Source organism: Dreissena polymorpha, chromosome 14 (genome assembly GCF_020536995.1).
Source record: "Dreissena polymorpha isolate Duluth1 chromosome 14, UMN_Dpol_1.0, whole genome shotgun sequence".
NCBI lineage: Eukaryota > Metazoa > Mollusca > Bivalvia > Myida > Dreissenidae > Dreissena > Dreissena polymorpha.
Window position 1 is genome coordinate 25,106,090 of NC_068368.1, and position 288,358 is coordinate 25,394,447.

A 288,358-nucleotide genomic window follows, 5' to 3' on the forward strand; every position below is an offset into this window, starting at 1 on the left:
CTCAAACCTAGCTCTGACACTTTGCTCATGTATAGCGCTTTTTAAAGCATTTGATAACGTTGCATGATTTTCGCGCATTAATTTAAGTCTCAAATAATCGTGCGATAATCCGTCGATAAAAATTTCTACTAACTGTTTTTCTTTATAGTCTAAATTTCCTTCCATATTTTCGTATGCATCAGTCGCAAGAGATAAAAGTCGCCTTGCGTATATTTGAACATTTTCGTCGGTCCTTTGTTTAGTCGTCTTTAATAATGAGAAAGCGTATTGTGGGTCTTGAATTTCCGCGAATCTTAATTTAAGCTGTTCCTTTAAATCTGTCCATGTTCCTATCGTATCGTCAGTCAAAAAACGATGTATGTAATCACTAACAAGCCCTTTACTAGATTGGTAAGCAACAAATTTTAATTTATTCTCATCTAAATTGATAAGTGTTCCATATTTTTCTACATTTTTAATCCAATTTTTAAATTCTTTTGAATTTCCATCAAATGATTGTACAACCTGTGAAATAGTCTGAGTGCTTATAGCCGTTTTAACATCTTTAATTTGTTCATTCAAATTTTGAAATAACTCAGGGATTATTTGATTTGCCATTTTGATACAAGCGTAAGGGAATAAAACAGTCACTCACCGGAAGTTGCAGAATATGTGCGGTCTGATGTCGTTGTTCCCGGCTCACGGTTGTTGTTACTGGTTACAGAAGTTGCCGAAACGGAGTTTCTTCGCGTTGTTTTTCATGGCTTCGTAATCGTAAGTGGAGGTATTTCTTTGTTCGAATCCTGGTCACGGCACCATTTAACGTCCTGTGTCACGTAATCGTTCATAGTTCATAGACGACACATAGTTACTAACAAGCCTATCATTCGATATCTCGTCATGCGCGAATTGCCAAGATGACGAGTTTTGCATTAACTCCCATTTTCTCGTGCCGCGCATGGGACAAGTCGGTCCCTCTCTATTTATGTTAATTTCTCTGCATAATACAGGATAAAATATTCAACAACACCATGTATCAGTTTCTAGTCCAATTTAATGTCTAACATACTTAATATTTTCGGTTATACAAATACAGTCTGATAGCTACATGATCGTATCTTTCTCGATCCGTACATTTCCAAGTCTAAACGCTAACTGTCTTGTTTCCCTCTAACATCTGCCCCGTGAAACTCAGTTATCTATCCCATTGGTCAGTGTTCTATGTGTGTTTATTTCTAATTGGCTGAATTACAATCTGGAGAAGTCACTATTCAAGTATGCACACGTTAATGAGCGTTGTGGTACAAATAATAAATAATGCAAATACAGCCTTAGGCTTGTGTCAACAGCATTGTTACCCCTTTGTTGTTAATGCATACTCGCTACTGATATACTTGTCAATATTTCGTACATAAAGAAAACCCAAATATTTCACCCAATTTCTCATCATTATTTGACAACACGTTTCTTTGCAGGTGAAGAAAACGCATGTTGTGGAGGAACCTGTAGGGGTGCCGACGAGAGCACTTTTGAAGCGCTCGTCAATATGAGCACTCTTTCCCAATCCTCGGTTCTGCGAATGGTGTTACGAAGAATCAAAGTGTTGCCCACCTATAAATGGTGTAAAAGTGTTATTTTAATCAACAAACGGTGCATTTTGATGCAAGCTAATTATGACCCATAAAAAGTTAACGTCAGTGTTGATTAGTCCTGCTGGTCTTAAAAACTTGAATTTCAATACCATGAATAAAACTTTGAGTCTATTGTTATTTTGTCGCATAAACCTTAGATGATAAATTTTACAATAACGTATCATATATCTATGAAACTTGAAATCGTAACAATCCATAGTTCTAAAACATTAAACTTAGGTTACAACACTGTTTTTATTTTGAACACAACACAGATTGTTAAACATAAGATTTTCCCTACAAATTACCTGCACTTTGCAAAACATAGCAGATCCCTTTTGCAGTGGTGTTGCCGTCACTCATGGCAAAGTTCATCACCCTCTTCTCCTCCCCATCCTTCCAGTATATTTCTGATGGCTCCACTGCAACAATCTTGACCTTTAAGGCCAGACTGTATGGCCCAGTACTCCGTTCAGCGAATGCTGCATCGATACTAGTCATCTGTAATGATAAAACAAAAATGATATTATTAGCAATATGACATTTCAAATAATTTAACATGAGATTTCAATAAATGAAAATTACTGCATTTTTATGCAAGCCAGATAAATTGATATGGTTTTCCCTTGCATATTGTCTTCCTTGAGTTATTTTGACGCAATTATATCCTGACCATTCAGTCAACAGTAATCCTTAACTCATTATTTGTCATGTAAGTGACAATTGAGTGTGTGTCCCAATGTGCCCATTATGTGCCAAGTGGTAATTAACAGTGCAATCATATTGCAATATAAACAATACCTTGGAGTAATTGCAGATAATCCAAATCAAATGCTTCAGTGCAATAACACACCTAATTATATTAACATACAACATAATAATAAATATATAAATCTCATTTTAATGTAAAAAAGCTAAAGTTAGAAAGTGTAACCTTACACAACTGTCATTTTAATTGATTACTTGTGGTTATATCAACATACAACATAATACTAAGAGCAATAATCTAAAAGAAATCATCTGTACTACACAGACAAGTATTTCACAAAATTGACAGTATGCACAAATTGTTAAATTAGGATTATATATAATTGTTATGAATTGCATATTTACATAAATATACAATTAATGAAATCTAACAGAAATACATGTGATATGACGTAATATAATATATACATTTATATCACAAATATTATGTAAGATGATGCAACATCCCCATTGAAATAACCCAGGTTCAAAGGAATGAACCCTTTTGTCTAATCATTTTCAGATCCTAGCTCGGGCTTTTTTCTGCGTAACATTATTGCTGCAGTTCTGATGCTTAATTAAAATTAAGTAAATATTTGTCATAAATGTCCTTGGAAGGAACATAATTGAATCATGTTGAGCACTATGGGTTTTATTAAATTATAACATTTTAATTAGAAAAAATGCAATATACTTTTTCTAACAATACTTCATTTTTTGCACAGCTAAAAATAATGGTTTATGATCAGAATAGACTCCAGTGTGCCAAATGCAGCTATTTCATTAGCACATATTGTTGAATTGATTTGATTAATGCATGTTCCGTAATCAGTCGTAACACTAGTAGGCGATAATTGTTGCAAATCTGAAGTGCTCTTAAAAGTATCTGTTACATTTTTATTTACATTAATTTCAAAGTTGAAATCACCCATCAGCACAAGCTCCATGTTTGACTGAGTTACCGTGATTTCATTGTTGATAGCCATGAGAAATTGCGTTACATTTTTAAGTGTATGTTTCTTTGGAGGACAGTACACAAAACCGATCACAAGCCCCTGCCCAATGTCCACAAGACAGTACTCTATGTCACAAACTGTCTTTAAAGCAATATGACGCACAGTCAATTCAATTTTTGACAAAAACTGCAATACCATGAGCTGTGTGTTCCAAAGTACCACACAAGCGACTAAAACCTTCAAGGCTATACTTTTCAACAATCAAATTCCAAACTCTTGTTTCAACTAAACCTATGATGTCAGAATACAACATATTGGTTTCTTGTCTGAAGTTAACAAAATGTGTCCTTGAAGAACGGCTATTATAAAAGCTTATTTTTGTATAAAGCATTGAATCAAATGAACCTAAACAAGGTAATAAATGGGTTATTTTTTGTGTGATTTCTTAGTCTTTCCATTTCAATTTCGACATCTGGAGAAACATGTATTTTACCAGCATTCATTTCAGTAAAAAAAACACCTGACAGTTTGCCAACTCTACTGAGACCAAGATAGTGAATGTGGTCAATTTTGTTTGTTCCAAAGTTAATTACAGCCTCTGTCATAGTTGAACCCTGAGCTTTGTGTATTGTTTTCCCTGCTGAAAGATATATATGGAATTGGCGTCTGATGATAAAGTAATTTTTGTAATACTGGTAAGTAAAGCGACGACACGTTTCAAGAATAGGTGTCCAGTTCAGCGGAATATCCGCAATGTAAAAATGTCTATATCGGCTGCGCCACTTACAACCCACAGTTGGATCATCAAACAAAACCAAAATTATGCTGTATCTACAGGAGGTTTGAACTCTGAAATCAAATATGCATGCTGCACCATTAGTCAAGCCATCTTCTGTGGTTACATTCAGGCTTCTTTCTGCAGGCAATTCAGTTCCAAAGGTAAGTGTTTTGGCAGATTCATAGTTTTTGAAGAGTCATTTGGTATTTTGGATATAATTGTACTGCGTAGCGATGCAGCACATATATTACCAGACACATCATCAACAGCTTCAACTGTAACATTATTACTGACAGGAATTTCTTTCAAAATAAAAGAATTATGCAATGATACATCTTCCCTTTTGCAAAATAAATGATGTTTGGTCTTAAGGTCATTACTATCACCCTTAACGACTCTAGCTTCTAAAACAGCAATATCCTCTTCAGTATGAAGGTCTTCCCTCAATCTATTCAGCAGCTCTGCAAATGCAGCATCGTCTTTCTGGCGCATTATCACTTTCAACTCAATGAAATCAAATAAATCAACCCAAACATATGTGGCCAAATAATGCAGTTGGGACCTTCTGAATTCCTGCGAGAACACCCAAAAATCCATGACAGTTTTCAATTGAAAGAGATCTCCTACTGCAAGTATTCTTACATTTCCAAAAGGTTTAGTGCAAGATGTTATTTCCTGCATTCTAAGATTGATAAAATTTAACATGCTACGACCCACCATAGAAATTTCATCTATAATGACAAGTTTCAAAGACATGTACCGTGCTCGCATTGTGTTCAACTGCTGCATGTCAAGAGGCTTAAAATGAAAACCTTGGTTAGCTGGTATGCAAAAGGCAGAAAGAATTGTGCTTCTACCAATGTTATGCGCAGCTTTTCCCGTTGGAGCACACAACAAATTTTTAATTGTATCAGGATTTTCACCCCTTAAATGATTATAATATTTTATTAAACCTTGATAAATGTACTTTGCTAACACACTTTTCCCAACACCACCACCACCAGACAGAAATGTGTAAAAGGGTAATTCTTTGGATTTCATTTTAGTAAGCATGTTAAAAAAAATGTTGTTGTTCGTCATTTAACTTCCGTATACTCTCAAAATAAGCATAATTATCCACCTCTTTCTGTGGAAGAATTTTAGCATTTGAGCGTCGCAAAGTAACATTCAAGTCTTCCCCTAAATCATAATATAATGAATCACTATCAACAACGTTTGAGTCAAAGCAACCAAACTGACTGGCAAATGAGACACCTGCATTTTCATCTATTGCCCCTTTGTATTGCGCTTCCATGTCAACAGTTAGTTCTATTTGATCTACATCCATTGCAAACAATGTCTCAAAATCAAAATCACATTTCTTAAATTGCATCTTATTAGCATTGATTTCAAGAATTGTCGATGCTAAACATTGCTAATACTTGTCATATCCGGCAATGAAATCCCTTTCATCTCTCGAATGGGTGTACAGTTTTTGACGAAAATGCTCTTCCCTATCCTTATTAATAGGTGTTGTATTAGTATAAATAATTTTCCCACATTTTCTTTTCTTTAAGCATGTGCCACATGGTCACTTTACCACTTTGCCCCCAATTTCATCATTTATAGGCACAATTTCATCTTCTTGGTCATGAACATATTCAGTTTCGGGTAATTCTGCTTCAATATTAACTGATTTCTTTTCTTTCTGCTTAGGGATGACACCATACCATGAAGCAAACTTTGCATAACACATTAACTCCATAGACTTGGGTCGCCTTTTGTATCTCTTAAGAATACTGTCCATCTTTACATCAACCGACTCTTTAGGAATACTCTGCAGTTGTGAAAATGGTTTGATCATAGATGTCCTGTCATTTGCTTGATTTGTGTCAACATATATAACCTGCCTTTTACAACGTCTCAGTGGCATCTGTAGTACCAAATAGACGGCCTCTTGAGCTCCAATCTCAACATTGGTTAAAAACTGGTTACCAATTCTTCGTACTTGTTCTCGTATGTTGGTGTCTTTTGACTGAGCCTCAGAACAAGCATCAGCAAGCAAGTTTGATAAACCCTTTTGTCCTTTGGAGATGTACGATACCATGTAAAAAACACAAGCGTATGGATCAAGTATGTACTGCAAGTATATTGGTCATCCAGCATCGCATTAAAACAGTGTTGTAATTATTTATTTGTACCTCAGCTAAAGATCGCTTCAAGAAAACTGTCACTCTTTTTAAGGTCGATCTTATTACCTCAATATATGTATTGAAGTCAATTTCTAGAAAAACAAGGAACTCGTCGAAATCTATGTGTTTGTTATTTGTGTATGCCTCATTTAGAAATGCTGTTATTTTTGTAACCACTTATGCTTAAGTCTCATCTTAAGGATATAATATAATAGTCTTTGGGATAGGAAACAAAGGAAAGTTGAATCTGCATCCTTTTTTCCACGTTTACGGCATGTTTTTGCATGTCTATATATTTGGTAATTTACTAATTCTTGAATAGCGTTGTCGTTTTTACAGGTTACATACTAATCAACAAAGTCTGTGATTAAATTATCAGGTGAAACACCATGCAGTGGAGCACCTTTCACCCACAAAATAATAAGAATATGGGGGGAACCTCTTTGCGGGAATTCAACTCGATAAAAGAAGTCCATTATTTCAACAACTTGCATAAGTGTGCTTTTTAAAATGTCTTTAATAAAAACGTGAACTCCCATGTCAAAGTACCGGGCACAAGTCACAGGATCTGACTTTTTGAGAATGCACTTTTCCTGCCAGGAAAATAACCTGGATTCTTCCATTGAAATGTCTTTACCATGGCCAAGTCTGTGTTGTGATATCAGTAATGGCAACCATTTTGTTTCTGCAGCAGAAAAAGAAGCAAACCAAGTAGGAGTACCGAGTTGACAAATCATTGCGAAAACATCACGTTTAGCATGCTCCCAGTAAGGTGGAGATCCACGAATCGTCCGTAAGACTTTATACCAATCATTTTGCATCGTAAGCTGATCAACAAAAACTGGATTAAGCAAATTACCGGCAGTTAGTCTCTGGTCTTTAGATTTACATTTTCTTACAGCTAGATTAACCTTATCCTTCACTTGTTTGATTTGCAGGCGTTTTTAACTTAAAAAATGTGTTAGGAACACATTTTGCAACTCGTCTGTCAACATTTCTTAACTCCCACCTGCAAATGTCACTGTAATGCAATGGTACCAAACGCTGTGAATTATCAAGGCGTAGCTTTCCACAGAAATCTATGGGAATGAGAGTATTTCAGAATGAAAGTCTTGAAATAAGCTGATAGGACTATTTTTTTCTCCTGGAGCTACACAAAGCACCTGGTTAAATTCTCTGGGCTGTCCAGGAATATGAGTGAGAGTCATTATCAACTGTATCAACAGCATCCTTTCCTTGCTGGGACATGGAATCTGGAAGGATAAAATTTTAATGTGGCTGCTTAAGCCAAGTTTCATTTAAAACAATTCCTTCATTTCTACAAATGCTGCTATTTGCAACCAACCATTTTGCAGCTTCGAATACTTTATTTGGCCTAATATTTTCAAATAAAACATGGTGTTTGTAAGCCAATTTACGCTTCAACTTTATCATTATAGTGTCATGTTCACTCATCATTCTAGGCAGTGACATGATTGTGCTGTTTACATCTGCAGGAACATTGACAATATTTTCCCTCAGGTTTAACTGACCACCCCAGGGCATTTCACGGAGCTGCATAAATGGCAATGTTGGGGAAACCAATCTTTCTTCCAAATTTGATAAGTCCACCTCCTTGGTTTAACAGGAAATGCCAAACCATTGTGTTTGCAAAAGGAGGTGTTTAACCTTTGCATATAAATTTATAGCAACCATTGCAAATCCACTCAACATTATCAACACTTTTACAATTTGACAGGTAATGGCGAACTTTTTCCAGAGTACTTTGTAATTGTTCGCAGTTTTTATATTGCATACCTAAAAAAGGTTTGGGAGCAGCATGAACAGACATAATCTGGCCCTTCACTAACAAGATTGTGAAACTTTGAGGCAAGATCTACAAACTTATCCGGAACAAATCTATCACCGACCGGTGAATGACTTTCCTATCATTTTATCCATTTAACAAGGCCGTTTCCGTCCAACACTTGTATTCGCCTAGAAAAAAATGAAACATTTTCCCTCAACACTTAGCAAATCTGATTGGGCTGCAGTTTGTGCTTTTGCTGTTTTGTCAGCGTTGCAACATGGTCAGCATATCAACTGGGCGGTAATGTAACTTCTTGGTAGATACGTTAGATGGGCACTACTAACGACGATTTTTGGAAGTGTTCCATAAGGGCACATGTACCGGAAAGGAATCCGAGAAGTCCAGTCCACCTGGGAGTCTTATACAGTGGCAGTGAGTAGGAAAGTCCATGCGTCTATCAGTTGAAATCATATCAGCATTCACAGTGTTTTTTTTTTAAGGTTTCCTTGGTGCTGAAAGATTATCACATTTCATCTATCATTGACATCATTTTTAGACACTGATTTCAATGTCAGTTTGTAGTTGGGCGCTTAGCAAACACGCTCTGCGTGATTTACAAATACATCAATTGTGGAGTCCCCTATCATTACCTCGCTCCTAGTGTTCTTGGTGTTCTTGGTGTTTGATGTAAACTTTTATTTATCTTATCGGAACATTCGCGCATTAAAAACCAATAAGAAAATGATCAACTGACGAATCGAAACAAAGACCTTGAAACAATAATTATTGCAAAAACATAACTTATCTCTAAATAATTCTACAATCTATCAAAAACGCTTCTCTTTAATCATCTTTATAAGCGAGTTCTTTCGTTTATACAAGAAATTGATAGCATTAATGGAGTTTTGTAATAACAACGGTATACAACTCGGCGCTTGTACCACTGGTATCAACTCAAGTATCTTGGAAATGTTTTGTTGTTGTTTGAATTTGATAACATCTGGCTAAATAATGTTTTGTTCAAATTGAATATTGTAAAAAGGAATCGTTCCGTTAGAATACATTACGTTGTACTTTTTTGTTTTATATAATGATAGCATGACTGTCAAACAATCAGTGATAATAAGAAAGGCGATGAATGCTGTCTGTGGATACATATACCCTTACTAAGTCTTTACACGCAGACCTAGAAACTAGTTACTGCTGGAGGAAATATGCTTATAAAGACACGCTTCAATATATTACCCACCGATATGAGCATGCGCATTAAGGCCAGAAGTTATAGAGGATCCCTTGACCTTTGAAACTATTTAAAGTAAGCTCAAGAAAGATAAAAGGCTGGTCATTTGAACCTGTTTCATCTGTCGGCTAGTGAAATTAAACCAACCAAACTAACGTGGCTTATATCAATTAAGTCAAGTAACAATGCTTATTTACAAAGCGCCGAGACTATAACTTTGCAAACGCGTCGTTGTATGTATGAGTCTTTTTCTTTTTTTTACCTGCGTCGCGGCTTTGTCAAAACCTTGAAACAAATTTAGGAAAATGTGTAGTTTGTTCTCACTTTGGTATGTCTATTATGTACAAAAACTCGCCGTTATATTATTGTCCTGCATAAAGTCACAATTATACGGATTGTTTTCGCCAAATGGAATGAAGTTACCTTGGCTGGTAATGTTGATTGTCTACAAATTAGATGCAGTATTATGGAAAAAAAAGCATAAGAATATGAAATGATTCCCGCTAACGTTCTGTATATATAATAGAGATACTGTGGAATCAGCTAGGTTTGGGAAACCTTTACTTGTCAGAAAATGCAAATCAAGCCGACCCATTTCGAGTCTTTTCGAAATTGCAAACCATATCAATATTTGTTTTAAACTACAATTGACATACTGATGAATATGGAGCAGCGTTGTTTGTATACGACTGAAAATATTAGTTTTCCAAAAATAATGACGATCAGGATATCTAGTATTACTCAAATTCAATGATTATTATTTGATGTTATAAACGGTTTCATCATTTTGTCGAGTTCTTTTAAAGAACCGATTGATAGCATCATAAACGTTTTCTAATGTGTGCTTGGTAAATTTAATACAATGACACAACACAAATGATATGAAGACAGCTTACCTCATGGTATGTGTTAACTATTTGACAATTCTCAAGTCGATAAGTCAGGCAAACTATATAGACATACAATCAATAAATGACTAGCTATTATCATACAATGCAAATACGTACACGAAGTAAAAGAGACCCCAATTTAATAAAGGTTAGATGGGGTTCGAAATTGATGATGGATAACAACATTCGACACAAAATATTATAAATCTGAAAGACATTTAAGTATTTCGTTACTCATATTGTACGTGATGTTTTATCAATGCGTTTTGATAGCAAAATAAGCTTTCACTGTCGATGTGCTACTTTCTTGGAAGTGTTTCAATTTCAATTGAAAAAAATAAACATAATGTAACATAATTACCGATGTCGAAGGTACGTTGACACCTGTCCTTCTCGTTTCGGCCGTTACATGTGAGTTATCATTTTCACAAGGCACGTGCTGATGAATAACGAGAGTATTTAAACTAGCGATAATAATTTTCTTTTGTCCCTGAATCAGAATAAATTTTAATTGATAATCATTTCTCTCCAGCTACCGTATTGTTAAGTAATGGTTATGATGTTACTCTAACGAGCATATTAAATTAATATCGAAAAAAACATCGTTGTTGGCTGTCGAACGACGTCTGTTATTCATTATTTATTATTTGCCCTTACCACCCGATCGCAGCATTTTCGCATTTTTTGTCACTTGCCTACTAATGCTGGTAATGTTAATTTATACATGAATCAACATCAATCACAAAATTGGTGCTATTTAATGACTTTTAGGCAATACTTATCTGATATAAAAACGAACTGCACAATGTGCGTTTTTAAAAGAATCAACACATGCATCGTTAATTTTGGATCGCGGACATGTTATGCGTTATGTTTTATGTACATTAAAGCTTAAACATCGCCGCCTATCGGTTTTATAGCTGCATCATTAGCAAATTTTTCGCCTCGCGCTGTTTTTAATTATTTGAGAACAAAAATAAATCGATAAATTTTGTTTGAATTCTATAACAAACAATTTCACATCGCTCTCCATTATGTTGCCCGATTCGTCGCTTAGAGCATGACGCCAGAATTACGCGCCTAGTTGGCGAATTGCGCTGAGAAAATGCATTTCCAGCGTTAATGGTCTATGCTTTGCAATCTGGTGAATCGGGTAATAATACAACATCTCCATAATTGATATCAATCTAATATAATGATGAATCGGATTATGCATATTAATGATTTTGTTTTAGAAACAAAACATTAACAGATAAGGTTTCGACAATAACATAGACTTATTACGGACGGTCTCATGCAATACAAAAATGAAGCACGTTGCCTGACCACGTCCGATGGACTACCAATGCTTGCTTTAATAGGGAAGTGGCAGTGCGATTGTTCTCTTACAGAATATCGTCAAATGTCGACGGCGACATTGGCGCTGCAAGTTGACGAAAAGGTAACGAAACAATGTACAGTTGTTTTCATGGCATCGTTTTTGTTTTTGTTCGGCAACCGCTGGACTCCTATTTTATACTATTTATATTTAATAAAAAGTCATTAAATAACACCTATTATCAATTGACTTTATAATATTAGACAAAAATGTGTTCAATTTGTTCGCCCAATACAAGTTGAGCCTCGCCAATAAAGCTCGAAACTCGCCTTATACGAGAAAAAGGCGGCCAATATGGAAAAAAAAACACGTCCAATACGGAAAAAGGTCGGCCAATACGAGATTCAGCCAATCAGAAACCAGAAAAAAACTCGGCCTTATATGAGAATCTTAAATTTCGACAATTGTGAACGCCATTTTGTTGTTGTATGCTTAGTTTTGGTGCAAAAGTTTAAACATTTAAAAATATACTTAAGGTACTCAGCCCCTAATATTTTCACCTCCCTTTTTCGACTAAAAGAATAGTGCAGTGTAACAACAACAGTAAGGTTCAATATTTGAGCGTTCATAAATAACACTTTTCAAGCTACAATGAAGTGCCGAAAGCAAAACTAATTCGAAATCAGGGTGGATCTACACCTTACAAATGCAATTCCTAATGGCAATAAGTAAGTTTTCAATCCGTATTGTCTTTCTGAGTTGTATTAAAACAACGGTAGTGGATCCAGTGTGGCTGGAATGTTATTCAGGTAAAGTTTGCATAATTTCGCGACCTGTCAAATTGTGTTCCTGCATCATGTAATGTCTTGAAAGCATCTTTCTTCATATACAAAGTTTAAATGCTATTTATTTCTAAGCTTTATCAATCATATCGCCTTCATATTACAATATTAATGAAATAATAATAATTATTATTCTGAAATTAAATGCACGAAACACTTGTTTCCTCTTGCAACAACATTCAATTTTCATTTTAAATTAACAAGATATCTACTAATTCTACTTCTACTTCTTTACTTCCTACAGTCAATTGCTGACTATGACAGGAAGGCGACTGTCTGGGGACAGCTAAATGTTAAAAGTCACGTATTAAAAATATATATACAGTATGTACATGAAGGTGATGTTAAGTGACATACGAAAAAACATGATGACGAGTGATGTAAATTGATAACAGTATGAAAACAAGATACTGATATATATTTCGAGACAGTTGCCAAGCCTGCAGTAAACCGACTGAGGCTGGTGCTGCTCTAAACGTTGTATGGAAGGCCATTCCAATACCTGATTGTCCTTGGGGAAAAAAGAATTTGGGTGATATGTAGTTCAAGAGAAAGGTACCAGGAAATTAAGATTTCTTGTTATTGTAAGGTGATGGTGGTCTACATAGATTAGATGATTTTCAATTTTATAGAGTATTATCAATGATGTGTTTATTCTACTTTGTTCTAAAGTTTGCCTATTTAGTGTCTTTATCATCTGAGAAACGCTACTGGTGTAATGGTAGTCATAAAGCACATAACGGGCTGCTGACCTTTGTACTCTCTCTTCTTGATAAGTTAAGTTTTTCTGACATGGGTGCCAAATTAAAAAACAGTATTCCAGTTGCGGTCTAACATACGTTTTGTACGCTGTTTCTATTATTTGTTTATTTTTTGTTTTGACATTTCTCTTGATAAATTTTAGTGAATAAGAAGCTTTAGTTGTTATGTTATTTATATGCGTTTTCCAATTGAAATGATTGCTTATAGTTAGGCCAAGATGTTTAGTATTATCTGTTGTTTTTAGTTCTATATTATGAAGTTTATAAGGGAAATTAATTGTCTTTTTCTTTTTCGTTAATCTTATCACTTCGCACTTATCAGGATTAAATTCCATAGACCAGTTTTCTTCCCATTTTTCTAATTTATGTAAGTCATTTTGAAGAGTGTTACAGTCATTCTCTTTATTTAAAGTGAGGTAGACCAATGTATCATCTGCAAAGAGTCGTGCCCTACTGTTTAAGGAATCTGGATGGTCGTTAATATAGACAAGAAATAAACAGGGCCCCAGTACAGACCCTTGGGGTGCACCTGAGACCTGACATGACCGGAGCTGAGTTTGATTTACGACCTTCAACAACTAGTAGTAGTATTGTAAGTAGTATTGCTATTAACACCAAATAGAAATTTGTGTACTAGGAGGTTATGGTCTACTTTATCGAAAGCTTTACTAAAATCCATTACTTTTAGGTCAGTTTGTTTACCAGCTTCTATGTTATCATAGATTTCTTGAGAGAAGAGGATTTAGTGTGTTTTACAGCTATGTTTAGAAAAGAATCCGTGTTGGAATGGACTAAGATGATCGTTAGTGTCAAAATAATTCATACGGTTTGATACAATGATGTGTTCCCTTAATTTTGAGGATATACAAGTGAGGGAAATCGGCCGATAATTACTTGCTTTACACTTAGCACCATTTTTAGATATTGGGGAAACCTGTGCAGACCTCCAGTCTAGTGGGACGGATACAGTGTCAAATGATGCACAACAGATTTTTGTCAAATATGGCGCTCTTTCATGATGGAGTTCTTTCAAGAGACGAGGTGATATTTTGTCTGGGCCAGAGGCCTTATTTGGATTTAAGTTTTTTAGCATTTTTTCTCTACCAGCTAGGGTAATGTTTATGTTATCCATTTTACTTGAAGTAGTTGAATTCCTGATTTTATAAGATTTATTTCAGTTTTGTGTCTAAGATTCATTGGTTAAGGCTTGGAGAACACAGATTCGAATTGTTTGTTGAGAATGTTAGCTTTTTGTGTGGCGTCAGTATACGTTATTTCATCACTTCTAATATGCCACAGTTTTTATTTTGTTTATGTTTTATGTATGAGTAAATTTTTTGTTTTTGATGTTTTCAGCATCGCCAGTAAAACTGACAGATTTTAAGTGTTCCAAGTAGTTTTTACGTATTTCTCTATGTATTTATGCTTTAATTACGGTCAGTTTAGTTAGTAATTTTGCAAAACTTGTATTGGTACGGGTAGTATTCTTAGCTTTCTTGTACAGTTTGTCATGAGTCTAATGGTATTTTTGGAGTGCCAAGGGAGATCACTTTTTTGGTTTAGTTTTGTTTTGTTGGGATATATTTATTTGATAGAGTCTCTATGGTGTTTTTTAACTGGAGCCAGAGTTCATTTGGGTCTAAATCAGGCTGGGTTTTTTGTTTTCAACATTTTTATTTAAGTCAGACTTGAATTGTTCGCAGTCTGCTTTACGAAAGAGTTTAACATTTCGTATTGGTTGGTAAGGACGTCCTATTGTCATATTTATCTCATGGAATACGATATCATGGTCGGACGAGCCGAGGTCAGGCAGTGTTTTGGTACAATGAATCTTACTTGGTTGGTTTGTTAAAAGTAAATCAAGAATATTATTGCCTTTTGTTGGCATTTTTACTTGTGTTCAAGATTAAAAATTGTCATATTTTCTTGGAAATCTTCATATATATTTTTGAATTTGCACGAGTCCTTAATTGACTAATTGGACCAGTCAAAATCTTGCATATTAAAATCGCCAAGGACCAAGATTATGCTATTTTGTGGGATCATTTTTATTGAGGATCAGAGATTATGGAGACTAATTTCACCATTTTCATGTGGTTAATTAAAGGGTAATACATAGATAGATTTCAGGCCTTTTATGCTGATTTTTGCCCATGTGATATTACAGTCAGTTTTTAGGTCGGGCTGTTCCTCACAGATTAATCTTTTTGAAATGGCAAGAAGTACCCCGCCGCCTGTACGGTCATCACGAACCACCATATAGTTGGAGTCTGTTGGAAATATTTCCGACGTTAGAGTTCCAGATTTTAGCCAGGTCTCAGTACAAGCGATAATGTCAGGCTGGGTTTGATGGGTTACTTGGTAAAATTCCGGGATTTTATTGTTAATGATCTGCAATTTATATTGAGTATGGTTATTCTTTCAGTTTCTTGTTTTTGTTTGATTTAATATTACTTGTGTTATCAGATTTTTGTTTTTGTGTAGAAGTAGCTTTAGGTTTAAGTTTCTTCGCATTTGGTGTTTCGTTATTTAAGTTTGTGACACTGGCACTTTATTCCAATGGACTCATTAATATGATCTGAGTCCAAAGCAATAAAGCTGTTTGTATCTGACAGGTAGTAAAGGGATTCGGACTAAGGAAGATAAGTAGTTTGGCAGACCACATTTTGAACAGACCCATATATGCCGAGAGTCTGATAGGCGGTTGTATGACTCATCACCAATGCCCTGACAATCAGCATGAAACCATTGGTCGCAGTTCTCACATAGTAAACCTGTATCAGACCAGGTGACCTCAAGTTTACAGAAACCACAAGGGTACTGGGACGCTTGGGGTGAAGGATTAGTCTCCACGTTTGATGATTGATTAATCAAGAAAATAAATAAGTACATGAGTGTCGTTTTGCATTTCACTGGTTTATCTAGTAATCTATTTGAGCGGATAAAAAACCTAAGGCTTGCTGATATAGCCCGGACTTTTACAAATTTGTTTTTTTGGAGGCCTACCTCAGAGTGCAAGTTGTCGTTTTTCTTGATGTTCATTTACTAATTTGGATATGTAAATTGAGAGTATTAGAGCAATTTGGAGTATCATAAGAAGATTCATTTTTATAGAAGGAAAAACAACGATAAGACAAAACAAAGACGTTTGTAAGTCACAGATGATCGTTATCTTCTGACCCGTGCTGCAGCCCACGGGCAAAAAATGGTACACAAACACATGAACAGCGTTAATATATGAAAAAGAAAGTGTGCAAAGAAGGATATAATGTTTACTTTACGTTTTATAAATTCTCAACAGCTAAACAAGAAGTGTCCTCAACTAAACCGGATGTTTACATGAGATGATCAGAATTCGGACGCTCAAGTATTCGGATGGCAGAGACAAACACTCCAATCGAGTGGGAAATTGTAATAAGACCAATTTAGGCAAAGTCTAGGTGTTTCAGATACATATCTTATTTACCTGTCACAATAAGATATTGTGTTAGATATAAGAAATATATTCAGTTGTTATTTAAAACAACAGTTTTTCACGAGAGAAAATTGTTCGTGACTAGCTGTCCCCGACGCATGCGAAGAACAGTGATATTAAGAATTTCTCTTAAAAGGTAGGCTAGGTTGAACTTTACCAGTATGAAGTTGTTAACCCCTATCGACAAAGCGGGGGTTTGGGAGCGGTAGAACCCGATACTAAAGAAATATATGGGATAAAAGGATTATTAGGTGTTGCTTAAGGTGTTGCGCACTTAGCAACGATGAAATTATACGCTTTTCAATTCTTTTATACGTACCGGTAAAGTTCAATCGTCCCAAAAGATATTTTGAAGTACATTACATTTTCAAGGCATTTTGCATGATATATAAACAGGGGAAAAGATGTATAGAACAGAAATTTTGCATTTTTTCACAACTTCATGCTTAATTAAATAGCAGAAACCTGTAATTCGAAAGTGAAATTCAAGCTTTTCTTGCTGAATAAAATGAATATTTTAAAGTTAATTTATAAAATTGTCATTAATTAGTTGAATTCATATTGGCTTTGTTATGGAGCTTCAGACAGCCGTATTGGACTGAGGCCGCAATTCAACTAATTCATAACATTATATTATATACTTTTAATATACAGCCAATTGCAGCGACCGTAAGAATCTCGTATTTAGTACACGGCCATCATCCGGTCATCAGACGGGAGCCATCAGGTGCTAAAACTGCTTGTTTTACGTATCAGTCATTTAAAAATATCCCAATTCCAAATTTCAATTTGTACTTTTTGTTTTTAAAGCGGCTGCTTCAAATAAATCGAGTCTTTACAAATCGTTAACATCGGACAGTGGACATTCTGTTATTGACTAAAACATAACTTATTTGTATGATACACGTACCTAAAACAGCCCGAAAAAAAGTATTTCAATGCCAATAATATAGACGCTATTATGCGTTGTATACTGAAAGGTATACATGCAATATTTGGCACTTCAAATTAAAGTTTAAACTAAAAGCTGAGTCTTGATATGTCTGTCCGTAATTCAAAATTATTACACGTACTTAAGTGATATCGAACATGCCACATTATCTGTGCCACGCATCGATCTGTGTGCAGCCATTTAATCGGTTTGATTAATTTAAAATAAACGTAGCGCTTTGCATTTGACAATACATGTATATTATTTGAAGGGTGAATCCAAAAACACTAAAACATGCTAGTTTAGCTTTTAAAATGTAACAATCATGATGATCGATATTAGTTTCTTGTCATATCGCTTGCGCGGGTACAGGTATATATTATGTTTTATAGAACGTGCTCTTGTTTATGGACGTGTTTGTACATGAAGGATATGTTGAACACACTTTTTTCAGTTTTAAATAATAATAGATGGTGATTTAATTCTAAATTTTACTACAGTTAATTGGACACGATAACTACAACAATTTTTATTTTTATTTTTTTTATTTATTTGAGATCATCAAGAATTACTATGGATAACCATGCAGAACAGCGAGAACAAAATAGCACAAGCAGAATAGATTAAAAAGAAAATTGATTGAACGTGAAGTTAATTTCCTTTGCTCGTGAATCACGCATTAATTATTTGAGAAAAAAAGCAACCTTGCTTTGACTTGTACCCGAAGGCGCGCTCATGCGCTGTCAGAAAATTCATTTATAGTTTTATTAGCGGACGCACGTTTTTGCTGACGAAACACAATGCAAATAAACATTCTGTCAACGCTATTTCACTGAAATGAATCGTCTATGAAGTATTCGACCAATGAATACATATTTTACGTCACAAACTTTGAATACAATGTTAAATCTCCGCACAGAATACAATTATAAACAGTAATTTAGATATGGCATGTTCCAATTAATGAAATTTGCCTTCGGCTTGGTACAATTGAATGTAAGAAAGCGCAAGATTAATCGATTTGTCTTGCAGACAACGCTAATTTCAACAATTAAACGATGACTCATTATTGTTGGAGATGTTAGTAGACATAAAACGGATTACACTGAAAAATGTAACGGCTTGTGTTTTCAAAAAAATTCAGTTTGCCTATATGAATGGAATGTACATAGTGTTGAGAAAAATTACCATAATTGCACTTGAAGTATACATTTGAGTGAAATTCGCCAGCTTATGTTGTAAACAGGGAACTAAATCAAACGAGCACATTTCTGTATCTCCCTTCACAACCGGCACATCGCAATTTTGGGTGGTCACGTGGTATGCCTTCTTCGTTCTACTCTAATTTACATGTTTGCTCTATTACATTACATGTTATGTTTTTTATGATCCAAATGTAACGTGTTGTGACCTATGTTCATGCAGCAATTTATTAGATGTTTAATTTTTCATACTTTTATCAGTCGGGCTAGCGTTGAAATATAGCATGTCCTATCTGAACATTAATAGCTGTTTGTTTACGATTGTCTGAATGTGTAAATAGTTCTTGGGATTTTGAAAAATACCATGTCATCCCTATTTTGTGAGAGAGGATTTTAATCACAGGTTATTTGACTTACAGTATCAAAGATGTGAGCTTTAAACGTGAAAATGTGGGTACGAGTTTATGACGTAAAGAAATAAGTTCTTTAGTGTACAAAATATCTCTAAATGTGTTGTTATATTATATGTGTGATTTTAACAATATACGATAAATGAAAAGAACAGGAAAGCACAACCATGCAACATTAGTACTAATTTTTAAATGCTCGAAACTAAGTAGAGTGGTATATACTGCATTCCCTCTGGACATTCGACCGTGTGTTTGTCCCTAGAAACCCACGATGCACTTCTTTACTTTTCAACGTAGGACTACACAATTAAAACTTTGAAGCAATATTTCTTATAATACAAGGTTGGTCGGCATGTGTTACATACAACTATAAAACTTGTACTTGTTAATAACTAATTTATATAACCGTATACAATATTATCATTTTTTACCTAAGTTAAAATATCGCCACTGATACAAAGTTTTGCCAACACTTTTACAGTAGTAAACCTGTAATAATTAAAGTTTTTTCTGTAACAAAAACTATGAAAGATTCCGATCACCGTACGAACACGTAGGTCGCCGTGGGGTAATGGATATGGTGTCCGACTATCGACAAAGTGGTCAGGGGTTTGATCCATACTGTGGGAGCGTTCTTCCCCCAGAGACACCAAGTACTGTACGTAGTCCCAGGAAACGGAATCGAGAGCGTTTCAAATAAGCCTTAGGCTTTCTATGCAATCGAGCTAAACTAAAAAGGTTTGCACTACATATATATGGTCACGATTCATCTATTGTTTAACCGTGTATGTCATATCATGTAGTTATGGAACAATCATACTTCAACATTAAGTGTTACATCACATGTATTCAACAAATGCCATCTTCCTACGGTAATGCCTGAGTTGACGAAAAATGTTGGAGGGCAAAAAGGTTAAATATATTGTTTATGAGCCCATAATCTTACAAGGTTCTAAATAACAATATAAATATATACGCGTAACATTAAAACTTACAAAACAGGTCATATAACACCGTTTGTATTTTTTCGGAATGTATACTTCACGTGAGTTTCTTGACTAAATTAAATTTAAATAAACCGCGAGTATCAAATATATATAATATATATAATAGCTTGTCGCTATCATTAAAACGATTCTCGCTTTCTTAAGATATTAGTTACAATTACTGATCTATGGTCCATTATCGTTCGATGTTTTACAGGAAACTTTCAAACTGCTGTGCAGGAGGCACGCACAAAAAGCAAGAACAAACACAATATTGGCACAATATTGGCACTAATACAATTAAAATCGGAATATCGTTCTGATAATATGATATTCGCTTCAAAGCTGTTCAAACACTCTTTACGGAAATAAACAAATAAGTGAGAATTATGAATTAGTACATCTACTACATACTACTAACAGTTTCAAGAATATATTTTAAAGAAACAAAATGATTAATTAATACATTTTGTCAACAGTTGCTTAGTCAGAATAATGCTTCTCAGTTTCTAATACGCATGAACAATATAATGATACTAAAAAAACTGTAATATACAAATATTCATCAATTCATTTCAATACCTATGATGTGTGATGTGAGCAAGAACAATATTTGTATTGTTCCAATTAATCATCAATTTTAAACCATCGCCAGGAAAAAGGTATCAGAATTCAGTCGATAAAATATATAAATTGTCCTCCAACCTTCTTAACATACCAATCCATATCATTTGCCTTAAAGCAAATTGTAAATTATGTAATTCCGATTAAAAAATATAACAGAATCGAAAGAGTAACTATGCCCTTGCCAACATAGTGTATTGTATTATAGTTCAGCCTCAACTTATTCATTGTATACTCGATTGAATCGATATCCCGATGATTATAAAAAGACTCTCTGGTTCCTTTTCTCTGAAGAACAAGTAGGCTAACATGATCCTTTTTAGAAACGATAGGAACTGGAGAACAATCTGTGTATGAATCCAAATGTCGCTTTAAGATCATAAGGTTAGTATCCACTACATCATTGCGAACTCCAAGTATGTACGTGTATGCGCAACACTAATTGATTGATTATGTTCTCATTTTGTTATTGTATGTGTATTTTTGTGCCTCCGTGCATGCATGTTGGTGTGTTTATTGGTCCCTTTTTAAATATTTATTTCATCGACGAATAAATGGTTTTGTATTGCGTATATCACGTTTTCCTCCGTAGATAAAGTCTCAATTACTTGAATTAACACCACGTGTGTCGAAAAATCGCCGTCAAATGTCGAAGGCATAATAACGATGATAACATAAATATATGAAGAGTAGTGTTTCTAGCATAAAATGTATATATGTAAAAGTGTTGAGTGTTTCTGTTGTTTTTGTTGAATGTTGCGTTTACCCGCGGTTTGCTTATCTAAAGTATAAAATAACAGATCAAAATACCGAGCGGTTAAATGAGAATATATTTTTTTTAATCCAAAGGTGAGTAAGTTGAGCCCAGGTGAAGATAACCTTTTTCTGTCTGTTTTATTCGATGTTTTATTTATTATGGATCTATTTATCTTTTAAAGCATTTCATTACAAACTTTAAAAATGACAAAATCTATTAAACCAGTCCCTTTAAATGTAGAAAATCGAAACTGTTTGCTTTTCTTGACATGATAAAGGATTTTAAAAGATTTTAGCTATTCTTGCCACAACATAAAGATGCATTTAGGTCTTTGCCACCGTTAGTTGTCAAAGTGGCTTGCGGGACTATCCATTAATTTTATAAAACTCTTTTATAAGTGTGCAAATGATTGAAAATAGTTATCATTTGGTTTAAATAAAGGTAAGAACATTTACGTTTGTAAATTTAACAATTCTTTTATTATGTATCTCAAATGGTTTTTGTAAAAATTGTTCATTAAATATCAACTAGAATTTCAAACTTGAATAATCGTGATTGATACTAACTGGCAGCTCTTGTACTAGTTTTACCATTATCACACAATTCAAATGAAATTATACAATATCATAATACATTGAAGCAAGTTTACATACTGTCTTGCAGTTCTGACACAACACTCACGAAGAAAGCCTTCTTCATAAAAAACACCAGTGGCATTGATGAGTTAAATACTTGGAATACTTTTGTAGAACAGCATGGGCAGAATGACAGAAGCAAAACAGATTGGAAAGACAATTTAATGTGAAGTTTATTTAATTGCTCATTTTGTCTCGCATTACATATTTGCATAGCCGACTTACTTTGACTGACCCGAAGGCGCGCGCATGCGCAGTCGAAATCGGAATTAATACTTTCCATTAGCGGGCGAACGTTTATGGTGAAAGAAAAAAACAAAGCAAGGAAACAAACTGTTAACGCTATTTCACAAAAATGAATCTTCTCTGAAGCATTTGACCGTTGAATAATATTTTATGTCGTAAAATTTAGACACAATATTCAATCACACAATAAAGAATAAAATTAAAAACAGTTATTTTATTATGGTATGTTCCAATTATATAAATTCGCCTTTAGCTTGTTGCAATTAAATTTGACAAAGCGCACGACTAATCGCTCTGTCTTGCAAAGAACGTTAATATTACAGAGTATACGATGACTAATTTTGGTTGAAAAGTTATTTGAAATATAAAAAAGGTTAGACTAAAAAATGTTTCGGTTTGTGGCTCCAAAATGTGTTCTTTCTGCCTATATATATGGAATGTATATACTGTAAAGAAAATTAACCATCTTTCTATAAGAAGTTTAGCATTCAGTGAAATTTGACATTCTATGATGTAAACAGGCAACTCAATCAAATTAGCAAATAGCTGTATCTCCTAACACTACCGCAACGTCGCAATTTTTAAATGGTCACATGGTATGCCTTCTTCGCTCAACTCTAGTTAACATGTTTGCTCGATTACGTTACATGGTATGTTTTGTTTTATGATTCAAATATAGCATGCTTTGACCTATGTTGAAACAACAATTCATTAGAGGTTTTAATTGTTTTACTTTTATCAGTGAACTAAAGCCTGACCTATTTGGACGTTAATAACTGATTGTTTCTTTAAGCTGGTGTGAATGTGAAAATGATTCTTGGGACTTAATAAAAACCGTGTCATCACAACTTTTTTACAAAGGATTTTAAGGCTTAAAAAGGTAAGTTGACTTTAACAATTAAAGAAGTGAACTTTAAAACGTGAAATGTGCTTATGCCTTTATGACATAAATAAATGAGTGAACTTGCTTGTTTCGCTTAATATAGTGTCAAGCAATATCTCTTTAATTGTTGTTATTAAATCAGTCTGTATGAGTGTCATATTCACGCGAAATGATATGTTGGATGTTGATGTTTTTCTTCCCGATGGCTGATGCTGGTTATATCAGTCGTTAGTTTTATAAAATCACAATTACATTTTACACCGCTCGTTTCACACATCTTGTTCACAAAGTGTTATCTACGATTTCATAAGCACAAACGAATGGATTATAGTAGGAAAAGCAAAGCGTGCAACAAGAGTACAAATTTGAAAACGCTCGAAACTTTGTAGAGTGGGATATACAGAAATCCCCTTAGACGTTTGTTCGTATGTGTGTCCGTGGACACAGCCGTGTCCGACGATGTACTTCTTTACTTTTCAACATGCACAATTAAAAAGTTGATGACCTGTTCCGTATCATACACGGTTGTACTTGCGATTGGTCGCCATTTATTAAGGACAATTCTAATACTGATACGTGTTAATAGTTATTTTCTTTCACTGTATACAGTATTAACATTGTTGCTTCTTGCACCAGTAATTTAAAAAAAAATTCAATGACAATTAAGTTTACAACTTGATCGTATATAGTGTTGGTCTTATTTGTTTGTGATATAAATGTTACATTGTAGTAAATAATCGAGTCTTGTAGCTGTACTCTTAAAAAATAATCATGGTATACTTGAAAGCACGTTAAGACTTTAGCCTTTTGTTTTGTTTTTTTTCCTTTTGGAGATATTGATAAGGCATGGATAGGTTTTCACTACTAAATTCATGAAATTTGATAAAGTTAGAGACTAAAGTAAAACATACACTGAAAAAGTTACATTCCAGTACAAACGGCCGGAATAAAAAGGTGCAAAACAGTCAATTTTATTTGTGTCAAGTTCTTATTTGGTTTGTACATTTCTTATTTATCTCTGAAATCGATTCATCTTAGAATGCCCTATAAGAAAGGTATGGTTATTGGGGGTCTTTATGTGCAAAATGTTGCATTTATAAAGTTGTCGCTTTTACATTGAATTATATATGGAAATATTTGGTATATTGTGCCCTAAAGAACAAATGTACATTTTCCAGTAATTGATGCATTCCTTCGTACGAATCTTGACCGTCAAACTGTTCGCCTGATTTGGCCATAAACGCATAAAGTTGCACCCGTTAAGAGTTGGAAAACAGGAAATAACCAACCATTTCTTTCGACGGATTTGTATTTGCTCCCAGTATAGAAAACGTTTATGTCTTTGACAATATATTTCGATACAGGTAAAAAAAGTGATCATGGACCCGATATAGTCTCTGGTGGTGGTAGTACTTTTTGAAAAAGCTAACTATTCCAATTCAGTTTATAGAGACGATTATGTTCAAGGCTTGTGTAACATGAAGGAATGCGGTTTTACCAAACAAATGAAGCTTTTGGTAAAAACGTATGACGTGTAACAAATTGTTTTTTCTTATGAAAACATTGGCAAAGTGGTATGTTTAAAGTGTGACATTTTGTTATGATCTTGCTTAATATTTTCAAGACATAATTATGTTAGATAATCCAATATGATTGTCTTGCATTATATCATTTGATGGCCTTGGCCTATAATTGTGCGTGAGACATTATTTTTATTTGTACGGACATGGACTATGCTACAATATAGTCTCATGAAATTTTATAGAAGTTTTGTTTAATGCAACCAGGTTTATGCTTTCAAAGCATATAACATCATGTAATTAAATGTCTTCGTGTAAAGTGCCTGTCTGGCTCAACCCCAATTTCAGGAAGCATGGTTGGTTTTAGGTAACCTTACCGGAAAGGTGGCGTTTCCTCCGGGTACTCCAGCTTTCCCCCCCCCCCCCACCCAAGCTTGAAATTGCAGAAATAATTCATTATTTGTCCAATTTTAATAAGTCTAGCTAGTAAATTAGGAAGGAGTGCTGGGTCACACTCAGGGTACACATATATTGAAGCCTCTGGCGGGGATTCGTAATACGCACAATCTCGTATACGTATACATTTCTTCTTGCAAATAATATTCTTCATAATAAGGTATTGAACGCTGTTTACAAATTAGCAGTTAGATATTTACATACTAAAAAACACAATTAGCTTTCAAAAGTGAAGGAGTTTCTTTTTAACTATATTTCAAGATTGAATATGTGACACATTTTAAATATTTAAAAAATCTCAATATGTTGAACATGTTTTTTTTAAACTTTATTCGTGTATATATTTAAATTAACATGTTCACTAAAGAAAGCTAAACTGGGTATTCGTCACAATCAGCAATAGTAAGTATCCCGAATTCAATTTAGATCATCAAGTCACTTTTCGGTCCTGTTACATAAATTTTAAATGTGCAACAGAACAATTGATTTTGTGCAGATGATATTGTTTTGAAAGTCGAAGTGATATGCCATGATTTTGTGCAGATTATATTGTTTCGAAGGTGCCAAGTCATTTTTGATAAACTGTTCCAACAGCGTTCGGAGTAAAGACAGATGATATCTGAGTGTATTTCGTGAGCCAACTATAGATACATAACGAGCCGTCAGAGGTACACTGTTATTGTCGTCAGCATGTCGCATCTCTGTTGTCACGAGATCACAATTTTATAATGTGTACGCATGCGTGATGCAATTGTAGTTTTCAACTTGGGTTAACATTCCCCTGCTTTATAGGTCCGTTTATAGATACAATTATGCCACTACATTGATCATGATTTTGAACATGGTTAAACCTGATATTTGTTGTTTCATTTTTATTTAATGGTTACCTATGGCTAATATACTAAACATATTTAAGGGCACATCTTTACAATTCTGATACAGCTAGGAGGTATTCAAACTGCACTATTGTCGCTTTGTTTCGAAACAAACGAATGCTGTCAGCTTTTAATATGTACCAATTTGAACTACATCGTTACTTAAGTATATGTGTGCCCACACATAGTTGTAATAGGTATTACTGTTGTGTTCCCACAGGAATTGGGACACAGAGATATAACGGGGTTATCTAGAATGTTTATTTACTTAAGATAAGACTGCTTATCTGTTCATACAAAAATTGTTTGCGTACACTCGTTATCGGGAGTATTTATGCAATCCTTCATTTCGTCGTCTTTTTTTATTTATTCCGTTTGACACTGTGATTCTAGTGCAGTAGTCAAGCATTACCAAATTAGCCTTTCATGTATGGAATCACATTGGTCAACCCTTACCAAATTAGTCATTAATTTAGGGCATTGCATTAGTCAACCATTACCAATTAGCCATTCATGTAGGGAATTAACTGTAGGAGTACCATGCATTTTGATGAAGAACTTATTTCGCCAAACAATGAATAATGTTATTCTAAAAGATTAAGAAGAGCTTTTACCAAAAACAACACAAATAAGTATATGCCATTTTATTAGGAAATATATTTAATTATATAATTTGTAATAGTTATATTAAGGTGTAACGTGCATGCCCGAAGAAATAACTACTTAAAGGGAATGTCAACCGCGATTTACGAAAAAAGAAAAGTTCTAAAATACCTTATGGTTTTACAATTATTTGTTTATATTGATTAAATATCACGACTGGTATATAACATTACTTGAAAAAAGTTGCTAAATTTTCATATTTTCAGTATATTCGGTAATAAATTTTATTGGGTACAGTTAACAGGTAATTACCAGTTAACTATAAACAACGCAAGTAGATTGATCATCATCGTCACGTGGTAAACCCAGGAATACAAATTGTGCATGCGTCGTGGATTATATATATTTTATATATATACTGATAAATCTACTTAAGTTATTTATAGTGTGTATATCGTTATGTTACCTATTTTCGCGATGTAATTTCGATTTCACATCGCGAAATTTTATTACCAAATATACTGAAAATATGAACATTTTCAAGTAATGTTATTTACAAGTCGTGATATTTAAATCAATATAAACAAATAATTGTAAAAAACGGTATTTTTAAAACTTTTCTTTTTTCGTCAATCACGGTGGACGGTTCCTTTAAATCTTAACTGTTCCTTTGATTTTCGGTTAAACACTTTTTTAAAAACGAATGAACGTGTATTTGTATGCGTTCGTTTCAGTTAATGGTAAAATATGTTAATGGTTAAGTTTTATTTTGAATATATGTACACGTTTTTTTTAATGTCTTCATTAATTTCAGCACTTGTCTTTCAAATATTTATGTTTAATTCACCTGTTGTTTATGCCGTTTCATGGAGTTTTGAACCAATTTTATTTTGATCATTTTCATGTTTAACATCAAAGAATTCCATCTTTTTCGGTAAAACTTGAGTTGTAGAAAAATTTCGAAGCACGATATGGTTAAATACATTGTTTATGTACTCATAAACTAAAAAGTTTTAAATTACGATAGAAATGTTCGATACATAAAGCTTACAAAACCTCATATGATGTCATACATAACACCATATGGACTTCATCGAAATTTCTACTTCATCTCAGTTTCTTGAATCTTTTAGATTGAAATGAACGACGAGTATCGAATGAATATAATAACTCCGATTTCGTAAGATGATAACTTTATAGCGCTTATAAATTACCGATCTTTCGTCGATAAACTTTCGTTGCTTGTCACACAGCTCTCGAAAGGAAATGAGCGCCCAAAACCAACATGGGCACTTTAAATCGAAATCTGACTTTTTTCCCAAGGTTTTAATACTATGAAAATCGCTTATACTTTGTAAATACACGCTTTTCGGAAATATATAGTAGGCTGTCGCGAATCTACCACATAAAATATTTCAGTTTGAAAATATTTCTTCTTTTTTTAAATATAAGCAATAAGAATATTAAGTCGAAAACAGCTTACGTCGTAATAATGATAAATTTAACGTCGCACAATATTAATCACTTAAAAAGCGTATCATCTGATGAGTCCAAACATTTTTAATTTAGAATATTTACTAAGAGCCGTTAGGACTGATTGCCTGTTCGGAGCAAAGACATATTAAGTAGAACAATAAGGTGGAGGCACCAGGTAGCTCGTGTAAGTTTACATTTAATAACCCATACAACGTCATTCCTGGCATAGTATTTGGAGAGTTTTGCAACCCATTTTGATACTTCCGAAGCTGTTAAGATAAAGATGCTTTCTCCTGGTTATTATACATAATTTAAGTCATAGCGTATCTCTTTAAAACGGGTTTTGTCATCGAATGTTCAACCATCAAAACAAATGGCATTGTTAATAAGACCAAGGCCGGAATTTACGGAATTTGTTTTTGGTGGTGGGGTAAAATAAAGTTGATAAGTTATTTAATGTGCCAGACAATCTGATAGAAAGAATCCATCGAAGAGATCAGTTGATTGTTATTGTTTACAGTTCAGACTGTTTTGCGCACGCTTACTGATTTGTTGATAAAAGTACTGGTTACAGTATCTCAGAACATATGCTTACAGGCATGTGTAAAGTCATTTAATTGCATATTCAAGTAAAGAATGCCTGAAGAAAAAACACATTCAATTAAAAAACTACATAGCTTTTACATTTTCCGTACTTTGTCTTGTCTAAAAAATACGCGGGTGGTTAAATATCGGAATTAAATTCCAGTTTATGAATTAAGACAGCTATAATTTGTATGATCCATAAACCCGTATTGTCATTTAATTTATTTTTATTATTTTTTCAAATATAATAATTTTATTTTACAAATATTCTTCCAATGTATAAGTCCTTGCCTAAAACAAGGTGCAGAATAATAATACAAATCCGTGTTCTAATTGGTATATGACCGTTTTGGTAATATGTTTATAGTGCAGTAGCATCGCTTGTTGACAAATAAAAAACTAAAATGTAATACAATTTACTTTTTATTTCAAAGAAGGCTGTTTTAACCAAAACTGTTGCACAATTCAGAGACCACGGATGTGAATATATATATTTTTTTAGTTTGATTTTATTTTTTCAGCCATTAATGTATATTATAAATGTGTATTTAATTATTTGTTTTCGTTTCATCAGTTCATTACCGTAAACACTGGTTGTCTTATCACGTGCTGTCAATGAAAACTTAAATTTATTATTTTTTCCACGAGTATATTTGTGATCTTACTCATATAATGTGCATATTTTACAACAACCGTGAACAAAAACACGTAAATACTTGTATATTCAATAGTAAACCATCGAAACCAACACCGGCGCTTAATTAAATACATGTACGTGTTTGCTTTCTAAACATCGATACAAGTGTTATTACAACATGAACTAATTACTTGCTAAAAGAACTTATATATTTTCACAACTCAAATCGTCGTTGAGAATGAAAACAACAATGTTTTTTTTATTAATATATGATGCTGATGCATTTACATTTCAATAAAACCTAAAGTTACATTCACGACTATATATCAAACGCTATTTTCTTCATCGCTTTTTATAATCAAATGTCTTGAATCGTTTAAGAGTATCGAATGAATATAATAGCTCCGCGATATCAGTAAACAGGTTCTCGCTTTCTTAAGATGTGAAGTTTATAGCGCCAAAATTGCCTATCTTTGGTCCATAAGCTCAGTTTCTTGTCAGAAAGCTCTCGAACTGTTGTGAGAGTGGCACACGCAAAAAACCAACATGGGTGCTTTACGTCAATCTATCGTCATTTATTCAGTGGTCATTAGAAATATGTATTAAATTAAATGGACCTTGTTCAATAAAGTAAAGAATTCATATTCCATGCGTATCAATTATAATGATGACAATTTGTAGATTCCGATGTATTATCTTATTTTAGTTATAAGTGTTCATTGAAAATGATGTCCATATATTTTTCTTAAAAACGGTGTAATACCTATTTGAAATTTATTAAAGAAGAAAAAAATCGTTTCGCATTGTTAATATTACAAGTAGAATCCTTTATCATTTGTTTGAATTATAGACATGACATGTAACACAAAAATTTACATCAATTGTTTTGTCCCGTATAATTACCTCGCTCCTAGTGTTCTTGGTAAACTTTCATTTATCTTATCGGAACATTTGCGCATTAAAAACCAATAAGAAAATGAACAAATGACGAATCGAAACAAAGACCTTCAAACAATAATAATCGCAAAAACATTACTTATCTCTAAAAATCATACAATCTATCAAAAAACGCTTCTCTTTAATCATCTTTATAAGCGAGTTCCTTCGTTTATTCAAGAAATTGATATCATTAATGGAGTTTTGTAATAACCACGGTATACAAATCGACGCGTGTATCATTGGTATCAACTCCACTTTCTGGGAAATGTTTTGTTGTTGTTTGAATTGGATAACATCTGGCTAAATAATGGTTTGTTCAAAGGAATGTTGTAAAAAGGAATTGTTCCGTTAGAATACATTACGTCGTCCGTTTTTGTTTTGAATAATGATGGCATGGCTGTCAAACAATCAATGAAAATAAGAAAGACAAGGCGATGCATGCTATCTATGTATACAGATAACCTTACCCACAGGCCCAGCAACTGCTGGAGGAAATATGCTACTCAGGACACGCTTAATTATTATTATTAAACGCCGATCTGAGCTTGCGGATTAATGCCAAAAGTTGTCGAGGATCCCTTTCGAACTTGACCATTGAAACTATTTGAAGTTAGCTCGAGAAAGATAAAAGGCTGGTCATTTGAACTTGTTTCATCTGTCGGCTATTGAAATTAAACCAACCAAACTAAAATGGCTTATATCAAATAAGTCAAGTAACTACGCTTATTTATAAAGGGTCGAGACTATTTCTTGGTAAAAGCTTCGTTGTATGTTAGTTTCTTTTTCTTCTCTTTTTTACATGCGTCGCGACTTTGTCGAAACCTTGAAAAATGTTTAGAAAAATGTCCGAGTAATTATACCGATTTTTTTTCGCGAAATGACATGAAGTTGCGTTGGTTAGGTAAGGTTGATTGTCTACAAGTTAGCTGCAGTATTTAGGGAAAAACAATATAAGACGTTCGATTTAAGCCCGCTTACTTACGGTATCGATAATAGAGATACTGTGGAATCAGCTAGGTTTGGGAAACCATTTCTTGTCAGAAGATGCAAACCAAGCCGACACATTACGAGTCTTTTCAAAATCGCAAACACACGCTGGTAATGTGGATAACTTGATAACAGATGACACTTCGATAACAGAGAACAACAAAAGCCAATCGCGATAGTTAAGTTCTTCAGATTTTTTTAAGTTATATCCTACAGATTAGTTTTTTTAGACAAGGAACATGGTCAACTTTATAAATGATAAATTTTGATAGTAGGCAATTAAATATAAATGAAGACAGGGCATGTTTTAATAGGTGGTATTCATGAAGTTGCAGACACGTTGATTCTCGATATAGGACACTTCGTATGACAGAGACTTTCAACCAATTGGGCACTCTGATAACCGAGTTTTACCTTGTACCTGAAATGCATTTATGTATATTATGGCTATTCTTACCAAACATTTTGAAGTACGAATCAATTTCCATAGTCAAGAACGATACATTGGGAATCTATGCCTTTGTACCTATATAATTACATATATATGCTTTAGATCAACCGTTTTGCTACAAGGAACGTTAGTTAAAAATTGTTTAAGCTCGTGTACTATTCGACGATCTGGCGGTTGTGTAACTCGAAAAATTGGAAAATATATGGTCATATAGACGGTGCTCATCAGACATATCGAATTAGTTTCACATTAATCTTTACATTTATACAAAATCATAATCATAAATGAAAAAAAAACTGACGAACTCTCCTCTCGCGCGTGGCTTTTGTTGTTCTCTGTTATCGAAGTGCCATCTGTTATCAAAGTATCCGCATACCCGGCGTAAAACCGTATCAATATTTGATTGAAACTACTATTTACATACTGATGAATATGGGGCAGCGTTGATTCTAACCACGGATAATATTTTGTTTTCCTAAATTATGAAGATCAGGATATATAGTATAACTTCGATTTAATGATTATTATTTGATATTATAAACGGTTTCGCCTTTTTGTCGCGTATTTAAAAAAAAAACAGATTGATAACATCATGTAAGTTTTAAAATGTTTGTTAAGTAAAATGAATGAAACGATACAGCACAAACGATATAAAGACAGCTTACCTCATTTGCATCATTTGTAGCAAATTTATCGCCTCGCTCTATTTTAATTAATTGAGGACAAAATTTAATCGATTAATTGTGTTTGAATTCTTTAAAAAAATAATTTTACAATGCTTTCCATGATGTTACCCGATTCTCCGCTCAGCATGACGCTAGACTTACATACTCGCATAGTTGGCACATCGCGCTGAGCAAATGCATCTCCAGCGTTAATGCTCTATGCTTTGCAATCTGGTGAATCGGGTAATGATAAAACATCTCCATACATTGATATCAAGCGCATATTATGATGAATCGGATAATGCATATTATTGATTTTTTTTTTAAATTAACAAATTAGGTTTCGACAATTACATAGACTTACATGTTGTACGGACTGTCCCATGAAATAAAACATGAAGCCCGTTGCCCGATTATGTCCGATGGACGACCAATGCTTGCTTTAGTCTGGGAGTGGCAGTGCGATTGTTCTGTTACAGAATATGGTAAAAATGTCGACGGCGACAAGGTTTTAAATTTCTGGCGCTTCAAGTTTCCGGAAAGGCAACGAATGATGTACAGTTGTTCTCAGGGCATCGTATCATGCTTGAACAAGCATCGAACGACCCTCGTATGTTTTGTTTGGCGACCGGTTGCCTCGCATTTATTTGTAATTTACAACCACCTGCGGCAATCGTACGGATCTCGTATGAAGCACACGGTCATCAGACAATAGCCATCCGTTGCTTAAACTGCTTGTTTAACTTTGAGTTCGTTTAAAGCGGCTGCCTCAAATAAATTGATTCTTTACAAATCGTGAAAATCATACAGCGACCATTCTGTTATTGACTAAAAAATATTAAAGGCGGAATTAGGCGTTATATAATAAAAAGTATAAATGCAATATGTGTCACTTTAAATTAAAGTTACGTGTGTAAATACTACAATTCTTTGCCTAACTTAAATAATCGTGATTGATACTAACACGCAGCTTTTGTATTACTTTTACCATTATCACTCAATAAAAATGAAAAATAAAATAAAATAATATCATAATACATTGAAGCAAGTTTACATAATGACTTGGAGTTCTGACACAACGATCACGAAAAAAGCCTTCTTCATAAGAAAAAAGATGTGGCATTGATGAGTTAATTACTTGGGATAATTGTGTAGAACAGCCTGGACAGAAAGACAGACGCAAAACAAATTGGAAAGAAAATTTAAAGTGAAGTTTGTTCAATTGCTAATTTGTCTCGCAATAAGTATTTGCATAGCCGTCTATCTTTGAATGTCCCGAAGGCGCGCGCCTGCGCAGTCCAAATCGGAATTAATACTTTCCATTATCGGGCGCACGTTTTCGGTGAAAGAAACAACAATTCAAGGAAACAAACTGTCAACGCTATTTAACTAGAATGAATCTTTTCAGAAGCATTTGACCGATGAATATATATTTTATGTCGCAAAATTTAGACACAATATTCAATCACAGAATATAGAATAAAATTAAAAACATCAATTTATTAATGGTACGTTCCAATTATAGAAATTCGCCTTCAGCTTTTTACAATTGAATTTGACAAAGCGCAAGACTAATCGCTCTGTCTCGCAAAGAACGTTAATTGTACAGATGACTAATTTTGGTTCAAAAGTTATTTGACATAATAAAGCTTAAACTAAAAAATGTTTCGGTTAGTGCTTCCAAATATTGTTCTATTTACCTATATGTGTAGAATGTATATACTGTTTAGAAAATTAACCATCTTTCTATTTGAAGTTTAGAATTTGGTTAAATTTGACATCCTATGTTGCAAACAGGCAACTCAATCAAATTAGCAAATAGCTGTATCTCCTAACACTACCGCAACGTCGCCATTTTTAAATGGTCATGTGGTATGCCTTCTTTCTCAACTCTTGTTTACATGTTTTCTCGATAACATTACATGGTATGTTTTGTTTTATGCTCCAAATATACCATGCTGTGACCTATGTTGAAACAACAATTCATCAGAGGTTTTAATTGTTTATACTTTTTATCATTGAACTAAATGATATCCTATGTGGACGTTAATAACTGATTATTTACTTACGTTGGTGTGAATGTGAATATGATTCTTGGGACTTCATAAAAACCGTGTCATCACAACTTTTTCACATTGGATTTTAAAGCTTAAAAAGGTAAGTTGACTTCATCAATTTAAGTATTAAGCTTTATGTGCTAAATGTGCTAAAGCGTTTATGACATACATGAATACATGAATGAGTGAACTGGTTTGTTTTGCTATAAATTGCGTGTAAAGCTATATCTCTTTAATTGTTGTTGTTATATCAGTCTGTGTGAGTGTCATATATACGCGAAATGAGGTGTTGGATGTTGATGTTTTTCTTCCCGATGGCGGATGCTGGTTACATCTTTGAAAACGCTCGAAACTTTGTAGAATGGGATAGACAGAAATCCCCTTAATCGTTTGTCCGTAGGTGTGTCCGTGGACACAGACGTGTACGACGGTTTACTTCTTCACTGTTCAACGTGCACATTTAAAACGTTGAAGCCCTGTTACTTATCATACAAGGTTGTGCTTGCATTTGGTCGTCATTTATAAAGAAAATTCTAATACTGGTACTTGCTAATAGTTATTTTCTTTGACTGTATAAAATATTATCATTGTTGCTTCTAACCTCAGTAATTTTGAAAAATGACTTAAAACTCCAATAACTATGCAGTAAACAACTTAATCGTGAATAATGTTGGTCTTATTTATTTTTGATATAAAGGCCAAAGTTCCATTTTCCAGTAATTTATGCATTCCTTTTTCCAATCTTGAACGTCTAACTGTTCGCCTGATTTGAGCATAAACTCCTAATGTTATGCTCCTGTTAAGTGTTGGAGAATAGGAAACAACAAACCATTTCTTTCAAGGGAAATTTAATTGCTTCCAGTATTGTTTTTTGACCATATATTTCGATAAAGGTAAAACATAAATGTTGAGCCACACATCAAGTAGTGGAAGCACTTTTTGAAAAAGAAAACTTTGCCAGTTCACTTCATAGCAACGTTCAATTCATTTGTAATATGAGGGAAAGCGATAGTTCCAAACTAATGACGCTCTTGGTGAAAAGCTTATGGGGTGTTACAAATTGTGTTTATTTTAATATTTTTTCGAAGGTCAATCTTGTTTTTGATATGTATTTACAACTATTATTCGAATGTTTAATACCTGGCCTAAAACATGTTCCATAATGATTCTAAAAATCCGTTCTCCTATTGGTATATGACCGTTTTGGACATATCCTTATAATGCAGTAGCATGGCTTGTGGACAAATTAAAAACTAGAATGTAATACAATTAACTTTTTATTTTAAAGAAAGCTATTTCAACTAAAACATTAGAAGTACACAATTCAGAGACTACGGATGTGAATTTTTTTTATTTGGATGTGTTTTGTTCAGCCATTACTTTATATTATAACGTCGGCTTATCAATCAACATTAATGATATTTTCGTGTACTTGATTTGTAAAAATGTGTGTTTAATCATTTGTTTTCGTTTCATCTGTTCAATATCGTTAACCCTGGTTGTTTTATCAAGTGCTGACAACGAAAACTTAAAAATGTTATTTTTTCACGAGTATATTTGTGATCGTACGCATATTATGTGGATCTTTTATACAACAACCGTAAAAACACGTAAATTCTGGTATATTCTATAGTTAACCCTCGAAACCAACAATTAATTAAATACATATTTGCTTTCTAAACATTGATATAGGTGTCATTACCGCAATAACTAATGACTTGCTTAAAGAACTTATATATTTTCACAACTTAAATCGTCGTTGAGAATGAACAAACAAATATGTATTTTATGAATATATGATGCTTTTGCATTTTAATTAAACCTTAAGTTACATTCACGACTATATATCACAATGTGTATTTCATTAAATGTACTTTATTTTTCAATAAGAAAATTATTCAAATTCCATACGTAGTAATAATAATGATGACACTTTTTAGATTCCGATGTATTATTTTATTTTAGTTATAAGTGTTAATTGAAAATGATCTCCATATATTTTTCTTTAAAAGGGTGAAATACATATTTGGACTTTGTTTAAGAAGATCACAATCGTTTCGCATTGCTAATATCAAAAGTAGAATCCTTTATCATTTGTTTGAATTATAGACATGACATGTAACACAAATATCGGCGCCAAAATGTCGTCTAAGTAATTATGATGATAACGTACATATTATAACTGAAATCGTGTAGCCTGAAATATTTGTCACAAATGATATTTGTGTGTTTCCGTTAAAATCAATTTTTGAATCACTGAATAAATGTACGTAAGGTTGAACAAGCATAATTATTTACATAAGAACAATTAATAAAATACATATATTTTAAACATACACGTTTACATGGAGTATATTTAAGCATTCATTAAGCGTTAGTTTTAGTACACGTTTGCTCAACAGATGTCGGTGTAGACTCTTTCTTTAGTTGTTGAAGTCAAATACAAATATATTTAAAGTAAGTTTCTAATGAACAGTCTCACTGTCCTATGTAGACAATAAACGCTTACTTAACAATTTAGTTTTGTACAAACTAAATAGAAGAGATAGGTAATATAGTTGCCGCCTTTAAGTGACTTGTGACTGAAGCACTCGAAATATTTAAGCAAACATCAGTTCATAATGACAAATATATCAAATCTATAGAGAGTTCTGAGTAATGGTATTAGCCGGAGATTTATAAACCGGACGTCTGTGTATACGTAAGTTATTATGCGACGTAAAATTAACCACACACTATGTAACATGGCGCTCAAATGAAGACGCAACGTTATGACATTCCAATTATGATAATTGTATATAATTTTTTATAAGGCCTGCGTAATGGCGATGTAAGCGACACATGCGATTAATAATCAAATACGTGTACAATGTACAACGCAATCAATCACAATAATTGTTATACTCTAAACGCGGTAGTATCAATACAGGCTAAACGAATTAATTTGCATGAATAATTTTGAAACATAAGCGACATTATCTTTGTCCTGATACAACTTTAAATGGTATTCGGTTACTGCTTTTGACATTCAGGAACGCCAGATGAAACATTTTACATAAGTTTCCCTTCAATAAGACGCACCAGAAAGTAACAACATGTGAAATGAAATAATGAAATTGCAATAAGTATTGACTATAAATGAGCATATCAGATCCGGTACTGTAAACTAGTCAATCTTTGAAAACGTTTCATACTAGTATTAAAAGAATGAAGTCAATTTAATATTGTTTTCTTCTTGTTAGATGTCGCATTGTAAATCAAGCAGCACTGACAAAAGTATTCGTCCTCCTAAGAAGCTTTCGTGAGTACTATAAGTTTTCTGATCTAACAGTACCGGAAACAATGAAACATGTTTCTCAACACTTAGCAAATGTTTATGTAGTATGTGCTTTTGCTGTTTTGTCAGCGTTGCAAAATGGTAAGCATATCAACTGGGCGTTAATGTAACTTCTTGGTAAATGCTTAAGCTAGACACTACTGCCGACAGTTTTGCAGTGTTTCATTAGGGCATGTGGAACGGAAAAGGAGTCCGAAGACCAGTCCACCGGGGAGTCTAATACAGTGGCAGTGAGTAGGAAAGCTAATGCGTCCATCAGTTGCAATAACATAAGCTGTAACATTGTTTTTCTTTAAGGTTTTCTAAATGCTGAAAGATTGTTCCATATCATCTATCCTTGACATCATTTTTAGACTATGTTTTCACTGTCAGTTTGTAGTTGGGCGCTTTGCAAACACGCTGTGCGTGTTTAAAAATATCATCAATTGTTTTGTCCCGTATCATAACCTAAGAAAATGATCAAATGACGAATCGAAACAAAGACCTTGAAACAAAAGCACTCGCAAAACATTACTTATCTCTAAATGTTTATATAAACTATCAAAAACGCCTTTTTATCATCTGTGTAAGCGAATTCCTTCGTTTATTCAAGAAAAAGATAGCATTAATGGAGTTTTGTAGTAACCACGATATACAACTCGACGTTTGCAAACTTATAAAATCCAGTGTCTGGGAAATATTTTACTGCTTTTTGAATTTGATAAAATCTGGCTAAATAATGAACTGTCCAAAGGAATGTTGTAATCAAAGTACTGCCAGTATTGGTATGACGATGCTTTTGAAGAGAATGGATCTTAAAGACACCAATTTAAGTTTATCTACATCACCACAATTGTGTTTGTGGGTAAGAAGAAAAATTTGGGTGCGAAAATTTTGGGTACGAAAAAAATATGCTAAAAAACATTTGGGTACGAAAAAAATGGGTACGAAAAAAATGGGTACGAACAAAAAATTTGGGTACGAAAAAATATTGAGTACGAAAAAAAGTGTGGGTACGAAAAAAAGTGTGGGTACGAAAAAAAATTGGGTACGAAAAAAATTGGGTACAACAAATTTTGGGTACGGACAAATTATTGGGTATACGAGGAAGTAGTACCCGTGGGGAACTTGACTCAAAATAGCACATTCTCGGCCCTATCCGTAAAACATCGGATAAGTACCTCGAAGGCAATAGTATGAATACACATTTCGTAAGTGGTTATGCGGTCCTACCTACGCGCGTCAAAATGTAAGCGAAATATGTAAACAAAGCGGTAGCCTGTCATGAATGTTTGAATAAACTAAGAAAATCGTGTATTGATGTAAGTTTATTGAAGGAATGTACAGAATATATATTAAATAAGCAATCATTATGGCGATATTTTTCTCAGCCACATAATTGCACAGGTACTTGAAACAAAATGTTTTGGTCCTTATATATATATATATATAATATATAAGGACCAAAAAAAAAATTGTTCAAGTACCTGTGCATTACTGTTAATAGTTTGATAACACAAAATGAAAGTGAAAGTAGAACTGTCAAAAATGACAACCTGTCAACGCGTCGTTTTTGCTGGCACTAGATGGCGATAACACTCAATTTGTTCACATTTTTACCATAAACTTTGCCAATGACCTTTATAATATGGGTGGCTTTGTTATTATTTATTGCTTTCATGTAACTGCATGATTGAGTGTATGTTTACAATACACACAGTATAAATAATGATATAAATATACTGTCTGAGTTTATAATAATCTGATAACTATAGCCAGGTCAATTTAGGACATAAAATACAATTTTTTGTCCTGATTTTATGAAAACTTGAGATATTTATACACATAGAGTATCAAGATATGGGGTGATCCACAAATAATAAGTATTTTTGATCAGTGTTATGCAGGCTCCTTTTCCATGACTGTGAAAGTTAAATTTTCATGTGAGTACTTCAGTAAAAATGACGTCATTTTTTTCTGAAGTATTTCATTTAACCATTACCTATAATGAACTGTTCTGCATATAATTTGCCATTTTGATAGGTGTGTGTTAGGTGATCAACGGGAGATGACCAGGGTGCCAGAGAAAAGGGATTAGATTTGAGATCTGGTCAGGGCTTCATATAAAAGTGGCTAAATGGTATACATTTTATATCTGGCCAGTGCTAAAAAAAAATGGGTATACATTTAAGAAAATTTGATCATTTAAAAATGTTTAAATACCGCTAAACTAAGGCTCTTAATTCATCTAGCATGAACGTTTGTACTACATCTTTTTAACACTAAAAATAATATTTAATGCACAAATGTAATCTACCAATGTGTACAGATACTACCGGTACTTAACATATATTTGACTGTATTGAATGTAGGAACTGGCTAAAATATCCATTAGAAAAAAAGATAAGGGGGTGAAATAATAATTACCTTAAGCTCTGACCCTGGAGCTATGTGTATATATCTTTAAACACACTGATTAAAGAAGTAAAACAACACATTGATACAACAGAGGGAAAATCATCCCCTGTAAACAACAGGACACATAAATATGTATAATATTTCTGGATCTGGATAGGTACACAACAGGACCTTTAGGTATGCGAGCTGCAGGAGAGATCGGAGTGACTTACATTTTGGATTTAATTGATTTTACTTAAATTCATCACTGAAGTTACAGTATGATCACATTTGAAATAGATGTACATGCTTGTAACATATATTAAAAAATTATCAGTATAAATTAGTGTCATGATTTCAGTATCATTTAGATGATTTCAGTCAAGTTTATCATTCATATACATTAATTGTGTAAATAGTATCAATATAAGTATACTAGATGCAAACATATTTGAAATAATACAGTTTGATACACTATATAATTATTATGTAACTACACATCTCAGCAGTCCATCAAACCATTGCAACCAACCCATCTGGTGTGCCAATGCACCAGCAGAAAAGTCAAGTGCCTTATGACTTAGTGCATTTTACTATTTATAACAGCTACATTAGTTACAGATACATGTTTACATGTGTATGTGTTTGAAAAAATGTATAATCTCTAATGACATCATCTGACCATGCATGTCCTAGATTTCAAAATCAAGGCCCTGGTCTGACACATTAATAACATTAACGTTAAACTGTTACCAGGCTTCTGAAATTAATTTTTATTGAACTATGTAAAAAAAATCTACATCGGGCACTGATTTTTCTTGTTTAAAACAGTCATAGACCAGTTGTGGCCTCTCGGTTAAAACCCATTTTTGCTTACTTGTCACAACCTTAAAACTTTTCAAACTTCTTAAATAGCAAATCTGGATTTAGGTGATCTTCAAAGGTACATTTACACTTTAGCTTTGTCACAATAGTGCTGGTAAAGTCAAGTCACATATTTAAATCTAGGCCATGTCAAACTCAAAGTGTCAAAGACAAATAGAAGATGCGTTCATTAATTATTGTCCAGTTGTTTACTACTGCTGTGAGTTTTTATATAATATAACTGATGACCATCATGTGTGAGAAAATTCACATTATTGTAGTATATCAGGTTTAGCAGCCTTTTAGATAACAACGTTTGCTAGTTTTCAATTTCGCTTCTGGGGATCAAACCCGCAGCGCAACCTCCTGCAATCAAAGTCGACATTCTACCACTAGGCCTTTAGGAAGATTCTGAAAGGTTTCGATCCCTCGAGAGCAACCAAATAAAAAATGAGATGAAATTGAAGATGCAACATCTCTCACGCCCCCTAGCATCGCCTTAAGCAGTATTCAATTCTCAACACGAAAGTGCTGGAGTCATTGATCCCGACGGACCAGAAAAAACACTTGATTAATGTTCAAAATAAAATCATTTTATTAATGGCAATTTTATTATTTGAGCCAGGTCACAGGAAAGGGGCAGTCAAATCAGTATCCAATTAAACTATTTGTTATTGTCAGAAAACCGCTTTTAAGCAAACAGCTTTCAAGCGACCGCAGGCTGATCTGGATCCAAACTGGCCACAATCGCCTTGATGTCTCTTTTACTGTGACACAGTTCATTTAACTTTAAAATGATATAAAGTACTAAAAAAGAAAGAAGAACGAATACAAAACAGTAATTTGAGTAAAGACTTTGTAATCAATGTTGAATTTCAGGACAGTTTGGTGATCTGCCAATTCCATATGATATGTTAACATCGGGTATCATAGTCATTCAATAAGTCTCAAAATGTTCGAATACAATTTATAAGGCAAATGTGACTTAAATTGATAAATAAAATTACCAGTATGCCAGTTTTGCCGTGTCAAGCTGTCAAGATCCAGAAAGTCCTTTGTTCACATCGAATATATCCTTCGAATTCCATCTATTGTTGTCATAAGCGGAGATTTAGTGAATAAATAACTCAAATATCCTTAATCACAGTTTCTAATTTTATAGCCAAACCAGCCGATTATTGCTGTAGAAAGTTCTGACACGAGTGTCAACATTCTCTCATGGGGGCGGCCATTGTTGAGGCACGAACGACAACTCTGCTAGGAGATGAGTGGGAGAATGTTATGAATTATAATTAGCGAGGTATGCCGATTAGAAAAATCGGGTTATCTCAATCGTCCGGCTCGGTCTTTTACATAGGTCGCCATTGTGAAGAATTTTTTCATGGTATGATAACTATGACGAGCTGTTTCGCTGAAGCAGCATCGTCAAAAAGGTATTGTTCCGTTAGAATACATTACGTCGTTCGTTTTTGTTTAAAACGTTGTTGAAACAAACAATGACGGCATGATTGTCAAACAATCAGTGAGAATAAGAAAGACACGGTGATGAATTCTGTCTATGTACAAATATACCCTACTAAGTCTTTACACGCAGGCCCAGCAACTATTTACTGCTGGAAGAAATATGCTACTAAGGACACGCTTAAATATATGACACGCCGATATGAGCATGCGCATTAATGCCAGAAATTGTCGAGGATCTCGCCGTCATATTATTGTCCTGCATAAAATCACAATTACACTGATTGTTTACGAAAAATGGAATGAAGTTACCTTGGTTCGGTAATGTTGATTGTCCACAAATTAGATGCAGTATTATGGAAAAAAAGCATAAGAATCTGGAGCTAACGTACTTTATATATAATAGAGATTCTGTGGAATCATCTGTGTTTGGGAAACCTTTACTTGTCAGAAGATGCAAACCAAGCCGACCCATTTCGAGTCTTTTCAAAATTGTAAACCATATCAATATTTGTTTGAAACTACAATTGACATACTGATGAATATAGGGCAGCGTTGTTTGTATACCGCTGATAAGATTAGTTTTCCCAAAATTATGACGATCAGGATATCTAGTATTACTCAAATTCAATGATTATTATTTTATGTTATAAACGGTTTCATCTTTTTGTCTTGTTCTTTTAAAGAACAGATTGATAGCATCATATAATTTTGAAGATGTTTGCTTGGTTAAATGTTACAGCACAAATAATTATATATGAAGACCGCTTACCTCATAGTTTGTGTTTACTCTTTGGCAATTCTCAAGCAGATAAGTCAGACTAGAATATAAGACATACAAACAATAAATGACTAGTTATTATTATGCAATTCAATTGTGTAAAGGTCGTATGGCAACACGCCATTAAATAAATGTTTGATGAAAGACATTTAAGTATTTCGTTACTCATATTGTACGTGAGGTTTTATCAATGCGTTTTGATAGCAAAATAAGCTTTCGCTGTTGATGTGCAACTTTCTGACAAGTGTTTTAATTTCAATTGAAAAATAAACAGAATGTAACATATTTGCCGATGTCGAAGGCACGTATGGCATCTGCTCGTGTCGTGCTCGTGTCGGTCATTTCATGTGGGTTATCACTTTCGCAAGGTACGTGCTGATGAATAACGAGAGTATTAAAACTAGCGATAATGATTGTTTCTCGTCCCTGAATCAGAATCAATTTTAATTAATAATCATTTCTCACCAGTTGCCGTATTGTTAAGTATGGTTATGATGTTACTTGAACGAGCATATTAAATTATTATCGAATAAAAACATCGTTGTTGGCTGTCGAACGATGTCTGTTAGTCATTTATTATGGTTTTCCCTTACCACCTGATCGCAGCTTTTCGCTTTTGTGTGTCACTTGCCTACTAACGCTTTTAATGGTAATTTATTGATGAATCGATATCTATTACAAAATTGGTGTTATTTATTGACTTTTTATGCAAAAATTATCTGATACAAAAATGAACTGTACAATGTGCGTTTTTAAAGGAATCAACACATGCATCTTCAATTAAGGATCGCGGACAGGAGATGCGTAATGTTTTATGTACATTAAATCTTAAACCCCTGCCTATCGGTTTTTTAGCTGCAACATTTGCCTAAAATGTATCGCCTCACGCTATTTTGATTTAATTGAGGACAAAAATATAATCGATTAATTGTGTTTGAATTCTATAAAAAAAAATAATTTAACAACGCTTTCAATAATGTTATCCAAAGTGTTGTGCCTGATTATCCGCTCAGCATGATGCCAGAATTACGCGCCTCGTTGGCGAATCGCGCTGAGTAAATGCATCTCCAGCGTTAATGCTCTATGCTTTGCAATCTGGTGAATCGGGTAATAATAAAATATCTCCATAATTGATGTTAAGCTAATATTATAATGAATCGCATTATGCATAGTATTGATTTTTCTTAAACATTAACAGATAAGGTTTCGACAATTACATAGACGTATTACGGATTGCCACATGCAATACAAAATGAAGCACTTTGCCCGATCACGTCCGATGGACGACAAATGCCTGCTTGTGTCGGGTAGTTCCACGGCGATTGTTCTGTTACAGAATATGGTCAAATGTCGACGGCGACATGGCTTTAAATGTTTGGCGCTGCAAGTTGCCGGAAAGGTAACGAATGGTGAACAGTTGTTTTCATGGCATCGTTTTTTGTTAGGCAACCGCTGGACTCCTATTTCATACTATTTTAAACTATTTTATATAAACAATAAGTCATTAAATTACACCTATTTATACTTTTGATATAAAGCCACCTGCAGCGACCGTCAGAATCTCGAATTTAGCACACGACCAACATCCAGTCATCAGACGGTAGCCATCCGGTGCTAAAACGGCTTGTTTTACATATCAGTCATTAAACATATCCCGATGCCAATTTCAATTTGTACTCTTGAGTTTGTTAAAAGCGGCTGATTCAAATAAATTGAGTGTTTACAAATCGTTAAAATCGGACAGCGGCCATTCTGTTATTGACATAAACATAACTTATCTGTAGGATACACGTACCTTAAACAGCCCGAAAAAAGTATTCGTAGTTAATATTATAGACGGAATAAGACGTTATAGATGTACACTAAAACGTATAAATGCAATATTTGGCACTTATAATTTAAGTTTAAACTAAAAGCCGAGTCTTGATATGTTTTTCCGTAATTCAAAATTACTACACGTACTTAGTGATATCGAACATGCCACATTATCTGGGCCGCGCATCGATCTGTGTACAGCCATTTAAGTCCGGATGTCACGACACGTCTTAACATTCTTTAGTCGGCCGAACACAACCTGACGGAAGGTATCCCATGGCACATGGGCTCAAACACGTCAGGTTGGGCTTCAAGGCTAAGACCTGGGCTCCGGACGCGCAGTTGGTGTCAGCTGATAAGACATGCATTCAGCGTCATCAAATTGAATGGGAACTGAAATAGTTCGCGCGTGTTTAAATACTGACACCGCAATAGGAAACATGGAATCCTAGATCTTCAAATTGTCAATGCCAGTAATTGTATTGGTTAATACAATACAATTTGTCGACATATATCGGTTTGATTAATCTTACATAAACATAGCGCTTTGCGTTCGACAATACATGCATATTATTTGAAGGGTGAATCCAATAACACCAAAAACATACTAGTTTAGTTTTAAAACGTAAAAATCCTCATAATCGATATCAGTTTTGTTGTCATATCGCTTGCGCGGGTACAAGCATATATTATGTTTTATAGAACGCGCTTTGGTTTATGGGCGTGTTTGTACATGAAGGAAATGTTGAACACACTTTTTTCAGTTTTAAATAATAATATATGGCGACTTGATCTAAATTGTACTGCAGTTAATCGTACACAAAAACTATAACAATGTTTATTTTAGATTTATTTGAGATCAGACAGACAAACAGACAGACAGATTTTTTATTCAAGACTTATACAAAGTACATCGTCTATATATATACAATCGCTCATATATATTGTCAAGTGATTTTATACAAAAAATAAATAAGCAGAAAAAAATATGTTAAATACAACAAAAAAACAGTTACATTTTATCCTCCGTTTTTAACAAATTCAAATATTTATAAACAGATGGTTTTATTTAATAGTTGTTTTTTGTGTATTTTTTTTTCTAAAATCATTATACATAGGGCATACACAAACAAAATGATATTCATCCTCAATGTCATTTAAAACACAGAACATGCAGTATCTTACATATCTTTCCTCTGCATTTCTAGCGTTTCTACCCATATGAATTCTCAAAGGGTGTACAGATAAACGTAATCTACTAACATATGCTCTAAATGATTTAGGTAAAATATTCAGATATGGTTCATATACTAGAGATGTTTTAAACTGCCTATACATATCCATCATAGAGCTTTCGTTCACATCATTGTACCATTTAAGTTTTAAAGAGTCAACAATTCTACATTTAAATACAAACAAAAATGATTTCATATCAAAAGCATGCGGATTTATGAATACATCTGAAAAACCATAATCATTTAACATCTTTTTAACATTATATACCCAATTTGTGCAACCCTTTTCACAATATCTAACGGCTTCGCTGTATACATATTTTAAAATGATGTTGTCGCTTGACTGCAGCTTAAACCAATATTTCAGTATACGTACATATCTATGTATATAAAGCGGATATCTCCCAAGTTCGCCATACACCGTATTATTACATGTATTAAGTCTAACTTTTAATGGACGTTTTAAGAATTTTAGATGCAGCCTTTCTAATTCTTTTGACTTATAATATCCCCAAACTTCTGCTCCATAATTGATAAAAGAGCCAACAAAGGCATCAATCAATTGACAAAGAGTACTAGGCTTCAAATCATAGTCCTGACATTTACAAAGTAAAACATGCATGGCCTTAAACCCGTTATCAACTAAATATTCTTGATTAAGATTAAACTACCAGTATAATTTAGAACAACTCCTAAATAGTTAAAATCACAAACAACTTCTATTGGCTGGCTATTGTAGGTCCACTTTTCTGCGGTCAGTAATCCACCTTGCTTACGAAAAACCATAATTTTGGTCTTATTTATGTTAACCTGCAATCCCCAATTAATGCAGTAAGTGTACAAATGGTCTAAATGGTTTTGAATTTCTGTTGGATTTTTGTCTATAATAGCCATGTCGTCAGCAAACAAAAGTAATAAAATCATAACATCATCGAAATTTATGCCTACATTAATATCATCTTGGAGATAAAGTCCTCAACAAAGTGAGAAAATAGCTAAGGGGACATTACCTCCCCTTAACGCAATCCTAATGAGTATGAGAAATAACAAGAAAATGAAGAAAATGAATTAACACATGATTTAACATTGTCATACATATCTCTATCAACTCGTTAAAAGTTACCCTGAATTCCCAATTAATATATTTTCAACCAAAGACCGTTTCTATAAATAGAATCAAAACATTTCAACATATCGACAACAATAACATTCAGGCAATTATTTTCAAACATATAGTTCTGAACTAATGACTGAAGTATAAATATTGCATCTACAGTAGAACGTCCTTTTCGAAATCCGAATTGGGCGTCCTAAATAATGGTATATTCATTGCATACATTTTCAACTCTTTTATTTATAACTGAGGTAAACAGTTAAGAAAGACAGCTTACAAGTGTAATACCTCTGTAGTTGTTTACATCTGACTCGGAGCCCTTTTTGTGTAATGGAACAATAATACCGACTGTCCACGCTTGTAATACGCTGTTTAATACGCATTTCTGTTGTGTTCCCACACTAATAAGGACAAGAAGATCTAACGGGGTTATCTAGAGTTTATGTTGACTTCAGATACGACTTCTTCTCTGCTCATATGGCAATAAAAATATAACGATAATTCGAGTATACTTGTTTTCAGGACAGTTTATGCCTTCCTTCATTTCGCCGTCGGTATTTGATTTATTCCTTTTGACACTGTGATTCAATGTCAGTAGTAAACCCTTACACAATTAGTCATTCCTGTAGGGAATTGCATTAGTCAATGATCCCAAAATAAGTCTTTCTTGTAGGGAGAAACAGTAGTCAGTCCTTACCAAATTTTCCATACCTGTAGGGAATCGCAGTAGTCGGTCGTCACTAAATTAGCTATTCGTTATGGGAATAAAATACTTACCAAAGAAGCCTTTCCTGTAGGGTATTGTAGTAGTCAACTCTGACACAATTCCTGTAAGGAAGAGCAGTTATCAGCCCTTACTAAAATAGTCACTCCATGTCCGGCATTGAAGTAGTCAATCCTTACCAAATAAGACATTCATGAAAGGAATTTAAATAGTCAACCCTTACCACATTAGCCATTTCTATAGGTAATTGCAGTAGTAAACCCTTACCAAATTTGCCCTCCGTTAAGGTATATGCAGTAGTCAACCCTTACTTAATTAGTTATTCGGGAAAGTGATAGCAGTAGTCAAACCTTACCGAAAAAGCCTTTCCATTAGAGAATTGCAGTAGTCAACTCTGTCTATATTATACTTTCCTGTAGGGAATTTCATTCAATATCATTTGCTAAAGTTCTACAAAATTTTATTTTGCATGTATGAAGAAATCGCTGATACAATTTTGTTTTTTCATGTTTTTCAGTTACATTAATAAAACTGTATAAAATACCCTTTTATTCATTTTTTGGAATGTGTTTTTCATTCACTGGCAAATAAGCTGATGGCTACGTTATATTTGCAACATATTTAGAGCAATTGATTTCATTTTAAACTGTCCTCACTTATTACAGCATTTGCCTTTCTTCCCAATTCACCTATTGTTTATCCGTTTATGTCATATCATATAGTATTGAAACAAACAATCATATTATGCTCGTCATCAAGTGTTACATCGCATGTATTCAACCAAAGCCATCGTCTTACTGTTATGACTGAGTTGCAGAAAAATGTTGGAGGGCAAAAAGGTTAAATATATTGTTTATTGCCCTATAATCTTAAAAGGTTTAAAATTACAATATAAGTATGCGTTACATTAAAACTTACAACACAGGTCATATAACACCGTTTGTACTTCATCGGAATTTATACTGCATGTGAGTTTCTTGAATCAGTTAAATTCAAATAAACCGTGAGTATCGAATGAATATAATAGCTTCGCGCTATCATTAAATCGGTTCTCGCTTTCTAAAGATGTTAGTTTCAAGCGTTACAATTACTTATCTTTGGTCCATAAATGATCGTTGTTTGACAGGACACTTTCGAACTGTTGCGCGGGAGGCACGCACAAAAAGCAATATTGGCACTACAAATTAAAATTGGTTATTTTCACGGTTTTAATAATATGATGGTCGCTTGAAAGTTGTTAAACCTCTCTTTAAGGAAATACGTAGATTGATGAAAATTATGCAGTACTCAATCTACTACAAACTTCTTACAATTTTTAAAATACATATTTAAAAGAAACAAAATTATAAATTAATATATTCTGACAACAGCTGCTAAATCAAAATTATGCTACTCATTTCCCAATAATCATTTACAATATAATTAAACCCGTAAAACCTAATTCATGACATATTATCTGAAACGTTTGGCAAGTCATTTTTATATGCTGAAGCTCTAAAGATAGACGTGCTGTCTCCTAGATATAAGGCATCATCTAAGAAATTTTGGTGGTTGCATTGCATATCTTTATGAAACGGTGTTTGTCACTGAATTCTACAAACTGAAACCATCAAACCAAATTATATTATAACGTACACCGTGGCCTGAATGTGTTTGTTGCTGTTGACTTTCTTGAATAAAAGGGTTGATAATTTATACAAATTGCTTAACTATCTCATAGACAGAATCCATTCTATTAAGCCTGTTTGGAGCGTTGTTTAAACGGTGCCAGTAAGGGGGGATATATATTTAATTTATTACGCAAAGCTTATGAGACACTGAACTCTATAATGGGAATTTGGTACGTACGAGGACAGGGTTTTCCTTTGATATCACTAGAATTTCACCAAAACTTACACTAAAAATCAGTTGTTTTCAAAGAAGAGGAGTGATCTATGTCGTACCTCATTAACTGTTGCCATACAAAATTAAAATTTAACAACGATCATTTCCGAATTTCGGAAATACAGTTAGGTATATTATGAATGGATTTCATTTTCATTGATGATTGATTTTAAATAATAAAGAGTGGCATCCAGCTTGTATGTATATTTCATTTAACGGGCATTTGTTTTCTCAAAAACTCGCTTCAGTGAAGATTTCTTAGTATGGGATATTTTATTTTCTGTAATTGCACTATAATAAAGTATGTGTAGCGGCAAAATAAATTAGTTATAAAGTATACTTACATTTAACTTATACATTATTTAGTCTCGGCATAATTATATGTATATGCACATGATGTTTTAATAAACGTTTCCAATTAGATCGTTAGTACTTTTTCATTTGTTGGAGAAAAGCATAAATGTCGCAATGCCAAGTATTTACCAGTCTTGCCGTCCATTTGAATACTAAAGAACAGTCCAGTTTAATATTCAGTTTAATAATATTTCAGGATATTGATTATATGTTAATAATTTGTTTGATAACGGATGGTTATGTAATAAGATGTGCTTAATGCAAATTGAATTTGACAATCAACAAATAATTAAGTATTTTATTAATGAATGCAATACAACTGATTGAGAAAGTATCGTATATTAATAAAGTGAAACTACAGTAGTATTATCAGTATATCACTCTTCTAATAATTCTGAGGTTCATTGTTTATTGCCATACAATAAGACATGGAACAAAATCATACGGCAAATAATAAACAGTAATTAACTGTGATTTTTTAATATATTCACGGATGAGTTTAAGCGGCTCAATTGGACTGAAAAATACCTGTTCTCTGCGTTAAACAATACCGAAAGTCCCCATTATAATAAAGAGTTTTCAATATTTATAATTACAGGCTTTTACTAGTTGTTTAAGCCATCATTTGTTATATCCCCCAGGCAATATGAACGCGATTACGATAATATGACGTGAATGACGCGGGCTTGTGTCGCGTTAAAATTTAGACGCAACGTTATGACAAATAATGTAATTTTATATAAAACAGTTTAAGGCCAATATGGCAAAAAAAGCGAAATATACTATTTGTCCAATCAAAATCTTCCATAAATAACATCCTAATCACACACATTTAATAGTGATATGCTAAAAGCGGCCCCATAAGTTCAAAATAAATGCATACATTTTTTATTGCTAATTGCATTTAAAAACGCGAACGACACGGGGTTTACAATAACAAACAGCAGTAAAAGCTGGTCCAACTATGTTTGCATGCAAACCTGACTAAGAACTGATTTCTTCACTCGCTTATGTCTTGCGAATGGTTTAATTGGCAAGTACGGCACAGTAATTATATATAAGGATCAAAGAAGTACAAACTAAAACAGAAAATTTAAATGAAATGACTTTAATTATGTTTTTTGTCGAAAGCTGATTTCTTTTGCTGTTACTCTTAAATCATGACTGACTTGTATTCAAAGAAAATCATGGCGTTGTTTATTGTGGCATCTCATTATTTGACAAAAGAAATGTGGAATTATAATTGCCAATGTCATTTGCATAACGACACATGCTCGCATTGTTCCTTTTCTGCCGTCTTTTACATGTCGGTCATCACTTACTCAATGCACGTGCTAATGAATACGCGCGAGAATTGAAACAAACTCGTCTCTGATTCCGAATCCATATGCATTTATAATAGTTCTTCACCAGTTGCCGTACTGTTACGTAATATCAATATTGATGTTATTTTCAGCGAACTTTTAAAATTATTATCGGATTGACAAACATTGCCCGCTGTCGGACGAAGGCCGTCATCGGATTGTCATCCGTTTGGACTTATCACCCGATCCCGGAATTTCGCGTTTGTTTCTCACATGCCTCATATCACTTTTGATTGCAATTACCTGGTGCAACGTCAATGGAAATAAGATGATTGCCTCAAAATGATTCTTTTTTTGTGTGTGAAAATACTAGTGTTCAACTGACCGACACATAATATGGCAATTTACACGAATCAATAAATAAAACTGTTTTAAAGAATTAGAAAACGGAAATTGGCAAAAGCACATGTATATTATTTCTTATCTGTTTTAAAGTTTTGAGATTTTTAACAAATTGCGTGTTTAACCAAAACTATTGAAAAACCGGAATATAACAAGTTCATTTTATATTGTGCATGGTTGTATATAATAAATATGCTTTATATCCCATTCTGCTATATATTCTTATATTTGCTAACTAGCAGTTTATTGGTAGTTGAAGAAATGTGCATATGAACTATTTTTCATGGATTTCTTACACACGGTTTTAACAATACGATACATTTGCATTATAATAAAACTTGCAATAACGTTCGTGACTATATATCACAACGTATTTTCTTCATCGGGTTTTATAATTGATTTAAAAGTCTTGAATCATTTAAATTGAAATAAACCAAGAGTATCCGATGAATATATTAGCTCCGCTAAACCGGTTCTCGCTTTCTTACGACGTAAAGTTTATAGCGCTAAAATAACCGCTCTTTGATTCATCAACTTTCGTTGCTTGTCAGAAAGCTCACGAAGGTGACACGCACAAATCACCAACATGGCGAGATTTAATATATATTTATAATTATTATAATGTGTAGGCTATTTTGTACTTTCTTATTTAAGTTGTACGTGTTTATATAAAATTATCTCCGTATTCTTGCATAGTGGTGAATTTTTTGTGTAAATTAGTGAAAATAAGTACTGCATTTGTGCCTTTTACATTTACTACAACATGTATTGCCAATAATGCAAAGCTAATCCTTTTAATTAATAACTGATCACAGGGGCTGGGCAATAATACAAGATCACAGGGACTGGGCAAATACGCGAACCGGTGAAACTTTCTGGTTTTGTATAAGAATAATGCAAACCTAATTCTTTTAATTAATAACTAATCACAGGGACTGGGCAATAATACAAGATCACAGGGACTGGGCAAATACGCGAACCGGTGAAACTTTCTGGTTTTGTATAAAAACAAAACATAATCAAAATATATTTATTTTGTGGGTTTTCTAACAATAGCGCAGACTTTTGCTGTTCGAGTTTTGGTTAACGCGTATTTTCTTCAATTTTACAAGATGACAGCGATTACACGGTTTATTGCTTTACCGTACACTACAGTCACTTATTAATATCTTAGTTAGAAGGTGATTTTTCAAGCGGTTCCGTAGTGTAGTGGTTACACGCTCGCTTCGCATGTGAGAGGCCCAAGGTTCGAGCCCCAGTCGAATTAAATTATTTTATATGTGTTCTATGTTAATTTTTTGTTGTGATGTAGACATTTAAGTTTAAATAAATATGCTGTTTTATTGTAACCATTGTTTGTTTTATATTATGCCCATGAAATATATGTGTGAGTGGGTGGGGTGTCGTAAACACATTTAAACTTTGACAGTGTTTTCATATTAATGAGTACTCAACTCCTATCGTAAATGAGCAACGTAAGAATAAGTTCAGAATCATCTCCCCTTGAAGTTGAGAAAAATATGAAATTACGCTTACAAGATGAAGCAGATATTTTTAAAACCTACACAGTTCTGTTCCATTAATGAATTAATTAAAAAAAGGAAACCAATGTAAATAAAATGAACTATGAAATATTTGGGGGTAACAACACAAAATCATAGATAATGGTTATTTGGGGATTATAACACAACATCATAGATAATGGTTATTTGAGGGTTATAACATAAAATCATAGATAATGGTTATACCAGTATCTTTTTCTATTTTGTATAAAATAATCGGCCAATATATTAATATTTACAGTAGAAATAAAAATCATTCCATGTAACTTCATTGAGTGCCTTTTACACAGAAATTCCCGACGCCCTTTGATGCTTTGCATCAATACTCATCTTGTATTGTAATTGATATATAAATAGAGATAGGCCATGTGTTGTTTTCGGTAGATAATTGCGCGAGGGACTCTCTATGATGGACTGATATCACAATCTAAACAAACTGTCGTCATTTCACGCTGAAAACGCTGACAATTATTGACAACGTTTACTGTTAATGTTCAATGTTTTAAAACGTGAAGTATCTTTGTTAAAACACGGATATGTTCATATTAATTACAAAAAGGCATTACATAAAATGTATTGGAGAAGGTTGTACCTTCGATAACAATAGTATGACAAGTGTTGTAAAAATATAACCACTTAAGCAAACTTATTGATATCCTGAACAAGATTTGGTAAGCACCTACATGTTATTTAAATGGAATTGAAACGGCTCAGTTTCTGGAATTCTTCGTTAAATTTCGCAAGTTAACGTGGTCCAAAATCTTACATTAAAGAAATACTTACACATTAGTTTTGTATGCCTGCGAGTGCATTTATTGGTGATGTAGAACATGAGTTGAGTATTTGAAGTTATGTTTATTTTTGATAGGACAATATGTGTTTATGTTTTTTAATCATACTTAATATATTGACATTGCAGATAGCAACATAAATATGGCCTAGTTTGTACAAGTATGCACTCACTTAAACCAGAATAAGTGGGCTTTTTTTTGTATAATACACCATTATTTACATATGTACAATCAAATAGACGCATATTGTATGTACATAATAAGCACTAAGACATACTCTCGAAATGAAAGGGAAATGGTCCAGCCTCGTGTACTATTTGTTTCAATTAAAGAGGGCATACATCTGCCAGGTATTATTAATGCATACACATTATTTTTAGTATACATATACATGTATGTTATTGGTATTGTTGCAAACCATTGTAGGGTGTGTAGGTTTGTTCATATTTGAAGTGTTACTATATGTAAAAAATAAACATATGTATAGGAGATGATAATCATGGATTTAACAAATGTCAGTACACGATGGGACGAAACATAGTAAGAGTTGCGTTTAATACAAAACACACGAAATATGCCTGCTGAAAAATTAATTAATATTTTATTAATCTATTTAAACTTAAAAACTTTTATCATAATTGATATCTCTTGAAAATACAATCAATATTAACTTACATCATAATGTCGACTAATAAATAATCTTAATGAAATTTGTGTGTACTTGATAAGTGAAATGTGGGTATAATCGTATATTTTCCCTGTCGACCGATTTTGCAATCTCTGCTATCATTAAGCGTACAATAAATTCAACTTATATATCTTCGCGTGACTAAAGATTTTACAGTAATAAAGGTACATATAGCAATAAACCATTACACGCATTTGCAGCCAGTGCCGGATTAAGTACGATGAAAGCCCATATGCATTGACATATTTGGGGCCCTCGCCCCAGGCATCTAGTTGACATACTGCCTACAAGAGCACCAGTGCCCAGTCGATTTCACTCGTTTGAAGTAGCCTACCAGTACCCTTGCCCCAGGCATCGAGTCGACATAGTGCCTACAAGAGCACCAGTGCCAAGTCGATTTCACTCGTTTGAAGTAGCCTACCAGTACCCTTGCCCCAGCATCTAGTCGACATAGTGCCTACAAGAGCACCAGTGCCCAGTCGATTTCACTCGTTTGAAGTAGCCTACCAGTACCCTATCCACAGGCATCTAGTTGACATACTGCCTACAAGAGCACCATTGCCCAGTCGATTTCATTCGTTTGAAGTAGCCTACCAGTACCCTTGCCCCAGGCATCTAGTCGACATAGTGCCTACAAGGCCAGTGCTCAGTCGATTTCATTCGTTTGAAGTAGCCTACCAGTACCCTTGCCCCAGGCATCTAGTTGACATACTGCCTACAAGAGCACCATTGCCCAGTCGATTTCATTCGTTTGAAGTAGCCTACCAGTACCCTTGCCCCAGGCATCTAGTCGACATAGTGCCTACAAGGCCAGTGCCCAGTCGATTTCATTCGTTTGAAGTAGCCTACCAGTACCCTTGCCCCAGGCATCTAGTCGACATAGTTCCTACAAGAGCACCAGTACCCAGTCGATTTCACTCGTTTGAAGTAGCCTACCAGTACCCTTGCCCCAGCATCTAGTCGACATAGTGCCTACAATACCACCAGTGCCCAGTCGATTTCACTCGTTTGAAGTAGCCTACCAGTACCCTTGCCCCAGCATCTAGTCGACATAGTGCCTACAATACCACCAGTGCCCAGTCGATTTCACTCGTTTGAAGTAACCTACCAGTACCCTTGCCACAGGCATCTAGTCGACATAGTGCCTACAGTACCACCAGTGCCCAGTCGATTTCACTCGTTTGAAGTAGCCTACCAGTACCCTTGCCACAGGCATCTAGTCGACATAGTGCCTACAAGGCCAGTGCCCAGTCGATTTCACTCGTTTGAAGTAGCCTACCAGTACCCTTGCCCCAGGCATCTAGTCGACAGAGTGCCTACAAGAGCACCAGTGTCCTGTCGATTTCACTCGTTTGAAGTAGCCTACCAGTACCCTTGCCCCAGGCATCTAGTCGACATTGTGCCTACAATACCACCAGTGCCCAGTCGATTTCACTCGTTTGAAGTAGCCTACCAGTACCCTTGCCCCAGCATCTAGTCGACATAGTGCCTACAATACCACCAGTGCCCAGTCGATTTCACTCGTTTGAAGTAGCCTACCAGTACCCTTGCCCCAGCATCTAGTCGACATAGTGCCTACAATACCACCAGTGCCCAGTCGATTTCACTCGTTTGAAGTAACCTACCAGTACCCTTGCCACAGGCATCTAGTCGACATAGTGCCTACAATACCACCAGTGCCCAGTCGATTTCACTCGTTTGAAGTAGCCTACCAGTACCCTTGCCACAGGCATCTAGTCGTCATAGTGCCTACAAGGCCAGTGCCCAGTCGATTTCACTCGTTTGAAGTAGCCTACCGGTACCCTTGCCCCAGGCATCTAGTCGACATAGTGCCTACAAGAGCACCAGTGCCCATTCGATTTCACTCGTTTGAAGTAGCCTACCAGTACCCTTGCCCCAGTCATCTAGTCGACATAGTGCCTACAAGAGCACCAGTGTCCATTCGATTTCACTCGTTTGAAGTAACCTACCAGTACCCTTGCCCCAGGCATCTAGTCGACATAGTTCCTACAAGGGCACCATTGTACCCAGTCGATTTCACTCGTTTGAAGTAGCCTACCAGTACCCTTGCCCCAGGCATCTAGTCGACATAGTGCCTACAAGAGCACCATTGCCCAGTCGATTTCACTCGTTTGAAGTAGCCTACCAGTACCCTTGCCCCAGGCATCTAGTCGACATAGTGCCTACAAGAGCACCAGTGTACCTGTCGATTTCACTCGTTTGAAGTAGCCTACCAGTACCAAGGCTGGCAAGACAAAGTGTAACCACGTCTTTTTATAAGTATAACATGTCATTATAATATAGTTATTACATTATAAGTATTAAATAACAAATGTGACAAATTAATAAATGTAGTCTGTATATTTACGTATGCATCTATTTATTCAGAAAGAAAAATATGAAACTTCAATTACGATACACGAAAGGTACTTAGCGTTAGGTCCGTTCAATACTTTAGCTATGAGTCAAACGTTTACAATCACCATCCACTTTTTAGGTAACGACTGATGAGTAACGTACCTTCACACAGTCAAATGTCTTTATTTCACTGTAGTGAAGTCATTAAAAATATCATGAAGGCCGATATTCGGCTTGACGTCGTTTTCACTGACCATAAAGGCAATCGTATAAAATCGTTCTTGTGTCATTAAAGAATAATGGCTGCTTTTTCAAAAAATGTAGTTTGGAAAAGGTGCGTTCGCCGGTTGCATTCGTGATTATTAAGCATCTGTGAGTTCGTAGCGCAGTCAAAATAATCGGAAATGTAGACTGAATCATGTTGTCGAATGGAGCCCCTAAAGGCGCGGGCCTATGCCTAATGGGTACTCCGTGACTGACTGCAGCATAACGATGTTTTTATCGATAGACACTGCCTGCGTCTCCTGAAATACACGGAGGTATATGGTACGGTTTTCTTGCACAATTACGGTTCCTGGTCGTTTAAGGCAAGTATTTGTTCTGTTAAGAAAAAGTAAAACTCTTTAAATTAATGGTTTGCTGTTTCCATGTCAATTGAAATAAAATAAGAATAATCCATATTAATTCTTTAGGCCAATAGTGTTCCGACTACAGCATTTATCATTACTGTTCGCACAGGCTAATCAGGTACGACACTTGCCGTTTTTATGATATAATTCGTTTAAAGAAAGCCTATTCTTAGCAAAAATCAAGTTAAGGCGGAAAGTGTCGTACCTGATTAGCCTGTGCGGGCTGCACAGGCTAATCTGGGACGACATTTAACGCACATGCACTAGACCCCCTATTTACAGAGCACGGTCAATATGTATAATCAGAATCAGATCATCATAAACAGCCTCGCTGAGCTCTGCAGACAATAATCGCTGACATAACCATATTTGTACAATCTCAACGGCGATGGGTAATTGAGATTTCACCTTAATGGGACTGTGACCGAAGCACTCAAAACTTTGCCTGACGTAACTCAGCAAACATCCGTGCAAATGTTCAATGGGAATCGACAAAACTTCATAATGGCAAATATTACAGATAATCAAATCTAATGGAGAGTTGTGTACATTTGTATAAGCCGGGGATTTATAAACCGGACATCTACAGGTACTTTTATTATATTAACCGCACCCTGTGTACAATGGCGCTACAATGAAGACGCAACGTTAAGAAATTACAATTATGATAATTTATGTAAATGTTTGTCTAAGGCCCGCAGAATAGCTCTTTAAGCGACATATGCGATTAATAATCTAATACGTGAATAATTTACAACGCAATTAATCACATTAAATGTTATACTCTAAACATACTCTAAATGTGGCAGTAGGAAGACGGGCTGAACGAATTAATTTGCATGACGAATTTAGAAACATTAACGACCGTTTTCTTTATCCTGATATTTTGTTTAAATGGTATAAAGTTCTTGCTTTGGCAGTCATAAATTTACAAGAGAAAAGATTTAATATACGTTTCACTTCAATAATATATCAGAATGTCACTACATGTGAAATGCGACAATTTTGTTGCAATAAACATTGCAAATAAATGGACATAGTATGTCCACTTCTCAAAAGATTAAACTTTTAGTTGCTACTTAATCAATCCAATAAAAAGCCAAAGACTTAAAGAATCCAGAATATTCAACCTTTTCGTTAGCCGTAAAAATTGTAGATCCGGTAGTTGTGACAAAAGTCGTGGTCCCCCTACAAAACCCTTCCGTGAAATGCAGTTGCTGATATTAATGAACATGAATTTGAGGATATAACAGTTCTGGGAAATTAGAAAAATTCTCACTAGCATTTTACATTTTTTTACAGGGCTGAACAATATGCTTATGATTTTTGGTCAGCTATGTAACACTGTCAAACCGACAAGACAAAATTGCAGCTTGTTGTTCTGTGCTTAAGCCGGTCACTGCTGCTGGGCTGTTTGTTGTTCATCAGGGGATACGAAAACTTAAAAGAAAATCAGAGAAGTAAGTGAGTCTTGTACCGCATTTGCTGTGAGATCGAAACCTAGGTGTCACCCCTGTGTCTTCATAAACACTATCACCATGTTTTTCTTTGAGGTCTTCTCGCGTCTGAAATATTATTTTTTTTGATCATCTTGAGTCGCGCTGTGGATAAACTGGGCTAAATCCATGTGTGTAAAGTGTCATCCCAGATTAGCTTGTACCGTCCGCACATGCTAATCAGGTACGACACTTTCCGCATAAACTGGCTTTTATCTAAGAAGGGAGATCTTTACACGAAAAAAAAAACAATTCAAGCGGAAAGTGTCGTTCCTGATTAACCTTTGTGGATTGCAAAGACTAATCTTGGACGCCATTTGTACATGTTTAAAGCCCCGTTTCACAGAGTACAGCATATTGGTTCATATGTCATCAATGTCAGTTTGTACTGTGCCGCTTTGCAAATACATGTTATCCCACTGTATAAAAATAAGGGCGATACTGGAGCTCCAGAAAATTATCGCCCAATTACTGTTTTAAGTTGTGTAAGTAAACTTCTCACAGCTATTTTAAATGACAGACTTGGTAAATTTCTTGAAGATAATGAAGTACTCTCTGAAAACCAGGCTGGCTTTAGAAAAAAATTCTACAACTGATCACATCTTCACCTTAAATTCAATAGTAGAAATACTAAGGCACTACAAAAACAAAATCTGTGTATGTTCCATAGACTTTTAAAAAGCTTTTGATTCTGTTTGGCGTGTGGGTTTATGGACAAAAATTATTAATTACCACATAAATGGTAAATTTCTCAGGTAAATAAGGAATATTTGCTCTAATATAAAATCCTGTGTCTCGGTTAGAACTCAAAACTCCCCAATTTTCTCATGTAACTCTAATGGAACTCAAAACTCCCCATTTTTCTCATGTAACTGCGGCGTGTGTCAGGGAGAAAATTTATCGCCCGTTCTCTTTTCCCTTTTCCTAAATGATCTTGGGAATTCTTTAGAATCTAAAGGCCACCATGGTATAGAACTTACAAATCCAGAAAACAATATTGCTACTTTTCTCAAAATAATTGTATTATTATATGCAGACGACACAGTCTTAATTGCTGAAAATGCCCAAACACTACAAAACTGTCTGAATTACTTTGCTGATTACTGTTAAACATGGAATTTAAATATAAATAAGGATAACACAAACGTAATGATTTTCGGATCAAGGCAAAATAGAAATTTCTCTTTTAAAATATACAACACGTCTCTAGAAAGTGTTAGCTCATACAAATATCTAGGTGTTTTTAGCAAAATCTGTAAGCTTCCTAACTGCAAAGAAACATCTTGCACAACAAGCAAGGAAAGCATTGCACCTACTCTATTCAAGAATTAATAACCTTAATTTACCAATAGATCTGATATTTAAACTTTTTGATAACACTTTCCTGCCAATATTAACATATTCAGCAGAGGTTTGGGGCTATGAAAGCATTGATTTACTAGAGAAAATACACAATGAATTTCTAAGAAAAAATTTCAATCTAAGAAAAAGCACCCCACTATCAATGATATACTCAGAATTCGGAAGATACCCCATAGAACTCACTATAAAATGCAGAATGATTGCATACTGGAATAGATAAATAACTTAGAAACCGGATAAATTAGCATATCTCATTTATAAATACATGTTAAACCTTCCTAACTTTGAATCTAAATGGATAAATTACGTAAAAAATATCTTCACACAAACTGGCAAAAATGACATCTGGCTAAATCAAGATCAAATCCAAAATAAAAATATAAAGTACACTATAAAGGGCATATTACTTGATCAATACCAGCAAACCTGGCATACCTCACTTCATAACTCAACAAAATGCTTAAACTATTCAATATTTAAGGATAAGATTAAATATGAGAAATATTTAATCACATTAACTAAATATGAATCATCTTTATTTATTAAACTTAGAACTGGAAATCACTTTTTCCCAAATGAGACAGGTAGATGGCCCAGTCAAGACATAAATGAGAGAACACGCCCTCATTGTACATGCAGAGATGTGGCGGATGAATTTCACTACATGCTTATATGTCCCTTTTTTAATGAACACAGAAGGAAGTTTATAAAAAGATACTACTACTGTAAAACAAATACGCTAAAATTTAAAGAATTGTTGACAACAAGGTCCTTAAAGGATTTAAAAAAAATATGTAAATTCATAAAAGTATTATTTCAAACATTAACCAGCTGATAAGTTTAACTTGGTGTATATGTTAAAATATGTTTGTAATCTTTTATGTATCTCAACAATTAAACTTCATAAGACTAATTCATATCCAAAAAAAATATTGCTTTAACGCTTACACGTTGATAAATTTATTTATGTAGAGAACAAAATCTTGTCTAATGCAATACTTTTTGCATTTCGTCTCAATCAATAAATTAATATTTTATAAGTTGAATGAATATCTTACATATTGGTATTACTACATCATAGTTCATGTTGAATACCTTACTTCATTCACTATGCATGTTTAAAATATTTTTACGCATATTTTTTCAATCTTGCAACCAATATCAATGTCACAAATTACTTATTCACTCATACATGTTGTTAGCAAATTGTGATTTATATTTTAAAGCCTTGCACTAGCCAAATTATATGCAATGTACATGTTTGTATCTCAAGCTTATTGTTAACCTTGCTGTAATACTTTATAATATGTTTTTAATCAATGACACTTGACACGTATTACTTATTGCAGCACTTCTACTCATTCCCCCTCTCCATCACCCATCCTTGCCTTTCACCATTGAACTAAATAAGATTTCCTGTGCCATGTGTAAACTTACACAAGTACATGTACATAAAAGTACTTAATCTCATGCAATTTCACTACTGCAGGTCAAATTGACACAATTTAGTACATTATTATATAAAGCTACTTGCTGAAACAATAACATAAAGTCCTTTACTTACGAATCACATGGTTACTGACACAGGTCAAACATGGGCATGGTAAATCTGGCCTGACACAACATCGGTCAATGTCAATGAATGGGTCACTTCACATTTGATAATTATTTCATTTAAACACACCAATTAATCCTAAGTAGAATTACCTTAAACAGACAATAACAGTCACAGGCACAAAAACTACCCTACTGTCGTAGGATAATGCTAATGAGGACACGTTTAAATGCATTTTACTTAGCTATTAGCATTCCCATTAATGCATGGCGTTGTCGTGGGTTGCTTTAAACATGACCCTGGAAACGAGTTAAAGTGCGCTCGAGAAAGATCAAACGCTGGTCATTTAAAACTTATTTTATTCTGTCGGCTAATGAATCTGAACCACACTTACATGGCATCTATCAATTTAGTCAATAAAGTGTGCTTATTAACAAATGGTTACGGGTATTTATTGGCAAAAAGATTCGTTATGTGTACGTTTATGTAGTTGTTTATTTCTATCTGCGTTGCGACTGCGTCGAAACCTTGAAACATGAGTCTGGTTCAACTATTGACGATGTTTTACTTATATTACTCCTTTTCGCCGATGGTATGGCCAAAATGGATAAAAATTCTAAAGAAGTCCAAGCCCATTAGGATAATCTGCGTTAGTGTTGTAATACTTGGGGCCTTAAAGTAAACACTTAAAAACTAAAATTTTGGTTTTCCGTAGGAGCGGGGCCGTTTACGTCAAAATGAGGCATGGGCATGCGATGGTCATAACATCGAAACAGTTAAAAACTTTAATTATTTAAGTAATGTTATACATTATACAGGTAGTTACATATTAAATCAAGAACATTAAGTAGGTAAAGATATTAAGGCTATGAACACTGTCCTTTACACGTGTAAAATGTATGATCTAAAACCTAAAATACTTTGACAGTTATTTGATGCATTTGTTAGTTCAATTCTTAAATATGCATCCGAAATATGGGGTTTTACAAAGTCTAAAAGAAATATAACGTTTTGTTTTAAAGTTCTGTAAACGAATGCTACAAGTAAGACTCAACAGTTGTAGCGCATGTGTTAATGGAAAGTTGGGTAGATACCCACTTTAGGTTAATCGTTCTATAAGAATGCTAACATATTGGTTTAAAAATAAGACTTAGTAATAAAAATATTTTTCTCCATACCGTGTATAATATGAATGTTGAAGTGTGTCATAAAGGACACATCAATTGGGTCTCACGTACTAAACTGTTGTTAACCGATTATGGTTACGGATATGTTTTAATAACCCTAGCTATGTTTGTGTTGCTTCTTTTATATGCCAGTTTAGAGACAGAATTATAGATACATTTAAACAAGAATGGTATTGTACATTAAGTAACATGTATTAGACATGTATAGAGTTCTTAAACATACGAGAGTATACGAATCTTATTTGTATTTGTTACCAAGGAATTTGCGTATTCACTTTGTTAAGTTAAGAATTTCTGTACAACCATTGAGAATTCAAACTGGAAGGTATGCCCGCAATAATATTCCACGCAAGGAAAGGTACTGTTTATGTTGCAATAGTAGAGATATTGAAGAGGGGTTTCACTTTGTTTGTATGAGTCCATGCTATAGCGTTTCACGACAAAAATACCTTAAAATGTATGTATATGATTCATTGTTTTATGAAAGTCTCATCCGCAATACATATACAATTAAAATACATTTAACAGCACAGTTTAATGTATGCGACCAATCATAATATGATTTATAAGAGACTATATTATTATATACTTATATACATTAACAATTATTGACTATCAAATTAATTACACATGGTTAAAACTTACTTCTATTAAAATAAGTTATTGTAGCTAAGACTATGTGGTATGATTTACACTTGTCAATACATTAAAATACCATTTGCTTTTTAAAACCTAGACTAGTCTATAAACTATTTTACAAATGTACAGCATAAAACTTCAGAATATACAATTCATTTTGCATATAAAATATTCCTTCTTTGATAAATCTAAAGCAGGATTTGGCTGATATATAAAGCAACCTCTCATCTGTAAATATGTATTTAAGTTTCTCAGTATCTGACATGTTGTGACTATTTTAAGTTTCAATTTAAATGTCCATTAGACTTTTCCTGATATTCACATATAAAGGACAATGAAAAAGTACATGTATCTCATCCTCCACTATGTTTTTACATTGGAAATATGTTCGATTACCCAATTCAATATTTTCATATTGACCAGTTTCTAATCTAAGCGGTGCAACACCGCATCGAAACTAAGCTAATGCACTTTTATACAAAAATGATATTCTGTCTTTAACATAGGCTTCTGTTCCAAAGTTTGTTTTAAATAATCTATACAGTCTCAATTAATTATGACCTACACCTCGAGTTCCAGTATTACTATTGACTGCACTTCTCCATTTGGCAATTTCATTTTCAAAAATCCTAGATTCTACGTCATTTACAATATATTTAATATTGTTAATAGGTATATCAACTAAATCAGACATGTTTACATCTCTCAGACATGACTTTATTTTAAAATAACTATTTTTAACATTTCTTGATTTAGACCACAAGTACATTTTCTTATTTATTCTGGAATCATTCATATTAACATTTCTAAAATGTTGTCTAATAACAGCTCCCCGTTGTGTATTTACCGACACCTAAATGATACCGCATTGGTTGGCCATCCATCATTGCTTGACTTCTCTCCAAAAGACAATTGACAAGTTTCTCTATGAATTCTAAAACAATTATTTTTTTAGAATGATCATCTATTTATGAAACAATTTCATCAATAACGGTTGTATATGAAGCGTCTGAATTCGATTATTGTTCATGACACAAATGATGGATCATGACGCAAAGATTTAAATGCTATTACAATTTATATATATTTTTGGATTAAATGTTAATAATATTCACATACATGTAAGGTATCGCTCGTTTGTAAATGCTTACCCATGTGATGAAAGACGTTATTCACACATTTATAATCTTTTGGAAACCGAATACAAAAGATGGTAAGGGTTTTTCAGAACTTCTGTTATCATGTCGGATAATTAACAAAGCGATCAATTTATAGATATGTTTGAAGTAACATAGATTAAATTCGCTAACCATTGATATTTTTATGTTTATTATAATGTTCAAGTCGTGGGGGTCAATAAATGAGAACGATTTTTTTTTAGATATTTGACCGTAAAATGAAATTAATGTAGTTTAATTGTATTATAATACAATGAATTATGCTTTCTGTGCGGATAACTATAGTGTATAATACGAAACCCCTAGCATCATTGCGCGATGCTTCCGTCAAAAAGCCCGAGACAAAAACTATGAGAGCAAACAGAACACCGATTTTATTTATGTTATCCTTTAATGGTGGAAGCATTTGTGTACGGTTTATCTAATATATGTTTTATATCGTCTGTTTGGCTAGTTTGATGGGTTTTCCCGCGGATTTCAGGCTCTCTAGAATGTACCCGCGGTGCTGTGCTCGATTCTCCGCCCTGAATGACCCAAGACTAATGCGCCTTGTTGACGAATCGTGCTGAGTAAATGCATCTCAACTGCTTATGTCCAATGTTTATCAGTCATGGTTCATGATAATACAACTATATCATTGATTTCAAACAAATATTAAAATGAAAATGTAAGGGTTTTTTTAAACATGTAAAAATAAGGTTCGACAAAATACGTAGACTTGTTACGGACCAACACATGCAATTAAACATATGGGGCACGTCGCTCGCACCCTTCCGACCTACCAACGATGTTTGCTTGGATTGGGAAGCTGCCGTCCGATTGTTGTACTTTAGAATATCGTTATATATCGAAGACGACTATGCGGTACAATTTCTGGCGCTCGGAAAGGCAACGACCAATGTACTGTTGTCACCAGCGCGTCGGTCCTGCTTCTATAGACATATAATGGCGATCGGTTGATTCGTATTTACTTTTAAATTTTTAATCTACAACCAGTTACGGCGATCGTCCGAATCTCACTTTTAGCCAATGGGCGCCATCCGGGCATAAGACGGTCGCCATCCATTGCTCGAACTGATTGTTTCAAGTATCGGTCATGATAAAGCTTGAATGTGTAAAGTTTTTTAATCGATTCTTTACCAATTAATAATATTTACATCATCCGATCTTTTATTAACAAACCATAACTTACCAGTCCCAAAAACGTAGTCTTATGTAACAACTATAGATTGATGAGACGTTATATAATGAAACATACACAGTTAATGATTGGCAAATTAGTTTAAACGTTAATGCCTATTCCTGTTATTTTTGTCCTTAATTCAAAGCGTATGACACGTACTCAAGTGATATCGAACATGCCACATTATCTTGACCGCGCATCGATCTGTGTTCAGCCATTTAAGTCCGGGTGTTACGGCATGTCTTTACATTCCTCAGTCGGTCCAACACAGCCTGAGGGAGAGTATCCCGGGAATGCACATGGGCTCAAACAAGTCAGGTCTTCTAGGCTTAGACATGGGCTCCGGACGCGCAGTTGGTTATGTGCGCGATCAAGAAGACTTAAATTTTAAATTGAATGCGTAGTATAAGATGGTTCCGTCTGGCATGTGTGCAAGGAGTGATTTTATCAAATAACTGTTTAGAACTGAAAAGCGTAGTTATGTATTCATTCTGACATTTCATAATAGTAAAGCAAAACATTGTACAATATATTACATGTTAAACATAACCTTAAGTACATGCACATACTGTTATATTATTGACTAAATAACCCTGTAATTATTGTTTAATCGTACACACATATAGTTCGAGGTAAAAAAAATCTTAATGTAAACAAGAAGAAAATCCGATCCTTCAAACTCAGTCCAATTTTCAAAGGTCGTTATTTTTGGCTTTATTTGAATAAAATGAATATTTTTCAGTATTAAACTGACTATCACGCACATTTATCAGTGCTATCGCTGAAATCACGCACATTTATCAGTGCTATCGCTGAAATCACGCACATATGTCAGTGCTATCGCTGAAATCACGCACATTTATCAGTGCTATCGCTGAAATCACGCACATTTATCAGTGCTATCGCTAAAATCGCGCTCATTTATCAGTGCTATCGCTGAAATCACGCACAATTATCAGTGCTATCGCTGAAATCACGCGCATTTATCAGTGCTATCGCTGAAATCACGCACGTTTATCAGTGCTATCGCTGAAATCACGCACATTTATCAGAGCTATCGCTGATTTCACGCACATTTATCAGTACTATTGCTGAAACCACGCACATTTATCAGTGCTATCGCTGAAATCACGCACATTTATCAGGGCTATCGCTGAAATCACGCACATTTATCAGCGCTATCGCTGATTTCACGCACATTTATCAGTGCTATCGTTGAAATCACGCACATTTATCAGTGCTATCGCTCAAATCACGCACATTTATCAGTGCTATCGCTGAATTCACGCACATTTATCAGTTGTATCGCTGAAAACACGCACATTTATCAGTGTCATCGCTGAAATCACGCTCATTTATCAGTGCTTTCGCTGAAATCAAGCCACATTTATCAGTGCTATCGCTGAAATCACGCGCATTTATCAGTGCTATCGCTGAAATCACGCACATTTATCACTGCTATCGCTGAAATCACACACATTTATCAGAGCTATCGCTGAAATCACGCCACATTTATCAGTGCTATCGCTGAAATCACGACACATTTATCAGTGCTATCGCTGAAATCACGCACATATATCAGTGCTATCGCTGAAATCACGCACATTTATCAGTGCTATCGCTGAAATCACGCTGCATTTATCAGTGCAATCGCTGGAATCGTAGTAATACCTAACTGGACTTCTTCACAGATTGACGAAATGACCTTGTCCAACTTTTTGTCACATATTCTAAAATGAATTAATACTAAATGTAAGTGAGAGATATAGCACTAATGGCGTAGATTCATACTAAAAATACATATTTAGGGTATTTGTCGTTCGAAATTGATGAGATTATAAAAGCGTTACAAATATGAATCGATTGAATAATTGTGAGCGTTTCTAATATTGTCGTGATATTTTGCGATGACACCTGGGTTGCTTATCTAAGTATAAAATTAATCACCTAATTTAAAAGCTCAGATTACCGATAGGTTGAGTGGATAACTTTTTTATCTAGTGGTTCGAGACCTGATGGGGCTCACTATTTTGGTTTCTTTCATAAATTCTATGTTTGTTTTATACTTGAGCTCTTAAGTTTCGATGTTGACATTTATTACGTTAAAGCATTTCAAACAAACTAAAAAAAATGCCCAAAATTGTGGACACGTACTTTTAAAGGTAGAGCATCGAAATTTAGTTTCAACCTGAAGAAATGACGTAAATTATAGCACCCGAGCGTTTCTAGCGGCGGAGGCATTGCTCCTTTTGTTATATACAGCCCGAATTTGTGTGTGTGTTTTTTTTCATGGTATGTATTGTCTTAACATACATGGCATTACAAAAATAAAAAAATATATATATTTATCATTTAGTGTCCATTCCTCTGTGCAAGGTTAGGTTTGTGATAGCTTGCCCAGCACCAGTCCCGGGAAATTGTACATTTGTTTCATATGGCAATGTCTTATCCACATACTCATGGATATTTTATTTGGAGCATTTTCAAAGTGGCCATCCTGCGACATTCAGGAAGTTTCCTTCCATGTTTTTTGTGTATTTGAATGCTAATTTTTTCTCGGTAAATTACACATTGACTTTCATGTTTATGCCACCCTTACTGGTCAAAGCGGCGCCGGGAGTATGCATCATTTTTTCAGATTTGATGTCTAATTGTGCAACTCATATAAACGAGTAATAATTTTGTTTTACCAAAGTTGTGAAAATGTAAATTTGTAAATATAGAACTTATGTTTCTTTAATTGATTTTAAAACATTGTTTCATTTAAAATCAACGCAATTTTTTTTATTTGAATAATCGCGATTAATGCTGACGTAGTTCTTGTACTAGTTTTACAATTTGCACACAATAAAAAGAAGAAGTGAATAAAAGATATACAATAGTACATTTAAGCTCGTGGTAATACTGTCTTGAAGCGACACGGAAAATCGGGAAGGAAGTCTTTTTCATCATAAAACACCTGTGGCATTGATGAGTAAGAAAAACAAAAATAAACACCGGTGTTGTGTTAATTACAGCGGATAAATGAAGAACTGCCGGTAAAAAATGACACAAGAAAACAGATAAAAAAGAAAATAAATTTAATGTGAAGTTTCTTTCCTTTGCTCGTTTGTCTCGCATTAATTATTTGCATAAGCCACATTGCTTTTACTTGCACCCGAATGCACGCGCATGAGCATGCGAAATAGATGCTTTCCATTAGCGGGCGCACGTTTAAGATGAACAAATACAATGCAAAGAAATACTCAGTCAACGATATTTCACTAAAACGAATTGTATCTGGGCTATTTGACCGATGAATACATATAATATGTCATGAAGGTCGGAAACAATATTCAATCACACCATGGAATGCATTTATAAATATTAATTTTGTTATGGCATGTTCCTATTAACAAATTAAATTGCCTTCGGCTTGGTACAATTGAATGTAAGAAAGCGCAAGATTAATTGATTTGACTCGCAAAGAACGCTTATGTTACCTATTATACGATGGCTAATTCTTGGTGAAATAGTTAGGTGACATTATATGGACTACATTCAAAAAAAAATAATTATATTTTTTTTAAACATCTTCAATATGCCTCTCTAGATTGAATGTATAAACTGTTTGGAAAAAGTACCATCTTTCTACTTGAAGCATATATTTTAGTAAAATTTGCCATCCTATGTTGTAAACAGGCAACTATATCAAATACGCAAATAGCTGTATCTCCTAACACAACCAACACGTCGCCATTTGGAAATGGTCACGTGGTATTACTCCGTTCGACTCTGGAAAACATGTTTGCTCGATTACGTTACATGGTATGTTATGTTTTGTGATCCAACTATGCCGTGTTGTGACCTCTGTTGAACCAGCAATTCATTATAGGTTTCAATTGTTTATACTTGCATGAGACGCGTTGACAACGAAATATAGCATGTCCTATTTGAACGTTCATAACTTATTTGTTCACGCTGGTTTGAATGTGTGAATGATTCTTGGGTTCCTGGGACTTTATAAATATCATGTCCTCACAATGACTTGACAGTGGATTTTAAGACTTCAAAAGGTAGGTTGACTTACATATTAAAATAGTGAGCTTTAAAACGTTATAATGTGTGTATGAGTTTATATGTAAAAAATGAGTGAACTGGTTTATTTCTCTCACTATAGTGTACAGCAATATATCTTAAATTAATGTAATTATATCAGCCTGTGTGAATATGACAGTTTACACCAAATGACGTATTTGGATGTTTCGGTTTTTTCTTCCGATTACTGATGTTGGTCAATTATTAAATTACGAATATATGTTACTGCGCTTTTTTCGCCCATCTGTTGCACAATATGTAATCTACGTTTTTCTAAGCGCAAACGAAGCAATAACATTAATACTTAATAGTTATTTGAATAAAATAATGAAACTAGCCTACACATTTTAAACGATCTCAACTTAGTAGAGTGGGACATACTCAATCCTCCTTGCACGTGTGTCCAGGTGTGGATGTCCGTAGACACAGATTTGTCATAAGAAATACCGTCTATAATATAATTTATGCTTCTTTCCTCACTTGTTTTGAAAAAAAGATCCAAAGACACTAAAGTAAAATAAATGATGATGAATATTTGTGTTTTTATTTGTTTGTTGAAAAAGGCCAAATTTAAAATTTCAATTTATTGATTCATGCTGTTATTCAATCTTGAACGTCCAACTGTAACCTGATTTTACCACAAACCGCTGAGCTATTCTGCTTTAAATTGATGGAAAACTGGAATGATTTCTTGCAAGAGAAATGCGATTGCTTCCAGTACTAAGAAAACATTTTGTCTTTGACCATATATTTCGTTAGACGTAAAAATATAGTGAGGTTGGGCCACAAATAGTCTATAGTATAGGCTGTCTTTTGTCTATGAAAAGCAAACTTTGCCAATTATATTCACAGAGAAAGCTTTCAAGGAAGTTAAAAATATGCAGAAATCCGATTTTCCAAAACTGGTAACAAAATGTGTTACAAATTGTGTCGCACTTTATTTCATCATTTATAAAAACATTGACAAAGAGGCATATTAACGTGTGATATTGTTCGATGGATTTGCTATGTTTGTTGAAGGCATACTTATGTTAGATAATGTTATGTAATGTAATGCTTATATTATACACTCCGCTTATAAGATATGCAGCCTATTGCACGGAATCACAAACCTCGAAATACACACATACTTTTTATTCAAATATTATTCCATATTTACAATTTATTGAACGTTGTTTTCAAATTATCCATGATATTTGGATACTTTCACAAATAAGAAACAAAATTGAGTGCAGAAAAGGAAGGACCCTCTTTTTAATTAAATTGAATGAGTGAATATGTGACACACTTTTAAAATAACAGAAATGCTGAATATGTGATCAACCTGTATTTAGAAATAATATTTGTGTTAATACATGTAGTTAACTTTACATGTTAACCCAAGATAACATAATGATTGGAAACTGTCCTTTCTAGACACAATATAACTTCAACTGGGCATTTGTAACCGTTAACATCAGTAACTATCGCAAATTCAATCTAAGTCACCACTGTCCTCTTTCGGACACATTTAATAAATATAAAATGTCCTTTTTAAACAAAAACAGCTAATTGATTGTATGCAGAGAATTTTGATTTTAAAGTCTATGTAATATGTACATCTTTTTTATTAATTGTTTCAACAATGTTCGGAGAAAAGACATGCTTTTTGCGTGTTTATCGTGAGTCATTCAAAATATCGTGCAAGCTGTCAGAGGTACACTATGATTGTCGTCAACATGTCGGAACTATGTCGTCACGAAATCTCAGTTAGATCGTGTGTACTCATGCGCAATGCATTACTAGTGTTCAACTTGGGTTCGAATGTTTTCCCATTCTATGAAGGTCAGTTAATAGAAAACAGTATTTATGTGCTATGAATATTTATGAAAGATATCTAGTATGTAAAGCTGCGTTAATAAAACATGTGAGTACAGTGATTAAATGATCGTGTAAATTGTTAAACCTGATATTTGATGATTGATTATATTTATTCATTACGTATAACTCAAATAGTTAACGACTTAACAATACTGGCACAACTACGATGTATAAAAACTGCAATCATTTCCGAACAAATGAATGCGGACAGTTTAATTATGTAGTAATGCCATGTTAGTCACAATGCATACTGGCGAAGCAGTTTGATATACTAGTAATTGCTATCCTATAAATGTACCATTTATATATTGCTGCGTATTGATAAGCCGCATGATGCTATAATGGATTTCATGCCATATCACGCCAGCGTCGCTCCAGACAAGCCTGCGCGAACGCTCATTCTGGTCTGGATCTACGCTGTCCGCTAATGAGACAACGGTATATTTTATTTGCAATGAATTTGACCCACATTGTAACTTTAGTATATGTGTTTGTCAACAAATTGTTGTAATGCGTTTTGCTCTTACGTTCCCACACTAATTGGGACAAAGCGATCAAACGAGTTTATCTTGAGCGTATGTTGATTTAAGATTCGGCTGCCTATCTGCTCATTTACTAATAGTTTGAGTACACAGGGTGTCGGGATAGTTTATGCAATACTTCATTTCGCGGTCTGTTTTGGATTTATTCCGTTTGATACTGTGCTTCATTAGCAGAAGTCAACCATTACCAAATTAGCCATTCCTAAAGAGAATTGATGTAGTAAACCCTTACCAAATTAGCAATTCTTGTACGGAATTGCAGCAGTTAACAATTACCAAATCAGCCTCTCCTTTAGGGAATTGCAGAAGTCAACCCTTGCCAAACTAGACATTAATGTAGGAAATTTCAGTAGTCAGCCTTCACCAAATAAGCCATTCCTGTAGGGTATTGCAGTAGTCAACATTTACCAATTTGGCCATTTCTGTAGGGAATTGCAGAAGTCAACTCTTACTAAATCAGCCATAGTTGAAGAGAGTTGCAACAGTCAACCCTTACCAAATTAGCCATTTATGTAGGGAATCGCAGCATTCAACTCTTTCCAAATTAGCAATTCCAGTAGGGAGTTCACTAATCAACCCTTACCAAACCTTCGCCATTACTTTAGGGAATGACAGCAGTCAAACCCTTGCCAAATTAGTCAATTATGTAGGGAATTGCAGAAAATTAACTTTTACCAAATCAGCCATTCCTGTAAGTAATTGCAGCAGTCAACCCTTCCAAAATCAGCCATTCCTGTAAGGAGTCGCAGCAGTCAAGTCTTTCCAAACCTGCCATTCCTGTTGTTAATTTTAGCCGTTGTCATCCCTTTCCAAATTAGCCATTCCTGTAGTGAGTTCCATTAGTCAACCCTTACCAAATCAGCCATTTCTGTAGGGAATTGCAGTAGTCAATCCTTAACCAATATGTCATTACCAACTGAGCCATTCCTGTAAGGAGTCGCAGTTGTAAACCCTTACGAAATAAGCCATTCCTGTAGGGAATTGCTGCAGTCAACCCTTACCATTAGCCATTCCTAAAGGGAATTGTAGCAGTGAGGACTTACCAAATCAGCCATTTCTGTATGGAATTGCAGCAGTCAACCCTTAGCAATTTAGCCATTCCTTTAAGAAATTAAAGCAGTTAACCTTTTATCATATAAGCCGTTTCTGTAGGGAATTGCAGCAGGCAACCCTTTCAAAATCAGCCATTCCTGTAAGGAATTGCAGCAGTCAATCCTTACCAAATTAGCCATTTTTGTAGAGAAATGCAGCAGTCCACCCTTACCAATTTAGCAATTCCTGTATGAAATTAAAGCAGTTAACCTTTATCATGTTAGCCGTTTCTATAGGGAATTGCAGTAGTCAACCCTTACCAAACTAGCCATTTCTGTCGGGAATTGCAGCATTCAAACCTTACCAAATCAGTCCGGTAGGGAATTAATTGTAATAGTATCACAAACAGTTTGTTTCAACATATGTTTACATCATGTTAGTCTGAAAGAAAAGAAAACCAATGAACCAAACACACACGTAGAAGTGCAAAACAGTGAAATAAACTTTATATTTGCTTATAAACTAAAGAGTTTTAACTTACGACATTAATATTCGTTACATATATACTTACAATAATGGTCATACATTACACCATTATGTGCTTCATCGGCATTTATACTTCAATTGAGTTTCTTAAATCTTTTTAATTGAACTTAACAACGAGTATCAAATGAATACAACAGTTCTCGCTTTCGTAAGATGTTAAGTTGATAGCGCTTAAATTACCGATCTTTGACTTTCGTTGTCTTTCAGAAAGCTTTCAAACGGTTGCGAAGGTGGCACGCACTAAAAAACAACGTGGGCACTGAAAAATAAAATGAGACTATTTTCAATATTTTAATACTATGATAGTCGCTTTCACGTTGTTCAAAAACGCTTTTCTGAAATATATAGATCGATGAATGTTACGCAGAAGTAAATCTTCTACACAATTCTATTAGTTTTAAGAATATGTTCTTAAAAAAGAAATTAGTATTATTGCATCGAAAACAGTTGACTTCAGAATAATAATACATGACAATAATAATTTAAAGGGGCCTTTTCACAGATTTTGACATTTTTTAATTCATTCATTAAATACTTTATATTGATAAATGTAAACATTGGATCGTAAAGGCTTCAGTAAAAAAATCAAGAATAAAATTAAAAAAAGGAAAAGAACATTGCCCTGAGCAGGTTTCGAACCAGTGACCCCTGGAGTCCTGCCAGAGTCCTAAAGTAAAAATGCTTTAGCCTACTGAGCTATTCCGCCGAGTACACAAACTAGACGTATTTTATACCTTATATAAGCAATCTTCGTAGTTTCACAAAATTTAATGACAAAAACGGAACTCTCCAAATTATTCAATCGTTTCGCGTTGCAACGCTTTATAATTTTTAAGTTTTAAAATCGTCAAAAGATGCATATAATGGCTATATTAGACCATGGTAAATGTTCAGTATTACTGTTTCCTCACAAATATCATAACTAAAACGAAAATTTGCGAATCTGAAACAACTTTTTTCAATTTTGTCAATTTACCAAAGCGTGAAAAGATCCCTTTAACGTCACATAATATTTATCACTTAAATAGTGTAAACATTTTAAGTTTAAATATTCACTAAGGGTAGCCAAGACTCATTGCCTGTTCGGAGCAAAGACATATCAAGTAGTACAATCACTAAGGGTAGCCAAGACTCATTGCCTGTTCGGAGCAAAGACATATCAAGTAGTACAATCACTAAGGGTAGCCAAGACTCATTGCCTGTTCGGAGCAAAGACATATCAAGTAGTACAGTCACTAAGGGTAGCCAAGACCCATTGCCTGTTCGGAGCAAAGACATATCAAGTAGTACAATCACTAAGGGTAGCCAAGACTCATTGCCTGTTCGGAGCAAAGACATATCAAGTAGTACAATCACTAAGGGTAGCCAAGACTCATTACCTGTTCGGAGCAAAAACATATCAAGTAGTGCAATAAGGAGGAGGCACCCGGTAGCTGTTGTAGGTTTGATAACCCATACAGAGACATTCCTGACATATTGTCTGAAAAGATTGGCTAATCATTTTGATATTTCCGAAGCTATTACGTCTTCTAGTTATTAGACATAAATATTTTATTTTTGGAGTATTACAACAGATCTTTGTAAAACGATGTTTGTCATCGAATGCTTCAAAGTATAACAATCAAATCAAATGGCATTGTCAAGGATACCAAGGCCGGGGTATGCGGATTTTTGTGTTGGAGTCAAAACAAGTTGATTATGTATTCAATATGATATAATATCTGATGGAATGTATCCATCTTATTGACCAGTTGATTGTTGTTGTTTAAGTTCGAGATTGTTTTGCCCACACGCATTTATTGGTTGATAAAAGCTCTGGTTACAGTAACTAAAACATTTGCATACAGACACGAATTAAGTCAGTAAATCAAACAGAAATTCCGAAATAAACAATTTTACATCTAGATAATAATCATTATCATATAAATAACCATATTGTTTAATATTACCTTTTATTTCATTCTGTTTAATGAAGCTATTCATTTGTATCTGATAGTAAAGGTTGTCTACAGAATAAACACCTTCAATTAAAAAAAACAACATAGCTTTGAACATTGACACATTTCAGAGACTTAACGGATGTAAAAGTATTTGTTTATTATTTATGTCTTTTTTTCAAATAGCCATTAAGTTATATCATGACGCCGGCTGATCAATCAACATTAATGATATTTTTTGTGTACTTGATAAGTATGATGTGTGTAAAATGCATGTTAGATAATTTATTTTCATGTCATCAGTTAATTTCCGTACACCCTGGTTGTCTTATCACTGCTTTCCAAATACAAATTAAAAATAATATTTGTCCACGAATATGTTTTTGATCGTACGATATTATGAGTATTTTTAACAACAACCATGTAAATGCTGGTATATTCTATAGTTAACTATCGAATCCAACGCTGACGCTGAATTAAATACATGTTTGCTTTCTAAACATTGATAAACATGTTATTCCCGCATTAACGTATGACTAGCTTAAAAAAAATTCATACCAGGACAATTAAAATTATCGTTGAGAATCAACAAATTATTACGTATTGTATTAATCAATAGCAATTATACTGATGTTTAAAGTATGATGTACTAATACAGTTAAACTCTGGTCGTATACGAGGTCCTTTATTTATGGTAAGTGACAGATTGCCCTACAATCAGACATCGCACAAATGCAAACGATACATACACACACAAATCAACAAAACTAGTATAACTGCCTTGTCAATGCAAATCATTATATTGTTGTTGTTTTTGCTCGGTTTCAGGGCACACATACCTCGTACCTGACCAAGGCTTATTCGCAAAACATGTCCGTGTAAATACAAATATCATGGTACATGCTCTTATTTTGAAGTATTCCTATGCTTTCAAAGTAAACTATGTAGATTTACTATATGTCTTACATATATTTCTCTGCACTGATCTTTACGTTCGTTTCCAGAGTATGCTTTATTCCCCCTCTATCCGTTGCGTGACTGCGGATAAGCAATGGTCAATATTAATAGGACCCAAAGGCATTACACAAAATTGCAGCATTACGAGATTGTGATCCTTAGCAATTATCTGAGTTCCCGATAAAAAGGCATAAATGGTTTATTGCTGCGATTTCTTCGCCAATGAATGTATTCTTGTGTTATCATATTCTATTTTGTTTATTAAAAATTACAGTGGGGATTTGAGTCTAGCAATACGGTTGTGCGACAAAGCAATTTGAATAACAAAGGCATAGTTTATTTAACGTATGTAATTGAATATTCTTTAATATAATTTCAAACTGATACTCAATGCCTTGTTTGACCAGCTGAACGGAACATCAGAAACGCTTGGAAAGAAAAAGTGAGCGAACCAAAGCTGCTTGTAGGATCTCAGATATCTTTCTTCCATTACTTTATTAAAATAGGTTCTTGATATGGGTTATATCCAGAAAATACCTATGCACAGTATTGGCCCTCAGCCCCCTTAACAACAGCACACACGCAAACACGTCCGCATTAAAATAGAGCTTTTAAGCGTTTAGCTTTACAGGATTGTTCAGGTGATCGTGTTTATTATACCCGACACAATATTAACCCTTTCAGTGCGGGAACCGAATTTTGAAGGCCTTTGCAAACAGTTTGGATCCAGATGAGACGCCACAGAACGTGGCGTCTCATCAGGATCCAAACTGTTTGCTTTTCTGGTAGTATTCTTTGAAAAAAAATCGAAGAAAATGCTAATTTTAGAAATTCAGCGGACGACATTTTTGCAGACGACAAATTTCCCAGCATGCAAAGGTTTAACGCGCCTAAGATTATGACGAATGATAGTACCATGGCGTTTAAATTGAGTTTCAGCGTTATAAAAATAATTTAATTGTATGTAAATGTTTCAAGGACAATATGGCTTTTTAAGCGACATATGCTAGAGTTTCTATCATAGCCGCAATAAGCGTGCATCATTAACGTCGCAATTAATCTTAATTAATAGTGCAATACTTAAAGCAGTATCATTAATTAAGACTTTATCAATTAATTGATTTGCAAACTGCATTTTAAAATATCGATTACAGTTTCCTATGTGTTCCTCCACTTTTCAATCACGGCATCCACAATAACAAGAAACATTACTAGCCAGTCCAATGGTTTGCTCGTGCTTCAATTACCAAGTAATAGCTGATTGCAAAGTTTCCGTGCAAATGATAAAATACTGATTTCTTCAATTATTTATGTCTTGCGAATGATGAGAATGGCATGCACTGTTAAGGCAAGAAACACTATGCGCAATGTGTTGTTTAGAGGCGGTTGTAGAACGGAGAGGGCATCCGTATGGAATAGCTGCTAGGAGAAAATCCCCGGTCTTTTCATTGTGTTTTCAGTTGGGATTCTATCCGTGTTCTCCTCGGTTATTGATGACCATAATAATTCCAGGTTAACCATCGGTATAGACATAAGTCCTGATGTCAAGAAATTATTATAAGGTGTGTGCTTTGTTTGTGCGTTTGTGCGTGCGAACGTGTGTGTGCGTGTGTGTGTGCATCTATTTTACTGGAAATCTTTCGGAACACGTATTCGATGGGTAAGAGTAGTTAAGTAGTTATGCCCGTATTAATGCCAAATGGAGACAAGGGAATATATAAACCAATAAAAATCGCACAAACCTGGTGCATCTCTTAATTCACTCGCGGATCTATATAGGGAGCATTATCGTATATTTGTAAAAGAGTAAATGATTTATCTTCTTTTAATTCAATACAAAGTATAGATAGAAATTATGGAAGTTAGCGAAAACCATGATGCAAAACTCAACTATTTTAGAATTATTATCTATTATGCGTAAATAAATTGTTATTTTTTACTGCAGACTTTCCCTGAGTTGAATATTTTTTGATTCTATTGGTATCCATGCTAATAACGTTTTGATAATTCACAATGATCGAAATGAGTAGAAAACAAATGTAAAAATAAAATGAAGTCATGTATGTATACAGATATACTTATATCGCATTTTATATAACATAATCAAGTACAAAACAATTAGCTTCCTGTTGGAGGATTATGCTAATAAGGTCGCTCGTAAGTGCTCTATATACAGCTTTAACAATTAATTACATTACACATTAATGCCCGGTGTCGTCTAGGTCCCCTTTGAAGCATGACCCTCGAATTAATTTGATGTTCGCTCGCAAAAGATAAAAGGCTGGACATATGAAACTGTGTGTATCTTCAAGCGAATGAAATTCAATCAGAATGTCGTGCTTCATACAAATTTATTCAGATAAGTGTATAATATATTGGTGAGAATATTTATTGAACAAAAACAGAACAAAAAACGCCATATTGCCTTCATTTATGTTGAAATCCAAACCCTGAAGCAATGTTAAGGGTCCTAACCAAGTGTGTTTTGATGTAAAGATATTTGTAATGACATAAAATTACTGTCATGTAATTATGTTTGCTTAATATTACATGTTAACATTTTCTTCCACCAATTGTCTTTTCCGTACGCATTGATTTTCAAATGTTGATTGTTTGAACAGCGTTTAACGCGAAGTTGATTGTCCTATCATATACCATTGTGTTCCTTCCATGAACACAGTGGTGATTTCAGCAATTTGATTTAGAAATGGTGTGACCATATATTTCTTAAATGATATAGCGTAAATAATGATTAAGTTAAAGCTTCACGAACTGTAGACATACGCACTTTATATCTACACATACATATTAAAGTATACAAACCATGTTATTTTATAAGGTAAAACAATACGTCATTGTGGTTTATTTCGAAAAAAAAATTACAAACTGCTGTTACAATTTTCAAGGGAAGAGTTCATAACTTCACAACACATTATATAAACTCTACATTTCATTTGCACACTATGATAATAAATATATACACCAATAATGTTTATTTGCTAACTGTCTTCACAATCTAGGTAACATCCATTCTCTCACGAAGTGCCACCAACTCTCTCCCAGCTTCTCACTGAACCTGGCTTTTTATACAAATCTCTCTACCCTCCTATATTTGGATGTGTGGACAGACACTGATAGGACCTAACATTTAATTGATATTTAGTATTTAAACTTTTGAAATATTTGACAAGCAGACTTTGCCGAGCAACAAACCAGACTAGTCTTTATTATGAAATAATGATCACATGGTATCCTGTTCTGATAACAAAAGTTCACCATGCCCCGATGGCATCAAACAAAGCAGTATAAATTGAGTTCATATACTAAAATTACAACACTCCCCTCACTTTAGCTTCTTAAGTGTCCTCAATTAAGCCAAATAGTTGTATACATGATGTTAAAAAGCCAGAATCACACTCACGACATGTTAAACATGTATTTTCAATAGTTTATGTGAATATATTATTACTACACAATCTACAGGTACAAATAATCTGCATGGCATATGTATTATTAATACTAAGATTAGAAACCTTCTTCAAAACAAAGAATATTACTTGTAAATTATTCCATGACATGACAAGAAACATCCATATACATTGACTTGTATTGCAAATAACTTCTCAATACAAAATACACAGACTTGTTCATCAACATAATGAATCATTAACAGTTCTGTCCTTTTAATTATCAAGAAACACATTCACAGAAATATTATTCTTCGAAAACTTTATCTCCAACGTCATGCATTATATTTAAAACATAGTAAGAGTTTGATTATATGTAAACATGAATATACATTCTTAGCACTTAATTGATAATCATAGTCATATAGAAAATCCATACCTATAAGTCCGTCTTCACGAATTGGTGCAACAAACACAGTATATTCGAGCCACTGTCCGCATGATTTAAACGATATTTTACATTGTCCATCTAAAGCTAATGTCCATCATCCGCTACTTCAAGACGCACTGACGGATCAACTTTCTATTGGTCGTTTTCCTATTGGTATCTTATTGTAAACGCCAGTTGATATAATTGTTGTACATGCACCTGTGTCTATAACTAAATACACATTAAGAGACTCGCACAATTTAACAGCAAAAAGCACAGTAAGTCCATCACTACTAGTACTTCTACATTTAAATGTCTGAAAATGTTCGCCTGTCTGTGAGACCAACGCTGGGCCGTTAGTCTTGGTCTGCCCTAGTTTTCCGAACGGTTATGGAACACATCTGCAGTACATTCAGATGCGAAGTGTTCACGGCGATAACATTTAAAACATTCAATGTCTTTTCTGTCACGTGTCGAATTTCTCTGCCTTTGGCCACCATTCTGACTAGTTAGCTTGTTTGCTAAATTATCAATATTCTTTCCAAGATTTGTTTTTAAATCCCGGCCAAACTCTTGAAGTCTTGCTTCTGTTACGTAATCGCCTTGCTGTGGTTTCGACTCGACGCTTCTAACACGCGCCCCTTTAACCTCTTCCCGTATGCTATTGTACGTCTCGAATAGATCACGAGCTTTATCGATTGTTGTGGGTTCCTTCATTCCTATGAATACTGCTGCTTGTGTATCGTAAAGCCCTTTGAGGAAGTGACGTATGCTTATAGTTTCCCGCGTTTCATAATTAGCGGTTGGAAAACCCTTCCACACAAGTCGTTTGATATCTGACACGTATTCTGCTAATTTCTCTTTATCCTTGTTGAAACGCTTGACTTCAAGTTCTGCAACATTTGATGATACTGAACGGATCTCCTTAAACCGCAACTCCAATCCTGATTTCAACATGTCATTATTGTTCAGCGTTTCTGTTGCAAGCTGGCGAAAAGTATATTCTGCTGCTTCTCCTCGCAAACTGTTTTTGAGACGAAAGAGTCGTTCTTGTATATCCCAATTGCACGCGTTGACCATCTCAGAGAAAGGATGTATAAAACTCTCCCAAGAAGACTTCCCGTCAAACAACAGTTGTCTGGGCATAGCAACGTCATAATTACGTCGTTCTGCCCGACTGCTTGCGCGCCTCTGACTACCATATTGAGACTGTTCGCGCAACAAACTATTTTCTTGCTGAAGGTCATTGATTTGTTTTTTCTTTATCTGTATTTATGTCATTTATACGTTGTTGATATTGTCTAACAAGTTCATTCCGTTGATGTACGGCTGCTTCTTCATCAGTCCTTTCTCTTCTTTCTAATTGTGCATTTTCCATCTCAGCTAAACGTAACTTTTCTCGCAATTGTATTATTTTATCATCAACATCAATACTATCTTTGCTCGCCATTGCAAGAGTCCTTTTCATGTTTGCGTTTTGGTTTCATGTCTTTGCTTGAAATATTATCAACTAATCCATTTAAAACAAATAAGTGACGTGTTAAAGTCTTGAGCCTGACACAATGATATAATATGCACTTCCTCACAAGCGTGTTAAAGTCCTTGTCCCGACGCTGCCACCAGTGTTACAGTTTTCAAGGGAAAAGTTCATAACTTCACAACACAGTATATACACTCTACATTTTATTTGCACACCATGATAACAAATGTATACACCAATAATGTTTATTTGCTAACTGTCTTCACAATCTAGGTAAAATCCATTCTCTCTCGAAGTGCCACCAACTCTCAAATCTGTCCACCCTCCCATATTTGGATGTGTGGACAGACACTGATAGGACCTAACATTTAATTGATATTTATTATTTAAACTGTTGAAATATTTGACAAGCAGACTTTGCCGAGCAACAAACCAGACTAGTCTTTATTATGAAATGATGACCACACGGTCTCCTGTTCTGATAACAAATGTTCACCATGCCCCGATGGCATCAAACAAAGCAGTCTGAATTGAGTTCATATACTAAACATTACAACACTGCACTGAATGTGAGATTTTGTTATTGCATATGGAAGGTGAAAAGCACGATGCTAATGACGTGGTATAGATAGTATCTACAAGAAACCAAAGCCTTTTTTTAACATTTGCATACAGGTATTTATTGTATTAATAGTGCAAACGTCCGTTTTCTGTGAACCACAGCACCAACACCTGTCATAATTAGAACTACAGCAATCAAACAATTGTATGACACCAGTAATATGCCGCATATAAACGTTTTCTGAACGATGCTTTATTAACCCATTTATGCCTAGCGTCTAGAAAAAAGGCCTTGGCAAACAGCGTAGACCCAGATGAGACGCCTCATGATGCGGCGTCTCATCTGGGTCTGCGCTATTCACTTAAAGGAATTTCTGTAAGACGTATTCTAAATATAGAAAAAAATATACTAGACATCCCTAATTGTGGAAATAAATTGACCCAATTTAGAATGATTTGAGAGTCCACTAGGCACTAGGCTAAATGGGTTAATTGTGTTTGTGTATGTGATTGAATTAAATATGAACGATTGATGTAGATGGGATTTTTTTAATAGATGCACCGCTCATGTCTGTCAATGTCCCTATACTGACGACTTATACTAGTTTTCAAAGAAATTCACGGCGTTGTTTTTTGTTAAATCTCTTTATTTGATAAAATAAACGTGGAATTAATAATTTGCATAATGAAACCTGTTTGAATCGTTCCTCAAGTGCCTACTGTTACACGCGCGTGATCTCTTTTTTTCAGTGCTCATGCTGATGCATACTCGAGAGAATTGAAACAAACGATAACGATTAACTCTCGTCTCTAATTCCGAATCCATTCTTATTTATAATATTTGTCCCCAGTCGCCATACTGTGACGTAATATTCAATTGGTGTTATTCGAAGCGAAAATTTAAAATTATTATCGAATATAAGTTTTCACCCGTTATTTCTTGGACTTATCACCAGATCCCGGCATTTTCGCGTTTTGTTTCTCACATGCCTCATTTCACTTTTGATGTCAATTTTGAAATGCAACATCAATAAAAATAAGAAAAGTGTATCAAAATTATTCCTTTTTTGTGCAATAATAAGTGTTAAGCTGTCCGAAACATAATATTGCAATTTATGCGAATCAACAATTGTACCTTTATTTTAGAATTAGGAAAAGAAAATTGGCGAAAGTTCATGTATATTAAGTATTAAACCCCATTTATTATCTGTTTAAGTTTTGACATTTTTATGTTGATAAATTGCTTTCGTAACATGAATGAGACAAAATAAAATTAGATAATTCAAAGAAATAATATGATTTATATTGCAAAGCTTTTAATGATGAAAAACTAATGATAGAAAATGTGTATGAATGATGAATACACAATATCGATTACTCGAGTTCCTTTGTTAAAAGATATAGCCACGATTGATCGGCAAAGACATTAAAATACAATTAGTTACTAATGATAAAACCCCAACTCTGGAAAAAAAACGGGCTTAATGCCTGTGCGTTAAGTGTCATCCAAGATTAGCCTGTGCAGTTATTGTATTGTTCGCTTAAAGGAAGTCTCATCTTAGCTTAAATAGAGTTTAGATGGAAAGCGTCATCCCATGTTTAGATGGAAAGCGTCATCCCTTGTTTAGATGGAAAGCGTGATCCCATGTTTAGATGGAAAGCGTCATCCCTTGTTAAGATGGAAAGCGTCATCCCTTATTTAGATGAAAAGCGTCATCCCTTGTTTAGATGGAAAGCGTCATCCCTATGCACGCGTAAATTTACCTCAACTATGAACTCTGTGACGTATGATACGCATGCAATCACAGGGTGTGTAGTGTCAGTGTCGTGCATATTGCAAACGTTCTCAACTCAGCTCCACCTGTCATATGATGATTCGCTACCTAATGATCCGTACATCGTTGAGATGACTGGGTAAATAGTGGCAAACACCTGAGACCATGTCAATGTTGTCTGATCGTCTTAGTCAAAGCCAACTGGAAGCTCTTTCCGAAGCTTTCACTTGGGCAAGGATTGTGGCTTTTAGAGCTCTTCATTTCATGATAGAAGCTCCAACCAATGTTCCATTCTGATTGTGATCAGAAGACCTTAAAATCTACTTCTTCAATATGTATACACGCTTTCCAGCAAGTGTCTCTGCCTTTGTGTGAAAGCTCTGTGTATTTTTTTTTTTAATTGACGGACTTCATTCATTCTGTCCCCCATGTCACCAAAAACGAGAGAAGTTTCTGTTATTTTATTTATTCGAGCATTTGCAAACCCGGAATATAACAGGTTCATGTTATATTGTTCATGATAGTATCTAATATAAATGCTTTATATTCTACTATGTGTTAACCAACATTTTATTGGTAGTTGAAAAAATGTGCATATTAACTATTTTTTCCTGGATTTCTTACATACGGTTTTAACAACATGATGTATTTGCATTATAATAAAACTTTCAATAACTTTCGTTGCTATATGTCACAACGTATTTTCGTCATCGGGTTTTATAATTGATTTAAAAGTCTTGAATCATTTAAATTGAAATTAACCAAGAGTATCCGATGAATATATTAGCTCCGCGCTATCATTAAACCGGTTCTCGCTTTCTTAAGATGTTAAGTTTATAGCGCTAAAATAACCGCTCTTTGATTCAGCAACTTTCATTGCTTGTCAGAAATGTCACGAAGGTGGCACACATAAATCACAACATGGAGATATATAACTAGATTTTATTTGTGATCTGATGGGTTATTTACGTTCATTTAGCAATATGAGTTTAGCGTTAACAATAGATATGTATTTAATGAATATGCCATAGTCGTATCTGGTAAAAATGCTTATGACATGCGTATAAATTATAATTATTACAATTTGTGTACTCCGTTGTACTTTCTTAATTAAGGTGTAAGTGTTCATATAAACTAATCTCCGTATTCTTTTTACTAAAAACGGTGAAAAACAGAGATGATCTTAATTTGAGCGGAAAAATCGTTTCGTACGACTTATATATGTAAGTAGAACACCTTATCATTTGTTTAAATTATAGTCATGGCATATAACAAATATCGGCGCCAAATGACGTCTGAGTATAACAAATGATAACGCACATGTTATGACCGTAATCAAGTAGCAAAAATTATTTGTCGCAATAGATTATATTGTAATTAACATATAAATCGAGATAGGACATTTGTTGTTTTCGGTAGATAATTGTTTAATTTTTGTGAGCGCGAGTGACTTTCTCTGACGTACTGATGTCACAATCTAAACAAACGTCGTCATTTTACGCTGAAAACGCTGAAAATTATCGATAACGTTTACTGTTATTTTTCAATGTTTGACAACGTGAGGTATCTTTTTTTAAACACGGATATGTTTATATAAATCACAAAAAGGCATTACATACAATAGTATGACCAGTGTTGTAAAGATGTAACTATTTAAGCAGACTTATTGATATGTTGTAAAAGATTTGGCCAGCACTTACACGTTATTTAAATGGAATTGAAATGGCACAGTTTCTGGAATTCTTCGTTAAATTTCGTAAGTTAACGTGGACCAACATCTTACATTAAAGAAATACTTACACACTAGTTTTGTATGCCTTTGAATGCATTTATTGACGATGTAGAACATGAGTTGAGTATTTGAAGTTATGTTTATTTTTGAAAGGACTATGTATTTTTAATCATACTTAATATATTGACATTGCAGATAGCAAAACAAATATGGCCTACCTTGTGCAAGTATGCACTTATTAAATCAGAATAAGTGGGCTTTTATTTGTATAATACACAATTATTTACATAATGTTCAATAAAAAATACACATATTGTATATACATAATAAGCACTAAGACACAGTATCGAAATATAAGGGAAATGGTCCAGTCTCGTGTACTATTGAGTCGTATTCTGAGAAAACTGGGCATAATAAATATGCGTAGTGTCGTCCCAGATTAGCCTGTGCAGTCCACACAGGCTAATCAGGGACGACACTTTCCGCCTAAATTGGATTTTTGCTAAGAAAAGACTTCATTTAAACGAAAAATGTCATAAAAGCGGAAAGTGTCGTCCCAGATTAGCCTGTGCGGACTGCAAAGGCTAATCTGGGACGACACTTTACACACATGCATTATGCCCAGTTTTCTCAGAACGCGACTCAATTAGTTTCAATTTAAGAGGGCATGCATCTGGCAGGTATTATTAATACATACACATTATTTTAGTATACATATACATGTATGTTATGGGTATTGTAGAAAACCATTGTAGTGTGTGTAGGTTTGTTGACGTTTAAAGTGTCACTATGCGTAAAAGAAATTTTAACAAATATGTAGGAGATGATAATCATAGATTCAGCAAACGTCAGTATATGATGTAACGAAAAATCGTCAGTGTTGCGTTTAATACCAAAATCACGAAACATGCCTCATGCAAAATTAATTTATATTTAATTCATTTATTTAAACATTTAAACTTTTATCATAATGGATATCTCTTGAAAATACAATCAATATTAACTTACATCATAATGGCGACTTATAAATCATCTTAATGAAATTTTCGTGTACTTGATAAATGAAATGTGGGTATAATAGTATATTTTTCCTGTCGACCAATTATTAAGAGTACAATAAATTCAACTTATATATCTTCGCGTGTACATGTAGTTTTTACAGTAATAAAGGTACATATAGCAATGAACTATTACACGCATTTGCAGCCGGTGCCGGATTTAGTACCATGAAGGCCCATATGTATTGACTTATTTGAGGCCCTTGCCACAGGCATCTAGTCGACATAGTGCCTACAAGGGCACCAGTGCCGAGTCGATTTCACTCGTTTGAAGTAGCCTACCGGTACCCTTGCCCCAAGCATCTGGTCGACATAGTGCCTACAAGAGCACCAGTGCCCAGTCGATTTCACTCGTTTGAAGTAGCCTACCAGTACCCTTGCCCCAGGCATCTAGTCGACATAGTGCCTACAAGAGCACCAGTGCCCAGTCGATTTCACTCGTTTGAAGTAGCCTAGCGGTACCCTTGCCCCAAGCATCTGGTCGACATAGTGCCTACAAGAGCACCAGTGTCCAGTCGATTTCACTCGTTTGAAGTAGCCTACCAGTACCCTTGCCCCAGGCATCTAGTCGACATAGTGTCTACAAGGGCACCAGTGCCCAGTCGATTTCACTCGTTTGAAGTAGCCTACCAGTACCCTTGCCCCAGGCATCTAGTCGACATAGTGTCTACAAGGGCACCAGTGCCTAGTCGATTTAACTCGTTTGAAGTAGCCTACCAGTACCCTTGCCCCAGGCATCTAGTCGACATAGTGTCTACAAGGCCAGTGCCCAGTCGATTTCACTCGTTTGAAGTAGCCTACCAGTACCCTTGCCCCAGGCGTCTAGTCGACATAGTGCCTAAAAGAGCACCATTGCCCAGTCGATTTCACTCGTTTGAAGTAGCCTACCAGTACCCTTGCCCCAGGCGTCTAGTCGACATAGTGCCTACAAGGCCATGGCCCAGTCGATTTCACTCGTTTGAAGTAGCCTACCAGTACCCTGACCCCAGGCATCTAGTCGACATAGTGCCTACAAGAGCACCAGTGCCCAGTCGATTTCACTCGTTTGAAGTAGCCTACCAGTACCCTGACCCCAGGCATCTAGTCGACATAGTGCCTACAAGAGCACCAGTGCCTAGTCGATTTCACTCGTTTGAAGTAGCCTACCAGTACCCTTGCCCCAGGCATCTAGTCGACATTGTGCCTACAAGAGCACCAGTGCCCAGTCGATTTCACTCGTTTGAAGTAGCCTACCAGTACTCTTGCCCCAGGCATCTAGTCGACATTGTGCCTACAAGGCCAGTGCCCAGTCGATTTCACTCGTTTGAAGTAGCCTACCAGTACCCTTGCCCCAGGCTCTAGTCGACATAGTGCCTACAAGGCCATGGCCCAGTCGATTTCACTCGTTTGAAGTAGCCTACCAGTACCCTGACCCCAGGCATCTAGTCGACATAGTGCCTACAAGCGCACCAGTGCCCAGTCGATTTCACTCGTTTGAAGTAGCCTTCCAGTACCCTTGCTCCAGGCATCTAGTCGACATAGTGCCTACAAGAGCAACAGTGCCCAGTCGATTTCACTCGTTTGAAGTAGCCTAGCAGTACCCTTGCCCCAGGCATCTAGTCGACATAGTGCCTACAAGAGCACCAGTGCCCAGTCGATTTCACTTGTTTGAAGTAGCCTACCAGTACCCTTGCCCCAGGCATCTAGTCGACATTGTGCCTACAAGAGCACCAGTGCCCAGTCGATTTCACTCGTTTGAAGTAGCCTACCAGTACTCCCTTGCCCCAGGCATCTAGTCGGCATAGTGCCTACAAGAGCACCAGTGCCCAGTCGATTTCACTTGTTTGAAGTAACCTACCAGTACCAAGGCTGGCAAGACAAAGTGTAACCACGTCTTTTTATAAGTATAACATGTCATTATAATATAGTTATTACATTATAAGTATTAAATAACGAATGTGAGAAATTAATAAATGTAGTCTGTATATTTACGTATGTATCTATTTATTCAGAAAGAAATATTATGAAACTTAAATTACGATACACGAAAGGTAGTTAGCGTGGACCGTTCGATACTTTAATTACGAGTCAAACGTTTACGATTACCAACCTCTTTTTTAAGTAACGACTGATGAGTAACGTACTTTCACAAAGTTATCTATCTTAATTTCTCAGTAGTAAAATTCACAATCTAATCTAATCTATATAGAACATTTTCTGAAAGTCAATATTCTGCTTAACGTCGTTTTCAGTTGCCATAAAGGCAAACGTATTAAATCGTTATTGTGCCATTAAAGCATAATTGCTGTATTTCTGAATTTTTAGTTTGGAATAGGTTCGTTCGCCGGTTGCGTTCGTGATTTTTAAGCATCTGTGAGTTTGTAGCGCAGTCAAAATATTTGGAATTGTAGACTGAACCATGTTGTCACATGGGCCCCTAAAAGTCGCGGGACCATGTCTAATGAGTACTCCGGAACTTATTGCAACATAACGATGTTTTTAGTTGTGAGCGGTAGCGAGCAACTAATGTAGAGGTTGTTTGGCAAGTCAGTCTGCTGTTAGCTACGCTAAGAACGATAACCACTGCCTGTTTATAATTCACCACTGCCAGTGGTGAAGTATAAACAGGCTGTGGTTATCGTTCCTAGCGAAGCTAAGATACAGGCTGTCTGCAGTGTACCAGTGCTGCAGACAGCCTGTATGTAATCAATAGTGTTTAAGAGGTTGTGCGACGATATTGGCCAGTTTAGAGTTTATAACAGCTTGTGCGACGACATTGGCCAGTTTATCATTGAAATCTGTACATATTGGCTGCTTTCAGGGAAAACGGGGCTTAATGCATGTCAAATATGATTAGCCTGTGCATACTGATAAGCATGTGCAATGCGCACCAGCTAATCAAGGACGACACTTTCTGATTTTATGGTGTTTTTCGTTTAAAGTGAGTCTCTGGTACTGGGATGACAATTAATGCACAACCAATTGTGAAAAAAGAGACATATTGTTGTTAATTTGTCTAAGTTAGTTCTATAACATATATATGAGGATTAACAGTGCACGCGCATCTCGACCTGTTTAAGACTCACTCTTTATAAATTTGAATGGGTTGTGTTCATTTCAATCTTGCGATATGAAAAGCTATAACATAATTTTGAAAACTGCCTTCAGGGCTTTGAATATAGAGATACATTGTCTGCGTCTCCTGAAATACACGGCGACATATGGTACTGTTTTCTTGCACAATTACGGTTCGTGGTCGTTTTAGGATGTATTGTGTTCTATAAAGAAAAGGTAAAACTCTTTAAAGTAATGGTTTGCTGTTTCCATGTCAATTGAAATAAAATATGAATAATCCATATTAATTCTTTAGCCAATAGTGTTCCGACTACAGCATTCATCATTACTGTTCGCACAGGCTAATCAGGTACGACACTTGCCGTTTTTATGATATAATTCGTTTAAAGAAAGCCTATTCTTAACAAAAATCAAGTTAAGGCGGAAAGTGTCGTCCCTGATTAGCCTGTGCGGGCTGCACAGGCTAATCTGGGACAACATTTTACGCACATGCATTAGATCCCCTTTTGCAGAGCACGGTCAATATGTATAATCACAGTCAGATCATCATAAACAGTCTCGCTGATCTCTGCAGTCAATACTCGCTGACATAACCATATTTGTACAATCCCAACGGAGTAGATGGGTAATTGAGATTTCACCTTAATGGGACTGTGACCGAAGCACTCGAAACTTTGCCTGACGTAACTCAGCAAACATCCGTGCAAATGTTCAATGGTGTTTGACAAAACTTTATAATGGCAAATATTACAGATAATCAAATCTAATGGAGAGTTGTGTACATTTGTATTAGCCGGGGATTTATAAACCGGACGTCTACAGGTACGTTTATTATATTAACCGCACCATGTGTACCATAGCGCTAAAATGAAGACGCAACATTATGAAATTGCAATTATGATAATTGTACGTAAATGTTTGTCTAAGGCCCAGAGACTAGCTCTGTAAGGAACATAAGCGATTAATAATCTAATACGTGCATAATTTACAACGCAATCAATCACATTAATTGTTATACTCTAAATGTGGCAGTAGGAAGACGAATGAAATTTCATGAAGAATTTAAAAACATTAACAACCTTATCTTAATCCTGATATTGTGTGTGAATGATATAAAGATCTTGCGTTGGCAGTCATAAATACAAGAAGAAAGATTTAACATACGTTTCACTTCAATAATATTTCAGAATGTCACTACATGATAAAAGCGACAATTTAACTGCAATACCCATTACAAATATATGTGCATATTAAGTCCTTTCTCAAAAGATTCAACATTAAGCTGTTACTTAATCAATAAAATAAAAAAAGCCAAAGACTTACAGAATCCAGTAAATTCAACTTTCTCTTAAGCTATAAAAATTGTAGATCCGGTAGCTGTGTCAAAAGTCGAGGTCCTCCTACGACATCCTTCCGTGAAATGCATTTGCTGATACCAAAGTACAGGAAGTTGCGGGTATTACAGTTCTTGGATAGACGAAAATTCTCACTAAAATTTAGCATTTCTTACAGGGCTGAAGAATGTGCTTATGATTTTTGGTCAGCTATGTCACACTATCAAACCGACAGGAAATTATTTCAACTTGTTCTGTACTTAAGCCGGTCACTACTGCCGTGAGTCTTGGCTGTTTGTTGTTTATCAGGGCATACAGTACGGAAACGAAAGTCAGAAAAGTGTGCGTCAAGTCCGAATCGACGCAAAGACCATCAAACAAAACAAATCACACACAGTTGATTAAAACAATACATTTACATCAGTTCTTTTTGCCGAATCGACACAAAGACCATCAAACAATACGAATCACACACACATTATTTATCTCTAAAAGTATCGTACAATCTTTACAAGATGCTTCTGTTTAATTAACTGTTTAAGCGAATACCTTCTTTTAAATCATGACATATATAGCATTAATGGAGTTTTGCAATAACCTCGGCATATAACTCGACGTGTTTAGATTTGTTATCAACTCTAGTTTCTGGGAAAGGTTTTCATGCTGTTCAAATGAACTTGTAAACAGGAAGTGTTCGTTAGAACCAATAACGTAGCTCACTATAGTTTGAAAAATTGTTAGTAACTAATAATCATTGCATAAGATTAAAATAGAAGAACTAACACAACGCATTAAATGCTATCCATGTAATCAGATGTATTTATTAAATATTTACTCACATGCACAAAAGCTAGCCTACGGTCGTAGGATAATGCTAATGAGGACACGCTTAAATACATTTTACTTAGCTTTTAGCATTCTCATTAATTCATGGCGTTGTTGAGGGTCCCTTTATACATGACATTGGAAACGAATATGAAGTTCGCTCGAGAAAGATTAAACGCAGGTCATTTGAAACTTATTTTATTTGTCGGCTAATGAAAATGAACCACCATGACATGGCATACGTGTATATCAAGTAAGTCACTAAATTGTGCCTATTTACAAATGGTAAATGAGGGTATTTCTTGGCATAAAGAGTCGTTGTATGTACGTTTTTTGCCTTGATTATTTATATATGCGTTGCGATTGCGTCGAAACCTTGACACAAGTTTTGTTGAATATGAGTGAGCCAGGTGCATTGTTCTCATGAATGCATGTCTATTATGCAAAAAAATCGCTGTAATCTTCTTGCAAAAAGTCACAATTATACGACTTTTTGCCAATTGCATGCGGTTGCGTTGTTTCGGTAATGATTGCATAAAAATAAGCTGCAAAATGGCGAAAAAAGCATGCGAAGTTTGAGTGATTCTTCCTAACATAACGTATCCTTAATATAATGGTGCTGTGTTTGCATGGTATTAAATGGTATTTCCCAAAATCATAGACATCCGCATAATAACTACAATATCGAATATCCAGTATTAATTTTAAAAAAAATTATTGTTGTATTTTGTCTTATAAATGTTTTAACCATTTTGTCAGTTTATAAAAAGGTTTCAAGGTAATATGTTTGTACGGTAACAGCACAAATGATATGTAGAAATGTGACTATATAGTTTAAGGTGACGATTAGGCGATACTCAAGCTGAAAAATTAGGCTAGAAAAGAAATATATACACACAATCAAATTGCTAGTGATAACTATTTTTTAATATTGATTGATAAAGGATTGATATGCTTCCACATGGATGATACATGACAACAATGGACACAGACGTTTGGTACATCATTATGGAGATGAATGGACGTTGGCATTGCAGTATTGCGTTACTCATGATATACGCGAGGTACACCAATGTTAAGTTATTTAGAGCCAACGGTTATTACAATGGTGTAGTTCTGGTATTATGGTTGATTCTGTTACAAGGCCAATGTTTGAAATTTTTCAAGCATGTATGTTAACATTTTCATCTAAATGTAATATATAAAAAACATTATTTTTGAGCAACACGAGCGAATCATATCCTGTTTAGTTTAACTAAAAGATATGTAGCCCCATTGATACCACTCTATGTGTATTTAAGAAGCAACGAACAATCGCTCAAGCTTACGATATATAATGCATCGATATTCAATTCGTTTTATAGCAACAGTAAATGTCAATGGCGAAGTGTGACTTTCCGCGAAGTGTTTCAATTTCAATTAAAAAACATAATCTGAATGTTACATTATTACCGATGTCGAAGACACGATGATTACTGTCCTGCTCTTGTCGGCGTTTTCAGGAGCGTTATGTTTTTCCCAAGGCAGTTGCTGATGAATTAACGAGAGTGTTGAATATGGAAATGCATTGTGGTTAAAACTGTATAAAACTGGCAATAGTGGTAAAATATTGCAAATTGTTAAAGATATGTATGAAAATGTTAGATCATGTGTTAAATCAAGTTCTACTTGACCTCAAACAACATTTGTAGAAAACATACTTGGAAGAAAAAACAAAACAAATAAAATATTTTACACACTACAAATTAAAAACCATACAGAAAACTCCAAAATCCAAAATAAATGGCAAGTCCTTTTTGGAGAAAATGAACTTAATTGGGAACACATATTTACCATGCCATATAAAGCAACTATTGAAAGCACACTGAGAAATTTTCAATATAAATACATCCATAGAATTATAGCAACAAATAAATATCTCTTTAAATGCAAATTATCTAAGTCAATCTGTGTGACTTCTGCAGTGAAAACATTGAAACTATAGAACATCTTTTTTGGGAGTGCAAACACATCCAGCCTATTTGGAATCAATTAATATCTTTTCTTGAACAACAGCAACTAAACGTTAAACTATCTTTCTTAAATGTAAGTTTCGGAATTAACTCATTGAAATCAATAGACGGTAATAATATTGTGAATTTTATGGTTATATTGATGAAATATTTTATCTCAAACATGAAGTACAAAAAAACAAGTACCAAATTGTAATTGTTTTGTCCATAGTGTTAAACTAAAAATCCAGATTGAGAAAGAAATAGCCCTCAGTAATAACACATTACAAATCTTTGAACAAAAATGGAATCGGGTTAAATTCTCATAATGTTTTGTCCACTTATATACATTTCACTCTAATGTTAGTTTATCTTTCTAAAATAGTTTTGTTTATTTTTTTTCAATCTGACAAGGTCATTGGGAATATACAACAAAACACACAAATCCAGTATGCTTTCTTCCGACTTAATACAACTCATCATTTTTTATAACTATTCCTCTGTTGTTCTTTTCTTTTCTCTCTCTAAAAAATATTAATATATATATATATATATATATATATATATTAGCATATATTGTATAACATGTCTGAATTGTATAGCTTTATACAATCACTGTGTTGTATGATCATATACATGTTTACATTGTATGTATGATATTGAATAAAAAAAAAAGTTCTACTTGACCTGAAGAAGTTCAAGCCCATTATGATAATTTGCGTTTGTGTAATACTTGGGACCTAAGAGTAAACACTTCAAAAACTAACATGATGGTTTTCCGTAAGAGGGGCCGTTTACGCCAAAATGAGGGATGAACAAACGATTTCCATAACCTTGACACGGTTAATAACTTTTATAATTTAGGTACCGTTATACATTATACAGGTAGTTTCACATTAAACCAAGAACATTAAGTAGGTAAAGCCCTTAAGGCTATGAATACTTTAATTTACTAGTGTAAAATGTATAATCTAAAACCTAAAAAGCTTTGTCAGTTATTTGATGCATTTGTTGGTTCGATTCTTAACTATGCCTCCGAAATTTGGGGTTTCACAAAGTCTAAAGAAATAGAACGTATTCATTTAAAGGTCTGTAAAAGAATGCTACAAGTAAGACCCAACAATTGTAACACATGTGTTAATGGAGAGTTGGGTAGATACCAACTTTAGATTAATCGTTTTATAAGAATGTTAACATATTGGTTTAATATTAGATTGAGTAATAAAAATATTATTCTCCATTCTGTGTATGGTATGAATGTTGAAGAGTGTCATAAGGGACACATCAATTGGGTCTCACATATTAAACAGTTGTTAGCCGATTATGGTTATGGGTATGTTTTAATAACCCTAGTTCTGTGTGTGTGTTACTTCTTTTATATGCCAGATTAGAGACATATAATTATAGATACATTTAAATACGAATGGTATGGTACATTAAGTAACCGTCCTGTATTAGACATGTACAGAGTTTTTAAACCTAAAATAGTATACGCATCTTATTTGGATTTGTTACCAAGGAATTTGCGTATTCCCTTTGTAAAGAATTTCTGTACACCCATTGATAATTCAAACCGGGCGGTATGCCCGCAATAATATTCCTCGCAACGAAAGAAACTGTGTATGTTGCAATAGAAGAGATATTGAAGATGGGTTTCACTTCGTTTGTATTTGTCCATGTTATAGTGTTGTATGACAAAAATACCTTAAAATGCATGTATATGTTAATCCATCTGTTTTAAAGTATCACAAATTACTGACTTCATCCGAAAAAAAAACGAACCTTTCAAGTTGTGTTAATATATAACAGAAGCATATGTTATTCGCAATTCATTGCTCATTAATACCATATAACTGATATCATTTACAAATCTGCCTGTCATTATATGTTTAAAAAGTTTACTATATACATTATACTTCATTTGTATTTATCTTGTGTATTTTTTCATTTCTATTGAGCTTAAATGAATCCAATACGTTACATACTTACTTTAATACTGTATGTATTAAGACGATGTACTTATGTATAAGTCTAAATACAATGTTTGTTCTGTTCGGTTCGGTTAAATCTAACGTTAATGATTATCTCTCGCCTTGATTCAGAATCAATTTTATATTAATAATCTTTTTTCACCAGTTGCCTAATTATTACGCTGTGTTCGTGGTGTTATTTTCTCAAGCATATACAATTATTATTCAATATAAGCAATCGTTGTTGGCTGTCTTACAGCGTCGGTTAGTCATCCATTATTGCTTGACTTCCCTCAAAAATACAGTTGATAAGTTTCTCTATGAATTCTATAACAATTTGTTTTCTAGGATGATCATCTATTTATGAAAACAAATCATCAATAAAGATTGTATATGTAGCGTCTGAATCGATCATTGTTCATGACACAAATGATTGATCATGACGAAAAGATTTAAATGCTGTTACAATTTATATACATATGTATATATATATATATATATATATATATATATATATATATATATATATATATATATATATATATATATATATATATATATATATATATATATATATATATATATATATATAGTTGGATGAAATGTAATTAATAATCACATACATGTAGGGTATCGCTCGTTTGTAAACGCTAACCCATGTGATGAAAGACGTTATAAGCACATTACAATCTTTTGGAAACCGAATAAAAATGATGGTGTGTGTATTTCAGAACGTCCGGAATCATGTGGGATAATTAACAACGCTTACAATGTATAAATATGTTTGATGTAACATAGCTTAAATTCGCTAACCAGTCATATTATTATGTTAATACTAATTTCCAAGTCGTTAAGGTCAATAAATGGAAACGAAAATCGTTTTAGATATTTGACCATAAAATGAAATAAATGTAATTTAATTGTATTATCATACCATGAATTATACCTTCTGTGTGGAAAAATAACGTGTATAATACGAAAACTCGAGCACATTTGCGCGATGTTTCCGTGAAAAAGCCCAACACAAAAACAATATGAGCGTTAACAGAACACCGATTTTATTTATGTTATCCTTTAATGTTGGAAGCATTTGTGTACGATTTATCTAATATATGTTTTATATCGTCTGATCGGCTAGTTTGATGGGTTTTCCCGCGGATTTTAGGCTCTCCAGAATGTACCCGCGGTGCTGTGCACGATTCTCCGCTCGGCATGACCCAAGACTAATGCGCCTTGTTGACGAATCGCGGTGAGTAAATGCATTGTAAGTGCTTATATCCATTTTTTGGCAATCAAGTTAGTTGGTGCATGATAATACAACTATATTATATATTTCAAACAAATATTATAATGAAACTGTAAGGGTCTTGTATTGTGATTTTTAAACATTTAAAAATAAGGTTAAACAAAATACGTAGACTTGTTACGGACCATCACATGCAAGTAAACATATGGGGCACGTCGCTAGCACGCGTCCGACCGACCAACGATGTTTGCTTGGATCGGGCAGCTGCCGTCCGATTTTTCTTATTTATAATATCGTCAGACATCGAAGACGGCTATGCGGTACAATTTCTGACGCTCGGAAGGCAACGACCGATATACTGTTGTCGCCAGAGTCGGCCCTGCTTCTATAGACATTTAATGGCGATCGGTTGACTCGTATTTACTTTAAATCTGCAATCAGTTGCGGCGATCGTCCAAATCTCACTATCAGCACACGGGCGCCAGCTTGGCATAAGACGGTCGCCATCAATTGCTCGAACTGATTGTTTCAAGTATCGGTCATGGTAAAGCTTGAATGTGTGACCGGAGTTTTTTAAGCAGTTCTTCACCAATTGTTAACATTTAATTCATCCGATCTTTATTAACCAAGACATACCTTACCAGTCCCAAAAACGTAGTATTAGATAACAACTATAGATGGATGAAACGTCATGCTATGAAACTTACACATTTAATGTTTGGCCGATAAGTTTAAACGTTAAAGCCTATTCCTGTTATTTTTGTCCGAAATTCGACATGTATGACACGTACTTAGTGGTATCGAACATGCCACATTATCTGGGCCGCGCATCGATCTGTGTACAGCCATTTAAGTCCGGGTGTCACGGCATGTCTTAACATTCCTCAGTCGGTTCAACACAGCCTGATGGAGGGTATCCCGGGAATGCACATGAGCTCAAACACGTCAGGGTAAACTCCTAGGCTAAGACCTGGGCTCCCAACTCGCCGCTGGTGTCAGCTTATAAGATATGCGTTCAGCGTCATCAAATTGAATGGGAACTCAAATAGTTCGCACGTGTTTAAATACGGACACCGCAAGAGGAAAAGTGGGTTCAGTGATCTTCAAATTGTCAATGCCAGTCATTGTGTTGGGTTTAATATTTGTTTCGGAAAATTTCATTTTGATTGATGTCACCTGAACACTCCCGTTTGCACATGACAAGATATTATTTGAAGAGTTTATCCAATAACACCAAAAATATGTTTGTTCAGTCATTAAACTGTAAAAAGCGTAATAATTGATATCCGATTTCCTGCCATATTGCCTGCGCGAGTACAAGTATACATTACATTTTATACCCCGTGCTATTGATAATAAACATATAAATATAAATCAAGGATATGTTAATATTACAAGGATATGTTGACCAAGTTCACGTTTTTTTTCAATTGCTTAATAATAACATATAGTTACTTAATCGTATACTAATTCCAGTTCACCGGACAAAGATATGTTATTTGAGGTTAGACGTTATTTCACACATAAATCATATCAAATTTTACTTACTTTTCTAATAATAGTTTAAATACAATTAAAATATATGAAAGAACAAATCAATGAAACTGTATATTCTGTATTCTCGCTTAAAGGACATATTTGTAATATGTTCTTGCCACTTGTATCGCTGGTGTTTGACTTAGAAAAGCGTCCTTTTAACCATAAATAGGTCATCCTTATAGAATAGTTTCGTTTATGTACGCGATCAAGAAGACATGAATTTCAAATTGAATGCGTAGTATAAGTCGGTTCCGTCTGGTATGCGTGCAATGAGTGATTTTATCAAATAGTCGGTTCCGGCTGGTATGTGTGCAAGGAGTGATTTTATCAAATAGTCGGTTCCGGCTGGTATGCGTGCAAGGAGTGATTTTATCAAATAGTCGGTTCCGGCTGGTATGTGTGCAAGGAGTGATTTTATCAAATAGTCGGTTCCGGCTGGTATCTGTGCAAGGAGTGATTTTATCAAATAGTCGGTTCCGGCTGGTATGCGTGCAAGGAGTGATTTTATCAAATAGTCGGTTCCGGCTGTTATGTGTGCAAGGAGTGATTTTATCAAATAGTCGGTTCCGGCTGGTATGTGCGCAAGGAGTAATTTATTTTTTTTAATAGTCGGTTCCGGCTGGTATGCGTGCAAGGAGTGATTTTATCAAATAGTCGGTTCCGGCTGGTATCTGTGCAAGGAGTGATTTTATCAAATAGTCGGTTCCGGCTGGTATGTGTGCAAGGAGTGATTTTATCAAATAGTCGGTTCCGGCTGGTTTGCGTGCAAGGAGTGATTTTATCACATTGTCGGTTCCGGCTGGTATGTGTGCAAGGAGTGATTTTATCAAATAGTCGGTTCCGGCTGGTATGTGTGCAAGGAGTGATTTTATCAAATAGTCGGTTCCGACTGGTATGTGTGAAAGGAGTAAAAAAAATTAAATAGTCGGTTCCGGCTGATATGCGTGCGAGGAATGATTTTATCAAATAGTCGGTTCCGGCTGGTATGTGTGCAAGGAGTGATTTTATCAAATAGTCGGTTCCTGCTGTTATGTGTGCAAGGAGTGATTTTATCAAATAGTCGGTTCCGGCTGGTATGTGTGCAAGGAGTGATTTTATCAAATAGTCGGTTCCGGCTGGTATGTGTGCAAGGAGTGATTTTATCAAATAGTCGGTACCGGCTGGTATGCGTGCAAGGAGTGATTTTATCAAATAGTCGGTTCCGGCTGGTATGTGTGCAAGAAGTGATTTTATCAAACAGTCGGTTCCGGCTGGTATGTGTGCAAGGAGTGATTTTATCAAATAGTCGGTTCCGGCTGGCATGTGTGCAAGGAGTGATTTTATCAAATAGTCGGTTCCGGCTGATATGCGTGCAAGGAGTGATTTTATCAAATAACTGTTTAGAACTGAAAAGCGTAGTTATGTATTCATTATGACATATCATAATAGTAAAGTAAAACATTGTGCAATATATAACATTTAAACATAACCTTAAGTACATGTACATACTGTTTCATCATTGACTAAATTACCCTGTAATTATTGTTTAATCGAACACACAGTTTGTTCGAGAAATCTTTTGGGAAACAAGCAAAAAAAATTCCTATCATACACACTTAGTCTTATTTTCAAAGGTCGGTATTTTTGGCTTTACTTAAATGAAATGTATTTTTATTAAGTATTGAACTAACTATAACGCACATTTATCAGTGTTATCGCTAAAATCACGCACAGCTATCAGTGCTATCGCTAAAATCACGCACATTTTTCAGTGCTATCGCTGAAATCACGCACATTTATCAGTGCTATCGCTAAAATCACGCACAGCTATCAGTGCTTTCGCTGAAATCACGCCACATTTATCAGTGCTATCGCTGAAATCACGCGCATTTATCAGTGCTATCGCTGAAATCACGCACATTTATCACTGCTATCGCTGAAATCACACACATTTATCAGAGCCATCGCTGAAATCACGCTCATTTATCAGTGCTTTCGCTGAAATCACGCCACATTTATCAGTGCTATCGCTGAAATCACGCGCATTTATCAGTGCTATCGCTGAAATCACGCACATTTATCACTGCTATCGCTGAAATCACACACATTTATCAGAGCTATCGCTGAAATCACGCCACATTTATCAGTGCTATCGCTGAAATCACGACACATTTATCAGTGCTATCGCTGAAATCACGCCACATTTATCAGTGCTATCGCTGAAATCACGCATATTTATCAGTGCTATCGCTGAAATCACGCTGCATTTATCAGTGCAATCGCTGGAATCGTAGTAATACCTAAATGGACTTCTTCACAGATTGACGAAATGACCTTGTCCAACTTTTTGTCACATATTCTAAAATGAATTAATACTAAATATAAGTGAGAGATATAGCACTAATGGCGTAGATTCATACTAAAAATACATATTTACTGTATTTGTCGTTCGAAATTGATGAGATTATAAAAGCGTTACAAATATGAATCGATTGAATAATTGTGAGCGTTTCTAATATATTCGTGATATTTTGCGATGACACCTGGCTTGCTTATCTAAGTATTAAATTAATCACACAATTTAACAGCTCAGATTACCGATAGGTTGAGTTGATTACTTTTTTATCTAGTGGTTCGAGACCTAATGGGGCTCACTATTTTGGTTACTTTCATAAATTCTATGTTTGTTTTATACTGGAGCTCTTTAGTTCTTATGTTTACATTTATCACATTAATGCATTTAAAACAAAAATAAAAATGCCCAAAACTGGGGACACTTATCTTTAAAGGTAGAAAGTCGAAATTGAGTTTTATAAAGCAACTTGAAATATGAAAGTTGCAGAGCCTGATGGTTTCTAGGAGGCATTGCTCCTTTTGTTATATAGAACCCACATTTGTTTCTGTTGCTTTTCATGGTATATATTGTCTTTGCATAGTGTACATTAAAAAACTAAAACTAACAAGCGATGTGTTTGTGAAACACTATGTACCAATATATTTGACCTTTAACCTTGCATGATGTCCTTGACATTGACCTTTTACCACTCAAAATGTGCAGCTCTATGAGATACACATGCACTCCAAATATCAAGTTTCTTCAATATTGCAAACGTGTACATAAAATGAACGATTTTAACCCATATGTTTGACCTATGACCTTGAAGGATGACCTTTACCTTTTACGACTCAAAATGTGCAGCTTCATGAGATACACATGCATGCCAAATATGAAGTTGCTATCTTCAATATTGCAAAAGTTATGGCAAATGTTAAAGTTTGCAGAAACAAACAAACGAAGCAACAAACCAACAGACAGGGCAAACACAATATGTCCCCTACTATAGTGGTGGGGGGACATAATAAAAAGAACAAAAATGATTGATCATTAAGTGCCCATCCCTCTGTGCAATATTATATTTATTATAGTTTGCCCAACACAAGTCCCGGGAAGTTGTACATTTGTTGCTTATCGCAATTTCTTGTCCATATACTTTATTTAATAATGTCCAGCCTCTCATGGATCTTTATTTTATTTGGAGCATACTCAAATTGGCCATCCTGCGACCTACAGGAAGTTTCTTTCCATGTTGTTTGTGTATTTAAATATCCCGGCGGGAGTAACCATCATTTTTTTTTTAGAATTATTGTCTAATTGTGCAAATAATTTAAACGAGTGATAATTTTGTTTTACCAAAGTTGTGAAAATGTAAATTTGTAAATATTGAACTAATGTATCTTTATTTGATTTTTTAAACAATTTCTAATTAAAATAAAAAACGCAAATTTCTTATTTGAATTATCGCGATTGATGCTAACGTAGTTCGTGTACTTGTTTAACGATTTGCACACAATAAAAAATGAAGAAAGGAATAAAAATATAATTATAATATATACATGTAAGCACGTTTCAAAACTGTCTTTAAGCGTCAGAAACCACTCTGACATGGACAATTGGGTGGAAAGTCTTTTTCATCATAAAACACCTGTGGCATTGATGAGTAAGAAAAACAAAAAATAAACACCGGTGTTGTGTTAATTACAGCGGATAAATGAAGAACTGCCGGGAAAAAATGACACAAGAAAACAGATAAGAAAGAAAATTAATTTAATGTGAAGTTTCTTTCCTTTGGTCGTTTGTCTCGCATTAATTATTTGCATAAGCCACCTTGCGTTTACTTGCACCCGAAGGCACACGCATGAGCATGCGAAATAGATGCTTTCCATCAGCGAGCACACGGTTTAGATGAAGAAATACAATGCAAAGAAATACTAAGTCAACGATATTTCACTAAAATGAATTGTCTCTGTGCTATTCGACCGATGAATACATATTTTATGTCATAAACTTTGGAAACAATATTCAATCACACCATAGAATGCATATATAAACATTAATTTAGTTATGGCATGTTACAATTAACAAATTAAATTGCCTTCGGCTTGGTACGATTGAATGTAAAAAAGCGCAAGATAAATTGATTTGTCTCGCAAAGAACGCTCAAGTTACCTATTAAACGATGATTAATTTTGGTGAAATAGTTAGGTGACACAATATGGCGTACATTCAAAAATATTTATATTAGATTTTTTCAAAAACATGTTCAATGTGCCTATCTGGATTGAATGTATGAACTGTTTGGAAAAATTAACGTCTTTTTTCTTGAAGCATATATTTGAGTGAAATTTGCCATCCTATGTTGTAAACAGGCAACTCAATCAAATACGCAAATAGCTGTATCTCCTAACACAACCAACACGTCGCCATTTGGAAATGGTCACGTGGTATAACTCCGTTCGACTCTAGTAAACATGTTTGCTCGATTACGTTACATGGTATGTTAAGTTTTGTGATCCAACTATGCCGTGTTGTGACCTCTGTTGAACCAGCAATTCATTATAGGTTTTAATTGTTCATACTTGCATGAGACGCGTTGACAACGAAATATAGCATGTCCTACTTGAACGTTCATAACTGATTATTTGTTTACGCTGGTTTGAATGTGTGAATGATTCTTGAGTTCCTGGGACTTTATAAATATCATGTCTTCACAACGACTTGACCGTGGATTTTAAGACTTCAAAAGGTAAGTTGACTAAAAATATTAAAATAGTGAGCTTTAAAACGTAATAATGTGCGTATGAGTTTATATGTTAAAATGATTGAACTGGTTTATTTCGCTTAATATAGTGTACAGCAATATATCTTAAAGTTATGTGATTATATCCGTCTGTGTAAATATGACAGTTTACGCCAAATGACGTATTTGGATGTTTCGGTTTTTTCTTCCGATTACTGATGTTGGTCAATTATTAAAATAGGAAAATATGTTACTGCGCTTTTTTCGCCCATCTGTTGCACAATATGTAATCTACGTTTTTCTAAGCACAAACGAAGCAAGAACATAAATACTTAATAGTTATTTGAATAAAATGTTGAAACTAGCCTACACATTTGTAAACGATCGCAACTAAGTAGAGTGGGACATACTCAATCCTCCTTGCACGGGTGCCCAGGTGTGGGTGTCCGTAGACACTGATTTGTCATAAGAAATACCGTCTATAATATAATTTTTGCTTCTTTCCTCACTTGTTTTGGAAAAAAAAGATCCAAAGACACTTAAGTTAAATAAATGATGATGCATATTTGTGTTTAAAATTTCAATTAATTGATTCATGCTTTTATCCAATCTTGAACGTCCAACTGTAACCTGATTCGACCACAAACCGCTGAGCTATTCTGCTTTTAATTGATGGAAAACTGGAATTATTTCTTGCAAGAGAAATGCGTTTGCTTCCAGTACTAAGAAAACCTTTTGTCTTTGACCATATATTTCGTTCGACGTAAAAATATATTGAGGTTGGGCCACAAATAGTCTATAGTAGAGGCTGTCTTTTGTCTATGAAAAGCAAACTTTGCCGATAATATTCACAGAGAAAGCTTTCAAGGAAGTTAAAAATATGCAGACATCCGATTTTCCAAAACTGGTAACAAAATGTGTTACAAATTGTGTCGCACTTTATTTTATAAAAACATTGGCAAAGAGGCATATTAACGTGTGTAATTGTTCGATGGATTTGCTATGTTTGTTGAAGGCATACTTATGTTAGATAATGTATGTTTGTATGTTTGTTTACGCATAACAATAACACTAACACTTAACAGTTATTTTAACAAAATGATGAAACTAGCTTACATATGTTTTAATGATCGCAACTAAGTAGAGTGGAAAATACTAAATCCCCGTTGCACATGTGTCCAAGTGTGGGTGTCCGTAGACACTGATTTGTCATACGAAACACCGTCTATAATATCATTTATGCTTCTTACCTCACTTATTTTGAAAAACAAGATCCAAAGACACTTAAGTTATATAAATGATGATGAATATTTGTGTTCTTATTTGTTTGCTGAAAAAGGCCAAAGTTAAATTTTCAAGTTATTGATTCATGCTTTTATCCAATCTTGAACGTCAACTGGTAACATGATTCGACCACAAACCGCTGAGCTAGTCTGCTATTAAATGATGGAAAATATTAATCATTTCTTGCAAAAGAAATGCGTTTGCTTCCAGTACCAAGAAAACATTTTGTCTTTGACCATAGATTTCGTTATATGTAAAAAATATAGTGAGGTTGGGCCATAAATTGTTTATAGTAGAGGCTGTCTTTTGTCTAGGAAATGCAAACTGTGCTAATTATATTCACGAAGAAAGCATTCCAGGAAGTTTAAAATATGCAGTAATCCGATCTTCCAAAACTGGTAACACAATGTGTTACAAATTTTGTCCCACTTTATTTCATTATTTATAAAAGCATTTGCACAGAGGTATATTAACGTGTGAGATTGTTTGATGATCCTGCTTAGTAGGTTGAAGACATACTTATGTTAGATAATGTAACCCAATATGATTATATTGTACCCGCCGGTTAAAACAATGCTGCCTAATGCACGGAATAATAAACCTCGAAATACACACATAATGTTTATTTAACTAATATTATATATTTACAATTTATTGAACATTGTTTTCAAATTATCCATGATATTAACATACTTAAAAAACAAAAGAAACAAAATTGAGTGCAGAAAAGGAAGGACTTCCTTTTTAATTATATGGAATGAGTGAATATGTGACACACGTTAAAAATAACAGAAATGCTGAATATGTGATCCACGTATATTTAGAAATAATATTTGTTTTAATACATGTAGTAAAGTTTACATGTTAACCCAAGATAACATAATGATTGCAAACTGACCTTTCTAGAAACAATATAACTTCAACTGGGCATTTTTAACCGCTAATCTAAGTCATCACTGTCCTGTCGCTAACATCAGTAACTATTGCAAAATCAATCTAAGTCATCACTGTCCTACCGCTAACATCAGTAACTATCGCAAGTTCAATCTAAGTCATCACTGTCCTGCCGCTAACATCAGTAACTATCGCAAGTTCAATCTAAGTCATCACTGTCCTACCGCTAACACCAGTAACTATCGCAAGTTCAATCTTAGTCATCACTGTCCTGTCGCTAACATCAGTAACTATCGCAAGTTCAATCTAAGTCATCACTGTCCTGTCGCTAACATCAGTAACTATCGCAAGTTCAATATAAGTCATCACTATCCTGTTTCGTTAACATCAGTAACTATCGCAAGTTCAATCTAAGTCATCACTGTCCTGTTTCGTTAACACCAGCAACTATCGCAAGTTCAATCTTAGTCATCACTGTCCCGCCGCTAACATCAGTAACTATCGCAAGTTCAATATAAGTCATCACTGTCCTGAGTCGTTAACATCAGTAACTATCGCAAGTTTAATCTAAGTCATCACTGTCCTACCGCTAACATCAGTAACTATCGCAAGTTCAATCTAAGTCATCACTGTCCTGCCGCTAACATCAGTAACTATCGCAAGTTCAATATAAGTCATCACTGTCCTGAGTCGTTAACATCAGTAACTATCGCAAGTTCAATCTAAGTCATCACTGTCCTGCCGCTAACATCAGTAACTATCGCAAGTTCAATCTAAGTCATCACTGTCCTACCGCTAACATCAGTAACTATCGCAAGTTCAATCTAAGTCATCACTGTCCTGTCGCTAACATCAGTAACTATCGCAAGTTCAATCTAAGTCATCACTGTCCTGTTTCGTTAACATTAGTAACTTTCGCAAGTTTAATCTAAGTCATCACTGTCCTGTTTCGTTAACACCAGCAACTATCGCAAGTTCAATCTTAGTCATCACTGTCCTGTTTCGTTAACATCAGTAACTATCGCAAGTTTAATCTAAGTCATCACTGTCCTGTTTCGTTAACACCAGCAACTATCGCAAGTCAATCTAAGTCATCACTGTCCTGTTTCGTTAACATCAGTAACTATCGCAAGTTTAATCTAAGTCATCACTGTCCTACCGTTAACATCAGTAACTATCGCAAGTTCAATATAAGTCATCACTGTCCTGTCGCTAACATCAGTAACTATCGCAAGTTCAATCTTAGTCATCACTGTCCTGTCGCTAACATCAGTAACTATCGCAAGTTCAATCTAAGTCATCACTGTCCTGAGTCGCTAACATCAGTAACTATCGCAAGTTCAATCTAAGTCATCACTGTCCTGTCGCTAACATCAGTAACTATCGCAAGTTTAATCTAAGTCATCACTGTCCTGTTTCGTTAACATCAGTAACTATCGCAAGTTTAATCTAAGTCATCACTGTCCTGTTTCGTTAACATCAGTAACTATCGCAAGTTTAATCTAAGTCATCACTGTCCTGTTTCGTTAACACCAGCAACTATCGCAAGTTCAATCTTAGTCATCACTGTCCTGTTTCGGACACATTTAATTAATATCAAATGTACTTTTCAGACAAAAACAGCTAATTGATTGTATGCAGAGAATTTTGTTTTTACAGTCTATGTAATATGTTACATCTTTTTTTATTAATTGTTTCAACAATGTTCGGAGAAAAGACAAATGCTTTTTGCCTGTATATCATGCGTCATTCAATATAAAGTACAAGCTGTCAGAGGTACACTATGGTCGTCGTCAACATGTCGGAACTATGTCGTCACGAGATCTCAGTTAGATTGTGTGTACTCATGCGCAATGCATTAGTTATGTTCAACTTGGGTTCGCATGTTTTCCCATTCTATGTACGTCAGTAAATAAAAAGCATTAGTTATCTGTTATGAATATTTATGAAAGATATCTAGTATTTTAAAGCTGTGTTAATCAAACATGTGACTACAGTGAATAAATGATCGTGTAAATTGTTAAACCTGATATTTGATGATTGATTTAATTTATTGATTACGTATGACTCTAATATTTAACGACATAACTGAACATAACTGGCACAACTACAATATATGCATATTATGGAAACTGCACTCATTACACTTTATTTCCAAACAAATGAATGCAGACAGCGTTATTATGTAGTAATGCCATGTAAGTCAATATTGACGAAGCAGTTTAATATTCTTGTTATTTCTATCTTACAAATGTACCATTTCTGTATTGCTGCGTATTAATAAGCCGCTTGATGCTATAATGGAGTTCATGCCATATCACGCCAGCGTCGCTCCAGACAAGCCTGCGCAAACGCTCATTCTGGTCTGGATCTACACTGTCCGCTAATGAGAAAACGGTATATTTTATTTGCAATGAATTTGACCCACATTGTAACTTTAGTATATATGTTTGTCAACAAATTGTTGTAATACTTATTACTCTTACGTTCCCACACTAATTGGGACAATAAGATCTAACGGGTTTATCTTAAGTGTTTGTTGACTTAAGATACGGCTGCTTATCTGCTCATATACTAATAGTTTGAGTACACTGGGTGTCGGGATAGTTTATGCAATCCTTCATTTCGCCGTCTGTTTTGGATTTATTCGGTTTGATACTGTGCTTCATTAGCAGAAGTCAACCCATACAAAATTGGCCATTCCTGAAGGGAATTACAATAGTAGACCCTTACCAAATTAGCATTCTTGTAGAGCATTGCGGAAATTAACTCTTACCAAATAAGCCATTCCTATAGTGAATGTCAGAAGTCAACCCTTGCCAAACTAGCCATCAATTTAGATAATGCAGAAGTCAACCCTTGACAAATAAGCCATTCATATAGTGAGTTGCAGTAGTAAACCCTTACAAAATTAGCCATTTTTGTAGGGAATTGCAGAAGTCAAACCTTACCAAATGTGCAATTCCTGTAGGGAGTTGCAGAATTCAATCCTTTCCAAATTAGCCATTTCTGAAGGGAAATGAAGAAGTCAGCCCTATCCAAATAAGCCGCTCCTCTAAGGAATTGCAGCAGTCAACCCTTATTGCTATTCCTGTAGGGAGTTGCAGAAGTCAATCCTTTCCAAATGAGCCATTCCTGTAGGGAATTGCAGCAGTCAACCCTTTCCAAATCAGCCATTGCTGTAGGGAATTGCAGCAGTAAACCCTTACCAAATTAGCAATTCCGGTAGAGAGTGCACTAGTCTTACCGAATCTCCGCCATTACTATCAGTCATTCCTCATAAGGAAGTTCAGCAGTCAAACCCTTTCCAAATTAGTCATTTCTGTAGGGAATAGCCGAAATTAACCCTTACCAAATCAGCCATTACTGTAGGGATTGCAGCAGTCAACTATTCCCAAATCAAGCATTCCTGTAGGGAATTTCAGCAGTCATCCCATACCAACTTAGCAATTCCTGTAGGGAGTTGCAGTTGTCATCCCTTACCAAATTAGCAATTCATGTGGAGAATTGCAGCAGTCCACCCTTACCAATTTAGCAATTCCTGTAGGAAATTAAAGCAGCTAACCTTTATCATATTAGTCGTGTTTGAAGGGAATTGCAGCAGGCAAACCTTTCCAAAACAGCCATTCATTTAGGGAATTACATCAGTCAATACTTACCAAATCAGTCATTCCGGAAGGGAATTAATTGTAAGAGTACCACACTGCATTTTTACAAACAGTTTGTTCCATCATACGTATACATTATGTTAGTCTGAAAGGAAAGAAAACTACTAAACCAAAAACACACGTAGAAGTGCACAAAGGTGAAATAATCTGCTCATAAACTAAAGAATTTAAACTTACGACATTAATATTCGTTACATTTATACTTACAATAATGGTCATACATTACACCATTACATGTGCTTCATCGGAATGAATATAATTCAACTGAGTTTCTTAAATCTTTTTAATTGAACTAAACGACGAGTATCAAATGAATATAACAGTTCTCGCTTTCATAAGATGTTAAGTTTATAGCGCTTAAATTACCGATCTTTGACTTTCGTTGACTGTCAGAAAGCTCTCAAACGGTTGCGAAGGCAGCACGCACCAAAAACCAACATGGGCACTGAAAATCAAAATGAGACTATTTTCAATGTTTTAATACTATGATAGTCGCTTTCACGTTGTTCAAAAACGCTTTTCTGAAATATATAGATCGATGAATGTTACAGAGAAGTAAATATATTACATAATTCTATTAGTTTTAAGAATATGTTGTTGTTGTTGTTTTTTTAAATAAGAAATTAGTATATTGCGTCGAAAACAGCTTTCGTCAGAATAATGATAAATGAAAATCATAAATTAAAGTTTCACAATATTAATTACTTAAAAAGCGTAAACAGTTTAAATATTCACTAAGGGCAGCCAAGATTCATTGCCTGTTTGAGCAAAGACAAATCAAGTAGTAAACTGAGGTGGAGGCACCTGGTAGCTCCTGTAAGTTTACATTTGATAATCCATGCAGCGTCATTCCTGACAAATTGTCTGAAACGTTTGACGAGTCATTTTGATATTTTCGAACTATTTCGTCTTTTTGTTATTAGACATCAATAACTTTATTTTTGGAGTATTACAACATATCTTTATAAAACGGTGTTTGTCATCGAATGCTTCAAAGAATAAAAATCAAATGAATTAGGATTGTCAAGAAAACCAAGGCCGGGATATGCGGATTTTTTTGTTAGGGTCCAAACAAGTTGATTATTTTTCAATATTACATTATATCTGATGGAATGTATCCATCTTATTGACCAGTTTATTTTTGTTGTTTAAATTCGAGATTGTTTTGCCCACGCGCATTTATTGGTTGATAAAAGCACTGGTTACAGTAACTCAAAACATTTGCATACAGACAAGAGTTAAGTCAGAAAATCAAACAGAAATTCCAAAATGAACAATTTTACACCTAGATAATAATTATGATCATATCAATAACCATATTGTATAATTTTACATTTTATTTCATTTTGTTTAATGAAGCTATTCTTTTGCATCTGCTAGTAAAGGTTGTCTACAAAATAAACACCTTCAATTAAAAAAAACTACATAGCTTTGAACATTGACACATTTCAGAGACTTAACGGATGTTTACAAAAGTATTTGTTTATTATTTGTGTCAATTATCAAATAGCCATTAAGTTATACCATTACGCCTGCTTATCAATCAACATCAATGATATTTTTGTGTACTTGATAAGTAAAATGTGTGTTAGATAATTTATTTTCATGTCATCAGTTAATGTCCGTAAACCCTGGTTGTCTTATCACTGGTATACCATGAAAACTTAAAAAATAGTATTTGTCCACGAATGTATCTTTTATCGTTCGATATTATGTGCATTTTTTTACAACAGTCATGTAAATGATGGTATATTCTATAGTTTATCATCGAATCCAACACTGACGCTTAATTACATACATGTTTGCGTTTTAAACATTGATAAACATGTTATTCCCGCAATAAATTATGACTAGATTAAAGAAAGATGATACATATTCAATTCAAATTATCGTTGAGAATCAACAAATAAGTATGTATTGTATTAATCAATAGAGATTATATTGATGAATAAAGTATGATGTACAAATATAGTTAAACTCTGGTCGTATACGAGGTCCTTTATTTATGGTTAGTGACAGATTGCCCTACAATCAGACATCGAACAAAAGCAAACGATACGTACAAACACAAATCAACGAAGCTAGTACAACTGCATTGTCAATGCCAAGCACTATATTGTTTTTGCTATTGCTCGGTTTCAGGGCACACATACCCCGCACCTGACCGAAGCGTATTCGCAAAACATGTCCGTGTAAATACAAATAGTCATGGAACATGCTCTTATTTTGAAGTATTCCTATGCTTTAAACGTTATTTGTATGCCCCCGGTAGGGTGGCATATAGCAGTTGAACTGTCCGTCAGTATGGCAATATGTCAGTATGTCAGTCTGTCCGTCCGTCCGAAATAAAACTTTAACATTGGCCATAACTTTTTAAATATTGAAGATAGCAGCTTGATATTTGGCATGCATGTGTATCTCATGGAGCTGCACATTTTGAGTGGTAAAATTTCAAGGTAAACATCATCCTTCCAGGTCTAGGGATCGAAAAAACAAATCCAAGGGAAGTAATAAGCTTTAAATGGACATAATTATCTGACCTGCCAAATAATGTATTTTTTTTTAATAAATCAAAGTGTCGCAGTAGGCGGCATTGTGTTTCTGACAAACAAATCGTGGTAAAAGGTCAAGGTCAAGGTCATCCTTTAAGGTCTAAGGTCAAAAATACAAATCAAAGGGAAGTAATGAGCTTTAAAGGGAGATAATTATTCAATATTGAACAAAGCAACTTGATATTTGGCATGCATGTGTATCTCATGGAGCTGCACATTGAGTGGTGAATCTACAGTCACGGTAGTGGCTTTTAATTATTTGCTACTAAAAATAGAGAGTGGCTTTTAATTATTTGCTACTAAAAATAGAGATTTGTTAGAGACAATTATTTTCAAGGAAAGTAATTTATATAATCATAAATCTCATATTATATATTACCTTACCAAGAATTTAACTTCTTTTCACAGTTACTGTACAGATTTTTTTATTTGGATTATTTATAACTCAAATGAATGATTTGTCAAAGTTTTTTAATGATATAATTATCATTTCTTTACTGTACTTATCTGTGAATAGTAGGGTTCATTACATATCTCTGGGCTTATGTCTATAGGTACATGATGAACTCTGGCTATGATCTCTTTGACAGCCCACAGGCCTTGGTTGCCAGTGATGTATGAGTTGGTCATTTTGACTGTTTACAGACCGCCCCCCCCCCTGTTTGGATTGGACAAAATCCAAGGGAAGTAATAAGCTTTTAAGGGATATGATTTCTATACCTGTCAAATGATTAATAGAAATTTTATGTCAAAGCGGCGCAGTAGGGGGCATTGTGTTTGTGACGAACACATCTCTTTTTACTATATGTTTTACATATATTTCTCTGCACTGTTCTTTACGTTCGTTTCCAGAGTATGCTTTCTGCCCCCTCTTTCCGTTGCGTGACTGCGGATTAGCAATCGTAAATATTAATAGGACCCATAGGCATTACACGAAATTGCAGCATTACTAGATTGGGGTCCTTAGCAATTATCTTAGTTTCCCGATAAAAAGGCATAAAAGGTTTCTTGTTGCGATTTCGTCGCCAATGAATGTATTCTTTTGTGATCATATTATTTTTTTGTTTACTATAAATTACACTAGGGATTTCGGGTCCTGCAATACGGGCGGTTGTTCGACAAAGCAATTTGAATAAAAAGGTAGAGTTTATTTATTTTATGTATTTGACTATTCTTTAATATAATTTCTAAAAGATACTCAATGTCTTATTTGACCAGCTGAGCAGGATATAAGAAACGCTTGGAGAGAAAAAGTGAGCAAACCGTAGCTCGTAGGATCTCACAGATGTATCTTCCATTAATTTATTAAGATATTTTCTCGACATGGGTTATATCCAGAAAATACCTATTCACATTCTGTATGCATTAAAAAAAAACAACACGTCCGCATTAAATAGAGATTTTAAGGTTAAGCTTTACGTTGCATTAGTTGTTCAGGTGATCGTGTTTATTACACCCTATACAATATAAACGCGCCTTAGATAATGACAAATGCTAGTGCCATGGCGTTTAAATTGAGTTTCAGCGTTATAAAAAATGTAATTGTATGTAAATGTTTCAAGGCCAATACGGCCTTTAAAGCGACATATGCTATTGTTTCTATCATAGCCACAATAAGCGTGCATCATTAACGTCGCAATAAATCTAAATTAATAGTGAAATGCTCAAAGCAGTATCATTAGGTAAGACTTTATCAATTAATTTATTTGCAAACTGCAATTAAAAATATCGATGACAGTTTCCTATGTGTTCCTCCACTTTTCAATCACGGCATCCACAATAACAAGAAACAATACTAGCGAGTCCAATGGTTTGTTCGTGCTTCAATTACCAAGTAATAGCCAATTGCAAAGTTTCCGTGCTAATGATGAAATACTGATTTCTCCAATTATGCATGTCTTGCGAATGGTGACAATTGCATGCACTGTTGAGGTAAGAATGATTATACGCAATGTGTTGTTTAGAGGTGGATGTAGAACGGAGAGGGCATCCGTATGGAATAGCTGCTAGGAGAAAATCCCTGGTCTTTTCATTGTGGTTTCAGTGGGGATTCTATTCGCGTTCTCCTCGGTACATATCCAGATCCACCAAAGGTATAGAGATAAGTCCCGATGTCAATAAAGTATTATAAGTTTGTGATTTTTTTTGTGCGTGTGCGTTTATGTGTGTGTGTGTGTGCGTGTGTGTGCGTGCGTGTGTATGTATTTTACTGGAAATCTTTTCGGAACACACATGGGTAAGAGTTGTTCTGCCCGTATAAGTAACAAATGGAGACAAGGGAAAATATTAAACAATAAAAATTGCACAACACTGTTTCATCTCTTAACTCACTCGCGGAAATTTTTTAAAGAGTAATTGATCTACCTTATTTTAATTAAATACAAAAACAGAATTTATGGAATTTAGCAACAACCACATGCATTACTCAACTATTTTAGACTTGTTATCAATTCTGCGTAAAAAATGGCTATTTTTACTGCTGACTTTTCCTGAGTTGAAAATCCTTTGAATCTATTGCAATGGTCGATATGAGTAGACAAAAAAGTAAAAGGAAAATGAAGTCATGTATGTATACAGATATCCTTATATCGCCTTTTAAATAACATAACCAAGAACAACACAATTAGCTTAGTGTTGGAGGATTATGCTAATAAGCTCTGCTTTATAGACAGCTTTTAACAACCACATTAACGCCCGGTGTCGTCTAGGTTCCCTTTGAAGCATTACCCTCGAATTAATTTGAAGTTCGCTTGAGAAAGATAAAAGTTGGACATATGAAACTGTGTTTATCTCCAAGCGACTGAAATTCAGCCATAATGTAATGCTTCATACAAATTTATTCAAATAGGTGTATAATATATTGGTGATAATATTTATTTAACAAAAACAGAAAAAAACACGACGTATTGCCTTCATTTATGCTGAAATCATTCTGAGTCCAAACCCTGACAATATTAAGGGTCCTAACCAGGTGTGTTTTGATGTAAAGATATTTATAATGAAAATAAAATTGCTGTTATGTAATTATGTTTGCTTAAAATTACACGTTTACATTTTCTTCCACCAATCGTCTTATCCGTACGCATTGATTCACTAATGTTGATTGTTTGAACAGCGTTAATTAGTCGTGCTACGAATTTTATTTCATGTATCTCCTTAACGAATAATATATAATGCCAGTTTAACGCGATGTCTTATTGTCTTATTATATGCCATTGCGTTCCTCTCATGAACAGAGTGGTGATTTCTGCATTTTTTATATAGAAATGGTGTGACCATACATTTTTCAAATGATAAAGCGTAAAAAATGAAAAAGCTTCTAAAAGTGTTGACATACACACACTAAATAACTACACATACATATTAAAATATACAAACTATGCCTTTCACATTGTAAAACAATACGTCTTTGTGTTTTGTGTTTTATGACGAAAAAACAACAACAAAAACTGAGCACAATGTGAGATTTTGTTACTGTGGTATATAGGGTATCTAGAAGAATCCAAAACCCGGTTGTTGTTTTTTTAATTTGCAAACAGGAACATGTATTACTAGTGCAGACTTCTGTTTTCTGTGAACCACAGCATCAACACTTGCCATAATTAGAAGTACATAAAACGCACAATTCTATGACACCAGGCATATCCCGCTTATAAACGTTTTCAGAACGGTGTTAAATGGCGTTTGTGTTTGTGTTTGAACTAAACATGTTGATTGATAAAGATGCAATTTGTTAAAAGATGCACAGCTCATGTCTGTCAATGTCCCTATACTGACGACTTATACTAGTTTTCAAAGAAATTCACGGTGTTGTTTATTGTCACATTTCTTTATTTGATAAAATAAACGTGGAATTTATAATTGCTAATATAGTTTGCATAATAAAACCTGCTTGAATCGTTCCTCAAGTGCCTTCTGTTACACGCGGGTGATCACTTTTGTGCAATCATAAGTATTAAGCTGTCCGAAGCATAATATTGCAATTTATGCGAATCAACAAATGCCCTTTTATTTTAGAATTAGGAAGAGGAAATAGGCGAAAGATCATGTATATTAAGTATTAAACCCCATTTATTATCTGTTTTCAAGTTTTGACATTTTTGTTGTTGATAAATTGCTTTCGTAAAACGAAGAGGACAAATAAAATAAGATAATTCTAAGAAATAAAATGATTTATTTTGCGAAGCTTTTAATGATGAAAAATTAATGATAGAAAATATGTATCAATGATGAATAGACAATATCGATTACTCGAGTACCTTTGCTAATAGATAGGCCACGATTGATCGGCAAGGACATTAAAATGCAATTAGTAACTAAGTGTATGACCCCCGCTCTGTAAAAAACAGGGCTTAATGCGTGAAGTGTCATCCAGATTAGCCTGTGCAGTTATTGTATTTTTCGCTTAAAGGAAGTCTCATCTTAGCTTAAATAGAGTTGAGATGGAAAGCGTCATCGCTTGTTTAGATGGAAAGCGTCATCCCTTATTTAGATGGAAAGCGTCATCCCTATGTACATGTACATTTACCCCGTTTTCCCAGACCAAGGCTCAAATATGATCTCTGCGACATGTGATACTCATGCAATCACTTACAGGGTGTGTAGTGTCAGTGTCGTGCATATCGCAGACCTTATCAACTCTACTATGAACTCTGCGACATGTGATACTCATGAAATCACTTACAGGGTGTGTAGTGTCAGTGTCGTGCATATCGCAGACCAAATCAACTCTACTATGAACTCTGCGACATGTGATACTCATGCAATCACTTACAGGGTGTGTAGTGTCAGTGTCGTGCATATCGCAGACCTTATCAACTCTACTATGAACTCTGCGACATGTGATACTCATGCAATCACTTACAGGGTGTGTAGTGTCAGTGTCGTGCATATCGCAGACCTTATCAACTCTACTATCAACTCTGCGACATGTGATACCCATGCAATCACTTACAGGGTGTGTAGTGTCAGTGTCGTGCATATCGCAGACCTTATCAACTCTACTATGAACTCTGCGACATGTGATACTCATGCAATCACTTACAGGGTGTGTAGTGTCAGTGTCGTGCATATCGCAGACCTTATCAACTCTATTATGAACTCTGCGACGTGTGATACTCATGCAATCACTTACAGGGTGTGTAGTGTCAGTGTCGTGCATATCGCAGACCTTATCAATTCTACTATGAACTCTGCGACGTGTGATACTCATGCAATCACTTACAGGGTGTGTAGTGTCAGTGTCGTGCATATCGCAGACCTTATCAACTCTACTATGACCTCTGCGACATGTGATACTCATGCAATCACTTACAGGGTGTGTAGTGTCAGTGTCGTGCATATCGCAGACCTTATCAACTCTACTATGAACTCTGCGACATGTGATATTCATGCAATCACTTACAGGGTGTGTAGTGTCAGTGTCGTGCATATCGCAGACCTTATCAACTCTACTATGAACTCTGCGACATGTGATACTCATGCAATCACTTACAGGGTGTGTAGTGTCAGTGTCGTGCATATCGCAGACCTTATCAACTCTACTATGAACTCTGCGACATGTGATACTCATGCAATCAATTACAGGGTGTGTAGTGTCAGTGTCGTGCATATCGCAGACCTTATCAACTCTACTATGAACTCTGCGACATGTGATACTCATGCAATCACTTACAGGGTGTGTAGTGTCAGTGTCGTGCATATTGCAGACCTTATTAACTCTACTATGAACTCTGCGACATGTGATACTCATGCAATCACTTACAGGGTGTGTAGTGTCAGTGTCGTGCATATCGCAGACCTTATCAACTCTACTATGAACTCTGCGACATGTGATACTCATGCAATCACTTACAGGGTGTGTAGTGTCAGTGTCGTGCATATCGCAGACCTTATCAACTCTACTATGAACTCTGCGACATGTGATACTCATGAATCACTAACAGGGTGTGGAGTTTCAGTGTCGTGCATATCGCAGACCTATCAACTCTACTATGAACTCTGCGACGTGTGATACGCATGCAATCAATTACATGGTGTGTAGTGTCAGTGTCGTGCATATCGCAGACGTTCTCAACTCAACTATGAACTCTGCGACGTGTGATACTCGTGCATTCACCTACATGGTGTGTAATGTCAGTGTCGTGCATATCGCAGACGTTCTCAACTCAACTATGAGCTCTGTGACGTGTGATACACATGCAATCACTTACAGGGTGTGCTCCAACTGTCATATGTGTTTCGCCCCCCCCCCCCACCCAATGATCCGTAAATCCTTGAGACGACTGGGTCAATAGTCGCAATCATCTGAGACCATGTCAATGTTGTCTGATCCTCTTAGTCAAAGCCAACTGGAAGCTCCTTCCGACGCTTTCTCTTTGGCATGGATTGTGGCTTTTCGAGCTCTTCATTTCATGACAAAAGTTCCAAATAGTGTTCCATTCTGACTGTGATGAGAAGACCGTAAAATCTGCTTCTTCAAGATATATGCACGCCCTCCAGACTTTGTCTCTGCACGCGCTTTAGGTATTATCCTTTTTAACGGCCTTCATTCGTCTGTCCCCCATGTCACGAAAAACGTGGGAAGTTTCTGTTATTTTAGTAATTTCGAGCATTTAAACTATTGCAAACCCGGAATATAACAGGTTCATGTTTTATTGTGCATTATAGTATATAATACAATTCTAACCAGCAATTTATCGGTAGTTGAAAGAATATGCATTTGAACTTTGTATGATTTTCTTACAAAAGCTTTTAGCTGCATGATATATTTGCATTATAATAAAACGGGCAATAACATTAGTGGCTATATATCACAACGTATTTTCTTCATCGGGTTTTATAATTGATTTAAAGGTCTTGAATCATTTAAATTGAAATAAACCAAGAGTATCCGATGAATATAATAGCTCCGCGCTATAATTAAATCGGTTCTCGTTTTCTTAAGATGTTAAGTTTATCGCGCTAAAATTACCAATCTTTGGTCCATAAACTTTCGTTGCTTGTCAGAAAGCTCTCGAAGTGTTGTAAAGGTGGCACGCGCCATAAACCAAGATGGGAATTTTATTTGTGATTTGATGGCTGAATAACGTTCATTTAACATTAAAATTTAGCGGTATTAATAAATATTTATTTCATAAATATACAACTTTATTTAGTAAAAATGCTAATTACATTCGCATCAATTATAATTATGATAATTTATAGACAACGATGTACTTTTTTATTTCAGTTATAGGTATTCATATAATATAATCGTCGTATTTTTTTATTAAAAATAATGAAATACCAAGTTGAACTTTACTTGGGATTGAAAAAAATCGTTACGTTTTGCTAATATTAAAAGTAGAACCCTTTATCATTTGTTTGAATTAAAGACATGACATGTTACACAAATATGGGCGTGAAAATGTCGTCTGAGTTATACACATGATAACGCACATTTTATGACCGTAATCAAGTAGATTGAAATATTTGTCATAATCGTTTATAATTAATTATAATTAATTATAATTAATTATAATTATAATTAACTTATAAATAAATACTTTTTTGGTTTCGGTAGAAAATTGATTTTAAATCATGAGTGATCTATTTTCACGAGTAGCAAAGTCAATTGTTACAATATGTTTGTATGATCGCAGTTACTAAAAATCCATAATTATAAGAATACTAACACATTTTCTTTTTATTTAAAATTCTATTTCAATCGGTTATCTGTATTGTAACTAGTGAAACCGGAGAATTTCTTTGGAGAACTGATGCCATAATGTAAAAAAAACCTTCGCGTTTTCACAGTTTAACGATGACAAATATCGAATACTTTAACAGTTATTTTTCAGTGTTTGAAACAGTGAAGTATCGTTTTAAAAACACTGATATTTCCCTATTAACCACGGATTTTTTTTTTAAGTACGGCCAGTGTTGTAAAAATTTTACCACTTTAGCAGACATTACGACATACTGAATAAGCTTTGTTCAGCACATAGTCTACATATATTAACAAAATAATGTAGATCGAACATATGTATATATACATTAGTACACTAATTTCCGGAATTCTTCGCTTAATTTCGCAGGTAAACGTGGACCAAAATCTTAATTGTATAACAATACTAACAAACTAGTTTTGTATACACGTGAATTCATTTATTTGCGATGTAGAATATCGTTCAAGAGTTTGGAGTTTTGTTTATTTATGAAAGGGCAATTCATTTTATATCATATTTTTTATTAAATATATTTACATGGCAGATAAAAACAGAAGATGGCTAATGTTGTTCAAGTATGCACTCACTTAAAACATAATAAGTGGACTTTAATGTGTATCATACACATTTATTTACATATGTACAATGAAAAAACGCATAGTGTATATACATTATAAGCAAATGAAGTAAAATGTACATTTTCATGTACAATTTGATGAAAGAAAAGGGGGGCCTTAATCTCGCCAGTATAATTAATGCCTACATATTATTTTTCATATATAATCATACATGTATGTTATTGGTATTGTAGAAAACCAGTATATTATGCGTAGGTTTGTTGATATTTGAAGTGGTCATATTTGTACAAACAAATTTTAACATATATATAGGAGATGATAATCATAGATTTAACAAATGTCAGTACACGATTGAATTAAACATCGTCAGTGTTGCTTTAAATACCAACCACATGAAACGTTCACACGTCTAATGCGAAATTAATAACCATTTTATATATTTTATTAACTTAAATCTGTTGGCATAACGAATATCTATCGAAAAGACATACAATATTAATTTAAATCATGATGTCGGCTTATAAATGATTGGAATAATATGTTCGTGTACTTGTTAACAGAAATGTGGGTTTATCGGTGATTTTTCTGTCGACCCATTTTGCCAGCGCTGCTATAAGTAAGCGTACATTTAACTCTTAAGTTGTGTCTGAAGTTATGCAAAATATAGCCAATTAACAAGTGAATATCATATACGAATGAGCCTCGCCTTGGAAAAGCCGGGCGAGTTGCATGTGCAATTCTAGTCAGGGACGACACCGTTTTTTTTCCTTTCAATGAAGTATATTCTCAGCGAAAATCTGTTTAAGGTGGAAAACGTCTTCTGCGATTGGCCTATTGCGATTGCACAGGGTTATCTAGGACGACACTTTGCACACGTTTATTAAAACCCGTAGACCCAGCGCGAGGGTAAACAATTTCCATAGTCCGTTCATATTAATTATTCTTACTGTACTATGTAGAAGACAATCGATGACATAGTAATGGTTGAACAATCTCAATTGAGGAGATGGGTAATTGGGCACCTTTACGATGACTGTGACTGAAGTACTTGAAACTGTGCATGAAATAACTGTGAAAACATCAGTGCGAATGTTCAATGGGAATTTACAAAACTGCATTATAACACGTATAACATATATCAAAACTAATTGAGAATTGTGTACAATGGCGTTAGCCGGGGATTTACATACCGGACGTCTATATGTACGTTTATTATTATGTGACGTAACACAAACCGCGCACTATGTACCATGGCGCTAAATTGAAGGCGCAACGCTATGACATTACAGTTATGGTAATTGTATGTAAATGTTTTCCTCGTGCCTCCTTGATATGTTGTCCTTGAATTTTTTTTAAATGGCATTTAGTTCATGCCTTGGCATTCATAAACACCAGAGGTAAGATTAAGGGAACACGTCAGTAAGATCAATCAGAAACATTAACTATGAATGTACAGCTGAAAATGCGACGATGACGTTGCAATAAGCAATAAGTTTAGCCTTCTCGTTAGATGTCAAATTGTAAATCAGTGACAAAAGCAGCAACAAAAGTTGTCGTCCTACTAAGACGCTCTTGAGTGCTATGCAATTGCTGATCTAACAGAACTCGGATGATCGGCTCTAATAGCGCCGGATATACGAAACATTTTCCCTCTATACTATGTAATTTTTAAAAGGTTACAGTTTGCGCTATTACATTTAGGCCAGCTATGCCACATGGTCGGCTTACCGACTTTGCAGCCATGTATGTTCTTGTTCTGTGCTTGCGCTGGTCACTACTTCTGACGGACCTGGCAGGAAGTTGTTCATCAGGGCATACGGAAAGGAAAACGAATCAGAGAACTATATTTTCAGTCCGATTGAAGGTCTTGTACAATTATCAATGAGTTCGAAAGCCCAGGTGGCTCCACGCGTATCTATATTAATATTCACAATGTTATTCTTTGAGGTTTCATTGGTTCTGAGCCGTTGTGCCACATCATCTATCATTTTTACACCATTAGAGGCTCGATCATGTCTTATGCATGAGCGACAAGTGTCATCCCAGATAAGCATTTGCAGTCCGTACAGGCTACAATACTTTCCGATAACTGGATTTTCTCTGACACGAGGCTTGCTTGTTATGAATAAAATTAAAGCGGAAAGTGTCTCCCTGATTAGCCTGTGCGGACTGCACAGACTAATTTGTACTACATTTCACGCACATGTTTTAGTCCATGTTTCCCAGCACATTTATTGCTATTCCATCCATGTAAGTTTGCACTGAGCCGCTTTGCAAACACACGTTATGTTGTGTTAAATAATACCTTTTGATAAAAACAAAATATCTACATGAGTTGTTTTTCCCATATCATTTTCACGCGCCTAGTGTTCTTGGTTGACTTCCATTATCTTATCTGAACATAGGCGCATTAAAAACTCATCAGAAAATGAACAAATGCCGAATCAACACAAAGACCATCAAACAATACAAATCGCACAAACATTATTTATCTCTAAATGTATCGTACAATCTTTCCAAGATGCTTTTGTCTAATCATCTTCGTAAGCGAGTACCTTCTTTTAATTCAAGACATAGATAGCATTAATGGAGTTTTGCAATAACCCCGGTATATAACTCGACGCTTTTAGACTCTTATCAACTCACGTTTCTGGGAATTGTTTTCATGCTGTTTAATTCGGATACCGCAGGACTACAAACTGCACTGTGCAAAGAAGCTTGTTAACAGGAATGGTTCGCTAGAATCCATTTCGTCGTTCACTATTCTTTGAAACATCGTAGTAAATAACAATCATGTAATGAATGTAAAATACTCAAGTCAGAAGAACAAACACAATGTAATGAATGCTATATATGTAGTCATATATCATTAATATCCATTTACATACAGGCACGTCAACTTGCTTACTGTAAGTAAGAGGATTATACTACTAAGGGCCCGCTTTAATACTTTAGATGCAGCTATTAGTGTGTTCAATGATGCCTGAAGTTGTCAAAGGTCCAGACGCTGTAAACCAGTTGAAGGTCGCTCGAGAAAGATCAAAGGCTGGTCATTTGAAACTTATTTTATCTGCCGGCTACCGATATTGAACCACACTGACATGGAATGTATCACTTAAGTCAATGAATTGTGCTTGTTTACAAATCGTTGAGGGTATTTCTATCTTGGCAAAAGAGTCGTCGTATGTTCGTTAATTTTGTTGTTGTTTATTTTTATTTGCGTAACTACTGCGTCGAATCCTTGAAACAAGTTTCGTTGAAATATTTTTTAATTATACAACACAAATTTCAGACTTAAACCACATGTATATGAAAATATTGCATACATATTTGAACTTTTCAAAAATGTATATGAAAATATAAAACATAAATATAGAAGTATACAAAACATATTTCTTGTCATTCATATAAATGATTTAAATAAATACATATGACTGTATTTAACATAAATATACAACTATACCACACAAACATGGAACTATAGCACATAATATATATACAAATATACCATATATATATATGGAAACGTTGAATTTTAATTTTGAAACGTTTGACAGTTTGTAGCACGTGGAATAATTAATGCCGATCTCGATTCCTAAACATGTTTGCAGTTACATAAATAAAATATGTAACGAGTGATAGTGTTATGTCGATTATAATTGTCAAGTAGTTCCGTTCGAAACGTGGAACAACGAAACTCTGTTTTGACCGTTAAATGAAATTAATTTCGTGCCATTGGCTTAACATACTATGCGATGTCTTCTGCACTGAAGTATGTAGTTTATAATTTGAAACCCCGTGCATTTTAACGCCATGCTTCCGTCAAAAGGCCCTAGAAAGAACAACACAATGAGCTGAACCAGAACACCTTTTTGATTTATGTTATCATTTCATGTTGGAAGCATATGTGTACACTTTATCCAATATAGGCCGGTTTGATGGAGTTTCCCGCGGATTCCCAGAATGTATCCGCGGTGCTGTGCCCGATTCGTCGCTCAGCATGACCCCAGACTTAATCGCCTGGTTGACGAATCGCGCTGAGTTAATGCATCATAAGTGTTTATGCCTTGTGTTTTACAATCTGGTGAGTGGGTAAATGATAAAACATCTCTATATTTGATAACAAAGAAATATTATAATGATACTGATAGCGCCAATGATTAAATTTTTAAAAACACAACACGAGGTTTTGAAATATTACCTAGACTTACTATGGACTGTTCCATCAAATTAGAAAATATATAAATTCGCTTGGACGCGTCCGATTGACGAACGATGTTTTCTGGGTCGGGCAGTTGCCGTACGATTATTCTATTTTAGAATATCGTCAAGTGTCGACCGCGACCGTGCGGTCAAATATTTGGTGCTGAAGTTCCTGGAAATGCAACTCTTGATGTAGAGTTGTTGTAAGGGCATAGAAAAATGCATCTATTTATATCAATCCATAAACACGTGTGGCAATCATCGTCCAAATCTCATGTTCAGACCACGAGCGCCATCTGGTCAGACCTGTAAGTAAAAGTGTCTACTTTGAATAAACCGGTTCCTAACAATTCGTTAAAAGCGCCAGTTTGTTTACTAAAACAAAACTCCTCATGTGAGATACCTCAAGCAGTTCCTAAAACGTATTCAAACGTGAAAAAGTCGATGTAATGAGACGTTATATAATGAAACTTATTTATGTAATGTTTGGCAGAGATGTTTAAACTTAAAGGCGAGTCTTCTTATGTCAATAATTCAAATGTATGGCACGTACTTAAGTGATTTCGAACATGCCACATTATCTGGCCCACGTATTGATCAGTGTACAGCTGTTTAAGTCCGGATGTCACAGCATGTCTTAACATTCCTCAGTCGGTCCAATACAACCTGAGGGAGGGTATTCCTGGAATGCACATGGGCTCAAACACGTCAGGTTGAGCTCCTAGGCTTAAACATGGGCTCCGGACGCGCAGTTGGTGTCAGCGGATAAGACATGCATTCAGCGTCATCAAATCGAATGGGAACTGAAATAGTTCGCACGTGTTTAAATACCGTCACCGTTTGTGGAACCTTGGGTTCAGTGATCTTCAAATTGTCAATGCCAGTCAATACGTTGGGTTTCTGCCCGCAAATTTCTGTTTGATTGATCCGACCGAAACATAGCGGTTTGCATATGACAAGACATTATTTGAAGAGTGAATCCAATAACGCAAATCATGTTTGTTTAGCAATTTAAACCTAAAATGCATAATAATTAATATCCAAATTAGGGTAATATTACCTGCATCGGTATACATATATTAAGTTTTATAACGTGCATTTGTTAATGGACCTATTTGTACATCAATACTATTTTAAACAGTGATATGTATATTATTTTTTTCAGTGTTATATTGTAACATATGGTAACTTACTCATGTCTTTTCTACAGTTCATTGAACAAAAATACATTATTTGTGATTTAATATTATTGCCCAATAAAGAAAAACAAACTGTACTTACTATTTTAATTATAATTGAAATATAACTTGAACATATATATCTACACATAATGTCATTTAGAGCTGAATGTAATAGTATTTAAAACTGTAAATTCTGCATCTTCACTTCATGGCTCAGCGAGCATACCATTGTCTTTTAACCATAGAGTTTCGTTTCTGTTCTAGATGACTTAATTTCTTTTTAAATGCAGTATCTCTATGTTTACGGGAATTACGCACTATATTAGGTCGTCTCTGTCTGATAATTGTGCAGGGAGTGATTTCTTCTTATTTAAAAAAGTTAACATTTATCATTTTAGCATCTAATTAAAAACTTCATAAATGATAAAATCTGAGAACAATTCTCTTTTAAGGTAAAAGCTACTTGCTTTTCTTGACATGTTCAAGGATGTTCAATTCATATGTATATTTTTGCCGCAACGCAAAAATGCGTTTCTGGTCTATGCCATCTTAAGTGGTCAAGGCGCCATCCATGAGTATATATCACTTTTACAATGTCATGGTCAAACTGTGCAAATAATGTAAATGAGTTAAAATTTAGATTTGCTTAAGTTTTAAATATTTACTTTAATACATTTCACAAACGAATTTATCATTAATCGATTATGTAACCATATTTCATTTCAAATTGACTTAAATTATAATTTAATAAACATAATACTTAATGGCAGCTCTTGTAATAAATTAACAAATTTCTCACAACGACAATGACGAAGGAAATGAAATAATATCATAAAACGTCGACGAAAGTTTTAATATTCTCTTGAAGCTTCGGAAATCAACTCTGACATTCAGGTAGAAAGCCTTCTTCAGCACAAAACACCTGTGGCATTGATGAGTTAGAAACACACAAATAAATACCGGTGGAATATTAATTACTAAGGATACATTTTTAGAACAGTCTGGAAAAAATGACACAACAAAAAAGAGTATACAGAAAAATAATTTACTGTGAAGTGTATTTCCTTTCTCGTTCCTTTTGCATTAATTATTTGCATCACCCACTTTGCTTTGACTATTACCCGAAGGCGCGCGCATGCGCACTCGAAATATGTATTTATTCTTCCCATTAGCGGGCGCACGTTTTTGATGAAGAAAAACAATGCAACTCTTCCAACGTCATTTCAGTTAAATTATTTGTCTATGAAGCAATCGACCGATTAATACATATTTTACGTCATAAACTTTGGATACAATATTCAATCACACTATAGAATGCCATTGTTATAGGTAATTAAGATATGGCATGTTCTTATTCACGAAATTTGCCTTCGGTGTGGTACATTTTAATGTGAAAAGCGCAAGATTAATAGCTTTGCCTTGCAAAGAGCGCTATTGTTACCTTATAAACGATGACTCAAGTTTGCATAATATGACTTACACTCAAACATATTATATTTCCATTTGCCTATCTAAATGGAATGTATATACTGTTTTAAAAAAACTGACATCTTTGAACTTGAATTATAGATCTGAGTCAAATTTGCCATCCTATGTTGTAAACAGGGAACTCAATCAAACAAGGAAATAGCTGTATCTCCAAACACAAACGGCACGTCGCGATTTTAAAAAGCACACGTGGTATGCCTTCGTTCAACTCTAGTTCACATGTTTGCTCGATTACGTTACATGGCATGTTTTGTTTTATGATCGAAATATACCATGCTGTGACCTATGTTGAACCAGCAATTCATTAGAGGTTTTAAGTGTTCATTCTTTTATAAGACGGGTTGTCGTTGAAATATAGCATGTCCTATTTGAACGTTAATAACTGATTATTTGTGTCTTGTTCTGAGCAAATTGGGCTTAATGCATGTGCCTAAAGTGTCGTCCCAGATTAGCCTGTGCAGTCCGCACAGGCTAATCAGGAACGACACTTTCCACTTAAACTAGATTTTCGGTAAAAAGAGACTTCCTTTAAACGGAAAATATCATTTAAGCGGATAGTGTCGTCCCTGATTAGCCTGTTCGGACTGCACAGGCTAATCTGGGACGAAACTTTACGCACATGCATTATGCCCAGCTTTCACAGAACAAGACACATGTGTTTATCCTGGTCTGAATGAACCATGATTAATTGTCCATAAAACCACGGCATACCAACTTCTTGACTGAGGATTTTAAGACTTAAAAAGTTGACGTACACAATCAAAGCAGTTTGCTTTAAACTGCGAGAATGTGCTTATGTGTTTATGAAAAAATTAATCAGTGAACTGGTTTTATTAAAACACGAATATATGTTACGGCTCTCTTTCGACCATCTATTGCATAAGTGTAATCTACGGACTTATAAGCACAAACCAATTAACAGTTATTTGATCACAATGGTGCAATAAGCTTACTAATTTTTAAACACTCTCAACATAGAAGAGAGGGATATACCGAATTCCAATTGGACGGTTGTCCGTGTGTGTGTGTGTCCGTAAACAAAGACTTGTAAAACGAAGAACCTCTTCACTGATCAGCTAACAAGATTCGAATATTGAAGCATTTTTTTTTAATTATATACGGTGTTGGTTATGATGGGTCGGCATTTGTAAGGGACGATTCTATACACGTACCGTTACGTGTTAATGGTTAATTTATTTTACTATATGTGATATTAGCTTTGATGATTGTTTGCTAATTTTAATACTTCGAAGACAATTGAGTAAAAACATTGATAACAAATTGATGATCGTATTTGTTTATGGAGTAAAGGACAAAGTTTCATTTATTAACGCCCAAGTGTTTGCTTGATTCGACCACTCACCCCAGGGTTATGCTAATATTTAGTGATTAAAATAAGAAAACAGCATATCATTTCTTGCAAAGGATGTTGGTTTTCTTCCATTGGAAATGAACCTCTTTGTCATTGATAATATATTTCGGTAGAGATAACAAAATAGAAAGGTTGAGCCATATATAATATATTGTAGCGGTGGTCCTTTGTCTTTAAAAAAGAAAACTGTACTCATTTTATTCATAGATTCGACTATCTTCAAGACCTTTGCAATATCAAGTAATGCGATAGCCCAACACCGATGACGCTCTTGGTCAAAAACTAAAGAAGTTTAACACTTTCTTTCGTATTTTCTTAAGAAACAAACATGACAAAAGGAATTTTCGACATGTGAACATTTTCGATGATCCTGCTTTATAGAATCAGTATAGAAACCTCACTATGATATATATATTATTATTTGGGGACATCATTATGTTAAAGCCATACTTGTGAATTGTACGGACTTGTATTGTTCTACCATTGTCTTACTAAATATGATACAATTTGGTATTTTACATGTCACCATGTTTATGCTTTCATAGCTGATTACATGATTCTATGAAACGTCTTCGTCAAAATTAGCTGCCCAGTTAGCGTTTCTCAATTAGGGCGAGTAAGGCGATCCGGGTACAATCCCAGATCCTAGAAGCATGTTTTTATGTTTACTATACCGGACTAGTGGGATTTCCACCGGGTACTTCGGCTTAGCCCAGAATAATAAACCACTCCAAACGGTTAAAATATTTTTCAATAACAATAAGATAAAATTGCACCTTTAATATATGTTTTACCCAACTTTCGTATGTCTAGTAAGTAAATTAGGCACGTGGACTAGGACACACTCCGGGTCAACTCATATTGCAACCTCAGACGCGGAATCATAAACCTCGAAATACACTCATACAATCATCGTGAACAATTCTATTTCACATTGATACTTTATTGATATTTTAAATAAATATATAGGATCTGGCACTACTTGTCATATCATACCATATTTTATTAAACGAGTTCAGGAATGTTGTTAGTAAGCGAGCTTTTGGCGAGGTTACTAACGAATTTTCTGGACGAGTTTAAAATATGGTATGATATGACAAAGAGTATCAGATCTTTTTTATCACATGCTTTAAAATAAGCAAATTAAATAAATATTTACGCAAACATAATGATAAATCCCGAATGTTGTTTACATTTCGTGACGGCATTTGACGTTGCAACGTCATTTCAGCAAAATAACAACATGGGATTGGTCAATAAACGAAAAATACGCCCATGAAAACGCTTAAAAAGTATATTACACATGTGTAACATAAAAAAATATATGTAATGGTTATATTACATGGGAAACAGGGTATGGTATGTGATAAAAGTCATTATATTTTCATACTTCAAAACAAGGGGCACAATTGCGTGAGAATTTTTTTTAAATTACTTTCTTTTTTACTGTATTTAAAGAGTAAATATGTGACACAATTTTAAAATTAATAACATGCTAGATTAGAGACAATATTTGATGTTATGAATTATGTTATTTTTGACAAATTGTTCCAACAGCATTCGGAAAAAGACAAATAATATTTTATTGTATTTCACGAGCCCACTCTAGATACATTACAAGTTGTCAGTGGTACGCTGTTATTGTCGTCAACACATCACAACGCAGGCAAATCTGTCGTGACGTGATATCAGTTTGATCGTGCGATGCAATGTAAATACTCAACTTTGGTTTGAATATTTTTCCATGCTTTGTATGTCAGTTTATAGATATGATTCTTGACGTGCTAAGAATATTTATCAAATATGTCACTGCATTGATTGAATGATAGCATTAATTTGTAAAACCTGATATTGGCTGTTTGATTGTATCAAATGATTACGTATAACTTAAATATGTAAAAGCACATCTTAACAGTGCTGACACAGTTAGAATGCATACATACGGTTATATTGACACTTTGTTTTGAAACAAATGAATGCTGACAGCGCATGTAGTATTAATACTGCCATTATTTACCACAGTAATGCCATAATTTACCACAATGTAATTTCATACTACCGAAAAAATCGACGAAGCATTTCTATAAAGAAGTAAGTGCCATGCTAAAAATGTTATGCATCATTATGAGAATGCTGCTTATTTATGAGCAGCGTCATGCGAAAATGTGCATTATTACATATGCATCCAGCGTTGCTTCAGACAATCTTGCAAATGTCGCAGTCTGGTCAAAAGCTCCAATGTGCGTTAATATGTATAGTTTAGGGCATTGCAGCAGTCAACCCTTACCGAATAAGCCGTTCCTCTAGGGAACACTTTACAGTATTAAACATGTGTGACATTGCTAACATGCTGTCATATGCTCTGTTAATAAACGATGAACGGATCATATCACATAGGTAAATTCTATATCGTTACATCATCGTTTGTCATTTAAAATTGTTACTAAGTCGGTCTATTGTATATGTAACAAATTTAACCTACATAGTTACTTTAGTATATGTGTTTGTGTCCACAAATTGTTTTGATACATATAACTGTTGTGTTCCCACTAGAACTGGGACAACAATATCTAACGGGGTTATCTAGAGTGCATATTGACTTAAGATACGGCTGCTTATCTGTTCATATAACAATAATATTAGTACACTCGTTATCAGGAGAGTTTATGCAATCCTTCATTTCGCAGTCCATATTTGATTTGTTCCGATTGTCATTGTGCTTCATTCCTGAATGCAATATTATCAGTTAAACCTTACCAAAAAGGGCATTTCAGTAGTCAACCGTTACCAAATTATATAGTCCTGAAGTGAATTGCAGTAACCGACTCTTACCAAATAAGCCATGCGTGTAGTGAATTGTAGAAGTAAACCTTTACCAAAGTCGCTATACATAAAGGGAATCGCAGCAGTAAAGCCATAACAATTTGCCATTCATCTATGAAATTACATTAGTAAACCCTTACCAAATTCGACATTCATGTAGGGAATTGCAGTTGTCAACCCTTACCAAAGTAGACATTCATGTAGGGAATTGCGGTGGTCAATCCTTACCAAATTAGCCATTCCAGTAGGTTATTGCAGTATTCAACCCTAACTTAATTAGTTATTCATGTAGAGATTGAAGAAGTATCCCGTGAAAAATACCAATTCTTTTAGGGAACTGCAGCAGGCAACCCTTGCCAAATTAGCCATTCCTTTAGGGAATTGAAGACGTCAACCCGTACCAAATCAGCCATTCCTGTGGGAAATTGCAGACGCCAATCCGTACCAAATCAGCCATTCCTGTAAGAAATTGCAGTAGTCAACTTTTGCCCAACTAGCCATTCTTGTAGAAATTGTAAAAGTCAACCCGTACCAAATAAGCAATTATTCTAGGGAATTGCAGCAGTCAATCCTTGCCAAAATAGCAATTCTTGTTGGTATTGTAGAAGCAACCCGTATCAAATGAGCACTTCTTGAAGAGAATTGAAGAAGTCAACCCTTACCAAATAAGCCGTTCCTCTAGGGCATTGCAGCAGTCAACTCTTACCAAATAAGCCGTTCCTCTAGGAAATGCAGTGGCCAATCCTAACCAAATAAGCCTTTCCTCTATGGAATTTCAGCCGTCCACCCTTACCAAATAAGCCGTTCCTGTAGGGCATTGCAGCAGTCAACCCTTACCAAATAAGCCATTCCTCTAGGGCATGGCAGCAGTCAACCCTTACCAAATAAGCCATTCCTCTAGGGCATTGCAGCAGTCAACCCTTACCAAATAAGCCGTTCCTCTAGGGAATTTCAGCAGTCAACCCTTACCAAATAAGCCGTTCCTCTAGGGAATTGCAGCAATCAACCCTTACCAAAAATTAGCCATTCCTCTAGGGAATTGCAGCAGTCAACCCTTATCAAATAAGCCGTTCATTTAAGGAATTGCAGCAGTTTACGCTTACCAAATGTATCATTTCTGTATTTAATAAATTGTAGGAAAGCCCACTTCATTTTCTAAACATTAAATGTCACCAAGCTTACATAGTATATTAGTTTGAAAGAAAAAGGACAACGGTTAACAAAAGAATGATATATAATTGTAACGTTTATATATTTAACTAGGTCATTTCTGATAGTACTTCTATATTGTAAAATCGAACATTTTCTCGTGATGTTCAGATGCATTAAAACTTGTTCTTAAAAAATATCGGTGCCTGTATTTGCGGATGTTTACCCCGTTCACTTCCAATTATGTGTATGGAACACTTAATATGCAACATACGTACAAGTAATTGATTTTGTTTAAATTTTCTTCATAATTAAGCATTTGCTTTTCAAATATTCAAGTCGTATTCAGCTATTGTTTAACAGGGTATAACATATCAAATAGTATTAAAACAATGTTATTATTTGTATTTTTAAGTGCTTCATCATATGTATTCAACGACTCATCAATTTACCGTTATATACGTTATATGTGAGTTGTAGAAAATCTTGGAGCGCAGAAAAGTGAATAGGTTGTTTAAAAAGTTTTCAAATACGATCTAAACATAACATTAAAACTTTTAACAACGATCATATAAAAAACCGTATGTACTTCATTGGAATCATTTTTTCATCTAAGTTTCTTGAATCAATTTACTTGAAATAAACCGTGAGTATCGAATGAATATAATAAATCCGCGCTATCATTAAACCTGTTCTAGCTTTCTTATTATGTTAAGTTTATACTTATAGCGTTAAAATTACCGATCTTTATTCAACTTTCGTTGCCTAACAGCAAGCTCTCGAACTGTTGTGGTGACGGCACAGGCTAAAAAATCAACGTTGGAATAGTTTCGAAGTTTTAATATTATGATAGTCGCTTTTACGTTTTATGTTGCTTACAGACGCTGTACGGAAATACAAAGTTTATTGAGAATAAAGCAGTAGTGAATCGACTACATAACTACTATTTTTATAATATATTTTATATATAATGTAAAAGAAACTAAATTACATATTTATATAATGTGTCAACAACAGCTTTTTGTCATAATAATGCGACATGAAAATCGTAATTCAACATATAAACATTTAAATATATGAGACTGCAATATAAGGAATGATTGTATCTGAAAATAAATTATTAAATCACACTATATAAGCACTTATATGTAACTTTACTGAGTTACGAACTATAATTAATAATATAATTAAATAATATAAAATAATATTAATAATAATAAAATGACCCTGTTCGTGATTTTTAATAAGTTGTTAAATTTAGTAGAAACAGTTGTCATGCAAGAGCGTAGCACAGTCAGTTTTAGCGATATTTAAATTCTAATTTTCAATAACATTATATTATAATATTTACTAAGGGGTACCTGGACTCATTGTCTGTTCGGAGCAAAGACATATCAAGTGGTGGATGGGACCGGTAGCTTCTGCAAGTTTACATTTAAACTAACATAAAACGTCCTGACATTATAGCTTTTTTTTCTGAAAAGTGGGCGAGTCATTTTGATATTTCCGAAGCTATTTAGAAAGTCGTGTTGTTTCCTAGTTGTAAACATCGCCTCAGTTATTTTAGTTACTGCGACAACGTTCAGCTATCGAAACATGTAAATAAAAATGTTTATTGTACATGCTCGAATATCCGTGTATGCTTATGTGTAAAGAGTATATAAATATTGTACGATATTTCTTATATGGATTTCCCTTATAGGTCCATTACGTTCGATTCAAGAGTCTGCTATCTTCTTCCTCCTCCATCCGTCGCGTGAATGTGGATTTTCAATTGTCAATATATGTCGCGTTCTGAAAAAACTGCGCATAATGCTTGTGCGTAAAGTGTCGTCTCAGATTAGCCTGTGCAGTCCGCACAGGCTAATCAGAGACGACACTTTCTGCTTTTATAACATTGTTTGTTTAATTGAAGTCTCTTCTTAGCAAAAATCTAATTTAAGCGCAAAGTGTCGTCCCTGATTAGCCTGTGCGGGACGACACTTTACACACATGCATAATGTCCAGTTTTCTTTGAACACGAATCATATGAATACAACCCAATAGGCACTACACGAAATTGCACCATTACTGGGTAGGAGTCCATGGCAATTACCTGCATTGCCTAAATACAAGGCATGAATGTGCTCTAATGGTGATTTCTTCTGCCATGAAAATGAATTTGTGCGGTTACATTTTGTAAAGGTTAAGCTATTGCAGAGTTTCCGGGCCAAGTATTAGGGGCGGTTGTGCGACAAAGCAAGATAGAAAAGAAGTGTGTTGGTAATATGAAATATAAATTAATTTTAGAGTGACGGGATTTTATAAAGTTGTTAGGTTACTTGATCAACATCATTCGGTCAGTTTTTGCGCGTCTATGAGAATATTACTAGTGTGTAAAATAATCACTTGCTTGTACAATTTCAATTACATTGCGCTATGATAAGTCATGTGATTTTATGTAAATGCTTTGTTGCCAACATGGCTTTAAAGGCGACATATGCTATTGTTTCACCAAGTCGTGAATAATTAACAACGCAATAAATCAAAATTAATATTGATATGCTAATAGCAGTATCATCAGTTCAGCGTAATGCATTTGCAAATTGTATCGACAACCATCAATGACTCTTTCTTGTTTGTGCCTCAGGCTGCCAACGCTGTCACAACGGCACAACAATACTTGTTTTAAAGGGGCCTTTTCACCTTTTGGTAAATTGACAAAATTGAAAAAAAAGTTTCAGATTCGCACATTTTCGTTTTAGTTATGATATTTGTGAGGAAACATCAATACTGAACATTTACCATGCTCTAAAATATCTATTATATGCATCTATTGACGATTTAAAAACCTGAAAATTATAAAGCGTTGCAACGCGAAACGATTGAATAATTTGGAGAGTTCTGTTGTTGTCGTCATATTTTGTGAAGTAACGGCGATTGCTTTTATAAGGTTTAAATTCTACTTAATTAAAAACACGGTTTTTAATCTGTTTTTCTTTCAAATATTATGATACATTTAATTACTAGTATGACACGAAATTCAAAACCCTTAACAACACTATTTCATCATTTTGAACAATTTATCAATTACAAGAGCAAAATGTATAGTATTCATAGATTCAAACTCTGAACTCTTACAGATTTTCTTGAAATAAAGTCTTATCTTTAGTCTTAAGTGTAAGAATGAGTTTGTGAATACGGGCCCTGGTTTTTCGTCCCCGTTCATCTGATTAAAATCATTTAATACTGATTTCTTCAATCGTTACTGTACTGCGAGTGGTAAAATTGCAAGCCTTGTATATTATGTAAGGAGTCAAGATGTATTAACTCATAAAGTTATGAACACAAAATTATACTGAAACGACTGCACCTTAAACGTGTTTATGCCGTTTCTTGGAAGCTGATTTCCTTCGGTTTTACCACTCTGGATCAGCAGGCGATTTCTTAAGGAGGATTCCGGAGATAGCCGATGTTTTACGATTGCGGTTTCACATGTCAATCTGCTCTTGCTATCACCCCCACCCCCACCCCCACACATCAGGTTTTTAAATTTGCAATAATATATCAAGACATCCGTGTTTCGTCTTTCAAAGTATATAATCAAGTATAGAGCAACTACCTTACTGTTGGAGGAGAATGCTAATAAGGGCGTTCTTAAAGGCCAAATAAAGGTAACGATCCGTAATTATTTACCGATTTTTAAATATTTTTTTCATATTTTATTTATTAAGGTTATCAAAAAACAATATGTATATGCTATTGGAAATTACCATAGAAAAAAGAGCAATACAACTTGTTTTGAGCTCAAAATACAGTGTCCTCCAAGTCAATTGTATTTACAAACAATCAGTTTATTTACATCGCTGTTTACTCGGGAAAGTGAAAGTGACTCAGGTCAACAAAAATATATCGTTGATTTTCAACGTTTTCCGGTATCACTCACAAAGTAGGTCTCTTCTAAATGGTTCAAACGTTTTCAGTGATCAAATAAGTTACTTTCTGCTGGAAAAAGTTGTTTAAAATAGAATTAAAATTGAATTTTCTTCCGGCTATTTTAGCATACGTCACCGCTTTGAGGCTTCACATCACGTTAGTTGTAAAGTTGTAAACATTTCTTCCAATTATCAAACGGGTATATCTTCCATAATTCTTGACAACGTTGCACCTAAGCTGTGTTATTAGCATTTTTATGCAAGAGTAACTGTAATCCGGTAAAAATTAGACCAGTTTATATGCATAATAATTGGATTTGTCACCTTTATAGGGCCTTTAAATGTAAATACATATTTTTAAGCAGCTATTTACAGGCCCGGGATCGTCGAGGTTCCCTTTGAAACATGACCCTTGAAATGATTTGAAGTTCGCTCGAGAAAAATTAACGGCTGGATATCTGAAACTTAGTTTATCATTCAGCGAATACAATTCAACCATAACGGCGTACTTTATACAAACTTATTCAAATAATTGTCGTTTTGATCAAAGGATGATACTGTTTCTTTGGCATAAAAACAACAACAGAAAACTAACAAAAAACATAATGTTTTCGTTAATTTTCAAAGCTTATCTGCGTTGCGTCCAAACCCTTTGGCTAAACTGAGGGTCCAAACCAGTTGTGTTTTGTTTAAAAGTTGTTTATTATCAACATATAATTACTGTCATATTGTTTTGCTTTACAAAACATACCACGTTTTGTTGTTTTTTATTCAGCAATCGCCTTATTACACGTACGCGTTGATTCGCTAATGAATATTGTTTAACCCATTATGTCTAGTGGATTCTCCCATCCTAAATTGGATCAATTTATTTCCAAAATTTGGGACCTCTAGTATATTTATTTCTATATTTAGAATATTTCTTACAGAAATTCTTTTAAACAATCAGCGCAGACCCTGATGAGATGCCGCATCATGCGGCGTCTCATATGGTTCTACGCTGTTTGCCAAGACCTTTTTTCTATACGCTAGTCGTAAATGGGTTAACTTGAATGTTTGCAAATTGTAATGTGAATCTATGTCAATGTCTTACTTTTACGAATAATATGATAAACAAGGCTATTATCAAGCAATATGGTCCCCTGCCGGCTCCACTATAGTCAGAAATTCCACCATTTTCAGAATTTTTTTTTTTTTGGGGGGGGGGGTGCCATAGCAACCAGAATTTTCGACGAATGAACAAAATTAAATGACGTGCATAATGTCCATATTGCCATCTATCCATGTTGAAAGTTTCTAATAAAAAATATTAAGAACTTTTAAAGTTATCGCAGGATCCAGAAAACCACCATTTTCAGCAGTATTTCTAGTCTATTTGTTGCCATAGCAACCATAATTTTTGACGTAGGAACAAAATGAAATGACGTGCATAATGCCCATATTGCTATCTATCCATGTTTCAAGTTTCATGAAAAAATATGAAGAACTTTTAAAGTTATCGCAGGATCCAGAAAAGTGTGACAGACAGACAGACAGTCTCACAGACGCACAGAGCGCAAACCAAAGCTCCCCTCCGGTGAAACCAGTAGGGGACAATAAAGCGTAGGCTCATACCATATGAAATTGTATTCGTAATGCATATGCCTTACTATCGCCCAGTATGTGACGACACATTCCGCCAAATAGATTTATGCTAGGAAGGAGTTCTATTAACCGAAAAAATACCATACAAGAGAAAACTTTAAGCACTTGCATTAAGCCCGATTTTTCCAGATATCTGCTCGAATGACGTTCTAATTAAACTCTGTATGAATATTTGCTTAAGATTTGATGATTTAATCAATACACAGCGTATGTCTTACATTGCCAATGTACTCATGACTTACTATTTTTCAAAGAAAATCACGAAAGTCTTTATTTGGAAATCCCTTAGTTTGACAAAATAAACTTTGAATTTATCACTTTTAACGCCGTCTGCATAATGACAACTGTTAACATCGCTCTGCTCGTGCCGTCTATTACACGCGGGTTATCACCTAACCAAGGCACGTGCTGATGAATACGCGCGAGTATTGAAACTAACGATAATTATAAATTGTCGTTACTGATTCCGAATCAATATTCATTAATGATATTTCTCACCAGTTGCCGTATTGTTACATAATATTAAAACTGATGCTTTTTATAAAGAACATTATAATTATCATCGAATATAACAATCGTTGACGGCCGTCGGACGATGGTTGTCGTCTGTTAGTCATCAGTTATTCCTTGGCCTTATCACCCGATCCCGGAATTTTTTCGTTCGTTTGGCACATGCCTCATTTCACTGGTGATGGTAATTTACTGATTCAACATCAATAGAAAGTAGAAGATTGTTGAAAGATAATTCCTTTGTTATTATTGGTTAACTATCAATTGTCATAATAGGACAATTTATCCGAATCAACAAACGCAACTTTATTTAAAAAATTAGGAGCAGGAAATTGGCGATTTTTATGCATATTAAGTACTTAACCACATTCCTTATCAGTTTCATGTACTCGACGTTTTTTATAATTTATGAATTGCATCGCGCTTTTGTAACATAAATAGAAAAAGTTTATTCTGAAACATAAAATGATTTTACGACGCTTTCTATGTTGAAAAACTAATAACAGACCTTTTGCCCGAATGAATAGTACAACAAATCTCGACCGTTTTTGCTCATTTATTGCCACGATTGAACGCCAATCTTAGACTACATAAAAATCCAATAACAAACAAATTATATGCGTCTCGCTTTGGGAAAACCGGTCTCAATGCATGGGCGTAAAGGGTCGTCCCAGATTTCCCTTTTCGTTTTAAAGAAGCCTCTTTGCATAAATCCTGTCAAGTCGGAAAGCGTCGTCCCTGACTAGCCTGAGGTTGAACACGTTCCGCTTTTATCGTATTTTTCGTTTAACCCATTGATGCCTAGCGTCTAGAAAAAAAGGCCTTGGCAAACAGCGTAGACCCAGATGAGACGCCGCATGATGCGGCGTCTCATCTGGGTCTGCGCTGTTTGCCTAAAGGAATTTCTGTAAGAAATATTCAAATTATAGAAATAAATATACCAGACATCCCTAATTTTGGAAATAAATTGATCCAATTTATAAGGATGGGAGAGTCCACTAGGCATAAATTGGTTAATTAAAGGAAATATATCTTATTAGAAATCATCCAGTTTAGACGGAAAACTTCGCCCCTGATTAGCCTGTACGGACTGCAAAAGCTTATCTGGCACAACATCTTTCGCAAAGCGAGGCTCAATAATGCAATCAGCGACGTATGATACGCATGCAATCAGCGACGTGTGATACGCATGCAATCAGCGACGTATAATACGCATGCAATCAGCGACGTATGATACGCATGCAATCAGCGACGTGTGATACGCATGCAATCAGCGACGTGTGATACGCATGCAATCAGCGAAGTGTGATACGCATGCAATCAGCGACGTATAATACGCATGCAATCAGCGACGTGTGATACGCATGCAATCAGCGACGTGTGATACGCATGCAATCAGCGATGTGTGATACGCATGCAATCAACGACGTGTGATAGGCATTCAATCAGCGACGTGTGATACGCATGCAATCAGCGACGTATGATACGCATGCAATCAGCAACGTATGATACGCATGCAATCAGCAACGCGTGATACGCATGCAATCAGCGACGTATGATACGCATCCAATCACTAATTAGATGTGTAGATTCAGTGTCATTAAACCGGTTCTCGTTTTCTAAAGATGTTAAGTTTATAGCGTTAAAATTAACGATCATTGGTCCATAAACATTCGTTGCTTGTCAGAAAGCTCTCAAAATGCTATAAAGATGGCACGCGCTAAAAAAACTGGGAGCATTTAAATGGGTTTTATTTGTGATTGGGCGCTTTACGTTAATTGAACATTATAAATTCAAAAATATGCATGTCCTAAAATATACCGTTTTATTAAGTAAAAAATGCATGCTACAAACGTATCAATTACAATAATGATAATTTGTAGATTCTGATTAACTATCGAATTTAAGTTAAAAGTTTTCATAGAAAATGTTCCCTTTACTGTTGTCTTAAAAATGCGAAATAGCAATGTGACCTTCATATGGGCTGAATAATCGTTTCGTATTGCTAATATTCAAAGTAGAACGCTTTATCATTTGTTTGAAATATAGACATGACACCAAACACAAAAATCGGCGCCAAAACGTCGTCTGATTCATAAAGATGATAACGCACATGTCATGACCGTAATCGAGTAGCATGAAATATTTGTCACAATGCTTTTTTCTGTAATTGAACAAAAATAAAGGATATCTTATGGTTTGGGAAGATAATCGAGTCTTAATCACTAGTGATCTTAGAAATTAATACTTTTACGAATGGCATAGTTTCTATTAACATCATTGAATATATTTCGATAATATACCGAACACCATTTTCTTTTGATTTAGTTTTTTTCCCGCAATGTTTATTTAAATCAATCAATAATCGGTTAAAAAACACCAATATGCCCTTTAAACCCCAGAAAAACATTAAATATAAATATATTATTCAAAATTGGAGGTTATACCCTATATTAAATAGATCAGTATTGTAACGATATTTCCACTTAAGCAGACTTTAAAACACAATGAATTAGCTTTGATTATCACATAAAAACATATATTCACATAAACATGTAGATCGAAAATGTATATAAATAAATACAAAATGTTATTTAATTTATGCTTACAAATAATCATTTTATATTTAAACTGAAAATTAAGCGCACAATAATGACATAAAAAAACATCGTCATTTCACAGTAAAACAGATAAATTATCGATAATTTTGAAACAGTGAGTTATTACTTTTCATTCACTGATATTTCACTATAATCTACCGGAAAGCATAAAATGAAGCATATATCTTGTAGTCAATAACCACAGCTTTAAGAAATGTCGGTACACGAAGGAAAAGCAATATCTTTGGAAAGAAAGTTCGTCAGCGTTCCGTTCAGTACCAAAAACACATAACATGCACATGCCTGATGCAAAAATAATTGATACTTTATGTATTAATTTAAAACTTTAAAACTGTTTTCATAATGGATATATATCTTCAAAAAACAAACATTATTAATGTACATGAAAACGTCGACTGATAAATTATTTTAATGATATTTTCGTGTAGTTGATAACCTAAGTGTGGGTTTAATCGTTGGTTTTCCTGTCGACCCATTTTGCCATCGTCACTATCAGTAGTCGTACATTTTTACATTGAACTCTTCAAGTTGTGCAAAATTGAGCGATTTGACAAGTGAACCAAAATGTCAACTTTAAAGGGACAGTTGGTTTAAATGTCAACTTTAAAGGGACGGTAAGTTCAAATGCAAAAAATAATGGAATAATTTGTTCAAATGTCAACTTCCAAGGGACAGTCTGTTCAAATTTTAAATTTTAAAGGGATAGTTGGTTCAAATGTCAAATTTAAAGGGACAGTTAATTTAAATTTAAACTTTAAAGGGACATTTGGTTCAAACGTCAACTTTAAAGGAACTGTTAAGGCAAACGTCAACAATAAAGGGACAGTTGGTTCAAACATCAACTTTAAAGAAACAGTTGGTTCAAACGTCAACTTTAGACGGACAGTTTGTTCGAATCCAACTCTAAAGGGGACTTTAACATTGAATAAATGGAGCATTCATTCGGCATTATTTCACTTAGTACACGTTTGTTCAACAGAAAACTTGTCGGAGCTCATACCATGAACTCTTCCTGTATACGAAAGTGGCTGAAGATTTGCGTATTTTTATTATTAATATGGCGTTACAATATAACACAAAATTAAAAATTTCACAAGCTGAGGACTGTCGCGGAACGGTGAATGCTGACTACTGGGGGTTTGACGACACCATCCATTTAATAGCATCGTTTAATAAATTATCCTTCTTAAGTTCAATTAAGTACGTTTATATCTGGGCATATGATAACTCGGTCGACAATCCACACACAGTCATAATGATTGTGAAAATATTGTCCCACTATTGATGAAGAAATTGTCCATGGTCAAAATACCCAATGCTTGTGTCAGCCGCTGAGTGCGAAAATATCTCTTATACCTTATAAGCATCCGCGCAGTTTGGTCTGGAGCTGCCCTTTCCGCTAATAAGCCAACGAAAAATTGGGCGGCTTTATATTGGACAATGTAGCTCATGCAGTGGTATTCCAGAAACATCTTAAGTCATTTCTTAAACAATTTCACGTAAGTTCAAACTTACAATGTTTTGTATTTCTTTACTAAATAAGGAAACACATGTTATTTAGGGTATTCCTATAATAACATTGGCATAATGATGTTATTAAATGTATATCTTGATGACAATCTATTGCAATATGAAATGAAACACTTAAGAAAATTTCCCAATATAAGGACAAGAATAAAATTTAACTTAAGATGCATCTGGAATACGATCCCAGACCAGTCTTCGCAGGCGGTTCTAGAGCTACGATGGCTATATATTGCATTAGTCCCATTTTCGCATAAAGCAGCTACAATTATGAAGAATTTTGATGTATTTGGCACAGTACATATATCTACGATGATATCATAGTAAGAAATGTATCTATAAGCCATATACATAGTTTCCTATATGTTTCATGTGCTTCGGTCCGATTAGCTTAATAGTTTATATCCTCTATATATCTATTGCGTGACTACTGATTCTCCATTTATTAATATGAATATAGCAATAAGGTAATTGCAGCATAATCTGTACCCTTTGTAAATGTCAGCGTCAGCTAAGTAGTGGCTTGATACTGTTTCCTGGTTAAAAGATTGCATGTCGTCGTTATGGGATGTAATGTTTACTTTCAAGAAACGGTAACAATCTGAGGTGTGTTCTGAGAAAACTGGGCATAATGCATGTGCGTAAAGTGTCGTCCCAGATTAGCTTGTGCAGTCCGCATTGGCTAATCAGGGACGCCACTTTCCGCCTCAATTGGAATTTTGCTAAGAAGAGACTTCATTTGAACGAAAAAATGTCATACAAGCGATAAGTGAAGTCCCTGATTAGCCTGTGCGGACTGCACAGGCTAATCTGGGACGACACTTTACGCACATGCATTATGCCCAGTTTACACAGAACACGACACATATTCAAAATATGTGAAATACTGTATTTATGGTTTATGAGTCATGAAATAAAAACTAAATAATATATATGTATCCTTTAGATAAAAGTGTTCCAACTTCAGCGTCCATCAGACACGGTTTAGGTAATACATTTTTACCAATTTAAAAGCACATTTGTACTATATCGATAGAGGAGATGGGTAATCGAGTTAACACCTTTGAGAAACCTATGACTAAAGCACTCCAAAATGTGCTTGAAATAACTCAGGAAACATCTTTGCAAATTTTTAATGGGAATTGACAAAAATGCATAATAACAGATATTACAGAAAATCAAATCTAATGTAGAGATGGGTACAATTTTACTGTTACGGGTATCTATATACCGGACGTCTATATGTACGTTTAGTATTTATTTGACGTAATATAAACCGCTCCCTGTGTACAAAGGCGCTAAAATGAAGACGCAACTTAAATGCTTTGCAATTATGACGAAGATAAGTATTGATGCAAAGCATCAAAGGGCGTCGGGAATTTCAGTGTAAAAGGCACACAATGAAGTCACATGGAACGATTTTTTTTCTACTGTAAATATTAATATATTGGCCGATTATTTTAATCAAAATAGAAAAAGATACTGGTATAACCATTATCTATGATTTTGTGTTATAACCCCCAAATAACCATTATCTATGATGTTGTGTTATAACCCCCAAATAACCATTATCTATGATTTTGTGTTGTAACCCCCAAATATTCCATAGTTCATTTTATTAACATTGGTTTCCTTTTTTACAGGCATCCGTGTGCAATTTTCATTAATGGAACAGAACTGTGCAGGTTTTTAAAAATCTGCTTCATCTCACAAAATGCGCATTGATAGTGTCACTTAAAAAAGTCCATACCAAAGGGTCCATACCACCTGGATAGTTATACGTGTCGCGCTTCGCGCTCTATACGTGGTTCTAAAAAAAAACTCCGAGGAGTGCTTGACTCTAGGGAAACGGGTTGCTGGGACACAGCTCCTCCTTGATAAGCGGCTGCTTCCTTTATCACAACTCATTGTTACAATCAATAATACGTGTCGCGCTTCGCGCTCTATATGTGGTAGGGATAGTACTTAGGGCCTATGATACACAACCATAAACAACAACAAAAATACATGCAAAATAGATGTGTTGTTTGCTTTTATTTGTTAATATAAAAACACGTGTATTTTTTATAAGATATTTAAGAGATGTAGGAAATTTTAATTAACGTTGTCACCACGCGGTATCCATTAATTTTAATAAAAATGTGCAAAGTTGTATTTAGGTCGCATTAAAACGCAGTATTTTTAAATTCTATTTAAAATAATAATAAAAAAAAAATATATAATATAATATAATATATATAAATAAAACTAATAATATATTAAAAAAAAAGCTCCCCACCTTAGAATCGAACCCACCAACTCCAGATTGCTAGGCGGACACCTCATCCACTACACCACGGCGACTGTTGAAAGTTTTAGACAAAAATATTGACTATTTATTTAAAAAGTTTCACCGGTTCGCGTATTTGCCCAGTCCCTGTGATCTTTTACTAGTGCCCAGTCCCTGTGTTTAGCTATTAATTAAAGGAATTAACTTTGCATTTCTGGCAATAAATGTAGTAATAAATATAATAGGCACAAATGCAGTACTTATTTACACTAATTTACACAAAAAATCACTAATTTACACAAAAAATCACCACTATGCAAGATATTCTTAAAACAAAAATACATACATTGATCCGTACAATAACTGCTCCTCCCATAAGCGAAAAAAATGCATTACATACTAGTCGCCGCGCTCCAGAGCGACGCCAATAATTTTATGTAAATGTTTGTCTAAGGCCCGCAGAATAGCTCTTTAAGCGACATATGCGATTAATAATCTAATACGTGAATAATTTACAACGCAATCAATCACATTAATTGTTTTCTTCGGTATTATCAAGTCACGCTTAACGAATTCATTAATTTGCATGGAGATTTTTGAAACGCAGACGACAGCATTTGTGTCCGTATAAACACTTTCTAAAATAGTATTCGGTTCAAGCGTTTGGAAGTCATAAACGCCAGAAAAAATACTGAACATAAGTTCCACTTCGGTGTGACCAATCAGAAAGTAACCCCACGTGAATTGCAATAATTACAAACAAATGAGCTTATTTTATCCGCTTCTCAATACATAGAAATTTCGGCTGTAAACTAGTCAGTCCTAGAAAACACAACAGACTTAAAGAATTACGTAAATTGTATAACTTATTCTTCTCGTTAGCTGTCACATTGTAAATCAGTGACACAAGTTGTGGTCCCTTGAAGACGCCATTTTGTGCTAATGCAGTTTCTGATCAAACAGTACTTGGGATTTCTGAGCAAACAGTACTGGGATTTCTGAGCAAACAGTACTGGGATTTCTGATCAAACAGTACTGGGATTTCTAAGCAAACAGTACTGAGAATTCTGAGCAAACAGTACTGGGATTTCTGAGCAAACAGTACTGGGATTTCTGAGTAAACAGTACTGAGAATTCTGAGCAAACAGTACTGGGATTTCTGAGCAAACAGTACTGGGAATTCTGAGCAAACAGTACTGGGATATCTGATCAAACAGCACTGGAATTTCTGATCAAACAGTGCTGGGATTCCTGATCTAACAGTACTGGGATTTCTGATCAAACAGTGCTGGGATTTCTGATCAAACAGAGCTGGGATTTCGGATCTAACAGTTCTGGTATTTTCTCATATAAACAGTACGGGGAAAGACGAAACATTTTCCCTCAACACTTAAGCTTTACTTAAATGGCTGCAGTATGTAACAAATGCCGTTTGGTCAGTGTTTGCAATATGGTCAGCGAACCGACTAGACAGTAATTTAATTTTAAACTGGTCACGACTCAGAACAGTTTTGGCAGCGTTGTGTTTATTATGGCATGTGGAACGAAAGAGGAATCAGAGAAATATACGTCCAGTCTGGGGAGTCTTGCACCATAGCGACATAGTTGGAAAGCGCAGGTGCTCCCATGTGTCTTCATAATATATGTCACAATGTTCTTCTTTGAGGCTTCCTTGGTTCTGAATGATTTTTCCAGAGCAGCTATTTTTGACACCATTTTTTGTGCTATGCCAACAATGTCAGTTTGTACTGAGGCGCTTTGCAAACACGCACTGTTGGGTTGAAATATTACTTTTGTTGGGTTCAAATATTACTTTTGATACAAAAATATTCATCTACATGAGTTGTTTTTCCCATATAATAACCACGCGCCTTGTGTTTTTGGTTGACTTCCTTTAATCTTATCTTATCTTGGGCGCATTAAAATTCATCAGAAAATGAACAAATAACGAATCGAAACAAAAACATTCAAACAATAACAAGCGCACGAACATTATTTATCTCTGAAAGTATCGTTCAATCTTTTCAAGATGCTTCTGTCTAATCATCTGCGTAAGCGAGAACCTTTTTTAATTGAAGACAAAGATAGCATTAATGGAGTTTTGCAATAATCACGGTACATAACTCGACGCTTTTAGACTCTTATCAACTCAAGTTTCTGGGAATTGTGTTCATGCTGTTTGATTTGGATAACAAATCAAACTACATACCTTACTGTTCAGAGGAAATTGTGTAAAAATTGTTCTAATAGACGCCTTAACGTCGTATACTATTGTTTGAAACGTTCATAGTAACTAACAATTAAGGTATGACTGTAAACACTCAGTCAGAAGAACAAATTCAAGGCATTGAATGCTATCTTCGTACCCAGATATAATTATTTAGCCTCTACACACAGATACATCACAACTAGCTGAATGTCGGAGGATTATGCTAATATGGGCCCGCATTAATTCATTACACATTACACGCAGCAATTAGCAGTGCATTTATGCATGGAGTTGCCGAGTGTCCATTTGAAACATGACCCTCAAGAAAGATAACAGGCTGGTCATTTGAAACTTATTTCATCTGTTGGCTAATGAAATCGAACCACAATGACCTGGTGTGTATCAGTTAAGTCAACATATTGTGCTTATTTACTAATGGCTGCGACTATTTCTTGGTAAAAGCGTCGTTTTATGTCCGTTTATTTTCATATTTATTTTTATCTGCGCTGCATCTGTGTCGAAACCTTGAAACAAGTTGTGTTGAAAATGTCCGAGCTAATTGTATGATAATAAAATCGTTGTAATATTCTTGGGAAATGTCATAATAATACGGATTCTTTTGCTGATGGCATACTCACTGTTGCGTGGTTGCGGTAATGTTGGTTGTCTTGAAATAAGCTGCGGTATGGCGAAAAAAACATACGAATTTGAAGTAATTCTTCCTAACTTAACGTATCGATAATATATAAATATATAATATGTGCCAGAAAATATAAAAACACACACACTAAATGGCTAGTCATAATTATATTATTCAATTTTGTAAAAGTCACATAACAACACGCCGATTAATAAAGGTGTGATGTGCTTCCACATGGATGGGGCATGAATGGAAGTTGGCATGGCAGTACTGCGTAACTCATGTTGTACGAGAGGTACACCAATGTTAAGCTACTGTCGCAGGCTTAGAGCCAAAGGTTAATACAATATTGTATTTCTGGTATTATGGTTTACTTCTGTTACAAGACCAAAGTTTCAAATTTTCCAAACATGTATGCAAACATGGTTATCTGCTGAATCAAAAATGCACAAATACGTTCACGTTGTGCCTCACGCAAAACGAGCATGAACTGCTTAGGTTAACTAAAATATATGAAGCCCAAGTGATACTACATAATGCATATTGTGAAGCAACGAACAATCGCTCTAGTTACTACAGATAATGCATCAATATTCAAAATACAGTTTTTATACGCCCGTATAAAATACGGGACGTATTATGTGAAACCCCTTGGCGGCGGGCGGGCGGCGGGCGGCGGGCGGGCGGCGGGCGGCGGGCGGGCGGCGGGCGGCGGGCGGCGGGCGGAAGGCATCACTTTGTCCGGACTCTAATTCAAATTGTATTCATCCGATCTTCACCAAACTTGGTCAGCAGTTGCATCTAGTTGATATCTAGGCCAAGTTCGAATATGGGTCATGCCGGGTCAAAAACTAGGTCATAGGGTCAATAAGTGCATTTTCAAAGGGGCCACTTTGTCCGGACTCTATTTCAAATTGTATTCATCCGATCTTCACCAAACTTGGTCAGCAGTTGCATCTAGTTGATATCTAGGCCAAGTTCGAATATGGGTCATGCCGGGTCAAAAACTAGGTCATAGGGTCAATAAGTGCATTTTCAAAGGGGCCACTTTGTCCGGACTCTATTTCAAATTGTATTCATCCGATCTTCACCAAACTTGGTCAGCAGTTGCATCTAGTTGATATATAGGCCAAGTTCGAATATGGGTCATGCCGGGTCAAAAACTAGGTCATAGGGTCAATTAGTGCATTTTCAACGGCGCCACTTTGTCCGGACTCTAATTCAAATTGTATTCATCCGATCTTCACCAAATTTGGTCATCACTTTGTCCGGACTCTAATTCAAATTGTATTCATCCGATCTTCACCAAACTTGGTCAGCAGTTGCATCTAGTTGATATCTAGGCCAAGTTCGAATATGGGTCATGCCGGGTCAAAAACTAGGTCATAGGGTCAATAAGTGCATTTTCAAAGGGGCCACTTTGTCCGGACTCTATTTCAAATTGTATTCATCCGATCTTCACCAAACTTGGTCAGCAGTTGCATCTAGTTGATATCTAGGCCAAGTTCGAATATGGGTCATGCCGGGTCAAAAACTAGGTCATAGGGTCAATAAGTGCATTTTCAAAGGGGCCACTTTGTCCGGACTCTATTTCAAATTGTATTCATCCGATCTTCACCAAACTTGGTCAGCAGTTGCATCTAGTTGATATATAGGCCAAGTTCGAATATGGGTCATGCCGGGTCAAAAACTAGGTCATAGGGTCAATTAGTGCATTTTCAACGGCGCCACTTTGTCCGGACTCTAATTCAAATTGTATTCATCCGATCTTCACCAAATTTGGTCAGAAGTTGTGTCTAGATGATATGTAGGTCAAGTTCAAATATGGGTCATGCCGGGTCAAAAACTAGGTCACGAGGTTACTTAGTGCATTTCAAGCATTTAGCATGGTGTCCGCTCTCTAATTGAAGTAGTTTTCATCTGATCTTCACCTAATTTGGTCAGAAGTTGTGTCTAGATGATATGTAGGTCAAGTTCGAACATGGGTCATGCCGGGTCAAAAACGAGGTCACATAGTGCATTTCAAGCATTAAGCATGTTGTCCGCTCTTTAATTGAAGTAGTTTTCATCTGATCTTCACCAAATTTAGTCAGATGTTACATCTAAGTGATATCTAGGTCAAGTTCAAATATGGGTCATGCCGGGTCAATAACTAGGTCTTGAGGACACTTTCAAGCATTGAGCATGGTGTCCAAAACCTTCGAACGGGCGTATCTTGTGACAGTTTGGCACTCTTGTTTATTATAGTGTCACCCCTATCTGAGCATGAATGGTTCTGGGGTGCGCATCAACAACGCAACAAGGGGTTCTAATTTCATCATATAATTCCTCAAAGAGCATCAAGTCTCAAGTTCTGTAAATAGACATACATGAATAGTAAGTACAGTGAAAAACAATATAATAAACAATTACAGTATTACATCATAATAGATCAATTGCAAAATACAATCGATACATATTAATGTAACTATTGGACATGATTACCTGTGCGAGTATAAATGTACACGCATTGAACAATTGGTTTTCAATCGGCCATAATTGAATGGCGGCTTTGCTATTATTTACGTTTAGGCGGAAGTGGTTTTAAAACGGGACAACACACACTACTGCTAAACAATCTTTACAAAATTTAGTAAATGAAGTAACCCTATGACAGACAATAGGGCCAGCCAATTTGACTTATGAGGCACTTTTTGCGTGAATACCATGTACCTCCCAACATACATCAATAGTCAAAACGTTTTACAGCAACATTAACTGTCACTGGCGATGCATGACTTTCTTCGATGTGTCTCAATTTCAATTGAAAAATATTCTGAATGTAACATTATTACCGATGTCGAAGGAACGTTGACACCTGTCCTGCTCGTGGCGTCCATTATACGAGGGTTATCACTTTCCCAAGGCTCGTGCTGATGAATAAAGAGAGTATTAACACTAACGTAAATGATTAAATCACATCCCTGCTTCAGAATCAATTTTAATTAACTTTAATTTCTCACCAGTAGCCGCATTGTTACGTTATGTTCATGATGTTATTTTTACGAGCATATAAAATTATTATCGAATAAAAATATCGTTGTGGGCTGTCGTATGACGTCGGTTAGTCATTCATTATTGCTGGCCCTTATCTCTAAATCGCGGCATTTTCGCGTTTGTTTGTCACTTGCCTCATTATGCTGGTAATGGTAATTTACTGATGAATCAATGGGAAATAGAAAATTGCCGTGATTTGATTACTTTTTACGAAAATATTATTGGAACTGTAACAATAAACCGCTGCATAATGTGTTTATGTATTCGTCTCAAAAGATGCAGCTTTGTTTAAGAATCATGGACAGGACATGCGTTATGGTTTATGTACATTAAATATTGAACACCACCGCATATCGGTTTTATAGAAGCGATATTTGTCTTAAATGTATCGCCTCGCACTATTTTAATTACTTAAGGACAACATACAATGGACTTATTGTTCTATGAATTGTATAGCACGTTATTCCACAACGCTTTCTATGGTTATCAACTATATATAGACACAATACATCAATTTCGAGTGCATATGTATCACCTGTATCATTAATTGTTTATGCAGCTAATGATGTAATGTCGCCAAGATTAAAATGCTGGTAGATAAATTATTTATGATGAAATGTAATGTATACCATTCACATACATATGTACATGTACGATTTCGCTCGTCTGTTACTCCAACCCATTATTTCATTAAAGTTCTTCACATTTTAACGATCTTTGGAAAGCCAACTTGTAAATTATTGTGTTTTTCAGATTTTTTAAATAATATAGAACAATTACCACCGATTATAACTTCTAACGTGTGTTTGCGGTGTAGATAATTAAATCCAGTGAAACTTTTGTGAATATTTATTTGCCATTTTTCTTGAAAAAAAAAATACATTTTTTGCTTATATATTGCACATTTTAAGCATTATGTTCGGCGTTTTAACAGTTAAAATCAATTGACAATTTCTTGAGAATAATAAATCAATCATCTGTTATATTGTACTATGTTACATGTTTGTGTACATGCATTCAGACAATGATCATGATAATTCTTTGCACTCAATAATCCTATGAATGTACTCAAATTTAAATATGTGTACAATGTTGAAGAAAATCATTTCCCTTTGTGTTACAAAGTCGTTTCAAACAGTTAAATTCGTATAAGTTGAAGTTTATTACATATCATTGTAAAGATACATGTATCTTACATACGCTCATTATGCGCATATGCTAAACTGTCATAAATGATGAATTACGTCTAAACTGCCGTATGATCTCAAATTAAATCGAAAACAATAACTTCTCTGTGAGCAGTACACCAGTTTTTGATTATGGAAATTTATTCAGAAATGCGTGAGTGTATAAATGTCGTTTCTTAAAGTATTTAACATTTTAATTGGTCATAATATTAATTTATTCATCCACAAAGAGGCGAACAAAGTCTTTAGTTGAAGTGGCGGTTTTGAATAACGTTAGACCTTTCTACAATCGTAACGTTTGAACATCCACATGTTGTTTTGGTTTTAGTAAGTACTTATAAAAGTTAACACTCCACATACAATGTTCAAAATACCATTATTCCGATATTTAGTTTTGATAGTTAAATAGGGTAAATAATTATAGAAGCTTCAAAAGTACATATCGTTTACAATCGACGGATGTCAAGCCAACCACTACCCCCGAATTTAGATATTTTTGTTACAAGATCTATAGTCTTGTAATTCGAGGATAATTATTTTGATGAAATGAAGAAAAGCTTGCCGTCTTAGCACACTTTTCGCAACGAACTAATGTTCGATCTAATACATGCACTATAATAAACACAACATTTAATCTCATATCCTCGATTCACTACGCTTTTGTCTGAAAGTTTGCGTCATGTGGTCCAGTTTTAATTACGCTTATCAAGCCATCCCAGGACACGTATTCGTACAATTATAACAAAACTTAGAGTCATGAACATATGCGTTTCTTTGGACATAAAAAAATCGGCTAACGAATAAATCGTAGTATTAAGAGTAAGTGGGAATAGGGTGCAAGATCAAGTGTGTTGTTCAAAGTGGATGCCTTTGGAGTCACAATATTTTTGTGCCTTAACCGTAACATAATTTTGAAATATCCAGTTGAATTTAGCGTTTCGTTCGTACATGTATACGTTTTACGTCGGACAACTGTCTGCTGCGAAAAAATATGGTATTTTTGAGCACTGACTACCAATTTTAATCGTGTTATGACATAAAAAGGCCATCCAAGACAAATGTCAGCGTGTCAATCTCAATGTTAAAATAACGTGTCAACATCTTCCGTCTGCGCCCAAGATTAAAATAGAAGCCGCATTACACGAGAAGAACGCTTTACAATTCGATTGGTTTAAAACAAAATCAAAAACATGTGCACATATAAATCAACAATAAGTTATTTATTTTGGATGTGGCGCATTGTCAACCGTATGTGCACAGTTGTCACTGTGTATGAAATCTGCATGCAAGACGTTGATGTATCGATATATCCAGTATAAAGGTGAAGGTCAGTCAGTTACAAGCCACGTTTGTCCATGTTTACAAAATCAATGTCATTTGTAATAAAGAACTTCACTGGTTAACTTCCTCAAACTATTTTTGGAATTTGTGCATGTAAATATTTGGTTGTAACGTGCGTGTCTCCATAAAAACGTAATCTTATGGAGAATATGACTACATGACCGCAGGTGTCGCTTACCCGTGACATGAAAACGTGCATTTGCCAAGTTTTCCTAAATCACAAGATGTAATTAAAATGTATAAAGACTTCATTAAAATGACTAAGCTCTAATTGACAAATGTTTTACATCAACTTCAGGACAGCGAGCACAACATAAGTTTAATCACATTATTATTAAGCATTCTAATAATAATATATTATTCAAAACAATCATTTTAAACACCTATAAATTTATACTGTCACACAAAACATACATAAACTAGATTGTAATCATGTTCTTAAAATATAGAAATGCTATTAACGTCTGAGTCAGGATTTGCAACCATCGGGAAATGTACACCAAATGAACAGTTTTGAACAAGATTCATAAAGCTTATGTCGACGTTATTGTATTACGTTACTCATAAGGCCACTCGAGACTCTTAGAATTGGGCCCTAAGCAACAGCCCTCGGAGAACATTATCACAATAAGTTGGTGTTAATGGGTGGCTGATACCGAACGAATGAGAGTGTATACACCTGTGTAGAAACAGTTCCAAACTTAAATGTACACACCTCCCGCCGACGGAAAATGAATGTACTATGGTTCATGATTGGTATGATAATGATTGTGCCGATGGAAAGTGAATGTTCAATGGTTAATGATTGTCATTGTGATTGTGTCGATAGAAAGTGAATGTACTATGGTTAATGATTGTCATAACGATTGTGCCGATGGAAAGTGAATGTACTATGGTTAATGATTGTCATAATGACTGTGTGTGTGTGTGTGTGTGTGTTTTATAGAAAAATTTATCCATATCAGGGGTACATTAAACGTTTGCATATTAACGTAATTGTACACTTTAATCCAGCGTCGGAAAGTTGTCCAAAATATGGATTATGATTATTTATTACTTATTGAGTTATTTTTGCATAATTATTACGATATAAAGAATAAAAACATTGTTGAGTGTATCAAATAAATGCAAGAACACATGATAATTCCGTGATTCTACGATATTTTAGTTTGGATACCATCGTTAACAGTTCGCATGTACTTTTGAACCATAACATAGGTTACTACGCTACGGTTTAAGTACAATCCATTAAAGAGGAGGAAGACAGATGACGCATTGAAAAGTAGCGAGTGTGCTTCGGAAACACGCCCTTGTATTTGGGATGCTTTATATACAAGTATTATAATTATTTAATTTGGTGTCAAGAACACTTCATAAGATTTTTACCAATTTGAAAAATACTAAACCCAAGGGACACAATATGCCTGAATGAAACATGTTTGTTTTATATCTGTTGACTTCACGGATATTGTACATTGCAAATTTATAAAGTAATACTTCATAAAAATAAAAACATAAACATGTGTATTTGCCAACCATCAAACATACAAAAATCGTTTCATAACTTTTCATTTCTGTCACGAGATATTGGTATATATTGTCTAGAAGTAATTGCAGCAAAGAACGTGTCTTCGTTCGCAAACGCGTTACCCAAGTCTCAGTTTTGTTTCAAATAAAGACTTCCGAATTAGATTCATTGGCTTATTTCATTAAAAATATGCACATTTACATGCCAGCAAGGGTATGAAAGCTCTTTTCATGTGAACATGCGTGCTAACCGTATCAACGGGTTACAATTATTATATGAGAGTTCTTTTAATGCGAGCACGCATAATAACCTTATTGTAGGTATGCTATATAGTTTGCTGTAAGTCTCACGATAATATGGATTTGGGCTTTGCTCCGCACAGGCTAATCAGGGACAACACTGGAAAGTGTCGTCCCTGCATAGCCTGTGCGAACTTCATAGGCTAATCTTTGACGAAACTTTACGCACATGCATTGAACCCCCTTTCCACATAGCACAGCTCTTTTGAAAATTACGGGGAAACTGACGGAAGAGGAGAAGACAAGTCCACCTTATTGACATATCACCCGTTTTGACAGACAGTTTTGGGAAGTATATAAATCATCGAGGAAGCGCTCTGTTCGTATTGAGAACGCTGGTAGCGTACGGTTCGCCGATCGTTTGACACTACTCAATGAAAGGCAAGTGTAGCGAAGAAGCTCCTGGCTTGTTTAACTGCTGTTTAAGAGACTAGCGCACAGTCGGTCGAGATATCAGTAGAAATACTGTAGGGACGCAGGCGAGGAAATTAGTTTTAGTTGTGACAGCAACGATAGCGGACTGAACATATTCGTGTGCATATCAAAGCGTGGCTGATTTATCGGTCGTAAATTTGACTATAACATGGTCTATTATTGTTAATAGTGTCAATACGCCGTGAACTGGTGCGCGTGATTGTTAGTGGAATTAAATAAATAGTTATTACCGTAAAATAAGGTGTATAAAAAAGATATTGTTGGCGGTTGAAAGCGCATTGAGGAGAATAAAACACATTGAAAGTTTAACGAAGATTTATGACAATAAGGTTTAGTTAAATTTAATTACACCATTATCAGGACTCCTTGAGTGACAATTTAGCAATTCTTCTGAATGTGGAGTGTTCGATTTTTCTCCTAATTCTCACCAGTTAGTGTGTAAACATTTGATCGCAAATCAGGCTAAATGTACAAGTTTGAAATTGCGAGATAAAGCCGAGGATTTTTTCATGCTGGTACAATGAACGCCAATGTCCTCTCCACCTAGTCGATAAATTATCAGGGTAGATGAGTCGCGTCATTTTTGTGTTACCACAAAAATAAAGAGGGACGGGATAACGTTTGAACCCTGTGTTATACCTATCACAACTCGGCTGCTGGCGGCATAGCGCACACGTTGGTGATAGCAATATTTGTATACTTGGAAGCTAAAACAGGGATTTTATACACTTGAGGACAATTTTAGATAATTTCAAAGCTTAAGGTGTTTGTGTTTCAGTGAAAAATACGATCAAACGCGTTTTGGATGTTTATTTATAAAAATAATATGCAGTGAAATTAAATTGCTCTGGTTTTGGATTGCAGAAGTGAAATAGTGACTGCTGGAGTGCACTCGGATAGAAAAGTGAGGAAATAAAATATTAATTATTTAAACCGTTGAGTGTGAAATCGATGGGTTAAATGATCCGTTTTACATGCATGTTGATGCTACAGTCATTATTTTGTGAAGTTCTGTGTTGTATTTTAGTTCTTTGATAATTGATAATTGATGTCAACTTATCCACGAGTCGTTGGTAATGAAATCAAATTTTATGTTTTATTAATTAATATGATTAATTTGTTTTGAATATTATTATTAACAATGTTCACGCGTATTGTTTCAATGAAAATTGTAAGCTTAACATCATATAGTGCTTTTTTAACGAGCGTATTACGCATTTAAACGGAAAGACGTAATTTAATTTTGATGCACACTTATACATTTGTATATCCGCAGCTTGTGTTTACAAGTTGAGTTGTAATAGAAAACAACCCATATTTTTATAAACATAAGTGGTACGATGTGTACAATTTCGCATTCATGTAAACAGTTTATTTTAATACACGGTTTGATTCCATATCTCAACAGCTATCTATGTTGATAAGCTGCAGATATGAATCTTATCATTTCAGGACGATTTCCCCGCAAAGAAAAAATGGCAGATATTTGTTTATTATATTTTTAGATGGCTGATTTCGTGTGTCAGATTTATCTATAATTCCGACATGAAGTATTCTTGTGTAATTAACTACTCCCAAACAGAAAAACACAATTAAACAAAAAATATGAATAGTGTAACATCAATATGTGTACACTGTGAGCAAAACAAGTTTGACCCTTAGCAGGAAAATATATTTAATTATGGACAATCAAGCATAACAAGTTCGGCCCTTTACAAGTGTATAATTATATTAAATTTCGAGCAAAACACGTCTGGAACTGTGATAATGTAAAGTTATGTCATACTTTAAATTCACATTTATTTGCAGCACTGAAAGGCTGCATCTGTATGGTTCCATCAACATTTCCGTGATAATAATATTCGTTAAGAACTAACTTTTTTGGCGGGAATCTATTAACACGCTTAACTTTTAAACATAGTGCTCAACACGTGTTTTATCGCAGATTAATAAATTACTTAAATAACGTATTCAGTATTACGACTAGACCTTTGGTTTGTGTGCATCAATTTCGGTTATGCAGTATACAGATTATCCGCAGTTTGACCACTATAGCGTTGAGAAGTTATTGCGTGCATCTTTGAGTACTAAAATGGTAGTTTTATTGTCTTTTGTACGTTTTTCTAATTTCAGGATTAATGATGGCTGCATTGAAAATTCTTGTCAATGTGTTCTTCCTGTCCTGTTCAATAGCAACGGACCTTCGTGATGTCCGAGGTATGTGTGCTTTTTTAAAATAAAAGTCCAATATAGTTTTACCTTTTTTAATTGCAGTTTTTTATTAAGGTTGTGTCATAATGTTGTACACAATAAATGGTTAAAGTAGGGTGATTGAACGCGTTTTTGTTGGTTTGCTTTTTTAATTAAAATGTATGTAACTGAAATTACATTATTTTATTTGGCATACAATTTCATACATAATATAAATTATAATCAATTGCTCAGTTTTATGTGACGTTTTCTATATGACGTGTTTTGTTATTCCTTGTATAGTTATTCCTTGTATAGTTATTCCTTGTATAGTTATTCCATGTAAGGTGCTTATGGGGCTTGTCAATTTCAGTTTAAGGAGTTTTCAGTAAATTGAACATAAATTTTGATTCCTTTGATAAAATTAAAACTATTAAGTGTAGCTTATTATTATCTGAATTATTATCTATCTATATTAGAATTGTATTAAGTTTTTAATAATGCATTTACCTGCACAATTATGTGTAATAAAGTACACATAATTTGATTTATAATAAATGCATTTGAAAATAAAACATCTGAAAATATATTACCATTTCAAGGTTTTGAGCATTGGGACAAGAGATTAAGGAACAGTTTTGTAATTTCAAATTGCTTTACTGTAAAGAAAATTGTTATTAAAATACCGCCCCATAAATCAAGTTTCTTCTTAAGTTTCACTTAATTATAGGTACGGGTCGATTTTTAAATGTCCCCTGTGGTGGCTGATACCAAAACCGTAGTATTTAACCCTATAGTTACGCCCATTTACATTCACTAAGCAAGACTCAGTGTCGAGTTGTTGCAGACACCAAACATTTAAATTATATCAAACATGTTATATTTTGCAGATATTTTAATGATTCACAGACAAAATGTTTGATCCTTAAGGGACTTGTTCACTGTGAGTGTGACAAAATATCAGTACACAAAAATGCAATGGACTTGATAATTAATTGATGCATTAATTCCATGAAGCAAAATTTCATGGCTGATTAAGATTCTTACAAAATATATGTTTGCTTATTTATAATAATGACTTATAAAAATAAAAATAATTAAGTTTTTTCATAAAATATAATTAAAAATGAGTATCATGGAGTTTTAACCGTTTTTTATAAAACAACAATTCAAATTTAAACCATTTATGCCTAGTGGACTCTCCTATCCTTCTAAATTGGATCAATTTATTTCCAAAATTACGGATGTCTAGTATATTTATTTCTATATTTAGAATATTTCTTACAGAAATTCCTTTAAGCAAACAGCGCAGACCCTGATGAGACGCCGCATCATGCCGCGTCTCATCTGGGTCTATGCTGTTTGCCAAGGCCTTTTTTTAGACTCTAGGCATAAATGAGTTATTAAAGCTGGCATGGTGCAGTGATACCAGTTTATTATAAGCTTTTGCTCCCAGAGTTCCTTGGTTTGAAACCTAGGGCAGGCACATTTTCAATGTAATCTTTTTCTGTGTTTTCATTATTTAAATTTATCCCAAATATTAAAGTTTTATTAGTTTTATTACATCTTACCACATGAAAAAAAATAGTGAAAGTCAGTGAACACGTCCCATTAACATTGATACTTTAATCAGTAAAACTCAAATGACTGAATACAATTTGCATACAGTTTATTTCAAAAAATGAAAGATCAGTTGTTTTTTCAATACTCTAATTACATGTAAAATTTAGTGAAAGTAGAAGGAAAGTGTTTTACACATGTTGGAATGCATCTAATATATAAAGTCATTCTTCTGTGTACTGTTAACAAATTAACAAACTTTGATTAGTAGCTTGTTAGATAAACTTGAAGTTGATGGATTCCTGTGAAACACACTAACCCAAAAGAAAATTCATGATGTGAGGTCACCAATAAATTCTAACGGTACACAATCCCAACAGTACACAATCCCAACGAAAAAAGTAGAGGGGAAAGGATTTGATTGATTTTCATTTATCCTGCTGTTATCACAAGGTGTTTGCGATGTAGGGCAATCACAAATCGTTATGCTACCTCTCTGTCAATTTCTCTTATGTCAACATTTCATTTTAACATTAACACACAACTGATTGTTTGCCTTGCAATTACTACACTGAAGCTTTTCTTTCCCTCATAAATTTTGTCCCAAAACCACTGCATTCTGCTGTTCAAACAAGTAGAATGTTGAGCTAATATCATAAACTTCCAGTAGTGTTTAATCTTGGCATGTTTAAGAGCAATTTTCAATAGGAAAATGCACATTTTTTAGCTGCAGTGAATTTACTTTGATTGGGTGTTTGAGTTGCTTTTTATGCTCCCGAAGGAGGGCATATAGTGATCAGACAGTCCGTCCGTCTTTCTGCCCGTCCCACTTTGCGTTTAGGTTTCGAAAATGCTCATAACTTCTTATGATGTCGCTTCAGATAGCAATGTCATATTTGGCATGCATGTGTATATGGACAAGGCCTTTCCATACGCACAAATTTTGACCCCTGCGACCTTGACCTTGAACTTAGGGTCTGCGTTTAGGTTTCGAAATCTGCGTTTAGGTTTCGAAAAAAGCTCATAACTTCTATCAAGCGTTTATAGGGAGCAGAAGTCATCCTGTGGTGACAGCTCTTGTATTATATCAGATGCTGTTTCATTCAGTTTTTGTTGAGTAGTTAACGTAATCGTATCAGGTTCCAGATTTAGAGGACATGAACACTAGCACCTCTAAGAAACACGGGATAAAATGGTGGGAATTCATTTTAGTTTTGAATTAGATGTATTTCGATGAAGATTTTCTCCAAAACTGAGATTTAGAAAAATTCAGTGCAGAAAATGATTTAATTTAATAGAAACAATAAGCTTTATTAAATTTAAGTTTGAAATGTGCCCAAAGGAAACAATTAAAGGCCTCTGCTAAGGGACAGATAATAATGTTTGATGGATTCACACACATGGAATCACAAAACACCTCAACATGTTTTAGCAATTGGGCATAAACAGTGTGAATTGCATAAAAATTGTTAAAGAGTTATAATTATTACATAGGAAAATTTCATCATTATGGGATCTTATCAAGCTTTGCTTTTCAAGTTGTGCAGTGTTTCATTTTTGCTTTTGAATAAAGCAGCGGAACCTTTTCATAATATCATAATCAACAACTCTTTATGGTAACATCTTCAAATTTCAATTTCAAAACATAATTCCTTATGTTAATTTTGTAAAAAAGAAGGAAATCTCTATACGCCTCAGTGAATGTGAAAAATAAATAATTTATGTTGAACATCAATATGGATTGTTAAAAGCTCCTAATATGGAAATTTTCCTCTTCATACTGTGAATTACGTTAAACAGATTATTAACACGGTGTGGTATAAAATACTGAAGGTATGCAACTTGTACTTAATACTGTTCAGGAAAATTATCTTTCAATTAACGCCAAAATCGGCCTCGACTAATCTGTGAACTGTGATGAATACTTGTAATTCAGAGACTGGGGAATAAGAAACTGTGAACAGGGTTTATAAAATCAAAATTTCTATTTGGAGACTCTGTTTCTTTTGTGTTTTTACAAGAACGCACTTGATTAACTTTTCGGGCCAAGCGTCTTCAAAGGCAGATCATAATCTGAAACTTTTATCCATTCTAGAGGGTGTTCATTGCACACAGAATTGAAATTAAATCCTCAATTTAGATTTCAAAACCTTCACCAAGCAGCCGAGTGCATTATATGTTCTCAGTCCGTAAAAAAATACTATTTTACAATAAACTGTATGAAAAGTGTTTTCAGATGCATACAGCAATTTAAAGATGAAGGGATGTCCTTTTTAAGGTGACAGGAGAACACATGTTTACTGTAGAACACCTGATGTTGGCAATGTAATTCAAACCAACTCAAATTCCTTTACAATTTTTACATTACATCGCACAACTATTGTTCATTTGGTCGCGTTCGGTGGAGCAAATTGCCTGCTCAGTGCGATCTGGGGTCGTGAGGTCTCAAAATAAGTGACTTTGTTGAATGCTGGAGCTTCCACATTGTATTACTATCAGCGTAAAAGATTGTATCATATGCGAGATGAGCCCGTGTGGTTTTCTGCTTGTGATATCTGGTGTAAATGTTATCCCTGCAACAAGTACTGATTCAATACCGTGGGCAGCTCATGTTACCCGATTGCGAGCCATACATACAATGGGACATGATAAAATATTTATGTATATTTGTATACAAATGACTGTACACAGTCCATTGGGGTCCAAAGATTTCCACTCTCACATTATGCCAATTGGATATTGATAATTAGCAAATTAAATGGTTGTTTCACATGATTTATTATTGTATTACGAATTATTCTAATGGCTGATTAGTTTCACTTTTTTTTCTCATGCTTATTGATAAATGTAGTATACAAGCTTTGTCAGATTTTGGCAAACCAATACATTATGTCCTGGAGCATTCATTTCAATATTATTTTTTGTATAGGAAAAACTGAAAAAATCTGAAAATTTGTCTGTGTGGTTTACTTATTATTAAAATGCATTGTTTTAATAACTTCAGTGTTTTTTTTCATTCAAAATAGGGTCTTGTAACCGGAGCCATTTTTTTTTTTTTTTTTTTTTATTTCAATATTTTGTTTGACTCCCATCTAGAGCTGCAACGATTCACCAACAGCTCGATTCAATTTCGATTTCAGACACTCCGATACCGATTTTTTCGATTCGATTCATTTTCAAACCTAGTTTTATCATATATTCACTCTTCTGCCTCAAAATAAACATTTCTGTTCAAAAGTGTCGCATACCTAGATATCTTGGGCATTTGTCAAATTGTGTGTTTGTTTTATATAGTTTGGTTGGTTCAACAGTGTTTTAAAAACTGTTGAAAGTGTGTTAAATTAACATTTGTAAGAAATATTTTGCAAGAAACTGCAAATTGTCTTTCAAACTATGTCAACATTTCAATAAAACACATAAAAAAAGAATAGCAAATTACGACTCAATTTTAATATAAAAAACTTTTGACTAGAAGATTGTGTTGAATACACAATAATTTAAAATTAAAATAAATAATGATAAGAACATCTGGAATCAGTGGAGTGATAGTACTATCACTATTATACTTATATCCAACACCGCTACAAGCATGTCTACCATTGTGCCGTGACAGCATCACCTGTTACCTGTAGGACAAAGCACATTCTCTAATAAACTTAACAAATTCCCAGCAGAAACAGAAGTACTTTTCTGGCTGGCGACTTGAGTAGTTGCACTTGTGCTACCTCTTAGTCTTGCTAAATCAACGTTATGTTTGCATCAGTGAAGCACAGTTTACACATTGCTTTATTGGGAGGGCTACCATCCAGAAACCCAAAATACTGCCACTTTTTTTATTTTAGCTTCTTAGGCGCATCTGATAATTTCAATTTGTCGCCCACAACTTGTTAAGCCATTTTGAAGCTTTTTCAGAAAGTAGACTGTAACGCGCTTATTGATTGGATGACTAAAGTAATAAGCAGCCAATCGCGCGCGTCGTAATTACAGGTAAAGATAAGACCTACACCTTTCTGTATCAAATAGTCAGAATACAGAGAGCTTTATGTATCTATGTATATATATATATATATATGTCTATATGTTAAAGAATCGAATCGAATTTGGTAGGTTTGGTGTCGTAATCGAAACGACGCATTTTGAACCGATTTTCTATGCCTCGGATCGAATTGTTGCAGCTCTACTCCCATCCATATAATATCAACCTTAGTAAATATAATACTGAACACACTAACTTCTTGTATCCTCAATTTTGAAGCATTTGTTATCAAAACAACAACAACTCTAATTTTCCAATTTTAGTCAAAATTTTCCCAATCCAAAGGGACCCGCCCCATTCCCAAAATGGTGAAAAAAACACTGTACTTCAAATTCAAAATATGTTGAAAAACTGCCAGACTAGTGAAAACAAAGTGAAGCTGTTGTTATTTAATTGGGGATAATTATCATATTGTTTCAGATGATTATTTGATGTCAGGTTTGACATGGGTTGACAAGTGACACTGGTATTTTACTGACTGAATCATTTATTAATGCAAATATACATACCGGTATGTTTTTAATGGCTGTACTCAATGTTTATGTTTCTGTTGTTTTCTGGCAGACAAAGTTATGCTGTTTTTCAAGCAATATATTTGTAAAAACTGCCATGTAGAAAAAAAACAGAAATAAGCGTTAATGATTTAAGGGGCTTATGAACTCCAACATTTTCATAGTGTTGTGGTTAATACTAACTGATAACATTATATTTCCTGAAAAAAATTGCTTTTATTATTTAAATAAACCCACAATATATTTATTGTGTAAAACAACGCCATTTTAGTTGCTGAAAAAAATTAAAACTAACACAAGGGTAACAGTAAACCAAAACATATTATATAGCGAAAATGAGACATTAGGTCAACAAGATGTCTAGTGTTTGGTGCAGGCAGTTTGATGTATTTGCTTAATTGAAAATTGTCATTGTGTCAATCAAACAGCCAAAGAGGTGAGAGGTCATATTTATTGAACCCATGTAAACAGTCTCAGTGCAAGTTATATACAGTGCTTGTTAATTGTTAACCCTTTGACACTTAGATACGTATTTTTATGCAAATGTTGTCCTTAAAAAGTTGAATTTAATGTAAGACCTTGCTTTCTAAATTCAAGTTTAAAAGGCTTCATTTCCAACCCTTAGTTACTGATGAGCAACAAACAGCATAAAATCTGAACAGGGTTACTCACAGGCTGTTCTGGTTTTATGCTGGTTGCAAAAGCCATTTTAACTTTGCTTCTTATGAGGAAAAGGGTTAATTATTAAAGATGAATACATGGTTTATCTGAGTTAATGAAATGGTACATTAAAAATAATCGTCAAAGGGACCTTTTTGCCGATTGTCTAATGATGATTTTGCAATTATTTGTCTTGTCCAAAAAAAATAAATTGAAATACCAAACTGTTAATTTTATATACAAGCAAAACTACAGAATATACAAATTATGATTATTAATTAGGGGATAAAGCAAAGATGATTTTAACATTATTTTTTATTCTAACTTAGCATGCTAAAGGTTCTTAGAACTAAGCGCCTGCTAATTGATCATACAGCTGAAACTTTTGAAGAAATGTGTGGTTGTTTTTTCGGAACTTAAAAAATTATGATATATAACGTCATGAGAATCACTCGTAGAAATTTTGTATATTGACAGTCCTGATTTATTAATTTTTTACAGTATAGTATTTTTTATTTTCAGGTTCGTAATTTGATAATTAACAAAAGTAAATTTGTGTTCTTTGTCTGGAAAACGTTGTGGTTTCACATTGGGAAAAAATATTCAACTTCTCAACTGGCCATTAAAGTTTTACACACCTGGAGAAATGATATGGAGTTCAGTTAAAAACAAAATCGACCTTATGACACTAATTACTAATATTTGCCTTGGGTCACCCAGTTGAATGGAGGCCATATAAACCGGCAGGCAAAAATTTGCATGCTGTGAAATTAAGCAATAAATATTAAATGATGCCTATTCAATAAATTTGAACAGTAAGAAAACATTTAGTTTATATGTTATTAGATTCTCTGTATTATACATTTACAAAGTAAAATTAACTACATGTTTGATAAAAATGACAAATAATAGATTTCAAGTTTAACTTTTTAAACCTGTAGAAATGAGTTATTTTCATTTTATACTTTGCAGTGTTATTAAAATGTAATTATTATAAGTTTATTAAAGACAGCTTATTTCAACTGAGTTGTGTATCTGTGTATTAGGGATGCAACAAGTACAACAAATTAAAGGGGTCTTTTCACAGATTTTGGCATGTTTTGAAGTTTGTCATTAAATGCTTTATATTGATAAATGTTAACATTGGATATAAAAAGCTCCAGTAAAAAATCAAGAATAAAATTTATAAAAAGAAAAAAAGGTAACCCTCAGCAGGGCTCGAACCACTGACCCCTGGAGTCCTGGAGTAAAAAGTCTACCACTTAGACCACTCGGCCATCCTATTTGATATAATGACAGATGTATTTTATAATATAATGACAGCTGTATTTTATACTTTATATAAGCAATCATCGTAGTTTCACAAAATATAACAACAACAACAGAACTCTCCAAATTATTATTTTGTTTCGCGTTGCAATGCTTTATATTTTTTAGGTTTTTAAATCGTCAAAAGATGCATATAATGGCTATTTTAGAGCATTGTCAATGTTCAGTATTACTATTTCCTCACAAATATCATAATTAAAAAGAAAATTTGCGAATCTGAAACAACTTTTAAATTTTTGTCAATTTACCAAAACGTGAAAAGGCCCCTTTAAGCAATTTCATCCCAACTGGATCATACTTGAAGTAAAATCAGTATAGAAAAAAGCTGAACAAATTTGCATGACATCTCTGATTGCATACTGAGATTGGACTCGCACCTTTCAAATTAACTGTTGATAAATTTTGTATAAATATCACAAGATACCCCCATCAGTAACTAATCATTCTTGAGAGGGATTGGGTGGTTTACTACAAGCCATGAAATCATTAGACGCTTCATTAATCTGGATCATTTTGTCATCTTATACATCGTTTTATGTACCCTGGGTTTTCTATGCCAACTAATCGGAGGATCTCTGTGGTTGTAAATACTGAAAGGCGAATCTGTGCATCTGTGCTGTAAGACCATTTGAAAAAGAATCATTGGAAGATCTCTGTGGTTGTAAATACTGAAAGGTGAAACTGTACTCTTAAACCATTTAAAAGAAAATCATCGAATGCAGATGCTTTTATACATTGATGTTTTCTTAAGAAAAGGGATTGGGCCCAATTATTTTATTAGTACACTGGCTATATTTTAGATTTTAGGTAGGGAAGTTGTTTAAATGGTTAGTGTTTCATTCATCAATAATGTTCTTAGATATCAAATTGATTGGTAAAACTATTGTAGAGACTTACTCTCCTGTAATAAGAATCAAATTTTTGCATTTAATTACCATACGATTGAGGTAGCCATCTTGGAACATCTGCTAACATGGACTTCATTCTTTCTAAACTTGCTAAACCTGCCATGCGCGAGTGATAAAATATTATTTCCAGATGATGAGATTGTTGGATTATTTTTTTAGCAGCAATAAACCTGGCTGGCTGTGGCGATGATAAGGGCAATAATAACTAGGCGTTTAATTGGCAGGATAAAATGTGCAATTATAACCTAAACTAGGAAAACATGGCTAATTTAAGGCTCCACCATAGCATTAACCTTGCAGCCATGCTTATCCAGGAAATGTACTTGATGATTGACACAGTGGGATGAGGGTGTGGGAATTAAAATAAGAAAATACATCAGAACTATTCTTGTGTAGATATTTTGAGTTTGGAGTAAAATGAGTCAAAGGTTGAGTTTGAATACTTTGTATTGGCAGGTCGCCCTCAGTGTTGCAGCTATCAATTTTTGATCCCGTGGGGTGGGCCCGGCATTAAATTGGACTGAACCAGGGGCATTGCACCCTAGGTCAAGTACTGTCTCAATTTTTTGGTGGACTAGAGCTTTTAAGCCCTGGAAACAATTGCATGACAATGCCCACAGATTCACAGGGCTTTTTTCCTGTTTTTGGAAAGTCGCCTTTGGCCACCAAATTTTGTGGAAAAAAAAGTAGCAAACTGTTCCAAATTGTGAAAAAAATGAGTCTCAATCTGTTCATAATTGTGAAAAAAAAATGAGTTGCAAACTTTCTTGATGTTTTGAGTAGTGTAAATGTGAGTTAAATACATCAGATTCTGCTTTATTAATATATTATAAATGGCAATTCCAACCCTCACATGATATCACAGTTATGCCTTGTCTGCAAATGAGCTGTTGTTTACATAATTTCAGGGTTTGATGCAGGAAATGCCCTTGTAAAAAAAAAATGGATAACTAATTTTTAAGCATTCAATATAAAAGGAGGTTGTAAAACTTAGGAATTAGCCCAAAGTCATCTGGAGATCTGATATAAAGGTGTCAAAAAGTCAATACTTCTTTACTACCTCTTGATTACCTATTTGTGCTTTTTGAAACAAAACTCCTCAGAATTTTCAAATTTGTTTTTGAAGAAACCAATTTTTAATTTTCCAGATTATTAATTAATTTATTTTTATTAATCTCTTGTGAAGGAATATGCAAGGAAAATACCTTAAATTGTTCATTTGAGTGATGTTTCATTATGAAACACATATGCAATAAATTTGTATGAAGAATTCAAAGAACTGATGGAGCTATTAGAATTATTAATTGGCATTTAAGTGGTCCTCTTCTCTATGACATTAATGTGTCAAATTTTTAGATCTTTTTACTTGTTCGTAATATTTGATTTCCGCCACATATTTTTCTTAGTGTACATAGCTGTGTGAAATAATTCACATAAAGTGTTGCTATTATTATGGTATCCCCAATACTTTTGGAATGTGTATTTTTATAATTATATATTTTTACTGTATAATTCAGTTAGTGTTTACCATCAATGCTTCACTATCTTGATTTAAATAGTGAAGGATTTTAATTAATTGAATTGACAAAATGTGATTATTCAACATGTTACAAATGCATTTAGTAAGAAAAATCACGCTGTATTCACCCATTTTCAGATGTTGACTATGGAAACATCGCTATTTAATGTAATGAATCCTTTGACTTGTAATAATCCGGATGCAATTAGAAAATCTATAATACGGAAACACTTGGTTAGTGGTATTGAGATTTCTTCATTACAATTTTAACACTACTAGTCATGTAAAACTTAAATCCATCAACAAAATGTCATATGGTAGAATGTTTTCTTATCATGCGAGTACGGAATACTCCATTAAACTGTTCATTGGTTCTTAGCTACCATTCAAGATTAATGTACTCGTTTCAACTAGTAATGTGCTTTTAATATAGAAAATTGTTGCGAATGAAAGAATAATTGACAATGGTGTAATTGAAGATCAGAATTGATGCATTGTTACTAAATTAGTTGAATCATGGTTTCTTGAGGAAAAAAAGAACAAGATTAATACAATAAAAAAACATTTCTTAAACCTGCATGGAAACTTTGACGCTTATTTATGTGGTAGAAAAAACAGAAAGAAAACAGGAACAAGATATTAACAACAACAGAAACAAAACAGTTCTTTAAACAAATTAATTGCCTAACAAACTTTACTGGCGGTGTATCTGTCAACATAGCAGGCAAACCCAGAATTGAGGAGGCAAAAAAACACCATACAACCACAGTTTTCAGCACAGATCATTATTGTGATATAAATCAATTTAACAAGCTTGTTAGGGAGCAACTGTTTGAAGAAAACAAAGGCAAGTGCATCAGAAGATTTACTGATTGCTTTCAGTACATGATCTTGTTTTTTTCTCCAAATAGCTGCTTCTTTGCCAATCTTGCATAAATATGTTATGCATAATCAGTGTAATGATTAACTTTGCTGTAAAGGACTTTCCTTTATTTTAATTATGCTTTCCGATGGTTTTTAATAGAGAAATATTAATGAATTATAACTGATAATGCACTGTTTCAAACAGTGAAAACCAACTATTATTCTGTGAAATGACATCGTTTTTATGATGTTATGACATTAGTATTTCAGAAAAAAAATACAAAAATTTTCACTTGAAAGCAGTAAATAAAATGATGTGGTGGAGAGTTGATTTTAATTCACTCTTGATCATAGAAAAAAAATGTCTTGTGGCTGTGTCACTCGTGAAAATATTATTTTCTATGATCACTCGTGCATTTAAATTGATAATCCATCAAATCCAACTAATATCCTCTAATATTCTATGTAAGGGACTTTTTGGTCACACGGTATTATCCCATGTAAAATGTACTTTAAAATGTGCATTTAAAATTATTTCTTTTTAATTCTTATTCTGGAATGTTTCTCACAAATACCATTAGCATTGCTGATTGTGCATATATAAGGACAACTTTAAGACCTCACATCCTTAGATTGTCATAAAATGACTTTAAGTCATGACTACTCATTTCATAATTGTTCATTAATTCAAACTCACATAGTCTACATTGAGGGCTTTATTTCTTGATTATGCAAGAAGCTTATTGCTTGAGTAATGATACCAAATATTCAGAAACATTGGCATGTTGATAATAATATTTATTTGTTAATACAAGTGCAGACTCTGCTGGAAATAAATATTTATGCATATCTATGAGGAACTGCCTCATTATTTTTGCTCCAGCTCAAAACCACCCATATACTTTTGCCTGATTGCAGTCTACATTTACATATTTCATGCCATAATTATCTTGACAGAAAGTAAACATTCTGGGTGTGTGCTGCATGTTTCTGTTCCTGGTCAGAATTGCCTGATGAAATGGTAGCAAAATAAGCGCAATTGTCACAATCGGTAGTGTACCACCAGATAGGCCTATTAATGACTATTTATTGATACATTATTTTTTTAAAGTTAACTTACATAATCATTCTTGTTTACTTTACCTTCTTATTTACTAAAAAGACATCGTAAATAGCTGTTTTAAATGTTTAAAGTTTTGTCAAAATCAAATTTTTAATACACATTTGTTTGCCATTTCCCAACCAAGGGTTGCTATATTTCTATAAAACTGATGATAAGCGTGTGATAATTTAACACGTTTAATCAAAAAGGTCAATTACAAATAAAGATCAAATTAAATGAATGAAAGTAATTTTCCCAAAAAATATGTAAAGGCAGGTACAATTTCATTGGATAGGTAGGCAATGACAACAAAGATATTTTAATTACTGTTTTTATGCCCCCGCATCGATAGATCGGGGGTATATTGTTTTTGGCCTGTCTGTCTGTCATTCTGTTATTCTGTCCCAAAACTTTAATGTTACAGTAAAGTTTTGCAATAACTTTTGAAATATTTAAGATAGTAAATTCATATTTGGCATGCATGTGTATCTCATGGAGCTGCACATTTTGAGTGGTGAAAGGTCAAGGTCAAGGTCATCCTTCAAGGTCAAAGGTAAAAAAAATCAAAACCAAAACTTTAATATTACAGTAAAGTTTTTTTGCAATAACTTCTGAAATATTGAACAAAGCAACTTCATATTTGGCATGCATGTGTATCTCATGGAGCTGCACATTTTGAGTGGTGAAAGGTCAAGGTCACAGTCAGGCTTCAAAGTCAAAGGTAAAAAAAGCCGCGCATTAGGGGGCATTGTGTTTCTGACAAACACATCTCTTGTTTTGATAGCACTAGTTACTGCTTGTGAATCCATGTTTACATGTTGACTGTGACCCCAGGGTTTTTTTCGGCGTAAGCTGTATTAAGCCAGCTTTTCACCTTAGCCTGACCTTTGTTAGCGTCCAATAGAATTCAAATAAAACTTCCCGTGGCCAAGTACAGATGAATACACTTCATTGACTGCATTGGCTGATTTGAGAATACGACCAGAACATTGGAAACATGTCCGCGTCTTTGTAACACTGTTTTACTGCGTGTTCAGCATGAAACAATTTTATATCTAATGAAAAGGCTTAATAGATAGAACAGTTTTACACTCAATCTCGACATCAATACAGTTTGTGCGTCCACCTTTTATTTTCAGAAGATTTTCAGCGCGAGAACGTTTGCACTTAAAGGCTATGTTTTCATACTTAGTACTAACTTCCATATTCCTGTCAACATGTTAAAGTATAGAGAGCAGTGGAAGCGAAGACTCACTTTAATGCATTGCATTTCAACTTGCGAGGTATATCGGGTCAATTTGCGGCCACTGTGAGTGAATGTCAGAGTTTACGTACAGGTCATCGCTGCGTCTCTACCCTATGTGCTGATCGGAGTTCGCGGCCAGGAAAATAATCGTTACATAATAAAGACGCTATAGCGTGAACTAGGTGAACTGGAATTTTCTTTAGACCAGACAGATGTTAAATGAAGATATCCAGCGATATCATATGGTATGTCAATAATAGATTCTTAATGTGTTTTACAACAATACCATGATAAATATTATTTTTAATTAATTTAACAAGAATTATGCCATCATATTGACTAATGAATTAAGCATGAGCGCAATGATTCTCGATACTGTTAATAATCGAATCAAATAGCAACGCCAGACAAACCACTAAAACAGGTTTGTTTGAAGAACGCGCGTATAAATATTTAAAATATGTACGGATACTTCTCGTGTGGCCGGTTGACTCATATGTTTTAATTTCACTTCCATTCTTCTTTTGGTTTTCTGTTTTGTATCTATGCGTTTATGACCAGCAATATGTAATAATGTAAAATAAGCCGCGAAAACTCCGTGTATCATCCCGTACTGCGTTTGCTGCAGCTAAGAACTGCACAGAAAAAGACATTCGCTATCTTTGATCTCATTCATTGAAGTCTTTACCTTTCATTAACTGCAACCACAATCAACGCCGTATATCTTTTTTAAAGATATTTCTTGTTAGATGTATTTTGACCATATGTTTATATTCTACATGGGGTTTTCATGGAAATAGGTTTGGTTTGTCCAGCCTAATGCTTGTAAGTTGTTGTTTTTGGTCTTAAGAATTGAAGTGACCACAGTCTCTACAGAAAACTGAATATTTCCGAGCTTTCTAGATTACAATTTATTTTTGTATTGAAAAATTACACAGACCCAAGTAGCACAAAATGAACCTCATGTTCATGCAGGTGGGCCACAGGAATGCTGCTGCTAATAATAGTGAGTGAATGAAATCAGTTATGTTCCATTTGCAATTAAATATGTTTATGTCGATGCCTTAAAATGCATATGTACTTCACGAAATATGAAAGCCTAAACATATCATTAAGTCTTCTAAACTAGGATTGATCATATGATTATAAACGAATATTGACTGAAGTAACACAAGTCTCATTTTATTATTAAATAATATGCATAATTAGGAGTATCCATTAGTTACTGATTCGTTTTATTCCAATTGTAATTTGTTATTCTGATACTCTTGCAAAGGATGTTTAGAAATTTACAGTTTGTGGGTTTGTCTGCATAAAATGTTATATATTTTTGTTGCAAACTTTTTCTACTTTTTTCAAGTGAATAACATGTAGGTGTTGAAGAAGAATATTTATGTGCAGCGTTCTATTTATTTCTGAGTTAATTATTACGTTAAACTTAGCCATGGGCATGGCTAATATTCTGGTGACAAAGCTATGTGGGGTTAGTATAAGTCACGTTTATGACAAAGCTGTAGTTAATGATTATTAATAAACCATAATATTTCAAACTGAAATAGCCAAGGGCAGGGTTTTTAAGCCCCTGGACTAAAAAGCTTCATAAAAAAGGCCCTCGTGGCGAGACTTTTAAATACATGACATTTTGTTGTGTTATCTTTGTATATTTTAATAATGACATTTCTTGGCTTCTTGTTATGGCTTGCATTCATTTTTGTAGAGTTTTCCTTTCAAGTGTAACTAATAGCAATGCAGCGTTATCTCTGATGGTTTAAAAGCATTCTACTTGATCATCATTAGTTCGTCAAAACAAGTTTCAGAAACTTGTCAACACGGGTGAAGCTCTGAATTTTAACATACTGAAACCATTGGAAAGCAAAACCATGTGTTTGGTAATATAGGGTTATTTTAGTTACTTGTATATGGCGCTGTCACAATTATGGAAAAGTGAAGTGAGGAGAAGAGGTCAGGATGTTTCTAAATATAGAACTGTTTGTTTAAGTGATGAAATTGCCTTTAAAGGTTTTGAATTGGAAATTTATCACAAATATTTTGATCATGCCATGTTTTAAATGATATTAAGGTATTTAAGCTTCTAGGGAGTATCTCTTATCTTTTTAAATAATATTTAGTGGCACTCGGGTTCCGTTAGTTCACAAAAGATATTATAAATTTTCTACCAAAACACCTATCGTCTTTGTAACTTATGCTTTCAGTTTTACAACAAAAAGTTATTACAATTTTGACCAAATCATATTCTGATCCAAATATTGCCATAGAATCCAACAGACCAACAAAATTAGTTCAAGAGTTTCTTAATATGAATTACGCATATTAAGATGAAAAAACTTCTTCCACATGGGAATGGCTAAAAAAAGTGTTTGGCTGTTTAAGGTCTAGAAGATGAAGCAAATAATTTTTTTTTGGGCCACATCAACTTTGTTAATAACATTAGAAGAGAAAAAAGAAATGATGTTGTTTATAAAATCAATATGTTTCAACTCTTTTGAAAGAATGAATGGACTTAAAGCCCATGCAAGAAAGAGCTGACTGATTATTGACAAGCATTGTGTATAAATTATATAAATATTTAGGTTGCTTAAGTTGTACATGTATCCTGGGCACTTCAAAAACAACAATATCTGTGCCTGGACCACTTGAGGTTATAGCTTTCTGGGACCAGTTTAGTTTACTACTAAGAGGGGCCAAAGTGAAACAAAACTTCCTCCTGATTTTGAGAAACAATATAATGCATTTAAAAATAAATGGTTTTATGATGACATGTTTATGAACCAGTTTATTACAGGAAATGATCATGTAAATGTAAAAAAAGCTGTTTCCTGGCAAATTTTCACTCTAAACCTTCCTATATATAAGCTTTATTGCTTTTTAAAGCCAAATACTTATCAATGACACACCCATAAGTTTGTTTTCTGGGTAGAACAACTATTATAGGGATTTCAGAGAGATCTAGCATTATGGCTCCTTGAACTTAAGGGCCGAAACCCATGACCTTTTAGTTGCCAGACAGACACCGAGGCAACTTTGATAATGCACTTGTAATATGCAATATCTATGGTTATCATAATTCTCACAATGGAAGGATGGGTTGTGGTTTATATAATGAATATGTTTTTGATTTTGATAGGAAAATAAATATGCTGACGTTGGGGACACTTGATACTAAAACTAACCTGCAATGAAATAGCTTAGTAAGTTATAACTATTATCTTCAATTGCACAATTTTATTATGTTTGGTAACAAGATGCAAAGATCGCAAATATGCCTTTTTTTGCTAATTGGGAGATTCTTTTTATTCGCATGGTGGCTGCTAACACATTTAATACAAGACCTAGTGCACGAAGCCTTTGTCTGAAGAATGTTTCATTCTTTTTTGTGCCATTAAAGCGCAATTGGTAAAATTCTTATATAGTTATGGACGGCATAAATTACAGGTTCTGGCATATTTTATTGCGCAATAATCAGAGCGCTCTCACAAATCCTCCTGCATGATCCTCGATGGCGGGTATTAAACCAATGAGAATTTACAGTCTGGCATAGCTGGTAAAAAAATTCATTGAATTAGGATGGGATATCTTCAGAGAAAAACCAGTAGGAATTTGAAAAGCATTGTAACGAATTCAACACATATATAGGGTATGATATTACGTAATTTAATATAAAAATGGTTATCAAGAATCTGTAGCAGCATAAGTCTTACTAAAAAGTTATAATGAGATATTATATCATATGTTATATCTTAGCTTTAATGTAAGCTCAGTTCGCTGTTGGTGCATCTTAATTTTTTCCAATCCCGCAGTGTTATAGCTTTAATGGTGTGCATGTTAACACATTTCCCCACCCACTGTTAAATGTGATTAAAATAGACGTCAGGGTATTAAGGAAGCAGAGGTTGTACATTTGCACCAGCGGGTGATTTTGCTTATTAAATCCAGTGCCCAGACTGGAATTACAGGGCTCTAACATGGAAACCTGGACCGAGAAAAACTTGCACTGAGAAGATATATATTTCAGATACCTATACCTGTTGATGCTATATCCCTTTCAGTGCGGGAACCGAATTTTAAAGGCCTTTACAAACAGTTTGGATCCAGATGAGACGCCACAGAACGTGGCGTCTCATCAGGATCCAAACTGTTTGCTATTCTGATAGTATTCTTTGAAAAAAAATCAAAGAAAATGCTTATTTTAGAAATTCAGCAGACAACATTTTAGCAGACGACAAATTTCCCAGCATGCAAAGGGTTATGCAGGCATGTCAAAGAAACATAATCAAAACAGTTGGAAGTCTTGGGTTCATGTCTTGTTAAATAACACTAATAGCTTAGTTGTGGATTTTCACGAAATTATTTCTTGCGTGTGCAGAGTGACTCTCATGCTATTTATAAGAATCTGATAGTAAAGTGTCGGATATTGAACAATCTGCTTGTTCACATAGGAAGAAATTTTAGTTGTATAATGGTTTGCATTAAGTTAGCTGTTTGATGGATATTCTGCTTTAGGCTCATTGTCTTGGGTCATGTATTCTCATAAATTAGTTGCCCCATAAAGCGCGACCTTATGCATTGCGGTGCTTATATTGAAGGAAAATGATGTTAAAGTTTTAAAATACAATTTAGCTGAAAATGTTACAAATTCTTAAATACGACTGATGATCATTTTAAAAATAATAAAGACAAATATTGAATTTAATAAACTTTCTGATTTGGACTGAATATTGGCCTAAAATCCGAATCAAGTCAAGCATGGGTGGGTTTGAAAACATGATTCTGATTCCCTATCAATTTTCAAGTTCAGTCGAATATTTTACAGAATTTTTTCAAACATTTTATTGTCTGTTAATAAAGCTCAAAAAAGGTAAAAACCTGGGTAAGATAGCTACATGTACATCCAAAAAATACTGTTAGTTTCACGCATCCGGTTGTCAGCACTACATTCTGCAAGAGCTTATTGCACAACCGGCCTGGGGTTTGTACAGCCTATCCAGGCAAACTGCTGGGTCGTTGACAGGTCCCATCAGCAGAACATCTGTAAAAGGTACATCAAAGAGCTGGGGGCGTGTGGCTAGGGCTCCTCTCCTATTGCAACACAAACATGGGGCTTTCAGACTGAGTTGCCTCACTTGGGCCTCCACCCTGGGGCATGGACCTGGCTTGTGTCTTGGGTTTCTTTGTCAATAGCTGTTGAAAGGGACGAAGGATATATAATAACGTTGATGTACTGGTTTCCCCTGTTGCTTTCTGGGTCATCTTTCTATGTTTCATGTGGTCCAAATTTCCCTAGACTCATATAATTAGGTTAAATACAAAAATATTATAATATGAGACTTATTCTGGAAAACTGGTGCTTAAAGCATGTGTGCCAAGTGTCTACAATATTAGCCTGTGCAGTCCATACAAGCTAACCAGGGACTTCACATGCCACTTAAACTGGAATTTAAAAGAGGCATCCATTAAAGAAAAAAATCAATAAATGTGGAAAGCTCTTTCGCTGATATGCCTTTGTAGACCTTATAGGCTAATCTGGGATGTCTCTTTAAGCGCATGCCATAAGTCCAGCCCCTGCGAAATGTTGTTCTGCAGTTTACGAATAATTTGTGATCTGTTCATGAACTGTTCGTGAACTGAGTTCATGAATTGTTCACAAATAGTCAGTGAACAGAAAATGAGCCAAGTCTGTGAAATGTTCTTGAAATTTTAGTTCATGAACTGTTCATGAACACTAATGGCATGAAGTGTTCATGAAATATTCTTGAAACCTAATGGCATGAAGTGTTCATGAACTATTCTTGAACCCTTATGGTATGAAGTGTTCATGAACTATTCGTGAACCATTATGGTATGAAATGTTCATGAACTATTCATGAACACCAATGGCATGAGTTTTTTCTTGAACAGTTCATGAACAACACAATTCTTGAAACATTCTTCAGGGTTTTGCTGTTCATGAACATTTTTCTTCTATTTTTCAATGGCTCATTTTCTGTTCATGGACTGTTAGTGAATAGTTCATGAACCATAGTTCTTCAAGAGTTCATGAACTGAGGTGGCATGAAGTGTTCATGAACTATTCATTGGAACCAATGGCTGATCAGTTCAGCCGGTAATTTATTAAAGACTTACATTTTCAAATATAACATAAACCATGTGCCTTCTGTTTCAACTTCCTGTGCACACAATATTCTTCCTTTGTAAAAACAGCAATGCAATGTACATGTTTGAGTTCTTGATATCATCTTAAACTGTTCTTGAAATAAGATGTCCTTAAAATGTTCTTAAACTTGTCTTTTAAGTCTTCCAAGAACAATGACAGATCCTTTTAAGAACATATTGGATTCTTAAAAAGTCCATCATATGTTCAAAAACATTGTGTAGACCTGTTTAAGAACATCAGAAGGAAAGGTGTTGTTCAAAAAAGTTCTTAAAGTGATCAAGAATAGTTCAAGAATAATTCAAGAACAGGAAAGGTCCTTAAAAAGTTATTGAACTGTTCCTGAAGGCAGTTCTTGAACAGTTCTTGTACAAATGTTCTTAAAATTCTCTAGAACAGGTCAAGAACTCTTACTTACAGTGGTGAAAATACTATGCATATTCATACTAACTTCACAGGTTTCACAAATCTACAAGATTAGTATGCTAGACATTTCAATATTACTTTCAAAAATATTTATGAAACATCTAGCACAAAGGAATTCATGAATTATTCATGATTGATCCTCAAAGTCTGTCTCAGAAAAGTCATCAGAAATAATTGTTCATGAAAAGTTCATTACTAAGTATTTATGGGTAGATGAAGAACTGTTCATGAACTTTGAAGTGTTCAACAAAAATTCATAAACTGTTCATGAACGTGTCTTAAGAACAGTTCATGTCCAAAAGTTCATGAACCAAGATCAGGAACTTTTTTAGAACGGTTCATGAACAATTCCTGATTGGCTTGAAGTGTTCATGAAATCTTGAACAACATTTCGCCAAGGAGTATTGCAATTTTGGTGTGTCCATGTACAGTTTTGAGTTATACCTTTCTGAGAGTTTTGGGTGATTGAGACTCTTATTGTTGCATTCTGCATGAAAGAATCTTTTTAATGGTTGATTTTATTCAATGACATTATCGCCATGCAGAAAATAAACTATGCATTAATGAAACCTTGTCAAATAATGTCTGTACCTGTGTTGTAATCATTGTTAACTTAAAATGAATCAAATTAATGAAACCAATTGACATGACACCTTATCAGTGATCGCTCCGCCCACTTAATCACGTGGCTCAGCGGGAAGAAAACCTAGACAAGCTAACACCAAAATGGCTTCTTTGCCTATAGTCTGCATATAGAATTACGCGAACCCGTTATTACGTGTTATGGTGGTATTTACAATAAATTAACACTTCACCGGTATTTACCCGTGTTATTAACAAAATTATTACCGAAACATTCCCCCCTACCCGTGTATTTGACACGAAATAGCGCTTTATAACTGGGAATTCAGTGAAGTTTTACGCGCTTTCTGACGCCGGGTGGGTACCTCAATCCCACATGTTCTTGCGTATAAAAGTGATATTAATCATATTAAACATTGCTTATGGGACATTTATCAATCACTATAATTTAAAGCGCAAAAACAACACAGAAAGTTTGGACATTGTCTGATATAAAATTAGCGTTGTACGAAATGGAATACAATCAGGCTATTATTAATTAATTATTAATTATTATTATTATTAATTAATAAGGCTACCAATATCAGACGCTTGCGCAGGTACCGACTTCCCCGAAGTTACCGCATTTATTGGTTAACTAATATCAGTAATAATAACTCTTTTACAATAGCATTTATCGATACGTCTTTATTAAAATAATAACAAAATGGTTTTCACTTGTTTCTGACACACACAGAACGCAATTTTTAACGGGGATTTCGTAAAGTTACACGAATTGGGTACCAAAATTCTCAATTATTTCACATGCACACGTGACATAATACATACTTAATAATGCTTAGTTATTGCTTATATGACATTTCAAGTTTGTGAAATAAATTAATGTTCTATAAAGGGGATCTCGGTAATTCTTGTCCGAATTTTTAGGGGAAATAACAATGAAATCGACGTCAAATCCCGTATTTTCAGAAGTCAACGAAAGGGAGAGGATCCCCATACCGTGAATTTCTCGAAATAAATTCAATGTCACCAACTAATCTGTCAGGATATCGATTGTCCGAGTTACATAATCCCCATTGACACCGTTTAACCTTTTTTAATCGTTTTTTTAAAGAGGAAAACAAAAGAAACACGTTGGAATAAAAGTGAACCTAAACATGTAGCTTGTCTAGAAAATGGCGGACAGGTCGTTGCTAACGAGTGCGCCCGATTAATCGATCGCTGATTGGTGGATCAATTCTAGTGGGCGGAGCGATCATAGATAAGGCGTCATGTCAATTTCCCTTCAACTTGCTAGTATATCTCACACCTTGTTAGCTATTTCTTGGTTAATTAATCAGGGGTATCACATTATAAGCTTATCTAAGCATCTTCTGAAGCTTTTCCCCACCCCACCCATCAGACAAAAGTGCCCTGTCTAAGTAACCCAAGGAGACTGGTTTTGCTGGAGGTTATCAGGATTTCCCAAATTACCAGTAATTACTGTAGGCAATTAATGTGTCATAATTGAATAAACACCAGTCATTTTACCCTATATTTGCAGATATACCCCTTCCAGCCATGGGCTTTGTTTTAGGATTGGGATCAACTTGGTGGGTGCTTGATCCAATGCAGATCATGGTTATCAAGGTGCTTGCTTTTTATTTCCACATGATAAAATGACAAATGAAACTGAAACTTGAAGTTTCCCTTTTTTCAAACATTTTTATTTATGAGATTGTAAGTTACTTTTCTTTGAATTTAAAATTCAATTTGAAATGATTGTTCTTTAGAAAATGTATTTTTAATACTTTAGAAAATGTATTTTTAATGATTGCCTATACTAAATATTTTCTAGGAAAATATACAGTATTTTTAATTTGAACACATTATAATGCATCAAGTAGCCTTGATAAACTGACTTCAAAGTTGGTGACTCACAAAACAGATCATAATAGAGCGTTTTGCAGCAAAGTATCTGCTTGTCTTGGTGCAGCAAAATCTTATAAACATTTTTTATGTTTATATGTGTATAAACTCATGTGATGGTAGTAAAAAAATGTTTGTGAAATTGCTACGAAAATTGTATCAAATCTGCCATTATTATGTTATTTATTAATTCTTAAAAAATAAACATAAAACTTAAAACTGAACATAAACTTAATAGGATAACAATTATAGTGTTCGTTTGTGAGTTTAGGGTCCTTCATCAAGAAGCTTTCTGAAGATCTCCCTGATGACATCAAGCACTGGTTTTTCCCATAAAAATTAGACTCTAGTGTGTTTCCTGATATTTAAGCGCAAGGTTTTGATGCAATTTTAGTTAACATAAAAAGGAATCAACTAAACAAACATCCCTTCGAGTAATTGATCAGCAGATTGTTTGATACATGTACATAATTTATGTTATTGAATGTTCTTTATATCTTCTATTGTATAGACATTTTGATTGTGTTCTAAATGAAGCTATTATTCGTCTAGGGAACATTTAATTCCAAGACCAATTTGTGATGTCATTTTTCGCAGCATTTGATTGCCAAGACCACAATCTTTTGTTTTAAATGGTCTGACAGTGTATCACTTTGATGGAAATCTCTTAGACAGTTCCCTTAAAGATGTTTGTATTTCTTAATTGGCATATTGTGTAAAACTGTCATAAAGCACTTTGGATTTCTCTTTGATTCTTTGAGAAAGATGGACGTTTTCCCAAATACCTTGGAGGTTGGAATGCCAAGAAAAAACACAAATCATCTTAGCAGAATTGCACACACATCAGCAGTGTTTGTGTTTATGATAAGAAATCTTGGTTAAAAGGACATTTAGCCCTGAAGGTGTGTTTTTGATATTCTCTGATATGATAAATGTGACAGAACGATAAAGAAAAGGAAAGATGACTTTCAAAATGTGTGGAATTTTTCTGCACATATTTTTTTAATTTCGAAAGGAAACTCCACTTGAGAGGGTTCATAGGCATCTATTATTAAATTATAAACTACTTAGTAGATCTTTTCATATGTCTAGGCCTAATAGGATAGTTTTTGAATTTTGAACATTTGTTTGCACAATTCTTTTTTAAGTTGAAGATTATTAATACGTTTTTGAACAATAATGACAAAATGCTAGCTGCTCAAGTTAAAACATTTAATGGCCTTAAACAAGAATTATGTTTTTAAAAAGAAAGCAGGCAAAATTATCGTGTGTCTTTTCAGCGGTCAGACTGTCGTGGATTGTTTTGTGGTTTCTCTGGTTCATCATGGAAAGGTTTTATACATTAATGATCATCATCACAGTATCCTGCTAGAGTTACAAATACAGGTTACATCAATATACCAAAACGGAAAAAGGTGAATCCAGTTAATCGCAGCGGGTGAAAAACATAATGGTTCTGGCATATTAATAAGCACTGATTTACTACAGCAATAAATATAATGAAAGCAGACTTCAGCAGGCTATTAAGTAAATTACATTAATAATTTGCCTTGTTAGTGTTCTTGTATCCCCATCATAATGGAAATTTGTTCTGAATTTCTCAAGTAAATTACATGGAAATGAGTTTCCGCTGATGATGTTTTTATACGCCCGTCTATGACGGGACGTATTATGGTATACCCCGCGTCCGTCTGTCCGTCCGTCCGTCTGTCCGTCCGTATGTCTGTTAATGTCGTACGCTACGTCAAATATCCTTCGATGGATTTTTTTCAAATTTCAACACAATCTTAATATTGATAAACCCTGATCCCCTTTCGTTTTTGACGGAATTCTGAATTGTCGTTCCAGAGTTATGGGACTTTGTTCGTCAAAATTTCGTTATTTCATTGAATGTCCTACTGTAGCTATATAAAAATGTTAAAGTTGTTATAACTTTGGTATGCTTGGACCTAGAGTCTTGAAACTTGACATGAAGGTTGGCCAGAACTAGTAAGTAACCCCTGGACATTTCAAGGTCATTCATTTGAAGGTCAAGGTCACTGTGACCTTGAATGTAAAAATGTTAAAGTTCTTATTTCATGTTATAACTTTGGTATGCTTGTACCTAGAGTCTTCAAACTTGAAATAAAGATTGGCCAGTACTAGAAGATGACCACTGGTCATTTCAATGTCATTCATTTGAAGGTCAAGGTCACTGTGACCTTAAATGTTAAAATGTTAAAATTGTTATAACTTTGGTATGCTTGGACATAGAGTCTTCAAACTTGACATGAAGGTTTGCAAGCACACTTAGATGACCACTGGTCATTTCAAGGTCATTCATTCTAAGGTCAAGGTCACACAAGGTCACTGTGACCTTAAATGTTAAAATGTTAAAATTGTTATAACTTTGGTATGCTTGGACATAGAGTCTTCAAACTTGACATGAAGGTTTGCAAGCACACTTAGATGACCACTGGTCATTTCAAGGTCATTCATTCTAAGGTCAAGGTCACTGTGACCTTAAATGTTATTGTTGTTCATGTATCCTACCGTAGCTCAAATATCCCCCGATGGATTTTTTATACGCCCGTCTATGACGGGACGTATTATGGTATACCCCGCGTCCGTCTCTCCGTCCGTCCGTCCGTCCGTCCGTCCGTCCGTCCGTCCGTCCGTCCGTCTGTTAATGTCGTACGCTACGTCAAATATCCTTTGACAGATTTTCTTCAAATTTTAACACAATCTTAATATTGATAAACCCTGATCCCCTTTCGTTTTTGACGGAATTCTGAATTGTCGTTCCAGAGTTATGGGACTTTGTTCGTCAAAATTTCGTGATTTCATTGAATGTCCTACTGTAGCTCAAATATCCTTCGATGGATTTTTTTCAAATTTCAACACAATCTTAATATTGATAAACCCTGATCCCCTTTCGTTTTTGACGGAATTCTGAATTGTCGTTCCAGAGTTATGGGACTTTGTTCGTCAAAATTTCGTGATTTCCATGCTCATGTACTTATAAAATAAACCATGTATTCAAATACAAATAAACTGAAGTAAAAAAATGATTCAAAGGGTTATTTATTACCTTACTACTTCATTGGCGAACGACGGGCGTATCATGCGCTCATGGCGCAGCTTTTATTTACCTCTTCTATTATCATCATATCTGAGTTTAAGTATTTAAACATGGACAGAAAATGTAAGTGTTCATTGTAAATGTTTATTTGTTTAAAAGGACAGAAAATGTAAGTGTTCATTGTACATGTTTATTTGTTTCAAAAATATCATTACGCACATTTTGTGTAATATTACAATTATTTGCTTTCCAAAAATCTCCCTTTAGGTTAAAAAGCAATATATATTTATGATGTTTTGTTATACAGATAATGGATAAGTCGATTGTGCAAATTATGCACAAGAATTTCAGCCAATCATATCAAGCATTCCTAGTAACTAATGAACACGAGGGGATGAATTTCACGGTTTATGAAAATTTCTATGACATGCTAGTATGGCAAGGCAGTGTGTGATTTTCTTTGAAGCATCCTGTTTGTACATCATTTCCAGCAGAGGATCTCTGGGGAATCACTCACATTGTCAAAATGTTTGTAGAAGCAGTCAGGTACCATTCCATTGAGCTCCAGTAATAGTTTTATGGGCACTAAAATGCCAAACTTTGCGCAACTCTTTCCGAGCGGAACATGGATCTGATGGATTCACAGTTGTGGGGATTGATGTTTTGAACGCTACATTGTCAAGATGTCTGTACAAATTAAAGCTGTGTTTTTTCACCATTTTGGGAATGGGACTGGGTCCCTAATTTGGATTGGGTTAAATCGCGGCTTTTGTACTAAATTTAAAAAAATAAATGTTGGTTTTGTTTTGCTAACAAATGCTTCAAAATTGAGAAGTGTTTTCAATATAATATTTACTAAGGTTAAACTTATAGAGCTGGATGGGAGATGAACTTTATGTTAAGATCTAAACAAAACTGGGGGGGGGGGGGGCTTAAATTGGGAATTTGTTGCTCCCATTTGTGAAAAATATGTACTTTTTTCCATTGGGAATGGGGCCGAATACTGGCCCCGAATTCGAATAAAAAAAAAAATTAAGGTGGACATTTCTTGGACCACTAAGAAAAGATTCTGTGTCCAATTAAAGTACAATTATGATGTAATATTGACAATTTTTTTTTAAGCAAAAGCTGAAATTGGCAAACCGACTGATTTAAATAAGAAGAGTCAGACTTGTTGCTAGATTTTGGTACATTGGTTTATGGTCTGGTTTTTCGCAATCATTTGCTCTCCGTCTAAAAAAATGAGTATAATTGTAAAATGTATTAAATTGTTTGTATAAAAATAATTTCATGCATTAAATTGTTATTTCCATATGCCTTGACCATAACAAGTGTAAACTGTAATAAATTGCGCAAGAAATATTCTTGTGCTAATAAAGAAAGCAAACTGATGAGTATATTATTATGAATGTTCATGCTACCATGATTTGTGTGATATTTTTTGGAAGTGCATGATCTTTACCTGGTAACTAAATTGAAGAACCTTGTGCTAAGTGCTGGTAACATTGGTTGACGCTTTTATTTACACATTTGTAGATCGTTAAATTTGTATTATTGCAGTGCATATTTAATTAAAAACACATTTTCTTACTTTTCTATTTTTCTATTGGTTTTTTTCTTCTTCGTTTTGGCTGTTTTATTGATATCTTAGAAGTAATTTTTTAGCTCCACTGGCCAAAGGCCAGCGGGGCTTATGTCATGGTCCTGTGTCCGTCGTGTGTGTGTGCGTGCGTGCGTCCGTGCGTGTGTGCGTTAACTTTTTCTTTAAACATCTTCTTCTCCTAAACTACTGGTCCAAATCTAATGAAATTTCTCAGGAATGTTCCTGTGGTGAACCTCTTTCAAATTTGTTCAAATCATGCCCCTGGGGTCAAATTTGACCCTGTCCCGTGGGGTCAAAAAATTGAAAATTTGCTTATATAAGGCCTATTTTGTGCAAAGTTTATAAATCTTCTTGTCCATAACCATTAGGCCTAGGGCTACCAAATTTGGTATGTATTGACATCTTATAGTCCTCTACCAAGTTTGTTCAAATTATGCCCCTGGGGTCAAATTTGACCCTGCCCCGGGGGGTCAAAAAATTGAAAATTTGCTTATATAAGGCCTATTTTGTGCAAACTTTAAAAATCTTCTTGTCCGTAACCATTGGGCCTAGGGCTACCAAATTTGCTATGTAGTGACATCTTATAGTCCTCTACCAAGTTTGTTCAAATTATGCCCCTGGGGTTAAATTTTACCCTGCCCCGGGGGGGTCAAAACATTGAAAATTTGCTTATATAAGGCCTATTTGTGCAAACTTTAAAAATCTTCTCGTCCATAACCGTATGGCATAGGGCTACCAAATTTGGTATGTAGTGACATCTTATTGTCCTCTACCAAGTTTGTTCAAATTATGCCCCTGGGGTCAAATTTGACCCTGCCCCGGGGGGTCAAAAAATTGAAAATTTGCTTATATAAGGCCTATTTTGTGCAAACTTTAAAAATCTTCTTGTCCATAACCATTGGGCCTAGGGCTACCAAATTTTATATGTAGTGACATCTTATAGTCCTCTATTAAGTTTGTTCAAATTATGCCCCTGGGGTCAAATTTGACCCTGCCCTGGGGGTCAAAAAATTGAACATTTGCTTATATTAGGCCTATTTTGTGAAAACTTTAAAATCTTCTTGTCCATAACCATTGGGCCAAGGGCTACCAAATTTGGTATGTAGTGACATCTTATAGTCCTCTACCAAGTTTGTTCAAATTATGCCCCTGGGGTCAAATTTGACCCTGCTCCGGGGGGGGGGGGGGGTCAAAAAATTGAAAATTTGCTAATATAAGGTCTATTTTGTGAAAACTTAAAAAATCTTCTCGTCCATAACCATTGGGCCTAGGGCTACCAAATTTGCTATTGAGTGACATCTTATAGTCCTCTACCAAGTTTGTTCAAATTATGCCCCTGGGGTCAAATTTGATCCTGCCCTGGGGGGTCAAAAAATCGAAAATTTGCTTATATAAGGCCTATTTTGTGCAAACTTTAAAAATCTTCTTGTCCATAACCGTATGGCATAGGGCTTCCAAATTTGGTATGTAATGACATCTTATAGTCCTGTACCAAGTTTGTTTAAATTAAGCCCCTGGGATCAAATTTGACAGTTCCCCAGGGGTCACAAAATTGAACATATGCTTATATTGGGCCCATATTGTGCAAACTATAAAAATCTTCTTGTCCATAACCATTGGGCCTATTTCTACCAAATTCGGTAGTTCTCTTCTTAGTTTGTTCAAATTATGCCCCAAGGAACAAATTTGACTTTGCCCCAGGGGTCACAAAAATGAACATATGCTTAAATAAGGCCTATTTTGTGCAAACTTTAAAAATCTTCTTGTCCTTAATTATAGAGCCTAGGGCTACTAAATTTAATATGTAGTGATATCTAATAGTCCTCTACCAAATTTGTTCAAATTATTCCCCTGGGCTCAAATTTGACCCGGCCCCGGGGGTCACAAAACTGAACATATGACGTTTACCAGTGGAGATTACTGCGGCCGTTTGGCTGTGACCAACAACAACATCAACATCTTGTAAACATGAGATAAAACCCTGTCATTTAGTGCCATTTTAGGTCAGATGGTGACTGCTTACAAAGGCATTGAAGTAAGAACATGTGTTATGAATGTTTTTCTTATAAACTGAAAAAAGTCGGGTTTTATTTAAATATGTCGAAAGTGACCATATATCCGGATGAAAATATTTTGGATGACATGTTAATTTCATGTCTTTTTTGTAGTGTTATAACCAGTTTAATAATATATTTTTGATTTTAAAAACACAACTTCCATGAACATGATATAATTATTTCAAGGAAAGTCAATATGTGATACTGCACGGTAAACTCAAACTTTGTATCCAAGAGGTGTTGAAATTAATGAAGTGCAATGTTCTTAACTATCGTATATGCTGCTTTTTAATAACTAATGATTATTGTTCCATTTGTGAATCGTGACTGATCATGAATTATTGAAATGATTGTCAGTTGCTCAACAATCCATATATATTTTTGACCATTTTATAATTTTCTTCATATAAGTTATGAATTGATCTTAGAAGTCAAATGTATTACTTAATTAAATACATTTATAAATATAAAGAAATAATCTTTAGATTATCATAATATTCTCAGGCCTGTTGGTCTTAGGGATGTGTGGGTTGATGAGCAATTTCCTCTTTTATCACAATTATTTCTACCCTACCTGATCATTTCCTTCATATTCCATTTTAATTCAATTGACGTCTGCAAACTCTTTCAAATTGGAAAAGTCCAAAATGTGTTGTTTGGTAAAGGGTTAAGGCATTTTGATTCCTATGGGTCTTGCGAATCTGTTTCAAATCAAATGCGTAGATTTGATCTTCAGCATCTAAAAATATGTGAAATAGAAAGAACAACAATATCTTTTGGAGAGATAAATGTACCTACGTTATAAGCAAAGGACCTGTGCAACAATTCCGAGGCTTTTTTGTCTGTTTAGTTAACACGGTAGTAACTTTTTCCATATATAAAAATGCTCACCCTTCCAACTTTAAGCGCCCAGTGGGATGAGGGATAGAAAGAGAAAGTCACATGCTTGAGTACATTTCAACCCATGCGCATTACACGTTTTTTTCGCAAAGAAAAAACAGTGGAGCGATACAGGGCCATCATGGCCCTCTTGTTTACACTTCTCCCATTAACCCATTTATGCCTAGCATCTAGAAAAAAGACCTTGGCAAACAGCGTAGACCCAGATGAGACTCTGCATGATGCAGTGTCTCATCAGGGTCTGCTTAAAGGAATTTCTGTAAGAAATATTCTAAATATAGAAATAAAATATACTAGGCATCCCTAATTTTGGAAATAAATTGATCCAATTTAGAAGGATGAGAGAGTCCACTTGGCATAAATGGGTTAAATAATAATTGTTGTTTCCCTTCCTTCATCTCCTGATTTTTCAGAGTTAAGAAAATTTAAGTGACTTAAAATCAATGTGGGCGTAATTTGGACATAGGCCTCTACAAAATTCTATTTTTGAAGCTGAAATATGTAGTCACACAATATTCTTACACCTTCAAATCTAATTGTCACAAAATTGCCTAGTATTTGTGTTGAAACTGTCAAAGGTTAAGCTTTTTAAGTTAAGTAACTAACATTTTTGTGTTTTTGTGTGAATGCACACCCTGGCAAAGCTGTAGAAGACAGGCCTTTGCTGAAACACTATAATGTGTTGCTATTCGCATTCTTCTGTAACAAGTAAGCTCATTTTTGATGGAGGGGTTCATGTTAAGTAATTGAGAAAGATTTATTTTCTTTATCACTATGTACCTAAGTCAAGCGGCTTTATTATGAGTCAACTCTTGCATGTGTTTTTGTATGTTGAGAATGGGCTAATTGCTAAAGTGATATGCTCGTTTAATTCATTTTATTGTTTTTTTGTCATGCAAAAATAGCTTGAGACATCAAATAAAACCTGCTGTGACAAAAAAATGCTTACAGCAACCATTAAGTGGCCAAAAAATGTAATTTACTTCACAAAATTGTTTCTTTTGGCCCAAAACTCTCTTTTTTGTCTTATAATTTGTCTTGTGGCCAATTGCCTCACCCCATCTAGAGGCTACACAATGACAACAGCTCATTAATAATATTTATTTTTGGATGTTCTTAAAAATTTCACGTAAATTATTTCATGTGGGGGTCCCTGTCACATTATAATCTTTTTTTGTGCTTTTTGTTGGTTATTTCTGAAAAAGTGTTTTAAGTTCAAAATGTTATTTAATTAATGGACACTCAGCATCATAATTAATTCTCCCTGTCATGCGACTAAATATCATTTGTGACACAGGAATATAATTATGAAAAGGAATGTAAACATGTTAATTTAGACACATAAAATTAAGTAACCATTCAATGTCTTGTTAATTGCCTGAAACAAAGCCTTTTATACAGGCAGGAAAGTTATGTTAATTTTAATGAAGTAAATTTGTCCATCAAATCAGACAAAATTTTGTTAAGAATTTTGTTTTTTGGATGTTTGATTACAAAAACAACAACACTTGAACATGCAGGAAAATTCCTACTGTTTAGTTTAGACTATTTTCCATAAATCTGATTGAGTGCTGAACATTAAAGAAAAATTAGCAAGATGGTTAATGTTGCTTTGTGATAAAATGGCATTAAACTGTTCCTCATGTTATTTAGTGCAGGTCTCTTTTTGGTCAAAATTTGGCTACCAATGCTGTTGTGTTTTTATCTCCATATGGGGTACAAATTGAGGGCCTGGAATTCTAAAGAACAAGTTTGTCAAGTTGACAGACAGTTTATTGATGTGACAAATTGTTTGGATGAGGTGTTTATTGACTGGTCGCCAATGATTGTTTCTTGCCTTCAAATTGTGGGAGTTGCTGTTCAGAAAACATTGTGGCAAATTAGTTTCAGTTATTCAAGTTGCGAAAGGGTAATCACGGGCATTCTGTGCAAAAGATGGCTTTTAAAATTGCTTTAGATAATGTGTCAATTTAAGAGACTGTGACTTGATTGTGGTATTATTTGACAAGAGATGGCAAGAAAATGGTGTCTGTCATGAACAATTAAGACTCCTACAGGGCGAGGACAGAAACGTGATGAAATTTAAATTACTCTGTCCCTGAATTGGAGAGAATACAATTTTTCTGAAGTAAATGTTTTTGACAACTGGCAATTTGGTAGTACCAGCAGTGGCAAATGACGAGCATTCATTGAGGTTTCATGGTGGATATTTGGTTTACATTTTGATAGTAACTTGATGATCCCTTTCCCTGGCACTTTTGTGATTGTGTTTGTTTAAGACACATGAATAGGTAGATGGGATTGGTGGCAACGTAAAGAAAAATATTTGTTTAGGGCACACATTTTCAGTCTGTTGGGCATGTCATTGAAAATATTTCTCAATTTTTTAAGGAAATGCCAGTTTGGCAGAAACACACACTCACACAAATAACTACCTAATTATGGTTGAAAAGGTAATTGAATTCTTGTTATAGTCAGTTACACATATTATTATGAGGTTTGCCTCTGTGTTGAAGTTGTGGAATCTAAGGTTGAAAACATCTACAATCTTACATTAAGTTGTTTTAAAACTAGCTCCTGAAGAAGTTAAATGTGAAACATTAAAAATACAAAAATAGGATCGAAAAACTAAAAACTGAGTTAATATTGTGAGAGTTTTCCCAGGAAATCTTATCTAAACCTGAGTGTTAGTTTTCTTCCTTTTTTGAAAGCTCAAGCATGAAAATACTGTTTATTGCGATTGCTTTAAATTTGAAGCTGCAGGGATAGCTGAGCGAATTTTACTTTCAGCCATTTTGTTGCTTCATTACATTTCATGAAAACTTAAAAGTTTGACATCGATATGAAAATAGATATCAATGCTGGATTTGCCTGGAAATACAAAATTATATGCTAAACACACTCATTAATTATTTAAATGCTTGCCTCACAATTATTTCTTTTTCTTTAAACAAATTACATGTGGTTGAGATTTAAAAAAACAACAAAAAAACAGTATCAATGCCATTAATTAATAGGGTACTGTACAAATATGTTTGTTTTTTGTCTTGACACACTTTGCAAAATGAGCTTTTGTATGAAATATATACCACTTGTGTGCAAGGAATATATTCAAATAGGGCTGACTTGACATTAATATCCACCATTAAAGTCGCTAAGTTGTCATCTTTAGGTCTTAGCTTTACTTCCTCCTGTTATGGTCTTATAATTTATTGACCAAAGTAAATGTTATTTAATTAAGCATGCTAATTAGGGATTTATGTTCTTACTTTAGAACATAATAAGTTTGTAGTTTAACTTTGGAATTAAACTTTAACCAATACCTGTTCATAAAGAAACTATATATGTTCAATAAACCGGTGCTTGGTGTTATTGTAAATATAAAGTGTTGAAAATTGGTGAAATTCAATTTTAACATATTATTAGGCTAAAGTGAATATAATAACTCATGTTAACCACTTGTAAATGGTGCATGTTAGCTTCTGGCATCTGTTATATTTCGGGTCATGGCTACCATAAAGCTGACCGCAATTTATCACTAGTCAACACCAAGATGACACGTATGTTTAATGCGTCCATAAATTAATTGAGTAATTATCTAGCTTGTCATTGGGGCCATTTTCTTGTCCATTTCCATGTTCGTCTTGTCATAACTGTTAATGATAAAACCATTAAGCAGCTTGCAAGATTAGGGCTTCTTTTTTTTCCAAGAATAAATTTGCACTTTGTTCCTGCCGTGTCTCAGGCTTGCTTCTATAATAAGCAATTTTGTGCCATTATCTTTTGGTGTAAACTGTGTCTTTAAGATGCTTGTCAATCCCTGTGACAACCCTGATGAGCACTTGGTCAATCTTCTGTGTGATTCAGAGGCTTAGAGAAGCTTTTCAAGGATGTAGAGTACTTGGAAATGTGACAGAAAATGGAAGAAAATGGATGTTTGATCTGAGAATCAGAGGCAATGCCTAAAATTACAGGCTTTATTTTTGTCTTCCAATTTTACAGTCATTCCCTCCAGGCATGTTTCAGGGTTAAAGTATTTCCATTCTGCAAATTTGCTTTTGAGAAACGAACTTGAGACAGTACAATTTACAACAATGTCACTGAAATCTTCTGCATAAATTTCTCTAGTTATTGCTTCAAATATTTTAAGACCACTATCAGCAAATAATCATACCATCTTTACCAATAATGCAAAAAGAGTATTGAAAGTTCAAAATAAATAAAACTCACAATGAATTAATTTGAAATAAATAAACAAGTTAACTATATTCAAGTTCTTTTGACACAATAATTTTTCATAGGCCTGTCTTTTGAATGGGCTTATAATAGAAATACCCTTGTTGGGCTATTTTTTTTGGGGGGGGGGGGGGTGCACTTCAGAGCAGTTGCCCTTTAGGTTTAATAGTTTAATCCTATATATTTGCGCTCGATAGTATCAAAAGCCTAAGGCTTATTGAAACGCTCTCGAGTCTGTTTCTTGGGACTAAGAACCAGTACTTCCATAATTGCCCTTTATTGTTCCCACCGGTTTCACCGGAGGGGACTTATGGTTTGCGCTCCGTCTCTCAGTCCGTCCGTCTGTCACACTTTTCTGGATCCTTTCTGGATAACTTTCAAAGTTCTATTTTTCATGAAACTTGAAACATGGATAGATGGCAATATGGACATTATGCACGACATTTCATTTTGTTCCTACGTCAAAAATTCTGGTTGCTATGGCAACAAATAGACTAGAAAAAGTCTAGGCACGTCATTTTATTTTGTTCCTATGTCAAAAATTGTGGTTGCTATGTCAACCAAGAAAAAAAAATCTGAAATTAGTGGAATTTCTGACAATGGTGGAGCCGGTAGGGGACAATATTGCTTGACAATAGCCTTGTTTACATGAATAATGCAAAATTTGCTGATTCCGCTCCTTCAGTTTGCATAGAATCTTCAGAGCTTTCAGGACATGTTTCATGACATAAGTTAGAGGCCATGTTTGATAACCAGCAAATACCCATCAGGCACTTTAGAGTTGTTGTCCTTTATTTCAACTCAAGATTGCAAAATTTGCTGTTTCTGCTCTGTTACTCCTACAGTTTTCATTGCATCTTCCCCAAATTTTCTGGAAATCTAAGTTTACTTTAATGGTGATGAAATTTGACATTAAGACCTCTTGCAAAAGGTCTTTCACAGGTGCCCTTTGTTCAAACAAAAAAGCAAAAATAAAATGTTCGTGCCTTCTTCAACACACAGTATTCATTGAATCTTCATAAAACTTTCTGCAAATGTTTGTTGAAATAAAATGTCGGCCAGGTTTGATAACCAGCCAAACATTATTTGCATGCTGGGAAATTTGTCGTCTGCTAAAATGTTGTCTGCTGAATTTCTAAAATTAACATTTTCTTCATTTTTTTTCAAAGAATACTATCAGAATAGCAAACAGTTTGGATCCTGATGAGACGCCACATTCTGTTTGCAAAGGCCTTTAAAATTTGGTTCCAGTGCTGAAAGGGTTAAGTTGTTTTGCCATTTGAAACATGAAAAAAATAATGCGAAAAGCCTTCAGGTCTATTAAATCGTTTTTGCTTAATCTTCACTAAACTTTTCAGATATGGGGTCCATTTTGATGAAGTTGGGCACACATTTCTGTCCACGACCTTGTTCCATTTAAAGTGCCATCATAGCAATTCAACAAACTGTACCCAGTAAGTTGTGGCCAATTTCGCTGTTAAATGATTTTGCATTCCCTTGCACTTGGCTCTTATAACGCTTCTGCGGATAATTAAATTCATTATCGGGTACAGCCAAGTGCTGTATTAAACGCATGCAGGTAGCAAGAATTCTCGCAATTTAGAACTTCCTAACACCGTAATTTTGATGCGTATTTACTTAAATTAGAAATCCAATCAGCGTTTAAAGAACATATGGTAGTCTAATTAGTGGCATGAAGGTAGACCCAGTGTTGACATAACCCCCTCCTCGACTCTCAAAACTTTGTCTGAAAACAGATGTTTTCTTGTCTAAGTCCTTGTAACTTCATAATAACAAAGTGTAAATAATAGTCGAGCAGCATACTTTGGTTTCACAAACAAGTACCGGAAGAATTATGGGAATGAATTTGCAGCTAACAATGTTAAATGTATTTTTGCTTTCTCACTGACATTTTGTGGATTCCTTCTGTTTTGTCTGCACTTAAGAGAACTGTCTTGGAGCATTTTATGTAAGTTAGTTTTTTATGACCCCACAGTAGGAGTGGCTGGGTGCCAGCTTTTCAGTTATTTTGCTAAATGAGAGTCATTCTTTCTAGTCACTTTTATACAGGAATTGAAAGTATTATAACAGAATGAAGATTAATGTGACAGGTTATTTATATCCATTAGAATAAAGTATGGTACCTCATACCCCATCAAAGATGAGTCCATACAGAAGTTGTTCACCTTTGTAATCTCATGAAGGTAACAGTTATTGCTTTCTTTCCCTTTTATAACCCTTGTATGAAGTCTCTGCATACACCTATAGATGTCAAAATAATGCTAAACATTGTCAAATTTACATAGTATTTCATGAGTTATTTTCTATTGCTATAATATGTTGTTTTATTTTACTACAAAACGTGCAGAAAATATCAGTCAGTGCTACTGTTCTTATAACAGAATTTGTTAAAAAGAAACAGATAACAACAAGTTTGTTAAAGAAGCATATTAGCTGATCTATAATGAGAACAAATCAAATAATTCCATACCAAAATGAATTCAGAGGAAATGAAAATAATAAAAGCTTTATTTCTGAAGGGAGTAAAGACAATACATTTTAAGCAGTACACTTCAACTCCTATATAACATGGATTACGGGGCCGAGTCACAAGACAGCGTTATAAAATTAATGGTTTCGTGTTATAAGTTCTGTGCATTCATAAAGTATTGCAAGGTTGTGTTGTCATTCGCCAATTAATGCATATAAACTGTACCATATCAATAACTGTATACATACAACGTTTCTAATGTGCAAATATATATCTGATTATCCTATAATATAATTACTACATCAAAAAAAAAAAATCTGACCATTGATGACGATAAATTTGTTGAAGAATTCAATGAAAACAAACATACGCCATTTTTCAGATGTGTAAAATGAACAGTGCATTATGGGACAGCGGTTTCATAGGGCATTGTTCAGATTGAATTATAACAACCATTGTATGAGTGATTTTAAATTAGATTGAAAGCAATAGAACAAAAAAACATGTTCTATTGCGTCATACTCAGTCATGCAAAAAGTGCTTCCTGGGGATTTTTTAAAAATAACCCTGAAATGAAAGTTAATTTCTGTAAACAATTACACTATGTTTGGATGGAACTATTAGTCTTGATTGCTTATTTAATTTCTCTTTTCCTGTAATAAGTTTCCAACTGCATTTTAGCAGACAATATTTAAATTCATATTGTCTTCAAATAACAATGATTTGAAACATGTTTATTAAAACTTGTCAAAGCTGTCAATGAATAAAAAAGATCCATCGTATATACACGAAACACAAGCTATTTTCCCATCTGTATTGCAGCAAACAATAGATAATGACACTAAAACTGTCATATTCACCAGTAATGGTAGTCTCTTATCGATTAAAATTTATCCATTATACAATCCGCATAACGACCGCGCCATAGTGAAATGTATAGAAAACACTTAATTAATTTTTGTAACAAACTACGAAAACGAAAAGCAATAAGCATTAAAAAATGGCATGTAAATCTGACACAAAATCACCGCTAATTAGCTGGATTACAATGATGAGAAAACACATCCTGTCAATTACAGATATGTTCTTTATGTTGCAACCCGTCATTTAGAGATATGTTCTGTATGTTCGTAAAGCGTCTCAAATCATGTGTTACAGACTCAACATGGTGGGTAACGTTGCCCTGGGATGAATCTTGAGATTTATAGCCAGTTAATGCTGATCTCTCGACAATTATACCAGTTATTGCAGAGCAGAAGGTTAGACACAGTTGTGCATGATGGAAGATGCTGTTATGTGATAGAGCTGGTGCTTTTTTGTTGGTTACAAACTTGACAAAGTGCAGATCTCAGAGAGATTGATCTCTTTTCTGCTACAATTTGTTTTTGTGATTTTGTGAAATTTCAGGCATTTTAATGAGGTTAAATTCTCTCGTTGATGGATTTGTTTTTTTCTACAATTCAATTTTCAAGAATAAATTCAAAATTATAGAGATTCTCTTTGAAATTGTGCTTACTGATTGTACAATAGCAAATTGTTAAATTATAATGCCATTTGAAAGTGCACTTTGAACTTTTTTCAATTTCATAAAAGTATTTATCAAATTGTACAAAATAAAAAAATGAAAAAAATGTATATTTGTTTCAAATCAGAAATCTGATTGTTTTTTTTAACTGTTATGATTAACTTGGGTGATATTGTGATTTCAATTCCAAGTAAATATTAATGTAACTCCTTATTGGGAGTTCTTTTACTGATGAAGGCTTCATATAGAAGAGATTTATACTTTGCACTGTAATGTGCTTCTTTTGCTACCAATCCCTTTTATGCCTTTGATCTTCCTTATTAACACACATGACAACATATGTTTTGTAATATGACTATTACATTCTGTAATGCTAGCCTACAGACATGTTAATAATATATGAATTTGTACCATTTTATTTCATAATAATTCATTATTCACCTTTTTAAATACTTACTGTATTACCTTAAAGGCATTACTGAATTGCACTCAGCAGTATTAGTCAAAACAGCTTCAATAAACCTTGTTAACCCTTTGCATGCTGGGAAAATTGTCGTCCGCTAAAATGTCGTCTGCTGAATTTATAAAATTAGCATTTTCTTCATTTTTTTTCAAAGAATACTATCAGAATAGCAAACAGTTTGGTTCCAGATGAGACACCACGTTCTGTGGCGTCTCATCTGGATCCAAACTGTTTGCAAAGGCCTTAAAAATTCGGTTCCCGCATTGTAAGGGTTAAAATGATATAAATGGGAAGTAAGACACTGACTGAACAGTGTATTATTAGTGAAGGCTTGTTCAACAAGCAGTCTGCACCTACAGTGTATTATTAGTGAAGGCTTGTTCAACAAGCAGTCTGCACCTCATAATTAGTCTGAAGTATTCACTCAGATTTGTGTCTGCAGCAGTCTATGCCTATGACATTGATGGTTCCTAACTGATGGGGCACCTTGTTCAATCCTGAAAAACCCACCTTGCATGACAAAGATAAGATCTTGAAGCTTTCAAGATAATGTTCTATCATTTTTCCTTGGTACAAAACGATTAAACATACTGGCTATACATTATAATAACATGATACATTCATGTGTATAATTGTATTTTTTATAATTCAAATTAATGTTATTGTTGTTGTTGTATTCCAGGTGTTTCCATTTCTTCCCCCAACCTGTTGTTGATGTTAAATCTTTTATTTAATCCATAACTCTATTAAAACTAGTGGGGTTGAAAGGTTCATGCCTTACTAAGTGACATATTACAGCCATTGAATAGGCCCCAACCCCTCATGGCTAATTTCCTGATTCTTCTATCAGTCTATTAGCCACGCCCCATTGCTATTCCAGACCAGGGCCTAATGGGATTGCACTGTAGAGGTATTCCAAACAGGCATTGTCAGATCTTTATTGATTTGTACCTGTTGTAATATGTTGGGAAACGATGGCATTTATTTTAAATACTTATCATGCAAGATAGAGTTTGTACCTTTATTGAAAAAAATAAAATATTTCAGCTTCAACAGTAAGAAGCTAAACTTCAAGTGTGTGCCCCAGTCCCATAATGGTTTACCAAGGAAAACTTCATGTGTGTGTGCCCCAGTCCCATAATGGTTTACCAAGGAAAACTTCATGTGTGTGTGCCCCAGTCCCATAATGGTTTACCAAGGAAAACTTCATGTGTGTGTGCCCCAGTCCCATAATGGTTTACCAAGGAAAACTTCATGTGTGTGTGCCCCAGTCCCATAATGGTCAACCAAGGAAAACTTCAATTGTGTGTGTCCCAGTTCCCTAATGGTTAATTAAGGAAAACTTCAAGTGTGTTTGCCCCAGTCCCATAATGGTGGACCAAGGAAAACTTCAAGTATGTGCACCCTTGTCCCATAATGATTGACCTAGGAAAACTTCAAGTATGTGTATCCCAGCCCCATAATGGCTGACAAAGTAAAAACTTCATTAGTGTACCCCAGCCCCATAATGGCTGACCAAGTAAAAACTTCATTAGTGTACCCCAGCCCCATAATGGCTGACCAAGTAAAAACTTCAATTATGTGTACCCCAGCCTCATAATGGCTGACCAAGTAAAAACTTCAAGTATGTGTACCCCAGCCCCATAATGGCTGACAAAGTAAAAACTTCATTAGTGTACCCCAGCCCCATAATGGCTGACCAAGTAAAAACTTCATTAGTGTACCCCAGCCCCATAATGGCTGACCAAGTAAAAACTTCAAGTATGTGTACCCCAGCCTCATAATGGCTGACCAAGTAAAAACTTCATTAGTGTACCCCAGCCCCATAATGGCTGACCAAGTAAAAGTTGTGTTATGGATGATAGTATCAGAAACATAAGACACAGCGGGCAAGTGACAACATGGGCTCATATATTATTGCTCAGCGAATATATTTAATAAAGCACCTATTAAATTTCATAGTAAACCCATGTTAGTAGAAAAAACTGTTTTGCAATTGAAGGTCTCATTTGCTGGATTGTGCACCAGTTTTTTGCAACCATCACACCATAGTTCAGAAATGTATTTTTAATATAAACAGGAAACTTTTAACAACAACCTGATCATTCATGGTTTATGCTAACTAGAAAAGTGTATGTTTTGTTAAACTAGGAAAATTTAACACATAAGACATAAATATAGGTATTGGTACCCTAAATTTTCATTTCTCTTTACCTGTATGCCACCATTATGTTTTGCCTCTTCACTGAAGTGATAGGTATAATCTGTTATATATCATGTCCCATGGTGTAACATTTCCAGCAATATTCCGACTATTACCTCCAGAAAATGGTGTTTTTATATGAAGTGCTCACTTGTATTCCTAGTGCCAATTCATATTTTGATTGTTTTATTTTTCATGGGAAACTTACTAAATGTATTATGTTATCATAAAAATGAGCTTCTTTTTTCCATTGAGTCCAAATCAGTTATTTTCTGTCAGATAATCATGGTGTATTTGTTCACTGGATATAGCTTTATGATAATTAAGGTATAATTTAGGGTTTTTCTCATTACTATTTTTATGATTGTATAGCCCCTTTTCTGTGAAGACTTCTGACCCTGAGAAAAAAATATCAACGCAATTGGGGCATAATATTAAAATTGTTATATCTGTGCAGCAAAATAAATGCAAAATAATTTACATTTCGAAGATTTCCTTAGTAACAGGCCATTTCTAGAAAGGCGCTATGTGACAGCATTTTGTATATTAAAATGAATAACTCAAGTTTTATCTGAAATATGTTGTTATTTTCTAAATATACGGGATGTTGATTCTATAGGAATGGTTAAAACTGTAGGAAAGAAAGATCATGACAAATCTTCCCACATTCTTAGAATTGAATCTCAGAAATCTATTCTTACATAGGTTACTGGTGTAACACCTGCTTTGAAAGCACAGCCACCATCGAGGTCTGAGAAGTGTCAGCCATGCGTTAGCGTAATAAATATGTGCAAATTCAGTCACTGCATGTGCAATCTACAAGGCTTGAAGAAGCGCACCGGTGCAAGTGCTGTTTCGTTGATAAAATCCAGATTGTTGATTCAGAAGCCATGCATCGAATGTCCATCGCTTATGGCTGCTTTGATTTATGGTTCTTGTCTCTCTGTAAATGTAATTGTGGTGTTTTTCTTCAAGAAAGACAACTTTGATACCATGACTGAAATATTTAAATAGATTTGTGTTCAATTAATGGTTATAATCAATCTATATCTGACACAATGTAACCATTACACCAATCAGACTAGCTTTTATCATTTTAGCAAATTCTAGTAATAATATATTGCATCAGTTTGAATGGCCTGGTGTGTAACTAGTGTGATGCTTAAGGGCTCTGCGTGTAACCAGTCTGATGCTCAATGGCTCTATAACATGTAACCAGTATGATGCTCAATCGCTCTGCATGTAACCAGTCTGATGCTCAATATACTCCTCATGTAACCAGTCTGATGCTCAATGGCTCCTCATGTAACCAGTCTGATGGTCAATGGCTCTACATGGAACCAGTCTGATGCTCAATGGCTGTACATGGAACCAGTCTGATGCTCAATGGCTGATCATGTAACCAGTCTGATGCTCAATGGCTGTACATGTAACTAGTCTGATGGTCAATGGATCCTCAGTCTGATGGTCAATGGCTCTACATGGAACCAGTCTGATGCTCAATAGCTCTACATGAAACCAGTCTGATGCTCTGAGGCTCAACATGAAACCTGTCTGATGGTCAATTGCTCTACATGTAACCAATCTGATGCTCTATGGCTCTGCATGTAACCAGTCTGATGCTCAGAGGTTCCACACCTAACCATTTTGATGCTCAATGGCTCTGCATGTAATCAGTATGATGCTCAATCACTCTGCATTTAACTAGTCTGATTCTTGAGGAATAGAAATGCTAACTGTGTGAGATAGAAAACAGATTTTCCTTTATTCTTAATATACAGATCTTCTCAAACAAAAACAAACTTGGCTAATTGGAATTTAAATACAATCACCAATATCAGTTCAGAAACAGTGGCTTTTATCTTTTTATCTTAAGGCAATGTTGCCCTTTAATTAATATTCCCTTAATTAAAAGTTTGAGGAAAAAAATATTGAAATGGATAATTATGCTTTTCTTGGAACAATATAATTATTGTTTTTGTTTCTTGTTCCTTTAAAGTGTCCTCACACACAAAAAGTAATATTTTATTTATCAATTATTGTTTTTGTTTCTTGTTCTTTAAAAGTGTCATCACATTAAATTTATTTATTAGTATGGAGATCTATAAGTTGAAAATGTTATGTGATAGTATTAAATACAAAATTGTTTGATTCTTTTGGAGCATCACTGTACATTTTGTGCTAATAGAGTAAGTTAATTTTGTATTAATAGAGTAAGCTTAGCAATTTTGTGTAAATAGAGTAAGTTAATTTTGTATAAATAGAGTTAGTTATTTTTGTATAAATAGAGTAAGTGAATTTTGTATTAATACAGATAGTTAATTTCATACAAATAGAGTAAGTTAATTTTGTATAAACAGAGTAAGTTAATTTTGTATAAATAGAGTAAGTTTATTTTTGTGTAAATAGAGTAAGTTAATTTTGTGTAAATAGAGTAAGTTAATTTTGTGTAAATAGAGTAAGTTAATTTTGTATAAATAGAGTAAGTTATTTTTGTGTAAATAGAGTAAGTTAATTTTGTATAAATACAGTTAGTTAATTTTTAGCCGGATTTTTTTCGAAAAAATCTCGGCTTATAGATTGATGTTGTCCGGCGGGCGGGCGGGCGGGGTGGCGGCGTGCTCGAAAATGTTAAAGTTCTTATTTCATGGTATAACTTTGGTATGCTTGGACCTAGAGTCTTCAAACTTGACATGAAGGTTGGCCAGGATTAACAGATGACCACTGGTCATTTCAAGGTCATTCATTTGAAGGTCAAGGTCACTGTGACCTTCAATATAAAAAATGTTAAAGTTCTTATAACTTTGGTATGCTTGGACCTAGAGTCTTGAAACTTGACATGAAGGTTGGCCATAACTAGTTAGTAACCACTGGTCATTTCAAGGTCATTCATTTGAAGGTCAAGGTCACTGTGACCTTGAATGTAAAAATGTTAAAGTTCTTATTTCATGGTATAACTTTGGTATGCTTGGACCTAGAGTCTTCAAACTTGACATGAAGGTTGGCCAGGATTAACAGATGACCACTGGTCATTTCAAGGTCATTCATTTGAAGGTGAAGGTCACTGTGACCTTCAATATAAAAATGTTAAAGTTGTTATAACTTTGGTATGCTTGGACCTAGAGTCTTGAAACTTGACATGAAGGTTGGCCAGAACTAGTAAGTAACCACTGGACATTTCAAGGTCATTCATTTGAAGGTCAAGGTCACTGTGACCTTGAATGTAAAAATGTTAAAGTTGTTATAACTTTGGTATGCTTGGACCTAGAGTCTTGAAACTTGACATGAAGGTTGGCCAGAACTAGTAAGTAACCACTGGACATTTCAAGGTCATTCATTTGAAGGTCAAGGTCACTGTGACCTTGAATGTAAAAATGTTAAAGTTCTTATTTCATGTTATAACTTTGGTATGCTTGTACCTAGAGTCTTCAAACTTGAAATAAAGATTGGCCAGTACTAGAAGATGACCACTGGTCATTTCAATGTCATTCATTTGAAGGTCAAGGTCACTGTGACCTTAAATGTTAAAATGTTAAAATTGTTATAACTTTGGTATGCTTGGACATAGAGTCTTCAAACTTGACATGAAGGTTTGCAAGCACACTTAGATGACCACTGGTCATTTCAAGGTCATTCATTCTAAGGTCAAGGTCACTGTGACCTTGAATGTAAAAATGTTAAAGTTCTTATAACTTTGGTAGGTAAAAATGTTAAAGTTCTTATTCCATGTTATAACTTTGGTATGCTTGTACCTAGAGTCTTCAAACTTGACATAAAGGTTGGCCAGTACTAGAAGATCACCACTGCTCATTTCAATGTCATTCATTTGAAGGTCAAGGTCACTGTGACCTTCAATGTTAAAATGTTAAAATTGTTCAAGTTCATATTTGTGACCTTAAATGTTATTGTTGTTCATGTATATGCATGCATTCAAAACATAACACAAGGTTTGCTCATGCCTTGAAAAGTACTTACATTTCATTTTGACCTTTGAACAATATTTCAGTAATTTAAGTATTGCATTGACAAAAACACGAAAGGTACTTTCCTGTCATTTAAATAAAAAATCCGGCTTCAATGCGGTCATCTCCGACCGCGGAACTCTTGTATATAAATAGAGTAAGTTAATTTTGTATAAATAGAGTAAGTTAATTATGTATAAATTTAGTGGGTTAATACCTGTTTAAAGTACATGGCAAATGCTTGTGTACAAAAACACAACAATTTACTTGTGACCTGAGAATAATAATGTATTTGTTTCATAAGCAAATTATTGTTCTTTATTAGTGTCAAAACACTAATAAACATGGCTCGCTGTGTGTTTTATATCTTCAACATTTACTTATGATACACCACGGCCCAGTTGCTGCTATTATTCACTGGCGATGTCTATCATCAAGACATGATCATTCACCAGCGAGATTAGATGGTGCAAAAAACATCTCTGGGCCAGAAATCAAGAAATCAACATGGTTGTATTGTATTGCTCCTGGTCTGTTCTGTCATCATTCATAGCCAAATTTTTGGAGTTTCCTCAGCTGTTGTGATATTTATATAGCATATGACTTGAAGATGGGTATTTCTTGCATTATTTACATTTTAGAGATAGACTGTTTTTGATTTTTCAACTTTAAAAAACTTTTTCTTACATTTTTTTAGAAATACTTTTATTAAATTGAGATTGAGATATTCATAGGTTACTGTAGCGCACTGCGTGACAGTCGTTTTCAAAGTGTGGTTTTTGCTCCCATAACTTGAGAACAAGCTAAAATACTTTAATGAAACATGTGCATGTAATACTATATAATTGTCCATCAAGGCTAGGCTGAGATTGCATATGGGATCTGTGAAGTCAAGGTCACTGTTTCTAAAAATGGACGATGGTTACAACTTATTTAATTGCCTTGCTGATGAAAGAGCTATTAATCCAATCTCTAGAGCTATGTTTCAATATTTGTGGAGAGAAATTCGTTAGTCTATTATCATTTATAAAATTTAAAAGAAATGGAAAAAAATATTACAAATAAGAATTAAATACCTGCTAGATGTATGTATCCATATTTTGTTTTGGAAAAAATCATTAGTCTATTATAATTTAGGCAATCAAAATTAAACAAGAGATAATAAATTATTTCAGCAATATTAGCCTATAATAATGTATAGATTGTTGGATCTTAACCCTTTCCCCCATAAGAAGCATAGTAAAATGGCTTTTGCAGCCAGAAAAAAACCAGCAGTCTGCGAGTAACTCACAGTTTATTCAGGTTTTATGCTGTTTGCTGCTTATCAGTAAATAATAGGGTCGGAAATGAAGCCTCTAAAACTTAAATTTTGTAAGAAAGGTATTTTATTAAATGTAACTTTCTAAGGTACGACAAATACGTCAAAAAAGTATGTAAGTGATGAAGGGTTAAATGGAATTGCTGCCATTTTTGGCCTCTATCTCTGGCATAAATAACCCCTAATGTGATATGTGGCAATCAAGCATTCAACATTACACATTCATTTAGTGGTAAGGCTGATGTATATTATGCTGCCCAAGATAAAAGTTACCTTTGATCATTCATTGTAAAAGCCCCCAAAATATTATTTGTGTCAAAGTTGACAAGAATCGTGAACACTTATCAGACATAAATATCACTGAGGTCTTCTTGGAATGCTTTATGTGCTGTTTTTTATCATGCTTAGACTTTCAAATGTTGTCTAAAACGTTTGAGTGATTCAAGACGTGATTTAATTGTCCACAACTTTCTGATTGTCTAGATTGTCTAGAACAGAATTTCAAAAATGTTGAGGTCTATTAGTACGAAGGATATCATTTTCTTATGTACACTATTTGTTTAATACAACATCCTTAATGAGGGGGGCAGCAGTTTGACATAAAATTTCTCATGTTTCGAAAATGGTGCACATTCAATGAAAAAATTAATGTAAAATTATGTAGTATAGGTTTTACAATATTTGAAAGTTTTTTCATTGGATTGCACAATTGTTAGCAGCAAGTGTTTCTCGTCAGCTTCAGCAAAACTAAAAAGTGTTGAGTAACAGCCTGGCTATTGGAAAAAAGAGCTAAATGCATTTTGCTTAAAGTGTCATCCCAGATTACCCTGTGCAGTATGCACATGCGATTCAGGGATGCCACTTTTTGTCTTAACTGTATTTTTGCAAAGTAGAGACTTTCTTTTAACTCTCTTTAAACCAGAAAACCATTAAAGTGGAAACTGTAGTCCATGATGATTAGCTTGAGCATACTGCACATTCTAATCTGGGGAGACATGTTACTTCTTGAGCATACTGCACATTCTAATCTGGGGAGACACGTTACTTCTTGAGCATACTGCACATTCTAATCTGGGGAGACACGTTACTTCTTTACTGCTTACTATTGACATGCATTAAGCCTTGTTTTCCCAGATTAAACAAAACAAACAACATACTGTGAGGGGTACAGGGAGCTTATATTCTACAAACTAACTAACAAACTCCTACTAATTAAGCGCGTACAATGTTAAGTTTAAATCATACGCATAAATACACAAATCAATAGTGCGCATACCATTCATGTTAAATACAAATACAGTGTATCATAATTTGGCAAAACATAATCTTATGTAATAAACAATTACAATACATATCAAAGTTCAAAATGTCCAGCTTTCAAACCACATAGCTAATAACTAATATTCAACAAAATAAGGGGAAGGGAGGGTGGGAAGCAATTCCGAGGAAGAAACCCGCGCGACTGACCAATAAGCCCGCTCCCTGTTCCCTTCAGGTCATGACCTGGTCACGTGATATTAGGCGCGCTGCAAGTTTGTAGTGTTAAACGATATTAAGAAACTTAATATCACTTAAACAAAACAAACAACATACTGTGAGGGGTACAGGGAGCTTTATTCTACAAACTAACTAACAAACTCCTACTAATTAAGCGCGCGCAATGTTAAGTTTAAATCATACGCATAAATACACAAATCAATAGTGTGCATACCATTCATGTAAAATACAAATACAGTGTATCATAATTTGGCAAAACATAATCTTATGTAATAAACAATTACAATACATATCAAATTTCAAAATGTCCAAACCCTAATCTGCTTACTATTGACATGCATTAAGCCTTGTTTTCCCAGAGAAAGGCCCATTTATCACCCTATCAGTCGGGTGTCTTCCTTCTTTCAAAGAAGACAATAATCAGCCCTGATTTCATCATGTTAACAGACATAGGCATGAGGCAAATGCAGCTCACATCTACCATAACAGCTCCCATTAATTTCGGAATTTTATCTGACAATTCAATTTTAGATTTACTCTGTTTGTAATGGTTACCTCGGAAACTTGAACCTGAGATACGGAGGTGCAAAGTTCACACAAATTTACTTCTTTTGAAGTTGAGTAGGGAGCAGACTTTTGAATGAAGTGTGCTCTAATTCAAACACAACCACTAGTAGGTTGCACTACCAGTGTGATGATGATTGTGGTTCAGATAGAGCCCGAGCAGTGTAAAGTACTGCTAATAATCAAGTATAATTGGATTTCATGAGAAGCTATTGTAGCTACTGTTTGATGTTTGACCAAGGGGCTATGCATTGAGAACTCCAAAATTGAAAATAAGCAGGCCGCAAATTGTGTTTGTATTTCAAGTAAAACACAATGATTTATTATCTATCTGATGACTGTTATTGTGTATATTATGAGGGTATGTCTGTTTGAAAACAGGGACAATTTAGGGGACATAGATCTGCTGTTTTATGATAGTCCTTAATACTAATTGTGGTTAAACATTTTTTAATAGCAATCTGATGAGAAAAATAATCTCTATATTGCCTTTCGATGGAATAATGAGCTTTTAAACTTTTCAGACTGATTAAAGGTAATGTTCTACTTCATTTCTGTAGTATATTAATTTTGTTATATATAACACAAATGGATAGCAAAGCTCATTGAATCAGTAAAATCTAAAAATGTAGAATTCAAATACATACTTTACAGGCAACAAGAAGAATTTGAAAATAATTTTATCAGAACTTGATTAAACAAATTGATTTATTTCAATAATGTACTTTCAGTATGGTTGAATTGCAAAATGTTTCCGCATAAGCTAACCCTTTCCACTCAGAAACAAAGTGAAAAGGGCTATGTGCAAACAGCATAAATCAGAACAGCCTGCAAGTAACTTGAAGTCTGTTCAGGTTTTATGCTGTTTGCTGCTCATCTGTATCTAAGTGTTGGAAATGAAGCCTTTAAAACATGAATCTAGTAAGAAAGGTCTTTTATTAAATTTTGATTTCTAAGGTACTACAATTCAATGCGTAAAAATATGTATCTCAGTGGTAAAGGGTTAATGAATATACACTGTCAGAGGCAGAATTGATACGAGCTGCCATATGTTGTGAACATAGTTCGCCTAAGGTGATGATGCATTTCGTATGTCAAACGCATGATTTCTTGTTCACTGACTGGAATACAAGATTCTTAATGCAATTGTTCTTGTAGTGTGACTTCCCAGAAAATTGGTGTTGTTTACTTGTTTATGTGGCACAAGTATTACCATGAAAACAATATTATTATGTTGTATGAGATTGTATGAGATTGTTGTCAAGGTTGTTGTATAAAGGTAGTATTGCTTCAGTAAATAATGAATTAATGTCCAGAATAAACTGGTTATTCATCAAAATAATATAAGCTCAGGTATTTGTACACAACAAAAAATACCTATTGTTAAAAAAAATATATATGCACACACAAAAATGAGAAAATGACCATTGAAATTTTCTCCATAATCTCCCTCCTTCCTCCTCACTCAAAAAACAACAACAACATAAACTAAACAAATACAAACAAGGGACAAAATTGCCACAAAACCAGGTTTTCAATTTGATAAAAAAAAGTCTTGTGTAAGATTCAATCTATTTTTACTCGTGGTGACCTTGATTTCAATTTGGAAAAAAAAAGTCTGATAAAGGGAGACCAACTCAAAAAGTGCACTGTTAATGATTTTTCCCCCCTTGTTTCAAACTCTATTCTATTTTTAGTTGTGGCGACCTTGACCTTGGAGATATTGACGTAATTCTTATGCGAGACACACCGTCCAATGATGGTGAACAAATGTTCCAAATGATTTTAAAATCTCACAATGAATGACGTAGTTACGGCCTGGACAATCTCATTTAAGGCCATTTTTGACCGTTGAACTCAAAGTGTGACCTTGACCTTGAAGATATCATTGTAATTCTTTCACACGACACACCGTCTAATGATGGTGAACAAATGTGCCAAATGATTTTAATATCTGACAATGAACAACAAAGTTATGGCCCAGACAAGCTTGTTAACCCTTTCCCACTTGGAAGCAAAGTGAAAATGGCTATGTGCAAACAGCATAAAACAAGAACAGCCTGCGAGTAACTGGTAGTCTTTTCAGGTTTTATGCTGTTTGCTGCTCATCAGTATCTAAGGTTTGGAAATGAAGCCTTAAAAACATGAATCAAGTAAGAAAGGTCTTTAATTAAATATAACTTTCTAAGGGACTGCAAATGCGTGAAAATACATATCTAAGTGGTCAAGGTTAAATTTTCTATTTTCCATTATTTACAGGCCCACCCCGTCGCTCTGGCGAATATGAACCCCGCCAAGTGGCGCAGGTCGGCCAGGATAAGAAACGGTTCCAGTGTCCAGTGGAACCCGACAGCACGACCATCGTCCAATGGTACAAGGGCGAGGACTTGATTGACAACTTCTGGACCAGATACAAGGTCACAAAAGAATCGTCGCTTATGTTGCGCATTAAAGACGTAGAGTTGGAGGATGGGGGAGTGTACATCTGCAAGGTGTCCAACGGGTTCGGACAGATTCAGTTCAACTTTACTCTGGTTGTTATAGGTAAGATTTTCATGTCCGCTCATTTATTGAAATGAAGTTATGTGCTATGAAGCATCGTAACACAATGTTTTTAATCAGTTAATTATATTTTTTTGGAATGGTTAAATATGGTTTCTATTAAAAGCAATATTAAAGTCTGGTGAGCTGTTGATTACCAAAGCAAACATGTCTACATATACAAACTGTTGGAAGTTTGAGGGGAAAAAATCGGAAACACTCTGCTTTAAAAAGAATTCTATCAATATAACTATGAACATGATTTCCTCTGAATAAGTTTAAACCCTTTACCACTCAGAGGCAAAGTGAATTGGCTATGTGCAAACAGCATAAAACCAGAACATCTTGTGACTAACTCACAGTCTGTTCAGGCTTTGTGCTGTTTGGTGCTGACATCAGTATCTCAGGGTTGGAAATTAAGGCTCAAGCTTTTAAAACTTGAATCTAGTAAGAAAAGTCTTCAATTAAATTTAACTTTCTAAGAGACTGCAAACACGTCAAAATACATATCTAAGTGGTAAATGGTTAAGATACTGTCAACTCTGAGTACAAGTGTTCTTGATCATGTTTCCCTGTTTTCTGAGAGGAAGTTGTCAGAGTTTTTTCTGCGAGAGTACAGTTTATAATTATCATCCCCAGTATTTGAAGCATTTAGTGAGCTTCCTTTCTAATGTTTCCTGTTTTATGAAGCCATCTAAAAACAAAATCCTATCTCGGATTTTGAACAAATAAATCACGCTGTGTTGGTTTCTTTGCTGAGAACAGAGAGGGCTTGATAACATTGTATTGCATGCATAGGGAGCTTTAGTTTCATTCATGTCGGAACTGTCAGCAAACGTGGCAAAGGCTTCGCATAGTGTCAGAGCTTCTAGGAATACCACCCTTGCGTGTGACGATTATAGACGATATAAATGTTGGTGTATTGACAGGCCTGAGATATTAGGTTCAGCCAGGATGATATTTTATCAAAGTGCAGCATGAATATGATATATAGGATCAAAGGGAATCTTAGAAGCACGCAAATTAGTGAGGTGATACCAGTAAAATATTGCAAGTTAATGGATACTCGATACCTTAGAGAGAATGTTAACTTTAGCATGAGCAAACAATTAATTTTGTGGAGACATATTAAATGCACCACCTGATTATTAATGAACAAAAATAGTTTTTTTATTGCAGAAGTTTTGAAAATGTATGTCCACTTTTATTGCTATTAATAACAAAACTGGGTAGCATTTCAAGATGAATAAAACTGATGTAATATTATTTAGTAATATATAGTATGTATTAAATATAATAAGTGATAATATATGTATATAGCAATATTATTGCATTATACAATGTACTAAAATGTGGGTGGTTCAACAGTGTAAACTTTATAACTTAAATATAATTTAATATTAATAGACATTTCTGCATAATTATTATAACTTAGTAAGATCATGAAAAATGGTTTACCGATGGTGGTTGTTTGAAGTTCTTTTGCATCACCTAAGAGGATAATATTTAATATGTGAAGAATTGTTTTCCTCTTTGATATGTGGCATAAATTATTTTATGACCTGTTAAGGGATATAGTTTTTCAGTAATTTCTTTTCTGCGACATTTCACATTTCTTTAAACCGATTAAGTATTAAAAGAAGCAGACATATGCCTCTTAGAGAAGTTTTATGGTTAAAAAGAGATAACAAATTATAACCCCCCACACACATTGTAAGCTCATATGAAATAAGTGCATTTAACCCTTTCACACTCAGGAAAAGTGAAAATTGCTATACGAAAACAGCATAAAACCAGAACAGCCTGCGAGTAACTCGCAGTCTGTTCAAGTTGTATGCTGTTTGCTGCTCATGAGAATCTAAGGGTTGAAAATGAGGCCTTTAAAACTTGAATCTAGTAAGACAGGTCTTCAATTAAATATAACTTTATAAGAGACTACAAACACGTCAAAATACGTATCTATGTGGTAATGGGTTAATATTTGATATGATTGTGTCTCATGTTATTTAAAGTCTATCACTTAAATGTAAAAATTAATTATGATGTCAGAATGGAATAAGTTCGTCTTATTTTATAAATCCTTTAATTACGTAAAAATTAATATTTATTAATTTGAAATAAACTCGCCCTGACGGAAACCCAAAAAGCAGTTAATGTCATTTAATTCGTATTAAACATGGATAAATTCCACATTAATATTTCTGTCTGACAAGTTAGGAAAGATGTGGATTATGAAAGTAATATCTAGCAATTTAATTATGATGATAAAAGACTGCTGGTTTTGTATTTCATGGTAAGTGAAAGAATGGATGTCCTCATTTTGTTATCATATTGTATGCAAAACAATGTTTGGGTCTTCTTATGCAGACAGATTGCTTTTGGTGGTTTCTACTTTGTCTTAATTAATTATTCAGTCAGTTACCAAGTTTTCACAATGTCAAAACTTTTCGTACAAAAGTTAAGTAATATTGTGTTATTTTCAAGTGTTATTAAATGTAAACATATCATTTGTGTTTTTATTAGCTTGGCTGTTTTCGGAGAAAACCCGAGGCATTGTCATAGCCAGCTCGTCGTTCGCTGTCCCCGCGTACTAAAACCTTAACATTGGCTCTAAAATCAAAGTGATTCCACCTACAACTTTGAAACTTCACATGTAGATGCACCTTGATAAGTTCCACACCCATTTTTGGGTCACTAGTTCAAAGGTCAAGGTCACTGACCTCTAAAAAATAAAAAAAATAAAAAATTCTGACAAGGCGTAACAAAAAAATTGTTTGTTTCCGGTGGCCCGACCCTACCTAATTTTTTGCCGCCGGTCCTAATATTTTTTTAGCCCAAAATTTGAAAAAAATCGGACCGCGTATATTTTCGGCGCGCTCAATAAGCGTTCAACGTTATCGGCGCCGTACATTAAACTTTCAACATAAACAAGATGGCGGCGCCCATCGCCATTACCGGATCATTGCGCATAGCGGATCACTTTGATGTTCAAGACTGCGTTTTGCGATAAATAGTTGAAATTGTTAGATGATATTTTGCACAAAGCATCTTCAAGGCCTATTATTTAAACGCATTGATTGAGTCGTAATTGGAGCGTCTCTTTGTCAAACATTTCGGTATGTTTTGCTGACATGTATATACGACTTTGTTGACTTCTGTCTCGTTTCCAAATCGAGGTTGAACATTTTTTGTGGCCACTTGCTATAACTCTGTTGGAAAGTAAGAAGTTTACCCATTATTTTAAAGGCCATTTAGTAGTCTTTCGGCATGCAAAAGTCCATTTCAGTTTTGATTGATGTTTAAGATTTTGTCTGCGTGTAAAAATAAGACTATGTGCTGAATCAGTTAGCAACGGTAATTTTTAATCAAACTGGTGTTAAAGAAGTCTCAAACCGTTCATTGTTTTTCACCAGCACAACTTAATTACGCTACTGATCCGGTAATGGTAACTTGACTGTACTGTTGAAGGAAAAAGTAATACCAGTTTGTGTCTTTGCCAAAGTTTTGACAATTTTAAGTCATTCAAATGGTCTGCAACTGACTGTTTTAATAGCTTGCTGGATGGTTTTGTAATTGGCAATTCAAGATAGCAATTTTTTTTTCCACAATGGAATACAAAGTTTAAAGATTTCATGTTTTAAAATCCTCTTAAACGACTGGGTGCATCTCTACTAAACTTTTACATTGGATCTCCAAGAAATGAATATTGCCTAGAATTATTTCTGGCAGGATTATGGTCCTTTGTCTTTTTTTTTCACTTTTGAATTTATTATTACAAAATTGTGTGTGTTCAACTCCTCTGCTTGACAAATTTTGCTTCAACTTTCACAGCTGAATGTAAAGATGATCATTATGGTAGGACTTCTGACTGCAAACAGTTCAGCCATTTTTCATTTTGTCTACTGTATATATAGTGTATTTGTCTCTGTCCAAGCATAATTGTCCATGTCAAAATTCTAGTTATATTTAATAAGTAAAAATGTTATCATTTTCAGGGCAAGCACAGTCATAGTGCTATAGTGGGGGACATATTGTTTTTGCCCTGTATGTTGGTTCATTTGTTTGTTTGCCCCAACTTTAACATTTGCAATTACTTTTGCAAGATTGAAGATAGCAACTTCATACTTGGCATGCATGTGTATCTCATGGACCTGCACATTTTGAGTGGTGAAAGGTCAAGGTCATCCTTCAAGGTCAAAGATTTAGCTTCAAAGCGGCGCAGTAGGGGACATGGTGTTTCTAACAAACACATTTCTTGTTTAAATTTATAAGTATAGTTTGATACAAGAAGCATTAAATTTCTGCTTTTCTGTGCTTGTTGTGATTTGATTTTGTGCTTGTTTATTGATTTGTGTGTGTGTAATTGTATGTATATAATACAAGTCGTAATAAATTTTCTGTTCTGTTCCTGAAATTCATGGGTAGATAGACCCCACGCCACCAGTACATAATATAATCTGAAAATGTGGTCCTTTGGGAACATTAACTGCATCCAAGAAATATAAAAGCACATCCGGTTTGATTGGGTCTTTCCATGGTGATAATGTTTAATGCAACACCACTGGCGTTCCCGTAGCACTGCTTTTGAGGTATTTAATATATTATAAATAATATAGAATACACTGCATGAACCCAAAGGACCAGAAAGTATAACAACACTGAATCCCTATAGACACTGAGGGTCAAGCTCTCTGTGACTTGTTATAGTTATGCCTTTTATTGGTCATAAAATGGTATATTTAAGCCGTTGCCAGAAGTCAACATTAAACTCGGAATTAAGGAAAGCAACACATTCAATATTAATGAACAGCAAGTTTTTATTTCATAAAAGCATTTAAATATAGTCATATAGCATTACAGACATCATCAAATTTATTGTACATACAGTTATACACAAAACATGAGAAGAAAATGCACCATGTACGACAATTTCTAAAAAAAAATTATTTTTAAAAATAAAATTATTTGCCTACCTACCTACCCTAATTTTTTTGGCCATGTCAGTGGAAACAAACGATTTTTTTTTTTAGGCCCAAGCTTTCTTTTATTCAAAACTGCACCCGCAGCCGAGCGTTGGCACCCGGTATGTGGTGCTCTTGTTGAAATAAAATTATTATGTAAAGACTTATAAAATTTAATGAAATTTACAACTCCAGCTTTCAAGCTAGTTTTCCAGAATCGTAGTTTCTTTTAGGCTTCATAAAGAAGTTGTGCCTATAGATTTTTGTTCAAGACATTAACAATATAACAAACAGAAATTGATTAAAAGCATGATGATGTTTCTTTAAAGAGTAAATTTCTGAACTTGGGGTTAAAGTGAATATCAATTTTATAAAAATATGTATTGGAATGTCTTCTCAATTTTATGCTTAAATGACAATATTTTTACCATTATAATAATGATATATTGACACATTTGTTATTATGCTCCCCCGAAAAATTTTGGGGGGAGCAAATAGTCGCCGCTTTGGGTGTCCATCTGTGTGTATGTCAGTCCGTCCGTGCACAATTTTTGTCCGTGCTATTTCTCAGCAATTAATGACCGGAATTTTAAATGAAACTTTATGGGAAACTTCACTACCTAGAGCAGATGTGCATATTACCAGCCGCTTCTGGTCGGATGATTTTCACAGAGTTATGGCCCTTTGAAATTTTCCATTAACTGTACATATAGTGCAATTCTTGTCCGGGCTATTTCTCAGCAACTATTGACCGCAATTCAATGAAACTTTATGGAAAGCTTCACTACCAAGAGGAGATGTGCATATTATCAGCGGGTTCTGGTCAGATGATTTTTCACAGAGTTATGGCCCTTTGAAATTTTCTATAAAAAAAATCTTGTCCCCCCAACTACTGTGCCCTCAAGATGTTTCCTTTTATCTGAATATATAGTCTAATATTGTGACCAAAAAACTTTTGGGGAGCATCACCCGTCTCCGACGGTTTCTTGTTAAATTTGTTATGGTATTGTGTGTGTATTTTTTAAGTTTGAGGCATCATTGTGTGGAGACCCCAAGTGTGTCCCAGCACTTGTATCAAATTAGCTACTAGACTCTAAAGTTGCAGGGACTCAATTTGAATTATTGGCGCAGTTTCCGGCTATTTGTTTTTTGCTGAAAGGCATTGAATTTTGGTGTGGTCTTGTGATTAAGGGTGGGGAGCTGGGGTACTAGGAAAAATCCCCGCCTGTCTTGTTTGTGGGTGGAAACCGGAGTACTCTGAGAAAGCCCCCACCTAGCTGCTACATGTCTTGTACTCTGAGAAAGCCCCCACCTAGCTGTCTTGTACTCTGAGAAAGCCCCCACCTAGCTGTCTTGTACTCTGAGAAAGCCCCCACCTAGCTGTCTTGTACTATGAGAAAGCCCCCACCTAGCTGTCTTGTACTCTGAGAAAGCCCCCACCTAGCTGTCTTGTACTATGAGAAAGCCCCCACCTAGCTGTCTTGTACTCTGAGAAAGCCCCCACCTAGCTGTCTTGTACTCTGAGAAAGCCCCCACCTAGCTGTCTTGTACTATGAGAAAGCCCCCACCTAGCTGTCTTGTACTCTGAGAAAGCCCCCACCTAGCTGTCTTGTACTCTTAGAAAGCCCCCACCTAGCTGTCTTGTACTCTGAGAAAGCCCCCACCTAGCTGTCTTGTACTATGAGAAAGCCCCCACCTAGCTGTCTTGTACTCTGAGAAAGCCCCCACCTAGCTGTCTTGTACTCTGAGAAAGCCCCCACCTAGCTGTCTTGTACTATGAGAAAGCCCCCACCTAGCTGTCTTGTACTCTGAGAAAGCCCCCACCTAGCTGTCTTGTACTATGAGAAAGCCCCCACCTAGCTGTCTTGTACTCTGAGAAAGCCCCCACCTAGCTGTCTTGTACACTGAGAAAGCCCCCACCTAGCTGTCTTGTACACTGAGAAAGCCCCCACCTAGCTGTCTTGTACTATGAGAAAGCCCCCACCTAGCTGTCTTGTACTCTGAGAAAGCCCTCACCTAGCTGTCTTGTACTCTGAGAAAGCCCCCACCTAGCTGTCTTGTACTCTTAGAAAGCCCCCACCTAGCTGTCTTGTACTCTGAGAAAGCCCCCACCTAGCTGTCTTGTTTGTTGACAACCACTCTGAGAAAGCCCCCACCTAGCTGTCTTGTTTGTTGACAACTCTGAGAAAGCCCCCACCTAGCTGCCTTGTTTGTTGACAACCAAACAAACAGAGAAGCGCATCTACCAACAATTGCGCTAACTGGACAGCCTGTTATGATTTTGTGCTTAGTATAATTTTTTATCCACTCTACACCCCTGTCTATTTGCTTATTTAAAAACCTGATATCTGCCTGTGCAGTGCATGAAATTTACGAGCTTTTTGCGTCAATGTGACGGCATATTTTAAGATTATTAATCAGTAGTTAGATAACCTCGCTAAGCTAGGCTGTGACAAGGGGGTGCTGATAACAAATTAAAATCTTTGGTTATCCGGTTTTTTGATAAATTGCTGGGGTTGGTTTTCAATGTGTCAGAGCAAGGACATAAAAGGTAATTATTTTATCTAAACTGTTTAATTTGCGATACAGAAGTGTCAAACGAGGTTTCGCGTACAATCTATAAGTGCTACTACACAATTGGGGTCACATATGTTTGGATGGTCACTAAATCAGGCAGGTGAATTTGTTAAACTGAGCCTTGCTCTTGGAAAACAGGGCTTAATGCATGTGTGCAAAGTGTCATCCTAGCTGCCTGTGCAGTCCAAACAGGCTAATCAGGGGTGGCATTTTCTGCCGAAACACATTTTTTGCTAATAAGAGACTTCTTTGAAAATGAAAATACCATTTAAGCAGACTGTAAAAACTAATCGGGGACAAAACTTACACACATGCTTTTAACCCTTTGCATGCTGGGAAATTTGTCGTCTGCTAAAATGTCGTTTGCTGAATTTCTAAAATTAGAATTTTCTTTGATTTTTTTCAAAGAATACTATCAGAATAGCAAACAGTTTGGATCCTGATGAGACACCACATTCTGTGGCGTCTCATCTGGATCCAAACTGTTTGCAAAGGCCTTCAAAATTCGGTTCCAGCACTGCAAGAGTTAATAAACCCACTTTTCCAAGAGCTAAACACACTTGTTTCAGGATTATTTATGATAGTACTTGAGCAGGGATTACAATTAAAAATAAAGTTGTTTTGGTGTTATGGACAATGGGGATATGGTGACCATCTAGTGATTGGAAGGTTCTGAGTTTGATACCCATTCTTGGGGTTCTTTTCTTTTGACTTTTTAGTGGTGAAACAATGTGTTATACTTGAGAAGAGCAGATGACAACCATTTTGACATAAGTTGCGACCATCTGAACAACGTCCTTACACATAACAAAGAAGACACAAAAGGCTTCATATTGACATCATTCCTGTCAAGTTTTAATAGAGTCTACTTTAAACTACAATAGAAATATTATATCTAGTCTGCTACGTAAACACTGCTGTTAAAATATTTAAATAAATTTCCATAATTTCATTATGGTGAAAAATGAATTAATGAATAGCTTGGCTCTTGGATGTTTAAATGTTATTTCCGCCATCCTGTAACCATTAATTTGGATAGTGTAGCTTTACTTAGCTCATAATTCAGATATAACAAGAGATTAGCTGCTTATCTGCTGGTTATGAATAAATTAACAGTGGAAAGAATGCCATCGCGTAGTCTGATAAAGATGTTTATATGTGAAATATGCGACAATGTGATGCCATTCTCGTGGTACAAAACCATAAACCATATTTTTTAAGGTTCACTATTATCTAATGCTGCATGGTTAGGCAGGGCTGTTTAAAATGATTGATTCAGTTTTGTAGGTTTGTTCCTCATTTTATAGTGCAAAAATATAGTGTTTTTGCCATCTCTTGCATATCAGCATATTAATGTACACTCGAACATGTTAACTATTTTCATCCTCCGATTGTCCAACCTTGAATGATTTCTCTAAATTTGATTTAAGATAGTTTGAAAGTTAAAAACAAAAATAGGAATTGGCATTTAGGTTTGTTTGTTTCAAGTCCCCAATACTAGATTTTTTAGCAAAAGATACAACTTAATAGGTGTAGGTGAGCAACATTCCAGATTTGAAAGTTGTAGAGAAAAGTGCACAATAAATTTCAACAAATAGGACTCCTCATAAAAATGTGCCATTTTCTACATACGATAAAAAAAACAACACATAATTGTTGATCATCATTAAATAAAGAACTCCATGCACTCCCATCTATTCATTATAGCAGGGTGTAATTCAGTGCATAAATACATTTCAAAGGAACCACAATGTCTTGCACACTGCAGCATTGATGTGTCAATGTAACCCCTTGCATGCATAAATATCGATTGACAGGCGTGACACCTACAACCAATCTTGTTATTCCAGGAAAAACTCTCATGGGCACGCTCTACACCGGAAGCATTAATTAACATGACATGTTTTGTTATCATTTTCATGGGTGTTAAATCATTTTGTGTCCTTATGCATTATTAATAAGCGAACATTGTAGCACTTTTATATTGTGCTGATATTTATTTTGTCAATTGTTGGAATAAAATACTTTTTGTATGCCCCCAGTAGGGTGGCATATAGCAGTTGAACTGTCCGTCAGTCAGTGCGTCCGTCCGAAAACTTAAACATTGCCGATATTAAACTTTTGCAATATTGAAGATAGCAACTTGATATTTGGCATGCATGTGCATCTCTTGAAGCTGCACATTTTGAGTGGTCAAGGTCTAGATCATCCGTCAAGGTTAAAGGTCAAATATTTGGCTTCAAAGCGGCGCAGTAGTAGGAGGCATTGTGTTTCTGACAAACACATCTCTTGTTTGTATATAAAATTATATGTTTAATGTTTCAATTAAATATTTGTATCCAATGATTTTTTTGTTGTTGAATTGTGAAATTTAGCTCTTTCCTTTGAGGAAGAAATGCTTGTGAAATGTTGCCATATTGTCCTGTTTATGTTGACAAGACAATTATTGTGATAAGTGTTGTTTTGTTTTACTCAGTTTTAGAAGTACATCTTAATTACAATTATTATTATGTAAGTCTATAAAAAATAAAATCATGTATCAATAATAATATAAATATATAGTTAAAGTAAAACAATGAAATAACTTTTGGTTCGCTATTTGATAGAGTAAATAAACAAAAAATGATTTTTGCCATGTATATTGTATTAATCATCTGACAATCAAAAATACTGCTTGACATTTTCTAATAATTCAATTTGCTGTCATTACGAATCAGAAAAGATTTTTTATTCTATATAAGATTGACAGCATGACTGAGTATTGGCAGTTTATGGTGTGAAATGATGCTGGAGAATTGATCAATATTTCTTGAAGCTGCAAACAAGTGTCTAGCTGATCAAAATGATTGTCAGCAACTAGAACAACTTCTGTATACAATCTTGCTCTCAGCAATTTGAGATTTTGCTCTACTGGCTGCTTATTAAATTATTTGAACATGTTATTGATTTATCCATAAACGGTTTTATACTTTCTTGGTTTCCTTGAAGGAATATGTCCATTGACAGCGATTTTCCTCCTTCTTTTATAAAGTACCGGTAAACGGCACTTTCTCAATTACGAAAAAAATACAAATTTCCCAATTGCTGTCCTTAAATTCCCAATTAAAGGTAAAGGCTTTTTAAAAGCAACATTTAGTTAGTTTCCCTTTGCAGCTCTATAGCTTGAACCTAGGTTTATATAATATTGACAGCTTGAAAACACCTGGTTATCAATTTTTAAGTATTTGGGAGCAAAAAATCAAATACACCAATTTTCCAATTTGAGGTTTTCACGACTTGATTTTTCCCAATTTTGAGGTTTTCACGACTCGATTTTTCCCAATTGGACCGGTACGGGTACTTTTCCCAATTGGACAAAGAAAATTGCTGGTTGAATAAGGGATTGAGTGACACTTGAAGGACACACTCGACCCAGATGTTCAAGGTTTGATCCCCACTCGGGGATCGTTTTCAGGCTATTTCCAAAAACTTCTCAGGGAATGGACCCCAGAGTGATTTATAAGTCCAAGGATTTGATGCAATTAAGCCAAAATAAATAGGTTTATACCAAAAATAAGGCAAAAGGTTCCTTTAACCCTTTCCCACTCAGAGGCAAAGTGAAAATGGCTATATGCAAACTGCATAAAAACCAGAGCAGCCTGCGAATAACCCCCAGTCTGTTCAGTAACTATGGGTCGGAAATGAAACCTTTAAAACTTGAATTTAGTAAGAAAGGTATTTTATTGAATGTAACTTTCTAAAGTACTACAAATGCTTCAAAATACATATCTAAGGGGTAAAGGGTTAGAATGTATTATAAGTCTCTTAGACGGTAAAGTGCATAACTTGCAAGGAAAGTGCAAATGATACCGCATGCTGTCACCATGTGACAAAAAGACCACCCGAGTCACAGAAAAAAAACATGATCAGAAAAAAGTACATTGCGACCTCTTTATGCTAATTGGCTGTACATAGGGAACAAAAGAATCATTGAAATGCAATGTACATTGCGAAGTTGCACCATACGCTGCAACTTTGCATTTTCTTTTGCAAGGAGATTATAATTTCCATTAGACAAAAGGGACAAAATTATTTGTCCCAGCTGCTGCAGAGTTTGAGGAATTGCCTGGAAAAAAACTGTATCTGAAAAGAAATTAAGAAAATACTGCAGTCTTACACTCAACCAGCAAATACAAAAACAAAAAGTAAAAAATAATATAAGCGATGGAGGCCAAAATGTATTACTTTATTATCTCATTGTGTTCATAAACGTGTAAATTATTCATTGCTTTTTCAAGATTTATCTCTGATATCCCGTACTTTATGGGTGCTATTAAATACTTATCTGTTGTGCATAATAACAACATTTCGGTTTTAATAAGAACTTGCCATTCTGATAGGTTGAGAAAATTGACTATGATGCATTTATCAGTAATATATTTCACACCTTGCCTTGTCTTGAAAAAGTAGATTAAACAAGAAATATTAGCCCAGTTTTAACCCTTTGCATGCTGGGTAATTTGTCTTCTGCTAAAATGTAGTCTGCTGAATTTCTAAAATTAGCATTTTCTTGGAATTTTTTTCAAAGAATACTATCAGAATAGCAAACAGTTTGGATCCTGATGAGACGCCACGTTCTGTGGCATCTCATCTGGATCCAAACTGTTTGCAAAGGCCTTCAAAATTCGGTTCCCGCACTGAAAGGGTTAATCTGTGCAAAGCATTTCTGGCAAGCATTTAAGATTTGCACAGTGTTTGTTATATTATTACAGTCTTGAATTGCCTTGTTGGTAGTAAAAGTTTGATTAACTGTTTCTGTGACACATTTAAACTTGTTATTCCAGAATAAAGAAGAATCTGACAAATTAAGTTAAAGCTACTGTATACATGTTATATTGCATCTAAAGTCTTTGGGTTATTGAGATATTATTGAATCTGTTAGAAGAAAAAGAAGTATCTTGGATGAGATCTTGACAATGCAGTCCGTCTGGGGATTGAACTTGGCACCCCCTGATTGCTAGGCATCAGAAAAATTGGTTTGAATGCATTTTAGAAAATACTTTTTGAACTTTTGTTATGATTATCAGGCATGATACATGTCTAATTAAAAATAAGGCCAACATTTGAAGAATAAGGCAAATTAAGTTGGTTCCTAAATATTTTTATTACAATATAATCATCAGTTTTTACTGTATATTGGTTATTTCTGTATTGCGCAATTCATGATATAAAAACACTGTCAATTAAGGGAAACATTTAACTGAGGTGCAGCAACGCTTAAACAGAATAGGGATCAGTTCCTTCGACAAAATATTAAAATAGCCCCAATGGTATAAAGACAGTCAAAATCGTAATAGTCTTGTGTTTAATAATGAAACAATCTAAAGGTTTTGAATATAAACGAATATTCAGTAAGACTACCTATTATTTACATTCTCTTTGTCAATATTTAATAATTATATTTAAAGGCACACCAATTCAATCATCCAAGCGACAAATATTTCAAAACATCCTCGAAATCATGAAAATGAATTTTGGAACGGGGGTTTCAAATGTTTATACCACATGCACATCATATTTAATTCACGCAGATGACTTTGTGTTGATTTTTCTAAGCCTGTTTAAAATTTATAATGGAGTATGATAGTTCTCAAGAGGGTGGAGTGCATGTTTTTCGACTCCTGGAGCCCTGGAGCGAACAACTGTACAGCAAGTAATGGTTTGATAACGAAAGGTTTAACCAAAGGAACAAAACTGTGATAACAAAAATTTACCAGTGTTTCTTTCTTGTAAATTATTAGTCTAAAAGGCTTAATTGGTTGTTATTTTCTGTTTGTCTGACAGCTAATGCAATTTTAATGTATTTTAAATTAAAACAAGAAAATGCATTTTAGAAGATAATGTTGTTTGGAATGGAAACTACATGCTTCATAATTGAATGCATGTTGCTATAACATGTTGTTAGTTTTCCCGCTTAATTATTCTGCAGATATTGTAACCACACAATGTGATAAGAAAACACTTGAGATTGCAAACAAAATGAATGTGAAAGCTCAAACAAATGATGTATGCACTTAAAAAAGTTGTGCACTTTGTATGATGAATGTATTTTTTAAACAAACATTTTTTCTCCACAAAACAGAAATTACTAGTTCATAAGAGGACAAGTGATTCTTAAAATTGCATTAAAATTAAGTGTGCTTTGTTTAATTCTGTATACGCCGTACTCTGGGAATATGTGGCTTAATGCATGTGTGTAAAGTGTCGGCCCAGATCAGCCTGTGCAGTCCACACAGGCTAACCAGGGATAACACTGTGCCGAAACTGGATTTTTTTGCAAAGAAGAAACCTCCTCTTAACAAAAAATTGTGTCCCTGATTAGCCTGTGTGGATGACACTTTATGCACATGCATTAAAGGGATCTTTTCATGTTTTGGTAAATTGACAAAATTGAAAAAAGTTGTTTCAGATTCGCAAATTTTCGTTTTAGTTATGATATTTGTGAGGAAACAGTATTACTGAACATTTACTTTGGTCTAATATAGCCATTATATGCATCTTTTGACGATTTTAAAACCTAAAAAATTATAAAGCGTTGCAACGCGAAACGATTGAATAATTTGGAGAGTTCTGTTGTTGTCGTTAAATTTTGTGTCACTACGAAGATTGCTTTTATAAGGTATAAAATACATCACCTATGTATACTAGGCAGAATAGCTGAGAGGGTATAAGCGTTTTACTTCAGGACCTCGGCAGGACTCCAGGGGTCACTGGTTCGAAACCTGCTCCAGGCAAAGTTTTTTTCCTTTTTTCAATTTTATTCTTTAGTTTTTACTGCAGCTTTTACGATCAAATGTTTACATTTATCAATAAAAAGCATTTAATGAATAACTTCAGAACATGCCAAAATCTGTGAAATGGCCCCTTTTAATCCCATTTTCCCAGAGCAGGGTCTACTTATTACAGCATGCAAGCATCATAAGTCTTGGGCTTATTGAGCCATTCTCAATGTCCTTTCTTGTAACGAACAAATGTGGTGTTTAAAAAAAAAGATTCTGAGAATGTCCCTTTGGTTGGAATGGGACCCTGTCTTTGCAAGACTGTGACCATTTCTATGACTAAATTGCTAACTCGTGATTGTGTTTGTCATTGTTTGTGTTGCAATCTTAACTGCAGTTTAGATTTCACAGCCAAGTGATGTGTCTAAAATGCTGTTAACAATATAAAATATAAGCAAACAAGCATAACAAAACTGTTGATTTTTATTGTTTGAGATATTGTTGCAATTTGTCATTCTTTTTTTCAAAATTAAAATTAATGGCAGCCTTATTTTCTAAACTTATTACATTAATATACACTGAAACACTCATTTATACACACTGTGGAAGACAAATGTTCCAGACAAGTATAAATAATTGAACAATTATGCACGCAAACAACTTCATCAATCAAAACTGAAATTATGCAGTTCATGCCTAGAGATAAATTTCAATATGATTGACATGTTTATTATAAGGGATTTTGAAAAGAACATTATGCATGAACATGTTTTTAAGACATCTTAAGCTAGAACCCCCTGTAAAGTTTTTTTGTCAAACAACTGTTTTAAAATAGCCAAGTTATCAAGCAATATGGGGGATTGAATATATGACATGTTGTGCTTTTGTTTACCCATAATCCTTCACTGTTTAAAATGCCAATGCCCCATTATATTTTGATGGATGTTCCCCACAAAATAACTACACCCTACTGAAAAAAATAATTGTATTTAGCCTATTATTGCAGATCAAAGGAAAACCAGAAATTGGCAATATGAGTAGTATATTATGCATAGATTAACCAAAAAATATGCGCATGTGTTTTTCTTTGAAGATTTTAATCTTGACTCACAAAGTGTTTCATCTTTTCTAAGATTGTTTCAATATTTTGACAGCAAAATGATACTGATGCATTTACAAAGTGTCAACATAGAAAAGGTTTCAAATTGATTTTCACGCCCAAACAGTTGTTGCAGAATATATTTTGCACAGATGTAATATGTTGTAAGAAGTGAATCTGCAGACACATTGCAAGCAGCAAGATTAAAACAACAGAAACCTTAGAAAATGTCATTCCTCAAAAGAAAAACAGAAACTCATAAAGTTATAATATAAATTTTCATTTCTCTATTCATCAACTTGTTAAACTTCACAAGTATATACATGAATTGGCTCATATCTTTTTGTGTAGAAAATAACAAAATATGTTAAATGTTAGACAAATGGTTTTAAGTATTAGATGAGATAATATATTAAATATTTCCTAAAAAATATATTGATTATACATAATTATACGAATATAATTGATACACATGGAATAATGTATTGGAGATTAGAACCAATATATCGAAAACCCAAACACATTGAAATCTGTATACAAAACATGTTTCAATAACGCTTACAGTTGAAAATAAAAAAACTGCAACTATTGAACTTTAAGACAAGAAAATTCATCCATGTTTTGTACAAACTGTTCTAAAGTTTCCAATGATGTATTTTCAGACAAAGACAGGGGTCTTGTAAATGAAGGGAACACCATCTACCCTCAGGGAGGAGCCTCCAGCGAGGAGGTCGTTGCAGACGGTGGTAAGTTACCATGGTAACATGTTGATGTTGTCTTGTAAATGAAGGGAACAGCATCTACCCTCAGGAAGGGGCCTCCAGGGAGGAGGTTGTAGCAGACGGTGGTAAGTTACCATGGTAACATGTTGATGTTGTCTTGTAAATGAAGGGAACAGCATCTACCCTCAGGGAGGGGCCTCCAGCGAGGAGGTTGTAGCAGACGGTGGTAAATATCCATGGTAACATGTTGATGTTGTCTTGTAAATGAAGGGAACAGCATCTACCCTCAGGGAGTGGCCTCCAGCGAGGAGGTTGTAGCAGACGGTGGTAAGTAACCATGGTAACATGTTGATGTTGTCTTGTAAATGAAGGGAACAGCATCTACCTTCAGGGAGGGGCCTCCAGCGAGGAGGTAATTACAGATGGTGGTAATTTACCATGGTAACATGTTGATGTTGTCTTGTAAATGAAGAGAACAGCATCTACCCTCAGGGAGGGGCCTCCAGCAAGGATGTTGTAGCAGACGGTGGTAAGTTACCATGGTAACATGTTGATGTTGTCTTGTAAATGAAGGGAACAGCATCTACCCTCATGGAGGGGCCTCCAGCAAGAAGGTCGTAGCAGATGGTGGTAAGTTACCATGGTAACATGTTGGCGTTGCATCGGGCAGGGCAGGACTTGATAGGTGTACTAAAGGAGGAGGTAGATGTTACTTCTTAACATGCCTGCCAGAGTGACCTTTGTCCTGTTAAATATGTTCTACAGAATTCTACAGAATTCTACAGAATTCGGCCTGTTTTGAAAATATCAATTATTATAAAAAATTAAATATTTACATATGCGACAAATGACCCAAATCCACTTTATTCTCAAACTCCATTTATGTTTGATGGTCAAAGGTAACTTGACCTCTTAGCGTGACCGTGAGCTTTAAGGTAAGGTGTATGAATGGCACATATTATTTTGATAGTTTACATTTGTGCCAAGTCCGTCAAGTTATGGGTGAGACAGGATTGTTCAAGCCTATTTTAGGCCAAATGATACCTGACCTCTTAGTGTGATCTTGACCTTTGCATGTTATATGAAGTACGCTGTCTGCTGTTAGTGGTAATATTTGGTGCATTATTGTTTAAATTGCATGATGAACAAAATATTTACATTCTGGACATGCTTTTATATGGTTTATATGGTCAAATTTATACCTTGATCTCTCAGTGTGACATTGACCTTTGACTTAGGGATACGGGTGTTTCATGCAACACAGCGTCTTATGATGGTTTACATTTGTGTATAATTATTTTAAAATCCATCAATATATGGCAAAGTTTTTGCTGATGTAGGAAGTTTTGCACAAACTGAGTTGGTCAGTTCAACTGCTTTATGCTGCCATCTATACAGGAATAACATACACACATTTACAAACAGATAAAAATAAGTTATTTTTTAAGCATGAACTGCTGGAGAATATGATTTATGCAAAGTATCATTATTATTTGTAAGCATTGGAGAATAATAAACAAAATGTATGGCATACAGCAGTAGAATCAAAGGATATTGGTATGAATAAAAGTTTTCCTTTGTAAAATACTGAAGATATGTTCAGGTAGGGAGTATCACTTTCAGTAACTAACCAAAATGAAAAAATATTTAAAAAGGTTTATTATAAACTTTGTGTCAATTTGAGTCACAATCTATAAAGTAAATGGAATGTTGCTCAGAAATGCTATGAAAGAGAGAACTGTTATTTAGCCTTGTATAGAAAGGATATTTAAAGGGAGTTATTTCTCTCAGAACTGGGACGTTTAGAAACTATAAAAGGTGTAAACTGTATTTTTAATTTAAGTGAGTTAGGTAACCTAAAATAGATATCAAATGTCAAAGCTGGAGGTGCGATATCAAGGGAGTATACTGTACATTTTAAGTTGTCACATGCTGGTCCATATTTTAACATATTTCTGTTAAATTTGTATAACTTCACAAGTTGGCTTAGAAGACACCTGTACAATGCATAATTTGCATACATATTTAATTATGCCATTGATTTTAAAATTAAGCCTTAATGAGCTACATAACTGCATGACTGTCACTAATTATATTGTCTTGATCTAAATAAAAATATACTTCACTGATTCAGGATGAACAAAAATATTTTAATGCACTCTTGGTGAACTTCAATTTTAACTGAAAATATTTATGCAGCAATCCCCTCCCCCCTTTCTGATTCAACGAAGGCAATTTAAGGTTTCTGCCTCGAGCATTAATTTTGCAATTAGTACTGGTAAACTGAATAAAGCCAGGTTATTCCAGGAAATTGTGAGTAGTTTAACTAGTCACAATAATATGACTGTAGTACTGTTAAAAACTGCAAAATATCCAACAACCAAGCAAAAAACAGTTTTAAGCCAATTATTTATAAGAAGCAGCGATTGCATGGCTCAATAAATTCCTGATTGAAAACTTGTGGACCCAGGAATGAAGCAGCATGTTGCTATTGTTTTTGTCTCATGGCTTATTTCTGTTGAGTTTGTTTGCCCTATTTGTCTGTATATCGTAAAAATCGTGCAGGTCCTTATTTTGCTAAAGCCTTTCTTAATTTATGATTTTTGCAAGGTGTTTGCTTTACTTATGTTCAAGGTATTATATCATTTGAAGTGTGTATGTAAATGATCTTTCAACGTATTAATGTATTAAGTACATTACGGTAGACAAAGTTAATAAATATAATATATTGTATTAAACTGGAATATAAATTCCAAACACACATTGCTTTTAAATGCACACTAATCTAGTTTTTAGACACTTTAATCTGCTTACAATTTGGCCGCTTTCTGGGAAAACAGGGCTTAAGGCATAAGCATAAAGTGTTGTCACAGATTAGCCTGTGCAGTCTGCACATGCTAATCAGGGCCATCTCTTTACTCCAAAATTAAATTTTTGCTTAAAAACTTCCTTAAATAGAAAAATTCCATACAAGTGGAAAGTGCCAACCCTGATAAGCCTGTGTGGACTGCACTGCCTAGTATGGGACCGCATGCATTAAGCCCAGTTATCGCAGAGCGAGGCTGAATTAAAAAATGCAAAGATCATAAAACTCACTTGTATCGTTTCCCTGGGCGTATGTATACGTGTAGGATAGTGGCTTGTACATGTAAGTGTTGCATGCTGTACCATATTATTGGTCTTCAGCCAAACCTTTCTTCACGGAGGTCGATCGTATGATGAACAAGCGCGATCATCATCGACCTCTTGGGAGCACCTTACGACTTCGGTGCAATGCAGGCGGTGACCCACCCCCTGATGTTCAATGGATCAAGGATAGCACGCAGGTTTTGAGTTTCAGCGAGGAAGAAAGCGCGTCTAAAAAACACTGGACGCTGAAGTTACGGAACCTCAAAGAAAGCGACAGCGGGAGCTACCAGTGTGTTGTGTCCAACAAGCATGGCTTTATTAATTTTACATATTCTGTAGAAGTTATAGGTGAGAATGAAATACTTCCCTTCTTTTTTGTTCCTTCTGCAGTTTGCAATATTCTGTCCTGCTTCTTTCTGTTTATTTGTGTTTATCGTTGTGCTGCATTTTTTCAGTCTTATTTGGTGGTAAGCAAAAAAAAAATAAAAAGTACATTCCACACATTTCTGTTACTAGAAAATGCCCAGGATTTGCTGGATATGTGCTTCTAGTCAATCAATTTGTTTTGCCTATTGCATTCCCACTCCTATACTTTACTATTTTATAGGAATTTCGGTGCATTATTTAGCAGCACAGTTCAAAATACTTCTGAAAGATGATGGATGAGTTAACTTCTTAATTTGATATGCTTAAACTAGAGCTTTTTGCATAGTCATAGATATTAATTGTAATGACCTTAAGGCTTTTAGACCTTTGTTTATTGGGGATCCACCATTTCACCCTTATTTTAAGGTAAATAAGTATCTCAGTTTTTAGTTGAAGTTCCGGAAAAAAATGGCAGAGCAGAGAAATTCTAATTTTATAATTTATAGCAGTGTGATTGAAAAGTATGAATAAACATCAGTTTTGTTTTAAATGCATCTTTGAACAAAATAACATGAGGGAATGGCAAATATTGGCCCCAAAGAAACTAATAAAAGTAGAAAACGTCCTGGCAATTTTATGTAAGTTATCAGCTTATCACCTATGTACATTTATACCCATATGATTATAGATACATTCCAAAACCTAAGATTTCAGGCACTACATAAAACGTAGTTGTTAATTTAGCCCACATATAATAGCTGTCACATGCTTTTTAACCAGCTTATACCAGTGCTTTCCACAGGCCATTTAACAGTCCCTCGCCTGGAGGCTTTCGAAATCAGAGTCCTCCGGGCGCTTGAAATGTGCCTGTAAGGGTATTTTTCAATAACTGCAACTAACCATTCTTAAGATCAGAGCCATATCAACTTCTCCGAATATTTTTATAGCCGATTTACAACTCTCTGTCAATGAAATGTATCTCATTATCTAACTAAATCCTGCCTAAAGGCAGAGCGTCCCTGTATTGGAAAATAGATATTGACCAATGAGAGTGCATGCTTCTGATGAGTGACAGAACTCGCAGCATTCAATACTTGCAGTAAAATCATACAGACAACGAGGGAGGTTATTGTAAAAAATGTGTGGTTTTGAAACAGTTTGTTGTCTTCGTTCCCTACCACACTCGTCTATCCCTAAAGTGTACACCTCAACAATAAAATATCGGAAAATTACTTAGAAGACTGATGATGGCAACCGAGCGTAATCCTTGTGGAAATTGTGCATTTCATGCATAACATGGTCAAAACATTGATTGGACTCGTTAAGCGTTTTTACAAATTATTGTTGAATTTATTACACACAACTATAAATGTTTTGTTGAATTCTCAATTTAGCATAATGTTTAATCCTAAACGCGCTTCTGAATTTTAAAGGTAATGCAACATTACCAAAGTTTAGATTCAAATAAACAGTGTTCATGTATTCTATGTATCTTGTGTTTTTCCTTTGTCTCAATAAAAAGTGCGCGAAAATTATGCAGACATGTACAGCGTCACATGGTAAGTGTGGGTGTGTGATTTGTTGTATAAAAACGCAAACAAAACGTCTGGCAATTTATGCATTTTCAGTGGGAAAACCCCCGTCCCAATAGGACGTTATTTCTTCTAATCTTTAAATAGTCACATGGGCCAAAATTCATTTGATACTTACGAAAGATGACGAATGTTTATTTATAAATTCTTTATTCTTGAGCACTTTTAGTTTTATCCTCATTTTTTATCAGAATCTGGTTTGAAAAATGGAATATACAGGATTATCGGGTAATGAAAAGCTACGCGAAAAGAAGTCAGTATGAAGTAATTGATAGTCTCGTTGATACTGATGGATTGGGGAATCAATCTGGTCTGGCTTATGCGTATCTACAGGAGGCCTGTAATGGTTAAACAATTAAAAAATGTTGTTATCAATTACTTTATAGCTGGGTTTTTTTTCTTGGAAGTAATAACGCACCAAATTATTTCATATATACATGTAAAAAAAAGTAAAGGTATGGAGAGGACTGCCCTCCATAACTGACCTCTAATGGTCCCGGGGCGTGTGAAAAAATTCCTGTGGAAGGCACTGTCTTTTACATTAAGTGTGTTTTAGAATGTTTCATTTAATCATATTATTGTAAAATCAAAAGGAATCAAACAATGACTTTAAAGTGTGAAATAATAATTTATGATGATAATGATCATGTGTATTAGAAAAAAAGATTTTTTTTTTCCAAGAAATAGATAACAGTCATGTTGTCATATATCACGATAGTCATGAATCACGCTTTCTAATGACTTGGACACCATGTGTTATAAAAAACACCCATGTGTTATAAAAAGTAAAGATAAGAAAGACCAGACTTCACAAACAGTTTAGTCATGAAACGGACTTGAATTTATTATCAAGGAGAAAACAAAGCAATGCCATCACCAAATAAGTGGATGAGAGGTTGTAAATTGCTTGGCTATTTAAAAAAAAATGCTTAAAATGAGGGCACAAGTTTTCATGCTGGATGATGTATTGAGCATCTTAATGTATATAAGATAAAAAAAAAATGCCCTTATTATCAAAAATGATTTTTTAAACAATTTTCTTGGTTATTAAGCCGTATGAAAATACAATATTTATTTTATTGTGTAATTTAAAGTAGCAATGATGGGATTAGGGGGGGGGGGGGTTCAGCAGGTTAAATTCATCAGTTATAATAGTCTATGATACGCCACTGTATAAATTAAACACACTGTCTTGATATCTTGATAATTCATTATAGTAATGGATGGTAAGGTACTTGAAATTGATGCTTAATTGTAACAGTTTCTGATCTTAAATGGTATCAGAACTCTTTCTTACTCTCAATCTTGTTTACCGATGCAATGCAGATGTGTTTGTTCATGTTACAAAATAAGTATTAGTATGATCATTTGAATTTGTAAGCCTCAAGTGATGCTTTCAGTACATTTACAAATGTTCCTAGTCCCCATTGCTTGTTTCAGCAAGCTATTTAATGGGAACTGAACCTGGTATCATGGGAACACCGAGTTATTCATTATACTCCACGAAAGATATTATTTCCAAGTTAACAATCTACCTATGCACATGTATTTAGCGTTTCAGTTTCACTTTATTCTTGTTGATATTGGAAAAGAGGGGGTTTAATGCATGTGTGTAAAGTGTCCACCCAGATAAGCCTGTGCAGTCAACACAGGCTAATCAGGGACGACACTTTCCGCCTAAACTTGATTTTTTCTATGGAGAGACTTCCTTTAAATAAATAATGCTATGAAAGCGTAAAGTGTTGTCCCTGATAAGCCTGTTCAAACTGTTTTTCCCAGAGAAAGGCTTGTATATTTATGTGATTGGAATAAAAGATGAAGACACATATAAACATTACGATAAACTCTTTCCCACTTAAAAGTCAACTGAATATGGCTATGTGCAAACAGCATAAAACCAGAACAGTCTGCGAGTAACTCACTGTCTGTTCAGTTTCTATTCTGTTTGCTGATCATCGGTATCTAAGGGTTAGAAACGAACCCTTCAAAACTTGCATGTAGTAGGAAAGGTCTTTATTAAACTTCACTAAGGGACTTGAAATGCGTCAAAATAAGTATCTAAGTGGTAAAGGGTTAAATAATAATTATTGTTTTTAGGGAAGATTGATACCCAGGCCACGCTGATAGGACCCGACCCGCTGAATGAGACAGTCCCTATTGGTGGTTTAGCAACCTTCCAGTGCAAGGTGAAGAGCAAAGTAAAGCCCCATATTAGGGTATGTGTTGTGTACTAGATTACCTTTTATCTCAATATTAACCCATTTATGCCTAGCATCTAGAAAAAAAGGCCTTTGCAAACAGCGTAGACCCAGATGAGACGCCGCATGATGCGGCGTTCTCATCAGGGTCTGCACTGTTTGCTTAAAGGAATTTCTGTAAGAAATATTCTAAATATAGAAATAAATATACAAGACATCCCTAATTTTGGAAATAAATTTATTCAATATAGAAGGATGGGAGAGTCCACTAGGCATAAATGGGTTAAGAAACTTTTTATATTATCACATACCCTGCTCTGAGTTTTCATTTTAAAGTTATCTTATATCTTATTCTCTCTTGCTATAAGTATTCACATTAATGCGTATCTAATTCACTCAATTTTTAAACTGTTTTTATTTTATAACACTAATATTCAAATTTAAAAAGGAGAATATTTTCATGCACACATCGCTAACTTTTCCTCCATTGATAATATAACATGTCATGACACAAAAATGGAACAAACTTAAACTCTATACTTCAACAAGCTCCTGTTCACATTTCGTCCAATTTCCCTCTTGTACCAGTGGTTGATGCTCATGAATATACTAATTATAATGATTGCATTTAATTATTCACAAAATTTCTCTTGAATATTTTCCCACCTCCCAAATTAAACCTTTCAGAAGCAAAGAGAAAATGGCTATTATGCAACCAGCCTAAAACCAGAACAGCCTGCAAGTAACTGTAAGCTGTTCAGGTTTTATGCTGTTTGCTGCTCATAGGTATCTTAGGGTTGGAATGGATAATCCTTTAAAACTTGAATCTAGTAAGAAAGGTCCTTAATTTAATTTGATTTTCTTAGGGACCACAAAAGCATTAAAATGCATATCTGAGTGACATTTATCATATTTCACACTAACAAATCTCGTATATCACATATCGTTACTATAAATAGTAACAAAATGATGTCGCGAGTGGGCCGTTATTCGTATCTAGCGGGCCAATATAACTTATATCAGCCCTAGGGCCGATTTTTCATATCAGAAAAGAATGGGATCGCGCGGCTTATACTGAACAATTAGCGTCCACATTCATTCTTAGCTATAAAGAAGTAAAACATCATCTACTGGTTATTGTTCTACTCACCGAAGTTGTATTATAACCGTGTTTATTTTCGTAAAATTTAATTTGCTTCCATGACGAAGTAAATTCTGGACACATTTCTCCATCGTCATCCATCTTTTCGATTTAAAAGGACTGGATGTAAGCAGGCAATTCTTTGAGGATAGACATTCTTTGATCGATTGACAAAAGAAGGACGTATTCGTCAAAGAAATTACCATTTCAATTCAACATCGATTTTCTTCAAACAGTTAAAGAACCATTCACTGACGCTTATCTTAAATTTAGGCATAATCCATCAATTGTTCAACAAAACATCGCGTTATTCGAGTCGACATTTTAACGAAATCGAAAATGCAGTCTCACCAGTTTCATTCTAGTTTTATATCTCAACACTGTTATTTACATTCATAATATCATATTAATCCATCGTAAACACACACACTAATTGTTCGATGCTTAACAAAATATTTAACTGTTAAATAAAACACTCCAAGTCCGATTTGTTGTTGTCCTAAAATCCAGAGAGTTTAGGTAGTTTCGTCATTGAAATGACGTCACATGAGGTACGTCATAAATTGCGTAATCAATTGAATGAAAATAAAAGTACGGAAAGCTGTTTTTGTATAAATTTTCGTGAAGGACCAAAATAGTATTATATGTGATATAAACGATAACACACGACAGAGATGGGCCGGGCGTCTACAATCGGCCCTTGTCGAATAATGGCCCTCGGGCCATTATGTCGGCAGCGGGCCGATTATAGACGCCCGGCCCAGCTCTGCTGTGTGTTATTGTCTCAATATCACACATACAAACCTCATATATCAAACATAGAAATCTCATATTTCATACTTTAAAATCTCATATTTCACTTGTACAAATCTCAAATTGCACACAACCAGATATCTTATTTCACACTTAAAAATCCCATATTTCACACTTACAAATTGTAAATGTCACACTTACAATAATCCAGTGGTTAAAGCGCCTGGACCGGGACACGATCTTCAACACCAACGACTCCATCTTCGAGGTCAAGGATGAGAAGTTCCTTGTTCTTAAGACGGATGATGTTCACCCGCGGGACGGGTACTATGTCAACAAGCTCATCATCAAGAACGTTAAACAGTCGGATGTCGGCATGTATATATGTCTGGGGACAAACACTCTGGGATACAGTTTTAGAAGTGCCTTCTTGACTATTAAGACAGGTTTGTTATTAATATGAGGGCCTGCTTCCAAGAGCCTCTGAATGCTTTCATTTCATATGGATATTAGAATATGATACACAATAGGAAAAGAACATAATTGGGCTGTGGTCCGTGAAAAGGTGGTTTTATGCATGTGCCCACAGGCTTATCAGGGACGACACTTTCCGCTTTTATAATATTTTTCGTTTAAAAAAAGTCTCTTCTAAGCAAACATCCAGTTTAGGTGGAAAGTGTCGTCCCTGATTAGCCTGTGCAGACTTTTACAGAGCACAGTCCAATTAATGCTGTTAGTTTAAACCTATGTATTTAAGCTCTATTGCATTGAAAGCTGAAGGCTTATTTGAAATGATCTCGAGTCTATTTCCTGGGACTAAAACCAGTACTTGGTGTCTATGGGGGAGATCTTAAGAACGCTCCCACAGTGGGGATCGAACCCGTGAACTCTTGGTTGCTAGGCAGACACCATATCCACCACACTACGACAACCATCTAATGCTGTCAATGTACCCAAATATAAACAGTTTCAAAAAATGTCACTTTCCTGAGAAAAGTAAATGACATTTTTATTAAAATTACAGCATATAAGATCAGGTTTAAAACATTTTAGTTTTGTTGTTATCATTCTTTTTATCAAACCCCTCCCTCCCCCCCTATTGGTGTGGGAGATGGGAGACAATAAGCATTGCACTTGTCAGTCCATACATCTGTCTTTATGCCCTAAAACTTGTTGGATCTCCCTAAAACATTCACAGATGAAAGACCCCAATGCTTAAATGATTATTCTCAAGAAATTTGTATTACTTCAAATGATGGCAGAGTTATGGCCCTTTCTCATTTGGTCAGGTCTTAAAGCTAGTTTTTTTACTCCTTTTTAAGAATTGGGTTGATCCTGCTCAAACTTTAACTATTTTATTTTTTGAATAAGTAGATTATTATCAAGAAAGGAATTTTGGCTTGGGCAAAATTTGTAATAATTATGGCCCTTTGTCTGTGTGTTTTAGTCTTGTTAAAGAACAAAGTGAATCTCGCTTAAACTCACAGTTGAATGACCCTAATGTGTAGATAAGCGTCCATTCAGGAATTTTGGCTGGGAAATAATTGGGCAGAACTATGACCCTTTCTCTGTTTTTCCATTTTGGAATAAATAGTCTCACAATTTTGTGTTTTCAACTCTTTGAACTTCCTGGCAGATTTTGCTCAAACTTCCACCGCTGAATGACCTTAAGTTGTAAATGATTGTAAAGAATAATGTTTTACAGCGATCAGTTGTGGCTGAATGCAGGTCCTTTTTCTTTTTGTCCACATAGAATATGCAGTTGATATATATGGGGACATCAGTGTCTTGGACATATTTCTAGTTTTGCTAATACCCGGTATATTACTATTTTTCCTTCTTATGCATGGTTATTTAACACCATCTAATGTCATAATTGTTTCATTCCTATGCAACTCAGCTCCAAATGGCCAATAAACAATGATAAATCAAACAATAATTGTTTTGTGCAGGGGATGCTATTGAGGGTTGGGACGACAGACCTCGCACCATAAACACTGGATACTCGGACAATCACAAGCTGTCAGGCAGTACTGGTAACCCTGGTAACGGCAGCTTGCCACTCATCATTGCCATACCTGCCTGTGTGGCGGTGGTGATAGTAGCGGTCGCAATATTCGTTCTGAAGCGGCGGAGGAAGTGCAACACGCAGGCCAATGCTCGGGCCGCGAGTAGAAACACTAGGTTTAATGCTGTGCCTACTCAGGAGAGAGACAATTTTACACCGCAGCAGCCTTTTCATCAAACCGTGCCATTGGCCCCTGTAGTCACGCAGAAAGGGCCTCCAAGTGGCGTGAGATCTGTATATGTTGACAAGATGTCGTCCCAAAATCATAGTCTTGATTTCTACTCAGACATTTCATCCGTGTCCCGCTGCCAACATCATCCTCAACAGCCGGGTCACCACCCACATCCATACAACTATGGTCAGTCACAATAGCAGCCTTGTCTTGACCTCGGCTGTATTGACCTTGAATATGTTGACTGCATATCGTTCCTATGGTAACATTGTACTCATACTCAATCACATTGACAAACTGTGTTATTATGTAGGTGTAACTGATCAATGTGCTATTGAATCGAAGGGTGAACCTCTTGGTTCACCGCCATTTGTCATATTACTGTGATAATTTTAAATCAAGTCAGTGTAGTGATACGTAGGGTTGTGTGAGAAGAGAAAAAGTAGTTCATTGAGACGTTCTTTCAGAATGATATTTGTCTAGTAGGTTTAAGATTTTGTACAGGCATATCTGGTATATACGTTTACTTGTTATTTATTATTATGTATGTGAGTATTATAATTATTATAAAGTATTATAGATTTAAAGTCTATTGAAATGCACATGTATAAAAGTCCATTCTTGCATTTTGTAGAGTATTATTATATTTTCAATTCCTATAGTATTGAAAAAAAAGATATAATTTGAAATAATGGACATGCAAATCTAACAAATCTTAATATATAATTTAATTTCATAGCACAAATATTTTTATTTTTTTAAGCATAAATATTTGGAAGCTAATGATGGCTAGTAAATTTACATTCATGCGAAAGTGGAAGGAAGTTTTAATGATAAAAATATCACATATCAATGTTAGGCATGAGCCATAGAAAGTCATATGTTGCTTTTGTATTTGCAAAAGAGAGAACACTGTTCTTCCATGTTTGGAATTTGCCAAGTGTTTTAAGACTTGTAACTTTTTAGACTTTGATTTGTGATGTCTTAGAATGATTTTGGAAGAACAAAATATTTTCAATACTGTACTGTACCTTGCAAAAATGAATATGAATATTACAGATTATATCTCTTAAATTGAAATAATATGGAGTCATATTATATATACTTAACAACTTAACATATTTGTGAAAAGATGAAGTTTAATTTTACATAATGTATTATTTGTTCTCTTAATTTTTCTGTATGATAACCTTGAGAATAAAGTTCATTTTGTAAAGCGTTGTTAAACATTTATTTTACATGTGCTTTTTTTGATGTCAATGGTGCATGCAACAAAAGCAAGCAATCATGGTGCTAATAATTCTGGGCATTTGGTGTTGTGGTTATAGCCCTCTGGTGTTTTTTTATTCTTTGTAATTGGAAGAAAAAAGACAATATCCATAAAACGAGTTTTATTTTGAAATACAGTGAAATGTGTCTGAAATATGTATTTTAAAGCCATCTGTTTGAGATACTCATATGTTTTCATATTTGTTTATTGCTATTTTATATTTTTGAAGTATGTATTTTGAACGCAATTTTGTAGAAAAAGCTGTTTATTTTTGGGGTAATTTTCTTGTTGCTGAAAATTTGATTTTGTGTACGAGTGCTCTTTGAATCTGTTTGGTTTGCATGAAAAAATACATTTTTGGAAATGTTGATAATTGAGTTTAAGTTGGAAGGTTTCCTGAATGAAAAGGTGCTTTCTTGATAGATGTTGAAAGTTGAAGGTAAATCTTTGGAATACAAGGGCCCATGTTTATGAAGGTTCTTAAAGAATTGGTAATTTAAATAAAAAATAATTTCTTTTCTTTTTTAGCTCATCTATTTTTTGAAAAAAAAAAAAGAGCTATTGTCATCACCTTGACGTCGGCGTCCGGTTAAGTTTTGCATTTAGGTCCACTTTTCTCAGAAAGTATCAATGCTATTGCATTCAAACTTGGTACACTTACTTACTATCATGAGAGGACTGGGCAGGCAAAGTTAGATAACTCTGGCGTGCGTTTTGACAGAATTATGTGCCCTTTTTATACTTAGAAAATTGAAAATTTTGGTTAAGTTTTGCGTTTAGGTCCACTTTTCTCAGAAAGTATCAATGCTATTGCATTCAAACTTGGTACACTTACTAACTATCATAAGGGGACTGTGCAGGCAAAGTAATGTAACTCTGACTGGCATTTGGACAGAATTATGTGCCCTTTTTATACTTAGAAAATTGAAAATTTGGTTAAGTTTTGTGTTTAGGTCCACTTTATTCCTACAGTATCAAAGCTATTGCTTTCATACTTGCAACACTTATTAACTATCATAAGGGGACTGTGCAGGCAAAGTTATGTAAATATGACTGGCATTTGGACGAAATTATGGGCCCTTTATACTTAGAAATTTAAAATTTGGTTAAGTTTTGTGTTTTGGTCCACTTTACCCCTAAAGTATCATAGATATTGCTTTCATACTTGGAACACTCGCAAACTATCATAAGGGTACAGTAAAAGGACAAGTTGCATAACTCTGGTTGTCATTTTTACGGAATTATGGCCCTTTTTTGACTGAGTAACTTTGAATATATGGTTAAATTTTGTGTTTCGATCCACTTGACTTCTTAAGTATCAAGGCTATTGCTTTCAAACTTCAAATACTTTCATGCTATCATGAGGTAACTGTACCTGGCAAGTAGAATTTTACGTTGACCTTTGAATGACCTGACATACCACAATAGACTCCACCCAAACCATCCCCTGTGCCCTCCCCCCCCCCCCTAAATTTTTTTTTTAAAGATCATCTCACAAATGACCACCACACCCTCACACTATACCCCCCCACCCCCCCCCCCCCCCTCCGAATTTTTTTTTTGTTAAAAACACAAATATTTATTTTTATTATTTTATGTTTGAAATACTGTCCAACCATCGCACCCAAGAAGAATCTCCCCCCTCCCCACCACCCCCCTATTTTTTTTTTTTAAGATCATCTTACAAATGACCACCACACCCTCACACTATACCCCCCACCCCCAAATTACTTTTTTTTGAAACGGTTAAAAAACACAAATATTTATTTTTATTATTTTATGTTTTGAAATACTGTCCAACCATCGCACCCAAGAATCCCCCCCACCCACCCCCATTTTTGCATTTTTTTTCGCATTTTTGGAAGATAATGTAATAAATGTCCACACCCCCACACTATACACCCCTCTTCACTCCACCCCTCCCTCCTTTGTGATTGAAAATGAGAGTCCCTTCACCTTTAAAAAGAAAATAGATGAGCGGTCTGCAACTGCAAGGCAGTGCTCTTGTTTGACAAATTATTTTAATAATATTTGTAAGCTCGGAAAATCCATCTTGTAATTATTGTATTTCAAATAATGGTTATTTCTTTTACAAAAGTTCTGTTTCATCAAGTGTGCTTTTATGATATACTTTGGTATTAGTGAAAACTGTGTCATAAATTTCCATCTGGAATGTGTACAAGTAGGACAAAGAATTAAAGTACAAAAAAGTACAAAGAATAAAAAAACTGTGTGTTTCTGTTTTTAGTTTTTCGTCAAATTATCTTCTTTAGATAGCACAGTTAATTCATTGCACTTTGTTTTTAGTTTGTTGTTGTTACTTGTTTGTTGCACAATCATGATATAGATTTGATTTAAGATTTGAATAGAAAATTTCTTTGTTATATATATGTTCATAGGCTGCCAGAAGCCATAGACCCTTACTGTACAGGGACATAAATAAATTGACACAACAGCTACATAATATAGGAGCTTTGCTCTGAGGAAAGAGTGTATTATGCAGATGCGTAATGTCTTGTGCCAGATATCAGGGATAACAAACAAGAGGCTTCTTGTAAACAAAAAATACCATCAAAGGGGAAAGTTTTGTTCCGAATTAGCCTGTGCAGACTGCAAAGGCTAATCTGGGACGACACTTAACCCTCATGCATCAAACCCGGTTAACTCATAGTGAGACTGACACGGATTACCATTCAAAGTTTCCGTATGCTTTTTTTAAGGGGAATTAATGATTGGGAGTTTTTAGTTAGAAAATCTCACAGTGGTGTGTGATTTTTTACAGTAAATTTTTTGTATACGTTAAACAAGCATTACACACAAAAAAACTATTTCTGTTCAAGTTGTATGTTTTAATTTGTAGTACTGGTTTATAGTGCAATAGTTGTATATAAGTTTGTATAATTATTTCTACAAAACCATTTGCATTCATTTGTAGCATTGATTTTTTTACAGACTTCTTTGGGTAAATTTATCTACAATAGCCACCAGAAAGTTCATGACTTTTTTCGGCACTTAGTCTCACAGTTTTGGGTGCAATTGTGGCGTACGTTCATAAAAAGGCATATCATCACACATTTTATGAGAGAAGAAATTACATGTTCATCAAAATCGTATGTTGTTGCATACATGTCATACTTGCTTTTTTTGTATTTTTGTACCTTTAAAACCATTTTAGCTATTGGCTACCATTAACAGGTACCATAAACGTCTACCATGTGATGAAACTATTCATATCACATCTTCGCCACTGCATGAAGAAGTTATATAATGCATGTTGTTTAAAAAAATATACTCAGTAAATGATGTAAGCACATTGGATCTTGATTACAGACAAGAAGAAGATAAACTAAGTATGGTGATAAGAAATTTTCCATAACATATAGTTTTTATTATTTGATATCTAGGAAATTGTTTTCATTATTTATAGCACATGTTCAGAAATAACACTCCGATTATGTTTTGTTTATACCTTCAGTTAGTATGCGTTTAAAGTGTTATACTTTTATTTTCTTTGTTTCAGTCAAGGAACAGGGTAAACTGTTAGATCACATGTATTTTGTATTTATGTACAAAGTTCTGTACACAATCATGTACACAAGTAAAATAATAAAATTTTAACTTAAGCGTTTGCAGTTTGACTAGTTGCTTGCATTATTTATAGTTAATATTTTAATGACTTACTTTCTGGTTCTTATGGGTGTTCAAAAGTAAAAATTCTTATCACTGTTCTCGTATTTACTTTACTCGCAATATTTACTCACTGAATTTAATTTACAGGAATATAATAAATATCTACGTTTTTCACTAGAATATCTCTCAGGACACTTGCCAAGGTTTCTATTAAATAAATCACAACTCATATACATTATCATGTTTAATTTTCAATGTAAAATATAAGAATATAACATAGTGCTATACAATCTTGTTTGTATGCATAATATTGATAGAAACCTGGTATAAACTATTTACATTGATAAAAACAGACTTACAGAATACAGACACAGAAGACATCAAACAAAACAGAAACAGAACATGTCAGAGAGGTAAAACAATACCTTTCATATAGATCAAAGCAAAATGAAAAAATACATTAAACTACCTATTGAATTTACTTTACTGTACTTCCACATAGTGGAATACATGCTTAGGAAATAAGCCTATTATTGCTGTTTATCTGGACATTATATCTTTTCATTGTTCTTTGGAATATGTATTTTTTGCCCTAATGTATTTACACAAAATAATATGGAATTAAAAAAAAACCAGAACAGGTCGATGGAAAAGACTTGTTCACTTATTTTCATATTTTCCATGTTAATAAATGTTTTAACTTGATTATCTTATATTTTTGAAATTGCAAAAAAAATAAAGCAAGGAAAAAGTTGAATAAAGATGATTTGAAATACGGGACTAGAAGAATTGAAAGCTATTGCTTACCACGTAAACATGCAGGCTTCAATATAAAAACGGCATTTTATATCAAGGCTATTTTAGTTTTGCAAGTATTGTTTAAATAAATAATACAAGAGGGCCATGATGGCCCTGAATCACTCACCTGACTAACCAAATACAATCCCAACCCAGATTTCATCAAGATAAACATTCTGACCAAATTTCATAAAGATTGGATGAAAACTGTGACCTCTATTGTCTACACAAGGTTTTTCTAATATTTGACCTATTGACCAAGTTTTTGACCCCAGGTGACCCAAATACAATCCCAACCCAGATTTCATCAAGATAAACATTCTGATAAAATTTTATAAAGATTGGATGAAAACTGTGACCTCTATTGCCCACACAAGGTTTTTCTATTATTTGACCTAGTGACCTAGTTTTTGACCCCAGATGACCCAAATACAATCCCAACCCAGATTTCTTCAAGACAAACATTCTGACCAAATTTCATAGCTTGGATGAAAACTGTGACCTCTATTGTCTACACAAGGTTTTTCTATTATTTGACCTAGTGACCTAGTTTTTGACCCAAGATGACCCAAATACAATCCCAACCCAGATTTCATCAAGATAAACATTCTGCCATAAAGATTAGATGAAAACTGCGATCTCTATCGTCTATACAAGGTTTTTCTATTATTTGACCTAGTTTTTTACCTAGTGACCTAGTTTTTGACCCCAGATGACCCAAATACAATCCCAACCCATTTTTTATTAAGGTTAACATTCTGACCAAATTTCATAAAGATTGGATGAAAACTGTGACCTACTGTCTACACAAATTGTTCACGGTTTTTCTATTATTTGACTTAGTGACCTAGTTTTTGACCTCAGATGGCCCAAATACAATTCCAACCCAGATTTCATCAAGACAAACAATCTGACCAAATTTCATAAAGATTGGATGAAAACTGTGACCTCTATTATCTACACAAGGTTTTTCAATTATTTTACCTAGTGACCTAGTTTTTGACCCCAGATGACCCAAATACAATCCCAACCCAGATTTCATCAAGATATAGATTCTGACCAAATTTCATAAAGATTGGATGAAAACTGCGACCTCTATTGTCTATACAAGGTTGTTCTATTATTTGACCTAGTTTTTGACCTAGTGACCTAGTTTTTGACCCCAGATGACCGAAATACAATCCCAACCCAGATTCCATCAAGATAAACATTCTGACCAAATTTCATAAAGATTGGATGAAAACTGCTACCTCTATTGTCTACACAAGGTTTTTCTATTATTTGACCTAGTTTTTGACCTAGTGACCTAGTTTTTGACCTCAGATGACCCAAATACAATCCCAACCCAGATTTCATCAAGATAAACATTCTGACCAAATTTCATAAAGATGGGATGAAAATGCGACCTCTATAGTCTACACAAGGTTTTTCAATTATTTGACCTAGTTTTTGACCTAGTGACCTAGTTTTTGACCCCAGATGACCCAAATACAATCCCAACCCAGATTTCATGAAGATAATTTCATAAAGATTGGATGAAAACTGTGACCTCTACTGTCTACACACGCAAATTGTTGACGGACGCACACACGCACATACGGACGCCGGACATCACACGGTCACATAAGCTCACCATGTCACTTCGTGACAGGTGAGCTAAAAAAGGGTTCCAAAAGGTTAATCTCTGTACGAATGTGGAATAAAGTTTTTCCATACATGGACTAATACTGCAAACATATTTAACCACCTCAAAAAAGTTATACTTTGTTTGTTTTTAATATTTTACATTTTAATACAATAAATTTAATATAATAAATGTATCTTTTTTTAAATTATGACATTTATTTTAAATTGTCAAACAGTGAACAAGTCACTAAGCTTTGTTTTTTTCTTGGTCCTATTTACAAGTTTAAGAAATGTTACAATTTTGTTTAAACTTATTGAGAAATTAGAAATAGCCTAGAAATTGGCAAGTTAAGGCAACATATTTCAAACACTGAATCTCGTCTGAAAATGAAACAAGTCTGCACCATTTTTTCCCCTTCTTAAAAACTTTCAAAACTAAATTTCTATATAAAGAGGAAATATTACAAACACTTTAACCCTCAAAAGCAAAGTGAAAATGGCTATATGCAACGAGCAGAAAGCCTGTGAGTAACTCAGTCTGTTCAGGAATTATGTTGTTTGCTGCTCATCAGTATCTCAGGGTTAGAAATGAAACCTTTTAAAACTTAAATCAGGAATAAAAACCTGACATTAAATTTGACATTTTAAGGGAGTATAAACCAGTCAATGTTCATATCTGAGCGAGAAAAGGGTTAACTAGAGATTTGTCACAGACGTGACGTATACCCTCACATTGACACAATATTTTGCATGCTGTCTTCACAAAACAAGAGAAGCTAATTTATGGCAATTTTTAAGAATTATTATGCCATCATCATTTATAGCCATTTTGACCTTTGAACTCTTGAATTCTTTCGCATGACATGCCTTCCAACGACTGTGAACAAAATTAATGTCAAGAGTCATTTTAAAATCTCACAATGAATGACATTAGCTCATTTATGGCCATTCTTGACTTTTGAAATCCAAGTGTGGCCTTGACCTTGGAGATATCGACGTAATTCTTTCGCATGACACACTGTCCAATGATTGTAAACAAATGTACTGAGTAATTTTAAAATCTCACGATGAATGACATACATGTAGTTATGGCCTGGACAAGATCATTTATGGCCATTTTTGACCTATGAACTCAAAATGTGACCTTTACGTTGCAGTTAGCGACGTAATTCTTTCGCATGACACACCGTCCAATGATGTTGAACAAATGTGCCAAATGATTTAAAAATCTCACAATGAACGAGATAGTTATGGCCCGGACAAGCTCATTTATGGCCATTTTTGACCTTTGAACTCAAAGTGTGACCTTGACCTTGGAGATATCGATGTAATTCTTTCGGATGACACACTGTTTAATGATGGTGAACAAATGTGCCAAAAGATTTTTAAGTCTCACAATAAATGACAAAGTTATGGCCTGGACATGCTCATTTATGGGCATTTTGACCTTGGAACTCTTAAGTGTGACCTTGACATTGGAGATATCGACATACTTCTTTCGCATGACACACAGTCCCATGATGGTGAACAAATGTACCTGGTCATTTTAAAATCTATCCATAAATGACATAGCCTGGACAAACTTTCGGTTTAAACGCTCTAAATGACCTCATGACCTATTTTTAACCTGACATGACCCATATTCAAACTTTACCTAGATATCATCTAGATACAACATCTGACCAAGTTTGGTGAAGATCAGATGAAATCTTTGGGACAGACATGCCGACCGACCAACTCCTATATTGTCCCCATTACCAATGATAATTGGGGTATAATGATCTATTTACCAGAAAATGTTTACTGAAAGTTATGTTTTTAATAATTGTTATGATGAAAATGAATTTACCATTTTATACTTTGAAAACTAATGTGTTGTTACCCTCATTTATGTACGAAGACGGCAATATAAGATTGATAAGAACGTAAAAAGCAATTGGCAAAAAAAAATCAGCAAAAGAGAACCTTTAACAAACCAAGTCATTCAAACAAATATAAAAACATAAACAAAGTCTCCAATGAACAAAGTCTCTGCAACACGAAACGTCTGTTCAAATGAACAAATGGAAGAACATGATTACAAAAGTTATCAAAATAGTATAATTATACATGTTTGTCCATGAAAACATGTATGTATACCAAAATATTAACCAATGAAAGCTGTTGTTCTGTGAAATAGACCGAAAATGGATTATGCTTCCTATAAGTTAATTTCATTGGTTAATATTGTAATACATAATATAATAAAATATTAACAAAAAATATAAACACAGTATTGTTACAAAACATCTAGCTGTAAACAATCTTACATTAACATTTAGAAACATTAATATAAAGTTTGGAAATTGTAAATGTGTCCACATGTGAACTGTAAGATCACAAGAAAAGGGAATGTGTAGAAATATCAGAAATAGATGTTAAGCATACACACAAAATATATACCACTTGTACCATCAAAACACCTCAAGTTTACAATATACTGGTTTAAAAAAAGGGTATGTAATATCACCATAACTAAATTATTATAATTTTGTTTATAAATACTCCCATTAATATTTTAATAGCATAAGTGTTTTATATCTCCAGAAATGAACAGCTTTTCTAAACAAAAAGCTGAATATAATACTAATGATTCTCCATTAAGGACCTACAAAATAAATGACTAGAAAATGCAATTCAATTAAGCATATTTCACCAAACACACAACTTGACATAATTATGCAAGGTACAACATTGTTGTACTCATTTGGCAGTCAACAAAACTATTCTTCGTAGTAAGGACTAAAATAAAATGGTATTTAACCGAACAGTCAAATTTCAAAATCATTAACAGTAATAAAATAGGCACATGGTTTTCGTTGGTCATTTTGTTGCATGTATAAGAAAATAAAAAGCATAGAATAATTTTGCCATCCTAATAACATAACAACTGTCTCGAGTGTCAAAACATATAAGGGGTTCAATAGAACAGAGTTCATTTGCTTTGTAAGCAGGACTATTTTCAGTAATACATTAAATATCATTAGTGCTTTGATTTTTCAGTATCTAAACCAAAAGAATTTTCTAAATCTTGTTATGAATTTCCTTGAGAAAGTAAATCTTGTTATGAATTTCCTTGAGAAAGAATATACTGTAAATCATACTGCCTTTGCCAATTGTTAATGGATATTGATTATAGCAAAACAACAAATGAAAAAGCTAAACTGAATGGAACCTTGTTCATAAATACAAATATGAATCCATTATGATTACAATGTAATGTAATTGTTGTTAAGTGCGGACTGCACAGGCTAATCTGGGATGATGCATAATGCACATGCGTTTAGCCCCATTTTCCAGAAACATGGCTTTATTGGTTAACCAGGACACTTCACAGTTGCAAATAACGAACAGAATAAGTATAAGGCGTGGAATGTAATAAGATCATTGGTCGACAGCTAAGAGGAAGTTTGGTATAGTGAACAACTCAGACATGTAACATGACATATATACTTGACACAAGTCAATGTGCATCACATTGAAATTGTATTGGATTTAATAAATCATGCAAAAAATGTTTTCTTCTATTTGTTAAGTTTGAAACGTTTGATATGATTAGTCGAGCTATAAAAGAAACATTAACTCTTTCAGTGCTGGAACCGCATTTTGAAGTCCTTTGAATACAGTTTGGATCCAGATGAGACGCCACAGAATGTGGCGTCTCATCAGAATCCAAACTGTTTGCTATTCTGATAGAATTCTTTGAAAAAAATCAAAAAATGCTAATTTTAGAAATTCAGCAGACAACATTTTAGCAGACAACAAATTTCCCAGCATGCAAAGGGTTAATTACAGATCAATTTCAAAACTCTGCATCTAATTATCTTCATTGCTCTTCATCACATCATATGGATACAAAGAATAGAAACTTACCACGTACATCTGTATAATGTCATTTAACTGCGTACCTTTAAAGTAACATTACTACTCAAAATCAACGAAAATTTTGTACAATATTTCGTAAAATGAAGCTAAACAATTAAAAATCATTGTTCCTTATGGCAATTGCCGAACTTTCAACGCCACATGTGGTCTAGTAAAATAGATGTTTGTAGATAAAAAAATACTTGTTTTTTTATTTTTTGCATATGGTACCATGGAAATAAACATGGAATTAATTGTGTCATAAATAAATAAAAACGAGCATTTTGTATCTAAAAAAATCTATGTAATCATACCACATCTAGCTTTGAAATTGTGGCTATTTCTATAAGGAACATTAATTGTTTAGGTGTTCACTTTATTTTACGAAATACTTTACAAAATTTTCATTGATTTTGAGCGTTATAGAGGCTTTAACTCTGACATCAACAAGTTCACATTATCATGGGCATAACTTGCCATTGAAAACTGTAGTAAACATGTATTGTTTTTCTGAAGTCTGCAACAATTCAATTTAAATATAAGAAAATACTTTAACAAGAACACTCCATTATTTTTAATAAAGAAACATTAAAAAATAATCAAAAAGACAAAACACAAAATGTGCCAAATAATATACATTTCAAGTACTTGTACAGAAATAAAATGTCAATATTAAGTTAAGGGTTGGTTTTCATATGAAAATGCTATCTATGTTATGAATGTATTGAAAATGTATACATTAATATGATATTTATACAAGAAAAGAATAAAATTATTTATATTCCAAAACAGATGCGAAAATATAACAAAATTATACAAATAACACAAATATACACGAATAAAACATCGACATGCTTGCACGGATGTGTAAATGAATGACAGAGAAAAAAAAACAACATTTAACCCTATTTGCACATATCAGCTGTATTGGAGAAATTATATATAAATCAGACATAAAACATAATATGCTTTTAATACAATTCATGAGCATATTGAAAATTAAGAACTAAATTTGTCAACTTACATACTTAAGTGTTTACATCTGATTGAGATTTGATAGAAATTAATTGTTTACAGGAAATGCGCATTAAATTTTTAGATGTAGTATGGATTCTTTTGCATACAAACAATATCAAGAATCCATCACTTACGTCTAATTATTTGGAAGAAATTAGAAGATGAAAAATATTACATGTTACATACAGTATTATTTGGAAAAAGGAATTGTTAATATCATTCAAGAATTATACATACAGTTGCATGCAATATATATTATTATACAATGTTTATGGTGTTTATATGCATCAAGGAGAAGAATAATGTGGAAAAAGAAATAAAGATAAGCTAACTTTTAGAAAGAAATATATTTATACTTAATTATTTTGTATCTTTACAGCAGTCAAGACAGGTACTTGGAAAAAATAACCATGTATGGTATAACGTTAGCTATTTTATATATACTCATGTGATTAACATAATGTAAAAGTACAATAAAACATGAATGCACCTGTGTGGTTTTGTATAAATGCTTTGCATAATTTGTAAAATATTCACAAATGTTCTGTAAAATCTCTCCCTGTGAATGCGGCTATTAAAAACATGCTATAACACAGTCAAAACTATACAATACTTGAATGAACCAGTTTCATGACCTCTAACACATGATAAAGCAAATATTATAACACAATGTTTTTTCAACATCACAAGGCCAAGTGCAGAGAATGTGTATATAACATTATCACAAGCGTTCACTTTCAAAAGATTTGCTTGGCGTGAGTTTATCAGGCAGTACCGGCGGAGATGCCTCACATTCGCTGGACAATGCAGATTTTAGTAAAGGCTGCAAAAGAAGAAGAATAAAGGAATGAATGAAAACAAAGTAAGAGAAATGAATGCAACAAATGCAATCAGTGAAAATGTATTGACTCCAGGACCCTGTGAATCGCTATATCTTGCTGTGCACTGGTGGACGTACAAAGTGAATCATTTTTATTGAAATTATGGTTATTTCTACATGAAAATATGTAATCATATTTGGTTATAAAATATCCTCTAAGAACTAATGGCATTGAAAAATGTTGTGCCGCTGCTTTGTCTGTCATTCAAGTATGTCAAAACATCATTATAATGCTGCCATTGACTTTGATATTTTCCAAATTTAATACTATATCTAATGAGGGTCAACTTTGTTTGTTAAAAATTTTCAAAATCATGTTTCATATGAATTGGTTAACTGAAAACTGAATTATGAAATTCAGTTACAGTGCTGAAAATATGAAATGTTGTCTGTCATGTTATGTCAGTTCGATATAAAGTGAGTTGTGTCATGAAAAAATGGGTCTGGAGCTATCCTGGCGGTATATTGAATAAGACCCATTTTTGCATGACGCTGTTCTCTTGATAATAAAGCCTATATAAATAAGCCTTGTTTAGGCAAAGCATTTAAGAATGGTTATTTCATATGCATTCAAGCATTGAACATTATGTTAACATGAAAATATACTTATTATATTTTATGCATTTAACAAAATGTGCATAAAATATTTAAAGACATCATATTTTAGAGCACATGTCTGATATCAAATAATAATTTTCAGTAAATTGTCTTACAAATATGATCAGTTGATTTGTGATGAACCCTATATAATATGCAACAAAATCAGCACATTTATGGAGTTTAAATGTCAATTCATCAGTTGTGTGAAATAATTTAAACCTTGTCGTCCATTAATATATTAAGTACAGAAAAGGAATTGATGTTTTTTTATATGTCAGTATTAATAAAGAATATTAGAACAGCACTTTGAGATAAATAATATAGTCAAGAACATGCCAAAGAATAAATGTAAACAAGAAAAAAACACTAAGTACCTTGATACATGTAATAAACTATTAACTAAATACCTTGATTGTTTACCCATATTTTCACAATGTACAGACCAGATAGCGTACAATTTTACAAAATAATACACTGAGAAATAACTAGTATTGCTTTTATATCTACACATTGTCAATACTTATAACATATTTTTAATAAAGTAGAATTCTCAAAATAATTTTATACCATCATAAAATCACTTGAAAATAAACCCAAATTACGAACACAGTACATATACTTATAAATGTCTGCAAGGAATATTCCGCCTATAAAACATACGAAATAAAATCATGAATGCTTTGATTGGTCTGGACTCGAGTCCAATTTTCCATCGGGACTTTTGAGCCCAGAGGAGCCCTGCTGAGATATTGATTGCCTGTGCATCCACCGCAGACCATCGAAAAAACCCACCTTTGATTTGCGTGGCGTTCGCGAAGGGGCACTAGTGCGCGAGGGTATGGGGGGAGGCTCTGAGTTCAAGCTGGAGTGCTCGTGCGACTGTTTGTCGGGCAGGGGGGGAGGAGCTTCTTCGTCTGCTGCATCCCCATTCTCTGGAATCGTGAAATCAGGGAATTTTTTAGATTTGAGCAATACTAAGAAGCCTATTGCCAAGCAATGTATGTCCCCTACCGGCTCCACCATTGTCAGAAATATATATATTTTTTATTTGTTGCCATAGCAACCATAATTTTTTACGTAGGAACAAAATGAAATGACGTGCATAATGTCCCTATTGCCATCTATCCATATTTCAAGTTTCATGAAAAAATATTAAGAACTTTTAAAGTTATCGCAAGATCTAGAAAAGTGTGACAGACTCACAGACTGACGGATACACAGAGTGCAAACCATAAGTCCCCTCTGGTGAAACCGGTAGGGGAAAAAAAATATGAAGGCTATGGTTTTTTAAACTGTTTACTTATTTTTATGGCATATTTTTGGGTACTGTTCAGTGTGTATACTGAAAAATTATGAAGTACTATTTCTTTCTGCTTCAAACTGTTTCCACATGTTTTAGGCATACTTACTGGTACGATTCAGTATTTTTGGTTGCTAATGTTTAGTTTCACATGAAATCCTCACACAGTCTACCCCAAACACGTTAAGTCTGAGCCATAGGCTATGGAAATTCTTATCACACTATACATTTGTGCTCTGATTGGACTATAAATATATCAGTATGCTGTGCATTAATATTCTTATCATTGCAACTGTGGACCCCTGTGCCTTAGAATAATAATGCGAAGAAGCTAGCATATATATTCTACAAATTATTCATCAATATGTATACATTTATAAGAAATAATGATAATATCATTTGTATTTTGGACTTTAAAACAATCATTCGAGCCGTAACATTTTGCATAGTCATAGTCCGAAAGAACATTGTCTAAAAGTTGTTTGCTCAGACAGCATACATAAAGCAGAAATGAGTCATTTCAACTTCTAAATAAACAAATATTAGGAAAACCAGCATCAATTATTTTGTCAAGTATAAACACTTCTTTAATTTGTATTATTCAAATGCTGAGAAATCATGTCTTTTGAACACTTGTATCACCTGTAAATTGGTTCACAATTAATGTATGAAAAGTGCAATTACAAGTGCTAACTCTAATACATACATGCCAATTTACTTTCCTGAATGCAAACAACCAGCAAATAAGTATGAAGGTCATCTCAATACATACCTATATGCAATGACTCATTAAGAGCATAACAAAACAAAGGTAATGTCCATATTGATATCATGTTATAATAGGGCTGTGCTCTGTGGAAAAAGGGGTTTCATGCATAAGCGTTAAGTGTTGTCCCAGATTAGCATGTGCAGTCTGCACAGGCTAATCAGGGATGACACTTTCTGCCTAAACTAGATTTTTGATAAGAAGAGACTTTCTTTAAACAGAAAATATCATAAAAGTGGTAAGAGTTGTCCCTGATTAGCCTGTGCATACTGCACAGGCTTATTTGGGAGGGCACTTAACGCACTTGCATTAAACCCCCCTTTTACAGAGCAAGGCTAAATTAATTTGCACTTTTTCTATCAATCAACTTACATTTCCAAAGTTTCAATTCATGTCATGCACACCCTTTAAATAAAACCGTTACCACAGTAAATATGAACAAAACAATTGAAATGATCATACATTAAAAACATGCAGCAAAACATTATATATAACATAGCAAGATAATGCATATAAGACGAACATCACAGGCAAAAAAGTGTCAACAAATAATACTTTTTGTATTACTAGAAAAACCAATAAACAGTTTTTAATGCTTTTAAAAAAAATTAATAACAATAATGTTTATGTCTTAGTATTTATTTGTTTCAAATGCACTTGTCTGTCAAATGAAATGTCTGAATAAATGCAAACAGCTACCCATTAGTAAAACAAGTTAAAAGACACGAAAAAGGAAAACTGCATTACAAATTAGTTAAACTAGTCAAATGGTTATGAAAAATAACGACATTGATTTATGAGACATAAGGTACAAAAAGGTTAATAGGATTATTTATTTAATGCTTTCCGGTGGTTTATAGAGAAATATCAGTGAATTAAAACTGCGCCACTCGTGAAAATATTATTTTCTATGATCACTCGTGAATTACAATCGATAATCCATCGATTCCAACAAATATCCTCTATATATTATATCTATCAGTCTAATGACTAAAAAGGCACAGAAAATGCTTATCGTGTGATTTCAAAACCACCTAAGGGATCGAGGTTAATGCCCTTCCCCCCCTTGCAGGAACAAAACTCTTTATTTGTATAAAAATCCAGCAAAGTAAATAACTTTTTTTTAAAAGTTTGACATTGAAAGGGAATTCAGCTGTTAAAAGGTGAAATCATAACATTGATTAGTCAGTGTGTAAAACAGTGCAAAAAACAGGCCCAAGACCACAGACGCGAGTGTGAGAGTACATGTACATGCCTTGAGTGTAGGAGATAAAGGAAGCCTGAGCCAAACTAGTGTGAGACTTGGCACCCGCTCCAGAAGAAAGGGGACTCATGTAACCACCTGGGATTGGCATCGGCCCATACTGGGCGCTCAGGCGCTGGCTGTTACGCCGGTCCTTGTCCGCCTCTGGGCGGGGTGGTCTCCGTGGGGTGATCTGAAACAAGATGGCTAACGGTTATTAGTGGTTGCCCTGGCTACCAAATGACGATGAGCGTCTGCTGCGTTAATTCAGTGCAAATGGGTCCTATAGGTTTATCTCTACCATTCAAGGGTTTAAGGTGAAACTAATGTATCTGTAAGAAATTGTGTAAGAGAAACAATAGTTTCTCAGCCTATTCGAAAACTTTTTTAATTTATTATGTTGAATCATTATAATTTAATGACTTGAAATATTACTTACAGTTTTGCTTCCAAAATGATGCCAGTTTTTTGGCTTGAATTTACAGGTAGTAAGCAGTACAGTCAAACAATTCAATATTAACATCATAAATACAAAATGTAAAATGTTGACAATAATATTTTTTGCAAAATATGCATTTCTTTGAATTTTATTTTAAATTTTAAATACATAGATGAATAAAATTATTAAGTTACTTAGTGAAAAAGAGGCATGCACTTTTTTGTAACACAAATCTGTGCCTGCTATATAAACCAATGAGCTAAAACAAAATAAGTTATTTCAACAAAAAATGTCTTGTTAAAATATTGATCAGTTATTTCCATGCATAAAAAAGCAAAAATCTATTATCTTTTATTTTAGTCCAATTTCTTAACATGGTGCTTTGGTTTAATACACATGAAAAGTCAGAATGTATCACTTTTTTGAATAGAAGAGACATTATGAAACAGTTTTGTTCATGCAAGAATATTGTTTTTGTAAATGTAAAGATACTTGCAAGAAACTGGGCAAAAGTTCAATTTGGATCAATAACAGTTCCAATACAAAAGTACAATGATTTTTCATCCATTATGAAAGTGGTTTCAGTACTTTGATTTTTGAGGCAAGAACTGTGACCACTCTGGAGAGATACATTACAGTCATTCTATTCATTCCAAGCACATCAGAATGACTTTGATTCTAAAACTGATCACAAGCAAAACTTGTACACTTTTATTTCGGCACTGCAGCTACATCAGTAGTTGATATGTAGTTAAAGTTGTAGTGCACAAAAATACTTTGAATGGAAACGTTTTAACTAATTCTTATGTATTACAATAGCTTCTTGTGACAACTGAAAGAGACACAATTATTTTATTGCAAGAACAAGATGCTGTCAGTATTTATTACACAGGTGATAATACATAAAGAGAAAGTGACATTGATATATCATGGTGTTGCGCTATTGAATGTTCTTGTTCCACAACTGCAGTGAATTTAGTTCGATTAAAGGTTATAATTGATAAGAACACCTTCTATTTGAAGTACACACAATTATATTAACATGAATGGGATCAGGATAAAGATACATTTACAATTCAAACATAATTAATCCTTTACCACTAAGATATGAATTTTGACGCATTTGTGGTCCCTTCGAAAGTTAAATTTAACTACAAATGGCGCGGCAGAGGCCGACGCGTATCCCCACGCCGCATGTTTGACGCAGGGGCGCCCCAGGGTTGGTAATGGGGCCATGCATAGTTGAGATTGACCGTTATGTCATAAGAGAAGTTCAGTATCAATTAGAAGTGAATCGGTGCAGAAATGAAGAAGTTATAGTAAAAGGTAATTTTGGGTGGGCGTGGCCTATGTGGGCGGGGCGCCCCAGGGTTTGGGAATGGGGCCATGCATAGTTGAGATTGACCGTATTGTCATAAGAAAAGTTCAGTATAAATTGGAAGTGAAGCGGTGTAGAAATGAAGAAATTATAGTAAAAGGCAATTTTTGGTGGGTGTGGTCTATGTGGGCGGAGCGCTCCAGGGTAGGTAATGGGGCCATGCATAGTTGAGATTGACCCTAATGTCATAAGAGAGGTTCAGCATCAATTTGAAGTAAATCGGTGTAGAAATGAAGAAGTTAGTGTAAAATAACCTAAAAAAATGAGCGAAAATCTCTGACCCGGCCCAACCCCAACCCCAATAACTTTTGACCCAGGGGTCAGATCAAAATTCCAAATAGTGCAGGGTCTCACATATGCTCATAGCTACCATGTGTGTAAGTTTCAAGTTTCTAGTGCTAATAGTGTAGGAGGAGATAGTGGCCAGGACAGACGGACGGACAGACGGCGGAGATAACCACAATATCTCCACACTTTTCAAAAAGCGTGGGGATAATTAAAGACATTGCTTACTAGATTCATGTTTTAAAGGCTTCATTTCCAACCCTTACATACTGATAAGCAGCAAAAAGCATAAAACCTGAACAGATTGTGAGTTACTTGCAGGCTGTTCTGGTTTTGTGCTGGTTCCAAAAGCCTTTTTCACTTCGCTTCTTATGGGGGAAAGGGTTAATAAACTAATATCAAGATCAAAATTATTCTGATTGTTCAACCCAGTTACAACGTATTAATTGATACCAACATTTTAATTTTATGCGCCACATTCTGGTATAAATGGGCTTTAAGCATGTGCATAAAGTGTCATTCAAGATTAGCCTGTGCAGTCAACAAAGGCTCATCAGGGATGACACTTTCTGCCAACACTTTTTTTTTGGTTAAACAAAAACTGCCATCATAGTAGAAAGTGCCGTCCACGATAAGCCTGTGTGGACTGCACACACTAATCTGGGACAACACTTTACAAGCCTGTGTGGACTGCACACACTAATCTGGAACAATCTTTACGCTCATGCACGCCCAATTTACCCAGAACAAGGCACAGACTGTCATTTCAGAAGACCATGTAAAACACAATGATTCAATCAAACTATTACATCTGGTTTAAAAAGTAAGTTTAGGACACTGGAATGTTATTTATGCACTTAAGAACTATGCATTTGTTGAAGATTAGTTGTTCTTGCTTTCAGTTTATTATTTTTATTATTATTTATTATGTATTTTTATGCCCCCGGTAGGAGGGCATATAGTGATCGGACTGTCCGTCCGTCTGTCCGTCTTTCCGTCACACTTTGCGTTTAGGTTCGAAAAATGCTCATAACTTCTATGTCCCTTGAGATGTCACCTTCATATTTGGTATGCATGTGTATATGGACAAGGCCTTTCCATACGCACAACAATTTTGACCCCTTTGACCTTGATGTTGAACTTAGGGTCCGCGTTTAGGTTTCGAAATCTGTGTTTAGGTTTCGGAAAATGCTCATAACTTCTATGTCCCTTGAGATATAACCTTCATATTTGGTATGCATGTGTTTATGGACAAGGTCTTTCCATACCCACACAAATTTTGACCCCTGTGACCTTGACGTTAAACTTAGGGTCCGCGTTTGGGTTTCGATATCTGCGTTTAGGTTTCAAAAAAATGCTCATTACTTCTACGCCCCTTGAGATATAACCTTTATATTTGGAATGCATGTGTATATGGGCAAGGCCTTTCCATACGCACACAAATTTTGACCCCTGTGATCTTGACCTTGAACTTAGGGTCCGTGTTTAGGTTTCGAAATTTGCTTTTAGGTTTCAAAAAAAGCTCATAACTTCTATCAAGCGTTTATAGGGGGCATAAGTCATCCTATGGTGACAGCTCTTGTTTTAATTTAAAAATTAACAAAAACACATAAAAAATTGGTGCTGTACAGTGAGCGCAAACAACAAAACAACATTTCCATAACAACAAAATAATAACAAATTTATCAAAATAAGCCATTGAAAACATCACACCTTTATATCTATAAAACTCAGTTATATACACAAAAATTGTAAACATGATAAGCTTTACAAATTCTGAGTGAGGAACTTTCTCAAAATTAGAACCAAGACTTCCTGAAAAGTGTCCAGCATTATCTTACATAAGCTTGCAAAACTTAACATTAAAGGGCGAAGGTAGAAAAATGTGCCTTGTTCTGGGAAAACTGGGCTTAATGCATGTGCGTAAAGTATTGTCCCAGATTAGCCTGTACAGTCCACACAGGCTATTAAGGTTAGACAATTTCTGCCTAGTTTCGCTTAGTAGAGACTTCCTTTAAACAAAAACTTCCTTCATTCATTAAGCCAATTTTCCAAGAATGAAGCTCAAATTGTCAAACTTGAATGTTAATATGCATGCCTGGTTTGTTATGTTTAAATGATTATAACAAAATTCGTTTAACTTACACCAGTGTTAGATAGGGACTATATTTACAAATGTTTCAATAATGTGATTTTGTAAATATAACTTTGTAGGCTCAAATTCCTTGTTTGAGCGGTATTGTTGCTGTTTATAAACAAAATAATCCATGCCAATTGAAATCACTGGGCAAAAGCAACCAAAACAACATTTTGTCAGAACTATTTTCCAAACTTCAAAGAGAAGCAAATACCTGATGTAATATATGTAAAACTCAAAACTTTGCAAATAAATAACAGAGGATAACAAAAGAGAAAGTATTCAAAGAATATGCCAGGAAATTAGTTGGATCATGAATGCAACACCTACCTGTCCGTTTGTCTGACCCTACAGTGTGCATTCAAACAGTTTGTTGTAAGAAAAACAAGCAGATGGATTTATGGATCAAAAATGAATGACGAATGATAACTTCAATATGAAGGAGGTAAAAGAAAGAGAAATCACACTTAATAGAAACCTAATGAATGTATAATAAATACAGGTTTCATTTTAATGTATAATTTAATTGCAGATAAAAATTTAACAATAGACTTTCCAAATTTTTTTAAATATTATTTGCTATAAATAGGGACCCACACAGCAGTGTATGAACGATAAATTCAATTAAAAGTGAAGTTATCACTAAAAAGCATAACTACATGTACCCGGTACGGTAATTTATTATTAGCCTTAACCATAGAGCAATAAGTAACATCACATTTTCTACATACAATCCAATCATAACTCTGTTCACAAAATGATAAGATAGGTAATAAACATTAAAGGATAAACATAAAAAATCTTCTGTAACATAATAGTTAAACAATCAAAGACTTTGATAAATTTCAGAACAATTTTCAACATTTCTCGTAATGGCTTTGTGAATATGAACCCGTGTAAGTGAACATGATTCATTGAAAGAAGTGATAACCAGTCAAGTTTCATTGGCTGAGACCAGAGTCATCAATTTTGTTATGTAACAAAGTTGCCAACACAAGGTATAAAAAAACACTGCCATATTTTCACAGACTTGTTTCATGCCTTATAAAATTGTTCAATAATTTGACCACCCAATATCAACTTTCAACAACATCTTCCCCTTAAGCCATAAAGATTGTCAGGAAAAAATCTACCCCCCCCCCCCCCCCGCCACACACACTTTTCAAAGACCTTATTTCCAATAAATTCCCTGGAAATTTGTAACACTTTAACAGTCGTATTTCCCTGACTATTCAAGTCCATCTATTCAAGGCCGCTGGCAACCTAGTGTAGCAAGACTAGTTTATCCACTGTGTCTTGTTCTGAGAAAACTGGGCTTAATGCTTGTGCGTAAAGTGCCATTCCAGATTAGCCTGTGCAGTCCGCACAGGCTAATCAGGGACGACACTTTCCGCTTTTATGGTATATTTAGTTTGAAGCAAGTCCCTTCTTACCGAAAATCAAGTTCAAGCAGAAAGTGTCGTCCCTGATTAGCCTGTGCGGACTGCACAGGCTAATCTGGGATGGCACTTTACGCACAATCATTATGCCCATTTTTGTCAGAACAAGACACAACTAAATTAAATGAGCCTCTTTCTGGGAAAACCTGGGCTTACTACATGTGTGTAAAGTGTTGGCTCAGATTTTCCTGTGCAGTCAGCACAGGCTGTTCAGGAACAACATTTTCCGCTTTTCTTTCAAATTAAGTGTCTTAAAAAAAAATCAAGTCTATGCAGAAAGTGTTGTCCCTGATATGCCTGTGCAAACTAAACAGGCTGATCAGGGGTGGTATTCCAGAAACATCTAAAGTCATTTCTTAAATATTTTTACTTAAGTTAAAAATTACAATGTTTTGTATTTCTTTACTCAATACAGACATGCATGTTTTTTTAGTATTCCTCAAATAACATTGGAATAATGATGTTATTTTGATGTAATTTTCGATGCCTTACTATTGCAGTATGAAATGAAACACTTAAGAAAAATTCCCAATTTAAGGATAAAATAAAATTTAACTTAAGATGCTTCTGGAATACCACCCCTGGGATGAATCTTTACGCATATGCATTAAGCCCAATGTTCCCAGAACGTGGCTGAAATATGAGCAACAAACTTTTCAATTTCTCGAGCTACACATACCTGCTCCGTTAGTGTTATAGGTTGATCAAGTGAGTTCCGATTAGATTCAAGAGAGTCAGAGCTACTGGCGCTGCTGATTTGGGAGGTGCCCTTCCCCTTGCGGTTCACCTTCGACTGGGCGCCCCTACGAGGCAGGACTTTCTGCTCGCTGTTCGTGAACACCTTGGTCATGCGGGATCCCGACACCAGGATCTTGCTGGAGGTAGGTGAGGCACCACCCATGGCTTGGCTCACGTTGGTCAGGCTGCCACCAGAGCTGTGGGGATGGGGAAAACTTTAAAAAATGTAGACTATGGTACTATGGTAATATTCCCCTAACCCTTTACCCCTCTGAGACATTTTGACACTTTTGTAGTCACTAAGAAAATCATTTTCAGTTAAAGACCTTTCTTTATAGATTCCAGATTTTAAGGCTCATTTCCAACCCTAAGATTCTGATGGGCAGCGGACAGCAAAAAAAAGTTCTGATTGCATATAGCCATTTCAACTTTGCTTTTGAGTGGGAAAGTGCTACAAATATGCTGCAGAAAGATTTCGAGGGCGAGTCACTTTTAATCTATACTAGGTAGTGCAATGTCAATGACATTATTATTAGATAATCTTGATGTAATTTCTGTTTTCGAGTGAAGTTTAAGAAAACTATCATGTTTTCTATGCTATATTTCTACATTCTACAAATAAATACATTCAGGTGGATATATATAGTTTCAATTATTATATATATTGCATATTTTACATGTTATTAAAGTGATATTATGCGTATCTAACAGTATATGCTATGTTTATAGGTGTCTATTGCAACAGTTGTTTATTTTTTGGTGTTTTCACTTAATATACATGTAAACTTTTATTTGTAAATGCAGCATTAACATACTAAAACAATATCCTGAATAGAGAAAAATAATGCATTTGAATATCAACTGTACTTTCGTTTGACAACTAATGACAGATATGATTCAATGTACGATGTGAATTTAAATTTAGTCTTAGTGCAGATTCGTTCATATGACACAAAGACACAATTTTGTTTTATGGATCATTTCGGCTGAGAGGACTGGACAGTCATGTAAAATATCGAATATAATATATATTTTTTATAAACAACTGGTAACAAGATGAGTTGTAGATAATTGGTCAGTAACCGAATTACCACATTTTAACTAAGTCTTTTGACCTGTCAATTCTTTTCAGCTCAATTCAACAGTGAAAAATGCGCATAATATCACTTTAATATTTGTAATTAACTTGATTGACATACAGTTACTTTCCAACATGATGCAAGGTTACACAAATTAGGAAAGCTGTTGAGGATATAATCCCTGTTTTCTTGGAAAGTTGTTGGAAGATTAAAATTGAACAAGTATACAATATACAACAAAATAACAATTTATTTTATGCTTTCCAGTGGTTTATAGAGAAATATCAGTGAATTAAAACAAATTTTTTAAATAAAATTCATTTTAATTATTAAATACTTACCTGTTATCGTATGCTTATACTTTCCAAGGGGAAATAACTCATCCGGAATTTTAACTGGGAATCCGCCACCTCAATACCGTAATACAGGCCAGGTTAAACATAGTGCAATCCAACCTAGCCAAAAATCGGTAACCAACCCTCAATATTCTTTCAATATATATACAAAAATATTAATCGAATAGCGGGGTGGGAGGTGGGACTTACCGATAACAGGTAAGTATTTAATAATTAAAATGAATTTTATTTAAAAAATTTGTTTTAATGTCATAAATACTGACCTGTTATCGTATGCTGATTTTGCAGCTGCGGTGGGAAGGTTCGTATATATTTTCCCAATACAGTAGAACCCATAAACAGGGTTATCAGCTAATGATATCAAGTAATCTTCGTTAAAACGGTATTAATTATGACTTCTCGGACAGAGTAATATGTCTATGTCGTAAAGAAGACACTACCGTTAGTGAAACAACAACAAGCCCAAACGTATACAAATTGTATTGTTGGCACTTCAGAAAACGAAGATAAAAAGATGACAAGGTGGTCGGATTCCTCCAGTAAACAGCTTAGAGCACGTCAAAAAGTGGGGTGTGATTAATATATGCCCACAAAACAGACAGAGCTCTTAATTCATGCGGTCAGATCCTAAAAAGGAATGAATCCTTAGATAGGATAAGATTAACTTTCCTTAGTCGAGGTCTAACCCCGAAGAAATAGAAGCCGCAGACACATCTCCCCCCCCCCCCTTTTTTGGGGAAATGAAGAGTGTCTTTGAGAACCTCGAATGGACTTCTGACTAACACTGCTGAGATAGAACTTCAAAGCCCTGATTGCCCAAAGAAGTTTATCCTCATCTTCATGACTACCAGTTTAAGAAAACTTGGAAACTTGAAGGTAGAAGCCATATAGAGGACTTGATATTAAGCAAGGAATCCTGGCTGACACAACAAAGTGAAAACGACAATAGATCCAACTGGAATTGGTCGTATTCAACAGAAAAAGCATGAATTTCACTTCTCCGTATCGTAAAAGCCATAATAAGAAGGAAAACCGTCTTAAAATTATATTGGAACTGTTAATAAGCCTGATGAAAAAGGTTCATAAGGAGCTCATTAAGCATCCCAACATGTTACACAAGTCAAAACCGCTTAAGAAGGTAAGACAGCACAGAGTTGCGATGACTTACACAAAACAAGGTATACGAAAGCATAATCTCTATCCTTTGATGAAGAAAAGAACAAATTTCTTATCATCAAGAAAAAGATGAGAAAAACCTCTATGTATCTAGAAGAGTGATTAAGGTAATAACTATGCTCTCAATTACCCAGTAAAAAATGAATTTCCATAGAACCTTTATACAGTTCTGATGGAATTATCCTTGCACAAGTAACAAGGATTGAAACTCTAACAGAAAAACGTTCTTCTGTAGAGATAACTAAAAGTTATTAATGGCCAGACATGAAGTGGCACATGTTTGGATCAGTAAAAATATGTCTCAGTGAGATATGATATTTGACCTGTGAAGAAGTTTCCTGAAAATAATTGTACAGGAGACTTAAAAGGTCGTAGAACCATAATCCCATGGTTCATTAAGCATATTTCATGAAATTATAGCAAAAACTCAGTTATTGCAAAAACTCACCAAGAAGGCAAGATATTCCAGTTTATGTCAATGGACGAATGTATAACAATCGCACACCCTGCTGGATCGATTTCTGTGAACTGCATTGTTGACGTTGTTCAGCATACCGGTATACACTGCGATATACGATCGCATAACGCTAATAACTAGCGTTTGATGATAAACAACATTCTTTGATATACTATGTACACCATGCAACTCGTCTGCAACTTCACTGCCGCGCATGCGCAATTACATTATTGAACCCAACGGAAAAAATAATTCGAAAGAAAGAACTGCAGGACAAAAGGTCCAACAGGGCGTTGAGACGAACTGGTATGAGAAAGACGATAGAGAAAATTTGTTGTTCTTGCAAAGAACGAATAAGTTCCTGATTTCCAGTTACAAGGAGTGATAATATGATCACCTCCGTGTCTGTAAGTAAACCACGACCGATGTGTGATAGTTGAAACCATCACAAAGGAATCGTGAAAATGTGTTGTAAATGAAAAACAGCTAAAAAGAATTTTCGCTTTTCAAGATGTAGATGTGCAGGTGATATTCGTTAGGATACCACATAATTGAGAAAATCAAGATACGTTGTTCTATGTGATCGTCCATAACCTTATCTGCTCACATCTGTATAAGATGTAAGGAAGGTTGTGGTAGAATAAACTATAATCTTGCAAAGATAATCTTCTAGTCTAGACACCACTGAATAGTGGTAAATAATGACAAAAAGATGGAAATCTGTGTCATTAAATAATCCCGAGATTAATACAATTATCTTAAAAATAAAGCTGAAACGGACGTAAGAAAAGACGTCTCAGCAGAAGGACCGGTGACCGGACCGGTAAATACCGACCGGTGACCGGAACCATTTGTCAAGGATGGGTGGGCAAAGAAACCACGGCAAGCCGAACTTTCCCACTCCAAACACACTTGAAAATTGGTAGAATAGGACAGTGTTTAACACTTATAAGTTTATGACCTATCTACAGAATATAGCCTCTTCTTGAACCAATAACAGGCGCCTTTAAAATCCTGGATAATACAGGTCGCGAAGTCATCGATTTGCGAAGTACGGAAATATGATTGATAGTGGTACCTCCGGAATCGGAGGTGTGATGGCAGAAAAAGGTGAAAACCCTAGGGGTAACCTTAAGCGGGTCCACGCTTGCCGGTAGAATGCATGGAAGTCTTAAATTCTGACTTGATTAATCCATTTACTTCAAGACTTCTAACCTGGACGAATTCCGAAAGGAATACGACCAGTTATAGGAAGACGGCCTGTTATGGCCAGAAGTGTAATAGAAGAATAACTTTAAGATGAGGTCCCTCCAGATCCTAGGATCTAAGATCTGAGTTCAATAGGTCCTAAGCCATCTACAAGACTGTAGCCGTCAATCTGATAGGCAATCCTATGTATCAGAACTCTTGTTGATTCCAGTAGCTTGAAAATAAGCACTGCCGTAGGAGCAATAGAAAAGCAGAAGTCGATACAAATGTCGTCTTGCTAATCCTGCTAGCGTCATTAATGTGTCCCAACTGTTCCGTGACACTGACTGCAAAGTCTGTAGCCGACAGGTAAAGGCAGTTAAAACAATTCATCCTTCGGGTCTCGAACATAAATTAATAGAGGTCAAATAGTAATGTTCGACCTCAATGCTAGTCTCCGAGCCCACTTCAGCCGATCTATCTGCAAGACCAGTAGTCTGCATGTAGCCGGTTGAGATAGAAGTACAAATAACAGATATAGCATGATTTGGTAACCGTCGCCAGTAGAACATCAGTATTGAAAAACACAAAAAGTCATGTAGATTGTTGAATCCATAAAATATAGTATTCAATACAATCATAGCCAGGGGTATACAACTATGTAATGTAGACGATACCCGTGATACTAAAAATTGACCGATGAAAACACAGTGGAATACCAGGTAATTGGTAAGTGGTGACCGAAACGGACCGGTCAATGACCGGTAACTGTAGCCCGGTGAACGGACCAGTCATAATATGACCGGTGACGTTACCAGTTAAAGACCGAAAAATGGTGGAATCCATATGGTCTGTTATCAATGTCAAGCACTGCTCGGAAAAGAAGATCATGCCAAAAAAATCCAATCCGATGGCGATGAGACATCACTTATTCTGACCGGTGATCAGTGATTGGTGATATGACCGATGAATGGTGACCGATGTCCGGTGATCGGGACCGGTATAATATAACTGCGTCAGAATGGAAATATCTGGTGCAGAAGAATGACCATCCACGAAGTCATCTGATAATGTTAACCGGAAAACAACGGTAGATTATCAGGTTTAATAGGCATAAGTGTTCTTGTAGTCGTAGTGGAGAAAAGAACAGCTTATCCCGAAGCCTGAATGTTAAACGAACTAGTGTTCGTATACAACTACGGCTCGGTGACTGCAACATGTGTGGATGCCATAAGAAGAACCATCACACGTGGAATGGAGACATGATATTCCTAAAGGAATAAAATGGAGAACGTCGATATGACCAGTAGGTTCATTAACGCCTACGTGAGAAGTGGCGACGTCCATATAACTTCGATGCCGAAATATTGTTCGGCTACGCTGGAAATATTGTCTTCTACAATATTGTCTCCGTGAGCATTGACATGATCGCTTACGAGCGTATCAACGCCGAGAACTGCTCAATGAAGGAGAGGTATGTTCGATAACTATCCAGTGGTGCTCAATGCAGTCCGCTGATGTCTACGTGAAGGTTGACGGCGTCCTCGTTTCCTGTGATGTCGAGATCTGGATCGGCCGAGATGTGGATCGGCTGCGATGAGACCGAGATCTTCTAGAATAACGTCTCCGTGAGTGACGACGTGATCGCTTACGAGAGCCGCGACGATGAGAACTGCTCGACGAAGAAGAGCGTGTCCCATGTCTAATCCTTGATGAAGACGATGTATTCAACGAAGAATAGGAGAATAATTCAATGAAGAAGACCGAGTTCTTCTTCTTGACCGGTGACTGGTGTTATCGGTGGCAGGCCTAACTGATGACTGTTGACCGGTGACCGGAGCGGTGATCAATGACCAGACCGGTGACCGGACCGGACCGTTGACATGACCGGACCGGTGACATGACCGGACCGGTGACATGACCGGTGACCGGACCGGTGACATGACCGGTGACCGGACCGGACCGGTGATCAATGACTGGACCGGTGACCGGACCGGACCGGTGACCGGACCGGTGACCGGACTGGTGATCAATGACCGGACCGGACCGGTGACATGACCGGTGACCGGACCGGTGACATGACCGGTGTCCGGACCGGTGACATGACCGGTGACCGGACCGGTGATCAATGACCGGACCGGACCGGTGACATGACTGGTGACCGGACCAGCCGGTCAGACGTCGATCAATGGTCCGTGATCAACGTCCCCGGTGACGTACCGGTCATATCATGACCAGTGTTGTCACCGGATAATGACCGTATGGCGGATGCCAAATGGTCCGGCATTGGTCGATGTCCTTGACCAATGCCATCGGGCAAAGACCGGCTGACGGGTGTCGCCATATGGTCTGATGTTGACCGACTGTCTAAGAGACTTAGCATAGTACGGTCGCGATCGTGCCCGATACCCGGTGACTGATACTGCAACTATCATCCATGATCTGCGAAGTCACCGGGTATTTATCCACTCTTGTTTCTGCGACCATCATGTAGTCGAATATATGAAAAACAAGAGCAAAGCATATTCAACCATAAACTGGTCACAGACCAGATTATCATACGGCACATAAAATCATTATTTGACCATAATGAAAATTATAATAATACTGCCGTAGATCATAAATTAAACCAAAGTTTAATTCAAAACAGATGAAAAATAAAATGACGATCAATTAGATTGTCATACGGAACGTTAAAATCATTATTGCACACAATGGCAAATGATAAACAATCTGTCAATAGAAGAACACGCTTTGCACGATCTCGTAACACATTAGAAGAACATGCTTTGCACGTTCTAGCAATGTTTTAGAAGAGCACGTTTTGCACGTGGTCGTTCGCGCCTGAAAACACCCAGCATGGTAGAAATAAACCATTGTTCGATAAAAACAAGCATGGCTTACCTTTTACAAATGAAACAAAATCCATTAAATCCACACAAATTAATCCGAATGAGAAATAAAAAGATAAATAACACAATTTATCTATTCAAAACCCCAATCAACCAAGTGAAAAACAATATTTTAATTCAGAGCCGTAAAAGACACGTATACACCTGGTTGATCCGGAAAGAATATTGAGGGTTGGTTACCGATTTTTGGCTAGGTTGGATTGCACTATGTTTAACCTGGCCTGTATTACGGTATTGAGGTGGCGGATTCCCAGTTAAAATTCCGGATGAGTTATTTCCCCTTGGAAAGTATAAGCATACGATAACAGGTCAGTATTTATGACATTAAAACTGATAATTTCACTGTTTCAAGCACTGAAAAAAAACAGTGAAAATTATCGATAATTTCACTGTTTACTGTGAAATTACGTCATTTTTTTTACAAAATGACGTCATTAGCCCAGCGAAATTCTTTATTTCACCTCTTGAACAATTTTTATAAACAGTGAAAAAAAGCATAAAATAAAAGAAAATTTGTTGGATTCTGTGATATATCGATTTTTATTCACTCGTGATCATAGAAAATATATCTTTTCACTTGTGGCAGAAATAATACAAATATTATTTTCTATGATCATTTGTGAATTAAAATCAATAATCCACCGAAGCCAACAAATATCCTCAAATTAAACTCCAATATAACTTTGACAAGAATAGTTTTGAAATGCGATTTTCTTTTCACTGCACACTCAATCTATATACAAGAGAGCCAAGATGGTGCTAGATTGCTCGCCAGTGTAATGGGGCATTGCCAGTTTCAAACCATAGGGTATGATTTTAACAATGAAGAGGACCACAATCTTGTGTCTCGAACAAAATATAAATTTAATTTAAAGCATTTCTCCCCACACCCCCTGTGTTATATTTAAGCGTAAAATATTATTTAATACATATGTAATTATAAAAGCATGGGCCTTGAACAAAAAAATTCATAATTCATTCTAAGGGTTGACCACCTAGCTGTTGTAACTGCTTAACATAACAAGATTAGATACAAAAGTGCCACACAAAACCCTCAATACCATTGTTCACAACTATGGTTTTCTGGCAAATTGTTACTTTACTCTGGTTAATAGTCAAAACTTATTTGAAGCAATGTAATGTTTGTGAAAGTCAAGCAAACAGAAGTATTGCTACATCAAATGATACATCCGCCACGTTTCACGCAAGTGCAATTGAAAAGATTATAAAAGCAGAGCAGTTCAAAACTGGTAATTCTGTTCACAAGATCTCAAAATAGACCAATAAAGAAAACTGTGCTTACACCTGGCATCAATATTTTTTAACAGACTACAATTAATTCTACATTAATTCAACATTGTTCTGAAAAGTCATAAAAATATAATAATGGTTTATAGTTCCAGAACTTAACAGAACCAGATACCTGATATGAAGCAAAGTCCAATTTTTACTGGAAATTTAACTCATAAATAGAAATCTCGCTAACTAAATTTGCTGAACATTCCACAATATTATGGGTGGGTAATATCAACAGGCACAGCAAGCAAGAGTAATTTGCACACCACCAACTTGTGTCAGCATTGCTACAGCAGAGTAAAAGCTGAGAACATAGTGGATGTTTACCTCTGATCCTTATGCCAGCGCTTCATGCTAGAGACAAGAAATGTCCGACAATGTGACAAACATGCAAACAATAGTACAAAGGAAAATATATATGGGCCGTGCTCATTGAAAAGGGGAATTAATGCATGTGCGTAAAGTGTTGTCCCAGATTAGCCTGTGCAGTTTGCACAGGCTAATCTGGGACGATACTGTTATGGATAACCGTAGTATTAGAAGAATAGCTCTTAGACGGAATCAAGGATTTCCTGGAAATATACTGGTATACCTCTAACCTGAGGTGTGTAAAATTACTTTCCACTTTTTCATATTTTTTTTTAGGAGAGCCTCTTCTTAGCAAAAATCCAGTTTAGGCGGAAAGTGTTGTCCCTGATTAGCCACTGTGGACTGCACAGGCTTATCTGGGACGGCACTTTACGCACATGCATTAAACCCCCTTTTCACAGATACATGTACAACGTACATGTCATATGAGAAGTATTTCATGTTAAATTGTATTATACAAGTCAGAGTCCTGCTATTTTCACCCATTTGTAGTCCCTCGGGATATTAATCTTAATTAAAAACTTTCATACTAGATGCAAATTTTAAACGCTTCATTTCCAACCTTTATATACTGATGAGCAGCAAACAGCATAAATCCTGAATAGACTGCAAGTTACTGGCAGGCTGTTCTGGTTTTATACTGTTTGCACATTTTCACTTTGCTTATGAAATTATATGTTTTTATTAACTACAAATTATAAAATATGAAGTTCTAATTTGAAATATTATGTTTGACTAACAATTCTGTTTCAAACTGATCCTCATGAAAAACATGGAAAATTACAGAAGAACGTCTGTGTTCTAGTCCCTGTCAAACAATGTTATCAGTAGATTGTTCGCAAATGTGAGTATATGGCAAAAAGCTGCATCTAAACGTGTGGGCCTAATCTCTTTTATGCAGGCCAAAAACAGCATGGAAATAAGCCATGTAATCTGCCAAATTAGGCCCCAAACAGCCTGTAATGAAAACTCTGAACACAAGCGTGCACAAATGAAATAAAAAAGAACTGATTAAAACATGCTTGAAATAGTGCATGAGAAAGTTTTTTCATTCAAATACTTGAGCTTCAGAAATAAGGTCATTTTTATCAACCATAGTTAAGATAGAACATGAGAAAATGACGTTATTCACAATAATGATTTAAAAAAAGGTTTTAAAATTACTATGAAAAACATTGCAGATTTGATCCCTAGCTTATGTTCATACAACAAACACTAGACATGATATTCCAGCACTAGGTACTAAATGGATAAGGATTTTGCTTGTTATTATTTTGCTTGAGGTATTTTATGTTTGAAGGTACATTCCTAAGCAACCCTTATTCATCCACATCCACCCCTAATACCCCCTACATACCTTGAAAGACGCACACCAACCCCATCCCCATACACACCAACATGCCTAAGGTTGGTGTTGCCGGGGTACATAAAAACACCTGAATAATGCCCAACCACCAACCCCATCACCATACACACCAACATGCCTATGGTTCGTGTTGCTGGGGTACATACAAAACCCCTGAATGATGCCCACCCACCAACCCCATCCCCATACACACCAACATGCCTGTGGTTGGTGTTGCCGGGGTACATAAAAAAAACCTGAATGATGCAAACCCTCAAAGTCCCTTAACTAACACACCCATATACATGTGGTTCCTATAGCTGGGGTACCTACACACCCCTGAATGATGAACACCCACACCCACAAACCCCATCTACTAACACACCCACATACCTGTGGTTCATGTTGCTGGGGTACAAACACACCCCTGAATGACGCACACCCACACCCACAAACCCCATCTACTAACACACCCACATATCTGTGGTTCGTGTTGCTGGGGTACAAACACACCCCTGAATGATGCACACCCACATACACAAACCCCATCCACTAACACACCAACATGCCTATGGTTCATGTTGCTGGGGTACATACACACCATTGAATGATGAACACCCACATCCACAAACCCCATCCCCATACACACCCACATACCTGTGGTTGATGTTGCTGGGGTAACTACACACCCCTGAATGATGCACACCCACACCAACAAACCCCATTTACTAACACACCCACATACCTGTTGTTGGTGTTGCTGGTGTACATACACACCATTGAATGATGAACACCCACATCCACAAACCCCATCCACATACACACCCACATAGCTGTGGTTGGTGCTGCGAAGGTACCTACACACCATTGAATGATGAACACCCACACCCACAAACCCCATTTACTAACACGCCCACATACCTGTGGTTGGTGTTGCTAGGGTACATACACACCATTGAATGATGAACACCCACATCCACAAACCCCATCCCCATACACACCCACATACCTGTGGTTGATGTTGCTGAGGTATCTACACACCAATGAATGATGCACACCCACATCTACAAACCCCATCTACTAACACACCCACATACCTATGGTTCGTGTTGCTGGGGTTCATACACACCCCTGATTGATGCACACCCACACCCCCCATCCCCATACACACCCACATACCTGTGGTTCCTATTGCTGGGGTACATGCACACCCCTGAATGATGCACACCCACATCCACAAACCCCATCCACTAATACACCCACATACCTGTGGTTGGTGTTGCTGAGGTACCTACACACCAATGAATGATGCACACCCACATCCACAAACCCCATCCAATAACACACCAACATACCTGTGGTTTGTGTTGCTGGGGTACATACACACCATTGAATGATGAACACCCACACCCACAAACCCCATCCCCTAACACACCCACATACCTGTGGTTGGTGTTGCTGAGGTACCTACACACCAATGAATGATGCACACCCACATCCACAAACCCCATCCACTAACAAACCAACATACCTGTGGTTGGTGTTGCTGAGGTACCTACACACCAATGAATGATGCACACCGGCACACCCACAAACCCCATCCACTAACACACCAACATGCTTATGGTTTGTGTTGCTGGGGTACATACATACCCCTGAATGATGCACACCCACACACCCCATCTACTAACACACCCACATACCTATTGTTCATGTTGCTGAGGTACCTACACACCCCTGAATGATGCACACCCACATCCACCAGGGATTGTACTGGACCTGAAGTCCCAATCCTGAAAATTAGCCAGCCGGGGTCCAGGGGCTGCAAGCCCCGGCGGGGGCTAGGGGTGGAATCCCTAGTAGGGGGTTCAGTTGGGGGGGGGGGGGGGGGAAGCCCCCCAAAGAAAAAAGATTTTAAGCCTTTGAGGACCGAAAAAGTGCATCCTTGCTGTCAAATATTGTTTTACTGCTAAAGTAAATGTATTGACTGGCAGACTAAAACTTGACCTTGCTTTGGATATTAAAAGACTTTTGACCATGTTGTTACCAAAAATAAGATTTCTATGCGTATCACTTCTCGATTCAAATGTTATTATTATATCGACGAGATAAAAAAGCGGGTGGGGTGATTTCACTTTCAGGTATCGAATTACTTGCATAATTTATATGTAAATACAATTAAAAACAAGAAATCTGGTCGTTCAATACGAATACGTATGGTTAATCACCGATGTTTGCGTTGTTATAAACAGGTAGATATGAGAACTTACCACTTATTGTCATTGTGTTCCCGCAGTTTGGATTTCTTAAGTTATTGTTTTTCCCACTTTTAGCGTAATACTTGTGAACAAAGAAGCTCCGTAAATAACCGGCCAATCAATTTCACGCTATAAGACAGACGATATCATACGAATACCAACGAATGCAAACGATTGGCTGCCGATTTTCCGTTTCTGCCGAATTCGGCAGTGCCCGGATTTACTGCAAGTACTCCGATTTCGCAGTTCGTCACCTATATACTTTGTACGGCAACGTTATTTGCACCCTTACCCCCTCATCCCCCTTAAAAAAACCTCCTTGGATTTACATCGATCTCAAAACTGGTCCGGGAGCCTCCAAATCCGGATTTCTGGATTAATCCGGAACAGTACAACCCCTGTCCACAAACCCCATCCACTAAAACACCCAAATACCTGCGGTTCCTATTGCTGGGGTACATACACACCATTGAATGATGAACACCCACATTCACAAACCCCAACCCCATACATACCCACATACCTGTGGTTCGTGTTGCTGGGGTACCTACACACCATTGAATGATGAACACCCATATCCACAAAACCCATCCCCATACACACCCACATACCTGTGGTTGGTGTTGCTGAGGTATCTACACACCAATGAATGATGCACACCCACACCCACAAATACCATCCACTAACACATCCACATACCTATGGTTCGTGTTGCTGGGGTACATACACACCCTTGAATGATGCACACCCACACACCCCATCCACTTACACACCAACATGCCTATGGTTTGTGTTGCTGGGGTACATACATACACCTGAATGATGCACACCCACACCCACAAACCCCATACACACCCACATACCTGTGATTCGTGTTGCTGGGGTACATACACACCCCTGAATGATGCACACCCACACACCCCATCCACTAACACACCCACATACCTATGGTTCGTGTTGCTTGGGTACATGCTACTCATTTTGTCCAGACTCAGGGCCGACAGAGAGTTGTTCTTCTTCAATGTGCTTGTAGACGAAGACCTGCCCTTGATCTTGAAAGGAAAACAAATGGGACTTGCTCTGTGAAAAGGGGGTTTCATGCATGTGCGTAAAGTGTCGTCTAAGATTAGCCTGTGCAGTCTGCACAGCAGGGGGGCATGCGTATACGGGAGCTTACCGCGTTTAAGTGAGAAAGTTGGAACAAACCTTCAAAGATGGCGTCGTTGTTGGGTTTTCTTGAAGGAAGAGAGGATATTTTGACCCGGTTAAGCCTCTTTGTATTTATAATTATTTTTAATGAATACGTCCTTTTGGCTCTCCGGTGATTGTGCTTCCCTCTGTTTTTTTGTTTCAAGATCGTAGACGTAGGGATAAAAAAGTTATTGAAGGAAAACCGTCCACAAATCTGTTGTCTCCTTACGTGACGTTCGAGAAATGGGATGTACAAATATAATTTTCTCTTATAATACACAGTATTGATGCACGTGTACGGTAAAATATAACTAAAGCCATGATTATTTCATTTTCCCGACGCCCTTTTATCTCTTATAACTAATTTATTGCCAAAAGCTATTGGTTTAACCCCTCTTTTTGGAACTGACTTTCTTTTAAGCACATTTTGAAACATGACTTCCAAATGACCAACACAGCTCATACCCATGTAAGAAGGTAATACACGAACTTTCTGTCGTGAATGAATTTACCATTAATATACATGTACTATTAAGCAGCATAGCGCCCTTTTTGAAGGAATATTAAGTTCTGATGTTAAGTAATCGACTTTACCGGTTTGGAATCTATTTTAAATTAATTGGCGGGTGCACACAGCAGCAGATAATATGCATGTCAAAAATAGATTTTACATCCAGTGATGCTGGTTTTGACACCAGACGCATATATACATTAAAGAATGAAAGGCTTCATGAACGCTGATGTCGCTCTTGGTTACCAGAAAAATTCCTACGTACGGATTTCAACCGTCATTGTTTACAATCTATTAAGTGCACAAGTACTGGAATTGGTATAGCGTTTTTTAAAGGTGTATGTCCAGCGCGTGTGCCGGGAAAACAGGGCTAAATGTATTTTTTTGTTCAGCTCTATAATATTTATATTAAATCTGTATGAAAAAATGTCAGTGAACATTAATCCGGTGTTAATTTTTGAAAATATTGAGGCGTTCATTAATTATGGATCTAAAACGGAGCATTAATCCGCATATTAAACAAGAGGGCCAAGATGGCCCTATTTCGCTCACCTTTTTTTACAAGGCCTTGTTCATTGCTTACAGGTAGTTGAAAATTCTGTACTCTAGAGCATATTAGATTGGTTCTCTTCTGTTTACTTTTGCAGTGTGAGCATATGATTAATTCTGATTGATTACTGTCCATTTTCATTTTTTTTTTTGCAATGCAAACATTTGCAAGTAATGCTAATTCTACATGTGTTTACAAGGTTTTGAAAGATTTGGACCTAGAAATGTGGCCTGTAGAGTGTTTACAAGGTTTCTCTAGAGCCATATAAGGAATACTGCCCCAAACTGGCAGCTATGTTTTTTAACGGACAGGAACCACTTTTGAACTCAACCAACATATCATCAAGACAAACATTTTGACAAAGTTACATAAAGATTGGGCATGAAATGTGACTTCTACAGTGTTTACAAGGTTGTTTTTTTTTACCTAGTGACCTAGTTTTTGACCCAGCATGACCCAGTTTCAAACTCGATCGCGGTATCATTGGGACAAATCTTCTGACCAAGTTTCATGAAGATCGGACAAGAAATGTTGCCTCTAGAGTGTTTACAAGGTTTCTCTATAGCCAAATAAGGAAAACTGCCCTGCCCACTGGCGGCCATGTTTTTCAACGAACCGTAACCACGTTTGAACTCAACCAACATATCACTAAGACAAACATTTTGACAAAGTTACATGAAGATTGGACATGAAATGTGACTTCTACAGTGTTTACAAGGTTTTTCTTTTTTTGGACCTTGTGACCTAGTTTTTGACCCAGCATTACCCAGTTTCAAATTCCATCGAGGTATCATTGGGAAAAATCTTCTGACCAAGTTTCATGAAGATCTGACAAGAAATGTGGCCTCTAGAGTGTTTACAAGGTTTCTTTATAGCCAAACAAGGAAAACTGCTCCGCCCACTGGCCGCCATGTTTTTCAACGGATCGGAACCACTTTTGAACTCAACCATCATATCATTAAGACAAACATTTTGACAAAGTTACATGAAGATTGGGAATGAAATGTGACTTCTACAGTGTTTACGAGGTTTTTCTTTTTTTGACCTAGTGACCTAGATATTGAACCAGCATGACCAAGTTTCGAACTCGATCAAGGTATCATTGGGACAAATCTCCTGACCAAGTTGCGTGAAGATTGGACAAGAAATGTGGCCTCTAGTGTGTTTACAAATCAAATGTGGACAACGGACAGACAGACGACAGACAAAGACGGGTCACAAAAGCTCACCTAAGCAATCAGGTGAGCTAAAAAAACACAGAGTGTATGGCATTTAAGTTCGGAGACATGAAATTATTTCGAAAGAAAGCAATAAGAGGTTCAATTCTATATGAGCAAGTCTCGCTGCGCACGATTATGCTCTTACTTCTTGTATATATTTGACTCTTATGAATCTTGGCAAATACCTAGTGTTTTATTTTGCTTAATCTAAATTAAGTTTTGCATCTATATGTACTTTAAGCAGCATAACGTGACTTCCAAATAACCAACAGCTCTTTCATATGTGAAAGAGATTGACACGAATTACCTACCCATCTATAATAAAGATTATATGTGTACTTCAATATCGTAGTTTTATAGCATATTATGTGGTTCAATATAAGTGTTTTCTTAATCATTTTACTGTAGAATTATAAAAATGCTGTTCACAAAACCTGCCGACCAACTGAATCAATTCACCGATTTTAAAGAAAGGTTGTGGGGTGGCGGATGTACAAGATAATAGAATGTTTATCAGCCCTTTTAGTAATATTTTAATTAATTAAATTTATTTTATGACGTGTATAAAATTACGTAATTAGGAACTTAAAATTAGAGGAGGATACCATTCCCCATTTATGAGGAAATGAGTTTAAATGTAGAATATGCAAGAGAGAGTCCTTCAACAGAGCCGGACTAAAGCAGCAAATAAACCAAATGAACCAAACAAAACAAGATGTGTTTGAGAAACACAATGTCCCCTATATATGACCTTGACCTTGTGAAGGATGACCTTGACCTTGTGAAGGATGACCTTGACCTTTCACCACTCGAAATGTGCAGCTCCATGAGATACACATGCATGCCAAATATCAAGTTGCTATCTTCAATATTGCAAAAGTATTCATAAAATGAGGGATTTTGGCCACATATATTTGACCTCTGACCTTGAAGGATGACCTTGACCTTGACCTTTCAACACTCAAAATGTGCAGCTTCATAAGATACACATGCATGCCAAATATGAAGTTGCTATCTTCAATATAGCAAAAGTAATTGCAAAATGTTAAAGTTGGCGCAAACAGACCAACAGACAGACCAACAGACCAACAGACAAGGCAAAAACAATATGTCCCCCACTACTATAGTGGGGGACATAAAAATGTACAGCTGATGTATTTTGTGATTTTTTTGTTTGTTTTATTTTATTATTTCTACATAGACAAGTGTGACATATTGCTACGAGTGCTACGTCTTTACATGTTTTGTTCCGTATATGTCATGATGCTCGTTTCTCACCTTTTATGAAAATAAACCATTATCTGTGTTACGTCATTTCTTCCAATGATGTCTCTGCATACATTTTCAATTGTATTCAGCACTTACATACATGATAAAAAAATATTTGGGGCGGAATGAATTTGTTATGCATTTGACATATTAACATTACTTACGATTAGAAGGCAATGTTAGGAGCAAATGAAATAATCTTTCTAAGTGAACCAATACTTTATTCCCTCAAAACAACAGTCTTAAATAATATGTATTCACATAGGTATTAAAGAGAAAAAAATACATGTATATATTGATCACTTCTACTGAAATCATATCATGTATTGCATTTGCACAAATCTTTCTATCCACTAAAATTCACTTTTTGCAATTATAATAATAGTGACCAACTCAGAACTGGTTTAAAAGAAGGTTGTCCAAAATGTGTCACATCAAAGTCACATACATGTATCAGTATCGTAATGGTAAAACGTGTCAAATGTCATTGTATTTAATAAACAATTAATATTTAAGTTTTCATAAAAACAAGAGATGTGTTTGTCAGAAACACAATGCCACCTACTGCGCCGCTTTGAAATAAAATTTCATTATCATTTGGCAGGTATAGAAATCATCCCCCTTATAAGCTAATTACTTCCCTTGGATTTCGTCCAATCCAACCGGGGGAAGGGGGGGGGTCTGTAGACAGTCAAAAATGACCAAGTCAGACATCACTGACAACCAAGGCCTGTGGTTTATCAAAGAGATCATAGCCAGAATTCATCATGTATCTATGGACATCATGTATCTATGTACATAAGTCCACAGGTATGTAATGAACCCTTCCATTCACAAATAAGTACAGGAAAGAAATAATAATTATATCATTTAAAAAAAACTTTGACAAATCAATCATTTGAGTTATGAACAATCAAAATAAAAAATTTGTACAGTAACTGTTAAAAGAACTTAAATTCTTGGTAAGAAAATATATAATCTGAGATTTATAATTATATAAATTACTTCCCTTGAAAATAATTGTCTCTAACAAATCTCTATTTTTATAAGCAAATAATTAAAAGCCACTACCGTGACTGTAAATTCAGCACTCAAAATGTGCAGCTCCATGAGATACACATGCATGCCAAATATCAAGTTGCTATGTTCAATATGGAATTATTATCTCCCTTTAAAGCTTATTACTTCCCTTGGATTTGTATTTTTGACCTTAGACCTTGAAGGATGACCTTGACATTGACCTTTTACCACGATGTGTTTGTCAGAATCACAATGCTGTCTACTGCGCCGCTTTGATTTATTTAACAAAAATATATAACTTGGCAGGTCAGATAATTGTCCATTTAAAGCCTATAACTTCCCTTGGATTTGTTTTCGACCCCGTGACCTAGTTTTTGACCCGGCATGACCCATATTCGAACTTGACCTAGATATTGTCTAGAAACAACTTCTGACTAAGTTTCTTAAAGATCGGATGAAAACTATTTGAATTAGAGAGCGGACACGAAAAGTGTGACAGACTGACAGACCGTGCAAAAACTATATACCCCCTTTTCTTTGAAAGGGGGCACAAAAAAACATCCATCGATATGCATCTTCTAAGCAGGTGTCAGGTATTTCAAAATGCTTCATGTATTCCGAATCGCAACAATGGCAGTATTTGGTTACAGCAACTTTATACTAGTATCGAAACGGCTTTACTCTTTTCTGTTTTTCATTACACTTATATTGCACGTACGTACATGTGATTGTTTGGCGTGGTACTTCGACGTAATCTTTTTTGTTTGATTGGTGGGTTTTCATGTAAGCATAGTATTCCGTTTAGTAGGCATAGTTTTCCGTTTGATGCATATTCAAACATAAGTATGTCCATATGTGTTAAAATAAACAGGTAAGAATACCACTGTGTTAATAATACCGTTGAATGTCTTATATTACACACACTAAATGTTAGCGTTAAGTACGCGATAAAACATTTAATAATAAAAATTAATAATATAACAATTAATAAAAAAATATAACTCTTGATTTCCTCAAGTGGAAATGTTTTCCAAAACATTCCCACCAATGCGGAATTCATTTACGAAAGTTATTTCGCATAAAACCTTCTAACATAGGAAATAGCTGCTTATCATTGGAAGTCAGGTCCCAAAATGTGCTTAAAAGGAAGTTTAGTTCCAAAATGGGGGGTTAACCTGTTATAATTCGGCATTAAATGAATTAATAGGTATAAAAACGTGTCAAGATAATAAAATAATAGTGATTTATATTATATTTTACTGTAAACATGAACAAATACTGTTTATTGTGAGAGAAAATGATATTCGAACATGCAACATCTCGAAGGTCAAGAAATTAAACAACAAATTTGTCGACGGTTTTGCTTCAATAACTTTTTATTCCGCCGTCTACGGTATTGAAACAAAAAACCAAGGGGAGCACAAACACTGTAGAGCCGAAAGGGCTTATTCATTTAAAAGACATATAAACTAGCTTACCGGGTGAAAATATTCGCTAGTCCTTCACGAAAAAACATTAAAAGGACGCCATCTTGAAAGTTTTGTTCCAACTTTTTCACTTAAACGCGGTAAGCTCCCGTATACCCATGCACCCCTGGCACAGGCTTATCAGGGAAAACACTTTCTGCTTTTATGATATTTTACATTTAAAGGTATCTCTTCTTAGCAAAAATAAAGTTTTAGGCAGAAAGTGTTGTCGCTGATTAGCCTGTGCAGACTGCACAGGCTAATCTGGGGAAACACATAAAGCACAGGCATTTTACAAAGAAAGGCTAAAATATTTTAGGATTATTCTCTGACTTTCTTATGAAACACTTACTATCAGAGAGCTAGCAGTGAAAGCGTGAACACAAAAGATCAAATGCCAAGAAAACAAACTGCAACAGACATGAACTATTGCAAAAACTACTACATAATTTTTGTTAGAAGAATTAACCTTTAAGCTAAATATGTAAAGCATAGACTAAAAACGAACTATCAACTCAAGAAAGGGGTACTCACCTTTGTAAACAGTATAAATAATGAATGCACATAATTTGTATTGGGGCTAGGGTTGGGGTGGGGGGGGGGGGGGGGGGCACAAATATATTACCGAAAACATGTTAATAAAAATACATAATTTATTTTGGGGCTGGGGTCAGGGTAGGGGAAAAATTGCAGAAAGTAACTACTTCAAATATGTGACTGACAAATTTTACACTTACATTCTGCAACATCACAACAGTATGCATCTTCTTTTTCTTGTTTAAACCTACTTATTTAAGCTCAATTGCAACAAAAGCCCTTTGCTTATTGAAATGATATTGAGTCCATTTTCTGGGTGGAACCAGTACTTGGTGTCTTTGGGGAAGATCTACACAACGCTCCCACAGTCGTGATAAAACCCGTGACCTTCTTGCACTAAGCAAACACAATATCTATGTCACAGCGCTGTTTCTTACCTTGATATTTTACTCTTTCTCCATGTTTTTTACCTTGATATTGTACTCTTTCTCAATCATATTGATCCATACCTTAATATTCTACTCTTTCTCAATCATATCCTTCCACTCATCTTGATATTGTACTCTTTTTCAATCCTATTGATTTAATCACCTTAATATTCTACTCTTTCTCAATCATATCTACCCATTCTTTAAACGTTTTAATCTTGTACTTTTTCTCAATCATATTGATCCACTCACCTTGAAATTGTACTCTTTTTTCGATTTTATAGATCCATCCTACTTCACAATGTACACTTTCTCAATCTATTGATCCACTCAATTTGATATTCTACCCTTTCATGATCATATTAATCCACTCACTTTGATATTGTACTCTTTTTCGATCATATAGATTCACTCCTCTTCTACCCTTTCTCAATCATATTGATTCACTCACCTTGATATTCTACTCTTTCTCAATCATATCGATTCACTCACCTTGATATTCCACTCTTTCTCAATCATATTGATCCACTCACCTTGATATTGTACTCTTTTTTCAATTATATAGATCCATTCTACTTCATAATGTACACTTTCTCAATCTATTGATCCGCTCACTTTGATATTCTACTCTTACTCAATCATATCGATCCACTAACCTTGATATTGTACTCTTTCTTAATCATATCGATTGATTCACTTACATTGTACTCTTTCTCCATCATATCGATCCACTCACCTTGATATTGTACTCTTTCTTAATCATATTGATTGATCCACTCACCTTGATATTCTACTCTTTCTCAATCATATCCATCCACTCACCTTGATATTCTACTCTTTCTCAATCATATCCATCCACTTACCTTGATATTGTACTCTTTCTCAATCATATCCATCCACTTACCTTGATATTGTACTCTTTCTCAATCATATCCATCCACTTACCTTGATATTCTACTCTTTCTCAATCATATCCATCCACTCACCTTGATATTGTACTCTTTCTCAATCATATCCATTCACTTACCTTGATATTGTACTCTTTCTGAATCATATCTATTCCACTTACCTTGATATTGTACTTTTTACCATCATATTGATCCAGTCACCTTGATATTCTACTCTTGCTCAATCATATCGATCCACTTACCTTGATATTGTACTCTTTCTCAATAACATTGATTCACTCACATTCATATTCTACCCTTTCTCAATCATATCGATCCACTTACCTTGATATTGTACTCTTTTTTCAATCATATCGCTTCACCCACCTTGATATTCTACTCTCTCTTAATCATATCAATCCATCCACCTTGATATTCTACTCTTTCTCAATCATATTAATCCAGTCATCTTGATATTGTACTTTTTCTCCATAATATTGATTCACTCACCGTGATATTGTACTCGTTTTCAATCATATCGATCCACTTACCTTAATATTGTACTCTTTCTCCATAATATTGATTCACTCACCTTGATATTGTACTTTTTTTCAATCATATAGATCCAGTCACCTTGATATTCTACTCTTTCTCAATCATATTAATCTACTTTCCTTGATATTCTACTCTATCTCGATCATATTGATTAACTCACCTTGATATTGTACTCATTTTCAATCATATTGAATCACTCACCTTGATATTGTACTCTTTCTCAATCATATTGATCCATTCAGCAAACTTCTCCTCCAAGTACATGTGGAATTGCCGCTGCACCTCAGCACAGCGACGCTTGTGGACAAACATGCCATCCCTGATGAGAGAGGCCTGAAAGCGAGCAAGAGAAAGAAAAGGTTTTAATTTACTGAATTTTAATGGTCTAACAAAGTGCTTTCATTTGTATTTAGAGGATTAAAGGACTTTGAGCGCAGCGTAACCTAAACATTTAATTAAAACAGAAAGGATTAAGGAATTATTAAGTGCACTGTAACAAAGTATTTACATTTATTTACTATAAAGGAAATATTAGCTGCAATTTAAAGCAGGTATATAAGATTTTTTGTATGTGTTTAATTGTAATATATTGATAAAATATGTTACAATAACACAAAATAGGCAAGAAAAATTATACATTAAAGCCGAATTTCATAAAATGCAGCAAAGACAATTTAGCGCCCCGAGCCAATAGTGACGTACATATTTTCCTACAATAACCGAAGCATTCGTCTTTGTATTATAAACCGTTAAACTACGAGGGGTGTTCCAGAAGTTCGTGGATTTTCGCTATAACTTATTAGTTTGCTGGTAAAAGTCAATGAAATTTACATATTATACAAACCAATTATCACAGACTTTATATATAAGCTATAAATGAATGAATTCCATAAAGCGCGTTTGAAATGCCTTGCCATAGAGACCTCAGTAACGACATGCGGCACACGCGTGTATTTTATTATAAGTATGATTTTACGCGAATTTCAATTTGGTTTGGACGACACTTCCCGCTTTAATGATATTTTTAGTTTCAAGGAAGTCCCTCCTTACCGAAAATCAAGTTTAGGCGGAAAGTGTCGTCCCTGATTAGCCTGTGCGGACTGCACAGGCTAATCTGGGACAACACTTTACGCACATGAATTAAGCCCAGTTTTCTCAGAACAAGACACATATCATGAACATGCACACACTATGGTTCCCAACCTGGTTTTTTGTAGCCTCTTTCAGTTCAACTACGAACTCTTCATCCTTTTTGTTGGTAGCGAAGTCGTCTGCATAGAAGTGCTTCCAGTTTGATATGCCCCCGTTCACAGCTGCATCCACAATGCCCTTCAGCAACATTCCTTCAACAAAGTAAGCATTTATTTGAAATGATTAGCATATAGTTAAAATGATGAGCATTTAGTTGAAATGATGAACATTTAGTTGAAATGATGAGCATTTAGTTAAAATGATGAGCATTTACCTGAAATGATGAGCATTTTGTTGAAATGATGAGCATTTTGTTGAAATGGTGAGCATTTTGTTGTAATGTAGAGTATTTCATTGAAGTGATTTTTTACAATCAGCATCTAGTTGAAATAATAAAGTTAATCATGTCTATACATAGATCTGGGTTAAACATGAAAGTTTAAAAGCCTGTCCTGCTATTTTATTTCCTTGGACCAACACAAACATTATGCACAAGTTCTTTTCTATATGTAATAGTTAAGTGCTAAATCTGTGGAACAAAACTGCAGTGATTGGATTTAATTGGAAATTAATTTGAGTTTTATCAATGCTTGAAGAAAAACCTGTAAATAAGTTACTAGCTGATCACTATATTTCAAAACGTTGAAAGAAATTATAGCTGGCAGGATATGTTTAACTTGACTAATATGTGATTTATGTTGCCTTTAAAATCCATCATTGGTCACTTATTTATAGTTGAGTACATTACAAGATGTGTATGTACACCATCATAAAACAAGAGCACCGCCTTGCGGGTGCAGACCGCTCATCTATTTTCTTTTTAAAGGTGAAGGGACTCTCATTTTCAATCACAAAGGAGGGAGGAGTGGAGTGAAGAGGGGTGTATAGTGTGGGGTTGTGGACATTTATTACATTATCTTCCAAAAAAAGCGAAAAAAAAAAAAAAAAAAAAAAAAAAAATCGGGGGGGGGGGGGGGGGGGGTATAGTGTGAGGGTGTGGTGATAATTTGTGAGATGATCTTAAAAAAAAAAAAAAAAAAAAAAAAAAAAAAATCAAAAAAAAATTTGGGGGGGGGGGGTGGGGGGGGTGGGGTGGGGGTATAGTGTGAGGGTGTGGTGGTCATTTGTGAGATGATCTTATAAAAAAAAAAAAAAAAAAAAAAAAAATTAGGGGGGGGGGGGGGAGGGGGGGAGGGGGGGGAGGGCACGGGGGATGGTTTGGGTGAAGTCTATTGTGGTATGTCAGGTAAGAGTAGTTTCATCAAAGTATCAATCAAATCTAATCATAAATAAAGAAGTTATGGCAATTTTAGCAAAATTTAATAATTTGACCTTGAGAGTCAAGGTCATTCAAAGGTCAAAGTAAAATTCAAGTTGCCAGGTACAGTAACCTCATGATAGCATGTAAGTATTTGAAGTTTGAAAGCAATAGCCTTGATACTTCGAGTGGATCGAAACACAAAATTTAACCATATATTAAAAGTTACTAAGTCAAAAAAGGGCCATAATTCCGTAACAATGACAACCAGAGTTATGCAACTTGTCCTTTTACTGTACCCTTATGATAGTTTGTGAGTGTTCCAAGTATGAAAGCAATATCTATGATACTTTAGGGGTAAAGTGACCAAAACATAAATCTTAACCAAATTTTCAATTTTCTAAGTATAAAGGGCCCATAATTCCGTCCAAATGCCAGTCAGAGTTACATAACTTTGCCTGCACCGTCCCCTTATGATAGTTCATAAATCTTGCAAGTATGAAAGCAATAGCTTTGATACTGTAGGAATAAAGTGGACCTAAACACAAAACTTAATCAAATTTTCAATTTTCTAAGTATAAAAAGGGCACATAATTCTGTCAAAATGCCAGTCAGAGTTACATTACTTTGCCTGCACAGTCCCCTTATGATAGTTAGTAAGTGTTGCAAGTATGAAAGCAATAGCTTTGATGCTTAAGGAATAAAATGGACCTAAACACAAAACTTAACCAAAATTGTCAATTTTCTAAGTATAAAAAGGGCACATAATTCTGTCAAAATGCATGCCAGAGTTATCTAACTTTGCCTGCCCAGTCCCCTCATGATAGTAAGTAAGTGTACCAAGTTTGAATGCAATAGCATTGATACTTACTGAGAAAAGTGGAACTAAACGCAAAACTTAACCAAAATTTGCAATTTTTTAAGTACAAAAAGGGCACATAATTCTGTCAAAATGCACGCCAGAGTTATCTAACTTTGCCTGCCTAGTCCCCTCATGATAGTAAGTAAGTGTACCAAGTTTGAATGCAATAGCATTGATACTTTCTGAGAAAAGTGGACCTAAACGCAAAACTTAACCGGACGCCGACGCCAACGCCAACGCCAACGCCAACGCCAACGCCAACGCCGACGCCAAGGTGATGACAATAGCTCATAATTTTTTTTCAAAAAATAGATGAGCTAAAAACGACAAGGCAGTAGTAAATGTATTTTACTATTCAAACATTTATCTGATTACTTTCAAAAACAACAAAAAAGGGGAAATTTTGTCCATTCTAAGCCTGTGCTCACTTCACAGGCTAACATAAGAAAACAACTTACACCCATGTGTTAAACACTTTTTCCCCACAGCAATGCTTATGTTCACAATATAAAGATGAAGCCACAACGTTAGGAATTACATTCACAAATAATGAAAAGGATACAGTTCTTAAAAACATAATACCTAAATTACAGAATTTTAAAAACTGCTTAAAATCATGGCATCATCGTAAACTTACACTAATCCGAAAAAACACAGTATTGAAAACGTTTGCACTTCCTAAATTAATATATGTATTAACAGTTCTCCCAAATCCACCAAGTGATGTTATTAACGATATAAAATCAGCAATATTCAATTTCATATGGGACGGTAAGCCTGATAAAATAAAAAGAACTCAGTTAATTCAATCTGTAGAAAATGGAGGTATCCAATTAACGAACATTGACTCATTCTTGAATGCAATCAAATGCAGCTGGGTTAAACGATACCTAGATAATACCAATATGAGTAAATGGAAATTATTCTACCAGAAAATCCTAAAAAAATATGGTGACTCCTTACTCTTTGAATGTAACATCAGCAATACTATCTTGCATGAAATTGCAAACGAAAACATATTTCTGTCTGATGTTCTATCAGCGTGGAGTGATGTCACTCATAACTTAGAGACCCAAACCAGCAGTAAAACAATTTTATGTAACAATAAAGACATAACTTCAAACAATAAGACGTTTTTCTATAAAGACTGGTTTGAACGAAGCATTAAATATGTCAACCAATTATATGACTACAGAATTAAGGATTTCTACTCTTTTGATAATATATGCTACATATACGGAATACCTTCAAATAATTTTTTGAAGTACTACACACTAATCAAAAGCATACCCATAAATATTAAATCCAAAA

The 288,358-nt window shown here is 34.8% G+C and overlaps 3 protein-coding genes across 25 annotated transcripts in view; 2 read left to right on the top strand and 1 right to left on the bottom strand.

The window, feature by feature from the left end:
• Positions 1–6,929: 6,929 nt before the first annotated feature.
• LOC127857234 (uncharacterized) lies at positions 6,930–89,950 on the top strand. The gene is made up of 7 exons (XM_052393650.1): positions 6,930–6,973; positions 55,608–56,132; positions 56,209–56,649; positions 57,157–57,412; positions 67,039–67,134; positions 88,650–89,494; positions 89,767–89,950. Exons 1-7 carry the CDS (start codon positions 6,930–6,932, stop codon positions 89,948–89,950), a joined length of 2,391 nt encoding a protein of 796 aa, XP_052249610.1.
• LOC127858674 (fibroblast growth factor receptor-like 1) lies at positions 70,814–241,013 on the top strand. Of its 6 annotated transcripts, none has more exons than XM_052395880.1 (8): positions 70,814–70,836; positions 159,383–159,466; positions 210,400–210,684; positions 226,739–226,822; positions 229,985–230,275; positions 233,983–234,101; positions 236,189–236,423; positions 237,930–241,013. In XM_052395880.1, the coding sequence occupies exons 2-8, from the start codon at positions 159,388–159,390 to the stop codon at positions 238,415–238,417; spliced, it is 1,581 nt and encodes a 526-aa protein (XP_052251840.1). In that variant the 5' UTR covers positions 70,814–70,836; positions 159,383–159,387; the 3' UTR covers positions 238,418–241,013. The 6 variants fall into 6 exon arrangements, with proteins under 6 accessions (XP_052251840.1, XP_052251841.1, XP_052251839.1 ...); XM_052395881.1 differs by lacking the exon at positions 70,814–70,836 and adding an exon at positions 92,031–92,051; XM_052395879.1 differs by lacking the exon at positions 70,814–70,836 and adding an exon at positions 104,925–105,197.
• Positions 241,014–243,348: 2,335 nt separating this feature from the next.
• Positions 243,349–288,358, bottom strand: part of LOC127858677 (dedicator of cytokinesis protein 1-like) — a 158,031-nt gene continuing 113,021 nt past the window's right edge. For 11 of the 18 annotated variants that reach the window (XM_052395889.1, XM_052395883.1, XM_052395885.1 and 8 more), the window contains 8 exons: positions 284,940–285,079; positions 283,938–284,069; positions 275,048–275,154; positions 270,458–270,484; positions 261,608–261,863; positions 259,820–259,837; positions 255,263–255,443; positions 243,349–252,873 (listed from right to left, as the gene is read on the bottom strand). In XM_052395889.1, the coding sequence (XP_052251849.1) occupies positions 252,611–252,873; positions 255,263–255,443; positions 259,820–259,837; positions 261,608–261,863; positions 270,458–270,484; positions 275,048–275,154; positions 283,938–284,069; positions 284,940–285,079 (1,124 nt within the window). In that variant the 3' untranslated portion in view covers positions 243,349–252,610. The remainder of the gene's footprint in view (positions 252,874–255,262; positions 255,444–259,819; positions 259,838–261,607; positions 261,864–270,457; positions 270,485–275,047; positions 275,155–283,937; positions 284,070–284,939; positions 285,080–288,358) is intronic. The other 7 variants (XR_008039019.1, XR_008039018.1, XM_052395887.1 and 4 more) reach the window with 7 other exon arrangements.

Excerpts from the sequence above, each read along its gene's own strand:
- LOC127857234 (XM_052393650.1), top strand. The coding sequence starts at position 6,930 with ATGGCAACCATTTTGTTTCTGCAGCAGAAAAAGAAGCAAACCAA. Across the intron at positions 6,974-55,607 it reads CAGAAAAAGAAGCAAACCAA|TAGCCTACCAGTACCCTTGC; the intron begins GTAGGAGTACCG and ends ACTCGTTTGAAG. Across the intron at positions 67,135-88,649 it reads ACATGGGCTCCGGACGCGCA|CATCTGGTCGACATAGTGCC; the intron begins GTTGGTTATGTG and ends CCTTGCCCCAAG.
- LOC127858674 (XM_052395877.1), top strand. The coding sequence starts at position 158,298 with ATGTCAACTTATCCACGAGTCGTTG. Across the intron at positions 159,467-210,399 it reads GGACCTTCGTGATGTCCGAG|GCCCACCCCGTCGCTCTGGC; the intron begins GTATGTGTGCTT and ends CATTATTTACAG. Across the intron at positions 234,102-236,188 it reads AAGTAAAGCCCCATATTAGG|TGGTTAAAGCGCCTGGACCG; the intron begins GTATGTGTTGTG and ends ACAATAATCCAG.